Here is a 288,358-nt window from a genome sequence, read left to right as displayed (position 1 = left end):
AGATGTAAACCATATTTCTGAAGGCTAGAAAAAGACTCTAGGAAGAAGACTCAGCAAGATTCTTGATGATGGTTACTAGTTCACAGAGAGCCCAGGAATCAGAGAATCCACATATCTGATAAAGAGAAATCTGGGCATGCTGGATTTCAATGCAATCTTTATCCCAAAACCATGTCAGAGGGAAGTGGGATGTTACAGTTATAGATGGGTCATCTTAGGGATGTCTGTAAACAACAATGGATAAAGGAGATATTTCCCCCATGGAAAGGACCAAGACCAATTAATTTTATTGATCAAGAAATTCACTCCACTGTCTAGAAGGATGTGCTGTGTGCTATAGATTAGAGATTGTTTTCTCTTCTCCCTTAATCCAAATGGAAGACTTTTTCAAAATTGTGATCCCATTTTCCTCTGCTATTTCATATTGGTTATATAGGGATAACTAAATTTATCTTTTAGCTATAAATTGCAAAATCTTAATAATTCATATCCATACCTGATCAAGAGACCCTGAATGAGTAAAGCAACTAGATGTGACACTGTTTTCTCTACCACTGGAAGTGGGTGAGTATGTTTTTGGTTGGGTTTAGAATCACTGCATTATTAGGCAGGTACATGTTGAAATTGTATGCTTATTAAGAAAAGTATAGGTGGATGAAATAAAGGGTGAAATATACTGAACACATATTGCTTATCTGCCCATCATTCCTTCCTTTGGGGACCCAATTTTCTCCTCCTCACAGTCCTGGTGAAGTTGTCAATTATGGTGGCCCAATCTTCCATCCTAGAGATAGGTTCATGTCCATAGCTGGCCAAAGTTGTCCCTAGGATTTCAGAGCTAGAGCTAGATAGACCAAAAAGAAGGAAGTAAAGTCAAGAAATAGAAAAATCATCATTTGAACCTCTAGACATCCAGGTCTGAAGGCAGACAAATCCTTTGATTTATCAGTTATGTACACTAATTAATTTCCTATTGGCTTAACCAGGTTTGAGTTGAGTTTTTGATACTTGCAACAGAAAAAAGTAGAGACTAATACATGTACACACAAACAGAGACACAAATACCATGTTTTTCAAATTCAGACATTATGCAAGTCTTCCACAATTTTATTAGGGGTCAGCAAACTTTTTGTCTAAAGGAGAAAATAATTATTTTAGGCTTTATGAGCCACCTATGGCCTTTGTCTCGTTTTGTTTGTTTTTCTTTGCTTAGAAAACACTTTAAAAATGTAAAAACCATTCTTAGTTTGTACATTATATAAAATAGGCCATAGGCCAAATTTGGCCCACAGGCTCATAGTTTGCTGACCCCTGGTCTAGATCATATCAACCTCTGAAACTACGGAGTCAGTTGGCCAGTCCCTAGCTCACACCCTATAGTATGAAGCAAAATACCCTAAATGTCATTTTGGTGCAAGTGTCTTAACATGACTCAGTAATGAGTTAAGATTCAGAGTAGAAATAGAAATGGGTCAGTCTTATCTGGTGTGCCCATCATCTGAAACATGGTAGACAATGAAATAAATGGTAACCAGTATTATTTCTTGGTAAATAAAAATAATTTTTCAAAATTATGCAGCTGTCCAAAGACTTGGTCCAAATTGTTCCAGTTTATCCTTGGTGACATGCCTACATCTTTTTTTTTTGTTTGTTTTTTCTGTTCTTTTTTTTTTTTTCTTTTGTTGGATGCCAGAGATTGAACCCAGGAGCACTTAACCATTGAGCCACATCCCCAGCCCTTTTATTTTACCTTTTATTTTGAGACAGGGTCTTGCTAAGCTGCTTAGGGCCTCACTAAGTTGCTGATGCTGGCCTAGAACTTGTGATCCTCCTGCCTCAGCCTCCCAAGCCGCTGGGATTACAGGCATGCGCCACTGCACCCAGCACGCTCCTCTTTCTTAATCTCCTTCAGGAAGACTTTCTCTGATCTCCCCTACCAATAAGCCCGAATTTGGTTTTTCTTCTTCTTACTGGCACAGACCCTGTGTGACCCTCCATTGTAACTGCATTCATGGCCTGTCTTTCCCCCTATCCAGGTATTGTAGTCTGCACCTAAGTCCCAGCACCCAGAACCATGTTTAGCACCTAACACTGAGAGCCCTCTTTTCCTCTAGGTGAATATCTGTTTGAGTGTGCAGGTGCTGCATATCCCCACCTGTGTCCAGGGTGCTTCAACTATGTGTCAGCATTATGCTGGTATACACATCCCCTTAGCACTGGTTCTTCTCTCTGATGAAAATTATTGGTGGATGTACACTGAGCCTTACCTGGTAATGTTAATTTTTATTCCCATTCCCTCCAAAAATGAGTCAAAGACAAGAGGAACAGGTGGGAACAAGTTTTCTTAGAAACCATATGAAGGAAGAATCCTCTGACCCCACCCCACATTCTTTACTGTCTGACTGTTATCAGATCAGAGACCTCCAACATCAGCAACATCTGGGAACTAGAGAGCTCCCACACACAGCTGGGGCCTCAGACTAGGCTAATTCATTTCTATGGGGTGGAGAGAAAATTATCCCCCTGGAAAAAATATGAGCAGGGCCTTGTGGACACAGGAAAGACTGACCAAGGCAAGGTGAATCACGGTTTTCTAAGCGGAATCTTTTGCCCATCTCACAGAAGCAGGCAGGAAGCACCACCATTGATCAGCTTTATATGGCACCCACTGGATACAACAGACGGACAAAGACAGACAGACAGAGCACACACCACTTCTAAGCTGAACACTGCTCACCATCTAAAAGCACCTTGGATAAGCACATATGAGACACTCTTGCATAGGAAAGATGTACTTTTTAAAGGAATGAAGAAGTATTTTGGCAAAACATCTATTTCCCTCCCAGGTCCTGGGTAAACAGGGACCCCTAATTCTGAAGCTTCTACATATTGAAAATTATCCCCTTCTCAATGGCAGTATATACAGTAGCAAACCTTCCAAGTCTGTTGTCACAGCCCTCTACGTATATCTTGAATCTACTTTATAGGTAGGGAAATTTAAGAGACAGAAGGTGGCCTGGAGCAAGGGGACACTGGGGCTGGCTCAAGGGGAGGAGAAACAGGAGGTGTCTCAGTTCAGCCAAAGGCAAGGCCTCTGTCTATTTTGACTGACTGGGATGAAAAAAGCTCATGTGGTCAAAACTCCCTCTTTCTTCCTTCTTGGGGAAACAGTGGTTCCATGGGAGAAGCCATTGAGAAGGAAAGGGAGGTTATCACTTCTGCTGCCCAGGAGTCCTTGTAGGATGACAAAACCAAGGCAGGCCTGAACCCCTCTTGGGGCCTCTTCAGGGATGACCTTTGAGGCTGGAGATTGGAGATTATGGGTTCACTGCTTCCATAACCCTCTTTTTATGAGCCTGGACCTCTTGGGTCCTTAATTATCTTGAAAAGGGAACGGTGGGGGAGTGGTTTAAGAGGGGATGAGACACAAGACAATCTTTCCACGGCCTCCCATTGCTAGGCTGGTGCTATCAAAGGTCTCCTTCACCCTGTCTCCTAGGGATATTTAAAGGCAGCTTTTATGAGACTCTATACTGTCTTTTTTTTTATTTCTCTTGTGTTTTTTCTTGTTTGTTTTAATTTATATAGATATAGATATATATATTCTTAAAAAAAGCAATAGTCCTTTGGTCCCTAAACTCTAAGGAATGATATGATTTTGAAAGAAGTAAATCTGGGCTTCCCTTGTAGAGAAGCCCTTGGCACCCCCAAGGCCCTCTGCTGGTTTCCCAGACAGTCAGTTCTCAACCAGTCCTGGTTGCCCTGACAGCCTGCGCTCTCTGCCACAGGTGCAGAACAACCCACTTGATAAGAACAATCCTTGAGTGGCCCGAGCCCCAGGCGCCAGCCTCAGGTCTGATCCACTTCCATCTGCAGCTGCTCCTTCCGGAAGGGCTGCTCCAGCATTTCTGTGCTTTTTCTTCCCTTTCTTCTCACTCTTCAGCTTCTGTTGTTGGGTATTAATTGCTAAGGAGAGAGGGGGAAGGTAAAAATCACCGTAGAGGGAAAGACAAGAGCAGCCTGCCTGCTTAATGACAATGTAGATGAGTAGCTAGACCTCTCTTCTTGGCAGCATCCTGGTACACCAACGCCAGATCCTGGGTCTTAGGCAGATGACTCCCGATGCCCCTGCAAAGGGTTCCTGGAGCAGTATAAGTGAGGCAAGGCCAGGTGGACCTTAAGGGATAGTGAGCACACCTCTAAAAGTTGCAGACAGCCTTCTAAGGACTCATGACCTGGCCAGAGACTAGAACTTGTCATCTCTCTGTCCATCACCCACCTGGCCTGCATATGCTGCCTCTTGAGTATATTTGCTTCTCTCCCCTCATCTCTGAGTTCCCTGTCATTACCTCAGCCCTTATATCTTGTCTCTTCTTTGTTCAAACTCCTCAATGGTTCTTTACCACCTTCAGTATAAAGTCAGAACTCAGGCTATCAGACTCTTTAAAAACTAGCCAAACTCTCATTCTCAGAGCCCTCTCTAGGGCCTTTTGTGTATCTCCCAGCCTATGGAGACAGGAATATTGTCTTATTTATCTCGGTCCTTAGAATGAAGGAAAAACTCTCCATCCAAGGATTCTTTCTAGTCCTGGCTCTTCTCTTTATCCCATTTGCCTGGCATCCATCTGAGACTCACCTTTCTGTGGCTAGTCAGTGAGAGCAGATCAATAAGGCCGGTTGGCATCCTTAGGCCTCTTCAGCTGGACCTTGAGCCTCTTCATGCCAATTTGAAAGCCGTTCATGGCCTGAATAGCAGTCTGGGCACTGGTTGGATTGTCAAAACTAACAAACCCTGGGCATGGGGGTGGGCAAAGAGGTTAGCTGCTAAACCTGCCTAGCAAGGCCTCCTTTCTTTTTAACCAACCCCCTCATTTCCCAAGTTCCTCAGGCCAGTTCCAAATACCTCTCCATTTTTACGTGTGTGCATGCAATATACATAAGAAGCACACCCATAAATGCAGATGGTCAGAGATTCCTAAGGTGTGATTCTTGGAAGGATGGGAGATAACTCTGGGAGAAGTGGGGCAGTGTGTTGGTTGGGTCTTTCCCTGCTTGGATTGGCTGTCTCCCTCTACTACTCCCATTCTAGTCCTCGGAATTGCAGTTGGAGTTGGAGGATATCTTTGGTCCCAGAACCAGATGATTCTGGCTCTTGTCAAACTCCAAAGCTCTGACCTGGTTGAATACATTCTAGACACCTAAGTTTCCCAGGTGAACATGAAAGAAGGTTTGTTCTTTGTCTAGGTTTAGCCTCCATCACTGGCCTGTGACCCTACTTTGTGCCACATATGCAGCCGCTGGAAATCACTGCCTTATTGTAGAGTCTTTAAGGGAATTCTGAGGCTAGGAGTGGGAGAAGCCAAGGTATGGGGCTCAGCTCACCAAAACATTTGCTCTGGTTGGTGGCTCGATCCACAAAGACTTTGGCAGAGACAACGGCCCCAAAGGGCAGGAATGTCTGTATGAGTTCTGCATCACCAAACTCCTGAGGCAGGTGATAGATGAAGAGATTACAGCCTTCCGGGCCTGCAGGAACAGCAGCAGGCTGGTTCAGGGAAGGGACCCTGAGTCCAACCCCACCCAGGCTCTGAACTCCAGCCCCCAGTCCCTCACCTTCTCTTTGCTGCTGGGGTAGGGCTGAAGACTGCTGGGGAAAAGCTGTGCTCACTGGGGCATAGGCCGTCGGATAGGCTGCTGGAGACAGAGGTGGGAGTGGGCAATGATCCCCAGGAGCCATCCCCCAAACAGGACCCCAGCCATTTCTGATCAGTTCAACCCAGTCCACCATAACCCTTGTCCCAAGAGAGGTTGTTGGGATTTGGGGTGAGTTGGAAAGGAGGGTTGACTCCTCAGAACAGACACTAAACCTCCCCACAAATCTCCCTATTTCTTTCTGGGGCCCTTCAACCCCCCCAGGCCGCGCAGCGCCAAGCAAAACCTGCATAGTGGTGCATCCCAGCGTAGGCCTGCTGCAGGGGGTCAGGCACACCAGGGCTCTGGGCTGGGGAGAGAGGGGCGCAAGGCCCACGGTGAAGGCCAGTGGGCAGGGTCAGGTGAGACACTCGGGGAGTGTGGGAGGTTGTGGGTTGCTGTGAGAGGCAGCAGGGATGATAGGAACCCCTTCCCCAAAGCAAGGCCCTGCCCCCCATTCCCTGCTCCTTACTCCACTGAAGGGAGATTTGGGCAGAGTCGGGTGGGGTGGCCCACCTGGATAAGGAGAGAGCCCATTATTGTAGAGCGTGTCGGAGCCTGGCTGCCCGTTGGTCTGGGGAGTCAGTGGGCCAAATCCATTGACCCCAATGGTCGCTGGAAGACCGGCGAGAGTGCCAGGACCACTGCCAGGCTGGGAGTTGGCTGTTGGCAGGGAAAAAGGTAAGTGAGTCAGGTTGTAGCCCATCCCACCCTCCCAGTGGCTGCTCAAGGGTGCTAGAGTCATACCTGTTGCAGGCAACAGCGGCGCAGCCACCAGGCTGAAAGCCGCCACATGCTGCATTTGGGCTGCCACTGCGGCTACCGGGCCTAGGCCCGGGCCCTGTGCAGCTGCCAGCAGGGCTGCCTGGTGCTGCAGGATCTTTGGGAAGTAACAAGAACATGTTGGAGGGTTTTGCAACCGGCAGCTGCCTTGGTTCCCAAACCCCTAACCTGGCCCAGCCACCTGCCCACCGGTGCTGCCTGAGCCAGGCACCTACCGCTGTGGTGTAGGCGCCACAGGCCCCAAGTGGCAGTGGTGTGGGATGGAAGGCACCCAGCTGACCAGCCATCTGCTGCATTCGCCGCAGCGCTCGCTCGCGGTCTGTATCTGCCAGCTTGACCACGAGGCTGGAAGAGGCGCCCTGGACAGAGTAGGGCAGGGTAGGCCGCAGTGACTGGTCCTGATACCAGCCCAGTCTCTGGGTCAAGGGCCTTCCCCATCAGGCCCTTGAACCAGGGTACCGAGCTCATGGGGGAGGAGAAGCCCGTCCCGCCCCGCTGGCCTCACCCGCGGCCCAGGCACCCGCCCTCACCGCCATAGTCCGGCTGCCGTGCAGACCCTGGATGGCCGCCTGAGCTTCCCCTTGACTCCCGAACTTGACAAAGGCACAGCCTGGGGCAGGATAGAGGGATGGGTGGCTCAGGCCACAGAGTTCAAAGGATCATGTGGCCCCGAGTGTGAAAAGGTCACCAGGTAATCCCAGTGGGCAATTCATGTCACCTTTACTGGTCCCGTCAGGGCTCCGCAGAACTGTGCACTCCTCAATATGACCGAAGGGCTGGAACAGGCGTCTGACGTCCTCTTCACCCTGCTGCTTGCCCAGCATCCCCACAAACAGCTTCCGGTCCTCTGGGGACAAAGCCATGAATGACCTGGGTACTCTAAATCTTCCTGGACACCCCAGAGTAGATTGAAGAGCTTGGAAAGAAAGTAGCTAACCAATCTAGCTCTTAGGGAAGAAGTGTTGGAAATGAGAAGGCCCTGGGGCTCCAAGATTGGGTCTCTTTAAGGAGCAAGATAGGCCAATCTAGAGGAAAGGAACTCAGCTCAGATTTCCATCAGGAAAACCTGGGTCCTGAAGAAACCCAGAAAGATTCATTTTTGCTCTTGTGGGGAGTGATATAGTCTTGATACCTTTGAGCCAGTAGATCCTTGTATGCATCGATTTATGTTTAGCATTTCTGTTAGTTTGGGAGACGCTGTTTCAGACCTTCCTAGAGATATTAGGGGAGGGGTACTCAGAGAAGGCCTTTGTATTCAGATTGGGTCCAGAGATGTACACCTTTGCCAGTCAGCCTGAAGGCTAGAATCAATGTCCCTTCCTGCTCAAATCAAGGAGAATTGTGAGCAGAAAACAGTTGTTTTATTATACTACCTCATCCTCAAGACACTGAGCAGTGGAATGATGAATCCTTACCACCAGCACTAAATCCAACCTGGTCTTGTCTCCCAAGGACCTATAGAGGAAGCTTGGGTTTCTGAGCCTCCAACATTTGCCCCTTTACAATTGATGAATTGTCTGAACCCTTTCCTTATTTCCCACTTCCACCAACCCATCCCCTCTCCTAGTTTCCAGAGCCTTCTCTGAAACCTGTTAACCCCTCCATGACTTCCCTTGTCCTCTTGCCTGAACTTTCCTCCAAGTGTTCATGCTATGGGAAAACAAATTCTGCCTATTGACCTATATGACCACCTAAAAATAAGTCTGATCCCTCTGTATACCCACACTGGCTATGGGAGTGGTAGAGTTTCAGGAAAGGGACTGTAAGCTAAGTCTGTATCCCCTAAAGAAAACTCAAGGGTTGGGGTTAGAAACCAGGTACTAACTGCACATATATCAAGTTAGGCCTCTGCAACACTATCCAGGATTCTAGGATAGAGGGTACAGCCCACTGACCCTGCTGGTTAAGTCTAGTTCCTCTTTACACTAAAGTAAACCTCTGAATTTGGGATGGAGCTTGCCTATGTATGGAGTGATATATGTTAGAAGAGAAGGTATGGGTGGGAATCTAGCTTTGGGCTTCATCTTCAGATCCTAGAGCTCAGAAAAATCCATCCAAAACTCCTTTACTCTTTGCCAAACTTGGCTAGGCAGATAGGGTCCTTGAATTCTGTGTGCAGAGAAAACAAGTCTGGTAGGGGTCACAGATTGAAGTCCAAGACAGTTAAGTGGAAGTATAGACCAATCAAAGTTAGCAATGGGAATATCAACAAGGCTATGTGTGTGTCCATATTTCACCTGGTCTGTTTGGGGTTCAGCCTTAGCTGCCCTGGGGATCCTGAAATGTTTGTCAATGCTGTGTCTGTGTGGTGGGCAGAGGCTGCAGTTCATATGTGGCAGGAGGAATATGTTTCAGCAGAATCCACCCTCTGTCCAGAGAGGTACTGCCTGGTGATCCTGTGTGGAAGGGAATGGATAACGCACCTATGGCTGAAATTCTGAAGGAGGTGCTGACCTTTGGTGGTGAGTGTACAATCCAGTGAGTGTTCTTTGCTTCTGGGGGTGTTAGCCACAAAATAGTGCCCTTGAAACAGATCTTTGATTTCTCAACCTTTTTTTTAAGTGGTGGAATACATTGTTCCAATAAAAATCTTAGGATGAGGCTCAAAATTTAGGGGGAAAGTAGAACTGCTCTGACTGAAACCAGAAAAGGGGGACTAAAATCCCTCCCCCTTAATCTTGTCCTATAACCCCATAGAGGGGGCTCAAAGGAAAGCCCTTTGAAACCATTAACATGGATGATAAAGAATAGAGTGCCAGATAGTGTGCAGGGGGATCTGAGATCATCCTGTTCAAAACCTGAGAGAACAGGAAAGGTCTTTCATGAATCTCTTGACCAATCTGATGTTCATTATTTTGCCTTGACATTGGGGAACAAGGTCTATTTAGACAAAGAGTCAAACCCCAGAAGTCTATGTCACTGTTCTTAGGTCTGACACTAAAATATGACAATGTAGCAGCAGAAGGCCTAGAAGAGACTAGAGAAGATGTTGGGGACTTCCAGAGTCACAAGGGGCTTCACAGAATCCCAGTTTATAGTGCAGCTGTATCATTGGATAGGGTCTATAAGATGTTGATAGCACCCAGATAAGATGTCACACCACATGGACCAGAATCCAGTTAGCCCTGTATAAGGAAAGAGATCACAGTTTCAGATGAAGCTCCCTACAAAGGAAAGAATTTGTATGGACAGTAATGATCTGAGCCTTCATTTGTACTTCCCCTTGTTGCTTTTTCTGCTGCTGATGGTCAGTTGAAGCTCATGTCATAGTCCATGAAATTCTCTGATCCTTTTTCTCCAATGAGACTATACTGAATTAAGAATTTCCATTTTCATGTCAGGGTACTGACCCTATGGTTCTGTACTACTGGGCTATATAGGACTTGACACTGAAATGATCACCCACGATGGGCTCAAATCTATGTTGCCTATTTCCTAGGTATCATGTTGGATATAGAATTGTCTTTTCTACTTAACAGGAAATTTGAAAATGTTTGACAGGAGGATGCATTGGGTCACAGTGACCATGAACCTCAGGTAATCCAAAAATATTGGGATAAGTTTCTCAAGAGACCCAATCAAAGAAAGTACAGGCTGTACCTGAGAGTAGCCTCCAAATCCACATCCCTGAAGATGTGGAACTGATTGATGCCTCCATACACGGATGATCAATCTCCTCTAGGTCAAATTCTACCAGTTTGGTAAAAAGAGGATGTTACAAATCTGGCATGATGGTTCATGCCTGTAATCTCAGCTACTCCAGAGGCGAGGCAGGAGGATTGCAAATTCAAGGCCAGTCTGGGCAACTTAGTGAGATACTGTCTCAAAATAAAAAGAGTTGAGGATGTGACTCAATATTTGCCTAGCATGTGCAAGGCCCTGGGTTCAATCCCCAGTGCCAGGGGAACAAGGGGGAGGATACTACAAGGGGCAGGTCAGGAAAGTCTGAATAAAAACATCCCATGGGTTGTGGGTAGGTCCCTAGAAAAATGGGAATATCAAACATGGAGGCTCAACCTCCCTTGAGTAGAAGGAATTAGAAGGCATCATCAGTCTGGAGATGAGACATAGAAGAGAGTAGGTTCAATCCCCAGTACCGTGGGATTGGAAAGCCATACAGTTGAATGGTATAACTGCATTTTCCTGTTTTCAGTTAGTGTGTACTCTTTGTTCTTCTCTAAAATAATTTTTAAACCCTAAACAAGTGGCTTAGGCTCCCATAGGCTCCTCCATGAAACTGCCTTGACACAGTGGTCATGTGAGTCAGGAATTCTAATACAAAAAATAACAGGTTCGAGAGCCCCTAAATCCAAACAGAGTTAGTCTAGTTCATTTAATATGTAAATAACTCCTAATAGGTAAAGAACTCATTTTCCTTAGAAAGGGAACCAGGATGATGTTCAAGAAAGGAGGCTGTGCCTCAGGTGTCCAAGTTTCTGGTTTCCAAACCCTTCACACCCACTCCCCTCCATATTGATTGGATGTCATGATTGTAGAGACAGAATAGGGAAAGGTTTCAGCCTTTGAGTATCAACTATTAAACCTATCCTGAAAATACTAGTTCACCTTTCTGTCCAAATACCATCTCAAAAAGTCCTGCTGGTGGCAGCAAAGCACCTCTCCTCTGGTGTTATTAGTGATGAGTGCAGAAGAAGCCTGCTTGGCTTCTTCTAATTAAAAAATTGAGTGAAGGAATATCCAGGACAGGCAGAGACTCCTGTCTAGATATGATAAATATCAAAAAGGACATTAATTTTAAAAACAAATCACCCAAAGCTGTTAGAATAAATAATTAATTCATCTAAGTTGCAAGATACATAATCAATGCTCAAAAATTTGTTGCATATGTATACACTTACAATTAACAATCTGAAATGAAAATTAAATAAACAATTACATTTATAATAGCATGAAGAAGAAGAATAAAATATTTATAAACACATGTACACTGAAACTACAAACTTGCTGGAATGAATTAAAAAAGACAAAAATAAATGGAAAGACATCCCATGTTCATGGATTGGAAGATTTAATATTGTAAGGTAGCAACCCCATTAAAAACAATTTACAGATTTAAATGTAATCTCCTCCAAAATCCCAATGACACTTTTTCAAAAATAGAAAAATTCATCCTGAAATTCATATGTAATCTCAGGGAACCTCAAATGCCAAAAATTATTGAAAAAGAAGAACAATTCCCTAATTTCAAAACTTACTACAAAGCTACAGTAATCAAAACTGTGGGGCTGTGGATGTGGCTCAAGTGGTAGCGTGTTCGTCTAGCATGCACGAGCCACTGGATTTGATTCTCAGCAACACATAAAAATAAAGATATTATGTCCACCTAAAACTAAAAAAATAAATATTAAAAAAAACCCCTGCTACTGGCATAAAGACAGCCAATATAGACCAACAGAATAGAAGATAGTCCATAAATACTCATTTTTTATGGCCAAATGATTTTTTTTTTTTTTTTTTTTGGTGTAGGAGAGTACCGGGGATTGAACTCAGGAGCACTCGACCACTGAGCCGCATCCCCAACCCTATTTGTATTTTTTTTTTTTTAGAGACAGGGTCTCACTGAGTTGCTTAGCCCTTTTCTTTTGCTGAGGCCAGCTTTGACCTCCTCAGCCTCCCAAGCTGCTGGGATTACAGGCGTGCGCCGCTGTGCCCAGCCAGCCAAATGATTTTTAACCATGGTGCCAAGACAATTCAATGAGGAAAGAACAGTTTTTCAACAAATAGGGATGGGAAAACTGGATATCCACATGCAAAAGAATGAAGTTAAAGCCTTACCTTACACCATATACAAAAATTAACTGAAAATGTATCAAATTCTAAATATAAGTGCTAAAAACATAGAACACTTAAAAACAGGGAAAACTTCATGATGTTGTACTTGGCAGTCACTTCCTGGATATGGCAACAACAACAACAAAACCACAGGCAACAAAAATAAATCTAAACAAATTGAGATACTTCAATATTAAAAGCTTCTATTCATAAAAGGACACCATTTGTCAAGTGAAAAGGCAACTTATGATATGGGAAAAACGTGCAAATTATATATCTGAATGTTTTAACATATAAAGAACTCCTAAAACTCAATAATTACAACAAAAAAATTTGATTAAAAATGGGCAAAGGACTTGAATTGACATTTCTTTAAAGAAGATGTATGAATGAGCAACAAGCATAAGAAAAGATGCTAAACATTATTAATCATTAGGGAAATGCAAATCAAAACTATAATGAGGTATCACTTCACACCCATTAGAATGATTGCTATTAAAAAACAGAAAAAAATAACAAATATTAGTAAAGATGTTGAGAAATTGGAACCTTTATGTACTATTGTTAGGAATGCAAAATGGAAAACAGTATGGCAGTTCCCCCTAAAATAAAAATATAATTACCATATAATTCAGCAATAACTTTTGGGTTCATGTTTCAAAGTATAGAAAGCAAAGTCTTTTTTGGTACTTTAAAAAGTATTTTAATTGACAAATAATAATTTTATAAACTTATGGGATACTATGTGATGCATATATATATGTATTATACATATATAAAAATGATTAAATCAAGCTAATTAACATACCCATCGCCTCAACTACTTGATTTTTTTTTTTTTTTTGGTACCAGGGATTGAACTCAGGGGCACTTGACCACTGAACCACATCCCCAGCCCTATTTTGTATATTATTTACCGACAGGGTCTCACTGAGTTGCTTAGCACCTCACTTTCGCTAAGGCTGGCTTTGAACTTGCGATCCTCCTGCCTTAGCCTCCCAAGCTGCTGGGATTACAGACATGTGCCACCATGCCCGGCTCAACTTTTTTATGGTGAGAATGATTAAATTCTAATTCTGAAATGTACAGTACATTATTATTAATTATGGTTGCAATGCTGTGCAATAGATCAACAAAAATTATTGTTCCTGTTTAACTGAACTTTTATCCTCTGACCAACATCTTCCCTTTTCTCCATTCTCCCCTCCCACCCACTTCTGTTGAACACCATTTTACTCTCTGCTTCTATGAGTTCCACTCCTAAGTGAGATCATGCAGTTTTTGTCTTCTGAGAAATTGTACAGTGGAACACACCAGTATTGAGATAATTGCATACTTCTGGTCATAGTAACATTACTCACAATAACCAAAAGGGGAAAGCAACCCAAATGTCTACCAATAGATGATTGGATAAACAAAATGTGATATATATACATACAATGTACTATTACTCAGCTTTAAAAAAAAAAAAGGGAGGGCTGGGGTTGTGGCTCAGTGGTAGAGCACTTGCCTAGCACATTTAAGGCACTGGGTTACGTCCTCAGCACCACATAAAAATAAATAAATAAAATAAAATAAAAATATCGTATCTATCTGCAACAACAATAAAAAAGGGAAATGTAGCACATTCTATTGTACATCATATTACAGGACTGAACCTTGAAGACATTACACTAAGTGAAATAAGACAGTCAAAAAAGATGAATACTGTACAATTTCATTTACATGAGGTATCTGGATAAGTTAAACTCATAGAAACAGAAAGCAGAATAGTGTTCACCCAGAGGCTAGAGGGAGGGGGAAATGGGGAGTTGATTAATGAGTACAGGGTTTCAGTTTTGCAGGATGAAAAAGTTCTGGAGATCGATAGCACAACAATGTGAATATACTTAATACACTTAAAAATGTACACTTAAAGTGGCTGACAATAAATTTCACATTATGTGTATTTTACTATTAAAAAATAAAGAAGTTGGGGCTGGGGATGTGGCTCAAGTGGTAGCGCGCTCGCCTGGCATGCGTGCGGCCCGGGTTCGATCCTCAGCACCACATACAAAACAAAGATGTTGTATCCGCCGATAACTAAAAAATAAATATTAAAATTCTCTCTCTCTCTCTCTCCTCTCTCACTCTCTCTTTAAAAAAAAAAAAAAAAAAAAAAATAAAGAAGTTGGCTGGGGATGTGGCTCAAGCAGTAACGGGCTCGCCTGGCATGCGCGGGGTGCTGGGTTCGATCCTCAGCACCACATAAAATAGATGTTGTGTCCATCGAAAACTGAAAAATAAATATTAAAAAATTCTCTCTCTCTAAAAAAAATATTTAAAAAATAAATAAAATAAAGAAGGAGCCAGGCGTGGTGGCACACACCAGTAATCCCAGCAACTCAAGTGGCTGAGGAAGGAGGATAGCAAGTTCAAAGCCACTTCAGCAACTAAACAAGACCCTAATCAACTTAGTGTAACCCTGCCTCAATAAAATAAAATAAAAAAGGCTAGAGATGTGGCTCAATGGTAGAACACCTCTGAGTTTGATCTCTAGCACCAAAAGAAAATAAATAAAAAATAAAGAAGGGCTTTAAAGAAGGTACAGCAAGGAGACCTGGAGCAATAAACAGAACAAAGATTCCACTGTCCTTTCATCCTGATCCAGAAAAGCCAGGAGGTGAAAAAGATGGACTAAGTATGGCTTGGTCCCTTTAAAATAAAAGAATCTTAGCTTCTACAGATGCATTTTCCTTTTGCAGGCTACACACATGTACCTGAAAGACAGTATCATTATGGGAGGCTTGCCAGAGTTTTCCACAGCCATGACTTAAAATAGTTACCTCAATCACCTTTAGATGATCTGCTCTAAAACGAACTGCAGAAAAGCACCTCTCTTTACCTTCAGAGGTAGAACATGTTTCAGGAAGTGAAGAGTTAACTTGGCCAAAGTCTCAAGCACTCCTGTGAAACCTAACTAGTCAGGTCTTCCTGGGAAAAATACTTTCTAGAATTAAATAAGTATAAAGACCAAAGATAGATATGACTGTCAACCAACTGTATAAGATGGTTTTTGCAAAGGTCCATGTCTGATTTAAGTCAGATAATATGTCCCAGGATTATAAAACTCTGAAAATTCTACTTCACAATTCAAATTTAGGGTTGGGGCTACAGCAAGGCCCTGAATTCAATCCTCAGAACCACACACACACACACACACACACACACACACAAAGGAAAAGAAAGAGAAAACCATTAAACTTAATCCAAACATTAGTTACACTAATGTGGTTTATTTGGTTGGTATTTTTTTGGGGGATGCTTGGGATTGAACCTATGGCCTCACACATACTAGGCAAGTGTTCTGCCACTAAGCTACATCCCAGCCCAGAGTTAGACACTAAATAAAGTGGAATCCCAGAAAGAATTTGGAAAAGATAATAATATATGCTTATTTTTTAAAAAAAAACTAAAAGCTGATACGTAAGCAACTCCATGCAAATTCAGGCAGAAATTACTTAATTATAGTATGTTGGTATGAGGGATAATGTGAAAACAGATAATTGACTTTTGAGCTAAATCAAATTTCAAGATTAAAAAAGAGATGCAAAATTCAGGTGGTATGGTGCACACCTATAATCCAAGCTATTTGGAAGACTGAGCAAGAGAATCACAAGTTCAAGCACCTTAGGCAACATAATGAGAACCATCTCAAAAAATAAAGAAGAATAAAAAGGAAATGCCTCAAAGTACATTTTAAAATCCTCTGTGAATGTTTTAAATCTGAAAGTTTTTTTAAAAACTAGCTGTGCCCAGTGGTACACACCTGTAATTCCAGTGACCTGGGAAACTAAGGCAGGAAGATCCCTAGTTGGAGACTATCCTGGACAATCTAGGGAGACTCTGTCTCAAAATAAAATAAATAGGGCCAGGAGCTGGGCATGGTGGCACATGCCTGTATTCCCAGCAGCTCAGGAAGCTGAGGCAGGAGAATTGTGGGTTCAACCAGCCTCAGCAACTTAGCAAGGTCTTAAGCAACTCAATAAGACCCTGTCTCTAAATAAAATATAAAAAAGTCTGGAGATGTGGTCCAGTGGTTGAGGGTCCCTAAGTTCAATCCCTGTTACCAATAAATAAATAGAGCTGAGGATGTAGTTCAATACCCAGTACTACAAGTAATAATAATGATAGTAATAATAATAAAAATAATTAAAAATAAAAAAACGAAAGTGGAAGGAGTGTACCAATTGATTACTTAACCTATTTCTATATCTTAGGCAACTTAGATATATTTGTTGGATAAAAAATACAGCCAAGTTGGGAAGTGGAATAAGCCAAGCAATCACCAATATGATTTATGAATTTACTGATTCTATATTATGAAATTTGAAAGAGAGGAAAATATACAGGCAATTGATTATTGTGGATTTTGCCTTATGACTAAAAAAATACTTTTCTTTTAATAGTATGTTTACAGTTTAACTTATTATTAGTGTTTCCAATGTAGAGTAATGTAAGTTAAGAAAAATCAACATTACCATGCTGAAAGCAAATAAAACAGACTTATTTAGTTACCATTGTCTGAGGAATTTGTTGATCCTTACTTCTGACCACAGATAATCTCAGGTTAACATTTGAAATACATGAATCTTGGATTTTTATGCAGGCAGACATTATTTATTTACTTATTTAATGTTGAAATGGGATCTTGCTATTGCCCAGACTGGTCTCCAACTCTTGGGCTCGAGTCATCTCCTGCCTCAATCTCTCAACTAGCTGGGACAATGGGAGTGCCATTGCACCCTGCCTAGACAAACATTTTAATGTTTACCTTTAAATGCATCCAAATGCAAAGGGGAAAGTTTTTTATACATGTTTGTTTCATGTAAAAATGGGCACCATTATTATGTTAGGAGAAAATTAGATTCATTTTCCTTTAATAGTATGTTGTTCAACATATAACTGCCACAGAATGTAAAATTTGGGCACAGAGTATGGAGTATCTGAACAGTATAAAACTTGGTTGCAGAATTTATAGGAACTGGCTGGGATAAATTAAAATAATATCGTCTATGAAGGCCTGGATGCACATCTGGCACTGAGAAAAGTGCCACCAATCCTACAGGGGGTCAGCCATGCAAGAATAAGAACCTCCCATCTTCCTCAGGCAGATCCTGTTGTATTGCAATTGTTGTGTGGTAGGCATTGAATTCCCAAGAGTTACCAATAATTTCTAAAAGTACTACAAATATGGCACATATGCTAGTTATTCTACCACAAACCTCATGTTTATTAATTGAAAGTACAAATACTGCTACTCTTTTGCATTGGCATTGAAATTCAAGAGTCAGGAGATAAAATAACTATTTTTGTTCAAAAGCTCATGTGTGCAAAGTGGAATATTCCTTTATGGCAGATGGCGAAAAGTAACGGTCTTTGGGCCAAAGAAACAAACTCAATAGATTTCATTAGGCTTTCACTATACTAGTCCATTGTGGAGATGGGGGTGGGTACGGGAATTGAACTCAGGGGCACTTGACCACTTAGCCATATCCCCAGCCTCTCCAGCCCTATTTTTGCATTTCATTTAGAGACAGAGTTTCACTGAATTGCTTACCACCTCGCTTTTGCTGAGGCTGGCTTTGAACTCATGATGCTCCTGTCTAAGCCTACCGAGCCACTGGGATTACAGGCATGCACCTGTAGTCCATTTGAAAAGCTGAAAAAGTTGCCAATATTTAATGTAATCAAAGTATAAATTTTTATTATGTCATGAGAATCTCACCCATTTGGGTTACCTACCTAGGCTCCTTCTGACCTCAGATAATCTCAGGTTAACATTTTGAAATACATGAATAGTTGAATTGTTGATCCCTGTTTTATGGAAAGAAAAAAATTATAATCCTTTCCAGAAGAACATAGTGGAATTTTGGAAGATTATGTTTGTTTTGATATCCCTTAAATTCAGGTTTTATTGATACCACTATCCTTATCAGATATAGAAGCCATTATTAATCATCTGTAAACTAATGGCTTTAATTAAAGGGATAATAAAAATATACAGGCTCACTGGCTTAAATATATCAACATGTATGTGATCATTACTTGTAAGTTTTTAGAATATTTAGAGAACAAAAGTAGGACTTGAATGGGATAGGCTGTCCCACAGTTGTATCATCTGTTACATTTCAAAAGCAAAAATTTAATACCATCTTGAATTGAATTTCTCAAGCATGAGAAAAATTGTGTTAAAATTCAGCAGAGTTGAACTCATGTCAGAAGAGATATATGATAGCACTAAAGAAAAGTAACACATTTTGATTAATAACAACATTATATAACAGATCAGTTAGTAATAAAATACTTTTAAATAATAAAAGCCCAACTATTTCTACAAGATTTAATTACATACTCCTCTCTCCCAAATATGTAGCAGAGAGCAGGGAGGAATTGAGAGATCTGACCATGTAAACTTGCAAGGAGTATTTATGGATACATTTAGAGTATATACTACTTGAAGATACATTGCTTGTCAAGAAATATGTGTGTAACCTGTGAATTCCAGAAACTCATGAGGCTGAGGCAAGAGAATCTCAAGTTTGAGAACTTCTAGGCAATTTAGTGAAATCCTGTGTCAAAATAAAATTTTAAAAAGGATTCGGTATATAGCTTAGTGGTAGATCACTCCTGGGTTCAATCCATATTAACCACCCCCCAAATCTGTGTAACACATAAATTCTAAAGTTATTAACTCAGCTGTGAGACTGCCCACTTTTCAGCTAGATTTGTTTTTCCTGCCCTCTTGAGCTGTTTTGAATCTGAATAGGTATATAGGTGGTATGCCACATGTATAGAATTTGTCAATAACGTGTACAAAAGGAGGAAGAAAATTATAACACTCCAACTGAGGCCATAAGGTCAATAAGAAGCATTATTAGCACAAGACTTCCTTTGTTCAGCTGCTGCAATGCTGTTGGATATGTGAGACTCCATACAGTAACTGTAGACCCAGTTCCTGAAGAAGACTCCCAAGTTGCGTCAAGTTGCCTGAGGCCTTTGAACATACTATCCCCTCTGCATGAGACACATGCTACTTCTCTCCTTTCTCTGACCACTTCCTGTTACCTTTCAGATCTCACTTTATATCACTAAATTTTGTTACCTCTTGAAAGCTCATCTTGACCTCCCAGAGGGGGTTAGGTACACCTTGTTTGTAATCCCATAATCCCCTTGCACTTTCCCTTGAGAAACATTGATCACACCCAATTGTGACCCCTTTTCCTCATAGCCTGGAGCTCCATGAGGCTAAGTGCCAGAACTGCCTTGCTCACCATTATATTCTTTTTATGGAGGAAGTTACTCAGAAGATGTTGGTTGGATGGTTAGATGAACTACAGATGAACCTGTCTGCTTCTCAGCTTATTAATTTACTTTTGGGTGACTTATCTGTGGGACTCTCTTGTGTTTATAGGTTAGAATATGGCCAACAGTGGCCTTGATGGCTAATAGAGCTTCCCAAGGAGCAGAAATTCTTAGAACATGTGATTCAGAAGATTTTTATACAGCCTAGTACATCTAAAAATATGACTGGCAAGAATGATATGGGAAAGGAGGGTGTGTGTGTGTGTGTGTGTGTGTGTGTGTGTGTGTGAAAGAGAGAGAGAGAGAGAATGAGGGAGGGAGGGAGGAAGAGAGAGAGAGGGAGGGAGAGAGACAGAGATAGAGAGAAAGAAGGTGGAGGAAAGTTGAAAATTTTTCTCCAAGACAAAGTATGGGGGTTTAGCATCTTGACCAAAGATCAAGAGTCAGAGACTAAAGCCTAGAGAATCTGAACAGATGAAGGGAATATTCCAGAATGGAACCATGAAGCTGCCAGAGCCCTTGTGAGTGTAGACATTGAACTGAAGTCTGAGAAGGTGTGCAGAATTAGTAGGGGTCAATAAATGTTCATATCAATTGGGTTCCTTTCTCTTCCTGATCTTGGCAGCTTCTTTTATCTAACAAAGCCATGGCTGATTTGGGTAAGACATGGAGAGAGTCTTACTCAAGGTAGAGATCAGCAGATGTCAATGAAGGATATACTACAGGCAGATATCTTGGGATGATACAAGACCTAAGGGTGAGAAAGACACCAAGAACCGACAAAAGAAGTCATTATTGCATTTCCATCTTGGCAACTATCCAGCTGGTAGTCTGGATCTCTACCATTCCTGTTCAAAAGGAGAGGTAGTCTCTCTACCAGGAAATAGTCTCTAAAAAACTTTTGGAGACTTTCTATGATCCTCAACATAAAATCAAGTTCTTTATTATGGCTTGCAAAGTCTGTCATCCCATCCTGATTGTTTATCAAGAGTAACCAAGCAAGTACAGTGAAGGGATAAATGGCCTCAACCCAGAGTGGACTGATTTTCTGGAATCAGAAGAATCTGGAAAGGCAGAATAACCCCAGACTGATTTTTCAAACAAATGTATAATTTCTACCTGGCAAAACAGGAGCAACTGCTCTCCAAGGATAAGGTGGCAAAAGCTTCCTTCCTCTGTCCCCGGTATCTGAATCTGCCCTTTCTGCATCTTCTGGGTTTGGGCTCCCATTTCCTCCTCGGTCTGAGTTGGGATAGCTGAGCTGTTTCTGGGGCTGAACAACTCTGGGCCCCTGACCCAGGGGGTATTTATTAATCAGCTATGAGTAGGACTGACTCCAGGAGTGGGCCCACAGTCCCTGACATGGGTGATACCCTGAGGTTCAGCAGACAGGAAAGTTACCTCCTCGGCCCTCACTGGCAGCCGGCTTCACTTGGATCGGACGATTCATCTGAAAGACATTGGACCAACATACCCATTCAGCATAACTGCCTGGTCCTGGGACCCCCATCCTCCCCTGGACTCCTCAAGATCTGAGCCCTAGTGCCTTTGAACTCTACACTCCCCCACTCCTACTAGGATTGTAGATTTTCTCCAAGATCCCTTCCTTAAACCCAGGAATTTAGAAAGTGCTGAGACCTGAAGGGATGAGGGGGAGGAAGCTCAGTGGTATGCACCAGGTAGAATGGGGCAACTAAAAAGATTCTTCTGCTTTGCTTTCTGGGCTGGGCTGTGTAAGTCCTGTCTCCATGGCTCCTAGACTCATCTAAAGACTTTGAGTAAGAGGAATTGGGTGAGAGGGTTTAATTGAAACTGTACATTTGTGTTTTACATATAAAACTGAGAAAATAATGTTAAATATTATTTAGATTAAACAAGATGGGGGTCATATTTAGTGCTATCTATGCCCAGCCCTGCCATCTCATGATTGTCTGACTTTAAGTAAGCTTCTCTTTTTCTGAAATTCCATTCATCAAATAAGGAAAACTCTCCCAAGCTTCTGCATCACTATAGTCTCTGAATTCACCTCTCCATCCCCTGCCTGGGTTTCTCTTCTCCTGAAGATGCTGGCGTTCACTAAGTCACCCTCCTCGGCTCTTGCCTGTCTCACTCTTCCTAATTTTCCTGGATAGTCTCATCCACACAGCCTCAGCTACTATCCATACAAGGATGACTCAGAGCTCCGCATCAACAGCCCACATTTTCTCCTGATCCTCAGACCCATTTTCCCAGCTGCTTAATATCCTGCTGGACATCCTGACTAGAAAGGCCCACTGGCATTTTCCACTCAACATACCCAAACCAGAGCTCATCTTTTCACCCAAACCTGATCCTCCATCCAAATCACCCAAGCTCTAAACCTGGAAAGCAGCTTGACTTCTCCATCCATTGCTTTCCCCCCTCCAACCAGTTTTACCTTTTAATTCAAGGGTTCCCTGATTATATAGGTGGTTAAGAATCACCTGGGAACCATATTAGACTCAGATTAGTTAGGGGACTGTATACTCTGAAAAAACTCCTAGGTGATTTTAATATATACCCCCCACATTCCCATCCCCCAACCACCCTAAGTGAATTCATGATTGAATCCCCATCTCACCTTCCTCTCATGGGTGTTGTGGGGATCACATGAGGTAATGGGGATGCAAAAGGTCTTGGTAAACTGCCAAGAGTTGGGTGCGTGGGATGTAAGGAATTATTGTTGGGGGGAAGACAGCTGAGTGCCGGGAGGAAGAACAGCGGCCTTCCAGTTCATGGAGGAAGGGGTACTGATGCCCATCTGGCCTGAGAAGGTGATGATCTGACCCCCTCCCCTCAGGAAATGCACTGCTTCTGCACCAATCAGGGGCCACTCCATCTCCTATCAATGTGCTTGTTGCCAAGACAACAGGCAGCTTCCTGTTACCATAGCCACAAGTGCTACCCAGTAACCATGGTAACGCCCTGGCAGTCACAGTTGAGCAATTTCCTTTGGATCAAATTTGGAGGTAGGAGGGTGGGGAGGACTTATTTGAAAAAAAAAAAAAAAGGAAAGGAAAGGAAAACAGGCCAAGCCTGAACCAGTGCAATCCCCCTCCCACCCAGGGCTCTGACACACCCACCCTCTGGTGGTGTAGCACCTGCAGTGTACCAGGCTGTGGGTGGGGGCCGAAACACCGACAGGACTCAGGTTGCAGTCTAGAGGGGATGACAGATCAATCCAAGCAGATCAGGGCGAGCTGGACAGGTCTGGACTGTCCTGGAACAGGGACCAGGAGGACAGGACCCGTCCCTGAGCATGGCCACCTGTGATTGTGGAGGAGAGACCAAGAGACAGAGCCATGGAAAGCAAGAGACACAGGGAGAAATGAAGAAATACAGAAAGACAGAAATTATGAAAGAAAGTAGGAGACAGACCTAGAAAAGGGCAAGGAAAGAGAATAACTGGTGGACATGGGAAGGAAATGAAGGAATGAGGGGGCAGGAAGAGGATGCAGGAGGGGCAGGGAGAAGCTTGGTAGGGAGGGTAGAAGCCTGGGGTGGAGGGCAGTGAGGGTGAGCAAGACCATCATTATTTTATTAGTTCTTAAATAGATCTTGAGAATTTCTCTCTGGAGCCTAGAGTGATGAGCACATGTGACAGCAGTGGTTTCCATGGCAGCTGCCTCCCAGGCTGAGTTTCCTGGGAGATGGTGCTCACTGGTGCTCTGGGGGATGCCCCTTTCCCTCCTCCCACCCACTTTACCACCCTTTGATGGAGAGTGGGCATTGAGTGGTTCATACACATTCCCTCATGGGCCAGGCAGGGTCCAGTCCTTGAGGCTGGAAGCCTCTCTTCCACACTTAGGCATGCTACCAGCATGTCCTAAACTCTGTGACAAGTCCCAGGTTGGACCCTTCAGGGGAAACAATGTTGACCTAGATGAGGACCCTCTCCTCATTGGCTCATAGAGAGGAAGATAATATCATCATTTCTGGAGAACCTATCATGTGTTAGGCCCTTTTTCAGGTACTTTACATACATTGTCTCCAAATCCTTTCAACTGTACAGTAAAATAATACCATTGTCCCCATGTTGCAGATGAGAAAACTGAGGCTGAGGGACATTAAATCACTTGTCTGAGATCACATGATTGAGTAAGTAGTAGAGCTGAGATTTTCTCCCAGTTTTGTATCTGACAGGGAAGTCCAGGATTTTTATATTGTGCTTCTCAACTCCATTCTTAAGTCAGGAACACAAATAATGAGGCATAGAGGGACTAGGGCCTTGACACACTACAAGGTGAAGAGCTGTGGGCTAGGCTGACTCCAGCTGGAGAGGCTGACACGACTCAGGAAGAGCTCCTTGAGGAAGAAGTTTTTGACATGAGTCTTACAGGCCTAGGGTCACTGGCCATGTGGAGATAATTGGAGAGGTAGGTTGACAGCTGAGCATTCTAGCTGCCTGGAATATGGGCTGCAAGTCTATAGGAGTAAGGTTTCTGACATTAGTACAGACAAAGCCAGGGTAGGGCAAATTGCTTTTGAGTCAGATGTGGATTTAAATCCTGGGTACATCGCTGGCAACTTCTTCAAGTTCTCTGAGCCTCAGTTTCCCCATTTGTAAAAAGGGTATCATGGTCCTGTCCTTCAGGATTGTGGTGAAAATGACAATGGCTAGATATTAGTAGGTACATCAGATATGATTAGTTTTGTTTGTTCATTTATGTGCCTATTAGGGGTGTGTGTGTGTGTGTGTGTGTGTGTGTATGTGTTAATGGAAATTGAAATCCACCCAGGGGCTGGGGCAGGGCAGGCTGTGAAAAGCATATCAAAGAACTTTGATTTTGTTGTATTTCAAAGGCAATAAATATCCAGGAAGGACTTTAAGTAGGGAAATGATTTTGTCAATTTTGTCTTATGGAGCATCCCATAAGTTGTCACTATACAGAGAAAGACTTGGAAAGGAAGCTCGAAATAGGAAGATCAACAATACAGGTAGAAGGTGAGGGGACTTGGACCAGAGTAGAAGTAAATGGCAAATTATATAGTTATATAGTTGTTTTGGATGTGGAACAAAGGGAAATAGAAAATACTGTCTGACTCAGGTTTATGGCTCAGGAATTGGGGAAGTTGGCTGTTTGGGAGTTTGGAGGTGCAGAGAAGTCCCAAGGAGGTAAGCCCAGGAGGATGAATACATAGTAGTACTCCCCAGGGCTTTAAACCCCAGTCCCCATAGAACAATGGTTGTGGAGGAAATCCAGGATTCTGTTTGTAGCTAGAAGAGAAAGAGAATTGCCCACATGAGCTTCCTGGGCAACCCTAACCTGCCTTTCTTTCTGCCATCATCAGGGGAGGGATCTGGGAGTTAGTGAGGTAATCGGGATTCCCCTTTGAGGAAAAGAGGGCATTAGTTCCTCAGCCAAGAACTTGCTGTGTGACTTCAGATGAGCTCTTTCCCTAGCTGGACACCTATTCCCTTGAGAGTTTCTCAGGTGAGGAGCCCATGGCTTCTTCAAGTCCCTGAAGGAGAAATCAAGGAAGAGAGGAGAGAACAACCTATTCTAGGCAATGGAAGGGGAAGGTCATGGGTAGCACAGATGTGCACAAGGTCCTGGTGCTTCTGATCCAGAAATCAGAAGGGAAAACAAGACCCTGCCTCAACTCACTGCTTGGCTTCTCTAAAATTTCTGCCTTTGTGCTCCACATTGCCCACTTCAGCTCTTTTGATTTTTCTGTACCACTATCAACTATTCCTTCTCCACTCAGCATTTGTACCCTCAGTGCTCCTTCTTCCCATAAAATAGAGTTTATCACAAATTCCCCAGAGAAGGGACCATTGCTGAGTCTGGGAGAAGTGCTATGAGATGCAAGAAAGAGTGGATCAAAAACAAACACAAATTTCATCACCTTTTGCACTCCTTTCTTCCTCACCCACTCCTCTAATTCAATCTGCTATCTGGTCCTATTGGTCCTACTATCTCTAAGGATGTCTTATATAGCTTTAAAGTCCACCCTGTCCTCCACATTCCTGCCCTATTCCCAGTTCTATATCAGCATACATCATCATTAGCCTATGCTCAAGTGACATTGTCTGAAAAGGTCATCCTGCTTCCAGTGTTACTCCTTCTTCAACCCAACCTTTGCACTGTAGCTAGAGAAATCTTTTAAAAATCAGTCCCTAACTCTTCCCTTCTTAAATTCACCTATTGTTCCCTATTGTAAGCCTCCTGATAAAGCCCAAGATCTTTGATTGACTGTCAAAACTCATTCCCAATATTCTCCACAATACTCTTCACAAAAGTCTCAATCCCCTTTGCTGAACATCTTCCTGCCCATTCTCATATTATTCTCAACACTTCTTTGTCTTTTAGGTCTTTAGACCCTCAAACATAATGAAACATGATCATGATTCAGCTCAGATAACCTCTCCTCTGCAAAGTTGCTCTTTCCTCTCCACTCCTGATGCCTCTTTTACATGTCTAACATAAACCCTAATGAGACATGTTGAGTTATTCCTGGGATCCTTGAGAGCAAAGCCTTCACTGAGTGATTGCATGCACTTACAGTGCCTTTGTATAAATTACTAAAAGCACTCTCCAACCAGGGGAATAAGTAAGAAAAATTGTTCCCCTTTTTCTGGGTGGATACAGCCTTGAAATAATAATATGTATGGTTTGGCCAATAGACTATGGCTGAATTTTAGTTTACATTTTTCTTCTCCACCCAAGTTATTTAGTGCAGAGCACAACCTGTAAAAGCAAATGTACTCCCCTACCAGTTATGTCTACCTCTTGCACAGTGTTTGAGGAATAGGTACCCCAAAGAAGGGATACCATAGGCAGAGAGACAGATGAATAAGGGGGCACTCTTGGAATCCCAGAAAGTAGGAATGAAGTTGGCCTCACTCTCTTTGGGTATATTTTGAAGCCTAAAGTGAGACTTTAGAAGTAGCTCCAGCTTTATGGGGCAGATGCTACCCGAGATGGGGCCAAGTGTGATACATCACTAAGGTTTGACAGAAGTCCTGAGTAGGGAACCAAGCTTTGATAGGTGTTGGAAGTTGGCAGTGGGAAAGTGGAGGGGAGCAAAAAGGAGGTCTCAGTTGAGCAGACCCCATGAAATCACCCTGAAGATCCAGGCTTTCTCTTTGGGGATTGACCCAGCTTTTCCTCTTTCCATGTTGATAATTATGCCTGACTCCAGCAAAAACTCAGATTGATGCCTTATCTTTGCTTCTCCAGCAGATGGCAGCTGTGCCCAGGACCCAGTGCCTCTAGGGAGCTGGGCCCTCATTTCTTTCTTAAGCTGGTGGGCCTGAATCCAGGTGACTGCTGTCCCTGACAGGCTAGGAGGAAAGACTGATAACAGTGGACCTTGCCAGGGTGGCCAACATAGCCATTGATTTTCATTTAGGAGAATAATTAAATATTAATTCACTTTGTTAAGTGGAGAGGGGAATGAATAAAGCCAATACTGGCAGAACCTAGAGGAAGCTGAGGCACACTAGAGGCCAGCAGATGGAAGGGTGTGAGAGGATGTCCCCAGTTGCCATCCTCTCAATAACCCTGTCTACCACTAGGTTGACTCTTGTAACAGTGCGGAAGTTACGTGAATGAGTTCTGGAATCAAACTAACTTCTCAAATCCCAGATCTTCCCATTAGTAGCTACAAGACCTTGGGCAAGTCACTTGATCTTTAAGATTCAGTTTTCTTTTTTTGTGTGTGAAATGGGGATGCCAATAATAATACCTTCTTCATAGAGGATTACATGACTTAGAACATGTAAACTACCATGAACACCCATATCAATAACTGTTAGTTATTAATATTTTGTTTTCTTCCCCAGCAGTTCTCCCAGTGTTTTCAGACTTCACAGCCCTTATCTCAGTTGCTCTCATCTTTATAGTGCTCTCCAGGCACCTCTGACCTAGTGGAGCACTGTGGCTTCTTGATAAATTTTGTTTATTTGTTTGTTTCTACCAGGGATAGAAACCAGGGGCACTTAACCACTGAGCAACATCCCCAGTCCTTTTTTTATATTTTATTTTGAAACAGGGTCTTGCTGAGTTGCTGAGGCTGGCTTTGAACTCTTGATTCTCCTGCCTCAGCCTCCTGAGCTGCTGGGATTACAGGCATGTGCCACTACGCCTATCTGTTGAGAAGATTTTTATCCAAAAGTTCATCTTACTATTTGTGTGTGTGTGTGTGTGTGTGTGTGTATGCACACGCCTCACATTGACTTTTAGGGTAAAATCCAAATCCCTTAGTCTGGCACTCAGAGTTTCCTCTTCAATTGTTGCCTTCTGCAGATCTCTCCAGCTTAGTCCATATTCCTGTGGAACCTCCCCCATGGTCCCACTCCATTTCACACCCACCTGTTCCTTCTGTCTCTGAACATATCATATATACATGGTCCACTTTGCTTTTTTCCAGTGATATTAGTTTGTCTTGCTGACTCTCAGTTCTAGCAGCAGAAGTCATTTGCTCCCATGGTTAGATACAATGATGACTTCTCCGATTTTAACTAATGCTGCTGTTACTATTAGAGCTATACTAACACCAGCTAACCTATATTGAGTGCTTATTTTCTGCCAAGAATTATGCTAAGCACTTAGCTCACACAACCATTATAACCCTATGAGTTACAGGTAAAGAAACTTAGGCATAGCAGTAGACATTTGCCCAAGGTCACAGGACAGGGCCTGGATCCACACTATATTTGTCTGACTCCACAGCCTACATACAGAGCATTGGTGATGGTGTTGGGTTGGTGTTACTTGGCACTAAGTCCCCAAGAGTCAGATTGCTTCAGTTACTAAGATTGGTTCTAGGAGAGTCAGCAAGACAAACTGATAAACAGCTTGATCAGTTCTTGGCAAAGCTTGTTCCATTGTTGGACAGCTTCAGTTCACAGAAGTGACTTCATTAAACTGAGTTGATGCTAGTATCTGTTTCTTATACTCCCTGATCTGATCCTGATGTCTGGGGCACCTGTAGAAAACCAAATCCCTCTTCAGAATTTCTCTTTGTAGATTGACCCAGCTTTTCCTCTTTCCATGTGGACAGTTATGCCTGACTGAAATATTTTTTTTTAATTTTTAGATCTTTATTTATTTATTTTTACATGGTACTGAGGATCAAACCCAGTGTCTCATATGTATGAGGCAAGTGCTTTACCACTGAGCCACAACCCCAGCCCATTATTGAAATCTTAATCTGCACTTGCTAAGCCTCAATTTTTTCTCACTATAGTCCAGTGTATGGGGTGTTAGTACTCACTCCTGACAATGAGGAAACTGAAGTTTAAGATTATAAGTAAATGAAAGAGTTGAGATCAAAATCTAGGTCTGTAAAGCTTGAAAACCAATATTCTTAATTATTGTGTTGTGATGCCCCCCTATTAAAGTCCCCATTAGATCCTATCTTCTCCATTTCATATCCCCAATTCCTTCAAACTATCACCCCGTGGACCATGTATATCATGGGGTGATAGTTTATGCCTTCACTTTATCCAGGTCTCTTTCTGGTAAGATAATAACCCTCTTAACTTTGAGACCTAGAATGGACATAAGTCCCAGGTTTGGCCTGCCCATGGCATTTGAATAGTACTCTTGTTCTAGCCATACCACTCATGGGACAAGAGAAAACGAGGCTTAGCAGGATGACTTGATCTTGGTAACCCATGCTGGCTCTAAATGGTTACTTCTTATTTCTACCATATGGGCAGTAGATTCCACTTTGCTATTTTAAAACAAATTTTACTTGTTCTTTTTAATTATACATGACAGTAGGATGTATTTTCGTATATCATATATACATGGTCCATTTTACTTTTGTCCAGTGATTATTCATTAGCCAAGAACAGACCAGATGTGATTGGTACCTATAAGCCTAGTTTTGCCTGTAGAATCAGATCTCCCCTAACTTTAGCCAAGAGTTTGAAGTGTGGAGCAAGGACAATCAGGGTGAGTCAAGGCATCCCTAAAAACCATTGAAGAAAGAGGACCAGAGGGAAGTACTATCAGGGATCCTAGAACTGGAGAAAATGAGGTAATAGCCTAGCAGATCTTCTCTCCCATGTAACTACATACATGTTCACTCCAATGACAAAGAACACTCAAAGCCATGATTTTGGCCAGTGTGAACAATTTCTAGTTTAGCCCACAATATTGATTCCTCTCATAAGAGGTGGGGTGGAATATTTGACCCAAGGATCTTGAGCCCATTTTCTAGCCAGAAGAATGGGTATTTAACACAGAACTTGCAGTTGTTCATGGCATAGGTAAGCCCTCTCTTAGAAAGAAGATTCTGCTTCTAGTCTTTTGTCCCAAATCAGTTCCACCTGCTGGTTTGGCATGCATATAGGGCACTGTCCCCAGCTGAGGTGATTTCCAACCCCCAAATCTTGGTGAACTTACCCCAGGCAGGGTCTTCTGCTCGTGCAGTGCACTCTGGGCCTTGAGAGCAGAGTCCCGGGCGCAGTAGGTGAGGAAGGCACAGCCTGAGGAGGAAGAGGCTGGCTCAGGTTGTTTCCTAAAACCCCCAAATACTCTTGTTGGAAACACCCCATTAATTCAACAAACTTAAGGCCATTCTCCTTTTAACAAGAACACTACTTCTGAGTAGACTTTTCTGCCTCCCACTTTCTTTGAAAGGAGGGTCCTTATATGCCTGGGGACTGATATCTCTGACTCCTTCTCATTTGCTCCTGCCCTCCTGCCCAGGGAACATATGTACCCACACGCTGTCACATGCTCATACAATCCCACAGCTCCCCTCCCCACTCCAGCTGTAAGTCTGTTGGGGTTAAACCTCCATAAGCAGCTTTGCCTTCATCTTTAACCCAGACTCCCCCTTCTTTTTTGATACAGGCTCACTGAGTCTCCTAGAATCAGCCTCAATTTCTTCCCAACTCAGTTTCAGATGAGAGGAGGCAAAAAAGGAAGAGCAGGGTTGAGGCTAAGCCTAGGACCTCCCTCTACTAAACTTGAAGCTGGGGAATGGGTTAATTTGAGGCTTGGAAGATGTTTCTAGTTTAAGGGCTTTATGTAAGTGGGAGCTTTCAGGGACCCTCTAATCCTATCCAAGAGCTTGATCTCTCAACTCTCCCAGGGCTTCAAGATAGGGCCTCTCAAAGGGTTACTGTACACCAAATCTGACTCCTCTAAAAGGGTCAAGAGATATGGGGCAGGGAAAGTCTGGAATGAGGCAGAGGAACAGGCCTACCCTTCTTTCTTTTTTTTTGTTTCAATAGTCTATTAAGAAGCACTGATGCAGACAGCTTTTCTTTTTAAACATTCATGAGCACTCATTCATTCAGAAAATACTGACAGTGGGGGTGGGGCTGGGGTTGTGGCTCAGCAGTAGAATGCTCACCTAGCATATGCGAGACTCTGGGTTCAATCCTCAGCACCACATAAAAATAAATAAATAAATAAATAAAATAAAGGTATTGTGTTCAACTACAACTAAAAAATAAATAATAAAAAAATTTTAAAAAGAAAATACTGAATACTTACTCATTATGGTAGAGTATTTTGATGGTTTAGGGGAGAGAGAGGCAACACGATAGATACATTCTCTTCTTTCACGTGGATTAGACAACAAATTATGAGGGACAACTGAGCCCAAAGGGTTAGAGAATGTCTCAAAGAAGACACTGAGTCCTCAAGAACAAGAACATTGAGTCCTTGAACCAAGTGCAAGTGATAAGAGGCTGGTGATTATTTCAGGCAGAGGGAAAGCATATATGAAGTATCAGCCAAGCATTTAGAGTGTTGGGGAAATGGACAGGAGGCTAGTATGGTTGGGGGCTGGTGAACAGGGATAGTGGCTAGTGAGATATGCAAGAATCAGGTCATATATAGCTTTACAGGCCTCAATCAGATTTTGAACTTTTTCTGAGAGCAATGGGGAACCACTAAAGGGTCTTAGTGATATGATAAGATCTCTGTGTGTGTGTGTGTGTTTAAAAAAAGCCTTTTGAGTATAGGAAGGAGAGGGGCTGAAGGAAGAGAAAGTGGATGTGGGAAGCCATTAGGAGCTTAATGTAGTTTCCCATTTAGTCCTCAGTAGACTAGAAAAGTCAATGGGAACATTTTCTTCTGTGGAGCTCTCTCCTTAAGATGGGTGAGTTATCTGCCATTCAAAGTATCTCCAGAAAACTCCTGGCCAGGCTCTTATCACATCAGTGGGGAAACTGAAACCCAGAGAATGTGTCAGTAGGAGGGCAGCATTTGGAGTTTCCTTTCTTCCTTTTTCCCCCTCTTCTCTGTCTCTCTCTCTCTCTCTCTCTTGGTATTGGGAACTAAACTAGGACCTCACACATGCCAGGCAAGCACTCTACCACTGAGCTACATCACCAAACCAGCATTTGGAATTTTCTAACTCTCATATTGGGGTTGTTTTCAAGACACTGTGGCTGCCTCCATCGGTACCCAGCCATCAACAGGAAAATGAGTCACTTTAGCTTTCAGACGTCACTGTCACTGTGGAGAAGGTATGGAAAATGTTGACTTGGAGACCCTCCATGATCACCTTGCAAGGCAACACTTGCCTTGGAAAGATGCAGGTTTGTTGGAAATAAATTGACAAACACCTGATTCCTCTTACATCACTACTCCATCTTCTGCCACAAAACCATATCATCTGATGTCAGAATCAGGTGTAGGGAGGGGAAAGCTGTCTGAAAGGTTCGGGGGCTCAGCTGCCACTTAAAGGAGCCTATGGACTACCTGGAATAGAAGGAAGAATAATGGAAGGGTAGCAATCCAGAGAAGTATAGCTTGAGGGACAGATGAATGTGTGTGTGTGTGGGGGGGAGACCAGAAAGAATTAAAGCTAAATGGGGCAAGAGAGAATGAGGAAACAGTTCAGAGCCTCTAATAATGTTTGAGAGAGAAGAATGAGAATTAAAGGTATTCTATACACTTCCTTTATTATAAAGATAGCCTACAAAGATTAGCTTTGTACTTACATGCTGAAATCAATGTCCAGAAAAATAAGAAAATAAGTTAATATAAGTAGAAAAACAGACAGACAGACAATTAAGCTATATCATAAGGAGTCTGGATGGTGTGACATTGTCCTTTTATGGACTCTTTAACATAACCCCAACCCAAAGGGTGGAAGCTGTACCCCCACCCAGATGACAGTCCTGGCCTTCTGTAGGCATTTTCCTGAAGCCCCTATATTAGTGTGCCAAGGAACCCCCAAGGTCTTTCAAGTGAAAAGAGGTGGCAATCTGATTCCAGCTCTCAATCCCTAGGAATTTACTTTTAGTTGTTAACCAAGGCCCATCACTCCTCTTAGGAATTTCACTAAGGACAGTTGGTGATCCTTCACCATCAAAACCTTGAAACCACAAACTGTTTCTCCTCAAATTCTCTCTCCTTTCCCTGTCAATGAATGGCACATGACTCTGGCTCTGTTACTCGGGCCCAGCCTGGACAGACTTTTCTGCATGTAAACAAGCCTCCTCCCTCTCTCTACAGGAAAAAAGGGGTGTGGCCATACAGGACCATGGTGCTTCTGTCTTTTTAGCAAGGACAAGGAGAAGATTTCCCCTTCTTCCTCTTCAGCCTCACCCACCTTAAGAGTGCTCTGATCTGGGACTAGCCTGTGAGAGAAGGAAAGCAGTAGGCCATCAAGAGGATTGGGAAGGAGAAAAGAAGAGTAAAGAAAGGGAGATTAGAGGAAGGTAGAAGTGTGGATTCAGCTAAGGGGAAACTTAAGATAAAGGGGACACAGGGTGGTGGCATTCCCAGCTGAGGTCAGGGTTGTGGACTCAAATCAGAAAAGATAGAGTGTTGGGATTCTGACAAAGAGTAGGAGAGATTGGGATTATTGTCAAACATTGAGAGGGGGTGGCATTTGGAACTGAGAGCCTCCTGGGAAATAAATTGGATTTTGTGAGTTAGACAAGCCTGGGTCCTGAAGAAGGGAAGAGTTTGGGTTCAAAGGGAAGAAAGGAAGAGTTTGACAATCTAAGAGTCAAATGAAGGCTCTGGGGGTTGGTTGGAGTTGGAGGCCAGAGGAGGGATGCAAGTCTAAGATATGTGAGTGGTTAGGCCTGAGTGATGTGGCACCCAGTGGAGGGGTAAGGAATGCTTGGGCTCAGGTTTCATAAGATCGTGTGTAATTCAAGAGCTAGAAGATGGAATAAGTTTCCAAATTCCAGGATTTGGGATGTCTGATGCGAGCATTGGTGAAGAGGCTCAACTGAAAGGCAGGGACTATTGGGATATGATAGGCAAAGGGTAGGAATTTGGTGGTAAATGTGAAGAACATGTTAGCGGACCAGAGTGATGATCAGTGGAGGATGCCCCAGGGAAAATTCTTGGTTGGGGTTTCTGTGATCTAGGGAGGGGACAGGGCTTAGGTGGGGCAGGTAATGGAGTGGTGTTGTACTGGCTCTAGGTAGGGTTAGGGTTGGGGCTGAGGTTGGGACTGGGGTTGGGCTGGACTGCACTCTAATTGGATTAGGTCTGGGCTGGTCAGGGCTGGACTGGGTTGGGCTGGGCTGGGCTGGGCTGGGCTGGGCTGAGCTGAGCTGACCCCGCGCACCTTTGTGGAGGCCGGTGAGCCGGTCCTTCAGCACCGTCAGCTCGTAGATGCGGCCGAACTCCTCGAACAGCGGCTTGAGGTCCTGCTCGTCCAAGCCCCGCGGGATCTGCCCCACGAAGAGCTTGATGGCGTCGTGGTCCTTCATGGGCACCGCGGGACCTGGGTTTAGCCCGCTCATGCCGACGCCGCTGTCCGCGGTGCTGAAACCAAGGCGCGGGCCCGGGCCGGCGGCCGGCGCAGACCCTCCGGGCGCCGCGGCCATATCCCCGCCCAGTCCGCCCTCCGGCCGGTCCCACCGGTCCCGCCTGTCCCGCCGTCCCCTCCCTGGACCGGTGGCGAGGGCCAGGGGGGAGGGGGCGGGGCCCGGGTGGTGAGGGAGGGGGGCTGCCCAGGGGGCGGGGTCCGGGTGGAGGGGCGTAGAAGGGGTGGAGCGGGTTGAAAGGGGGCGGGGCCGGGGCGGGGCGGGCCGGAGCCGAGGCGGCGGGACGCTGGGGTCTGGCTTGAGGTCCCAGCGCCGCGCTTTCTGGGCTCCGGCCCGAGCTCCGGGAGCCAAGCCCCGAGCCCCAGCCCCCGTGCTTGGTGACGTCAGGCAGCTGGCCTCTGAGTCTACGCAAATGATTTGCATAATGAGGAAGCAGTGGCCAATCAGAGTGGGAGTTGACCGGGCTCTGCCAGGGGCGGGAGGGGCGGCCGGGCTCACGCGCTGCTGCTCGCTATGGCAACAAGACCCTCTGATGCCCTGTATGTGTCGAGTAAGTGCGGGCGTGGCCGTGGATGGCGCGTGTGCGCCTAGGACCGCATGAGGGGGAAGTAGCTTCGTCATGCGTGGTGGTATCTGCGAGAGTCGGAGCTAATCCCCTCCTCACACACAGGCAAATGCAGGCACACACACCTCCAAAAGCTGGAGCCTTTTCTGCGGAGGTAGATGGGGATTCCTCTTCTCTTTGCCCACTACCTAAGCCAGTCCCACTGAGCCGATCCCGTCCCTCCCCATTACACATCTCTCTGATGTCTTCAACTATTTCCTTACTGCTGAGCTTCAAACGCACCCGTTTCCCCTGAATCCTAAAAAGAAAAGGTAGACTTTTTAAAGAAAGAAAGAAAAAGAAACCCCAAAACATTCTTTGAACAGTGATTTCCTTCTCGAAAGAGAGAGAAAACTTATATTACCCTTATTTTTTAAGCACCCGTTACTAACGCACCGGGTGCCTGGTTCATTCCAATTTTGTGAGCTCGGGAGTGTTATCCCCCTTTTCCGGAAAAGGATGCTGAGGTTTTAAGTGTCAAGGAGGTTAGTGCTAGACCCGCCCCTAACATTTGCTGGGCCTAAAGCAAAGAAGATATGGAAATAGACGTCTCGCGTGTTTAAATATTTAAAAGCTATAAATCAAATTACAATTTGTTACTATTGTATTTATGGATTTTATGTTTACCTTTTATTTTAACAAATACACTTTCATAAAAACAAAAATGATATGTAAAGCTGTGTTTATTTTATTACAACAGAAAGTTGGGAAAATACCAGAACCAATGGATCTTTATTACTCTTGCACATGATTAGGTATTTTCTTGATGGGCCAGTGATTTGGACAAAGTAGCAGTAGTTTATAAATTATATATTTATTCCACAAAAGTCTTGTCTCTTTCAGTAGAAGTGCTAATTGTATTGTTTTTTTAAAGTATTTATTTTTTAGTTGGACACAATCTTTAGTTTATTTTTATGTGGTGCTGAGGATCGAACCCAGTGCTTTGCGCGTGCCAGGCGAGCGTGCTACCACTTGAGCCACATCCCCAGCCCTAATTTTATTGTTTTAATAGAGATTTAGCACAACATGTGATCATTGCTTCAAGAAATGCCCAAGAGCATCAGTAACAATCGGAATCATCAAAAAATTTCATAAACCAACATTCAAATTCAGAAATCATAATTTTTAAAAAATATTTTTCTCCCTTAATAGAAAATTTCTCCTTATAATTAGTTGATTATAAAATGGGTAACCAGAACATTTTACTTTCATGTATTTTTAAAATTTCCCTGAGATTTTCTCTTTGACCTATGGGGTTTTTTTGTTTTGTTTTGTTTACAAATGTGTTGTATAGTTTCCAGATGTTTAGAGATTTTCCTGTTCTATTTCTGTTATTGATTTCTAGTTTGAGTCTACTGCTCTTTTCTTTTACACCATTCAGTTCTTTTACATTTGTTGAGGTCTCTTTTGTTGCCTACAGAATATGATCTATTTTGGAAAATGTTTTGTTGATTAGTTTATTGAAAAGAATGTGTGGGGCTGAGGATGTGGCTCAAGCAGTGGCGAGCTCGCCTGGCATGTGTGTGGCCCAGGTTCGATCCTCAGCACCACATACAATCAAAGATGTTGGGTCTGCCGAAAACTAAAACTAAATATTAAAAAATTCTCTCTCTCTCTCTCTCTCAAAAAAAAAAAAAAAAAGAATGTGGTGTGGACTCTGCTTTTGCTGGATTGAGTGTTTGGGGTATTTCTTGGTCTGGTTTGGGGGATTTTTTTTTTTTTTTTTGGTACTGGGGATTGAACCCAGGGTCCTTAACCAATGAGCCACATTCCCAGGCCTTTTTTATATCTTATTTAGAGATTTAGAGACACGGTCTCGCTTATTTGCTTTTGACCTCACTAAGTTGCTGAGGCTGGCTTTGAACTTGTGATCCTCCTGCCTCAACCTCCTGAGTCACTGGGATTACAGGTGTGCACCACTGTGCCCAGCTGTTTAGTTTTTGAGATGGGGTTTAGGTTTCCCAGGCTGATCTCATGCAACCCTCCTACCTCAAACTTTCCAAGGGTTGTGACTACAGGCACATGGTAAAGTGTCTCTATGTACCATCTACAGTCTGTTAATTAATGGTGTACAGTTCTATGTGTTGCTGGTTTATGTCTATTTGTTTTATCAATTATTGAGAGAAAGTTGTTTACATCTCCAACTATAATTGTAGATTTGTCTATTTCCCCATTTGGTTTTATTAAGTTTTGCATCATATATTTTGTGACTCCATTTTGGGGGTGTATAAATGTAAAATTGTGTCTTATTAGTTGATGGACCCTTTTACCATTATGTGCCATCATTTTCTGTTGGTAAACTTATTGCTCCAAGAGCTACTTTATCAGATACTAAAACATAGGCGCTTATGCTTTCTTTTAATTAATGTTTGAAAAGTATATCTTTTTCTGATCTTTTGCTTTGTACCAAACTATGTAACTGTGTGTGTGTGTGTGTGTGTGTGTGTATAAATAATTTTTTTCAGTGCTGAGGATTAAACCTATGGTCTCATGCATGATACTCTACCATTGAGCTATATGCTCAGTCTCACAGTTATAATTAAAGTAACTTATATCATATAGCTGGGTCTTTTATTCAACCCACTATAACAATCTTTGTTTTAGTTGATATATTTAGGCCACTTACACTTAATTATCAATATTTTAGGGCTGTGTCTGACATTTAATTTTTTGTTTTCTTTTTGTTCTCTTTTCTGATTCCTCTCTCCTGCCTTCCTGGAGTAACTTGTTCATTATTCGAAGTATATTGTATATACACGGCTTATTGTAGTCTACTTCCATTAATATTTTATCAGTTTGAGTAAAGTGTAGAAACCTTACATACATGTAAGTCCCTTTCATCTCCCCCATTTATGTTTTAAATATTTCCTCTACACACTTTTAGAACCACATCAGGCAATGTTATTGAAACACCATTTGTAAAACCTCAGGGAAGAATTAGTCTGTTATATTTCCTCATGTTTTTCCTCTTTTCGTTGTTCTTTCCTCCTTTCCAGTAGTCCAAAATTCCTTCATTCTTTCATATTCTTTGCATTTTAAGAATTTCTTTTAGTTATCCTTTTAGAGTTGTTCTGTTGGTGATAGATTCTCTAAGTTTTCCTTTGTCTGAGAATGTCTTGATTTCCCTTCATTCCTGAAGGATACTTTTGCTGAACATTGAATTTTAACAGTTCTTTTTTTATAGCTTTATTTTATTCATTTATTTTTAATGTGATGCTGAGGATTGAACCCAGGGCCTCATGCATGCTAGGCAAGTGCTCTACTGCTGAGCCACAACACCAGCCCCTTAAAATGTGCCACTTCCTTCTGACTTTCCTAGTATGATAAGAAATCTGCTGTCATTCAAATTGCTTTCCTCTTATAGTCAGATGACATCTCTTTCTCAATTCTATCTTTGTCTTTAGCTTTAAGAAGTTTGATTACTATGTGTCCTACTATGTGTCCTGTTGTGCATATTTTTGGTTCTATCCTGTTTGGTTTCACTATGCCTCTTTAATCTGTAGAGTTATGTCTTTTGCTAAATATTGACAGTTTCAGCCATTATTTTTTCAAGTACTTGTTTTTTTTTTTCTGAGAGTTAATATTTATTTTTAGTTATCGGCGGACACGACATCTTTGTTGGTATGTGGTGCTGAGGATCGAACCGGGGCCGCACGCATGCCAGACGAGCGCGCTACCGCTTGAGCCACATCCCCAGCCCTTTTTCAAGTACTTGTATGGGCCTATGCTTTTTCCCCTTTCTCTCTAAGACTATGCAAACAGTAATGTTAGATCTTTTGTGTTAATATTGCAGGTCCCTGAGACTATTAATTTCTTGGGGGAGGGGGTACCAGGTATTGAATCCAGGGGCACTTAACCACTGAGCCACATTCCCAGCCCTTTCTTACATTTTTATTTAGAGTCGGGGTCTCCCAGATTTGCTTAGGAACCTCATTAAGTTGCTGAGGCTGGCTTTGAACTCCTGATCCTCCTGCCTCAGCCTCCTGAGCTGCTGGGATTATAGGCTTGTGCCACCACGCCCATCCTTTGTTCATTTTTTAAGTCTATTTTCTCTCTGTTATTTGGATTGAATAAATTCTATTGTTCTATCTTCAAAATCACAGATTGTTTGTTTTCTTTGGCATCTAATGCTGAGCTCATCCATTGAGTTTTCCATTTTGTTGTATTTTTTCAGTTCTAAAATTTCCATTTGGGGCTGAGGTTTGTAGACTCAATGGTAGAGCACTTGCCTAGCATACGGGACACCCTGGGTTTCATGCCTAGCACCACGATAATAATTCCATTTTGTCTTAATTTATATTTTTAAATTTATTTTCTGAAACCATATTTTTTCATTTGATTCAAGTATTTGTAATTGCTGATTGATGCAGTTTATGACGGCTGCTTTTAAAACCTTGACAGATAATTCCAACATCTGTGTCATCCTAGTGTTGGTGACTATTGATTGTCTTTTCTCATCAATTTGAGATTTTTCCTTGGTTTTTGTTTAACGAGTGATTTGATTCCTGAACATTTGGGGTATAGTAGTATGAGGCTCTGGATCTTACTTAAATCTTTTGTTCAGTAAGCCTCTTGTAACCCTACAATAGTGGGAAAATAGACACCTTATCCTTAATATTGCCAGGTAGGGGTTAAGTTAGTTTCCTACTAGGTTTCTGTTGAAACCATCACGAATGGGAGGGAAGGTGTTTTCATTATTACTGATTATGAGTAGTAGAGCCCTTACCTTGCATGTTCAGGGCCCTGGGCTGATCCCTAGTACTGCAATTTTTAAAAATTTCTTTCATACATAACAATAGTGGAATGCATTACATTCATAATTATCCATTCACAGCACAATTTTTCATAACTCAGTACATAAAGTATGTTCATGCCAAATTATACCATTATACATGAACTCTTTTATGGATTTTTTTTTGCATTGCAATTCTTTTTTTAAATATGTATCTTTTAGCTTTAGGTGGACACAATATCTTTTGTTTTTATGGGATGCTGAGAATCGAACCCAGTGCCTCACGCATGCTAGGCAAGTGCGCTACCACTTGAGCCACATCCCCAGTCCTGCATTGCAATTCTTAACACACCTCTTTACCACAATTTATCATATCTCTGTTTGTATATAAGGTATGTTGACACCAAATTCACATCTTCATACATGTATTTTTATATAATGATGAGCTCTCTTTCAACCATCCTTGCTGTTCCCCTTCTCCCTCCCAATTTTTTTTTCTCTACTTTTTTCTTTTCTGAAACCATAGAAAAATAAGACCTCAGTGGAATCCACATCTCTATTCAGAGTTCTTTTCCCTACATAGTGAAATAGTCATAATAGTCGTGTATATTCTATAAGGTCTACCTTAGGAATTTTTGTATATAGTACATACTATGCTATTAATGATTCCATGAATATCTACAGCGCATCAGTTCCAAACTTTAAGTTATAAAACTCAAGAACATATGATTTCACTCCAGTATAATCTTGAATACAAGAGGTAAAAGTGAAAACCTCACTTTGTTCTAGTATTAAGTAAAACATTCAGCCTTTTACTGTTAAATATGAAATGAACTGTAGAGGTTTTTGGGTTTTTGTTGTTTTGTTTTTGTAGATACCTTATACTGGTTCCTTTCTGCTTCTACAATGCTGAGTTTTATCATGAATAATTTTTTTAGTTTATCAAATCGTTTTTCTGTGTCTTGTGAAATGAGAGTGCAGTTTTTTATCCTTAATATATTTCTTTGATTTTAATTATGTTTATATTTTATCTGTGTATGTCCACTTGCAACAGCACCATATATTAAATAGAATCTACTCAATTTCTTTGTTAAAGCTCAGTATATTTCTGGACTCTCTGTTCTGTTCCATTCATCTATCCCTCTGTACTTTCACCTAACACTAAACTATCTTGATTACTGTAACTTTATAGTAAAACTCAAAGTTGAATGTTGTCAGTCCTCCAATTTTGTTCTTCTTTGATACCATGTTGGATAGTCTGGGTCTTTTGCCTTTCTATAAAAACTTTTAGAATCCCCTTGTCAATACCCATAAAATAGCTTTCTGGGATTGCACTGAATCTATGACCATATTAGAAAATAATTGATAGCTTATCAAGGTTAACTCTTCCTATCCACAAACATGGAATGTCTCTCCATTTATTTAGATCTTATTTAATTTCTTCATCCTAGGTTGGGCTCTTCTTTCCTTCCTAAATATTTCTCTCTTCTCTTTTCTTGCTCACATGTTTTCTGAAGAGAAGTACAATGTAATTCTTGTCCTTGATCCTCTATAGGTAATGTCATATTTCCTTTGACTTTGTTTCAAGATTTTGTCTTTGATTATCTGCAGTTTCATATACATCTGAAGATAAATGAGACCAGTAAGAAAAATGTATTGGCTGTTTGTCAACTCTATTTCACATTGCAAATGTTTCCCTACTTGAGAATTGACTTTGATATTCTTGGCCCTTTGTTATTCCACTTACTTTAAAGTCAGCTTCAAGTTCCAAAATTAAACAATAAAATTGGATTTTAATTGGAATCACATTGAATCTACAGATTAATTTAAAATCCTGATAATATTGAGTCATCAAGAACATACTACATCTGGGTCTTCTTATATCTTTCCAAAAGTTTAATAACTTTCTCCATAAAGTTCTTATACATCTTTTATTAGGTTTATTCCTGGGATCATATAATTGTTTACTTTTTTTTTTAACCAGGGATTGAGCCCAGTGGTGCTTTTTAATATTTTATTTAGAACCAGGGTCTTGCTAAGTTGCTTAGGGCCTTGCTTTTTTTTTTTTTTTTTTTGACGCTGGCTTTGAACTCACAATCCTCCCAAACACCTGGCTTAGTTTTCTACTTCTGTTACAGGAGGCATGCTGTTGTTTATCTAGACTGCTATAACTCAAACATTTGAATATATATGTGGAAATATATAATATGAGGCAATGTTATTTTTTTTGCCTAAGCCTGCTTATTTCCTTGCAACTAATACATGTAGAGTATTAGGAAGTTATTATGGAGAGCTCTAGAGACATCTTTTTTTATTTCCCCTAGTAAGTGTTACTTATTCAGTGGTCTAACAGACATGGTTTGAGCAACAAAGGCAGGCTTTGGTGGCGTGTCAGTTTTAAGGACAATGACCTTTTTAGTCCCATTCTGGGAAGGATGCCATTACTGATGTAGCTGCTGTGAATGGAGAAAGAAGACTACAGATGAATTTATGGGTGTCCCCTGATATAATGAACTTTCACCCCCAAAGGGTGGGCATGTATCCTCCATAGATCATAGTAAGGAGACATATCATCTTGAAGGAGTGATTTGGACAATGCAGACATTTTGAAAAATTAAAAACGTAAAATAAGTCTGGAAGGTTTGAAGCAGATATGTCTGTCAGGATCCAGAGGAAGTTGATAAGCCTAAACAAAGACAGTGGCAATGTCTGGAAATGGAAAGAGTAAATGAATTTAAGAGTTATGGATATAGAGTGAGCACATCTTGGTGACAGTTGTGATAGAAAGAAATTAAAGACAATTCTTTGATTTCAGCTGTAATAGCTACTGGAATAGTGATGGAGGGTTGGGTAGGAAGCTATGAAAGAGAAATTCTGCCTAGGACATGAACTTAAAGTATGTGTTGGACATTAAGGTGAAATGAAGTCGATATTGGCTACCAGCAGTTCAGATGATTGATGGATGGATGGGGGATATACGTAGGTAGATAGGTAGACACAGATGACAGAGAGGGCTGAAGATTTGTCCAAGTATAAATGAGATTGCATAGAAGATAAAAGACAAATCCTTAAAGGCTTGAATAGTTGTGGGATGAGGGTTTGCTGAAGGAGACAGCAATAGAGTTTGGGAAAGAATGATGAAAGCTGAGAACACTTAGTGAAGAACGGTTTTACAGAAGTCTGGCAAGGAAGAATTTCAAAGGAGAGATCAAAATCTGAAAAGTCCAAGGAAAGGACATATAATGTGTTATTAAAGAGATCCCCCTTGCTTTAGTAAAATATAGGTTATTGCTGGCCTAGGTGAGAGAGGCCCTGATGAGAATTAAAGTCAACTGCAGGGTCCTGAGGCCTGAATGGGAAGTGGGGAAATGGAGACAAACCTTTTTTAAATTTTTTTTTCTAGTTGTAAATGGACACAATACCTTTGTTTATTTATTTTTATGTGGTGCTGACTGAGGCTTGAACCCAAAGCCTCATACTTGCAAGGCAAGCACTCTACTACGGAGCCACAACCCCAGCCCCCAGTAGACAAACTTGAAAAAAATATATTTTTAGTTGTAGAAGGACACAATACCTTTATTTTATTTATTTTTATGTGGTGCTGAGCATCAAACCCAGTGCCTCACACATGCAAGGCAAACATTCCTCAACTGAGATACAACCTCAGCCCCTGGAGATGAACTTTTGATTATTTCAGGCAACTTAAGTGAGAAAAACAGTTAAGGTTTTAATTTTATTCATTTAAAAGATGGGGGAGAAAATGGACTTGAGCCTTGATACAGCATAGTACCCTGGCTTTACGGGTACATCTGTATATGGTGTTGGCGTATGAAAACATCTGGTGTGAAGTGGGGCAGCAGCCCATGGATGCCAGCTCTAGAAGGTAATTAGCTAGTTGAGCCTGGAGCTGTATTCTCAGAGTACAAATCCTGTCTCAGGGTAGTTGTGTAACCATAAACTAGTCACTCAACCTTCCTACATCTATTCCCTTATCTGTCAGATGAGGATAATATTGATACCCACCTCATCAGTTGGAATGAGATAAGTTAACATCCACTGTTGTATTTTTCAGTACTGGGGATGACTTGTGCTCTACCATTGAGCTGCACACCCAGCCCCCAAACCACTATTTGAAGTGCTTGTAACAGTGCCTGACATACATGCAGACTCCTAAAAGTGACAAAGCACTTTCGTTCCCCTAGCTGGATCTCCACATACATTGCCATTTAGAATTCTGACTTACATGAGACTACATAAACATCAAGGTTTCTCTGAATTTCTACAAAGATCCTGTTTCATAATAGATTATTATCCAGACACCTGGCCACATGCTCTGTCTTATACACTCCAGAGGAGCAAGCAGTAGAACAGAGAACCCCTTCCCACCCACACCTGGCTGGCAGCAGCTCTGACTCCTCTCAAACACCCTTTTTTAAAAATATTTACTTTTAGTTGTCAGTGGACTTTTATTTTTATTTATTTATTTATATGTGGTGCTGAGAATCGAACCCAGTTCCTCACACATGCCAGGCAAGCGCGCCCATCACTGAACTATAACCCTAGACCTCACACATCCTTTTTTGAGTGACTTTCATAACCTCCCTTTCTCATTTGCTATAAAGTGATTCATAAAGAATTTACTAACAGTGAAGAAAAATCACACCTAAGTATCAGATACTCCAGAGAAAATGAGATTTAATTCTGGAAAGGAGTTATTTTGGGGGAAGGAAATAGGACTGAGAAGGGGGACATATGTAGGCTTCAACTTTTTACAAATACAATTCAGAAACAAATAAGATTACTGAGATATGCTAGAGTTCAGTGGTTATACTGTATATTATTTGATCCTCTACACTTTTCTGTTTGAACCTTTTAAAATAATTTAAAAATAAGACTATTTATGGGCTTAAGGAAGATATAACATGGATGTGATTAGAGCTCAGTGATTACTGTAAAGAAAAGGCAAGTTCATTTACATTTTTTATTTAAAAAAAATCAGATTGAAAAATTAGAAACACACCCTGGACTGCTTCAAAAAAGGATTTCTAGAAACAACTAAGACAATTATGAAGAGGTATGTTTATGTATGTCTTATATGTATGTACATATAAGTATACACATATACAAATATATAGCATGTGTATATACAGAGTGAATAGTAATGAAGAAATTCAACAAGTACACATTTCATTAAAATTTGTTAATATGTATTTATTTACATGTTGTACTTATGTTATACTATATAATAGTATAGGAAAGGATACTAATTTTCAACCTTTCAGAGTTTATTTATTGATAAAGGAAAAATACAGATTTATTTTAATAAACAAAGCACCCAATTCTTGCTTATTTTCTTTTTTTCCAAATATCTTTACTTCATTTATTTATATTTATGTGGTGCTGGGGATGGAACCCAGTGCCTCGCATGTGCTAGGCAAGTGCTCTACCGCTGAGCCAAAACCCCAGCCCATCTTGCTTATTTTCTTAGTGCCCTGTATTGATTAAGCTTATCAAAGCTATTAACAAAACTCTGGACATTAAAAATGCTAGGAGCATTGCCATAAGCATATGCCTCTACATTAATAAAACATAAATTCAGTCTAAATCCTTCATTTCACCCTTTCCCAGCATCATTTCAGCTTTCCTCCTATCCCTGCAGTCCTAGAAGTCTGGGGGCAATGACAGATCATAACTAATGCTAGGTGATACCCGTGCTCCCTAAATCCTGAGAGCCTATCCCTAAAGGAATCCACTGACTTACCCCTGAAGACATCAGTAACACCACTCTGGATCAGAGTCCTGGAAGGGAGAATATGTGGCACAAAGCCTCAACTCCTACCAAGGAGGGAGGGGTACAAATGGTCTCCATCTGCTCCCTTACTTTGTTCCTCGGGGCCCACTTTGCCTCCTTAATAGAGTCAGGAGAGCAGGGGCTGGGTGAGGACTGTTCCCAGGATGACTGCAGCCAGGGAACCAGCTGGGCACTTTCCTGCCCCCAGGTGGTGCACAGAGAACACTAGCAAGCCCAAGTATTCTAGGCCTGTGCAGATGGGACATTAAGTGCACAACCCAAGTGAGGAGAGGTGAGATGGAGAAACAGTGATTTGTGTGTTGAAGAGACTGGATGCTCTCTGTGGATCACTGATTCTGACCTTCGGAGAGTTCAAGATATAATGATGATCTCTTCAGGTTAATGGACCAGAGAGACAATGGTGGAGGTGGGGGTACAGCATGCTCCTCCCCCCACTGATAGTCTTGACCAATATTTTTTTTAATGGTAAACATAACAATAAAGAAAATGTTTACAATCAGACTAAGAAAGCCCAGAACCTTTGTGCTGTAACTTGAGTATTTTTATGATTTTTTTCATTGACTTAAAACTGACAACACAGTATCTGCTCATTTTATTGAACATTATTCCAAAAAATAGGAGCACTATAGTTATTATAATCAGGAGAGAAGCAGGGGGATTTGAAGAGTAGCAGCGTTTCTACAGGGTCCTTCCCTGGGGCCACCCCACAGTTTTCTGAATATTAGTGGTAAAGAGGCTCCTTAGGTGTGGAGCCTTAGCCTATGGCTCTCTAGACTAGAATCCTAGACTTGGTTAGGCTGAACTGTGAAAATTCCAAGAGAATTATGTTAATAGAAATTGGTCACCCTGTCCCTACAGAAAAAGCACAAGAGTCAGAGCTGGCTTACCTCCAACCAGATCCCCCCAAAGAACATGATTGAGGAACTAAAGGTTGGTGCTCAGATCCCTTCTCACTCCTGCCTTCCCTGAGCTTCTGTATCTACCACACTGGAAGCTTTTGGAGAGAAATGCCTGGAACTTCTCCATTGTCTTCCCAGCCTGGGAGGCAAAAGAACTGAATAGGTCCAAAGAAATCTCAAGGATTTCTGCCCACCACTGCCCCAGCTTTCAGATTATATTGTCACTGTATATGAAACCACCAGTGGGCAGTCTGATCCACAGTGAGAAATCTAGAGAAAAAACAGGTCACATGTGCAAAATCCTTCTTCCAGAGCCATGTGCCCATATTCTTGCCCCTTAGGGACAACTGTACTATCCATTTCCTGGGAAGATGCTATGGGCGAAATAAAAACAGGGTGGAAAGAAGGAGTTGGAATCTACATCATTTTGGAGTTAACAAGGGCCTTTGAGGAACAAATCCTTCAAATTCAATAACTTTTCAAAGTGTTTGGACCACAGTATGGGCTCAATAATATTAAATAGTGGTTAAATGAAATTGAAGTAGCAAGAAACCCAAGGCAGAGTAGCAGCTTCAGGAGAGGGAAGTGTGAGTCTGCCTGGGGAGAAGGGTATGGCTGCAGCCCTTGCTTCTGCCCACCACTCCTTCAGGCCCCATATATAAAAAACCTTGGAGGTGTGACACAGAAGTGAAGTGACCAGGCTGAGAATGGGGGTGGGAAAGGAGTGATGTAACTCATAGGCCAAGCAGAGCAGTAGAAAGACGACAGATCTCATTCCCAGCCCTCAACTTTAAGACCCTTCAAGGGGCAGGTCCTGATCCCAACCTGGCTGGGCCCTGCTGAGCTCTATTGCTCTTAAGAGGCTAGTCCTGGATGCTCCCTTACCCGAGGGCCATTCACTTTTTTTTTTCCCCTTTTCTTTTTACACAGATAATCCACATTGCATATAGAAAAATGCCACACCACTCTTTATTGAACACCAGTGCCAGCACTGGCCCCCTTCTCTCCAGGCACAGGGGCACGTGGGCAAGGGGCTCCTTCCCCCAGCCAGGATGCAGTGGAAGCCTGGCCCCACTACTGCTCTCCTAGGGCCAGCACCCTCCTTGGTGCCTGGGGCTGCTGGCTCAGGTCTACTCAAACTCCTGTTCACAGTAGCCTATGTTGAGGGGCTGGGCCTGGACACCTCGCCTGCAAGAGGACATGAAGAAATGACAAGGTGAGCCCCGTAGTCTTAGACCCCAATAACACCTCCACCACAGTCAAAAGCCTCTTTCCCCATTTCAGAAATCTCACATGGTCACCATGTACCAAAATTACTTGCAGATCTCACTTCTAGAGATTCTCTCTTGGGGTGAGACAAAGTGTTAGCAAGATCTGGTGATCTGGGAAACACCTTTTTCTAGCTTGCCTGTGTTTGTGCCTCATCCCCAGATATCTTAGTCCCTTTGGAAGACGTAGATGCTTGAGGGGTGTCCAGTGCTCTTGGTTAGTCATCCATTCTTGGTTCTATTCTAATACGCTTAAAGCAGTGATGGTGGAGACTGAGGTGCTGTCCAGCCCAGGTACTGGGCATGAACACCTGTTCTTAGGTCTTAGACTCACTAGTTTGAAGCCCTGACAATCTCTTTTAGGGGCAACATGCTTACAGTCGGCAAGGAACCTACTAACAATCATCTAGGACATCACAGACTGTTGAGCCTTAGACCCCAGGATGTTTGACTCGTAGCCCAAAAGTTGACTCTGAACTAAGCTATGTTCCCTATGTTCTAAAAACCTTGTCAATGACTAAACCAAGAAAATGACTCTCATAAGGCCCAAAGGCATGGATATCATGAGAGTTCATAAAAGCCAACCTCATTCAAATCTTGCTTTTGAGTGACTATGGGGCAAGGTACTTAACTTCTCTGTGCTATAGTTATCTTTATTTATTTATCTGTTTTATTTTTGCAGTGCTGGGGATGGAACCCAGGGCTTTGTGCATGCTACGTAAACACTTTGCCACTGAACCATACCCGCAGCCCCTTAGTCATCTATTTCTGAAATGGAGGTAAAATTTATCTACGTTGTGGGTTGTAGTAAAAATCCAGTGAGAAAAGGCGCAGTGTAAAGCACAGTGCTTGTCAAAAAGTAAGTGTTACTGTTACCATTCTGTTCTTCTCAGTAAGGGATCCCAAGCTCTGAGTTGGCCTCACCCACTTTGGGAAGGACCCACAGCCTGCTTACCTCAGCAATTCACAGCGAAAGTGTGACAAACGTTGAAAGGCAAACTTCACATCAGTCATTGAACTCTTGCTCCATAGCCTTTCAGAAACAGCCCCTGCTCTGGGCCTGAAGGAAAAAATGTATGTGGCAGATTGGCCCTGTGTTCCCTGGAAGGGTGCTGGACACCCACAGGCTACTGCCTTTTGTTCAGGCCCCAGAATAGCGCAAGACCAAAGAATGTGATAAACACCTTGTTCCAAGTGAGAGCCTGGCTGATTGGTTCCCAGGCAGTTCTGGGGCTCAGCTCCATTTTTGTTAAAATGTGGATAGTGATCTAGCCTTCCTCCTCTCCCAAAGAAATGGGAACAAGAGTAAGCCTTAAAGGCATCATTAGTTGGTACTGATAGCAGCAGCAGATGTCTTTCAAATGTAAACTCAGTACACCTACCATGCTTGGTGAGGCTACTATAGCAGAAAGAAATCTTATAGGTATCATGGACCCTTAGTATTGGAACCTGAGCAAATCACCTATGTTCTCCAGGCGTCCTTATCTCTATCTGGAAAGTGGTGATAATAATCACTACTCCACATACCTACTGGGTTGCTGGAGGGACATATGGAGCCACATGGGAAGTATTACATGCAAAACAGAATGTAATGCAATGCACCTACTCTTCTCAGGCCTAAAAGGAAGGTACTAGTGTGGAAGTGGCTGGATGGAATTGACTGTGAAAAGGAGGACCCCTGCCCTCAAGCCCAACCCTCCATATCTTCCAGAAAGCCCTTACCAGAGCCTGGGGACCAGGTTTGTACTGTCCACATACTCTCCCCACATACAGGCCTCTCCACCAATCACCAGAGCCTTCTGCTCAGGGGTACCTGAGGGGAAACCACAGTGGGCCAGTGAGAGGTGTAACTCTAGGCTTCCTTTTCCACCACTGTCCCAATGTGGCCCTCTCTGCAGACAGGTTATTTCATTTCTAGAAATGTCTAGCCCAGACCTTCCTGCCTCCCTCCTGAGTCCCAGCCCAGTCATCTTTGGTCAGCAAGGAGAGTGTCCTGCTTTCACCTTTAAAATCCAGGGGCTCCACTTTATAGAAGTCCTTCCAGTCAGGGCCATAAGTTATACGGTTTAGGTACCAGGGGGCAGAAAGTAGGGCCCGGAAGCCAGCCTTAGTGATCAGATCCAACTCCTTCATGTAGCCTACTGGTAACTCTTCTTGCCATACCTGTATAATGGTGTCTGGCCGAACCTGTTGCAAAAGGTCAAAAGGCATTAATGGTATAGAACTGAGAAGATTTCTGGGCCTCTTTCTTAGGCAAGCAACCTAGGCTAAAGGGTGTATGTGTGTACCCTCTGTTTCCCGGCAGCAAAGGATAGCTCTGTGACTCCTAACCACTGAGCTCATACCCCACTGCAGAGCTAAGGAGTCCAAGAACCCTAAGACAGCTCTCTGCTGTTCTCCTCCCCCACATGGAGATAGTAATATTGTCTGGGAGCCAAGGGAGGCAAGCAGTGGGGCTCAGGAGCCAGCATGTCCAAGAGTCTCCAGATATTTCTTGGGGTAAGACAAGGGTTGGGATTTTACTGAACAATAATGAAGGAGAAGGCACATTCATCCTTAGGGTCCAAGGATGAAGGCAGTCTGCCTCTCCCAGACCCTAGTCTCTGATTCAGGAAGGAAAATCCAACCCATCAAGTCAAGTCTCAGGAATCTCAAGTAACCAGTGATTCTAGTCTATAGTGATCCTGACATCTAAACCTGGGGCTCACACCTGTGCAGTCTTTCTAACGGGAGAAGGAGAGACGGTCAAAGTGCTTGGACCGTTTAAAACCTAGTCCAAACTGGAGGATCAGTCCCTGCAGAGGCAAGGGAGGAGTAGGGAGACCAGAGGTAGATGTCACTGGAGGCTCCTTTCCTTCTCTGCCCCTGGCTCACCTTTACTTTATTATCAAACACCTCCTGCCACACCACATAGCCCTTGCCATAAGCAGAGACGATGTCCAGCAGCCTGGGAATGAGAGAAGTGTCAAGAAAGTGTCTGCTCAGCTCAGACAGGCTCTAGGCTGTGTGTCCGTACTCTAGGACTTAAGCCTGGCCAGGGGGTCCATCCCTGACTGGAAGGTATCTTTCTTTCCCAAGGCTGGTACCCAACCACTCCAAACCTGAAAAGACAGAGCATGGTGACCCTTCAGGTGCCCATAGAGTTGTCAAGCAGGGCCCAGCCCTGATATGGAAAGTGGGGGCCCCATAAGTAGTAAGCCCCAAACACACTCCACCCTCCTTCCTTCCTCACGTCTGGATATAGAAAGACTCCAGCTGCTTGAAGTCATCACCAAAGCCCTTCTTCTTCATGAAGGCTTGGATATCTGGATTGGATCTCCTGAATCCCAAGAGAAAATAAAAAATTAATTCTTTTACCACCCCAAAAGCCTATAGCCTGGTGGTTAATGACCTGGCCTCTTACAACTATCTTTTTTCACTTAAAAGAGTCAAATCACTGAGGATCTCAAAAGTTGTAAATGAGCAAAGTGTGACCAAGCAAGCTATGTAAAGGATGAGTTTGAGTCTGAAAGAGTCTGAAATCCAAACCCCCAAAGAGAATTCACATTCATCCTTAGGGTCCAAGGCTCGGCTGGGAGCTCCAGCACACTGGATTCTGACTTCCCATCTGCTGCTGTTCCAGCAGAAGCCAAGAGTTGCTGTCTGTTACCTACTGCAAATCCTTGCCCCCTGACATCTGTTTGCTCACATTGTTCTCTTCCAAAAATATTTTCCACTCCTCATGTCCCAAAAGCCAAACTATTTCCCTGAATCCAACTTTAGTGCCTAATTCTGGATGAAGCCCTCACAGCCTCTTTTAAGCTCATTAGATCTGAGGTTTGGACTTTATGATTTAATATTAATTGTACACTGTCTATTAATCTTGAATTCTCTTTCTTGATTTTTCAATCAGACTATTTTAAGCCTATGTAAACAGGGATTATTTATCTCTATCTTGGATTCTTCCAAGATAATTCTGAGCTGGAATATTTTTTCACAAGTATCTCAAGAATCTGAAAATACAGAGGAAGAGAGGTTTGCACTGACAGCCTTGCCAAAGTCAGGTAGGGCCTCTATGGGCTGAGACAGACTGCTGTGTCCTAGAGGTTAGGCCCTAAGCAGCAGCAGCTGACCCAGGCAGCTATGCAGGGCTGACCTCTACTCTGAGTAAACAATTCATCAGGGAGGGTGGGAAGATCAAAGGGCTCATACCAGCAGGTGAAATCAACCTCATCTCCTCCAAGGTGAAGATAAAAATCTGGGAAGACAGAGCTGATCTCCAGGAAGAATGTGCTCATGAACTCATAGGTATTGTTGAGACTGGGGTTCACTGGTCCAAAGGTGCCAGAGGGCCGAGACTCAGAGTAGCAAGGAGTCAATAACCCTGGGATACCTAAGCCAACAGAGAACCCCACATGAGTGTCAGAACCAGCCAGGCACAGTGGAACACACTTGTAATCTCAGATACTTGGGATACTGAGGGAGGAGGATCACAAGTTTGAGGACAGCTTGGGCAACTTAGTGAGACCCTGTCTCAAAAGAAAAGAAAAAGCCAGGTGTGGTGGGGCATGCCTGTAATCCCAGGCTGAGACAAGACAATCGCGAGTTCAAAGCCTGCCTCAGCAACTGTGAGGTGCTGAGCAACTCAGTGAGACCCTATCTCTAAAATAAAATATAAAATAGGGCTGGGGATGTGGCTCAGTGTTCCAAATGCCCCTGAGTTCAATCCCCAGTACCAAAAAAAAAAAAAAAAAAAAAAAACAGAAACAGGAAAGAAAAAGACCCATGTACACTCTAGTTCTACATGTAAGGACATTAAATCTCACAGAGTGAGACACTTTTGTTCATAAATGTCACACACAGGCATTTACAGGAACTGTAACCACCTATTCAGTCACAATCAAAGGAATATGAACATGTTCACAATCAGAGACAGGCTGGGTTACAACCAGACAACTGTTAATGGATACACTCTTGCCTCGACACACTGCTTCCAATAGAATTCACCCTTGCTCCAAATGGACATTTCTTTTCAAATGGCCTTAAGCAATAAAGGGGACCGAGCCTAATGGAGCCAAATTGGTACAATCTTTCCTATCTCCTCCTCTTTGTGGGATCAATTATTATGCATAATTCTACATTTCCTAAGGGGCATTTCTCTTGGCCCAGAGGCTTCCCCTCTTGGGGTTGAGACCAGGTGGCAGCCTCTTTCAAAATCTTCCTTTAACTAGGTTTTAGTTTGGAGGACTCTCTCTAGGGTCTGGAGCTACACAGAAAAAGAGAGTGAGCAGGAGTAGTAGCTATTTGAATGACCTCTGGAGGCCACCCCAAGCTTCTTTCTATCAGATTCTAATGAGATTAGATTCCTCAGTATTTGCTCTGGGGCACAACAATTTTGCATGGGGATCTGAGATGAATCTGCCCATATTTTAATAATAAAAAGTGGACTCCTTTGTCCATCCAAAAGTAAGTTCTTCCCTATCTAAATTCCCAGGTAAGAAAAGTTTATAGAAAACATTCTTCCAAGGACCACAACTGGAACATGCCACATCCTAGAGCCAATGCCCTGAAGCCCCACTCTAAGAACCATCAGAAGATTCCCTCCAATCCCAAACATTATTCTTACCTGGTCCCCAGGACAAAGTGTGGCCAGGAGTGTCAAATTCTACCAGCACACGGATACCCCGAAGCCGAGCATATTCAATTACCTCCTTCACATCCTGTGTTGTATAGATGTGGGTGACAGGGTTGTAGGACCCCTGGAAGGCATAAGATACACTTCAGATCTTATTTCCTGAAGGCTATCAGAATAGAAGATACTCAAAATGCTTCCACCACTCCCCAGATACCAAAACTATCTTCAAGAATCTTTATCATAATCCCCCACCATTATCACATCTACTGTTTTATCTGAGGACCATAATGCCAGTGAGATAAACAAGGTAGAGATTATTTCCATTTAACAGAATAAATATAAATAAAAAACAAATGAGGACAGCAAATTTTCTTCTGAAGGTCATAGAGCAAATTAATGGCAAAATTTGGACCGGAATCCAAGTGTCCTGATTCCAAAGCTACTGTCCTTTCCCTCTGTCAGTGTGTCTGGTTAGGATAAGAGCTATTGTCCTTGCCAGCAGGAGCTCCAGCCAGGCTCAGCCAGGGACCTATTATAAGCTTAGGCTGAGTGAAACAAGACATACCTTTCTGGTGAGCTCTGGAAAAGTGGTGCTCTCATATGGGAAGGAAGAGTCATCTACAATATGCCAGTGGAACACGTTGAATTTATTGTATGCCATGACATCCTGTAGGTCAGAGCACACACCATTAATCTATCACAGCCTCTCCGATTTCAGCCTCAAACTGGGCAGGTTGGCAGGCTACTCCATACACCCCAACAAGCCTCAACCTGCCCCAGCTTGCAGTGAAAGATTTATACAGCCTATCAAACCACCCCATCAGAAAGGGCCTGGCATGGAGGGGTGACTCAGAACATTTCTTCTTTTCCAAGACACAGCCAAAGACAGCTGAAAGATGAATTCTGGCCACATAGAGATGAACACTGTAACTACTATGGTAGCCCGTTATCTTCCAAAAGTCCCCATATAGTCTTAGGACCTACACTTACTTCTTCCTACCACATGCATTGGGTTATGTGACTTATGTTTATCAAATCATGATACCTGCCTGGGAACTTGGTTGCCCCCAAACTCATAAATCTAAGGCTTCTGAACCATGTGTCAACTCCTTTGGTTCCACCAGAGGAGGAAAGGAAAAGGCAGACCCATTAACTGGGTGAGCAATTGTTATCTAAGAATCCACATTAAACTCAACAGACTTAGGAACTTCCTCAGCTGAGGCTTCAAACACATCTTTCCTATGACTTCATCCTACATAAAGAATGCTGAGGAGCCAATTCCCTAAAACCCTCACCGTACTCTTGGAAACAGCCTGAACATTGGTTCACAGTAACCTGTGGCATAGATTTAAACCACTCATGATATTTTTTGAGTCTTCGAGCAGGTCACGTCTACATTTTCCCCAGGGGCTTCAAGAGTTACATATATTTCTCCCCTACTCTTTAGGAATATGGGACCTGATCAATCCCTTGCCCCATGGCTCCAGAATTCTATGCATGAATAAAGCCTTAAGGCTTGTGTACCAGTGTGTCCAGTATGCTAAACAGTGGCAGGTAATGTCGAGATGTATCCAACAGCAAACCCCGGTGAGGGAAGCGAGGAAAGTCCTCAATCTTCGTCTTGTTGACAAAGAACTGTGCAGACCAAACATTGAACATGTCAAAATTCAAAGGGATTATCCCAAGATCTCTGAAAAGCCAACCTATGAATAACTATAAGGATATTGTAAGAATAACTATGTCCCTAAACAATGCCCTCCACCAATCTCTATATCAAAGACCATAAGCAGCCACCTTCCCAGAGGTCAAACATCTCACTTAGCCAAATATAACTGTCCCATATACCAAATACAAGTGTCCCATACAGATTAGATTTTCCTGACTGTTAACTTGTTTATTTTTTTCAAAGCAATGTGGTATCAAGGTCACTACTAAATTGCTGGGAGCCATTAGCCAAGTAGGTATGACAATTTCCTTGCCAGCGTACCCCATGTTGCTGACATGTTGCAGTGACATTGAATGTAAGTGACCTTGCTCAAGGACCAAGGCAGATTAGGGTGTTCCCGGTTTTAAGATAATCGTGTTTAGGGCGTTCCCGGTTTAGGTTCCAGGTTTAAGGTTTAAGATTATTCCTGCTGGGAATAGGGCGTATCCTGCTGCCTGAGTTCCCCTTGAGTTCTCACGGGAGTCAGACAGTATATTTTGGAGATAGAAGCCCAGTGGAGGGGATTTGGGCAGAGAATGTGGATTTGGGAAGAGAACGTGGATTTCCCCAGAACGTGATTGTAGATGGCAGGTGTGAGTTCGGGAATAAAGAGTTGCTGTTTGAATCTACAAGCTGTGTGGTGGCTCATGATTGTGTGCCCAGCCAGACTGCGGCACTAAATGATTCAGAATAATACATTATAGTCACTCTAAATAGACCAATCTATCAAAAAAGTTCTCCATTCACATCTCCAATATTTATCCAAATCTACTAGGACCCCATCTAAATAAAAAAAAAAATCTTCCCAGGACTCTCATTATTTTCCAGGACTTTTGAGAAAATCCCAGAGTGCAAAAAGAAGCCCCCTACCCCCCCCCTTTTTATTTCTTAAAAAATTTTTTTAGAAGTAGTTGGACACACTAGCTTTCTTTTATTTACTTATTTTTATGTGATCCTGAGGATCGAACCCAGGGCCTTGCATATACTAGACGAGTGCTCTACCACTGAGCCATAATCCCAGCCCAGGGAGCACTTTTAAAGGGCCCATACTTACCGCGCCATCAGACGATCTCCAAACCACCTGGCTAAAAGTCTCCAGGCCTGTGGAGAAGTGGAGAGAGGGTGAAAATTTGGGGAGTCTTGGAAAGTTGTATGTAACTAAGGCAGAATATGATGTGTAGGCATAGGGTGAAAATGGATGTAGTGCAGGCTTCATGATTCTCAACACTTATAAAAAGGAGATACCAAGAAGTCAGTTTACATTTTGCTTCTGTATTTTATTTTGGAAGGAAGTTTCAGTGCCTTTCCATGCAACACACTAACTTTCAAAACTCATATACCACCTCCATATTTTCTGAGCCTTAAAGTTACAATAAGATGTAAGATGGGGGCTGGGGTTGTGGCTCAGCTGTAGAGTGCTCGCCTAGCACAGGCGAGACCCTGGGTTCAATCCCCAACACCACATAAAAATAAATTAAATAAAGATTAAAAAAATAATAATAAAAAGATGTAAGATGGCCAAGCCAGACTGCAAGGGGTTAAAGCTTTCCATGGATAAAGCCCATTAGGAGCTAAGAGAATAAAAAAAGAGGGACCCTGGTCTACTGGTCTTCACTTCTTTCAGACTGAATTATGAGAAAGTAATCATTAGATTGAGCTTCTAAGGAGCCTGAGGCTGGATCTGGAAGACAAGGACTCACTACTCTTCCTCTGTAGTGACTGAGACCAGCTGAAGTGTGCTGGGTGGCAACTGCCCCCCCAAAGGACTGCCTTGACATAGTCTCTTAGAGACCATCAAGGTGCAAGCACAGTGATTCATGTTCTCAACAGCTAAGGCCTCACTTATAGAAACCCACCAGAAACTCCATGAAGGATCTCCAGAGTCCCAAAATTTTGAAATGAAAGAATCCATAAGACCTTAGTGGTCAATCAGGACCTAATGTGAAGCTCATTGGAACCTATGATATGGGCCCCTCCCCACTCTGATACCCAGCACACTTTAGAGTCTGACATGCCCCTTCCCCAAACTAACTAAGGAACACCTTTAAAAATGTAGGAGAGGGCAGAGAAGGGAGTATGCTGCATCTCCAAAGAAGGGAGGAAAGGCAGTGTAATAAAGCCCAACTAAAACAAAGAATTCAGTGAGAATTACCTCATATTCACTGGCAGAGGCTTTACCAAAAGTAGTAGAGGCACCTGGCTAAGTATTTGTCTAGGGACCAAACACCTTCTCAGTAAATCTAGAGAAAGGGTAGGGGCCTATCACCTATAGGCTGGTAAGCCTTCATTTTCTCCAGAAATAATATTGCTCTACATATTTTAATACTACCTTTTACCTGTATATATTTCTTTTGTTATTAGTCCCCCCACCACACACACACACACACACACCTTTTTTTTTTTTTAAGAGATGGGGTCTGGCTATGTGCAGGCTGGCCCAGAATTCCTAGGCTCAAGTGATCCTCCCACCTCAGCCACTTGAGTGCTGAGATTACAAGTCCATGCCACTGCACCTGGCTTAGTTTTCCTTTTTAAAGACCCTTTCCAGTCATATGCCTGGAGTGAGAGCTGGACAGGTAGTTTTGGTGATAGTACTGCTTACTCTCATAGCTAGCTGCCTGTCCCCTGCACTCTCCCCCTGTACTGTGCCACACGGGATGAAGCCTATCAGCTTCTGGACGTAGCAGCAAGGAATGGGGAAACTCCAACTGTCTCTATAAAGAAAGCCATATTGGGAGTATTCACTGGGCCCCAGTCCTGTTCTCCCATCCCATCAACTTCAATATTCCCACATCATTCTCTCACCCCCATCTCTTTCTCTTTCCTTAATCAGCCCCACCTTGTTACCTCGGAGAGCTCCCCAGACACTATGAGAGACGAGTAAAATCCGCTTATCATTTATGGTCAGGGTGTCTGAAATGACAAAAATAATTCATTTGGTGGTTTACTCAGACTATAGACAAGATGGTCTATATAAATCCTTGGTTAAAACAGAAACAAAAACAATAAGATCACTTTTTTTTTTTTTTTAATCTTTCAGAGAGGTGCAAAGCCCCTGGCAGGCTGCTGAAGGGTGGTCACCATAGTGGCTCTGCAGGCCCTGGCAGATGATGCATGAAGACAGTCAGGCTTGAGCAGAGTTCTCTGCAAGCAACACCCAGCTTGTGGGTCATTTTCCCCTAACCAAAACATGAGGTCCTGTTAGCCTCCAGCTGAAGGTATGATATCTCCTACCAGCAAAGGGGATAGGGCTGTTTGAAGGGGCAAGTCCAGCATCCAGCATTCCCAAAGCCTTTGTTTCCCTTTTTCTCTAGACTTCAACTACTTCGTCTAAGAATGTGAGAAAGAAGCAAAGACTCAAATATTCACTTTGGAAAGGTTCCCAATCTGCTGCTCAGGAAAGATAGGAGGCAGTCATAGGACTAATGACGTAGCTTTGTTTCAGCATACACAACCCAAAACTCTGGCACAGTCCTCAAAAAGTAATGTACCCAGTCCAAAGGTAAGTGTCCTATGGGACTCAGTGAAGAGCTAGTGCAACACTCTGCAGCCGACCTTTAAGTACTGGTTAGAGGTTCATATGAGAAAAACTCATCTTCTATGGCTTTTGGCACTTCAGGTCATGAGAAGCTTAGGTCAGGACATCTGGAATCATATCTCCAGACAAGTGCCTGCTCTTTAGGACATGGGGCAGTGTGGTACTTACAGTTCTCCAGTGACTCCAAAGTAGGAAAATCAGTACATCCCGCTGTGCTCACAGAGACAACCAACTTGTTCTTCTTTATTTTCTCCTGTTTTTCTGCAAAAAAAAAAACCAAAGTAAACAGTATGGCTGACTTGCCACTAGCAACAACAGGTAAAAACCAAGACCCTGCAGAAGGGTTCCTAGCTCTAATCCCTCAACTCACATACTGAGGTGACAGGAAAGGGAAGATGTGATATTCACCCATGGAGTTGTCCCTTTCTGGTCATGTTCAACTTTTGTTCTGGTTGTGCTTTTTTCCTCCCCAGTAACCCACCCCGACTCACACAGGAATGATTTAGGTGGTAGTTCTAACTTTGCCTAGACTGTGCCAAACACACAATTCCAAGGCCTCAAAAACTGCTTCTCATCAAGCTGCAGCTCAACATCTGGTCTTCCTTCACATTGGCACAGACAGACCTCCCACACACAGGGCACACAGAGAATGCAGCTGATGCCTCAAAGAAGGCCCATGATCACCAGCCCAACCTGTTTTCTTCCCCACCCTTCCCAAACAGATTCTCTATCCAAGGCAGACTTCTGCTCAACACGAAAGCCACCAAATATGAATTAACATATCATAGCTCTACAGACCCCAGTCTATGCAGAAAAAAATGCCATAGTCAAAATGTGCATCTCTTTCTACCCTCCTATCAGTTTTCTGTGATTTTTTTTCTGTGATTCTGATTTTATTGTGCCAAAATTAATGGGTCCCCTCCCTATTCTTTCCTGAAATCATATGTACACCACTGGTAGCACAATATCCATGACTTTCTCTGGAACTACAAAGTAAGGAATAGATGGTCTGGAAGAAAGCAGAGAGAGAGACTTCAGAACCAAACCAGAATCCCAATTTTACCCATCTCCAAGCAGAAGAAAACTGGGAGCCTCCGAGCATCTCAAGGAAGCCAGCTCAAAGCTCCTGAGCATTCCCATATGGATGCAATTCAGCTCTCACATCTGCCAAGAATCAAGCCAATAAGGAATCCAACAATGCCTGCCTAAACCCTGCAGGGAGATGGGAATTTGAGGCAACTCTGGGTATGGCCAACTTTTATCTACATCCTAATCCTAAAAATACATCCCCTCTTCATGCAAGGACAACCAGGTTCTCAGGCCTCAGAGACTGCTCTCAAGGCAGAATCAGTAGGTTCATTGTAAGTACCCCAAATCAGACAGAAAACCTCTCCAAATCCATTGCAACAAATTCTGAAAACTGAGGACTTAATCTGGAGGCAGGGGCAAAGAAAACTATAAACGAATCCTTCTCCTTAAACTATATATGCCCCTTGCCTCCTTGGCACCCCTTTAACTGAGCCCATCTGGGAGCCTCAATATCACTGTGTGGATATATCTCTGGCAGCCATCCAAAGAGGGCAAAAGTCCTGAGCTTTTCTGTTAATCCTCTGGGCCTTTGTCTGCCAAATAAGGAGAAATCCCAACTCATCCACATGCAACTACCATGGTCACTGTCCTGAGGACAAAACAGGAGAGGATGCACAAACAGCAGGATTATCCGAACTATTACTTGGAACATAGGAAAATACATTTTTTTTTTATATTATCTTTTAATTTTTCTAAAACACACCTGCACTCTATTCCTTAGGTCTATAGTCCTAGATCACAGATTTTTTGGATGATCTGAAGGATATGAAAGCACTTTTTTTCCAGAATGATACCACTATGGTAAAGAATCCTGTCCTAAATGCTCTCAGTGACTCATGTGGCTGTTAAAGAAGTATATTCAGAGGCTCAGCTGCTGCTTAGATAAACTATGAGAGAGAAGATTTGAGGGAGGCAGCAAAACAGGAGGGACACTGGGTCATCTAAAAGGATGTAAATAGAGTATCATCACTGTGGTTTTCCACCTCGTTGTTGCCACTGTACGAGCTCTGAAGAGAGCAGGAAATAGGCAGGGGCCAGCCAGCTGCCTCTCCACACACTCACACCCACACCCGTGCACTGAGAACTGAAGTGTGGGAAGTGAGGTATGGCAAACAGCCCGCTGAGCGGGCAATCACATGCACACATGCACCGTGGACCCACTGGGACAGCAGGGAATTCTAAAGCCTCGGATGCTGAGGAACAGAGTAGTGGGCTGGGAAATCAGGAAAGGCTGGTCTGGTTCTGGTTCTGCTACTACCAAGCCGAGTAAGATTCAAGTTTCAGGACTTCCATTTCCTGTCCTGTAAACAATGGCAGGGTGGAACAAGATTCCGTCTACTAAAACCTCGTGACTCCAGGTTCCATTTCATGATTACAGCCTCCTACCTCTGCAGCTCACTCATCTCCCAGCTTTTATCTAAACTCTTTCTCTTTAAGAGGGAAGGGGAAGGTAGAGTTTCCATTGAAAAGTTTGCATTTTTTTTTTTTAAATTAAAAAGGTAGGGGCTATGGTTGTGGCTTGTGGTAGAGCGCTTGCCTAGCAAGTGAAAGGCACTGGGTTCAGTCCTCGGCACCACATAAAAATAAATAAATAAATAAAGGTATAAAAAATGTTGTATCTGATTAAAAAAAAAAGGTAGTACTCACTAGTTGAAAAATTCAAACACTACACAAGCATTTACAATAAAAAATAAACAAAAGTATCTCTGTCATCCTTTGTTAGTCTTCTCAGTGTGGAGATAACATGCCGTTCATTCTATGCCTGTTCTCCATTTTTGGCATAATTCTGCCTTCCTCATCATAGACAGGTCATCTTTGGACATGGAATTCTGAGAACAAGGACTCTCTTATTATTAAAGTCCCTATAGAACTTTCTCCAGACTATAGTGTACAACTCTTCAAGTCCTTTCTGTCTTTAGTCCTCTCTCAGCCTCACATAACTTCCTGTTGGCCTAGATGTGGACATCCATCACCTCAGATGCAATCTAGCCAATACTCTTAACAACCTGTCTTAGTTTCACTTATATCTAGTGTGTAAAACCCTCAACCCTGGATCAATCTAACCTCTGCCTTCTGTGCCCCCAAATCCTGGCTACTACTAGCCCTATCAGAGGGAAGGAAAAAAACAGAATAGCAGGATTGGGTCACTGTAAAATCATGGTCTCCCATCTTGGCTGGGCCCTCAAGGCTGCCCTGAAAATCTTTTATCACTTTTTTTTTTCTATTTTCCACAATAGCTATTTCAAGCTTGTACCACTTTCCTCAAGTTGATCCCCAATTTCCTTAGTCCTAGCAGATAATTAAAAAATAACTCCCATCCAGATTACCTTCTCCCTTCCCCCAAATATCTGCAACACACACCTGTCTTAACCTTCTCCTCCCCATCTTGATGAAAGAGGTCTCCTTTTACCTGTGCTCTGGACCTCTCCTCAGGTTCCTCTTGTATAAATTATTTCTCTTTTTTCCAAAGTCTTTGAATTATTTCTTTCTACCAATTCTTTCCCATCAGCATTAAAATCTTTACAGTGTTCCTGGTCTCAACTGTAGTTCATCTCAAACATTCACCCCTTCTCTCAACTTCCAGTCACAAAGAAACTCTAGAAGAAATGTAGGCCTGGGCTGTTGGAAGCTGAACTTCAAGGACAGACAAATCTGAAATCAAATCTTGGTCCTAACAATTCTGGTTGTGGGACCCTGGGCAGGTTATTTACTCTCTGAGCTGTAGTTTCCTCATCTGTAAAATGGGACTCATGATAGTACCTACCTTACTGCGCCGCTGGGGAGATTAAATGAGTTAATATATGTAAAGTGCTTAGTTCAGTGTCAGGCACAAGGTAAGTGCTCATGGACGTGGTCATTCTTTGTTTTCTCTTTATAGCCACACTTCTTTACATCCTATGTACCCCTCAATCTGTTATAATCTGACTTCCCTTGCCACCACTCCCATGAAAATGGCTTCACTAAAATTCTGTGGAATCTTTCCAACTCATCCAGTCATTCATTCAACAGCTATTTATTGAATGTTTACTATGTGTCAAGCTTATTTCTAAGTGCTGGGGATATAGCAGTGATTAAAACAGACAAAATTCTCTGCTGTCAGAGAGCTAATATTTTAGACACCATTCACCACTTCTGGGATCTCTTGGCAGCATAAGATACTGACAAACTCACTTCACTAGAGGGACACTGTTCTCTCTTGATTTTCCTTCTTCCTCTTTGAATATGCTTCCTCATTCTCTTTTTCCTTCACCAACCCCTCTGTGCTGGTGTTCTCCAGGGTCTCTAGGCTTCCAGATTTCTTTTTCTCCTTACTTACACTTTCCTGGGAAATGCCATCCACTCCCACAGTACTCTGAAGTCCCAAATTTATCTTTTCAAGCTAATTCTTCTGGAGCCCTAGACTTGGTATGCTTCTGCTCAGCTTATCTCAAATGCACCCTGAATCTTAAAAACAAATACAAAAAAAAAACTCTTCTTTCTTTTCTCACTGGCTGATCCTCTCTCTTGCTTTGATAACAAAACAATCTATTTACCCAAACAAGAAACCTCCTCCTTCTACCACACTTTCCACCTGAGTAGATCACAAATTCATTCACTCAAAATAATATTTATAAACTGTCTTCCAATGTGTCAAACATTGCTGAGCAGTAAGATTTCAACAGTAAAAAAGACTCAAGTCATGTTTACAAAATACTTATTATCTGTTTTCTTTTTTCCTGGTGGTGCTAGGGATTGAACTCAGGGCCTCACACATGCTAGGCAAGCCAAGTACTCTACCACTGAGCTATAGCCCCAGACCAAATCCTTATTTTCTCAACACATCCCACTTCCCCTGCCCCTATTGGGCCAAAGATTTAACTTAGCATCTTGAAATTTCTCACCTGGATGACTATAAAACGTCTCCCAGGTGATCTATCTCTGCCTCCATCTATACCCCATTTCACTCTACTATCCACTAGAGTGTTTCAACATAAAGATCAGATTATAACAGCCTCTGCTTAAAACCCTTCAATGAGCAGGCACAGTAGCACATTCCTGGATCACAAGTTCCAGGACCCTGTCTCAATAAAATGAGGGCTGGGATTGTGTCTCAGTGGTAGAGCACTTGCCTAGCATGTGTGAGGCACTGGGTTCGATCCCCAATACCACATTTAAATAAACAAATAAATAAAACAAAATAAAGGCACTGTGTCCATCTACAACTAAAAATTAAAAAAAAAAAAATGAAAAGGACTGAGGATATATAGCTCAATGGTAGAACACTTGTCTAGCAAGCATGAAGCCTGGGGCGCAGTGACACATGCTTGTAATCCCAGTGACTCAGGAGGCTCAGGCAGGAGGAACATGAGTTCAAAGCCAGATTCAGCAACTTAGCAAGGCCCTAAGCAACTTGGTGAGACCTCCGTCTTTAAATAAAATATAAAAAACAGTTGAGGATATGGCCCAGCAGTAAAGTGCCTCTGGGTTCAATTCCCAATACCAAAAAAAAATAAAAACCCAAAAAACAACAAATGGCCTCTCAGAGGTGAAGTCCAAAAGCCACTAATAGTCATCAGAAGAGACTTGTCTTTCCCTGCTCCTGTGCAGAAACTCTCACTTAGAACTCAATGAGTTTTTTCAGATCCTTGAGGATGCCATGTTCTCTCCATACTTTTCTTGCCATATATTGCTTCCTCCTATTGAAAAAACTTTGCATTCCCTCCATACCTCTCCTCATTAAGAAATAACTCTGGCTTTCCTTCTATACAACTTTTCTGTCATTCCCCACCCTTTCCTTAGAGACCTTTTTATGTGATCACGAAGCAATGTACACATACATTTTTCATAATGCGTATCTTAATATATGCTGTTTATTTGTCTATCTCCTCACCTAGACTGTGAGTTCCTCAACAGCAGGGACCAATCTCAGTGTCTCTGTACTCCCAGTGCCTGACACACGGTAGTCATTCAATAAATGTTTGCTGAAAAAATGAATGATACTAGAATTTAAAAAAAAGTGCATTTTATGCGACACATGCATAATGATTATGCTACATAATAATCAGCATAAATGGGAAACATGGTTAACATAGAGATCACTTTTATATACCCAAACCTAGAACTTTTCTAAAGTCTTACTATTAGGGTAGAGGATGCTAAAAAGACACACAGACTTTTCAAAACAATATTCTAAAAACCTCCGAGTCCATAAGTCCAAAGATTTAGGTATCTCCACTTCTATGGAAGGGAGAACTCTTTGTTGCATTAGGGTATCTGTAAACTATATATCTTTATCTCAATGTACAATAGCCTCTCCCTCCACCAGCCCTGCTCCTTCTTGAATCAAAACATTTCCATTATATTAATGCACTTAATTCACAGAGGCCTAGCAGATTGGAGGAAACACATTGGATTTAGTTACAAATTGGCATTTGGCTTGGCTTCTGGATTGAAAACTAGGAAAGTCAACTCAGCCATTGACACCTTATCACTCTTAATGTCTTCCCTTCCCTGGTACTCTCCTAGGCTATGCCAAAGTTTATTCCCACACCCACTTTGCTGTCTCCCCACCTCTACACATACACAGCTTCATACACACCACAAGCAGGCTTCACCTCCCCACACTCAGCCAAATGAGAGGCCTGGAAATCATTCATGCCTGCTCATTTCTTCATTCCAACCAAGATATGTTGAGCACTTACTGTGCATCAGGAACTGTGCTAGGTGCTGGGGCAGTTAAAAAGAAAAACAAGCCCTGGTCCCTGCCCTTGAGGAGCTCATAGTTTCTAATGGGAGAGACAAATACAAACAACGATTACTAAACAGTGTGATAAGGGCTGTGGTACATACTGTTGCTTCTTCCGGAAGGGAAGAAGGCTTAACCTCTGAGTAAGATCTGAACCCTAAGTTGTGTTTGCTAAGCACCAAGAGGAGAAAATATATTCCAAGCATGGGAAGCACATCAGTGTGGCTAAGGGAGGAGGCAAAGGCATCCCTATGAAACTTCTTATCCAGTAAAGTGGGAAATGAGAAGGTGACTGTGCTGAGTCTGGGGCTTCTCCTCAGTGCTGCTGAATTCAGTTTAGACTGTGGTGCAGTTGCCCATGAGTCCTAAGATTCTTCACGTTCCAGAGACTACTCATAGTGTACTCTCTCCAGTCCACAGGTGAATGCTGAATGTTTCCCTTCCTCTCATTCCCATCTTGCTGCTTTTCTTTTCTTTTTTCTTTTTGTTTTTTAAGCAAAGTTGTAATTAAGACTTTTTTTTTCCATTCAAAGCTAGTCTCAGCAACTTAGCAAGGCCTTAAGCATCTCAGTGAGACCCTATATCTAAATAAAATACAAAAGAGGGCTGGGGATGTGGTTAAGTGCCCCTGGTTCAATCCTCAGTACAAAAAAAAAAAAAAAGGCATTTTGCCCCCAACTTTCTCTAAACCCCCCTTCCCCACATGGTACTGGGGATTGAACTCAGGGCCTCATTCGTACTAGGCAACTACTCTACCACTGAGCTACATCTTCAGCCCCCTTTCCCCACTACTTAAAAACTCTGATCTGTCCCTCCTTACCCTACTCTTATTAGAAAGAGAAAAATCTCCCTATAATTCTAGATTCCAAGAGGTAACTGCAGTCTATCATTTTGAACAGCCTTCCAATTTTTTGTAAATACACTGATATTAATTTTTAGAACAAAAATGGAATCTAACTTCATATTAGCTTATAACTTTTTTTCCATTTACCAAAATGATCTGTAGATCTTCCAATGTCAATATTTAGAGATTCACACCATTATTTATAAATACTAAATAAAATTCCATTGATGAAAACTCCTTAACTAACTTCTCTCCCATTTGTGGACATTTGGTAAGTTTTCTAAATTTTTAATATTAGAAGCAATGTTCTAATAAACAAATATTTGTGTGTATATATACAGTTGTGAAAGATTTCCATAGCACAAATTCTTAGGGATGCAAATACTAGGCCGAAGATGTGAAAAGTTCGGTCATGACACAGCCAAATTACTCTTCAAATTATTGCATTGATTTTTTACCCAAACCCACATATCTGAGCCCATTTCTCCACATCCTTCTAACATTAGATCATCTCAATTCTTTTTCATCTTTGCCAGCCTGGTTAAAAACAAAACAAAACAAAACAAGAACACAGATTTAATTAGCATTTCTTTAATAATGACTGAATTTATGCATTGTTTTGCAATTACTAACTATATTCTTTGTACTTTTCTTGGTTAATTTTCTTTTATTGATTTGTGGAGCTCTTCTAGATTTTAGCCTCATCTTTTAAGTTTGTAACTATTTGCCCCATTTTGACCTTTATTTTTTTAATCTTGTGGTTTCTTTGCTTTAATTCTTATGTAGTTAAATATGTTTGTCTTTTCCTTTATAGTTTTCTTTATTTGCTTGCTTAGAAAGGCCTCTTCTACTCCTGGGATTATAAGAATAAATTCTAGGATTCCTTCTAATGCTTTTATGGTATATTCTAAATCTTCAGATCTTTAATCTACTTGGAATTTACTTTGTGTTTGATATAAGAATTTAATTTTTTTCCAAACTGAAAAACACTCTGACACACTGGATGTTGAGAGCCACAGCCTGAGGGGCCCCAGCAAACTTCCAGCTGCCAGCAAACTTCCAGCTGCTGGCTGATGATTGGCTCACAGCAGCCCCAGCAACATCTAGCTGATTGGCTCCTCGGCCCCAGCAACATCTAGCTGATTGGCTCCTCTGCGGTGATGCTCATTGGATTGTTTCCCTGCCCTTTCAGACCACGGAGCTGCTCATTGGGGGACTTTTTTGGCTCCGCCCACGTGACCCAGCCAATCGGCCTCAAGAGCAGGAGGATTGTGGGAGGTGGAGAGAAGCTTGTGGGGGAGAGAGAGGCTTGGGGAAAGCCGGTGGTGGCAGTTGAGGCTCTGAGGGTTTTTCCTGAGAGACTATTTTGTTTGTCGTGTGTGGTTCTAAAAATAAAGTTAGTTTCTTTTGACAAGTGGCTCCTGATTGTGCCCAGCCAGACTGCGGCATTTGGTGGCTCGCACGGGGAGCGACTGAGGGTAAGTGAACTGCTCGCCCCTGAGGGCAGGGCGAGAGGATGGGTAGCCATTTTAAGATTCTTCTTTTGTTATTTTGTTTCACTTTTGTTTTAAGTTGCCTGTCCCTGGAGATGTGTAAGATGGAAGAAAAACCGCTCACATCTGAGGAACAGATAGGGAGAAAGGACGGATGGACATTTCAGGAGGCTATTATAATGATTTTGTGTTGTTCCAATTTTGTTTCACTCAGTTTCAGTTTTGTTAGGCGTTATCTTGTTGGGTTGTATTATAGTAGAAATACGGGTTCAGAAATTAGTAAAAAACAAACTGAAAGAGTGTTAAGTAAATTGTTAGAGGAAGGAGGCATCTCAGTAAAATCAAGAACAATCAGGGCATACGTTGATACAATACAAAAATGTAGCCCATGGCTTTTTAAGGAGGAGTTGTTAAATATATCACAATGGAACCATCATGGTGAAGATTTAAAAAGAATAGAAAAGAAAAGCCCAGGGACTCTGCCAGTTGGCACATTGCCATTGTGGACATTCGTATCTTGTTTGCTTAGTCCAAAGCCTTCAGTTCAGACAATGGTAGAGGAAGGAGAAGACATAATGATTCAAGTAAAAGAGAAGGTCCATTATTATGGATACATTTATCTTATTCTCCTAACACTATTCTTACTAGGTATCCTGAGGCTGTAGGACAATTAATACTCAAAGGAATAAAAGCAGCAAAGGGAGTGTTTGGAATTTCTCCCAATAAAATTATTACTCCATATACTATGAATCAAATTGATGAGTTAGCTAATGAGTTAAATACTTGGGCAATAATCATGTGCAAATCTAATGTTTCATTTGATAACCACTTACCATCTAATCCTTTATTGTCTTTTTGGTCATTGCATCCTGTAATTTTTCCAAAAATGACAAGAAAAACACCTATCATGAATGCTCCAAATATATTCACTGATGGGTCAAATAATGGTACAGCAGCAGTCGTTACCCCTGATCAAACTTTTACATTTTTAGTACCCAAACAATCAGCTCAAAAGGTAGAGCTTAATGCAGTTTTACAAGCTTTTGTGATGTTTAAAGATTCTGTATTTAATTTATTTTCCGATAGTCAGTATGTAGTTAATGCTATAGTATCTCTTGAAGATGCTGGTAGGATTTCCCCTTCTTCTACTGTTTTCTCTTTGCTTTCCACTATACAAAGTCTAATCTGGGACAGAAAAGATCCATTCTTTATAGGACATATCAGGGCACATACAGGATTGCCTGGAGCCCTTAGTTTGGGCAATGATTTAGCAGATAAAACTACACATGACATACATATTTTCTCTACACTAGAAGAAGCTATAAATTTTCATAAAAAGTTCCATGTCAATGCTAATACTTTACAAAAGCGTTTTAAAATAACTAAGGAACAAGCTAGACAAATAATAAAACAATGTCAAAATTGTGTGACCTTTTTACCACAAGTTAATCTTGGAGTCAATCCTAGAGGATTGATACCTAACCATATTTGGCAGATGGACGTCACACACTTGCCAGAATTTGGAAAATTAAAATATTTGCATGTTACAGTTGATACTTCTTCTGGATTTTTGATGGGCTCCCTTCATGCCGGAGAAAAAACTAAAGATGTTATAGCTCATTGCTTACAAAATTTTGCCACTGTGGGTGTTCCAAAACAGTTAAAAACAGATAATGCCCCTGGTTATACTTCTACCTCTTTTAAACAATTTTGCTCAACATTTGGCATTACTCATATAACAGGAATCCCATACAATCCACAGGGACAAGGCATAGTTGAAAGAGCTCATCAAACTATTAAAATGTACTTATTAAAGCAAAAAGAAGGAATTGGGAAGGGGTATATATTCCCCAAAGATAAACTTAAAATAACCCTTTTTACTCTAAACTTTTTAAATTTGGATTCATCAGGACTTAGTGCTGCGGAAAGGCATATGTGTCCAAAAAATGTACATAAGCCCAAGGTACTTTGGAAGGATATTCTAACAGGACAATGGAAAGGTCCTGACCCAGTAATTGTCTGGAGTCGGGGGTCTGTTTGTGTGTTTCCACAGGGAGAACAGCAGCCGATTTGGATTCCAGAGAGATTAACCAAGGTCCTGACCCAGTGATTGTCTGGAGTCGGGGGTCTGTTTATGTGTTTCCACAGGGAGAACAGCAGCCGATTTGGATTCCAGAAAGATTAACTAAAGCGATTTCTACAGACCAAAAAGAAGATGATTTGGCTCAAATCCATAACAACTGATATCCAAAACTCCAGTTTGGCTATTCTTACATCTGCAACAGAACCAGGATGCTTTTTTCAATATCTATTTTATTATTGCCCTTTGCCATATCATGAAGTTCTATTTTGTTTTTTGAGCTCATACAGACCTAGGTTAATGTTTTGCTGATCAGTTCTATTTTTTGACTATAGAGTTTTTAAACATTGCAATGGAGATTTCACCTGTAAAAAGTTATAAGGCCTTTACTATAATGTTATGTGTTGTATGTATTATATTATGTGTGCACACTTGTGTTTTGTGTTATATGTTTGAATGTACGTATGTCCATATATCATATATGATGAGCGCTCATGATAAAATGGATCCAAATATTTTTTTTTCACGTGATTTATATGGTTTAATTTAAATTGGGTAAACAACTGTTGAGGATTGTTTTAATATGTAAACAAAAAAGAAGGTTAACAGATCTGTTTGTTTACTTTCACCTTTCCTTTTCATTATATTTAATAATTCTCTTAAAGACAATGTAAATTGTTAAGAAAATTGTTTTCTTTTAGTGCCTTCGGTAATGTTACATAATTTTTTCTTTAGCCATTATTGCCAGAATTCCTATCTTCATCCCAGTGCCGGTGAAGACAATGTAAATTGTTAAGAAAATTGTTTTCTTTTAGTGCCTTCTGGAATGTTACATAATTTTTTCTTTAGCCATTATTGCCAGAATTCCTATCTTCATCCCAGTGCTGGTGAAGTCAAAGATAAAACCAATCTACAGCTTCTACAATAGCCATCACTGAACTGCTTGCAGAACTTGCCTGGACACATTGTGAGCTCACCTGTATGCATTGTGAACTATCTGTTGGTGCAGCGACTTATGGTAGTGTTGGGGTATTTTTGCTGATGATGTCACCGGTGGTACAATTTTTCAAAGGAGCCCTCAATTGGCTTAATGTCATGGCATTTTGCATCCTCCTCTACTAGTGATGGTCTAAAATTTGGGGGCCAACAGAGGTGAGGCAAAGAACCTCACCCCCCCACAGGTGCAAAGGCCTATCCACAAGTATGGCTGTATGCTGGACCGGTAGTCAGTGACGGGTATGATCCAATTGCAGTGGTACCAACCTAAGACAGGAGGCTGACGCCTAGAGGTCAGTTCATCCGATGACGGGTAAGGACCATATGTTGAATTGGACTGCCTAACAGGCACGGTCCCTAAGCCACATGCTTGTTGTTTAAACAGAGAGGGGGAGATGTTGAGAGCCACAGCCTGAGGGGCCCCAGCAAACTTCCAGCTGCCAGCAAACTTCCAGCTGCCGGCTGATGATTGGCTCACAGCAGCCCCAGCAACATCTAGCTGATTGGCTCCTCGGCCCCAGCAACATCTAGCTGATTGGCTCCTCTGCGGTGATGCTCATTGGACTGTTTCCCTGCCCTTTCAGACCACGGAGCTGCTCATTGGGGGACTTTTTTGGCTCCGCCCACGTGACCCAGCCAATCGGCCTCAAGAGCAGGAGGATTGTGGGAGGTGGAGAGAAGCTTGTGGGGGAGAGAGAGGCTTGGGGAAAGCCGGTGGTGGCAGTTGAGGCTCTGAGGGTTTTTCCTGAGAGACTATTTTCTTTGTCGTGTGGTTCTAAAAATAAAGTTAGTTTCTTTTGACAAGTGGCTCCTGATTGTGCCCAGCCAGACTGCGGCACTCTTACACACTGGTCTGTGGAACTTAGATTTTTGGCAGTTGTAAGCTTACAGTCAGGGAAATCTGTGTCCTACCTCTAACATCTTTTGTCACTCTGCTCAATATATAAGCCCATTTCTGGTCCCACACTCCCATTCCCATAAATGTTTCCTTTTTACTGACCACATCACCCACCCTTGAATAACTCTTGAAGTTTTGTTGTATGATTATTTAACTACCGACCATTCTCAGCACTTTTGCTTCCTCTCTAACTGAAGCCTGGCTCTCCCTAGAGACACCACACACCACTATCTCTACAATTTGTTCTGAGAGGCAAGGTCTTTTCATACCGAGATTGAGACTTGGTGCTATTTCTAGGTCATCCATCCCCCACCATCAAGTGAAAACACAGCTCCCTTCTGTGGCTCATGCCATCCAGTTATTGAATCTAGAGCCTTTCTTTATCGCAACATGGCAATTTCCTGGTCACTTTGTTATTTACTCGGACACTTTGGTTTCTGATGCCAAGCCTTCCTCTCCACCTAGATGACTTTAATACCTGGAGGAAGAACTAACCCACATTCTGGCTTAGTAGTTTTCCAACAATAGCCTTTTCTCCTCCTCAACCACCCTTCCATGGTCACCTTTATATCTTCTATCTTTTGGAAGTGTTCAAACTCATTTCCCAAGTTTTGGTTCCATGTACCTAGCTGTTTGCAAAGATATGCCTCCCTTGACAAATCCAAAAAGAAACTTTTTATCATACTCAGTTCATCTCTCAACCTCTTAATCAGTCTTTCTCTTTTTACTCCATCCCTTTCTCCATCTTTGTGAGGCAGCAACATGCAAATGAGAACACTCAAACTGATAAAGAATGCTCGGTGTTGGTGACATGCGCACCTGTAATCCCAGAAACTTGGGAAGCTAAGACAGGAGGATCGCAAGTTCAAAGACAGACTCAGCAATGGAGAGGCGCTAAGCAACTCAGTGAGACTCTGCCTCTAAATAAAATGCAAAATAGGACTAGGGATGTGGCTTAGTGGTTGAGTGCCCCTGAGTTCAATCTCCAGTACCAATTAAAACAAAACAAAACAAAACTGCTAAAGAAATATGAGAGTCATCCTTCAGCATCTTTCCCTCCAACGTACCTCACAACTTCCAAGCATAAAACCAGTAAAATCTCTCTTCAGTCTTTCTAGTATTCTCTGTCCCTATACCTATCATCCTGCTCCAGCCACTATTATTTCTTACCCAGATCACTGTAGTGGGCTTTCCTCTAGTCCTATTCCCACAAATCCCCAATGCAACCAGAGTTTAATCTCACTACTTTTCTTATTTAATGGCCTTTCATCTATTATGTATCTAGCTTCAAAACTCACTGATTTACCCTACAGCTATACTTTGACCTTCAGTTTCTTAAATATGTTGGAAAGATTCTCATCTGAAGGCCTTTCATACGGTCTTCTGTCTACAGGAAGCACTATGTCTGTCTACATGAACTCTTACTTTGTGAAAGCCATTCAAAACACACCTTCTAGGTGGATGCACAAGTACCAGTCAATCCTTCAGATAACTGCAACCTCATAATAGAGCATGAATCAGAAATATCCACCTAAGTAACTCTCAAGTTCCTGACCCTAGAAATTGTGGTATAATAAAGGTGCATTTTTTAGGGGGAAAAAAAAAAAAAAAAAACCACACACCTTCCTCCCATGCTTCCACGCTTGGGTCAAGTGTCCTCTTCCACGCCCTCAAAGAACCCTACACTTCAGTTATCACAGAACAAAACACACACACACACACACACACACACTTTATTGTATATCTGTATCTCCACTTTCAGGGACTATAAATTCTTCAAGGATGAGGGTAATTCTATTAATATTTTTTGGCTCCAACTTTTCAGACACTTAAATTTGAACAATGCCAAAAACCTAAAGAGTAGATTTTCATTTTCTTAAACTACAAATGATGATGTAAACCCCAAGAATCTCTTAAATTATCTAACATTCTTTAAAAAATTTTTTTGTAGTCCCACACAAATTATATATATATAATATATATATATATATATAAATAATTTGTGTAGGACTACAAAAAAATTTTATATATATATATACACACACACACACACACATATATATTCCCCTATATGGACCTACTGTTATTGACAAATTATGGTTGGTTAATAAATGCTATTTATATTAAGAAGGGATAAAATGAAGGAAGTCAGAAATGGTCCTGGAATCTGATAACAATGTGGCAGGAATAAACACACTCACCACCTGAGCATTAATAAGCAATTAGATGTCAGAGGTTATTATTTGGAGCAATTAGCACTAAGATGTGATCAGAGCTTAACCCTACCAGAGGCCAGTAGTTTTCCAAATTGCTAACTGGCTTGACAAAGATATTTATGACTTTACTTCAAGACTGCACAGTGACAAGAACAAAATCTTTGTGGACAAACAGTTCTGATTGGAATTTCTGCCCCAACACTACTAGCTGTATAACCTTGGGCATGTCACTTTGTGAGATGCCCTGTTCTGACAGATGGGGATATATAACACTGAATTCAAGGAGATGTTATGACAATTAAAGGGCATAATAAACATTGAGTGCCAGACATTCAATAAATGATAGTTCCCTTCCATTTTCTACTTCCTTTTTTTCCAATAAGTAAGTTTTTCCAGAGCAAACCTCCATTGTGTATCATTTGGCTGGAGTAGCCCAGGGCAGGGTACCTTGGGGTCTAACAGCATCAAAGGAGCAGCTTCTCGGAAGAGTTTTTCATGAATGTCTTACAGGAGACTGAAGACTCCACTGTCATGTGTTTGGTCACCCTCTATGACCAACAAGTGATATTCCAACATATAAAAGAATATGGTGGGGCTGGGGTTGTGGTTCAGTGGTAAAGCGCTTGCCTCGCACACAAGAGACACTGCGTTCAATCCTCAGTACCATATAAAAATAAATAAAGATATTGTGTCCATCTTCAACTAAAAAGTATTCAAAACAAAACAAAACAAAAAAGAAACAAAGAACATGGGCTTGAACTCTTCAATCCACCCCAATCTAGGACTGAAGCTCCAGTCAAAAGAAGAAAGCCACTACTGTGGCACTCTATTACCAGTTACCACCAGACTTAATAGTACAGTAGTTATACTTTTCACCTATAAGTATCCTTCTCACCCACAACCCCAAAAACTTTACAAAAGAAGGAGGTTGCTCTCTGACAGTTGAGCTGACAAGCAGCCCCACTTCCTGCATCTGAGCACACACTTCCACAGGAACTCAATTGACTGTTGAAATTTAAGCACTGCCTCAGCTTACGACAGAAGCACTGCACCTGGGAAGAGAATAAAGCAAATCTAATTCTCTATTTCTATAAATCTATTTCTATGGACTAAAGACCCATAAACCCTGAGGTACAGAAAACTCTTCACACATACACCTCTCACACCTCTACTTTTCTCTTTAGCTGCTTTTGTTGTCAGTGGCCCAACAAAAAAGGGAGAAAAGTCTTTATATATTTATTTATTTATTTTTTAGTTGTAGTTGGACACAATACCTTTATTTTGTTTATTTATTTTTATGTGGTGCTGAGGATCGAACCCAGGGTCTCAAACGTGCCAGGAGAGCGCTCTACTGCTGAGCCACAAACCCAGCCCTCCCCTCCCAGACAGTTCTTAATTCATTTGTTAGACCTCTTTTTTTTTTTTTCAGAGTAGACCTTTTCTTGAGGATGAAGGGGATTGATGTTTACGCCTTTAACAGGCTAAGAAATTGACAACATGTCCTAGCATGAGGCTGTACAGCTCAAGTGTCCACACCTGCTATTAAAAACTAACCCAACAAGACATCAACTGACAAAATTCCCCCCATGCCCTACTTCACTCTTCTATTTGGAAGTGAGGAAGAGGGGTGGAAGGAAATGGACAAAAGGGTATCACAGGGGTTCAGGCTGTTTTAATTTTTACTTATTTTTATTTTTTGTGATATAGAGAACAATACTAGAGTCTCACAAATGCTAGGCAAGTGCTCAGCCACCGAGCTATACCCTCAGCCCTGTTTTACTTTTAAAATCACCAGTTCTTCCCTCTATTATAAAGTCTTTCAAAGACTGCAAAAACATTCATAACTATTTTCTTATGCCTGGAATATAGGCAGATTTTAGGAGGAACTGGGGAATGATATTAGCCAAATTACATTGTTACAAGTGTGCCTCCATGAATATGTAACAATGAATCCTATCACTGTGTACAACTATAATGAACCAATAAAAAAAATATGGAAAAAAAGTAGTAGCAGCCCAAAAGCCTGGAAATTAGGCAATGTGCCTGAGGGCACATAAACAAATGATAAATAATCTTCTCTGGGTGCCTCCTAAATAAGCCATATTTCAGACCCTGGATCCTCCAGAATATCCAAGCCAGAAAGAGAGCTTAAGGAAATGACTCAGATTTTTTTTATATATACAAGGCTCAAACTACCTCCTCTGTTCACACACATACATGCCTTGAAAGTTGAGCTGCTTGGGCTCAACTTCCAATTATCCAGGATTATTGGAAAAGTGTTATGATTTAGGTAATAAAGGCAAAAACAGGGCTGCTTGTAAAGAGGTTAATTGAGGACTCCTATTAACTAAATCCAGGCCCTGGGATACAAAATTAAATACAATTATTTTGCTCCTCGCTAAAAACTGTGCTCCTGCTACTTACCACCTTTCCAAAGACAGACTATTCATGACTCCTCCCTATGTCTCCTTCCATTTTCCACATGACCTTTCATAAGAAAAATAATTCTACTACATACTTTTCTTCCTCTTTGCTTTTAAAATAATAAACTTACTGGCAACTCGGCATTATACAGGAAGAGGCCCTATCTTTGCCAGGGGATACTTACAATGTACTTAATTACTAGCCCAATTAGAGTGAAGCAAACTAACCACATTCTTTTTTCTCCCCAGCCTAGGTACCTGAACTTATCTGTTTCTCTCCTGCATCACGCAGAGGTGATCTCAATGCATCCATAATTCTGTAATGAGCTAAGAGCAACATGAGTTTAGGTTATGAGTTGGAGTCATATGATTCTCCTTTTCCTGGAATCACATGCTAATGCTCTAATTTGAAACTTGAAAGGCAATACTAAATAAAACCAGCAAGTCATTTTTTTTTTTTTTCCAGTGCTGGGGATTGAATCTGGGGCCTTGCGTATGCTATGTAAGCACTCTACCACTGAGCAACATCCCCAGCCCAAATCATCTTCTTTTTGATGATCTTAGAAATAAACAAAAATATCAATGCCTTCTTAACAACTTTTACACAAAGTAGCCCTTTAATGTTAATATAGCCAATTAAAAAATTACAAAATATCTGCTAGTTGCAGCCATAGTTATGGAATGACCAAAAGAGGTATTTTAGGAGGTTGATTAAATGCCACTTGATGATTAAGTGCCACTTAGTCACTTATTTAATATCTAAGGATGAGCAATGCAAATACTGAAAATTCCTTCAGAAGGATACAGATACTCATGATAATCTTCCATTTTAGAATAAAAGGACTGAGAGAAGGGATGGGATTATTCTGTTCAGGAACAATGATGTCCTAAGTATCTGGTAGATCTATCTATGTGAATACTTTCCCAATCCCATCCTTACCCATTTTCCAGGCCCCAGCCCCATCACATTCACCAGGTTAGAACTTTGTGCTCAGTCATAACCCTTTGCTCAAGAGTTCTTCTGGCCTGAAAAACCCTCCTCTCAATCCCAGCTAATTATACCTACCACCTCATTTTAAATGGCTCCTGGAAACTCACTTCCTTGAGAAAGTGTTCTATGATTTCTCTCACAATTTAAACATTTACTGGACATACTATGTGCCAGACATTTTAATGTACTTTGGCATAAGTTTTTGAATCTTGTCTCACCAATTTTGAGGGTCTTCTCTGGTGTCTTCTACCTAGCACTGGTCAGATTCATGGAGCCCCAGCCTCACTTGAATATGATCAGAATGATCATCTTAGATGTCTACTGGCACAATTTTCCACAATTTGATATCTTCATTGAACTGCAGTTCTACAGTAGACATTTTTGGGATGAATACCTAATATAGCCAAAGGAAGGATTACAGACAAGCCAGGCCCTAGAAGTCAGCTGAGTGAAGGAGTGAATGGACTAAACCTGGGAGTGCCTGAGAGAGCAAGCAGTAGGAGAAGGGCAAGAGGAAATGGAGTGTGTGATCAAAGTGTTGGGCAAAAACAAAAGGTGGGTGTCTGCAGAGATTTGAGGGGGCTGTCCCAAGGCAGCTCTTTCAGGGCGGGGTAACAAGATCGGGCAGGTGTGACTCACCTGATAAGTTAGGACGGGGCCAAGGACCCGAACCGAAGAGCACTTTACGGTAGCGTAGGAAGGCCTCATCGAGGACAGAGCAGCCCGGCTGCGCGGCGGACCTGGTGTGGTACCGAAATTGGAATTTGTAGGGGGAAAGGTTGTAGTACTGGTGGGAGGTTTGGATGTACTGGGGCCAGGGCCATAGGGCCGTTGCCCAGGTCGCGAACGCTGCCACCAGCAGCAGCGGAAACCAAAGCCTGGGGCCTGCCATGGCTCGCCGGTGACCTCTCCCTACAGCGGGCTGAGCCACGTGAGAGCCTGGTCAGGTGAGCGGCGCCCGCGTGACAATCGGCATGTCACGTGACCCAGACGTCTCATTCTCGGCGACCCGGGCTGGACAGTCTCGCGGCCTGGATGTGGAGCTCCAACTGCTTGCGACCCATGGTGCGCGACATCGGCCACGGCTCCCCGGGGCTGACGACTCACGGCCTGGGGAAGCAGAGAATGGCCGATCACCACCGAGGCCGCGACTCTATACTAGAATTACCAAGCGCGCTCCATTGCGGAAGCGCAGGACCTACGTAGGGGGCTGAAGGGAAAAGGCCCCGCTAGGGCGCGACCTGAACCGGGAGTGAGCGCTCCCCCGGCCTCAGGGGCGTTCCAGGCCAAGGTAACCGAAGATTAAAGCCACAAGTCCGTTCTGTAAAATGCTGTGTGGCTAGAAGAAGCTGGAATTCGGTGGTCTGGAGTGTTCTGCTAGAGAAGGGATCACAAGGTCACAACAATGTGATCTACTTATGACCTGAAAAAAATGTGTACTTTTAAAGCAAACTTGAGGCATCCATTGCCTGCCTCCACGTGGTGCTCTTCCCTTCATCGTTAATTATGAATCTCCTAGTTGACTGCCCTCAAATCCCCTCCCTCCAGACAAAATTCTACATACCCTGGTGGGTATTTACTGCAAGCAGCGGAGGTATTGCTGGGACCTAAAGCAGGAAGGAGAGTGCCCAGAAGTAATGACAGAGGCTTCTTCCTGTGGGGGCTGACAGAGAAAGTCCAAGAACCAGAACTTAATTCTGTGGACCGTTGAAAGTCATCCCAAAGATCTGTGTTTTAGAAATTATAGGCTGAAGAGTTGGATAGATAAAAAACCAATTAGGAGGCCCTTTTTATAGGAGGTAGAGACTAATGAGAGCCTGAACTACAGCAGTGGGGAAGGAAGAAAGCTGTAGGTCCAGGAAATAGGTATCCAGAAAAGAGGCTTGAGGAGTGGTCAGTCAGAATTCTACAGATTAAGTCAGACGTCCAATCTTCCTTGTTCATCACTATATTATTACAGCATAGTTGAGTGCTGCCAAGTCACACACAAGATTGTCTCTACAGTCTTTGGGTTCCAAAACTTGAAACCAATTCCATCCAGGCCCTGAAAATGAACAGTACCTTAGGAATTTGTGGGGCAATATTAAAAGTTCTAACATAGAGCAAGTTGAATCCTCACTGCAAAAGGAAATAAAAACCATGCTATGGTTTGCCATCACTTGGCTAGTAAGTACTTTTAAATTTTTTAAATAACTGACTTTGAGATATTGGGGATCAAACCCAGGGATATATCATCATTGAGCTGCATTTCCAGCCCTTTTTATTTTTATTTTTAGACAAGTCTTGCTAAGCTGCTCAGGTTGATGTTGAACTTGTGATCTTTCTGCCACAGCCTCCCAAGTCTCTAGGATTACAGACATGCACTGTGCTAACACTTGCATTCTTAATGCTGATTTCTTCACTGCATAAATCTAAATTTTCATCAGTACCAATAAATGGGTACTCCATCAGTCAATATCCAAAGTAACAACCTAGAGAATCCCAGAGTCATTGTCAGAAGAGCCAAGTTTATAATCAGATTTATAGGATCCAAAATTGAGGAGGGTTCACAGCAGGTTCAAAGGTAAAAGCAAGAGGTTTCAGGACTGAGTGTGTGCCAGAGCACCCTCTTCTGTGATATTCATCCCATGCCATGGGAGAGGAATCAGTCACAAGATTAAAGAGCTGGACTTGATGAAGAAATTATAAAATTACTAGTGAAAGTACTTACATATTTTTGAGACAATATTTCAAAATTTCAATCATTCTGTCTCACCAATATATCATACAATTAGAAAGTTAATGAATAACTATGTTTCTAAACAGTTATAACCTAAATAAATGTTCAGAGCCTAGCATAAAATAGTGAAAATGTAGCCATGTGCAGTGGCACACACTTGTAATCCCAGCAGTTTGGGAGGCTAAAGCAGGAGAATCTCTAGTTCAAAGCAACTCAGTGAGACCCTGTCTCTAAGTAAAATACAAAAATGATGTGGATGGATGTGGCTCAGTGGTTAAGTACCCCTGGGTTCAATCCCCAATACAAAAAAAAAAAAAAGGAAAGGAAATTTAAATGAGTAAGCAGTTCTTAGCAATATAAATTATTTAAATTACTATATATTCAGTATTTCCATCTATTTGTTTTTTGTGCATGTGGATTTAACCCAGGGACACTCAACACGAGCTATACCCCAACCCTTTTTAATTTTTATTTTGAGACATGGTCTCCCTAAATGCAGAGACTGACCTCCAACTTGTAATACTCTTGCCTCAGACTTTTGAGTCGCTACAACTACAGGTATGTGCCACTGTACACAGCCATCAATTTTTACAGTAGATTAATAATAAAAATAATGATACTAATAATATATAATGTTTGGTTGATTCTGTATTTTTCCTTTTATTAAAGGCAGCTGTTAAATTAATAAAAACATGATTTCATTTTTATAACTATAGCTTCTAATAAAGTCACTATAGATATCAGAAAAAGAATTTAGTGTCAGACAATGTTATTTGGCTCACAAATTAAGAGTCATCACTGCAGAAGCAGAGAGCAAAATGACTAATTTTGTCTGGCGAGGTCTTTTACAAAGAAGGTGACCTTTGGACTGGCTCTTAGAGTATGAGTTAGCCAGGCAGGGAAGGGGAGCATGAGCAAGGCACAGAGGTCTAAAAGAAGACGGTATATTAAATATAGGGTTTTTGGAATAGGAAAGGAATATGTCCCATAATTTCCTTACTTCCAAGCCCTCTACTGCCTTCTTGAAATACTTCTCCCACCTCCCACTCTACCACCTAATCAAACATCTAAACTTAAATTTTACCACCCTGAAAATCACTGACTTCTCAAACCTGGGTAAGATCCCCCTCTGGGATCCCATGACTCCCTGAGCTTATCTCTTTCAGAGCACTGATCCCATACTATTGAAAGTGTGTGTCCATTTGTCTGTTACACTTGAGGAAATGCTCTTTATGAACAGTTTCTGGGTTCCCTGTTATACTCCTAGCCCCTGGCACAGTATCTGGCACACAGTATAAGTTCAATAAGTAACTTGTTAAATGAATGACTGAGAGGCCTAACTATCTCTTCTTTTTTATCATCTACTTATTCTTTAGGTCTCAATCTAGACCAGCCCAACAAGGATGCTGTGAGTGGAGTATAAATGGCTGGACAGTGATCCCCTCAACTGGGGATGGGGCAGCTAGTGAAGAACTCTTTCCATATGTGCTGTGATGCAAGAAGTTTTTCAAAGCATTCCCTACTCTGGGGCTTTTACATAGCACCCTTATTTTAGCCTTTTTTATTTGTTTGTATCCCCTGTAGATCTCATATGAATGAGTATCCTTACTTCCTAAGCCAGGGCTCTGCACATAGTCTATAGCAAGTCATTGTTGAATGAATGAGGAAGGATTTGTGTTAATTTTTGAAGTCAGAATTTTGATACATAGAGGGAAAGAGCAGTCCATGGAGAAGGATGATAGTCTAGAAGGAAAACTTGTTTACTCTAGGATCTGCCTGGCAAGCAGCAGACCTTTGATGAATATGTTTTGGATGAATAAGATGAAAAAACTTAAGAGAAGATCGCTGAAGAATCTGGAAGGATTCCGGGAAACTACCCTATTTGGTTGGAACGAATAATGCGTGAAGAGAAATACTGACAAAAATAATCTTAGAAAGTAGGTTGAAGCTGAGTCAATAAGGGAAGTGGAAAACTATAAAATGAAGTACTATGTACCAGACATATGTTATATTTTTTTTTCACAATGGGGTGAAACTGAGTATAATCTACATTTTACAGATGAGAAAACTAGCTCTCAGAATTAAAATAATTTGACCATAGACCTCAAATTACCATAGATAGTTGACAGAACCAGTATTTGGACCCAGGTCTTTTGCTCCAAAATCTGTTTTCTTATATGTTTATAGTACTTCTTTAAAAGCTGGACTGCATATTGCATTGAAATTTTACTCTTGAGTCCATGGGAAAACAAAATTTTTTAAATTTACTTATTTATTAGTTATAGGTGGACACAACATCTTTATTTTATTTTTATATGGTGCTGAGGATCGAACCCAGTGTCTCACATGTGCTAGATAAGTGCTCTACCTCTGAGCCACAACCCCAGCCCTAAAACAAATTTCTTTAGTGAAGGAGCAACAAGGCCAGAACTAAGATAAATCTGCTAGCATATATACAATATATATTGAGTGGGGAAAGCCTAATTTGGTAATGATTATCTCTGAGCCAAGTGGCAAAGAAATTTCTAAACAACCTGAATATCCCCGTGTGCTATGGGATTCAGAATTCACTTGGGATTGATAGCTTCATTTCTGTCACAGTGGCCAACTATATCAACAAGACTTTAAACTTTATTAAATTAATTTTAAGTAGAGAGTGCCAAAATTGTCTTTGCTTCTTGGGGACTCTCTTTAAAACCATTTCATCTCACAGGGGAGCATCTTTGCCTCTACTGCACACTGTTCTCTCTAAGCTCCTCCCTTCCTAGTGCTAGATTTATAAAACTTTATGCAATTTCCCACTAGTGAACATGTACAATTTCTTTTGTGTAGTTAGTATTCTGTGTTGCATTTTCCTTTTTTAGCCCAATTCTTTATTTTCTCCTAGTCATATAATCATCTCAGTTATCTTATTCAGGTTTAGTCTATAATTCTCAGCAGGCTTTCCCAAATCTAGACACATACTCCTTGTAATAATTGACCTCTCCAGTCCTGCCACACATTTCCTGGGCCATATTTTTCTTTATGGTATACATTTTTTACACATGTGTCTTTTTGCATGCACATTTATTCTGAACTTTTGAACTTCAGGCATGGAACTACATAATAATTAAATAACCATCCAGATATGGAACTACATAATAATTAAATAACCATCCATACAACTTCATTTACACTTGTCATTCACATTCTCCAAACTTCATTGGACCAAGGAGATATAAAGGAAATGTGTTAGAAATACATTTCCAATATCTTGGAAAACACTTGAATGTACACCAAACTGAGATGCACTTCAACAAAGAACTCATTGATCACAGAAAAGGCCCCAAATTACTTTCATTTCACTTTGGTATGTCTGTTTTAAACACTTCTTTGATCTTCCATTCAGTCAATGTAACTTTCCCAAGTTTCCCTGCTTAATTTTAAGTTCAGGGGCTGGGATTGCGGCTCAGCGGTAGAGCGCTTCCCTAGCATTGGTGAGACCCGGGTTCGATCCTCAGCACCACATAAAAATAAAGGCATTGTGTTGTGTCCATCTACACCTAAAAAATAAATATTTAAAAAAATTTTAAGTTCAAAGATGTCCAGATATGCACAGGGCTTTTTTATACCTTTAGGAAACAGAGCACCAATGGGGACCTTCAATAGATTTGTGTTAAAGAAATGGTGGTGGAAAGGAGTATTTGGGGGGTGGCAGAATGCAGTACAGTTCAGACACAGAAAGATAGAAGTGAGCGGGGCTGGGGATGTGGCTCAAGCGGTAGGGCGCTCGCCTGGCATGTGGGCGGCCCGGGTTTGATCCTCAGCACCACATACAAACAAAGATGTTGTGTCTGCCGAAAACTAAAAAATAAATATTAAAAAAAAAATTCTCTCTCTCTCTCTCTTAAAAAAAAAAAAAGTGAGCAACTAATGGGTAGAGTGGGGATAGAAACAAGGAAAAGGAGAAAGAAAAAGACATGAGGGCTTATCAGCTTGGTTTCTTGACTAATGATAGAGTATTGAATGAACACAAAAGAGTAGATTTTGGAAAAGATGAGCGCTGTTTTTTTTTTTTTTTTTTTTTTTTTTTTTTTTTTTGTGTGTGTGTGTGTGTGTACCAGGAATTGAAACCAGGGGCTCTCTCAATCACTGAACCATCCCCAGCCCTTTTTATTTTTTATTTCTCACTAAATTGCTGAGGGCCTTTAAAAAATTGCCGAGGCTGGTTTTGAACTTGGGATCCTTTCTCAGCCTCTGGAGTCTCTGGGATTATAGGCATGTGCCGCTGCCATTATGCCCAGCAAGACATGCTGCTTTTGATGAATTTGAAAGGCAGAATGTGATGTCTAGCAGATCCAAGTCTGGGAGCTCACAAGAGAGGTTTGGGAGTCATCTGCCCAGGGATGATAGCTGAAATCATGAAAATATGTGAAATAGCCAAGGCAAAATAGAAGAAAGACTAAAATTTTGAGGCTAGTCTGGACAATCCAAAATGTTTTAAAAGGGCTAGGGATGTAGCTTAGTGGTAGAGTATTCCTGGGTTCACTTGTTCCCCCCCCCCACCCCGCCAAACAAAAACAAAAAACAACTTAAGGAATGTTTATATCTACAGCTCCGTATCAGACCAGTAGAATACAAATAATAATAATGGTTTATATGAAACTCCTGCCATTGGAGGATCTTAAACTTTTTACAAACAATAGACAACAGGAGTGGACCTATTTTTAGAAACACAAATTCTATTCTGTATGTAAAAAGTGGTCCTTTTAGCTTGACAAGCTGTAATACTGTCTCCTCCCCCATGTTGCCTATTAGGGGTCTAGGACCATTAGATAATATAAAATATCCATTGTAGGTCAAAGTAAAGAAAACCTCCACTTTTTCTTCTTTTTTTATTAGTTCTTTTTAGATCTATATGACAATAGAGGGTATTTTGACCATTTTATACATACATGGAGTATAACTTATTCTAACTAGGATCCCATTCTTGTGATTGCATGTGATGTAGAGTTTTGCTGGTTATGTATTCATATATAAACACAGGAAAGTTCTGTCTGGTTCATACTACTTCCTTTCCTATTCCCATTCCCCCTCCCTTCTTCCCTTCATTCCCATTTGTCTAATCCAATGAATTTCTATTACCCCACCTCTTAGTATGTTAGCATCCACATATCAGGACATTAGAACTTTGAAAAACCTCCACTTTTAAGAAAAATAAAAATAACAAAAAAATAAAATAAAAATAACTCAAAGCTTGGAAACCTTACTAGTGCCATCAGACCACACTTGGGTGATGTCCTCAGCATCTTGATGAGGATGCATTGAGTAGGCATCTAATTGGGCATGGTGCTGAGCAAGACTATTTAACACTAAGAAATTACAAAATTCCTATCAGGCTTTCCAAGAAAGAAAATGCTAAAGAGGAGGGAATATGTGGTGTGTTTATTTATCTGTATATCCATAGAATGTGTCTTGAAGCATATATACTGGTTGTTTTCAAGAGACATTGAGTGGCTAAGACATAGGATGGGAAGGGAGACTATGTCTTCTATATAATACGTACCAAATATATATTTAGTTTTGGGGCTTTATTTTTCCTGTTATTGAACTATGTCGTTTCCTTTCATCCTCACAATAATACCAAGAGGAATATCCTATACCATAGAAACTGCTTGAATAAGGCTCTTGCTCCCTGTAACCTTATATCTAGTTCAAACAAACTAATGCAAAAATGCCAGAAATCCCATATAGGGTTAGACCAACATACCAGGATGTCTGATGTTGGGGTTTTTAGACAAAAAAAAAAAGTCAAATTTATATAGTTTGGGCAGATTTGTGTATGGCTTAAGCAGAGCATTCTCTGCTTCCTAACTACTATGTCCTGAGCTGCTTTCCTCCTCCGCACCTTTCCATCATAATGTTATATCTCACTTCATGTCCAGAGCAACAGAGTCAACCATGTATGGATTGAGACCTCTGAAAACATGAGCCCCAAATGAACTCTCTTCCTCCTCTATACTTGTTCTTGTCTGTTCTTTTGGTCACAGAGGCAAGAAAGCTGACTAAAACAGTGTCCAGGGGAAGGGGCCCTAGAGCAGGCCAAAGGAGACCCTGGTATAGAGGATTCATTAGAGATTTGGGTCAAGACCCAGCTATAGTTTTCCTTGTCCTGGATTATCCTTGGCGAGTCTCTTTCTCAGGAACCTGGCAGAGTTAGTGTCATATGGGGCAGCTGATCAGAATTCATGGTTTGAAGGTTCTGCTCCTGACCTCATGCTATCCTGAATAAAGATCATGCTTCCATAAAATTCCATAGAGAACAAATTGAGCCCTAACAAAGATTTAGGAAAAAGCATTATACTACCAAACTCAGTATATACTGTTTACAATGTATGTTGAAAATAGGGGATTTGAGGCTGGGGTTGTGTCTCAGGGGTAGATAGCTCACCTAGAACGTGCAAGGTGCTGGGTTTTGTCCTCAGCACCACATAATAAATAAATAATAAAGATATTGTGTAAGAAAAGAGAATAGAGGATTTATTTAATTCCCGATTGTATGTCTGCTTGTACTAAATAAAAGAACTCCTCCCCCTTCAAAAGAAGTACAGAGGTATAGGGGATAATTTTGAGAAACGCAAATGTTTAGAGCTAGATGTGATCTTTCAAAATATCTAATTTATATCTCTCATTTAAGAGAGGCCAAATGAAGAGGTTGAAGTGCTATTTCTCAAGAGCAAGACTAGCATCTTATTCATAGGAATAATTCCATTCCTTAGGATAGTTCCAGGTAGATATTTGTGCTCAATAAATGTTTGTCAAATTAGTAAATTCATCCATGCTGCGCATAGCACAGTGCTTAGCATGCAGTAGACATGCCAATAAATTTTTTAATTGAAATTATTCTACTAAGCTCACATATATCCTGAAGGTGGTAGAGCTGGAATTTATCCATACTGTGTGGCCTCCCTAATAGGAACTCTTCCTACCCGCCCTGGAATTATGCCTCTGGAAATGCCAAAAAACATCTAGTCTTCTTGGTATTGAGGGCAGTTTGACTGTGGAGCCCACTGTTGTTAATCCACTGCCTTATTCTAGAGAGGAATGATAACTAGATTTGAATATGCATGGCCAACTTTCAGTAAACCCTAGAACTAGAAAGAAGCAATGATGCAAATAATCTAGGAACCACTGTGTTTTTTTGTCAGTGCTGTTTCCCCTTTGCATAGCAGCTGATGTATCTTTTTAAAGAAAGTTTACCACCAGGCATGTGAGGGGCGGGCACTGTAATCCCAGCTACTTGGGAGACTGAGGAAGGCCAAGGCCAGCCTACGCAACGTATTAAGACCCTGTCTCAAAAAGTAAAGATGGCTGGAGGTGTAACTCAGTGGTATAGGGCCTCTGGGTTCAATAACTAGTAGACAGAGGGAAAGAAAGTTAGTTTACTTTATTAAATTTCCTTGAAACTATATCAGCCATACAGTGGCAGGAGGCCAGAATAATGATAAAGGATTATTTAGCCAACAAGTAAACATCCAGGCAGTGTTGAAGTAATTATAACTCTAAAAATGCAAACAATGTCAAAGAAACTTAGTCTTCCCATTACTATGAGTGATGATATGTAATATGAGGATGTCCCATAAACGAAAAAGATTTTTTGTATTCTAGAAGGTTAAAGGTTAAATATTTTATATTCTTGTCAGACATCTTTTAGTTGCAAGAAAACGAACCCCAACTAGCTCAACAGTGGGGAATTATTATCTTCTTAATCATCTACAGATTTAAAAAAACTAACAATAGCCATGGTCAAGCATTTCAGAAAGTCTACCGGGAACCAAGGTTACTTCTTGGTGTCTCAGGACCCATCCTGTCTCATCCCTGACTTCACATCTACTTCACCCTTTTGTTCTTCCTAATCATTCCCTCAGTGTTCCAGTGTTCAGAGTGTTCCAAGACAGAGAACATGATTCCCGATTGGCCCCACTAGAAAGAGAGGTGATTTTTTTTGGGGGGGGGCGGGCAGGAGAGTACTGATAATTGAACCTGGGAGCCTTCTATCACTGAACTACATCATTTTTATTTTGAGACAAAGACTCACTAAGTTGCTGAGTCTGAACTTGAACTTGCAATCCTTCAGCCTCAGCTTCCCAAGTCACTGGGATTACAGATGTGTGCCATGGGACCTGGCTGGAACCTGTGTTTCAAGAATGGACACAAGCAAAAGCAGTAGGATGTCTGGTCAATGAGGTCACAAACTCAAAATCCCCTGCACAGAGGACAAGTCCCCTCAAAAAGAAATATGCAACCTGTGAAGAAGCATGCCATCCAATCAATAAGCAACTTCTCCCCTCTCCCTTCCTATAAATTCCCCTACTATCAACCAACCAGGGAGAGAGATCTGACCTTATAGCTCCTGGTCCTTGTTGGTCAGCTTTACAATAATGCTTTATCTTTTTGCACAAACAAGTGCCATAGCATTGACTTCTTGCTCCATAACATCACCATAGTCCATCCTCATGTTCATACCCTCCCCTAAATTTATTTCACACCACTAAGCTTTTTACAGTGTCAAAAGGCCGCATAAAAGTGAAAATAAAAGAAAACAATGTCATTTTAGCACTATTTCTGCATGTTTATGTACGTTTGTATGTATATATGGACACATTGTGTGTGATTATATCCATTGCCATTTTTATATTCATACATTCATAATTTTTCAAAATAAAAAATCAGAGCATGCTATAACCCTTATTTTGAAATTTTTAGTTGACAATATATTATAGGCACATTTTCATGTGAATATTATACAGCTAAAAATCTGTTTTTAAAAGCTGAATATTATTCGTAATGTGAATAATAACAAAATGTTAGCTAGAATTTATTGTGTACTTATTATCAGGCACTATCTAAGGTCAATTTATATATCAACTTGTTTAAGCCTCACAACTTTATGATTGTTGTAGGTGTTTTTCACATTCACATTTTAGAAACAAGAAAATTAGAACTAAGTGATTAAACAACTTGGCCAAGATTACATAGAGCCAGGCATATCGTGCATGCTTGAAATCCCAGCAGCTTGGGAGGCTGAGGCAGGAGGATCACAAGTTCAAAAACAGCCTCAGCAACTTGGCGAAACCATAAGCAACTTAGCAAGACTCTGTCTCTACATAAAAATAAATAAATTAATTAAAAGGGCTGGGGATGTGACTCAGTGGTTAAGTTCCCCTAGGTTCAATTCCTGATACCAAAAAAAAATTACATAGAAAGTGAGAATAATGTAGATGTTCCATAATTTATTTACCAATTCCCTATTAATGAACATTTAGGTTGCATCCATGTTTTCTCAGTTACACATAATACAAAAATGACCATTAAAGAGGATATTGGTTGCCAGAATCTATATTTATCCTTTCTCACTATTAATACTTTTCTTTTCTTTTGGAAATTCCTCTTTGAGTTTTGTGATTTGGATGGAACTGACCATAGTTATAGACATATCCTGAATTAAGCCTTGTAATCAGGGCTACTTTCCCCACCTCCTGGCTATAAACACTTGGAAATGTGGGGTAGAATTTTACATTCCCAATGATAATAAATAAAAATGCCCATTTGTTGCCATCTTTCAACATTAGATATTATCTTTTCATTGCTACTGTTGAAGTCTTAGAATTCATTTTTTTGCGGGGGTGGGTACTGGGGATTGAACTCAGAGACACTTGACCACTGAGCCATAACCCCAGCCCTGTTTTTTATATTTCATTTAGAGACAGAGTCTCACTGAGTTTAGCACCTTGCTTAGCACCTCACTTTTGCTGAGACTGGCTTTGAACTCCTGATCTTCCTGCCTCAGTCTCCAGAGCCAAGCCGCTGGCATTAAAGGTGTGTACCACCACACCAGGCTTAGAATTCATTTTTTAAAAGATGCATCCAAAAACAAAGTTAGATAAACTCTATCAAGACAGGATGTATGATTTCGACATCATTACAAAAAAAGAAAAGGACCAACCAAGTGCAGTGGTGCACATCTGTTATTCCAGGGATTCGGGAGGCTGAGGCAAGAAGATGCCAAATTCAAGGCCAGCCTCGGAAACTTAGCAAGGCCCTGTCTCAAGATAAAAAAATAAAAAGAGCTGTAGATACAGCTCAGTGGTAAAGCATTCCTGGGTTCAATCCCAAGTACCAAATAAAGAAAAAGACTTGAAATAAAGAAAATGACTGAAAATACAAAGAACAAGATGACAGAAACAAGACTGATATATCCAAACTATCACACAATATGTTAATAGGTTAAAAGTCCCGATTTAAAAAACAACTTTTGGATTGAGCAAAGAACAAAGTCTAAATGTTCTTTCAAGAGAGATTTAAAATGAGAGCAAAATGTTGACAGTAAAGGAATGATTGATGATATAACAGGAGAGCAAACAAAGGAGAGCAAGGAAGGCATTATTAACATGTGACAGAACCCAAGAGAGGTAGGATAGGTAAAGAGGAGGATATATAAATGATCTGTAATATCACTAGTTATGATTTTATAGATTCCTAGGGATGAAAATACTGAAACAAAAGACAAACATTTTTAAGTGTTTTTTTCCCCAGTACTGGGGATTGAAACAGGGACACTGTACCATTGAGCTACATCCCCAGCCCTTTTTATTTTATTTTGAGATAGGAAGGGGTCTTGCTAAGATGTCCAGGTTGGCCTTGACTTGCTATTCTCCTGCCTCAGCCTCCCAAGTAGCTTGGATTAGCCATGTACTACTGCACCTGGCTAAAATTCTTGATTCATATATTCAAATTATTCTTTTAACTTTTCACTTAAGTATAATATATTTGTGTGTATGTGTGTGTGTGTGTGTGTGTTGTGTGGCTAGTAATCAGTCCCCAAATAGAGAAAGAGAACAATTCCAACACCTCAAGAGCCCCTTGCTGGGGAGGTAACTCAATGGCAAAGAATTTTCCTAATATACATGAGGCCCTGAGTTCAATCCCCCATACTGGGGTGGGGGAGCCCTTACACATCCTTTTCTAGTCCCTAAGCACTTTCCTCCCAACAGTATTTCCGCCCTCTAATGACACAGATGGGTTTTGCTTGTTTTGAACTTCATATGAATAAAATCATTTATATGGACTCTTTTGTATCTGGCTTCTTTTATATAGCATTAGGTTTATAATATTCACCATCTTGCTCATGAGATTATTGATTTTACACACTGTTGTATAGTATTTCATTATATGAATATACTACAATTTTCCATTCTTCTATTAATGAGTATTTGAGTAGTTTCCATCTTGGAGCTACTAGGAAAAGTACTGTCATGAAGATACTAACACATGTCTTTTGGTGGACACATAGAATGCTTCTCTGTTGTATATTTATCTACAGTGAAAAGGGAATGTGCTTCTTCAGCTTCTGTAGATACTTTCAGGCAATTTTTTAAATTAGTTACACCAACTTACTGAAAAACCAGCCTCTACCTCAGAGCAAAGCCTGTCCAAGGAAGGGACATCACCTTTGTCCTTGGAAAGACCCACAGAGCACTCCTAGGCACATTCCCACCCTGCTAAGTGGTTTATCTACAAATAACAGGAGAGATCTGCTGCACCAGGTGTCCTTGACTGGGTCAGGCTAGGTGGGGATCCATAGCAACCCCCTAGCAGCCACCAATCAGCATGAGACAGGGAAATACCTGGGATGCCAGATGACCCTCCCAGTAGTTTATGTGGTTGATAACATGTTGGGAAACCATGTAGTTCAGCACGTACACCCCTCTTGGCTTAAACCAATCAGTTCAAATGAATCCCCCTCTTGTACTAACCAATCACCCCTACCCAACTTGTTCCCACCAGTGAATGTGCTAATCATGTTTTAGAGTTCTTATTTGATTTTCCCACAGTGTGTGATGATTTGCTAAGAGATGCTATGATATATGTGGGGGTCCCTGCCTTCTCCAAAGAATGTATAAAACTGCTGCAAACCCTGGGCTCGGGGCTTCTCAGCGACACTAGTTGCTATGTGTGCACGAGGAGGACCGAGCTAGCTCGCAATAAACACCTCTTTGCTGTTTACATCGATCTTGGTCTCTGGTGGTCTTTTGTTGAACATGCCAGCACATGTTCAACAGAAGTATATCAGGTTTCCAATTGTTTCACATACTTGTCAACGTCTTTGAGCCATTCTGGTGGATGTTTAGTGACAGTTCATTATACTTTTAATTTCCATTACCCTAATCAGGTTGAACACCTTTTATTATATTTGTTGGCCATTTTGGTCTCTTTTTTAATGAAATGTCAATTAAGTACTTTGTTCTTTTTTTTTTTTTTTTCTTTTGTACCGGGGATTAAACTCAGGGGCACTCAACCACTGAACCACATCCCCAGACCTTTTAAAATATTTTTTTACTTGTCAAAGGACCTTTATTTTATTTTATTTTTTATATGTGTTACTGAGGATCAAACCCGGTGTCTCACACATCCTAAGCAAGCACTAAAAATCTACCACTGAGGCACAACCCCAGCCACATCCCCAGCACTTTTTTATATTTTATTTAGAGACTGGATCTCACTGAGTTGCCTAAATCGCTGAGGCTGGCTTTGAACTCAACAATATCCTGCCTTATCTTCCCAAGCCTCTGGGATTACAGGTGTGCACCACCTCACTTGGCTTTATTCATTTTTAAATCAGATTGTCTGTTCTAAAGATTTGTAAAAATTCCTTACATATTTTGGCTTTAAGTACTTTGCTAGATACACATATTTAAGTTATCTTCTCCAGATCTGTGGATTACCTTCCTGCTCCTTCAGGAGTCTCATCTTGGCTTTGTTTGTTTGTTTAATCTTCATAATAATTCTATAAAAAGCTGATGCAGTGGCTGTTGCCTGTGGCTCCAGCTATGTGGGAAGATGAGGTGGGAGGATTGCTTGAATCCATGAATTGGAGACTAGCCTGATCTATATAGCAAGACTTCATTTCAAAATAATAATAATAATGAGGGGGTATGGCTCAGTTGGTAGAGTGCTTGCCTTGCATGCACAAAGCCCTGGGTTCAATCCCCAGCACCACACAAAAAAAATAATGATGATGATGATGATAATAATAATAATGGGGTTTGGCGTTTAGCTCAGTGGTAAAGCCCTTGCCCATCATGCACAAGGCCCCAGATTTGATCCCCAGCACCAGAGAAATACATGCACAAATAGTACTAATACTTATAATAATAATTATCTGAGGCAGGAATCACTGTTACCTCAGTTTTAGATATGAGTAAACTGAGGTTCAGTGAGGGTAAGGAAATTTCTTGAAGGAATCAAAAAATATGGGAACTAAGTAGGTATAGGAACCAAGATTGAAATGCAAACCTGTTCAAATCCTGTATCTAGCTAACCATACATGTGTATCAAACAGTTACGCTGTCCAAACCAGTTTGCTGCAGATGGAAGAGACTTGTAGTCATGCCAGTAGGCTAGAGTACTCCAACCACTGTGACTCCATACCATAGCATCATAGCATGGCATAAAAGACTCCCTGTGAACTATTCCCTGCCTATATCAGCAACCCTCAACTCTTACCTTTTATTCCATACCTAGAAAAATCACCCTGTTTCTAGTGTCTTGAGAATCTCATGTCATTCATAATTTTCTGCATTAGGACATGCTATTCTCTTTGCCTCAAATGCCCTCCACCTGGATACCTATAAATTCCTTTAAAATTCAGCTAAGATCTCTCTACAGAGAACCTTCCTTAATTTTCTTCTGATATTGTTAACCATTCTGTCTTATGCATCAATCTCTGTACTGCCGCAGTCTGGCTGGGCACAATCAGGAGCCACTTGTCAAAAGAAACTAACTTTATTTTTAGAACCACACACGACAAACAAAATAGTCTCTCAGGAAAAACCCTCAGAGCCTCAACTGCCACCACCGGCTTTCCACAAGCCTCTCTCTCCCACACAAGCTTCTTTCCACCTCCCACAATCCTCCTGCTCTTGAGGCCGATTGGCTGGGTCACGTGGGCGGAGCCAAAAAAGTCCCCCAATGAGCAGCTCCGTGGTCTGAAAGGGCAGGGAAACAGTCCAATGAGCATCACCGCAGAGGAGCCAATCAGCTAGATGTTGGTGGGGCTGCTGTGAGCCAATCATCAGCCGGCAGCTGGAAGTTTGCTGGCAGCTGGAAGTTTGCTGGGGCCCCTTTGGCTGTGGCTCTCAACACTGTACTTTGTATAAAAATATCCAGGCACAGTGGCTCAAGCCTGTAATCCTGGCAAATGGAAAAGCTGAGGAAAGAGGATCACAGGTTCAAGACCAGACTGGACAATGTAGTGAGGCCTTAAGCAACTTATCAAGAACCTGTCTCCAAATGAAAAATGAAAAGGGCTGGGGATGTAGCTCAGTGGTAAAGCATCCCTGGTTCCCCCAGTATCAATTAAATAAATAAATATTAAATACATAACTAAATAAAACATATTCTTTACTCACTCATTCAACCTTAAATACTATGCTTCTAGGCATTGAGCTAAATCCTGGGAGACAGAGAGTTAAGCATGAACATGTACTAAGTACTGCCAGTACTTCCCACCAGCTGAAATAAAGAACAGGTTTCAACAGGTCAGGGTGGTTGGGAAAGGCCACCATCCTCACTTCCACGTAGAACCAGCACAGCTGCAGTAGCTTGAGGAGTGGTAGCTTTTAGCGAATTGGCCAGCATCCAGGGCTATGGAGACCAGCATTGTCAGAGAGGGCCCTGGCAGCAATGGTAGTGGCGGTGGTGGAGAACCCTTACAGAAAATAGAGGGCATTGAAAAGAGGGAACCAGAGCAAGAAAGGGAGAAACGGGTAGATGTCACATAACAGATTGACAAACTAGGTGCAGTGGCACATGCCTATAAACCCAGCAACTCGGGAGGCTGAGGCAGGAGAATCATAAGTTCAAGGCCAATCTTACAAACTTAGCGAGACCATGTCTCCAAATAAAAATTAAAAAGGGCTAGTGATGTAGCTTAGTACTAGAGTGCCCCTGGGTTCAATCTCCAGGACCCAACCTGCACCCACCCCCCAAAAAAATATCACACACACATAAAAAATGAACTGATAGACTGGTTCATGTTACTATTGACACATACCTGGGCCTTCCCCTTAGAGGTGGGGCAAGACCCTGAACTCCAGGCTACTGGCTACTGTTATATTTATAGTCTTGAATTATAACACCAAGAAACTGAGTCCTGGAGAAATTTGAATTACACTTTATATGCACCAAGGGGAGTGTCTTCTTTATTTTTTGTGTCCTAGAACCTAACATGAAGCCTGATACATGGCAACTGACAATGTATTTGCAGATTTCTTTAATAAATGAGTTGGAGAAGGGAAGGGGGGGACCATCATAAAGTGTTACGATTTCTTCCTGGTCCAACCAGATGGAAAATATGGAACAGGAATGGGATATGAACCATGGGTCCCATCCCCTGTTAGTTCTGCCAGCACGTGTGAGGGTGTGTTGAGACAAATTCCGTGGCAGTTAGAAAATGAACTAGCTGCCAAGATGGACAGGAGGGAACAGTTAACCTTGACCTTCTACATTCCTAATGTCCCCACAGTGAAGGGGGACCGGAAATACCAAAAGGTGAGGAGACACCTAATCACAGATCAGAGGGAAGAAGACTTACTCAGGGGCTAGAGAGAGCATTCTCAAGGCAGAAGCAATTCTGGTTTTTTTATAGAAAGGGTAGTGAAAATATCCACAAATCAAACCCACATGGGAATACTCAAGGTAGAAAAGAGAAGGAGATCTTGGGGACCAGGGGTTATCTTTTCAGGTAGGCAATATTTCCCTCATCCTTGTAGCCCACCCTCCCAACAGACAAACAACTGAGTTCCTCCCAGAAGCGGCAGCTATATATCAATCAGACTCGGATCTACATTCGAATGTTCTGTGGCAGTCTCTGTGGCTTTAGCCTCCTGATGCTGATCTCCACATCCCCACTGAACTGGGTGCAGTTTCTGGTGACCAGGAGTGGAATGGAATTCTACGCAGGACTCTGGACCTTATGCAACCATGAGCTGTGCTGGGACAACACACCCAAGCCACCCTGTGAGTGCCATGAAATTAAATGCCACAGTGTCCACAGTTCAGAGCTGTGTGCCACATTGTAGCCTTTCATCTTTCTTCCTCCAAGATCTTTTGGCCTCCACCTCTCCAGTTCAGCATGGAGCTCAGCCAAGTTGTGACTAGAGTCATGCTTTCTGTTGGTATCCTCAGCGTACCAGCTCTCCTTAACCCAGGCTATTTCTTGTCCCAGATAATGAGTTAATACTCCCTGGAAAGAACTCTTTAGCCAATTATAAGGTGTTCCTGTGTAAACTTCAGAAATGTTTGGATACTGGTGACCCATATGGGTGACACGTGGGTGCTCCTTTAATCTAGGGCTCTCCTCTTTCTGGACTAAGGCTTTTTATTGAAACATATGAGCAGGATATTTTGTAATTTGTGTCCTAAGAGTTTTGAAACTTTGATGGATAAGTTGCTATAAAAACTACTATATAAATGCTGAAATCAGTTTAGGTCTTACAGGAGATAGAGACTTGACTTCAGCTTTGGGATATTTCGTATCGTGTGTGTGTGTGTGTGTGTATGTTTTATGTGAATTTTAAAGACGATAAATTAACCAAATGCAGATATTTTAGACTAGGAAGCTAAATGTTTTGATTGGTTGTGTAATGTTATATATGACAGTTACTGGTAGACTTCATTATTTTGAGAAGGTTAGACTCTTCTATGCTGTCAGTCTGTAGTCATTCCTGTGAAGCCATGAGGATATTGTTTATGTACTTTTTTAGGAGGTGAGGAGTGAAACCAGAGAAGATTTTAATATAGATATGAAGTTATAGTCTTTCCTCCATGGTGGGAGAGGAACTGGACTTTTTATCTTAGGCAAGAGTTGGAGAAAAGATACTCTTACACGATGCTCCTTCATGTTTTGAATATTAGAATCCAGTGGGGATGTGGCTCAGTGGCACAGTGCTTGATTGGCATGTGTGAGGCCCCAGGTTTGATTCCTAGCACCACACCAAAAAAGTAAATATCAGAATCATTTGAAATAGCATAAGCTAAAGAGTGAATTTATTTAAAAATTCAGAAGAATCTCATAGATTCTCAATGGCAGGAAATTTGCTGGGCCTGAAGGGATTCCAGGCTGGGATCTCAAAGAAAATCAAGTCAGCCAATTACTCAGTCTCTTTAAAGTTACTTTTTTTTACTCATCATCTTTATTTATGCTCAGTTTTTCCTGTTTATTAGTAAGTGCCCCCAAAGTGATATCCTAGTCTATCTTTACATTTTCTTAAAGCAAGCAAAAGAGGAAGTCTAAATTTCCATACATAATAATCACATGCATCAGGTTCCCTTTCTTGGTCCAGGTTAGCTACACTCAGGGGGCTATAAGCAAGAGTCCAGGGCTATAGAAGAGGCTTGCTGGGACCCCTGGGGAATTGTAGGCTAAATATTACAAAAGAAGCCTATTGCACTGAGCTTTATGTGCTCAATCTAGGCTGATGTTTGCGACTGGCTACATATAGTGCTGATTCTAAATGAAAATGTGCTGCTCTTGAATTATTTTAATTTGGTTAACTTGTTGGGGGTTTCAGAACAACTTGCCTCTGTGGATAGAGATATGGTTTCTCTCAATAAAATAACTATTATTAGTTATAAGTAGCATAATGTAGAGAATAAAAGAAAATTTATGAGTCATCTTAGACTGGAATTGACTTGATACATAATTTCTTCTTTTTGGGTTACAAGGAAGCTGAACTTGGATTCTTAGGCAAAAAAGCGCTTAGAGAACTTTCAGTGGTGGGGATGAGCTACAGTGAGATAAGAAAGGAAGCTAAATAGGGAGGTACCCTTTAAAGGATATTGAAGATACTATAGGATCTGTGGTATCTCAGAAAAGCTACATCTACTTACAGTTGTAAATTATCTATTTCTTAAATCTTCCGAAAAACTAATTTTTATATACATATATAAATTTAGTATTTTGTTTATTTATTTTTATGCAGTGCTGAGGATTGAACTCAGTGCCTCACACGTGCGAAGCAAGCGTTCTATCACTGAGCCACAACCCCAGCCCTTCAGTAAACTATTGATGGGGAATTCAAAGGGAAAGAACCATGTTAGAAATGTAGTAGTAAAAAGTAAGGTTTAGCATCCCCTCCCCCTACTTACCAACATCTAATCCGTAATGCTAGTGCAGAGACCTGGAGCCAAGAAAAGGGGGTAAAAGAAATGCTGTGACACTTGGATAAGGGCATCAGAGCAAAAGAACTCTAGCAGACCTCTTCCTGAACAAATGTCAGATAAGAATGTGGGGGGACCCTCAGAAAAAAAATAAGAGACTTTTTTTTTGGCTGTTTAAGACCTACAATCTGATAATTTGGGGCTTAAAACCATTACAATATAGGAGTTAAAGTAAATATGATTTCATTTTGTAGTCACAGGCTGACAAGGCCTGTGCATGCCAGATACATCAGGAAAGAAAAAGCAAATAGACTCAAACTCCAAATCCAACAATGGATAAATAATTAAGCACTGCAGTGAATATGACAAGCTATTTTGCAGCCATTACAAAATGATGCCTACAACCAGTATCTGGAAGGAATCCTATCTTACAATCTTCCACAAAAACCCCACACAATGGGGCTGGGGTTGTGAGTCAGTGGTAGAGCGCTGGCCTCACACGTGCAAGACCCTGGGTTCGATTCTCAGCACCACATAAAAATAAGTAAGTGAAATAAAGTTATTGTGTCCAACTACAACTAAAAAATAAATATTAGAAAAACCCAAAAAAACTCCGCAAGAAAAATAACAAAAAGAAATAAAATGCTAACAAGGACTGCTTTAAATTAATATAATTGTGGCTTATTTTTTCCTTCTTCTTTGAACTTTTATTGTCATTCCAATATTCACACTGAACACATATTACTTCTATTTTATTTATTGATTTATTTTTGCAGCACTTGGAATTGAACTCAGGGATGTTCTACCTCTGAGTTACATCCCTAGCCCTTTTTAGCTTTTATTTATTTATTTCTTCCTTTATAGTTTTTATTTTGAGAAAGCATCTCACCAAGAGATTCAGACTGGCCTTGAACTTGGGATCCTCTTGCCTCAGTCACTGGGATTATAGGCATATGCCACCATGCTTGGATGAACATGCATTGCTTTTAGAATTAGAATTAGAAGTTTTCATTAGTTTTGTGATGTTACACTTCATATGAACTAGTTTACATCTAAGTAAATGTGCCAAGAAATATTGGTTTATTATACTTAGTTTAATAATGAAGGCTTTGTTAACCTTCACAGTAAAGAAATTTCAAGGAACAATGAAGAACTATGAAAGAAGATCCTTATTAGTGCCCCAGATGATACATTGCAAGCTCCTCTTCAGTCTCCTTTGTCTTTACTCCCTTCTCTCAGACTCTGTCTGGTTTTCTTCTTTTAAAAAAATTTTTTTTTAGTTGTACATGGACACAATATCTTTATTTATTTTTTTGTGGTGCTGAGGATTGAACGCAGTGCCTCACACATACAAGGCAAGTGCTCTACCACTAAGCTACAGCCCCAGCCCCTGGCTTTCTTCTTTATTTTTTAAAATTTTTTTTTAGTTGTTGATGGACCTTTAATTTATTTATTTATTTACTTATATGCGGTGCTGAGAATCGTACCCAGTGCCTCACCACATGCTAGGCAAGTGCCCTACCACTGAGCCACAACCCCAGCCCTCTATTTGGCTTTCTTAAGGCTTTTCTCTCACTGGGCTAGGGGAGCCTTTCCTTTCCTTTTCTTCTTGCAGATTATCTCCAGTATTCCAGAATCTTCTACATCATCTCTATTCTCACCATACTTGTTACCCTCACCATACTTCTCAACTCTTGCCTTCCTGAAAAAGAAAACGTGACCAGGAACTTCGATCTGAAGGTATCCATGCTCAGCTTCATCGCAGGTACAGACCTAGACTGGCAGGTAATGCCATGGTAAAATAGTCAAGGTAACAAAGTTTCTCTGTGGGACTTTAATACTCATTTTCTTGTCCCTTTGCTCCTGATAACATGAAGTCGCCAGTTACTGCCCTATCTTATTGTATAGAATACACCTTAGCTGACTTATGACCAAGTAGAGGCCCCTTTCTTTCTCTCATCTTGGTCAAGTCCCAAGATTTTATTTTTTGATCCTTGCCTCTGGAGGGAGGCAGAAGAATAGATAGGGATGGCAGTCAAGGTAGATTACAAGATACTGATGGGCTGTGACCTCTTTTTTGTTTTTCTGGTTGCAGCCATCTTCTTGTTCCTCTGCCTCTACATGTTCCTGGCACAGATTCACTGGCATACTAGGAATGTCATGGAGTCATCTTTCCTATGGTCCTATCATATGAACTGGTGGTGTGACTTCTTATACATGTGTTCTGGTGAGTTAGTCACTGCTCTGTGCTAGAAGGAAATCAATTCTAGAAAGGGAGGTGGAATCTAAGAGAAATAGAAGCACCAGCTATTCCTATTTAGAATATTTATACAGGGAGAGGGATTGTGGGATGGTGCAGAGAGAATAGATTTTTAAGTGTGAAAACCTGAAATTAATAACCTCTTCTCTCACAAAACAAGACAGAAAGGTTGAATAAGATCACACAGAAAACATTTGAAGTATTATTTGCCCAAGATCACACAGAAAATAGTAGAACAATTATTTGAATCCAGGGGGTTCAAGGTTTGCTCTTACAAGTCTGAAAAATACTATAATGCAACGGGAGCACAGGAAGATAAAGTAACCCTGCTGGGAGGAGAGAAGGGTTCATTGAAAAGAGGACTATTGTGGGCTGGGGCTGGGGCTCAGCGGTAGAGCACTCACCTAGCACGTGTGAGGCCCTGGGTTTGATCCTTAGCACCACATAAAAAATAAAATAAAATAAATATATAAAAGGAGAGAGGCCTGGGTATTAAAAAATGAGTAAGAATTTTAAAAGGCAAAAGATCATCTGTCTATTGAATTTAACCTCAAATTTTTTTCTTCCCTTAGGGATCCTTTCTTTTCTCAATTATATAACTTTCAAATCTGTTCCCGTTGGTCTAAATGTCACTGTTACTCCAGTGGAGAGGTCAAGATTGGGGTTTGGTCCAACAACAACAATATGGCCTGCTGAAGATGAAATGTAAAGGTCTAACATGAAATCTCTAAGTGAGAGAAAGAAAACACTACGAAATGCAGGACTGTAATGATGTCTGAAAAACAGGGGAGAAGTTAAGTTGGGAATGATTGTGAAAATTCTAGGAAACCTCCCTAATATCATGTCCATATTATTGAAGGAGATAGCATTAAAGCTAATGAAATGTGTTTTGTGTGCACTGAATCCAAAATATGAATGATATTCATAAATAAAGTAATGAAAATTCACTTAAGAAAAATTTGAAAAGGAGAAATCAATGTTTAAGGTCACAAATGAAAGAAACTAGAGATAGATGCACTCCATGGACCAGAGATCTTTTTGGGCATCAGTGATATCATGAACCAGAATGGCTCATTTATTTATTTATTTTAATTTTTATTTGTTAATTTGTTTTACAATAGAATGCATTTGACATATTATGCACAAATGAAGCACAACTTCTCATTCCTCTGGCTGTCCATGGTTCAGAGTTATTCCAGTAGTGTAATCATATATATATATATATATATATATATATATATATATATATATATGGTAATAATTTCTCTCATTCTGACATCCTTCCCATCCCCACAGCTCCATCCCTCCCCTCACTCCCCTCTACACAAATCAAAATTCCTTCATTCTTTCCTGTCCCCCCACCCAACTATGGATCAGCATCTGCTTATCAGAGAAAACATTCAGCTTTTGTTTTTTGGGAACTGGCTTATTTTACTTAGCACGATATTCTCTAGTTCCATACATTTACCTGCAACTGCCATAATTTTATTATTTTTTAAGGCTGAGTAATATTTCATTATAAACCTTTACAGTCTATTATGTAAAACTACTGATTCTCCCTTGGCAGAATTATTGATGCCTCTTTACTTCAGAGATTCTTTAGTCTGTTCCTGAGCCTTTGGTGGTAAGAAGAGACATGTAGACATGCAGACCTTTTCTCATCACCAATCACATGCAAACTCTACCCTGTAGATTGACTAGTCAAATATCCACAAAGTTCACAATCCTTATTTATAATTTAATTTGAATAATTTAATTACATGGCTAAATTTACAGGATGCTGAACATTGATGACTTCCGAGGGAACAGAAGTTTTAAATGGGTAAGGACAAGGATGCAGGGACTGAGTGAGAGTAAAAGCTAGACATTAAGAAAGGAACAACAGGGCCCTCTCACTAACTTTTCTGCTTTGTTAGCATAGAGTTATAAACTGAGATGACTTTTCATCGCTCCTTTAGAAACTAAATGCATTTTCTATTTTCCTTCTCTCTTTTCTTTGCTTGTAGAGATTTCCTAAAAAAGCCCAAGTGGATTTCCACTTAGGTTGCTCAATAAATTGCCCTTGAATACACTCCCTTTGCTCCAAATACATTTCATAATGGACGAAGGGGGAGAGAGACAGAATCCAGTCAAAACAGGTGAACATTTCCATGCACCAGGAAAAAAAAAAAAAGCACTAAACTATGGGTTTTGCCAAGCCCTTGACCTAATTGGCTCTAAGTCCAAAAATAAGCAGAGATGAACAGGGGGTGAAAGGGACCAAAAGTGCTCTTAAGACAAATTAGAGCCAGGTTCACAGTTCTAATTAAAAAAAGGAGGAACTCTAGTAAAGATGTTGAGCAGGCTGCTGCTAAGCACTGATTTGGATTATAATTTATTTGGAACAGTGGACCTAAAGAGCCAGAAGGACACAAGTACAACTTTGCTAAACCAAGCGGCTCAATGGTTTATTAATTGGTTCTGTGATATTCCTTGACAGCATAACAGAAGAGGAAATCTAAAACACCACAGTATAAAATCTGACTCTAGATTGTAGCCTTTGATCAATGTAAGTAGAATGTGCATAAAAGAAGAAAGAAAAACAAAAAATGTTTGTGTGTACAAACAGGAATTCCAAACGTAAAAAAAAAAAGTTTAGAAAAAACCTTAACAGCCAACAATTCAGAATATTAATTTATGATTAAAGTAATTTGGGAAGACTGTAAGCTAAATAAAGACTTTAAGTATTCTTAGAATGCACCAACAGGTATATGATAATCAAAGATTATTTAATAAAAAAGACTACATGACGCCAGATGCAGTGGTGCACACCTATAATACCAGCAGCTAGGGAGGCTGAAGCAGGAGGATCATGAGTTCAAAGCCAGCCTCAGCAAAGGCAAGGCGCTAAGCAACTCAGTGAGACCCCGTCTCTAAATAAAATACAAAATAGGGCTAGGGATGTGGCTCAGTGGTTGAGTATCCCTGAGTTTAATCTCTGGTACCCCCCCCCAAAAAAAAAGAGTACATGAAAAATAGGTAGAAATAAGACAAGAATAAGTTTAAGTGGAAGGGACCAATTAGAAATCATGGAAATAAAGAAATAGGCATGTAATAAAAGGTTTAGAAGATAAGATACAATCTAGATAACATACTCAAAAAGAGAGAGAAAATAGTTTATTTTCAGATATTACTAGAACACTAACAAAAATTAACCAAATAGTGTATATGGAATAAAGTTTCAAGAAATGTTAAAGGATGTCAATCAGGGCTGGGGTTGTGACTTGGTAGAACACTCGCCTAGCACGTGAGAGGCCCTGGGTTCAATCCTCAGCACCACATAAAAACAAATAAACAAAATAAAGGTATTGTGTCCAACTACAACTAAAAAATAAATATTTTTAAAAAGGCTGACAATCATTATTGTATCCTGACCATAACAATATTAAATTATAATTAAGAATAATTTTTTAAAAAAAGAACCCTATATTTTTGAAATTGGACAAATGGTCGTAAAAAAGGATTTAGAACTAAACAACAATGAAAGAATTACTACCATCAAAACACATAGATGAAAAAAAGAAAACCCATAGGTGGGCTGAGGGTGTACCTCTGTGGGAGAAAACACTTGCAAAAGAAAAAAAGAGACCCTGGGTTTAAGCCCTAGCATGGGAAAAAAAAAAAAGGAAACTCAAGTGGCCAATAATATGAGAAAGATGTTCAACTTTACTAATAATCAGGGAAATACAAAATAGAACAGTATTAATAAAATGTTATAATACACACTGTGGTAAAATATTAATATAATTTATCATAATTGCTATTGTATAAAAAGTCTGACATCATTGACTATAAAAAAATTTTTATATATTGCTGGTAGGTGTGTAAACTGGTTTAAAAGCACTTTGACAAATAACTTGCTAATAATTAGTAAACTGGAATATATATATACACACACACACACATATATCCTATGCCTTAATAATTACAACTGTAGATATTATATTAATTACAACTGTAGGTATTATATTAATTAACTATAGATATTATATTAATAATTATATCTCTAGATATTTCTATCATACACCAAAAGAGGCATATATAAGTATAGCATATGTATAGCATATGTTACAGTGAAAAAATAGAAACAAACATCTATCAACAAAAGAGTAGGTTTCAGTTCCTACTGTTTTCCTTCTTGCTCATTCTGTTTCCACCACTAGGCATCCTTGCAATTCCTTGATCCCTTCAAATAATATTATCTTGGAGCCTCTTCATTCACTTCTGTCTCTTCCTATAATCTTCTTACCCCAGAAATCTACTAATCTTGCTTCCTCACTTTTCTCAGACTTTGCTCAAATGTCATATTTTCATAAAAGTCTTCCCTGACCACCCTATCTAAAAGTTTGCTCCATTTCTTCATTCTCTATGCTCTTGACTTGCTTTATATATTTGATATACATTAACTTACTTTTCTATCTTCTACACTTCTTTATGGTATATTGATCTTTGTAGTCTATTGATTACTACCTCCATCTCAATATTAAAATTATACATCCAGGTCCTTCACCATGTGACTCTGCAAAGCCTCGTGCTAGAGTTGGTGTATATACTTGTCTGCTGGGTATAGTATGGCAAGCTTTGGCAAATGGAATGTAAGAAGAAGTGACCATAAGGATCCTGAGTTGAGGCCTTAACAAGAGAGGGCTTACTCACCTCTCTTGTGCTTCTGACATCCACCATGGGAAGAATATGTCTCAGGCAGGCAGTTTGTCCCAGAATAGTGAAGACATGGGAAGCAGACTTGACCCAAAGCCTGGAGTCCAGCCTCTCTCGAGTAAACATAGGCAAGGCCTGCCAAGATCAAACTTCATCCAATCTGCAGAAATGTGAGAAAAAATAAGTGCCTACTATTGTAAATCACCAAGAACATCAGGGGTGTTTATTGTATAGCACTGTTGCAGCAATAGCTGACTGATACAATTCTCTAAAATGCAAACTTCTGGGCAATAGCTATTTGTCAGTTTTGTTCCCTGCTGTGTTCTCAATGACTAGAACAATGCTTAGTATGCACATATGCTTAATAAATATTTGTTTAATTAATTAAGTAATGCATTTGTAGCCAAGAGAGAAAACTACTAGTGATTCCAAAGAGCAAGGCTAGGGTTCAAATGCACAAATAAATAGTTAGAATTGGCTCTGTGATAGCCAGGTGCAATCTTGCACACCTTTATTTTCACCTACTGGGGAAGCTGAGGCAAAAGGATAGCAAGTTTGAGGCCAGCCTAGGCAATTTAGTGAGATCCTATCTCAAAATAAAAAAGAAAAAAGAACTGGGAAAGGGGCTTGGGATTTAGCTCAGTTGGTACAGTGCCAGCATCGCATGCACAAAGGCATGGGTTCAATCCCCAGCACCACACACACACACACACACACACACCAAAAAAAAAAAAAGAACTGGGAAGTAGATCAGTGGTAGAGTGCCTAGAGTATTGCCTCTCCCTGTACCACAATAAAAAGAAAAGATCATCTCTGTTCTAAATGTAGATAGTTTGAAGCTGACACCAAGTTATAACAACTTCCCCTTCCAATCAAATGAACAAACAGTTCTTTTTTTTTTTTTTTTTAATAAGCAGCTTCTTAAGCTGGGAATAAATCCATTTGAAACCAAAGACTAGTTAACGAAAGTTTCTGAAGTTACTAGTAGAATTTTCATACAATAAGATTTGCTCATATATTAGCATCATCTCTGTAGTGGACACTGTTACCAGAAATGGAAGTGGCACCAGCCCAGTGTCCCATAGAATAAATAGAATGAGCTATTGTCATTCATTGAGCTGGCTGGGGGCAAAAATAGAAGTCAAAGAGAACTTAAGAGTCCTGAATACTCAGATCAAGAGAGCAAATGTCGTGCTGGGGTTGTGGCTTAGCACCTAGCATATGCGAGGCCTGGGTTTGATCCTCAGCACCATAAATAAACAAATAAAGTTTTTTTATTATTTTAATTTTATAAAGAGAGAGCAAATGTTAAAGTATATGGGCCAAGTGTTCACAATAAATGAATTTGAGTAAGAGTATACAAATGTTTTTCACACTCTTTTTTTCTCTTTCCACATTTTTTTTGGGGGGGTAGATACCAGGGATTGAACTCAGGGGCACTCAACCACTGAGCCACATCCCCAGCCCTATTTTGTATTTTATTTAGAGACAGGGTCTCACTGAATTGCTTAGTGCCTTGCCTTTGCTGTCTCAACCACTCTAGCTGCTGGGATTACAAGTGTGCGTCTCTGCACCTGGATCTTTCCATATTTTTTTGTTGGTACATTATAGTTTACAAAATGGTGGGTTTTATGGTTACATATTTGTACATGCACTCAATATAACAATGTAATTTGGCCAATGTCATTCCTCAGCACTTTTGCTTTCTGTACTCTTCTTGCAACTTTCTCAAACTCTGAAATTATTTTCTAATTTTTAAAAGAAAGAGTAGTTTCATTGCCCTAAAAATCCTCTGTGCTGGGCCTATTGATCGTTCCTTCTCCCTCACCCCTGGTAACCACTGATTTTTTGCTTTCTCCATCATTTTCTCCCTTCTAGAATGTCTAATTGATGGAATCATGAACTATATAGATACTTCAGATTGGCTGCTTCATATAATAATAGGAACTTCAGTCTCTTTCATGCCTTTTTATTGGTTGAAAGTTTATTTCTTTTAGTACTGAACAACATTATATTTTTAAATATATGAGTTTATTCAACCACTCACATACTGAAGGACATTTTTATTGCTTCCAGTTTGGGCAATTATGAATAAAGCTGCTACACACATCCACATGAAGATAAGTTTTTACTCATTTGGGCAAGTAGCAAAGAGCATAATTGCTGGATTGTATGATATGAATATGTTTGGTTTTATATTCTTAAAAAACAGCCAAACTTTCTACCAAAGGGGATTTATCACTTGTTTTCTATTTTTAATTTTTTTTTAGTAACTACTATACTATTTAATACAGTGGCTATGCTATTTGACATTTCCACTAGTAGTGTACAAGTATTCCAATTTCTCTATATCATTGGCAACATTTGTTATTTTCTGTTTGTTTAAGAGTCAATATTAATTTTAGGATGGTTTTCTATTTCTGCAAAAATGCTACTGGGATTTTGATAGGATCTATGGATCATTTTAGGTAGTACTTACATCAATAGTAAGTCTTCAATCTACGATAATAGATTCTGTTTCTATGTCTTTAACTTCTTTAAGTACTCTTTTATAATTTTTATTATATAAATCACTTATGTCCTTTATTTGTTTATTTTTATAGGTGGTGCCTGGGATTGAACCCAGCCCCTCATGCATGGTAGGGAAGTGCTCTACCACTGAGCCACAACCTCAGCCCCTCATTTACCTCCTTGGTTAATTCTTAAGTGTAAGGTCCTTGCTTAGCATCTGGACAGCCATCTTAAGTGACAGCCACTATTTTAAGAAAAATTTTGCTTTCCCACCAAGGGTGTTTCTGAGAAAGGCTCACAATTCCCTCATGCCAACCCAACCCTTCACTGCCCACATTCTCTCCCACCCAAGAGCGCATCACCACTCCCTCATCCCAACCCTACCCTTAACTGCTTGGCATTAGGACCTGCCTGGCTCTAATCCTTGAGCCTGCCCCATAAAAGTCCTGAACCCCAAGCCTGCTTTGCCTCTCTCCATCTATGGAGAGATGGCCTTTATTTGTCAGCTCTGATAAATAAACTCTCGTGTGTCTCGGCCTGGTCTCCATCTTTCCTTTCTTGCTCGCCTGTCTCCCAGTTCCTCACTTTCCATTAATTAAGTACTTTTTCCTTTTTTAAAAAAATTTTGAGACAGGGTTTCCATTTATGTTTTTATTGAGGCTAACCTCAAACTTACCTCAGCCTCCAGAGCAGCCTGAATTGCTGGTATATGCCATCATACCTGTCGCTATCTTTTTTTTTTTTTTTTTGAGAAAAAGGAAAAAGAAGGTTTAGTGCTTTGCTAGCAAAGAGAAACACAGGGGACTCCTGTCCCAAAGGCTCACATTAGGACCCGCCGGGCTCTGATTCCTGAGCCTCCCCCATAAAGTCCCAGAACTCAAGCCTGCTTTGCCTCTCTCTCCTATAGAGGGATGGCCTTTATTTGTCAGCTCTGACCAATAAACTCTCTGCCTAGTCTCCATCTTTAATTTCTCGCTTGCCCATCTCGTTCCTCACTTTCCCTTCATTCCCCAAAGCAAAAGGAGCTTCAGCAGCTGCTGGGATGGTCCCTCAGTCCCTCCCTTTACTCACAGGAACAGCTCCTCTGGTTTGACCTGAGGAAACTCTTAACTCTCCTGCAGTTAGTCGGCTCTCAACAAGTTTGCCAGCATCATGAATCCTCAGCATCGAAGTCAGGTTCCTTGGAGAGCCAGGCCTGCCCAAGAAAGCTGGAGTAAGGGCTGCTCTCAGGTTCCATCTGGGTCTCCAAATTTGTTTCCAAAAGTTGGGTCCTTGTCCCTGATGCCAATCCAAGGTGACTCAAAGGCTGCATTCCATGTGTTCTCTTTACCATTGAGCTATATCCTCAGCCCTTTTTTTATTTATTTTGAGACAGGGTCTCACTAAGTTGCTGAGGCTGATCTCAAAATTGTGATTCTCGGGGGCTGGGGATGTGGCTCAAGCGGTAGCGCGCTCGCCTGACATGCGTGCAGCCCGGGTTGGATCCTCAGCACCACATACAAACAAAGATGTTGTGTCTGCCAAGAACTAAAAAATAAATGTTAAAATTCTCTCTCTCTCAAAAAAAACCAAAAAAAAAAAAAAACAAAAAACGGGTAAAAAAAATTGTGATCCTCTTCCTCTGAAGCAGCTGAGATTATTTATGGGCATGGGTCACTATGCCTAGCTCTGCTTCTTATTATTTAATATAAGTATACATAGGTGTAGATACTTTTGGATATATTGTATTTTCATTTGTCTCTAAGTATTCTCTTACTTCACTTCTTTTTAAAAAATTTTTTTTTGTAGTTGTAGATGGACAGCATTCCTTTAGTTTATTTTTTTATTTTTATGTGGTGCTGAGGATCGAGCCCAGTGCCTCACATGTACTCTGCAAGTGCTCCATCACTGAGCCACAGCCACAGCACTCTAACTTCTCTTCTGATTTCCCCTTTGGTCCATTGGTGCTGAGGATGGAACCCAGCCTCTCCCACGTGCTAGGGGAGTGCTCTACTGCTGAGCCACAACCCCAGCCCTGCATGATTGATTCTATTTCAAAAATTAATTACAACTTAATTTGTGCACAAAAATATGATGTAGCTTAAAAAAAAGTGCTGTGTGCATTTGAGAAGGTGAATATGCTGTTAATGTTGAATAGTGTCCTGTATGTATCTTTTAAATTTAGTTGACTTATTGGGTTAATTCTTCTATTTCCATAATTATCTTCTATCTGGTTGTTCTATTCATTATTGAGAATGGGGTACTGAAACTCCCAGCTATTATTGTAAAAGGATCTATCTCTCCCCCAATTCCATCCATTTTTGTTTCATGTATTTTCATAGTCTGTTATTAAGTATGTAAATGTTTATAACTGTTAAATCTCCTTGCTTTATTTAACATTTTATTAATATATAATGTCATTCTTTGTCTCAAAAACTTTTAAAATTAAAGTTATTTTACCTTATAATGGCCATCCATATTCTTTTTTTTTAGTTATAGATGGACAGCATGTCTTTATTTTATTTGTTTATTTTTGTATAGTGCTGAGGATTGAACCCAGTATCTCACATGTGTAAGGCAAGCACTCTGCCACTGAACTATAGCCCCAGCCCACACCCATATTCTTTTGATTATTATTTGCATGGAATGTTTTTCATCCTTTCACTCTTTATCTTTTATATCTTTGGATCTAAAGTGTGTCTCTGTGGACAGCATATAGGTGGGTCATATGTTTTTATCCACTCTGCCAATATTTGTCGCTTTTTTTTGGGGGGGGGGGATTGAGCTCAGTGGTGCTTAGCCACTGAGCCACATCCCCAGGTCTTTTTTATATTTTATTTAGTGACAGGGTCTCATTGAGTTGCTTAGGGCCTCATTAAGTTGTTAAGGCTGGCTTTGAACTTGTGATATCCCTGCCTCAGCCTCTGAACCACTGAGATTACAGGTGTGTGCCCACTGTAATTAATATTTGTCTTGATTTGGGGAATTTGATACATTTATATTGCAAATAATTATTGATAAGGAAGGACTTACTTCTGTCATTTTGCTATTTGTTTTCTTTTCATGTACAAGAATTTCACTTTTTTGTCCCTTATTTTCTGTTATCTTTTTAAAAATCTTTTCTGTTTAAATTATTTTTTGTAGTGAAATATTTAAATTCCTTTCTCATTTCATTTTGAAATTCTACAGATATTTTATTTGTTGTTACTATGAGTATTACATTTGACATCTTAAAATTTTAAAAATCTAACTTGACTTTATACCAGCTTAACTTCAATAATATAAAAATATTTCTTTACAACTCTGTCCCTGCCCCTTTGAGTGGTATCACAAAAGTACATTTTATATATATTTTATGCTTCAAAACATAAGTTAATTATTTTAAATGTATTTCTTTCTTAAATTATGTAAAATCAAAATATAAAGTTACAAATCAAAATTACAGTAGTACTTACTGTTAGACTAATATTTTTAAATATGCTTTGAGAGACTTCTTTAGAAAAAGCACAGATACAAAACATTCTTCCAATGATATTAGATTGTATAATTGCCTATAAATTTACCTTTATGGAAATGTTTATTTCTTCATATTTGTACAACCATTCAGTTTACCCTGCCCAACTCTCCTGAGCAGGTCAGATAAAAGATAACAATATCCTTCAGCTTTTGTTTATCTGGTAATGTCTTAATTTCTCCTCACTTTTAAAGGGAAATTCTGCAGGATATAACACTTTTAAAAAAAATATATTTATTTTTTAGGTGTAGATGGACACAACACAACACCTTTATTTTTATGTGGTGCTGAGGATGGAACCCAGGTCCCGCCCATGCTAGGGGAGGCTCTACCGCTGAGCCACAATCCCAGCCCAGGATATAGGACTTTTGGTTGACAGGTTTTTTGGTTTTCTTTTTGTGCTTTAAATATATGGGTTCACTGCCTTCTGTCTCCAAAATTTCTAAGTAGAGGTCTGCTACTCATCTTATTGACAATCCCTTGTAAATGATGAGTCACTTTTCTCTCTTGCTGCGTTCAAGATTCTCTCATTATTTTTGGCTTTCAAAAGTTTGTTTATAATATGTCTAAGGGACTGGGGATATAGCTCAGTGGTAGAGTGCATGCTTAGCATGTGTGAGGCATGGGACCAATCCCTACCCCCCAAAAAGGTGTCTCATTGGGGGTCTCTTTGCATTCATCTTTCTTGTAATTCATTGAACTTCTCAGAAAAGAATGCCTGGCAGGAACTCTACCCTAGGTAAAGGCATGTAGACAAGCCTGAACCTTCAGTAATCTGGTAAGGAGACAAGCAGTGAATAAACACAATGATATTCCTCTTATCTGGACCTTTGGTCCTGTGCTGGTATCTGCCATTAGTAAATACAATGAGAAGCTGGATGGCAAAGGAACCCAGTTCATATCAGTTGGCCTTCTTGAACAAAATGGAAAGTGGATCTAGAGGAACACATCATTGTACCTTCAGTACCTCACAGACACTTGACACAAAGTATTAAATGATTGAATGAGATTGAATAAGCTGAAACCAGATCTCATGAGGCTTTTATCAATTGTTTTATCTCATAACAATCTTAAGCATAGGAGAGACATACTTAGGCTTACTTTTTTTTTTAATTTTTTATTGTGGGTTGTTCAAAACATTACAAATTTCTTGACACATCATATTCCACACTTTGATTCAAGTGGGTTATTAACTCCCACCTTCACCCCATACACAGATTGCAGAATCACATCAGTTACACATCCATTGATTTACAAATTGCCATACTAGTGTCTGTTGTGCTCCGCTGCCTTTCCCATCCTCCACCCTCCCCCCTCCCCATAGGCTTTCTTTTTAGAGACATGGATTTTGGTAATTTTGTGGAAAATGAACAGAAGAAGAGCATGCCTGATAGCAAAGAGACAAGGTAAAAAGCTGTTGTAGAAATCCAGACAGAGATGATAAAGCGATGCTCTCAATAAATAAACAGAAATGCAAGAGGGGTTTGAAAACTTCAAAAAGGATGGGCTTGGTGGTAGTGCACATTTGTAATCCCAGCAACTCAGGAGGCTAATGCTGGAGGATGACATGTTTGAGGCCAGTCTCTGCCACTCAGTGAGACCCTGCCTCCAAATAAAAAAGGACTGGAAATATAGTTCAGTGGTAAAGCACCCTGGGTTCAATTCCTAGTACAAAAAAAAAAAAAAAAAAAAGAAAAAAAACCTTAAAGAGGTGAAACTGACAGGATATGATTGAGTGCTGGTACAAAGGAAAAAGAACACTGGCCAGGCATGTTAGCACATGCTTATATTCCCCAGAGACTTGGGAAATTTAAGCAGGCAAGTTCAAGGCCAGCTTCAGTAACTTAATGAGATTCTAAAAAAAAAAAAAATGCTGGGAATGTAGCTCAGGGTAAAAGGTAAAAGTCCCCAGGGTTGAATTCCCCCATTACCACAAAGAGAGGAGAGATGTTGCTGAAAGCTCAGTCCTTGTCCCGGATGCCAATTCATTAACAAGGACACAGTTTTGAGAAAAAGGAAAAAGAAGGTTTATTGCTTTGCTAGCAAAAGAGAAACACAGGGACTCCTGTCCCAAAGACTGTGATTCTGCCCCTCTGCAGGAACAGAGGGCTTTTAGAGAAGTGATTCAAAGAAAATGAGATTAGGGAGGAGAGATAAGGAAGGAGAAGGGCAGGGAGGGGAAGTTTAGGGAAAAGAAGATTGGGAAAAAGGGGGAAAAAACATGTAAGTTTCAAAGCCACAAGGGATATAGTCAAAGGGTTGTTATGCTCGAATTTGGGACCCCCAAAAGACCACCAGAGACCAAGATCGATGTAAACAGCAAAGAGGTGTTTATTGCGAGCTAGCTCAGTCCTCTGCGTGCACACAGCAACTGGTGACGCTGAGAGGACCCGAGCCCAGGGTTTGCAGCAGTTTTATACATTCTTTGGCGAAGGCAGGGACCCCCACATATATCACAGCATCTCTTAGCAAATCATCACACACTGTGGGAAAATCAAATAAGACCTCTAAAACATGATTAGCACATTCACTGGCGGGAACAAGTTGGGTAGGGGTGATTGGTTAATACAAGAGGGGGATTCATTTGAACTGATTGGTTTAAGCCAAGAGGGGTGTACGTGCTGAACTACATGGTTTCCCAACATGGTATCAAACACATAAACTACTGGGAGGGTCATCTGGCATCCCAGGTATTTCCCTGTCTCATGCTGATTGGTGGCTGCTAGGGGGTTATATGGGTCTCCACCTAGCCTGACTGAGTCAGGGACACCTGGCGCAACAGATCTCTCCTGTTATTTGTAGATAAACCACTTAGCAGGGTGGGAATGTGCCTAGGAGTGCTCTGTGGGTCTTTCCAAGGACAAAGGTCATGTCCTTTCCTTGGACAGGCTTTGCTCTGAGATAGAGGCTGGTTTTTCAGGGTCAAGTGAACCCCTGTTAGAGAGAGAGAGAGAGAGAGAGAGAGATGGTAAGGACACAGGAAATGAATGCAGGATAGAGAGAAGGTGACAATATTTCTAGGGCATGATGTGTCAGTAAAACATTTGATTGAGCATTCAGTTTGCTATGTACCTCTGAAGCTCAGCAGAGACCTGGATGGGAGAAAGAAATTTGGCCAGATCTAACAAATGACACTGTACCCATTTTATACATTCTGATCCCTGTTGGTTCTGGGTGGGGTGGGGGAGGGGCAGGAAAGGATGTTGAGGCCGAGCAGATTAGGTTCTAAGGCAGTTAAGATGAGCCGTGAACCAGCAGCTAGGATGGAAAGGAAGGAAGAAAATGGCATGATGTTCCACAGTCCTTACAAAGTCAGCATACTGAACAACATAACATACCGGGTGAGGAAGCCTTTTGGGGACTAGGTAGTGGTGGAGTCCTTTTGGAGTAAGCAGCTCTTGTGTGACACTGAGTAAATGTCAAAGTGAGAGAAGCAAAAGTTACTCCTCTTTTTTTTAACCAGAGGATGGGTTAAAAAAAAGAATTAAAAAACAGAATGTTAAGCTGGGCATGGTGGTATATGCCTGTAATCCCAGCTACTGGGGACACTGCGAAATGAGAATTGCAAGTTGAGTATGGGTCTTGGCAATTAGTCAAACCCGGTGTCAAAACAAAAATTAGAATGAGCTGGAGAAACAGTGCAGCAGTAGAGTACCCCTGGGTTCAATCCCTAGTCTCAGAAAGAAAGAGAGAGGGAAAGGGATAAGGAGAAGGAGAGAGGAAGGAAATAGATCTTGAAGTGTGGTGCAAGTCCTGCAACCCAGGACTTGTCTTTCTGAATGTGAAGGGGGAGACGTCTAAGATGAGATCCATTCATAATGTCATCCTCCCCTTCCCCACAGCCAATCCTCCCCTGCCGCATACACTGCTTCTATGGTCTGCCACCCTACCAGCAGCAGTTCCTGGAGAAGACCCGAAGCTACATTCACATGCTCTGTGCCAGCCTCTTGAGCTTCATTTTTGTCCTGCTGCTCTGCTTGTCCACTCTGCACTGGGTGCAGTTCATAGTGTTAGCAGATAGGGAGAAGCTCTTTGCGGGGCTCTGGACAGCATGTCACCATAATCTTTGCTGGAGCCACATGCCAAAGGCACCTTGTGAGTGCTTTTAAAATTCTTAAAGCCCCCATAGCTCACTGCTCTCTCTCTCTCTCTCTCTCTCTCTCTCTCTCTTTATCCCACAACCCTGCCTATTACCCATTCTTTTTTTTTTTTTTTAGTTGTAGCAGGACACAATACCTTTATATTTATTTATTTACTTAATGTGGTGCCAAGGATCGAACCCAGTGCCTCACACGTGCTAGGCAAGCACTCTACCACTGAGTTACAACCCCAGCCCCAACCCTGCCCATTCTTGATTGGCAAGCCCCCATCCCAAACAGGGATGGGGGTCAACTTGCCCAGGTATGTTTTGAAGAGACTCCTTTGATACTTAAAAAATTCAGTCCCTGAATTATAGGAATCCAGTGCTTAATTACCTTGAGTTTTTTTTCTTATCTTTTCATTTACAAACTTCCCTTGGGGCAGGGAAAGATCTTAGTCATTTATATATTAGTATGGAAGGGTGGGTGGGGGTGTGGTGCCAAGTACTGGAGAGACTGAGGCAAAAGGATCACAAGTTTAAGGCCAGCCTGGGTGACTTAGGGAGAACCTGTCTCAAAATAAAATAAAACAAATGGTCTGGGGATGTAGCTCATTGGTAGTGTCCCTGGTTCAATCCATAGTACCGCAAGAAGAAAGGGCGGAGGGAGGACATTACCTCACATTATGCCCTATTACTTTCCAAGGTTATAGTTATAATTTCAACTTTTTCTTTCAATATGGAATAAAATATTTCTTTCCATGTTCAAGGAACTTCATCTGTCAGTAAAGAGGTGAGAACAGGGTCCTTATTGGTGTCTCAGGAGCTGCCCAGTTGGTGGCTACTTGCTCTAAGTCCATCACATGTAAGACAAGTATTGATTCCCTCCTCCTCAGTCCCTCACTCCAATCCCTAGATTTTTTTCTAGGCTTCTTTAAGGGAAGATCAGCTCTGCTTCAGCCAAGTCTCTTTTTTTCCTCTTACCTTGGCAGACTACCTCCAATTCTCCAGAGCCTTCTTCCTCATCTCTGTCTTCATCACCCTCATTATTATTATCTGCCTCATGATCTCTTCAACCAAAAGACCGGAACAAAAAACCTACATAGATCTGGGCGTTTCCATCTTTTGTTTTATCTCAGGTACAAAGTGACAAATTTGAGAAAGTTTGCCATGAAGTCCAGTGTTGAGAGCCACAGCCAAAGGGGCCCCAGCAAACTTCCAGCTGCCGGCTGATGATTGGCTCACAGCGGCCCCAGCAACATCTAGCTGATTGGCTCCTCGGCCCCAGCAACATCTAGCTGATTGGCTCCTCTGCGGTGATGCTCATTGGGCTGTTTCCCTGCCCTTTCAGACCACGGAGCTGCTCATTGGGGGACTTTTTTGGCTCCGCCCACGTGACCCAGCCAATCGGCCTCAAGAGCAGGAGGATTGTGGGAGGTGGAGAGAAGCTTGTGTGGGAGAGAGAGGCTTGTGGAAAGCCGGTGGTGGCAGTTGAGGCTCTGAGGGTTTTTCCTGAGAGGCTATTTTGTTTGGCGTGTGTGGTTCTAAAAATAAAGTTAGTTTCTTTTGACAAGTGGCTCCTGATTGTGCCCAGCCAGACTGCGGCAGTCCAGGTATACACTCCCCTTTCTGTGTCATTTCTCCTTCATTCACCAATAGTCCTCAGCCTCGTATGAATACTGCCAACACAGGACCCCTTTCCTATGATATTTTTCCAAAAGGGAGGAAAGCTTTTTGATAAATTTTCACTTTTTTCACTGCTACTGTCTTTTAAGGACAGGTCCCTGAAAAGAGTATATCTAATCCAATGGAAACATCTCTAAGAGTTGCTTTCTGATGGACTAGTGGGGAGATATTGTAGACTGGAGCTCTCCTGGTAACCAGAATCTCACCCTGTAGATAGACAGCTACCCACTGTTTTACATATAGGCTCCTTCTTAACATCCTGATTCCAGTCAAAGTGGAAGCCCTTCATTCTCCCATCTTGGCTAATTGCCAAGAGGGTATTTCCTCCACAGCAGAGTGGAGATGGCTGAGGTTTACAATAGTGCAAAGAGAGGGAGGAGTATAGGGTGGGAGGGATGGTAGGAAGTTATGATGGGCAATGATGCTTTCATTCTAATCCCAGGCACCTGCTTACTCCTCTGCCTCATTTTGTTCCTGATGCAAGTGGAATTGTACAGTAGGAATGTCTTGGAGCCCCATTTCCTATTTGTCTACCAATTCAATTGGTGGGGCATTGTCTTCTACATAGTAGCTGGTGAGTTAATATTCCCGTTAAATAGTGAAGGCAATTCTACATGCTTGGTTTTCTCTTATTCTTTTTTTTGGGGGGAGGGTATTTGTTTAGTGTATTAGAGGCTCACTTTCTGTATATGTGTCTATACAATACTGGGGTTTGAACCGAGTCTTGCACATGCTATGCAAGAGCTCGTCCATTGAGATATACCCCCAGACCAGAACCTCACAATTTGGAAGGGCTCAGTCAAGAATCATTTCCATGTCAGTGAGCAATCTTTAGTTACAAGTGTTTCTATTTTTTTATAATGTTATCTGACTCTGCACAGACAAGAGCAAGATTCAGAAGTAGAGGAGGAAGCAAAGACATAACTGATCTATTCACAGTTCTGTCCTTTCAGAAGTTGTTTCTTCAACTCTCCTCTCCTTTTTCCATACTAAATACCCTCTCCATCTTTGTGAGAAAAGCTTATGTAAACTCCTCGATCAATCTCCAAAAGAAAGTCTCAGTATTATCTTCCTTTGTAATCTTACCAATATAAGACAGAGCAAAAACCTCAGAGTTCCGCCTGTACTACACTTCTTTATTCCTTCTAAGATCATGTTTACTTTTTTTCATTAATTAACTACAACAGTGTTCTCTAAACCATTTTGTCATGTACCTATTAGTAAAACACTTTTAAGCAAGCATGCTAAAATTATTTATTTATAAAATGTTCACATTAATTATATCACTATGTATATTCATCACATCATAAAACACACAAATTCAAAAATAGAATGTAACATATGACTTGTGGGGATGTTGTTCAGTAGAAGAGTGTTTGCCTAGCATGCACAAAGGCCTGGGGGTTGATCAGCATCACAAAACAAAAGCAAAACAAAACCTACTGTATTATTCTTGTATCCTGATGGATTGACTTTCATATCCTCCTGGATATCATTGTTCTATAGAAAAGCAGGGATCAGTGTATCAGACTCCTAAGATGATGAGAAGGATAGTCAGAAAAATATTGATAATCAAGTTCCATTATAATTAACCCAATTGTACTGCTCAGAGGTGTTTGTTGTCTTTGGGATTTTATCTATTACTACTCTACAATGCTAATATTGACCTCTTTGTTTTCTCTAGGGTTCTTCTCTGGACTCAATCACATAATTTTTCGGATTGCTCTTTCAAAACAAAATCTTCTTGTGACCCCTATTACAAAGACAAGAATAAGACATATGGCCACATTGAGATTGAATTTAACTAAGACAAATGTAAATGCTTTCCCACAGATGCATCAAATATCAGAAATGCCTTCACAGACAGTTGTACAGCCAAGGACCCAATCAGACATAGGGATTCAAATAGATCTAGAGACAGGAAATGAATCAATAATAAGGAATGGGTTAATGACTCGAGCTAGATTAGCTACAGAGACAGAACCAGCTGGTATAATAGAGCCTGGACCTGAGGCAGAGACAATGATAGGCATGTGATTAGTGGTGAGTCAAGCAATAGGCCTGAGAGTAATGAAAAGAAAATGACCAAAGGCAGGGATAGTGAGATCAGAGATTCAGCTGAGAAAAAAATGATGGTGACAAGACAGAAGGATTGATCTTAGATATAAGGTAATAGAAGACAAGCCGATTTAAAATATAAAAGGCCTCACAGAGACATTTCTCTTCAGGGGTGATGATATTTTGGATCTGTATGGGAGTAGAGGAGTACTAGAGATAATTCTGACATGAAAAGATAATATCTCTGGTGTATCCTCCTCAGATTCTGCTTCACTCACTAAATAAGTCAATATTTTGGATGAAAGAAAGTCATTTGTATGGTTTAGGTCAAAGGTACTATGACTTGAGAATAACAAAGTGCTACAAAGCTTATTAAAGGAAGCTTCCATGTTAGTGTGGTGTACCATGATTTGGGAAATGCTGGCCATCAATGGGATGCTCAGGCCACCAGATTTCCATGACTACACCAGGGGACATGTCAGCAAAATGGAAAGAACATTCCATTTTTGGTCCCCACTCCCCTAATCTGTTAGGCTGATTTTTGGCAAATATTTTTCCTTGACCAACTAGACTATGCTATTCATTCTGCAACTAACTTTTCATGGCCATAAGTGATGAATAATAAAGAAGTTTTTCCTGTTGGCCCATACAACTCCAAATAATTTTAGTAGTAATTTAGTTTCAGTCAGTTCTCTCTTCAAGGCTCCTATTGGCAAGTTGCTTTTCTTGTGGTGTATACCTGTAATCCCAGTGACCTGGAAAGCTGAGGTAGGAGGATCACAAGTTTGAGACCAGCCTTAGCAAATTAGGAGGCCCTAAGCAACTTAATGAGACCCTGTCTCAAAATAAAAAAATAAAAAGGGCCAGGAATGTAGCTCAGTAATAAAAGCATCCATCCCTGGTTTCTCTCTCCAGTTAAAAAAACAAAAACAAAACTGTAGGTGATATCCACTTATTTTTAGTTATTTGCAAGAATTGGAAAGGAAAGGAAAAGACAAAGGCAAAAAGACCCAGATTCTCTGAGCCAGTGTATCATCTAAACTCAGGGAGTCGCCATGAGACCTTCAATGGTTTCACAGAAGGAATTGTGACCTTTGAAACTGAAGCTAATGGGTTTTTTTGAGGAGGGGCATGGAAATATTAGTAGTTCATCCCATTATTTCACTCTGGAACATTAGGTAAGAAACAAGGGAATAAAAGAGGATAGACGGGCAGGAAATATTGAAAGACATTTCTGTGAATTAAAAGACACCATAGGGGCTGGGGCTGTAGCTCAGCGGCAGAGCACTTGCCTAGCATGTGTGAGGCACTGGGTTCGATCCTCAGCACCACATAAAAATAAACAAAGGCATTCTATCCATCTACAACTACAAAAAAAAAAAAAGAAAGAAAGAAACCATGGGCTGGGATTGTAGCTAAGTGGTAGAGCTCTTGCCTAGCATACATGAGGCACTGGGTTCAATCCTCAGCAACACATAAAAATAAATGAAGGTGGGGCTGGGAATATAGTCCAGTTGGTAGAGTGCTTGCCTTGCATGCACAAGTCCCTGGGTTCAATCCACAACAATGCCAAAAAAAGGAAAAGGAAAATAAGTAAAGGTGTTGTGTCCATTTACAACTAAACATTTTTTTTTTAGGGGCTGGGATAGCACCACATAAAAATAAAGGCATTGTGTTGTGTCCATCTACACCTAGAAAAATATTTAAATTTTTTTTTAAAAAAGACACCAATTTTAGGGCTGGGGATGTGGCTCAAGCGGTAGCGCGCTCACCTGGCATGCATGCGGCCCGGGTTCGATCCTGAGCACCACATACAAAGATGTTGTGTCCGCCGAAAACTGAAAAATAAATATTAAAAATTCTCTCTCTCTCTCTCTCTCTCTCTCTCTCTCTCTCTCTCCCTCTCTAAAAAAAGACACCAATTTTAAAGTATACATTTTCTAAAAGTATAGTTAAAATTATAGCTATACCTAAATTAGATTAGTTTAAATCAATCAGGTAATGATGTAGCCAAATGCTACTTAAGTAGATGCTTTGATAGTTGAAAGAGGAAAAGGAAGAAGAAACTGCAAAGGGAAAGGTCCAAGTGGGGTGAGAATTCTTCAAGCTTTCAAGCAGGCTGATTCCCCAGGAAGGTGGAGATACTGAAAATGTAAAAAGAGACGAGGGAGATTGATAAAGACGGACCCCACCTCCCTTATAACTTCCCTAAAACCATGGAGACATCAAATATTTGACTGTTTTGGAAACCTGTAATCTTCATTTTATCTTGTTCAAACCCATTTCCCCTGCATCATCCATACATCAAAATGTTTAAAAGATTTATTGAGCAGTAAAAAGTAGTTCACAAGGTTAGGGACTGGAAATGTGGTTCAGTGATAGAGTGCTTTCTTAGCATATATGAGGCTCTGGCTTCAGTCCCTTGTACCACAAAAAATACACTCACACACACACAAAACACACACACATAAAATCACAATAGTTCATGTTGGGTGTGATGCACCCCTGTGATCCCAGCTACTTAGGAGACTGAGAAAGAAAGATCACAAATTTGAGGCCAGCCTCAGAAGTTTAGTGAGGCTCTATCTCAAAAATTAAAAGGGCTCAGGATGTAGCTCAGTGGCAAAGTACCTCTGAGTCCAATCCTCAGTGCCAGTAGTGTGGGGGAAAGACAATATGAGTTACAAGCAAAATAACTTTAAATTTTTTTTTAGTTGTTGATATATCTTTATTTTATTTATATGCAGTGCTGGGAATTGAACCCAGTGCCTCACACTTGCCAAGCAAGTGCACTACCACTGAGCCACAGCCACAGCCCCGCAAAATAACTTTTTCGAGGTTTGAGGATTTTAAATAAGGCATGCGATATACAGAACACCGAGCTTTCTCTCAGAGGCAGAAATAAAGATGCTTATAGTCAGTAAATATGAAAGACATCATTCTTTTCTATGCTTTTATTAGTGCATTATAGTTATACATGATAGTTGGGTTCATTTTAACATAATCATATATGCATGAAATTTAATAGGCTCCATTTCAGTCCTCCATGCCTCTATTTATTTTTAATTAGTGCTTTATAGATATACATAGTATAATTTTGCCAAGTTTATTTCTTCCCTCCCCATCAGTCTCCTTCTTTCCTCCATTCTTATTTCAAATTCCCCACCCCACCCCCCCACTTTCTTTACTCTACCTTCTGCATATGACAGAAAACATTTGACCATTTGACCCTTGATTTTCTGGATCAGGTCTATTTTACTTAGCATGATGTTCTCCATTTCCATCCATTTACTGGCAAATGCCATAATTTCATTTTTTTTTTTTTTTTGGTACTGGAGATTGAACCCAGGGGCACTCAACCACTGAGCCACATCCACAGCCCCTTTTTATATTTTGTTTAGAGATAGAATCTTGATGAGTTGCTTAGGGCCATGCTGCTAAGGCTGGCTTTGCCCTGGAGATCCTCCTGCCTCAGCCTGTGGAGCCGCTGGGATTACAGGCTTGTGCGGTGGAGTCTGGCTCATTTTTCTTTTTGGTTGAGTGAAAGTCCATTGTGTGAATATACTATGTTTTCTTAATCTGTATGAATGGATTGAAGGGCACCCAGACTAGTTCTGTATCTTGGCTCTTGAGAGTTACAGCACTATAAATATTGATGTGGCTGGGTCACTATTGTACACTGATTTAAAAAATTAAGAACCATGATACATGCTATACATGGTGGTGCCCTGCTGTAATCTGTGGCTACAGAGGCTGAGCAGTAGGGCCGCAAGACTGCATGCTTGAGGCTAGCCTTAGCAACTTAGCAGGACCCTCAGCAACTTAGTGAGGCCCTCTCTCAAAAATAAAAAGGATTGAGAATGAAGCTCAGTGGTAAAGGGCTCCTGGGTTCAATCCTCAGTCCAAAAAAAAAAAAAAAACCCATGACACATGCAACAACATAAATGAATCTCACAGACATTATATTGGGCAAAGGAAGATAGGTACAGATACTACTGCATCACATGAAGTTAGAGAAAAAAGCAAAATGAATCAATGGTGATAGAAGGAAGAACAGTAAAAACCTTTGGGAGGTATGGTAATGATGTTATATGGGCTTATACATATGTAAAATTAATCAAACTATAAATGAGCTCACCAAGATCATAGGATATAAAATCGCTACCCAAAAAATCAGTTGTATTATTATTATTTTTTTTTTGCAGTGCTGGGTTAACTAAGGGCCCTCAACTGTATTTCTAAAATGAACATTCCAAAAATGAAATTAAGACAATTTTATTTACAATAGCAATAAAATGCTCTGATGTAAATTTAACAAAACAAGTATGTACTTGAATAGTTCAGTGGTAGAGCACTCCTGAGTTCAATCCCCAATAAGGGGTCAGAGGAACACACCTGTAAACACAGCTACTCAGGAGGGTGAGGCAGGGGTATTGCAAATTTGGGGCCAGTCTGAGAAACTTTGTGATACATATCTCAAAATAAAAAATAAAAAGAAGAGACTAGGGATATAGCTCAGTGCTTCCCTAGCATGTTTTAGGCCCTGAATTTGATCAGCAGTGCCACAAATATATAAATATTTTAAAAATTTGAAGGATTTACAGTTCCTAATTTCAACACTTATCACAAAGCTACAGTAATTAAAACAGGTTTGTGGGGTGAGGACACAAGCATGTATGAGGCCCTGAGTTTGATGCCCAATACCCCCCCAATACAAAAAAGCTGAAGTTTAGGGCTGGGGTTGTGGCTCAGTGGTAGAGTGCTCGCCTAGCATGCACAAGGCTCAATCCTCAGCACCACATAAAAATAAATAAATAAAGATATTGTGTCCAACTACAACTAAAAATATATTTTTTTAAATATATAAATTGAAATGTTTAAAATGTATTCAACCTTCTTGATACAGTAATTTTAATTTCTAGGATTTTAATTCTACAAATATGCTCATGCATATTTGATATGCAGTCATTTGCAGATTGTTATTCTGTAAATAGCTTAAATGTCTATCATAGGAGACTGAAAAATAATTGTTTATTCAGTCAATGGAATACCATTAAGCTGTTAAAAACAATAAAGATTTTAAATCTTTTTTTTTTTTAAATATTTATTTTATTTTTTTAGTTATCGGCAGACACAACATCTTTGTTTGTATGTGGTGCTGAGGATCGAACCCGGGCCGCACGCATGCCAGGCGAGCGCGCTACCGCTTGAGCCACATCCCCAGCCCCAAGATTTTAAATCTTGATAAAGGATAGTGTTCAAAATAAAAAATTTGAAGGTGTGGGCTGGGGTTGTGGCTTAGTGGTAGAGCACTTGTCTGTCCTGTGTGAGGTATTGGATTTGATCCTCAGCATCACATAAAAATAAATACAGGTATTGTGTCCATTTTCAACTAAAATATATATATATATATATATATATATATATATATATATATATATATATATATATATATATATATATATAATTGAAGGTGAGCTGTCCTTGATGGTGTACTCATATAATCCCAGCAATTTAGGAGGTTGTGGAAGGAGGATTGAAGTTCAAGGTCACCTTCAGCAATTTAGCAAGACCTTGTCTCAAAATAATAAATAAAAAGGGCTGTATATGTAGCTCAGCAGTAGAGAACCCTTGGGTTCATTCCCAGTACCTAGTGCATATATTAGGTTAAATACAACTAGGTGAGACTAGGCCACATCGATATTCACAGCAGCTCAATTCACAATAGCTAAGCTATGGAATCAACGTAGGTGTCCTTCAGTAGATGAATGGATAAAGAAAATATGGTATATATACACAAAGGAATATTACTTACCCATAAAGAAAAATGAAATTATGGCATTTGCTGGTAAATGGATGGAACGAGACTATCATGCTAAGTGAAATAAGCCAACCCCCACCAAAACGAACAACCAAATGTTCTCTCTGTTATGTGGATGCTCTCCCACAATGGGGCGGGTGTAGGTTCACCAGATTGGAGAATGGGGGGAAGGGAGAGAGGATGGGAATGGGAAAGACCGTAGAATGAATTGAAAACAATTTTCCTATGTTCATATATGAATACATGACTAGTATAACTCCACATCATGTACAACCACAAGAATGAGAAGTTGTAATCTATGTATGTATGATATGTCAAAATACATTCTACTATCATGTATAACTAAAAAGAATGAATAAAAAAATACCACTAGGTGAAAAAAGAATGATATACATTGTAGACTTACATAAAACATTTATAAATATACATATACATACACACACAAAGTAATTATACATATATATTCATGTACATATATAAATTTTAAAGGTAAAAATCGAATATATAATTTTAAAGACGAAAATGAATTATATGCATATAAACAATTATATGTGTATGCATGTAAACATACATGTATATTATAAAAATCTTAATTAAAAGCCAGGCCTATGATTCCAATGACTCAGGAAGCTGAAACAGGAGGATCACAAATTTGAGGCCAGCCTCAGTAACTTAGTGAGGCTCTAAGCTACTTAGTGAGACCCTGTCTCAAAATAAAAAATAATAGAAAGGACTGGGATGTGGCTTAACTGTTTCATGACCCTGGGTTTAATCCCCAATAACTGCCCCCCGACAATTTTTCAATTAAAAGAAAGAGGAAAATGGTAAAAAGAAATCAAGCTTATTCTCTTACCTCCAGACTCTTCCCTCCATTTTATATTGTATGCCACTAGGTTAAATTCCTAAAATGCCAGCCTTCATAAGTTAAAATGCAAAATTCTGACTCAGTAGATTATGGGTGGGTTCTGAGTTTCTGTGCTTATAATAGTTTCGAGGTGATGCATCTTTCACAAGTCCATGGATTTCAGTTTGTGTAGGAAGAAACCGGAATGTGCAACCTTTGACCTCACATGACATTTATGTTGTTTTATACAGTGTGACTGTTTTGCCTACTTATCTGCATCTTAAATTCCGAGAGATCTTCCGGCACCTCTTGAATGACTAGGTATTCTTTCCTTCTTGTGACTTTTTCCTATTGCTTCCTTCAGTTTAAAGTTTCCTAGTTTCACTTTGTACTGTGGTAGGCTCATCTTTTAGTCTTTACTTGTACTTAATAAGTCTTCAGTGAAGATCCGTTACCTATTGTTGCATGTATATCTTAATCAACGATGGGGTTAGAAAGCCTTTCTCAATATGTGTCCCTCAATAAGAGTTTAGAGATATTGGATGAAGGTGTAGCTCAGTCATAGAGCATGTTTAAACCCCCAGGTTCAATGCCCTTCACTGCAAAGATAAATAAATAAAACCATGTGAATGAAGTCTTGGTGATAAAGTCAGGGACCCAGAGATTCTGGGTCATATGTTTATTGATCATTAAATAAAATTTTGCCATGATTTTAGGATTTATGGCTAGTCATGTTATGTTCTTTTAACAACGAAGTTTTGGTTGGGCTGAACCTCATAATACATATGTTATATTTAAGGCTTCATTTTTTTAGAGCAGTTTAGGTTCACAGAAAAATTAAGAAAAAGGTATGGAGAGTTTCTATATTCCTGCCCAACCCTTCCCATCCACTCCCATATTTTTTATGCATGGATAGGATATTTTGGCTGTATATAATGATGCCTACCTATATTACTAAAATAATATGGAATTGTATTATCTCATAAAACAAAGTGGAGTGGTTAGGTGTAGGGTGTCGATAGCCTGGCTTTGTCTCTGTTATATGCTGTTCTTTCAGCTCTGTTCTCTTCAGTTTGTTGAATTCATTCTCAAGTGTCTTCCCCTTTGGTCACATTATGGCTGCCCGTAGCACTGATAGTAGTAACATGTATCCTCATTCACTCACAGGTGAGGAGAGAGAGGAAGCCTCTCACCTACTGTGAAATTTCAGTCTTTCCTTCAGTTTGATTGGAAAATTTAGGTTCTCCTTGAATCAAGGACAGTCATCATGAGAATGCTAAGTGCTGCTCATCCCAAATTGGGAATAGGATTACCATATTTGCAAACTTAGTCAAAGCAACTATGTTTAGGGATTAGGTGAGCTTCAAAGAATCATAAATTCATGAGAGAGAGGGGGACAGTCAAACCAAAAAAGTTTCTTCAGGAAGGAAAATAGAGAAATGAATTTTGAAATTATATCACTGTTTTTTTTCATATTTTTTAATTGTAGATGGACACAATACCTTAATTTTATTTATTTATTTTTATGTGGTGCTGAGGGTTGAACCCGTCACCTCACATGTACTACACTGAGCCACAACTCCAGCCCCTGAAATTATATCACTATGTGAATTATAATAGTACGATAACTTTTTATCATACCTTTGTTTCTTGTTCTCTACATAGCTAGCCTCAGAATGATATAAACACTAATATATTTGATTGTGAAACCTTAATAAATGCCAAGAGTATGAGCCCAGCTGATTCTGGACACAGAGTCCTAATTTATGGAAAAAATTCTAAATATACTTTTAATGATACTTAATATAAATGTTTGAACTTTTTTAAAAAATATTTATTTTTTAGGTGTAGATGGACACAACACAATGCCTTTATTTTTATGTGGTGCTGAGGATCGAACTTGGGTCCAGCCCGGGCTAGGCGAGAGCTCTACCGCTGAGCCACAATCCCAGCCCCAAGTATGAACTTTTAAAAATATTTATTTTTTAGGTGTAGTTGGACATTATTCAATTTATTTATTTTTATCTGGTGCTGAGGATCAAACCCAAGGCCTCGCACGTGCTAGGCGAGCGCTCTACCACTGAGCTACAGCCCCAGCCCCAACAAGTATGATTTAATAACTAAATTAATGACCTAATTACCATTACTAATTATCTAATCTTAATGATCTAGTGATACTTAACAGTCAAGCTTAGTGGTCTCAACCATTGAACTCAACAGATCTGTTTCTTTCTGTATTTCCATTAATACAGCCCTACATATCTGAAAACTGACATACTGACGGCTATGTCCAATTGATTCTTTTTTTCTATTTTTTAGTTATAGGTGGAAATATCTTTATTTTATTTTTATGTGGTGCTGAGGATTGAACCTGGTGCATCACGCATGATAGGCAAGCACTCTACCTCTGAGCCACAACTCCAGCCCCCTAATTGATTCTTAAGACATGAAGAAATCCTCCTGTTTCTCTGCCTAAACCACAGTAGAGTTTTCTAAATTTTAAAACAATCTAATAAATCCCATCCTCACCCTCCTCTGGCTAGATATTATGCTATCAATGACTTGTTTATTTTTTTAATTGGTTCTTTTTAATTACACATGAAAGAAATCCATTTTGACATAATTATAGAAGCATGAAATATATCTTGTTCTAATTCAATCCCTAGTACCTTTCCTTCCCCACCCCCACCTCCTACTCAATCCCTTCCCTCTAATGATCTTTCTGCCATTTACCCATAATTATTTTTAAAATTAATTTCTTATGGATGTACATATGGTGGGATTCACTGTGTTATATTCATATATGTACAAAGGAAAGTTGTGTCAGACTCATTCCACTGTCTTTCTTTTCCCTTTTCCTTCCATTCCCTCTCCCTTCTCTTCCATTCCCCTTTATCTACTCCACTGAACTTATTGTGAGTTAGGTTCCACATATCAGAGAAAACATTTATCAAGGTCTTATTTATTTATTTTAGTTTCGGTGGACACAACATCTTTGTATGTGGTGCTGAGGATCGAACCCTGGCCGCACGCATGCCGGGCGAGCGTGCTACCGCTTGAGCCACATCCCCAGCCAAGGTCTTATTTATATAGTAGACTTTATATTAGAGGTATGCAAGTAGAAAGATATTATTAATAATACTGGTACATCTGGCTGGGGCTGGGGATGTGGCTCAAGTGGTAGCGCGCTCGCATGGTATGCATGCGGCCCGGGTTCAATCCTCAGCACCACATACAAACAAAGATGTTGTGTCCGCCGATAACTAAAAATAAAATATTAAAATTAAAAAAAAAATACTGGTACATCTGCTTAAAGACTGATCCAGAGAAGACTTCATAGGTACTATAGCTTGGATTTTTTAAAAATATTTTTTTAGTTGTCAGTGGACCTTTATTTTATTTATGTGGTGCAGTGCCTCACACATGCTAGGCTTTTGTTTATCGTGGAAGGTTTTAATTTCATCCTCCATCCTGAAGCTTAATTTCGCTGGATACACAATTCTTGGTTGGAACCCATTTTCTTTCAGTGTTTGAAATATGTTATTCCAGGATCTTCTAGCTTTCAGAGTCTGTGTTGAAAGATCAGCTGTTATCCTGATTGGCTTACCCCTAAATGTAATCTGCTTCCTTTCTCTTGTAGCTTTTAAAATTCTCTCCTTATTCTGTATGTTGGGCATCTTCATTATAATGTGTCTAGGTGTGGATCTCTTATGATTTTGCACATTTGGCGTCCTGTAGGCTTCTAGGATTTGGGATTCTGTCTCATTCTTCAAGTCTGGGAAGTTTTCTTGTATTATTTCATTGAATAGACTGCTCATTCCTTTGGTTTGGAGCTCTGTACCTTCCTGTATCCCAATGACTCTTAAGTTTGGTCTCTTAATGTTATCCCATATTTCTTGGATGTTCTGCTCATGGTTTCTTAACAGTCTTGCTGAGCTGTCTATGTTCTTTTCCAGTTGAAATACTTTGTCTTCATTGTCTGATGTTCTATCTTCTAAGTGTTCTACTCTGCGGGTAGTATTCTCCATTGAGTTTTTAAGTTGGTTTATTGCTTCCTGCATTTCTAGGATTTCTGATTGCTTGTTTTTTATAACCTCTATCTCCCTGTATAGTTGATCCTTTGCTTCCTGGATTTGTTTGCGTAATTCGTAGTCGAAGTGATTTTTCATTGTCTGATTTTGCTGTTTAATGTCTTCCTTGATACTCCAGATCATCTGAAGCATGTATATCCTGAATTCTTTATCTGACATTCCATCTGCTGCAGCTGTTACCTCTTCTAAAGTTGCGTTGACCTGCATTGCTTGTGGTCCTTTCTTTCCTTGTCTTTTCATACTGCTTGCGTATCTTTCCTGCAGGTGCGGGCGGCGGCTCTGCTCTCTCCTTATTCCAATTGGGGTGTCGTGGCTACCACGCCGGCAGGTCACTGGGCCTGTTCTGGGAGCTGGCGGCGGCTCTGTTCTGCCCCTACTCCAATTGGGGTGACGAGTGTACCACGCCGGCAGGCCACGGGGCCTGATCTGCCGGTCGGTTGCAGGTTTGCCTACCCTGCAGGCGCGGGCGGCAGCTCTACTCTGCCCCTACTCCAAATGGGGTGACGTGTCTGTCGTACCGGCAGGCCACTGGGCCTGTCCCGCTGGTCGGTCGCAGATCTGCCCACCTTTCGGGCACGGGTGGAGGCTCTGCTCTGCCCCTACTCCAATTGGGGTGTCGTGACTACCCCGCCTGCAGGACGCTGGGCCTGTTCCTGGCACGGGCGGCGACTCTGCTCTGCCACTACTCCAATTAGGGTGGTGTTTGTACCACGCCGGCAGGCTCCTGGGCCTGATCCGCCGGTCTGTTGTAGGTCTGCCTACCTTGGAGGCGCGCGCGGCGGATCTGCCTGCCCCTCCTACCACGCCTGCGGACCCCTGGGCCTGATCTGCAGGTTGATCACTGGTCTGCTCACCCTGCGGGCACGGGTGGCGGTTCCGCTCCGCCCCCACTCCAATTGGGGTCATGTGACCACCACACCGGCAGGGCCTGATCCGGGCGTGGGAGAAGGATCTGCTCTGCCCCTACTCCAGTTGGGGTGATGTGTGTACCACACTGGCAGGCCACTGGGCCTGACCCGCCAGGCTGTCACAGGTCTGTTTACCTTGCAAGCGCGAACGGCGGCTCTGCCCTGCCCCTCCTACCACGCCCATGTACCACTGGGTCACGGGTCTGCCCACCTTGTGGGTGCGGGTGGCGGCTCCGCTCCGCCCCCTCTCCAATTGGGGTCACTAGGTCACCACGCTGGCGAGCCACTGGGCCTACTCCGGGCGCTGGCGGCGGCCCGGCTCCTCCCCTCTGGCTCGAGGACAAATTGAGGAGACTTGGGTGACTGTGCCTCACCCGCCCTACCAGGAGACCAACTGCTTATGTCACCTCTGGTATTGATGAAGTTCTCTCCTCCGCCGCTTTCTGCTGACATCAGATCTCTGCCATGTTGGTATCCTATGCGAATGGCAGCATTTCGTTCCCCTTGCCGGGCAACCAAAGCAACGGGTGAGTCCTGACCGGCCCTCAGCAGGACCCGGACCGAGACGCAGTTTCCGCGGGCTCCTAGCCCCGGTCCAGGGAAGTTCCGGGAGCCGGAACTCGGCCGCTCCGTGCTCGGCGTAAGCTCCTATAAGTGTAAGCTCCAAGAAGCAGTCCCCGCGGGCTCAGTTCCGGGAGCCGGAATTCGGCTGCTTAGTGCTTGGTGTATGCTCTGATAGGAGCAGGGTCCAAGAAGCAGCCTCCGCAGGCTCCGCAGCCCTGGGCCAGGGAGGTTCTGGGACGGTTCCGGGAGCCGGAACTCGGCCGCCCCGCGCTCGGTGTTCGCTCCGATAAGATCAGATTCTAAGAAGCACCCAGGCGCTGAACCCTAGCAATCTGTCTGCAAGCCACAGGCGAATTGCAGCCTGAAATTACCTGTTCTATGGCTGAATGAGCTGCGGTCAGTCGAAAACAGGGAAGGTGACGTCAGTTTACCAACATGGTGGCTGCTGGCCTCCTCTGTGGTCTGACCAGTGTGGAGAACGGAGATGGACCGCTTCCTTCCCCCGTCTCGAACCCAGAATTCAGCCCTGAGTACGGTGCTTGCGCGGCTGGCAGAAACTGCAGCGCTGTAACCCTGCGTCTCTATCCCAGCGCGCGCTGCAGACTCTAGCCGCGGGGCAATTTGCTGAATAAGCAGTGTTACCCTCCGTGCGACAAACCTCTCGCGTTTGAGTCCCCGTAGCCGATCCTTGTGCGATGGAAATCCTTCCTCCAGGTTCTGGAGCACACCACTATTGCTGGAAATTCCTAACAAGATATCCTTTAGCCGTCCTGACTTGTCATACTCCCACACAGTGAAGCAGCACACGGGGGCAATGCACTCCCCTCGCCGCCATCTTCCTTCTCCGACCTTTTTTTTTACTTTTTAAATATATTTTTTAGTTGTAGATGAACACAAAACCTTTATTTTATTTATTTATTTTTATGCAATTCTGAGGATCTAACCCAGTACCTCACATGTGCTATGCAATTAGGCTACCACTGAGCCCAATCCCAGCTTCACCAATATTTTTTTTTTACTAATTTTATATTCTTTCTTCAAACTTTTATCTCAATTTTATTTTGACATATGACATAGGATATGTCAGACTTGATAGAAACAATGAACAGGAAACAAATTAAATCTACCTAAATTATTGAATGCCTTCTAAGTATTAAAAAATGTAATATATGTATTTTACAGTTATAAACACAATGGGTATCTGCTCTGACCTTACATAATTTAGCAATTCAGAGAAGACAGATAGTACACAAATGTTGATTTGATGAATGCTTTTCTATGATAGTGTATCATAGATAGAATCTTTACAATTTTTCTAATGCCTTTAAACAACCATTTAAAAAGAGAATATTTTGAATAGAGTAAAGGAAAATTCAGTTAAATGATAACAACAATAACAACAGAAATTTATAATATCAGAATTATGTGGGTCAGAATCTGGGTATGGCCCATGTTTATAGCAGCACAGTTCACAATAACCTAACTACGGGGACTGGGGTTGTGGCTCAGCAATAGAGCGCTCACCTCGCACTTGTGAGACCCTGGGTTTGATCCTCAGCACCACATAAAAATAAAAAAAATTAAAAAATAAGAGAGCTCATGTATAATGGCATAACTTGACATGAACATATTTTATATACAGAGTTACAAAAAATTGTGCTGTGATGGATAAGTATGAATGCATTCTGCCGCAGTCTGGCTGGGCACAATCAGGAGCCACTTGTCAAAAGAAACTAACTTTATTTTTAGAACCACACACGCCAAACAAAACAGCCTCTCAGGAAAAACCCTCAGAGCCTCAACTGCCACCACCGGCTTTCCACAAGCCTCTCTCTCTCCCACAAGCTTCTCTCCACCTCCCACAATCCTCCTGCTCTTGAGGCCGATTGGCTGGGTCACGTGGGCGGAGCCAAAAAAGTCCCCCAATGAGCAGCTCCGTGGTCTGAAAGGGCAGGGAAACAGCCCAATGAGCATCACCGCAGAGGAGCCAATCAGCTAGATGTTGCTGGGGCCGCTGTGAGCCAATCATCAGCCGGCAGCTGGAAGTTTGCTGGCAGCTGGAAGTTTGCTGGCAGCTGGAAGTTTGCTGGGGCCCCTTCGGCTGTGGCTCTCAACATCTCCCCCTCTCTGTTTAAACAACAAGCATGTGGCTTAGGGACCGTGCCTGCCTTAGGTTGTCCAATAGTACATATGGTCCTTAGGTTGGTACCATTGCAATTGGATCTTACCCGTCACTGACTACCGGTCCAGTATACAGCCACACCTGTGGAGAGGTCTTTGTACCAGCGGGGGGGTGAGGTTCTTTGCCTCACCTCTGTTGGCCCCCAAATTTTAGCTGGACGATCATGACAAGCAGAAGGGAGGAAGATACACCAAGCCAATTGACGGCTCCTTTTGGAAAAATTGTACCACCAATGACATCATCAGCAAAAATACCCCAACACTACCACAAGTCGCTGCACCAACAGATAGTTCACAATGCATACAGGTGAGCTCACAATGTGTCCAGGCAAGTTCTGCAAGCAGTTCAGTGATGGCTATTGTAGAAGCTGTAGATTGGTTTTATCTTTGACTTCACCAGCACTGGGATGAAGATAGGAATTCTGGCAATAATGGCTAAAGAAAAAATTATGTAACATTACAGAAGGCACTAAAAGAAAACAATTTTCTTAACAATTTACATTGTCTTCACCGGCACTGGGATGAAGATAGGAATTCTGGCAATAATGGCTAAAGAAAAAATTATGTAACATTACCGAAGGCACTAAAAGAAAACAATTTTCTTAACAATTTACATTATCTTTAAGAGAATTATTAAATATAATGAAAAGGAAAGGTGAAAGTAAACAAACAGATCTGTTAACCTTCTTTTTTGTTTACATATTAAAACAATCCTCAACAGTTGTTTACCCAATTTAAATTAAACCATATAAATCACGTGAAAAAACAAAATATTTGGATCCATTTTATCATGAGCGCTCATCATATATGATATATGGACATACATACATTCAAAGATATAACACAAAACACAAGTGTGCACACATAATATAATACATACAACACATAACATTATAGTAAAGGCCTTATAACTTTTTACAGGTGAAATCTCCATTGCAATGTTTAAAAACTCTATAGTCAAAAAATAGAACGGATCAGCAAAACATTAACCTAGGTCTGTATGAGCTCAAAAAACAAAATAGAACTTCATGATATGGCAAAGGGCAATAATAAAATAGATATTGAAAAAAGCATCCTGGTTCTGTTGCAGATGTAAGAATAGCCAAACTGGAGTTTTGGATATCAGTTGTTATGGATTTGAGCCAAATCATCTTCTTTTTGGTCTGTAGAAATCGCTTTAGTTAATCTTTCTGGAATCCAAATCGGCTGCTGTTCTCCCTGTGGAAACACATAAACAGACCCCCGACTCCAGACAATCACTGGGTCAGGACCTTGGTTAATCTCTCTGGAATCCAAATCGGCTGCTGTTCTCCCTGTGGAAACACACAAACAGACCCCCGACTCCAGACAATTACTGGGTCAGGACCTTTCCATTGTCCTGTTAGAATATCCTTCCAAAGTACCTTGGGCTTATGCACATTTTTTGGACACATATGCCTTTCCGCAGCACTAAGTCCTGATGAATCCAAATTTAAAAAGTTTAGAGTAAAAAGGGTTATTTTAAGTTTATCTTTGGGGAATATATACCCCTTCCCAATTCCTTCTTTTTGCTTTAATAAGTACATTTTAATAGTTTGATGAGCTCTTTCAACTATGCCTTGTCCCTGTGGATTGTATGGGATTCCTGTTATATGAGTAATGCCAAATGTTGAGCAAAATTGTTTAAAAGAGGTAGAAGTATAACCAGGGGCATTATCTGTTTTTAACTGTTTTGGAACACCCACAGTGGCAAAATTTTGTAAGCAATGAGCTATAACATCTTTAGTTTTTTCTCCGGCATGAAGGGAGCCCATCAAAAATCCAGAAGAAGTATCAACTGTAACATGCAAATATTTTAATTTTCCAAATTCTGGCAAGTGTGTGACGTCCATCTGCCAAATATGGTTAGGTATCAATCCTCTAGGATTGACTCCAAGATTAACTTGTGGTAAAAAGGTCACACAATTTTGACATTGTTTTATTATTTGTCTAGCTTGTTCCTTAGTTATTTTAAAATGCTTTTGTAAAGTATTAGCATTGACATGGAACTTTTTATGAAAATGTATAGCTTCTTCTAGTGTAGAGAAAATATGTATGTCATGTGTAGTTTTATCTGCTAAATCATTGCCCAAACTAAGGGCTCCAGGCAATCCTGTATGTGCCCTGATTTGTCTATAAAGAATGGATCTTTTCTGTCCCAGACTAGACTTTATATAGTGGAAAACAAAGAGAAAACAGTAGAGGAAGGGGAAATCCTACTAGCATCTTCAAGGGATACTATAGCATTAATTATATACTGACTATCGGAAAATAAATTAAATACAGAATCTTTAAACATCACAAAAGCTTGTAATAATGCATTAAGCTCTACCTTTTGAGCTGATTGTTTGGGTACTAAAAATTTAAAAGTTTGATCAGGGGTAACGACTGCTGCTGTACCATTATTTGACCCATCAGTGAATATATTTGGAGCATTCATGAGAGGTGTTTTTCTTGTCATTTTTGGAAAAACTACAGGATGCGAAGACCAAAAAGACAATAAAGGATTAGATGGTAAGTGGTTATCAAATGAAACATTAGATTTGCACATGATTATTGCCCAAGTATTTAACTCATTAGCTAACTCATCAATTTGATTCATAGTATATGGAGTAATGATTTTATTGGGAGAAATTCCAAACACTCCCTTTGCTGCTTTTATTCCTTTGAGTATTAATTGTCCTACAGCCTCAGGATACCTAGTAAGAATAGTGTTAGGAGAATAAGATAAATGTATCCATAATAATGGACCTTCTTGCCAAAATACTTCTGTAGGAATATTTTTTATTGGTAGTACAATAAATAATAAAGGCAAACCTATATCAATTCTATCCAAATGCATATTTTCCATATATATTTCAATGATTTTTAATGTCTTTCTTGCTTCAGGCGTTAATATGCGGGGTGAATTTGGATCTGATGGACCTTTTAGGATATCAAATAAAAGTCTCAACTCTCCTGTTGGTATACCTAGATAAGGCCTTATCCAATTTATGTCTCCTAATAACTTTTAAAGTCATTAAGTGATTTGAGTTGATCTACTCGTATTTGAATTTTTGGTGGATGGACCATGGTTGAGAATAATAGAGCTCCTAAATAATTAATTGGAAAATTTAATTGTACTTTATCTATTGCTATGTCTAGATGATAATTTTTTAAATAAAATTTGTAAGTGTGGCATAACATTCTAGCAATGTGTTTTTATCTTTGTGTGCCAATAATACATCGTCCATATAGTGAAATATTTGTAGTTCATGATTTTGATTTCTAAGTGGCTGGATTGCTTTGTTAACATAAATTTGACACATAGTTGGGCTGTTAGGCATCCCTTGAGGGAGTACTTTCCATTCATATCTCTGATCGGGACCTTCATGATTCAGCACAGGGATAGTAAATGCAAAACATGGACTATCGTCAGGATGAATTGGAATTGGAAAAAAAAAACAATCTTTAATATCTATAACTAAAACACACCAGGTTTTTGGCAAAGCAGACAATTGGGGAATCCCCGATTGAGCAGGTCCCATAATAACCATCTCATTATTAATGGCTCTTAAATCTTGCAATAATCTCCATTTACCAGACTTCTTTTTTTTTTTAACTTTTACTGTATTTAGTGGATTTTATTTATTTATTTATTTTTTAATATTTATTTTTTAGTTTTCGGCAGACACAACATCTTTGTTTGTATGTGGTGCTGAGGATTGAACCCGGGCCGCACGTATGCCCGGCGATTGTGCTACCGCTTGAGCCACATCCCCAGCCCCATACCAGATTTCTTTTTGATGACATAAATGGGAGTATTATGGGGAGATACAGAAGGTTGTATATGTCCCTCCACTAATTGTTGTTTGACCAGGTCATGGGCTGCTTGTACCTTTTTTTTAGTCAGGGGCCACTGAGGAACCCATACTGGTCTTTCTGATTTCCAAGTAATTTTTATTGTCTCAGTGACCCCTCCTGAAAACCCAATCCATGTCTATCTATTTGTTGATCTAGTTGTATTGGTGCCACTATACTTTGTCCTTTTTCTTCCAATCCTTTACCTTTCCTAAAAACCTGTCTAGTCATAATAGTGGGCACATTTGAATTGATGTTATTTGTTAATGTTAGACCTAATTGATCTAGAACATCTCGTCCCCATAAATTTATAGGAAGATGATCCAATACATATGGCTGTATAGTTCCTTCACATCCTTCAGGATCCTTCCAATCTAATACCATCGCACTTCTATGGGGATTGATTGCCACTCCTAGGCCTCAAAGCGTTTGAATGGCTTGTTGTAACGGCCAATGTTTTGGCCATTCTTGAGGAGAGATAATGCAAGGTCTGCACCATTAAATTCATGTCCTTGAATATTTAGTTTTAGCATTGGGTGAGAATCTAAATTTAAAGAAACCATAGCCCAATCTACACCTGTGGAGCCTAATCTCCTTGAAACCTCTTTCTTTAGTATGACTGGAAAATTTATCATGTAGGCTGGGTTTTATTAATAACTGTCCTATTCTATCTCCTGGTGAAATTACTGATATACCCCTTGGAGAACTGGCTGTAATTTTTATTTCACCTTTAAAATCGGGATCAATTACCCCAGGTCTTATCATAAGTCCTTTTAGAGTAGAAGAACTGTGTCCTAATAATAAGCCTACTGTTCCTTGGGGAAGAGGTCATTTTACCCCTGTGGGAATGATTTGAACTGCCATCTCTGGAGTTAGTACTGCTCTGGCGGAGGCACAGATGTCCAACCCTGCACTCCCTCTGGTTTGTCTGATAAGGGATCTAATGGATAATGTGTCCTGGGCACTACACTGATGGTGTTGCTGGGTTCCTCCAATGCCCTGTATATTTGTGGTCGTGGGCCCCGGAGCATTGGGCCCCCCTGTCCATTTTTTGGCAATGGAGTCCAATGTTTTCCTCCACGATATCGTGGGTAAACACCTGGTCCTTGTCCATTTTTTGACAACAGAGTACCCTCTACAGTAGTCTGAGAATGGCATTTATAAGCCCAGTGTCTCCCTCGACGAGATCATGGGGAAATATCCGGTATTCTACCTCTTTGATCATATCCAGTTTTGTTAAACCCTCCTCCTATGGGGCAACTCCTTCTAAAATGTCTTGTTTGTCCACAATTGTAGCATGTTTTTGGCCTGGCACCTAAAGCCTGTTGTACTGCAGCTGTTCATTAATGTCTCTACATAATTTAATATATGTATTTAAATCTCTATGTTTCCATGGTCTAATGGCCTCCCTACACCATCTATTGGCTTGTTCGTAGGCTAGCTGTTTCAGTAATGGCATTGCTTGTTCTACATCCCCAAAGACTCTGGTAGCTGTTTGTATAAGCCTATCTACAAATTCAGCGTAAGGTTCATTAGCTCCTTGTATTACCTTAGATAATTGACCTTGTAAATCTCCATGTCCTTGTAAAGTCTTCCATGCCCTAACCGCATCTGCAGCAATTTGTGAGTATATGGCAGGATCATATGCAATTTGTTGCTGCTGACCCTCATAAGGTCCTTTTCCAACAACATATCTAGATTTCTCTGAGGATCACCGGCTGCTGCATTTCGCCTAGCTGTCTCCGTGCAAAATTCCTGATTGGCAACCTTCCTTAACAGATATTGTCCTCCATTTAGCACAGCTTTGCACATACTAGCCCAATCTGCTGGCATCATATTCAAGTTGATAATGGATTCGACCATACTTACAGTGAAGGGTGCTTGAGGACCATCGGTTGTTACAGCCTCTTTCAGCTGCTACACTGTTTTGAATTCTAAAGCACGGTGAATTCGCTGCCCTCCTGCCACCTCAAATACAGGGCATGCTAATCTTTGAGGTCCTGTCTCAGGATCCCATCTATCAACTACAGGGGTTGAGGGCCACTCAGCGTATGTTGTCTCCACAGGCGGAGCTTTGGTTGGACACCCATGGCCCCGGTGATAGAAAGGGATTAGTAGCAACCTCCCGTTGTAATTTCTCCCCTGATAGCCCTTCCTCCTCTAAACTTTTTTCCTTTGTCTGACTAACTGGAGAGACTTCCTCTTTTACTTGATGTAAGATGTCTTCTCCTAGACTAAGCAACGTCCATAATGGTAATGTGCCAACTGGCAGAGTTCCTGGGCTTTCCTTTTGTATCTTTTTTAAATCTTCACCATGATGGTTCCATTTTGATATATTTAACAACCCCTCTTTAATGAACCATGGGCTATACCTTTGTATCATCTTAATGTATGCCCTAACTGTTCTTGATTTTACTGAGATGCCTCCTTCCGCTAGCACTTTACTTAATGCCCTTTTGGTTTGGTTCTTATTAATTTTTAATTCCATATTTCCGTGACGAAGATACCCCTCACTAAGATAATGCAAAACAAAACCGAGACAAAATGAAACAAAAATGGAACAAAAATTCATTATATCAGCCTTTCTTTCCTCCTGAAATATCCATCCATCCTTTCTCCCTATCTGTTTCTCAGATGCAAATAGTTTTTCCTCAGATGTGAGCGGTTTTTCTTCGGTTCCACCCATCTCCAGGGACAGGCAACTTAAAACAAAAGCAAAACAAAATGAAAGAAGAATCTTTAAATGGTTACCCATCCTCTCGCACTGCCCTCAGGGGGGAGCAGTTTACCTTAACACTTACCCTCAGGCGTTGCCCATGCGGGCCACCCATATGCCGCAGTCTGGCTGGGCACAAATCACGAGCCACTTGAAGATTCAAGCAGGAATATATATCAATGATAGAGTACCCCTGGGATCAATCCCAAGATATAAAAAAAAAAAAATTGAAGACCATCTTTGAAGACCATCAGGCCTAAAAATTGAAGACCATCAGGCCTAAAACGAAGCACTGTGCATTTTCTGCATCCAAGAATGATTATAACCCATCCTTTATATAACTCAGTTAATTGTTACAAGCCACTGAAGAAAATAATTGAATTGTATTATTATTCCTGCTTTTTATTCAGATGAGAAAGCAGAGTCATAAGATGGTAGACAACTTGCTTAGTGTCACATTTAGTATGGGTTTCCAGCTCTGGAGCCTATGGTGTTACTACCCACTATGGTGCCTCTAAAAGTTAGCTGAATGAGGAATTGTGGGTAGGGCTCAGTGGTTGATTACCTGATTGGTGTCTACCAAGCTCTGGATTTGATCTCAGCAGTTAAATGGGGAGGGGGGAGGGAGAGAGAGAGGAGGAAAAGAGGGAGAGAAAAAGAAAAAGATGTTTCCAAGGAGGAGGAAGAGGAGGAGGAGGAGAAGAAGAGTTAGTTGAGTCAGAATGTCATAATATTTACTTTTGCACAATATTGCTGTCTGACGTTCTTTACCTGCAACCTCCCACATATATACTCATTTATAAGACAACGAAGACTCATATCTCAAAAAAAATTCATATTTCATAGATGTAGTGTTACCGTTTATAAAAATGTGTACATACACCTAGGACTTTGCTTTTTGTAAATGAATGTTATCATTCACTATGATATAACCCTTTGAGAGTATTCCATTTCAACGACATTTAGATACAACATATTGATTTTATTATTTTACTGCCCTTTCAAATTTTTAAAAATGGGAACTCTGTTCAGTGCTTTAATATTTGAGCATGTTTAACCAGCATCCAACATGCTTAATTAACATTTTTCATGAAAGCAAAATGTGAAGCAGCTCATAAGGGATTCTGGACAAGAAGTTATGTATCTCAAAGTTTTCATTTTTTTTTTACAAGCCTTCCATTATTTCTTTACTGATGACGACTGTGAAGTAGTACAGCTAGAAAGAAAATTGAAAAACCAGTTCTTGCACATTGCAAAATAACTGCAAGGAGTGGCAGTTGGTTCCTGGAGTTGGAAGAGATGATTGTGCCTTTTATTATTACTTTTGTTTTTTCAGTGCAGGGGATTGGAACTCAGGGCCTCATACATACTAGGCAAGTGCTCTATGAATGAGCTACATCCCCACCCTCCTACTAGGCCTCTTAAACCATGGTATTGTCTTACACAAATTAAAAAAAAATGGGGGGAGGAGGTAGAAGGGGGGGAGGAAAGAGAAGGGGAGGGAAACAAAGAAAGGAAGGAGGAAAGGTTTGAAAAAGAGAAAGAAAAGAAAAGCACAAAAAAGAAAAACTTTTATTTCTGAAAGCTTTGGGGTTATGTGGTCAGGTGCTGCTGTTTCTGGGTTCTCTTAGTTGATACCAATCTTAAGGTACTGCTGCAGCCCTTTACTTGTCATAACCAAAGTACATTTTATCATTTGTGTCCAATCTACTTAGATTCCAACATCAAACCTACTTTTCCATAGAGTATTAAAAGCTGAGTACCACTGCAGATGTGGGAGATGAGATGGACATTTATTGCCTTAGAAAAACACTAGATAAGGAGTGTACTGGAGGATATACATATCAGATGACCTTCTCCTCCATAGAATTTTCATGGAGAACCAGAAGAATGAATTGGTGAGAAGACTATTATTGATTTGATATTGGCAAGATTTAACATATTTCACTGTAAGAAGATAATAGAGATTAGTCTACAGCTTTAGGTTTACATTAATTCATTGCAGCCTTATCAAAAGCTTAGAAGTTTGTTGGGAGGGAGAGATGCATGGATGATTCACATTCTAGGCATAAAGCAGCAGGTGTGGAATGACCTGAAAAAAACAGAAGTTTTGCCAGGTATGGTGGCCCACACCTGTAATCCCAGTGACTTGGGAGGCTGAGGCAGGAGGATTACAAATTTGAGCAATCCTCTGGCCTCTGCAACTTAGTGAGGCCCTGAGAAAAGGTAAGACCGTGTCCTCAAATGAAAAATAAAAAGGTCTGGGAATGTAGCTCAGTGGTATAGTGCCCTGGGTTCAATCCTCAGTTCCATAAAATAAGGTAATTATAAAAATTGTAAGTAGTGGAAGAGACATCACAAGCCAAGAAAAATGACACAGATGGTAAGTAAAGGAATTAAAAGGAAATAAAAGTCACTAGACTCGAATATTCAAAGCATACTATGCTAGACTCTCCCCCCCAGTGCTGGGGATTAAACATGGGGTACCTCTACCACTGAGCTATATCCCTGGATCTTTTTTTAAATTTTGAAGCAGGGTCTCACTCAATTGCCATTGCTGGTCTCAAACCTGCTATCCTCATGACTCAGCTTCCCAAGTTGCTGGGATTACAGGAGTACACCACTGCTCCCCATTAGACTTTTTTTTTTTCCTGCATGCTTTTATACCTGCTATTCCCTCTGCCTAACAGCTTCTTTTTTTTTTTAAAGAGAGAGTGAGAGACAGTGAGAGAGAGGGAGAGAGAGAGAGAATTTTTTTTAATATTTATTTTTTTTAGTATTTGGCAGACACAACATCTTTGTTTGTATGTGGTGCTGAGGATCGAACCCGGGCCGCAAGCATGCCAGACACTCGCGCTACCGCTTGAGCCACATCCCCAGCCCCTAACAGCTTCTTTCCATTAGTTCTTTTAACCCCCTCTCCTCCCCTCAACTAATCCATGTTTTTAAATTTTTTTTTTCGTTTTAGTTATACATGGCAATAGAATATATTTTGACATATTATAGATACATGGAGTATAATTTCCCATTCTTGTGGCTGTACATGATGTGGAGTTACACTGGTCATGGTATTCATAGATGAACATAGGAAAGTTATGTCCAATTCATTCTACTGTCTTACTGTCTTTCCCATTCCCATCTCCCTTCCCCTCCCCCACCAGTGAACCTCCCCCCCCCACCATTGAGAGTCAGCATTCGCATATTAGAGAGAACATTTGGCCATTTTTTTGTGGGGGGGATTGGCTTATTCACTTAGCATGATAATCTCCAGTTTCATCTATTAACCAGCTTTGCTGTAATTTCGTTCTTCTTTATGGCTGAGTAATATTCCATTGTACCACATTTTCTTTATCCATTTATCTATTGAAGGGCACCTAGGTTGGTTTAATAGCTTAGCTATTGTGAACTGAGCTGCTATGAACATTGATGTGGCCGCATCACTACAGAATGCTGATTTTAAGTCCTTTGGGTATATGCCGAGGAGTGGGATAACTGGGTCAAATGGTGGTTCCATTCCAAGTTTTCTGAGGATCTCCACACTGTTCATCCATATTTTTAAAAACTATTGTTTTTTGGTACTGGTGATTGAACCCAGGGGTGCTTTACCACTGAACTACATTCCAAGCCCTTTTTATTCTTTATTTTGAGACGAAGTCTTATTAAGTTGTTTAGGGCCTCATTAAATTGCTGAGGTTGACATAGAATTTGCAATCCTCCTGCCTCAGGCTCCCTGGTCACATGCATCACTGCCCCCAGCATAATTAACCTTTTCTTTTACTTTATGTCTCTTTTCCTAATATAAATTATGATTTCTTAGATGGCAGAATCCTTTTTATCTCTCCAGAATGCCTAAAAAGGTGTGTTGCCCAAAGTTGACACTAATAAATAACTACTGATTGGTTGACAAAAAAATGTCATATATATTTTAGATTTTCATTTTTAAATGCTAAATTTATATTTATAAAAATAAGGCTGGACTTCATGAATCTATTTACTTAGATTTATTCTATTACTCATTATATGCTAATCTGGAGAGCAGAAAGATTGATAGCAATCACTCCCTTATAACAGATACAAAGACACATTTTGGAACAGAAATAAGATCTTATGACAATTACTGAGAATTACACAGAAAAAACCTGTGGACTTGAACTCTGAAAACTTGGACTGCGTATTCTGGAAATTACTTTTCTTTTCTTTTTCTTTTTTTGGTACCAAGCACTGAGCCCAGAGGTACTTAACCACTGAGCGACATCCCCAGCTCTTTTTGGTATTTTATTGAGAGACAGGGTCTCACTTTTTTATAAGTTGCTTAGGACCTCACAAAATTGCAGAAGCTGGCTTGGAACTCATAATTCTCCTGCCTCAGCCTCCTGAGCAGTTGAGGTTACAGGTACTTGTCATCTTTGAGCCTTTTTACTGATCTATAAAATGAAGTTAAGAATTCCAACTTTGTGTCTGTATTTTCTACCAGATAAAAAAAAAAACACCCAAAACAACAATAACAATAATAACCACCTCCAATTTAGTAAGATCATAAGGAATAAATTTAAAATGTATATGCATATGTACCTAGTCTGGCATATAGAACAGACTCAATAAAAATTTTATCATTTTTTGTGTACTCATCCATTCACTGAAGTACATCATAAAGCAACACAATAAACTAGAGATACTGTAAACCACAGAAAAATGTTTGTGAACTTAGAAAAAGACTTTTATAGCCAGGTATAGTAGGGCATGCCTATATTCCCAGCTACTACTAAGGAGGTTGAGGCAGGAAGACTGTGAGTTCAAGCCCAGCCTGGGTAACTAAGAGAGCCTCATCTCAAAACAAAAAATAACCCCTCCCCCCAAACCTCTCTTTTTCCTCCAATGGTAAGATCATTAGGCCAACTATATGTTAATTTTTTAGGGGTGATCATTTGCTAGTTTTTAAATTTTTAAAAAAAATTTTTTAGTTGTTGATGGACCTTTGTTTTATTCACTTATTTATATGTGGTGCTGAGGATCTAACCCAGTGTCTCACACATGCTAGGCAAGTGCTCTATCACTGAACTATAACCCCTGCTAGTTTTTATTATAGCTTAAGAACACATTTAAGGCCAATTATGGGAAACACAGACACCATAGTTTTGGGTATGTAATTGCATGAGAGAATGTATTCTACTTCTAGTTTCAGCATTATCTTACCATATACTATGGACAATTATTTGTATAAAATCTCAAGATTCAATACACACCCTGTATTCTAGAAGAAAGATTAGGTAGAAGACATCTTAAAGAAAAGGTCACAGGAATATTTGGTTGTACATTTGGTTTTTACTACCAGACTTCCAATGAAGTAGGTAAGTGGAAAACCTTTATTTTTTTTATTATTATTTTTTTTTTGTGCCAGGGATTGAACTCAGGGGCACTTAACCAATAAGCAATATCCCAGCCTTTTTTATATTTTATTTAGAGACAGACTCTTGCTAAGGGCCTTGCTAAACTGCTGAGGCTGGCTTTGAACTCATGATTCTTGCTTCAGCCTCCTGAGCTGCTGGGATTATAGGTTTGTGCAACTAGTCCCCCCCACCTCCCCCAACTCCCCGCTGCAGATAACCTGTTTTTTTAATGCCATATTATTATTTACTACTTAGAATAGGCAAGATAAAATCTGCCTTTCAACAATTGTGTAACACTTAATTGGTGTTTGTTACAAAGTCTGAAGTATATAGACAGATGTTTTCAAAGAAATGCAAAGTACTCAATTAGCTTATCATTATCTCTGTGCTCCTACTAAAATATACTTTTAAATCTAATTTAAATGGAAACTTGCTGGGAGCCATTAGCCAGAAACTCAATTTTCTTACCTCTTTTCTGGCAAAGCAAAGGAATATCTATATATTAAATACAAAAACAAGGAAAGAAAAAATAAAGCTGGAACAAAAGGCTGCATTGAAATGAATTTTGTAAACAGAATGACAAAAGGCAATTTCCCTCAGCTTGGTTTTGGAGATAATAACATACAAGAATTTTTTGGTGGGGTGCCCTACAGGGTGACTAAACCATCCCAGTTTGCCTGGTACTTCCTGATTTTAGTACTGAAAATTCCATGTCCCAGGAGATTCTGGTCTTTAGCCAAGTGGTATGGTTAATCACTTTAGTGCCCTGTCATTACAAGGGGCTTTTTCATAGCTTACAGTTCTATTTTCTGCTCCTACAAAAATTCCAGTGCTACTTCAGTTTCTTTTCTTTCTTTTTGGTTCGTTTCTTTCCCTTTGGTAATTAGTGTTGAACCCCTGGGCAGTTTACTACTGAGCTACACCTGCAGTCCTTTTTATTTTGAGACAGGGTCTTGCCAAGTTGCTGAGGCTGGCCTTGAACTTGTGATTCTCCTGTCAGCCTCTGAAGTAGCTGCAATTACAGGTACGTGCCACTGCACCCAGCTCAATTTCTTTTCACCACAGAAGCACCTTCATATTCTGTTAACATCTATTTATTTTAATTAATTTTATTGGCACATTATAATTCTACATAATAGTGGGATTCACTGTGACATAACATAAATTGATCAGTTTCACTCCACAGTACCTCCCTTCTTTCCTCCTGTTTCCCTTCTAATTTTATGAGACACCACTCTTCCTCCCCACTCTTTTTTTTCCTTTTTTCTCTTTGGCTTCTAGTAGCCATTTGGTGAGCATGAACATATTTATGGACTTTTGCTCCATGAAAACAAATACCATATTTTTTGCTTTCTTTTTTTTCTTTTTGAGACAGGGTCTTGCAGTATTACTCAGGTTGGTCTCTAACCCTTATGTTCAATAATCCTCGCTCCCTACAGGGACACATCTCCAAGCCAGGCTAACTAACAATTTTTGACCTTATTAGAATATTGGGACAATGGGAGTACAGAATTACTAACAATGTTGCTTTTGGCACCAGGGAAGTATTAATGTGCCTATTTTCAAGGACCTTGTCCTGTTGTTATTTACAGACTACTGTACTTCTACCCAGTAATCACCATACCTGAGAAACCAATAACAAGGTAATACCTTTAAGAGCAAGTCATTAAAAAAAGTGTATATGGGTCATCCCTTGGCCAATTTGGGGTCAGAGAGTAGTTGTTCTACTGGTTTTCCTTAAATGGCGTCACAACCTAATCTGAATCTAAAGTTTCCAAAATATAATGAAATAAGAATCTGATTATGAAGATTAATCTATGAATAGGAGATAACAAAATTCAGAAGCACTCTGATATTACATATGATATTGATCAAAAAAGATGTCATGAGATCATGGAAAAGATTGCTGAAGAAAAGCAGGCCAATTCTTTACCCTAGAAAATGGGGATGATACAGGTTGTGTACATAGCAGCATAATTAAAATAAAGCCAAGTAAAAGGTTATAAATCCAATTGACTATAGTTTTTCCCACAATCTATCACTTATGATATTTAAAAATTTTTTTGCAGTACTGGGGATTAAAGAGGGACACTTTACCCCTGAGCTATAACTCTAGTCCTCTTAATTTTATTTTATTTTATTTTTTTATATATATATTTTAGTTGTAGTTGGACACAATACCTTTATTTTATTTATTTTTACGTGGTGCTGAGGATTGAACCCAGTGCCTTGCACATGCTAGGCAAGCGCTCTAACACTGAGCCACAACCCCAGCCCCTTAATTTTATTTTAAATGTTTTAGTTGTAGATAAACACAATACCTTCATTTTACTTATTTATTTTTTTTATATGGTGCTGAGGATCAAACCCAGTGCTTCACACATGCTAGGTAAGTGCTCTACCACTGACACACAACCCTGTACCCTTATTTTTATTTTAAAGATAGGGTCCTGACAGATTGCCAAGGCTGGCCTTGAATTTAAAGTTCTTCTGCCTCAGCCTCCCAAGTCACTGAAATCAAAGGCAAGTGCCAATATAACAAGCTTAATGACAGTTTTTTAAAATTCTAATTTTGTGAGCACTTAACTATATGATAGGTAATATGTCAAGTGCTTAAATACATTATTTCATTTGACAAGCAATTCTGAGAATAGGAATTATAATTTCCAAAGAAAAGGTGAAAGAGATTCAGTAATACGCTCAAGATTACAGATAGAGATGGGAGGGGCAAAGGCAAATTCAGATCTTCTTCAAGGCCTAAGCTATTAACCTTCATCCTATGCTGCTTTTCAACACTACTAACATAGACTCTTATAAAACTGTATCTCCAGCTCTAAATTTTTATTTCAGTATTGTACATTAGTATATGGAATTGCCTACTCAATAACTCTATTTTGATGTCTAATAAGCATCTCAAAGTTAACATGTTTCAATATATAGTACCACCATTCACCCACTTGCTCAAACTCTAAATTTAGTAGGCATCCTTGATTCCTCTATAAAACCCAAAGTCAAGCCATCAGTGAATTTAATTTGTTGGCTTTGCTTTCAAATTATAATTGAATCTGACTACTTTTTAACATCTCCACTGTTACAACCCTAGTTTAAACCATTATTATTATTCACGGAGATTACTGGATTACTGATTTAGCCTCATAATTGGTTTCTGCTTTCATGGTTCATCCTCTCCAAAGCAACCAGAATTATTATTTGTTTATTTATTTTTGCAATACGTAGGGGATCAAACCCAGGGGTGCTCTACCACTGAGTTATATCTCCAGCTCTTTTTAGTTTTTGAGATGAGATTCTCCTTTAGTTGCCTAAATAGATCTTAAACTTGTGATCCTCCTGCCTCAGCCTGCTGAGTAGCTGAGATCATAGGCCACCCTACCCTTCTCAGGGTTTAAAAACACAGATCAGGGTGGGATGTAGCTAGGTGGTAGAATGATTGATTGCCTGGTGTGCTCTGGGTTCCATCCTCAGCACCAAATAAAAAGCACAAAAACACAGATCATATCGTTTCATTCTTCTGCTTAAAAGCCTTTAATATTTCTCATATTAAATAATGTGATACATATAAATATAGCTTGTAAGAATCTACTGGGGCTGGGGATGTGGCTCAAGTGGTAGTGCGCTCGCCTGGCATGTGAGCGGCCCGGATTCGATCCTCAGCACCACATACAAACAAAGGTGTTGTGTCCGCCAATAACTAAAAAATAAATATTAAAAAATTCTCTCTCTTAAAAAAAAAAAAAAGAATCTACTGGCCTCTGTCTTGATCTGCCTTTTCTGACTTTATCTGTTATACTGTCTTCTTTGCCCAGAATGTTTCAATTACATTGGTTCTGGTGTTTTCAAATTTCTCTGTGACTTGAAGTCATCTGCTTTGAGAAGACTCAAACTGAAGAAGGTATAAAAAAGTAGCTTAGAGTGGGAGAACAATTTGGAATCCTTGGGTAGCATTCAGCTTTGCTTTGTGATTGAAATTCAGGAATAGAATGCACATGGCTATTCATATTTCTCTAATAGTGGTCAATTGTTCAACTGCTCCAGTATCAAAGGTAGGCAATCCTTCAAGGTATGGGTAATATAAAAAAGAAAAATGGGGTAAATTTGAGGCTCTGCCAATTTTTACTTTTTTTTTTCCACCTAGGAATAGCACACCAGAGATGGGGAGAAGGGTGCTTGTGTCCAAGGCTTGCCTGGATTGCAGCAACAACCTAGAACTGCTAAAAGAAACACTAAATAAAAAAGGACCAAGACAGCCTAGAACTGAGGTTCAAAGCTTTAATTGATATATCCTGGTATTAAGACATCTTATTATTTAATGGACAAATTAGTACAGACATATTTATATTAATCTTTTACTTTTCAAAATCAATTTCTAAAGTGAATCTATATGTTAAACAGTACAATTTACCAGTAAGTTAGAGATTTATATTTTAAGATTTTCAGTGTGGCCAATCTTTCAAATTATCTGGAGAGCCTTCTGCCTCTTTTTCATTCAGAACACTGCTCTGATTCTTTTGATTTGTTTACAAAGATTTATGTTCACTTCTAATTTGCCCAACATTTTGCCATTTACCGCCTTGCAGTTTAAGTTTCACACTATCAACTACCTCACACCTTCTTTTGCTTTTGTTTAGTTGTTCTCTTAAGCTAGATCATCTTAACTTACCTTCTCTGTTGAACTCCTGGCCTGCATACGTCAACATGGACCTTACACAACACACTTCCAGGTACGAGTCAAGCACTATCTCTGCAACTACATTTTATCTTGTAGATAGATATTTCTTATTGCCTCCATTGTGGTATAGTACAATGCATTTTATACATTGTGCTGTATATAACACAAATTATGCATCATAAAGCCTTTTTGATTGCTGTTTCAGGGCACCCAGAAACTAAAACAGGGCAAGTGCGTGGTCTTAGTTAAGTACTATCATTTCGTGGTGGTGGTGCTGGGGACCGAACCCGGGGCCTTGTGCCTGCTAGGCAAGAGTTCTACCAATGTCACGCCTCCAGCCTTTCTTTCTCTTTCTGAGCTTCATATCCCTCAGGTATAAAATGGGTACAAACGCTCAGTGAAAACGAGAGTCAATCTACGTAAGTCCCTCCGACAGTGCACAATTAAGGAAAGTCATGGCTGTTTACATTGTTTAGGGTCCTCCAGAGATGCTGGTCCAGCTGAGTTCAGTAAATGCCTCTTTAAAATGACGTCACCGTGGAGACTTGAAAACCAATGCATGTCTGTACAAGTGGACAGCACCACTACCTACCAAAAGTGAGGTTCACCTGCCACACAGTTTAGAGGTTCCGCATACAAAAGACTTCCACTTAGCTTGGGCAACAGCACTTTTAATTCAACAGCTCAGGGCTTCCTTGGGCGGGTGGTAAGTGCCTTTACTCCGAGGTAGGAAGGCTGGATCCCTATTGCCGGAGGCAAAAGCCACCACCTGGGCGGTCCGAGGGCCTCTGCTTCTCGCAATCATCCAGAGGCCGGAGCCTTTTCGTTTCAAAAGGTCTACCCGTCTCCGCCAGGAGCGCAGAACTGGCGCAGACGGAACCACGAAGACGATTCCCGCGCCGCAGCGATCCCAGGCCCTCTGAGGCCGGGCCCTGGGGTCTCCCCGCACACCACGCAGGGGCAGCGGGGCGGGGCGCAGTGACGCACAGAGCAGTGACGCGACGACGCAGCGCGACGCGGTGACGCGCGCCCCTTTGTTGGCTCAGTAGCGGTAGCAGCGGCCGTGGAGGTGGCGCTGGGGACTGTTTTCTCTCGGAGGCCGGAGCGGAGCCGTGTCTGACTGAGGCGGGCAGCAAGCGGCCCCCTCGCTCCCTCCCTCCCTCCTCCGCGCCCTCCCCGCCGCCACCAGCCGCCAACCGCCAACAGCCGCGCCCGGGGAGGAGCCGCGGCCCGCGGGGCCAGAGCCAGGCCTGCGTCCGGACATCAGCCGGAGCCGGAGCGAGAGCCGGGGCCTCGGCGTCCCCGCCCTCTCCCCGCCTCGGCCAGCGTCCGCCGGGCCTCCGCGCGCCGCGCCATGGACTCAGACGAGGGCTACAACTACGAGTTCGACGAGGACGAGGAGTGCAGCGAGGAGGACAGCGGTGCCGAGGAGGAGGAAGACGAGGACGATGACGAGCCGGACGATGATAACCTGGATCTGGGCGAGGTGGAGCTGGTGGAGCCCGGGCTGGGCGTCGGCGGGGAGCGGGACGGACTGCTGTGCGGGGAAACGGGCGGCGGCGGCGGCAGTGCTCTGGGGCCCGGTGGTGGCGGTGGCGGTGGCGGTGGCGGACCAGGACACGAGCAGGAGGAGGATTACCGCTACGAGGTGCTCACGGCCGAGCAGATTCTACAACACATGGTGGAATGTATCCGGGAGGTCAACGAGGTCATCCAGGTGAGGGGGGCCGCCGCGCTGCCTTGATCGGGCTGAACCGGGGAGCGGATTCTGGCGGCCTGCGCGGCCCCGAGGGGCAGGCCTGGGCCTGGTGCGCAGCGCAGCCCAGCCCGATGCCTCCTGGCCCTGTCTTCTTCACTGCCTCTACTGGGGACAGAGGGTGTCGAAAACAGATATTCGCCAGATAGCCGGGTGTAGGGAGTTGCACTGGGGGCGGTGCTTCCCTGGACCTGCTGAGGCCGAGAGGCCTGTGGCCGCGAAAGCCTTCTCTTGCGGATAATTCCTGCTAGTTCCTGGGCCCAGTGTCCTTCCTGTGGCCGGAGGATTGCCTACGGGGGCCGGGTGGGTAGGTAGGGAAGAGTCTGGAAGAATTGGGTCCCTACCAAGGTTATCCCAGCCTTCTGTCTCTTGAGCACTTCTGGGAGGGATTAGGGTAGGCCTGTGAGGATCTTGGCGTACGGTTGCCCCAAGTGGGCACCAGTTAATAAAGAAATGGATCTCCTTGGCAGTCTTAAGTGCCTACTTAAAGGTGGGGGAAGGGAACTATTTCTCCGAAGAGGTGCTGATGGGACTTCTTTTTGATGGTGAGACTTCTGCTTACATCTTTTATTAAAAATTTTTTAAAATGTTTTTGCTGTTCGTTTGGGATTTAACTGCTACTTTTCCCAGGCCTAGTTTAGTATGTAACTTGCTGAAGCTGTTGGAATAGTTATTGCAGATTGCCTACCCATCCTTGCAGCTACAACACAAACAAAACGCAGTGTTGTCTAATTGGACAAGACTCTATTGTGATTAAGAAAGCAGACGCTTTCTGCTTTTGAACTTATTTCTCTGACAATTTCTATTATGCTCACTAAGGTATGTTTGGGTTAAGTAATAATCACATCTCATTTAACCTAGTGCTTCAGATTTTGCATTTTTGAGCTTTAGGATATACTTTTCCACTTGGGAAGAAAGTTGAGGGGTAAGGGATGACTGAAAAATAAAAAATGAAGACTTGATTCAGTGCAGCTTTTAGAAAATATTAGTTACATGGAGGGAAACTATACATAAAAAAGCAAGTTATTGCTTTCTTGCAGGTTACTATTACTTTTTTCTTTAACTTAAAGTGGTTGGTTAAGTAAAGGTTCACTGACAGATCATCAGTATGTTGTCTACTTGTTGACTTTCCTTCCATTAACAGATTTTTTTTATAGTGTGTAATCATAAGTTTTGAAAATGAAACTGTCTATTTAGACAATATTTGAAGATCATGTTTTAAATAACACAAAAATCTCATACCTAGTGCTGTTACTAAAATGTGGAAATCTCAAACTTTAGTATAGATAATGAGGTCTAAGAAGGATATGGAAGGATTGTGGAGGTAAGATAAGTTTACCTGCTATTTTTCTGATCCTAAAAATACAACAGTTAGGACTGGGGTTATGGCTCAGTGGTAGAGCGCTCACCTCGCACGTGTGAGACCCTGGGTTCCATCCTCAGCACCACATACAAAAATAAACAAGTGAATAAAGGTGTTATGTCCAACTACAACTAAAAAAATAAATATTAAAAAAAATGCGACAGTTAAGTTCTTCAGTCACTAAATGAAGACATTTTCTTTTTTGGTACTGGTGATTGAACTCAGGTTGCTTTATCACTGAGCTAAATCCCCAGCCCGTTTTATTTTTGAGACAGGGTCTTGCTAAGTTGCCCAGTTGGCCTTGAACTTCTGCCTCAACCTCCTGAGTCACTGGGGTAACAGGAGTGTGCCACTTCCATTTTTCTTTGCTTTTTTAAAGGGAACTTTTATTAAAGAATTTGAGGTAAAATTCTCTTTATAGATCTGCAACTATATGAAATCTGATGTTTTTAAGCTTATTACCTAGCTTCCTGGCATTTTAATTAGCATTTTCAAGAACCCGGTGCCATATAATATTTAATATTTTGACTTATTTCTTAATGTCTTTTTTTCCTGTAGTTAAATCTCATTCAACTTTCTCAAGTCTTAGGTGTGTCTTGGTACTGAGGCCAAAAGCAAGTTCTTTATGTCATTTCTGGAACAGAAATGTAGCTGAATCTGACATTATTCTTTCTTGGTTTAGATGAGAGAATAAATGTTGATGAAATTAATCAGACCTACAAAAAACTAGGGATTTTTTTAGGTGTCCTACTTATATTCTGTTTTCATTGCTTGAAAAACTTTCTAGTCTACTTCATTGTAAGGATGTTTTTAAGTAGAAATCCTGAATGTGTAGCATCCCTTGTTGAAAGTTCATATTTAGAAATACCAGTGCAATCAAAGGGGTAATACAGTGTATTCTAGACTATCTTCATATGGTATATTTACTTGTTCTAAACTGAGTTTGGTTATGTTGCAGGTTGTGTTGATGTTAATAGAGTTAAATTAAAAAAAAAATACAAATAGTGCACATTTTAAGAAAAAACTGATTAGTCAAGAAAAAATTAAAAGACTGAAGTTATCTTTCCAGAACTCTGAATAACTATACACATTTTTTAAAACAATGGAATCACAAAGTACATATGTTTATTTTCAGTGGGAAAAAAACAGGTTGCAAAATCAGAAGGAATCTCAGAGCAACTTTCTCCTGTCAATAAGTAACTATTTTTGAAGAGCTTAGTGATTACAGATTGCTAATTTATATAATCAGTCTGCTATTGGTCTTTTTATTTTCAGTTTATGGCTTTCATAAGCCCCATTGAGAATATCCTCAATAGGTCTCTCTTTGAATGTTTTATTACTTTTTTGGGGATATGTGAAATTGCAGAGTCAAATAATTTATTCATTTTAAAGATTTTGATACATATTACCACACATTGCTTTCAAAATGGTCATTTAAAAAAAACTATCAAGGTTGAACTTTTAGCATATTTATTGGGCTTAGTATTTCTTTTGTAACTTGTCCTTTTTTTGGCCCGTTTTATCCCTTTTGGAATATTTATTTTTTTATTGGCTTATAAGACTTATTTGTATTCAAAGAGCTTTTAAATATCAGTTGGATAGGATTTCAGTTTTTTTTTTTTTTTTTTTAATCAGTTTGGGTTTAATATGTCAACATGTAGGCCTCAGCATTCTAAGCACAGGCTCTACCACTGAACTATACCAATTACAGGTTTTATAAAGTTAAAAAAATTAAATTCTACTTGGTGCACACTAGGGAGCTTACTGTTAACTCTAAAAATAAATTCCCTGCTCCCATATGCTACTTTTCAGTATGAAATCATATGTTATTAGTGAATTTTAAAATACATTTGTAGGAGAAAAAGTTTGAAATGTGAAAAGATCACCAAGTTAATTTACTATTTCCATGGGAATTTGTTTACTTTTTCTGAGGTTTTTTTTTTAACTATTTCTGGGCCAACAACAGATAAATACTATTCTTTGCCCATATCTGCAGATTAGTTCTGTCTCTTTGTTTTTGTTTTTGCCCTGTTACAGATTAAACTCAGCCTCAAGCATAGTAACATGCATTCTATCAGCACTCAGTTTTGGTCTTTTTTATTTTGCAGTAGGAGGGATTAAACCCAAGAGCCACTACTACTTGAGCCACGTCCCCATCCCTCCCTCCTTCCTTCCCTGGCTCTTGATCCTTCCCTTCCCTTTCCCCTTCCCCTTCCCCTTCCCCTCCTTCCTTCCTTCCTTCCTTCTCCCCCAGGCAGGCTTTCATTAATTTGCCCTGGCTGGCCTCCTTTTTCTTCCTCCTTTTTCAGTTTCCCTGGTACCAGAGATCATAGACATGTACTGCTGTGCTTTGCTAGTTCAGGTCTTTTAAAGTCAGCACTGTTTTTCTTTTTTAATTTATTTATTCTTTTTGTAGTTGTTTTACTTTTATGTGGTGCTAAGGATCGAATGCAGTGCCTCACATATGCTAGGCAAGTCCTCTGCCACTGAGCTACAGCCCCAGCCCAGCACTGTTTTTCTTTTAGAAGACTCTTTGTTTTCTGGCTTTATGTAACTCCCTGATTGTTTTGTTTAATATGATCTTGTTTTACTTAAATCTTTTGTGGCAACCTATCTTTTAAAAAAATTTTTTTTTTAGTTGTAGTTCGACACAATACCTTTATTTTATCTATTTTTATGTGGTGCTGAGTATTGAACTAAGCTCATTGCACTGCTAAGTGAGCGCTCTACCACTTAGCCACAACCCCAGCCCGGCAACCTACCTATCTTACCTTTTGGGCTTTTTAAAAGAAATTCAGAGATTTTCTTTAGTGTTACCTATACCAATGACAGAGAAGTACTTAAAGTTTTCAGGATTATTTAATTACTATTGGTAATATTAAAAAGTGGTTTTCTGGGGCTGGAGGTATACTACCATGCAGGAAGCCCTGAGTTCTATCCTTAGAACACCACCCCCCCCCCCCCCCCCCCCGAAAAAAAAAAAAGAGCTAGCCATTACACATGTCTGCATTTGCGGAATGTTTAAACTTGCCATTTTATATTTCTACAACAATGTTCAGAAAAATTAGTTGTGCCTCAACCAGGCTGTATGTTAAGTAGATGTGGTTTTTGCCTAAGGATAGCATATAGGATGGGAAACATAGAGGTCCTTGGGCTCTATTTCCAGAGATTCTTATAATTAAATAAGAATAGTTAGGTCTGAGGTGGAGCCTCAGCATCTATGTATTTTAGCTACTTCAGTAGTGATAATTTCTTTATCATCATGATTTTGACCCAGGGAGAGTGAGTAAAGTGAGAAGAGTACCAGCCCTTAGGAGTACCATATTAGGTGGTATGCTGATAAAGAGGGACCTGAAACTATGGGATATGAGTGGTCAAAGTAGAACTATAAAGAAAAGTGAGTATGAGTTTTTCTTTTGTAAGGTTATGCTAAATAGCCTATTTTAGATTTTTATTTGCTGGTACCGAGATTGAACCTAGGTCCTTGCACATGCCATATCCCCAGCCTATTTTAAAACCTATCAGCTGGGTGCAGTGGTGCATGCCTGTAATCCCAGCAGTTTGGGAAGCTGAGGCAGGAAGATCAAAAGTTTAAAATCAGCCTCAGCAATTTAGGGAGACAACCCAAGCAATTTAGCAAGATGGTGTCTCAAAATACAACAAAAAAAGAGTTGGGGATGCGCCTCAGTGGTTGAGCCCCTCTGGGTTCAATCCCTAATACCAAAAACAAACAAAAAAACCCCAAGAAGTATCTAGCCTATATATATATATATATATATATATATATATATATACACACATATATATATATATATGTATATATATATGTATATGTATATATACATGTATGTATTTAGTGTAGACGCACACAATACCTTTATTTTTATGTGGTGCTGAGGATTGAACCCAGTGCCTCACATGTGCAAGGCAAGTGCTGTACTGCTGAACCATAGCCCCAGCCCCTATCTAGCTTATTTTAAAGAACAGAAATATCTAACCCTGTCTGAGGAAGTTTTGTTGTCTGTTTAATTATATTTCATCAATTTAAAGTGAGGTTACAAGCATAAACAGAGGGAGGCAGTGTATTCTGGAGTATTGGCTGGAAGCCTTGGGTTTTCCTCTAACTGGTAAGTTAACATCTCAGAACCTTTAGTGTTTGTTTTAATCTAAGAGGTGAAAACAAGAAAGTTGAACTTCTAAATTAGTCTTTTACTTTACTTTAACATTGTTTTAAAAACCTGTTAATTATAGAGATGTTCATTGCACATAAGACATTGAATTCCAGTATGCATATTAAATTAAAATTAACTGGGAAAGGATATAAGGTCTCAAATACTTTAAATGTACCTACTCAGTAAAGGAATTGGGAGGGTGTGTTTTGAAGCTATTGAACTTTTTTTTTTAATATTTATTTTTTATGTGGTGCTGAGGATCCAACCCAGGGCCTCACACATGCTTTACCTCTGAGCCACAACCCCAGCCTGAAGCTATTGAACTTTTATCTTTTCCCAGCTGATCTCCTTGAGCTGTGAGTCTAATTTTAAGACTCATTTAATTGGTTATGGCAGCATTCCTGTGAATCAAACTCTGAGGCTTAGTTATCTGGTTTAATAAACCTTCCAGGTGTTGGTGATGCAAGCTAAAGTTTGAAAACCACTGGTGTAGTTGAATTTTAATGCCAGTTTTTCTCCACATATATCTACTGCTAAAATAAGTTAACGACAGAAGTTTTTTTTTAAGAAATTAATAAAAGAAAAATTTCCAGATATTGAACGTAGGATTGGAAGGAGTTTGTCATTATTGCTGTTATTCTTCAGATAAAGTGGCTTTCTTCTTTTTCTTTTTTTCTAAAATTTTTGGGGGGCTGGGATTGTAGCTCAGTGGTATAGAGTGCTTGCCTCTCATGTGTGAGGCCCTGGGTTCGATCCTCAGCACCACATAAAAATAAATAAAGATATTGTGTCCATCTACAGCTTAAAAAAATAAATAAGTTCTTAAATTTTTGTTTGTAATTGTAGATGGACAGCATGCCTTTATTTTATTTGCTTATTTTTTGTATGTGGTGCTGAGGATTGAACCCAGTGCTTCTCACTTACTAGGCTCTGCCATTGAGCCACAACCCGGCCCCCTTTTTCTTTCTTCCTTCCTTCCTTCCTTTTTTTTTTTTTTTTTAAGACAAGCTCTCACTGTGTAACTCAGGTTGGCCTTAAACTTCTAGGCTCAAACACTTCTCCTGCCTCAGCTTCCTGAGTAGTTGTGATTATGGGTGTGTGCCAGGGTCCTGGGCATAAGGTGGCCTTTACTCAATTTCAAGCATTCAAAGAAAGCAGACTATTGATATCTAACATTCTAGATCGGAGCACTTGACTTTCCTTCCACTCCTTTTTCCCTATTTTTTTTTTTTTAATATAAGAGTTGAATTTCCTTATTAATATGCTGGAAGTGTGGTATAAGGTCTCAAATACTTTGAATGAACCTACTCAGTAAAGGTACTCAATATCGAAGCCGACTTATTCTCAAGGAGACTTAAAACACTCAAAGCTATTTGGTCAGCAAGTAGTTTAATGAAGTGCTAAGTGTAGATAGCAGTAGGTGTTCATGGAAGAGAGATGCATGCTTTCTGGAAGATGGCCAAGATTTGGATGAATAGAAAAGAGGGATAGGATACTTAAGATATTGCATGAGATGAGAATGAGAAAGCTGTCTGGAAAATGATGAGATCGGCTAAAGTAGAACTGAGTATATAAATGGTGGAGAATTATATAGAACGTGGGAGATTTGGTACTACAAAGAAAGGCAAAAGTTATTACACTGTACTGGGTATATGTATTGGTTATCTTTCGCACTATTTATCTATCCCCAAACTTAGTGTCTTAAAAACAGCATTCGTTTATTGTCTCTCAATTTTCTGTAAGTCTTGATTCTAGGCACAGCTAACCCAGGTGCCTGTGGCTTCAGGGACTCTTTCAAGGCTGTTACCAAGGTGTCAGATGGGTTGGAATTCTCAAGACTTGACTGGGGAGGATCCCCTTCCAAACTCATTCTTATGACTGTTGGCAGGCCTCAAATTTTCACTTGCTGGTTGTTGGCACCCCCATAACATGGTTCAAAACATAGTAGCTTGTTTCTTCTAGAGTGGGAATTTGAGAGAAGGCCCCTCCAAGGTAGAAACCACAGCTTTTTTTTTTTTATAATTTAAAATTTTTTAAAACTTTTTGTTTTGTAACTGGACACAATATCTATTTATTTATTTTTATGTGGTGCTGAGGATCGGACCCAGGGCCTCGCATGTGCTAGGCGAGTGTTCTACTGCTGAGCCACAATCCCAGCCCCGACACAGCTTTAAAAAAAAAAAATTCTTTATCTGTAGGTGGACACAATGCCTTTTATTTTTACTTATTTCTTTATGTGGTGCCGAGGATTGAACCCAGTGCCTCACCCGTGCTAGGCAAGCACTGAGCCACAACCCCAGCCCCACAGCTTTTTTTCTAACTCAATATCAGAAGTAACATTCTATTATTTTGCTCTCTTCTGTTTGTTTTAAGTGAATAGCTAACTCTAGTCCACATTCAAGAAGAGGGATTATACAAAGTTGTGACGATCAAGAGGTGCACCTCTTTGGGGGCCATCTTAGACTACCCACTACTTAATACATTCATCCATCCACCTGTTAGTCAAGAGATGAAGGACAGGGCTGGGGTTGTGGTTCAGTGGCAGAGTGCTCGCCTAGCACGTGTGAGGCACTGGGTTCTATTTCTCAGCACCACATATAAATAAATACAATAAAAAGGTCCATTGACAACTAAAAAAAACTTAAAAAAAAAAGTGATGAAGGATTGTGTAATGCTGATATCTATCCTGTCAATTTGTGTATCACTGTGAAAGCATAGTAGTTTGGATATTTTTTGTGGAAGTGGAGATTTAACCCACTGTACTTTACCACTGAGCTACATCCCTGCACTTTTTATTTTGAGATATTGTCGTAAGTTGCCAAGGCTGGTCTCAAACTTGTGATCTTCTGGCTCAGGCTCCCAAGTTGCTGGAATTACAGGCATGTCTGACCCTCCCTGATCAGAATTTTTAAATTTTTGACTGATCATAAACATTATGCCTATAAAATGATGTGTATTTCTAATTACTTTTCAGTGGTTAAGATCAAAATAATAGTGTGTGCTTAGAATTGGCAGGAATGTGAGATTCTACAATCCACCGATTTTTTTTCTTTTTCTTTTTAACCCTAGTTACACCTAGCAAACAAACAAACCTAGTTACACACCACAAACTTAGTTACACCACAAACAAACAAACAAAACACCCTAGTTAACCTAGTTACACCACAGACAAACAAACAAACACCCTAATTACATAGTGAAATCTCCATAGAGTATGTTCATTATGCTTCTTAGATAATTGTAAATTTATTTATTTTTAATATTTATTTTTTTGTTTTAGGTGGACACAATATCTTTATTTTATTTTTATGTGATGCTGAGGAGCCAACTCAGGGCTTCACATGTGCCAGGCAAGCACTGTACCGCTTGAGCCACAAACCTAGCTCGATAATTATAAATTTATATTCAGTTGCAAGAAATAATGCAGATATTCTCAATATTCTTTGATTTTTCTGTAGTATCTTAGAAATAATGTCTTAATAAAATATCTGCACTTTATCACAACCAGGATGTTGACATTGATGCAATCTTCTCATCTTAGTCAGAGTTTGTTACTTCTGGGTCTTCTAAAGTTCAGGAACCCAGACTCCACTCAAGACCAGTAGATAGGCCATTGTGGATTTGGGCCAGGCAAAGCCATTAAACAAAAATCTTCCCTGGATTATTTTAGTGCACAACAAGTGTTGAGATCCCCTGTTCTTATCTAATGTTTCTAAGAATTCCTTCTGTTATTCTCTTTGCTTAACTACAAATAAATGATGGTGATCTGTTTTGTGATGTAACTTATTCCGCTAAGTGACTCCTGATTTTTTTTTTTACAGTGGAAATAAAATATGTTTCCATGTTAGCTTTCACTCTGTTGTTCCTAGAGTGAAACCCCCCCCCCCAAAGTTTGTTTATTTATTTACTCTTTTTTATATAACTGTCATTTTGGAAGCCTGGGGGGGGGATACTCCCTTAAGTTAATCAACTTACCTTCCTTCCCTTGTCCTTCATTCTTCATTTCCTTTTTTGACAGTGAATCTCCCCCCGCCCCCCTTTTTTTTTATTTGGTAGTTCTGGGGATCAAACCTAGCATGCTATATGCTAGGCAAATGCTTTACCACTGAGCTACATCCCCCAATCCTTAATTCGTTTTGTTTTTCCTTCGGTTTGTATTTTTTTTTATTTGTTCTAATTAGTTATACATGACAGCAGAATGCATTTCAATTCATTGTACACAAATGGAGCACAACTTTTCATTTCTCTGGGTATACAGAAGTGGTCAGCACCATATGTGCAGGTCATACATGTACCTAGGGTAATGATGTCCATCTCATTCCACCATGTTTCCTGTCCCCATACCTCCTCTCCACCCCTCCCTCCCCTTTGCTCAATCCCTTAATTCATTTTCTTTTAGTTAGTTTTGTTTTAAAATGGAGTCTCACTATTGCCCATGCTTGTCTGCTTCTGGGCTCAAGCAGACCTTTTACTTCAGCCTCTCCATTGTTGGGACTACAGATACATTACTATGCCAGGCTGAACCTGTATATTTGATGATGCATTTTTCATAGTTCTCTATTTTGCAGTTAGACACTCCCTTTTTAAAAAGACACAGCATCATAGACTAAAATCCTTGACAATATATGTGCAGCCCAGCCTTTGACACTATAACTTTATAAATAGTTTAATAACTACTATTAAATGTTTAGATTGGCATTTTATGATTACTTGCTGGATGAAAGAATGGGTAGTCTTAACTTGCTGAATGAGATCTTTTTGGGTCTGTGGAGATAGTGGCATTCCTTCCATTTTCAGTTAAAAAGCCTGAGTTTGTTTTTGTTTTTAACTGCCAACTCACTTTATTATAGGGTCAGTACATTTCTATAATCATGTATGATTTAAATTTCTTAATGATTTTTGCCCTTTTCCTAATTTTCTACTCACCCCATGATAGGTGCTCACCTGGCTTTATTTTTAGATATTTTATTAGTACATATTTATTATATAGAACAGTGGACTTCATTGTGTCCATGTTATATTCATTATGTTCATATAATATATGCATATATGACTATGCTTCTTCACTTTGCTTCTTCCATCCCTTCTCTTTAGTCATATATTCATATTACATATTATATGAACACAATGAATATAACATACATATATTATGTGTATATATGTTATATGCATATTACATGCATAGTCATATATGCATACAACATATTTTGATCATATAACAAATTTTGATCATTTTCACCTTATCACCCTCCCTTCACTAATGTTTCCTTTCTACATTGATGTTGTCTTCTTTTTTTGCATCCTCAGAGTCTACATAGGAGAGAAAAAAAAGTTTTATTTGTTTTTCTGCATCTGGCTTATTTCACTTAATGTGGTGATCTCTAGTTGCATCCATTTTTCTGTATATCACATGATTTCATTCTTTATTGGTGAACAATACTCCATTGTGTGTATATATATTACATTTTCTGTATCATCTATTTGTTGATGGGTACCTAGACTGTTTTCATAATTTGGCTGTTGAGAAGTATGCCTCTATAAACACGAGTATGCAGATAACTATTTCAATAGTATATTCACTTTAATTCTTTGAGATCCATGCAGAGGAGTGATATATATCTGACTTTATTTTGAATAATGTCTCATTTGGTGTGTCTAGGTGTATAGTAGAAGTCCAATTAGTATTGGAGTTAAATTGATGGGTAGTCTCCATTAATGGTATCTCAGAAGGCATCTTAAAAAGTTCTTATTTTTGCCAGAGCTAGCATCTGCTCTGGCAAATCAACTTTTTAGAGCCCCACTTTTCTTTTTCTTCCCATTTTAAAATAAAATATTGTTTTAAGGTCAAAAGATTGTGAGGATCTTTTTTTAAATATTTTTTTTTAGTTGTCAGTGGACTTTTTTTTTTTCGATGGGCACAACATCTTTATTTTTATTTTACGTGGTGCTAAGGATCGAACCCAGCGCCCCGCGCATGCCAGGCGAGAGCATTATCGCTTGAGCCACATCCCCATCCCCTGGACTTTTATTTTATTTATTTATATACAGTGCTGAGACTGGAACCCAGTGCCTCACACATTCTAGGCAAGCACTCTGCCACTGATCCACAGCCCCAACAGGTTGTGAGGATTTTAAATGAGAAAAACCAAGTATTGTTCTGGAAGTTTTTCCATCTAATTTTTTTCCTCCATGTAAACATTGTTTTCCCTTTTTTTTTTTTTCCTGTGTTCCATTAAAAGAAGTGTCACAAGTGACCTGACACTTATTAATACATTTTGGCAAAAAGTATAGCAGATGATGAAGTATTATGTAACATTTCCATATTACTGAGACAATTATTTAGACAATGTTATGAATAGCTGTATCTCAGACACTTCTCAGGCTCATTTTCTTATTCCTTTGAAACTGTCATACTTTTAATTCAGATATTGCTGACTCCAATTGCTTGATAATATGTCCTCTTTTTTTTTTCTTTTTAAGAGAGAGAGAGAATTTTTGTTTTTTAATATTTATTTTTTAGTTCTTGGCAGACACAACATCTTTGTTGTATGTGGTGCTGAGGATCGAACCTGGGCTGCACGCATGCCAGGCGAGCGCACTACCGCTTGAGCCACATCCCCAGCCCAATATGTCCTCTTAATCACAGTGTTACAGTTTTCTAGAGATTAAGTGTAAACTACAGATAGTAGAAGTATTTTCTACATTCCGTTTTTAAAAAATAGTCTCCTCCTTTATTATTAATATTTTTAAAACCTTTTTATTGCATATAAGGAAAAAAATGAATTTCCAGAGTGACATGAATTCTGCAACAGCTCAGGTAAAAGAAATTCCCTTTGCTTCCTCCACCTCTTCTCTGTAAATCCTCCTTTTCCACTTCCTTGAAGTTTCTGAGAAAAGTTTGAGGAGAGAGAGGATGGGGTTGTTTTCCTCTAAAAGGAAGCATCTAGCTGGGTGTGGTATCACATGTCTATAATACCAGCAACTCTTGAGGCCAGCCTCAGCAATTTAGTGAGGCCCTCAGCAGTTTAGACTCTTTAGACTCTTGTTCAAAATAAAAAGGGCTGGGGATATGGTTAAGCACCCCTGGGTTCAATCCAAAGCAAAAACAGTATTGTACAACATGAAAGAAGAGACCTATATTGGCTCTTAAAATATCACAAGAATATTAAAATTTACTTAATATAGACTAAACAGGGATGGCAAGTACTTCCTTCTCCCAACAACTCTGCTCAATAAGAATTGAGAATATGCAAATTATTATAAAGTTTCTGGTCTTCAAATTGTTAATTTATTTATTTGTCTAAGTTTTTGAAATTTTTATTGTTTCCACTTGACACGGTGAAAGAAAAAAATATGTATGTAAATCCACATTGAGGGAAATACCTTTTAACACCTCTCCCACCTGGTGGGCTCAGCTATCTTTTTCTTCAGCCACAGCTTCCAGACCAGCTTAGCTGGAAGTTGCCTTGGGTGTAAATTGTTTAACTTTCACCCCAATCACTTGGTGCAGCAGAGGTTTCTGAGCCAGATCCCAGATAGTATTTTCTACATTTTAAACAAGTATTTATAATAAAAACCTCTAATGTGGTCACTAAGAATTTTTATCATTTTGGACAGAGGTTTCTCTTCTTCCAGAGGTAGGTGGTTCTTCCTTTAATTGACTTTCCTATTATGGGTTTGTGGAATTTGAGAGTCATTCTTGATTCTTTTCTGGCATTTTCTACATCCAGTTAGCTCTGATCCTACTGGGTCTTAAATTTGTTTCATATTGTTGCCATCCTTTTAATTTTTACTAATCCTAGTCTAGTGCCTCATAATTTTACCTCCTATTTCTAGGCTTCCTGTCCATCTGTTATCCTGCTTCTGATCACAGATATAATAGTTACACTCCTGCTAAAGAGACTTATTGAAAGTCTGTTCCAGTCTCCTTAATTTGGCATTCATGGTGGTGGCGCTGGTGGTGGCAGTGGCTATTGCCTCTACTGCTGCTTCTTTTATTTCAAATATGTGCATTCATGGCTCTTACATCTTATTGTCAGATTTCTTTTTCTCCCATTCTCATCTGCTGCTGTTGCTCATTCCCCCCACTTGCATTGGTTATAATTCCTTATTATAATATATATTATAACATATATTTGTGTTTTCCTACTTTTGTACATGCTAGTCATTCTTGTGGTACTCGTTCTGTCTTTAACTAATGTATTCCTTTTCAAAATCCCCTCATACATTACCTCATCTCTTTCCAGGTACTCCTCCTCTACTTTTCTAGTTCATCATCAACTGTGTTTGCATAGCACTTCATTTGGATATTTGGTGTAGCCCACAAGAACTTGTAACATAGCCTAGCCATCTTTATATCTATTAGCTAGATATGAGGGTTTTGAGTATGAGAGCTTAACTCCTTGGTCTTTATGTTGATAGCATACAGCACGTTAATAGTCTTTGATGTTAGATACTAGGTAAATATGGGAAGTATGTTCTTGCTTATTAAATGCTACTGCTTCAGTTTTCTTAATCTTTAAGCCAAAAAGGGTGCTAGGTGAAATTTTCTTCTGGTACTTGTAAATTATGATTTCTAGATAATCTCAAAGTCCTGGTATAAGAAGATGATAAGAAAATGTTTAAATTCCAAGAGGACAAGCTTTATCAGGCCCCTCAATATACCACAGCCCTTTTATTTACTTGTTTTTGGTGGTTCTAGAAATTGAACCCAGGGCCTCACACAATGCTAGTGGGCCTCACACCACTGAGCTACTATATTCCCAATCCTACAGCAACCCTTTTAGATTGACATTTTATTGTTTGCGTATGGTTTCTTTACACTTCATAGGAACTGACACAGTGATGTTAATAATTGAATCATATTAAAACATTAGTTTTCAAAGGATGATCCATGAAGAGCAAAACTGTTTGATTTATATGAAGTAACACAGTGATATTAACAGTTGAGTTGCTTTGAAACATTACTTTTCAAAGGATGATCCACAAAGAGCAGAACTATTTGATAATAGCTGGGCACTGTGGCACATGCCTCTAATCCCAGCTACTTGGGGAGGGTAAGGCAGGGGGATCTCAAATTATGGCCAGCCTGGGCAACTTAGGGAGTCCCTGTCTCAAAATAAAAAATAGAAAGGTTAGAGTACTTCTGGGATCAACCCTTGGTACCATCCCAAAACAAGTAAATAAACAAAAATCCAACTATTTGATTAAGACATTATTTGCTGTTTTAAATATCCCAACATTTTTAGTGATGGTGCAAAAGCAATGGATGGGTGGGTAAAGCCACTGGCACCTTAGCCCAAATTAAATCATTGATATCCTACCTTATAGTGAAAACAAAAACAAAAAAACAGTTCTGGCCTGGGTTGTAGCTCAGTGGTAGAACGCTTCCCTGGCACAAGTGAGGCACTGGGTTCCATCCTCAGCACCACATAAAAATGAAAAAATAAAGGTATTGTGTCTATCTACAACAAAAAAACTTTAAAAAAAATTTTAAAAAAAGTTTTACTTTCTGTTCTAAATGAGGCAGTAAAAGTTTTTAGTTTTGTTTTATCCTTAATGTGTACCTCTTCTTGATAGCCTGTGTGACAGAATGAGACACATGCATAAAGCACTTCTGCATACTTGAAGTATGTTGGTTTTCTCAAAGAAAAAAATGTACATTTTTGACTTGGAAATTTAACATTGATGAGACACTATTTTTACTTCAGAGAATGACAAAACCGGGGCTGGGGTTGTGGCTCAGTGGTAGAATGCTCACCTAGAATGTGCAAGACACTGGGTTGATCCTCAGCACCACATAAAAATAAATAAATAAAATAAAGGTATTGTCTCCAACTACATCTAAAAAAATTAAAATAAAAAAATGACAAAATCATGGTTATATAGATGTGTGGCAAATATATGGTATTTCTTCACACGAAGTATACCTTTTATTTCAAGGAAAATAGCTACAACTTTTGTTGCTAATGGGAAAATTAGAGGTTTGGAAAACTATCTGCTGTTGTGAAAACTAATTGCTTTCTAGTACTGAAGCTTTTCTGATGAGAATAGTATATAATAAAATATAGCAACATTTGAAAGATGTGTTTAATGTAATCAACCAGTGGGAATGGTATGAAATGCTTACTTTTTTCAAGGACCTAACAGAGACACTACTTAACATATCTCATCTAATTTATTTGTATTTTGACTTTGTACACTAAGATGAGAACTTGCTGAGGACAGGAACTTCATTTTGTTTATTTTTTTTGTACCAGAGCAAAGAACAGTACCTGGTGTATGCAGTGGGCACTTAGTAAACTTTTTGTTGTAAATATTTTTATTTTATCCCCCCCCCCCCCAGTGCTGGAGATTGAATGCAGAACCTCACATATGCTAGGCACGCTGTTTACTACTGAGCTATGTTCCTAGCCCTACTTAAAAAATACTTTTAATATTTTTTAAAAGGTTCTTTCCATACATTAAAAATTCCATTGTTTTCTGATTTCCGAGGTTTCTGTTAGGAGGAAGGTAAAGGGTCTTTCTTGTTGTTGTTGTTGTTTGTTTTCTGTTGCTGTGTTATTTTGAACCTGGGTGGGTTTAAGTTTAAAAAAAAAAAAGTCTTTGGAATATGGATTTAAAACCAGTTAATGTGCCAGGTGAGGTAGTGTATCTGTAATAAAAAGATCAGGGGATGTAACTCAGTGATAAAGTGCCCTGGGTTTAATACCCAGTACCAAAACAATATCAAATGAGCATCCCCCACCCGTAAAAAAGAAAAATACTAGTTAATATGTCCAGTGGAGGTTTTCTTTGCTTTGTGTGTGTGTGTGTGTGTGTGTGTGTGTGTGTGTGTGTTTTCAGATTCTTTTGACTATGAGAGTAATGTCTTTTTATCAGTTTTTGGAAATTCTTAGTTCTGTCTCATTGTTTATCTTTTTTCCTTCTGAGATTCAGTTATATATATATTACAAGAGTTTTAAAAATTAATATGTATGTATATGTGTCCAGTGGCCTTTTGAATTATTTTCCATCCTTTTTTCTGTTTCAGTTTGAATAATTTCTATTGATTTACCTTCTAGGTTTCTAAATCTCTCTTATGTCTAATCTGTTATTTTTATTTTATTTTAGTTTTCTTTTTTGGTACTGGGAATTAAATTCAGGGGTGTTCTACCATTGAGCTATGTTCCTCAAGCGCACAACCCCCCTGGTTTTTTTGAGACAGGGTCTTGCTGAATTTCTCAGGCTGGTCTTGAATTTGTGATACTTCTGTCTCAACTTTTGGAGTTGCTGGGATTACAGGCATGCACCTCAGTGCCTGGCCTGTTCTGCTGTTAAACATATCCTGATTAGTGTTTAATCTCATAAACTATTAATTTCTGGAATTTGTTTGACAAGTAAACTGTCAAACTTAGATTATCATTTTCTGGCAATCTGTTTTCGTATATCTTTAAATTTTTACTCCATTTTCTCTAGGATATGAATCATTAGTTTTTTCAGCAAACTATAGAATCTGAATAATTTTAGGGTTTCTTTTGCTATCCCTAGGATTTTGGTCATATGTTGCTGTCATTTGACCGACTTGATTGTGTGCCCTGTATTTTCTTAAAACACTTTAGAGATTCTAGGTGATGGATTCATTCTTCTGATTGGTCGAGTAGTGAACAAAAATTTAATCCAGTAAGGTTGAGTTTTTACCCTGCTCAGTCTCTGTCTGATCTGCTTATAGTCCTTTAGAATTTTTAATTTGGAACTTGCTGGGTTCTTAGCAGTCTCTTTTCTTTTTCATCTTTGGCTGAAAGTATTAGTCTGTGTTACTTAAGATTTTTAGCAAATACTGAGGGAAAAATGATCCATTCTTTGAGATACCAGTTAAGAAAGAATCTTTTGGTTAATCTGTGTATTAGTTTCCTGTTGTTTTTGCTCTAAAAAGTTACCACAGCGTATTCTGAAAGTCATTTGGGTATGGTGTGGTGATGTACACCTATTATCCCTTGGCTCTGAAGGCCGAAGCAAAGAGGATCACAGGTTCAAAGCCAGCCTCAGCAACTTATTGAAGTCCTGTCTCTAAGATAAAAAAAACGGGCTAGGGATATGGCTCAGTAGTTAAGAGCCTTGGGTTCAATCCTTGGTGTGCCACTCCAGCCCCCAGGGGGAAAAAACCACCAAAAGAGACAGTTCTGAATGTCACATATCTGAAATGGATCTCACTAGGCTAAAATCAAGGTGCCAGCATACTGTATTCCTTCTGGAAGTCCTTGGGGAGAATCCATTTCCTTGACTTTTCCATTCCTAAATGTCACCTAATTTCCTTGGGATGTGACTTCTTCCTCCATCTTCGGTGCCAGCACATAGCATTTTTAAATTTCTTACCTCCATTTTTGCCTCCATCTTCCACTTCAGTGTGAATAATTAAAGTAACTTGGATCACATAGAACAATCTCCTTATTTCACAGTCAGCTGATAACCAACCTTAATTCTGTCTGCAATATTAATTTTCTCTTGCCACATGTAACATAACATCATCATAGTTTCTGCGTACTAGGATGTGAACATTTTGGGGGGATGAACAATATTCTGCCTACTACAATGTCTACTAGCAGTGTGCTTTGGTGAATCTGCTTTCTCCCAATAGTAACTGTCAAGTGCCCGCAGAGTAAAGGCTACTGCAAATGTAAGATCACAAATTTCTTCAGTTCTTGTTATTCTCAGCAGTTCTGTGTTCCTTCTAAGACGTAACTTTTGAACATTGTCTGGCTTTTCTCATCCCACTGTTTGTCTTGAACTTGGCACTCTTGGATTTTACTGTCCCTGAAACCACCATTTAATCTTTTTAGCATTATGTTCTGCCAAATCTATACTCAACCTTGCCTCTATGCCTCTTCCAGTACACGTGCTTGACAGTAAGTATACAAAGACCAATGCAAAAGATTCCTTTTTCCCTAGAAAGGGAGACTGACCTGTAAATAAATACTTGGTTAAAAAAGGCAATAATTCAGAACTTACCTTGACTGACTTTATCCGTGTATAACCTGTTCTGTTTCTGAATGCAACCTGGCCTAGTCCTTTATTGAAATATATGGTATGTTGCCATTACCCAGAAATTCCACACCTTATCAGTTTGTCGTTTGAAATGTTATTTATTTAATTTGATGCTGGGGATTGAACCCAGTGCCTTGCATATGCTAAGTATGCACTTTGCCATGAGCTATACCCCTAGTCCTTTAGATGTTACTTTTACAAGATGTCAGCCCTGGTGTGGTTCATTTTGTTGACTATTGACCCTTCCTTTCAGCTGGATTTAAGAAACGCCTTGCCTTCCAAAGCGGTCAGTTAGTTTTTAGGAAAAAAGGAAAGCACAGACCTTTGTGAATAAGGAGTCTTGTTAGAAAATATGAGCAGTTATTAGAAAAATTTAAAAAATGATGATTGAAAATGGAGCTTTGCAGCTTTGTGAGTATTTTATAGTCACCACAGATTCCCCCCCCCGCCCCCCCTCCAGGGAATGCTGGAATATTTCCTTTTCTTGCACAGGTTAGTTTATGACAGGGTAAAAATGTTTATTTTGTGAATATATAGCCTGAAGGAATACTTGAAATCATTGTCATTCTTGATAAACGGGTGTGTGTGCAGTGGTGGTGGGGTAGTACAGAATAGGAAACAATAAAGAAGAACCTCCTTAGCAGAACCTGTTCTTGAGCCTTGAAGTCCCAGTAAATAAAGATGCATATTAGAATAAAAGACTGTTTAGTGCAATAGATCAGGCTTTTCATGATTTCACCTTATCTGCCGTTTTTTGAATATCATCCTTGCAAAGCAAAATAATGATACTTCTTGTAAAAATTTTTCTTTTGTCTCTATGAGGGTTTTTCTTTTGCTTTAAATATTTTTTCTTTCAAATACATTCATATTTCAATACCTACCTTTAAAGTTTCTTCCTTGAATCCTTTCCTGTGAGTAGGTCTCAGAATTTTGTACAGACTTAAAAAAAGCTCTTATTATTACTTATATTTCCACTATGGATAGACTCTAAATTCCTTGAGGGTAAGACCAATATACTGGTTTTGGTATTCTCATTGATAAGCACATTTCCCGGAACAGCTAATAAATGTTATTAAATAGACAAGAATGAATGAACTGACTTTCTTCCTTTCTGGTCTTATGCATGGTATCACTGAACTGTATCTTGAATCCTGAATTGATAAAAATAATACGAGTATTACCTCTATTTTTTCTTTTATGAATAATTCACACATTTCTCTTGCTGACTTCCCTGAATTAGCTCTTCTTTCATTCTCTAACATACTTTGTTTTTTTCTCTTCATCAGTTATTTCAAGGAATTTTAGTCATCATGACTGTTCAAATGACATTTTTACTGTTTTAAGGGTAAGGAAATTGAGACTTAGAGGAATTAAATTGCCCAAGTTTTCATAAATGGGATCAGAACTCAGCATTTTATGTCACTACATTAAAACAAATATATGGGATGGGCATGATGGTGCATGCCTGTAATTCCAATTATCCCAGCAGTTTGGGAGGCTGAGGCAGGAAGATCTGAGTTCAAAGCCAGCTTCACCAATGGTGAGGCGCTAAGCAACTCAGTGAGACCCTAAATAAAATACAAAATAGGGCTAGGGATGTGGCTCAGTGGTCTAGTGTCCCTGAGTTCAATCCCTGGTAAACACTCCTCCCCCCAAACAAAACAAAACAAAACAAAAACAAATGGATAAAAAGTCCATTTAGGTATTTCATTGTATGTATGTTTTACATCCCTAGAAAATGAATCCTAAAAGTTTTCCTCCTGTGTATTGTACTTGTGCTTCTTTGTGGTCCATGATGCCAGCTGAGGTTATCAATATAATGAAACCAAACTGACAGATGGGAGCAGATTATTCTGCCATTTTTCTAGATCTTTAGCACATCAAATCTGGGGCTGATCACTCTACACTTGTTTAAACTGTCTGTAAGTTTAGAACAGTTTTCCCAGCTCTTTGGTCTTCATGATTTCAAATTTGCCTATGTAACCATGCTTCATCATCAAATAAATCAGACGATGACTTTGGAGCGCTGCCTAATAAGCATCTGGCATTTTGCCTCTCTTTTTGGTATTGTTGATGCTCTTGAGAGTATCAACCAGGACATTCATTCGTAGTGTCATGGAAGCCTAAAAGATGGTGGAAAGGTGAAAACAAACGAATGTTACCATCTTGCGTGCTGGGTATTTTCTGTTTACCTCTTCAGATGTACACTACCTTTTTCCGTTCTGCTCTGAGCTGTAGTACACTGACCTGAATAATGTTTATTATTGGGCTCTGACTTGTGACTTCACTACTATGACATATGAATCCAAATAAATAATAAACAAAGAGTGGAATAGAGTCAGAGGTCTATTGCACACCTCATTTTAGATTTTACATCTTAAATGTTACCTTTCTAAAGAAAATTTTAAGCCAAAATTTCTATAATAACATTTTATTATTTTCTAGCCCAGTGTAAACATGTGAAAGCACAAAGTTTTATATATAATTCCAATGTTTGAAGCTATGGAATGTATATTTTGTAAGATTTATTCATGATTTATGCATGAAATCACAAACTTAAACCAGTGGTTCACAGAGCCCAGCATTCTCTTTCTGATGGAAGCACCCCAAAATTTTGAAAGAATAGCATTGTGAAATTATTATGCGTGCATTAGATAACAAATTATTATTATTTTTTTATGGTTCTGGGGGATCAAACCTAGTGCCTCACACATGCTAAACAAGGATCTTATCACTGAGCTATACTTCAGCCCACAAGTGCTTCTTTTAAAAGGGAGAAGAGCTGATTATGCTTATTTTGCTCAATAATAAGAATATAGTTCTTAAGTGAAGTTCTCAGATGAGTTTATTTACCAATACCATTTAACATCAAATTTAAGAAAATATGTTTACCTTTAAACTTACTGTTTATCACCTCAGTTCTTATGCAGGTGAAAATTTAAGGAGAGCTTCAGATAATTTGACATTTAATCACGAAATAGTCCTTAGAAAAGAAAGGTTGTGCTTGGTGGAGCCTGCCTATAATTTCAGCAAATTGACAGGCTAGTCAGGAGAAACATGAGTTTGAGGCCTGCCTTGGCAACTGAGTGAGACCCTGTCTAAAAATTAGAGGAGCTGGTGATGTAGCTAGTGTTAGAGTGCCCCTGAGTTCAATTCCCAATAGTGCATGAAGAAGAGAGAGCATACATAATTTCACTCACTGCTTTGTTATTATTTTTGCGCAGTACTGGGGATGGAATCCAGGGCATTGTCACACATGCTAGGCAAGTGCTCTACCACTAAGCTACATCCCTAGCCCTTTTTAAAATTCTGTTTTGAAACAGGGTCTTTCTAAGTTATTAATGCTGGCCTCCAATTTGCTGTACATGTGCCTCAGACTCCTGAGTAGCTGAGATTACAGGCTTGTGCCACCATGGATGGCCTGTTGGTTACTGCATTTTTAAATGTAGTGGTTCCACCTCACTGGCTCCTAAAAGTTTTTGTCTGCTTTTTAAATTATTTTATCACATATTTCATTAGTGTAGTTATAGCTGGGTCTTTGGGATATATGACAGTGTCTGAAGCTTTTTTTTTTAATGTTATATACTATCCAATTAAAGCCAAAGTTGTGAGAATGGAACTTAAAATCATAAAAATAGTCACTCTTAGAAATAAAAATATAACATTTAAGTAATAGTCGAAGAATTACAAATGACAGTAAACTTGCTTAATGTTACTGGGTTCATATCAGAATGAACACAATTTTTGATTTACATATTCAGAATAACAAGGTTGGAAGGGTTATCCAGGCCATTTGTTAAGTACCACTTCTTCCCTTTTGGTGATCCCTGAGCTTGCTTTTTAAAAAAATTTTTTTTTAGATGTTGATGAACTTTGTTTTTTTCATTTACTTATATACTGTGCTGAGAATGGAACCCAGTACCTCACACATGCTAGGCAAGCGCTCTGTCACTGGGCTACAACCCCAGCCTCCTGAGCTTATTCTTAAACCTCCATGATGCCTAAACCCTCCTCATGCTCTTCTAGACATCAGCACATTTTATATTTGAGCAGCTGCATGTACTAATATCAATCTACCTGTACTTTTTAACTTGAGCCTACTTGGTTCTAACCCTTATTATAGCCTTTCTGTAATTTTAAAGACTTATTTAACATATTGGAGACTACCAATACATTAACCTATAACCTGATAACACTTTTTTTTTGGTAGGCAGAATCCAGAATAAAGCTTTTACTTTTATACTAAGAGATTGTTTGTTAGGAAGATTTTCTGCATTGGTATTTTGGAATCAGACCTCTACATGTCTGCTCAAGCATAGTTACACAGGGTAAAATGCCACAGCAGCACATAGGCACTTTGTTCAGTTAAATGCCAGCCAAAAGAAAGGGAGATTTGTTTTTTTATACCCTTATTGCAGATATTGGTGGGTTTTGCAATTAAGAAAAGAACAAATTGCCCTGCCCTACTGGGGATTGAATTAAGGTTTCTCTATCACTGAGTTATATCCCTAGCCCCTTTAAAAAATATTTAATTTTGAGACCAGGCCTCTCCTAAGTTGTCCAGGCTGGCCTTGAACAATCCTTTTACCTCAGCCTCCTGAGTTGCTGGACTTGTGTGTATCACCTGCCAGACAAGTCATTCATCTTGATATTACTGTATTAATAGTTTTGAAGTTTTAAACTGTGTACTTCTCTTTCCATTTATAAGAATAAAAGCAGTTGTGAAACAATGTTAACTAGGGAGCTCTGAATAAAACGTCTTCTACTATCTTAAGGTTCTATTATTTTAAAGTTCTGGGTAGTTTAAATGAAGAATATTGAAACTGCAGTGCAAACTTACCTTTGTGAATCAGCCTTGTGTGTGTGTGTGTGTGTGTGTGTGTAATAAAAATAGAGAGGTAAGTTGAATGCTGAGGCCAATGTGACTGAACTCTCCTCCATAACCTCTGATTTAAAAAAACAACAAAACCTGAAAGTTCTCTTAGTGTGGTAAGATAAACCCTTGATCAACTTCTTTCGAGATTTAATTTTTTTATTACTGTACCAAGTGTATTAAATTGGGTGAAAATTTAGGAAATGTAAAAGAAAAAAAATCTACCTTTAAATATCTCTCCCTTAGAGGCAACCAGTATGATTTGTTATTATATTTTGGTGCTGGGTATTGAACCTAGGGCCTCATGCATGTTAAGCATGTGCTTTCCTGCTGAGCTACTCTTCTAACCAAATAGTATTATTAATGTCATAGTTCTTTTTTTTTTTTTAATGTGGTTCTAGGGCTTGAATCCAGTACCTTCTACCACTGAGCTATATATAGCCCTGGTCTTTTAAATTTTGATAAAAGATCCCCAGAGTTGCCTAGGTGGCCTTGAATATGTGGTTCTCCTGCATCAGCCTTCTGGGGACCTGGCTTTTACAGATGTGCACCCAGCCAAACTCTTTAAAAATATTATTTACTTATTTATTTATTTTTATGTGGTGCTGAGGATCGAACTCAGTGCCTCATGCATGCTAGGCTAGCACTCTACCACTGAGCACAAACCTCAGCCTCCTGATTTTTTATTCTTGTAAGATCCCCAATATTGTGTTACTATTATTTTCTGAATTTCTGAGGTGAATGAGACCCTAAAACAACCCTTCGGTTTAGTTTAGGAATAGTATGTAACTAATTTTTTTACCACGTAAAATTGAAAATACAGATATTGGATGACTAAGGCATGTATAAGTAAATTACAATAAAGTAATGCTTAATGATAGAAGTTTAAGGTCGGAAGGACTGACAAATCCTGGTAGAGTTGAAAGCTGGGTTTTGAAAAATGAATAGTTAGCTTACTAAGCAGACAAGGGAGGAGGAGGCATAGAATGTACAAAAGGCAGAAGCTGTTAGTGGTCTGGTGTGTTGAGTGAATAGTAAGGAATTGAATATTGTTTAGAGTACGGGAAATAGAATGGTCAGAGCAGGCACTCTATGATCAGTTTTTGAAAGGCTTTTAGGGTTGTGCTGTTGAAATAAACCCTAGATAAACTCAACGGCTATGTGAAACAACTTTATAATTTTAAATTAGTATTTAGAACACACTGCTGGCATTATAGGAAATAAATGAGAAAACAGGTAAGACTAGAAAACCAGTAGAGTGGGGCTTAGTGGTAGAGTGCTTGCCTAGCACATGCGATGCCCTGGGTTCAATCCTCAGCACCACATAACAATAAATGAATAAAATAAAGGTATTGTGTTCATTTACAACTAAAAAAAAAATTAACAAAAACAAAAGAAAACCAGGAGAGTGGTGAGAAGTCTGTTAGAATAATCAAGACAAGAAAAAGTGGTGAGATTAGCAAGGCTGAAATGGAGAGTTGAAGGAAATCATTCATAATATTAGGAGGTAAATCAGTGAGAAATGATGAATTAGTTTATCAGGAGACCATAATTTAGTTGGTTAAGCCATTGACATCATATAGACCTAAGTTTCTAGTTTTGTCAACTTGTATGACTTTGTTTCAACCTCTTTTTGAAACAGTTAACAAATTGTTGCCTTATCTGTAAAATGAGTATTATTGGTTTAGTTACAGCTTTAAGCAGCTTCCATGTAACTAATTTGCTGAATTAATAGTTGCTCTCTTCATTGTCTCATTAAAACAGACTTATTTGATATGTATGACAGACTCTCAGTTTGATGGCTTTCCCGATAAGTAAATGGGAAAGTTAATTACAGTGTTATATTAGTCATATGAAATTTCCAGAATAGCTAAATCCATGGAGACAGAAAGGAGATTGATTGGCAGAGGCTGGGTGTGGGAGGGAGAGCTAATAAATACTTAAAAAAAATTTTTTTTTCTAGACAGGGTCTTGCTAAGTTGCTCAGGCTGGCCTTATATGCAGTTTCTTTTCAGGATGATGAAATATTCTAAAATTAATAGTTGATACAATTATGTCACAACTGTGAATATCAAAACCTCTGAATCACTTTATTAAGTGTATCTCAATGTGGTTGTCATTATACCCACACAAGCACACATACAACACAGTGACTTTAAATTTCTTCAGTTGTCCAGTGTACTTTCTTTGTGGGAGTGTGCTGGGGATCAAACCTGGGGCTTTAGGCACACATTCTACCACTGAGCCACATCTCTAGCTCCAATGTCTTTTTAATAGCTTTTCTTCTTTTACTCAAGTATCGTGCATTTCATTTTTGGTTATCATGTTTCTTCTCCTGCTCATGTTTTTGATGGGTTTTAATAATAAGAATGTATAAATGGTTAGATTTCTTGGAAATAGAAGGGGGAACATTTTTCCTTTTTAAAATGTAATATAGATCTAGTTTATTTTAGGTTTTTGCAAAATAAAATATTTGATTAAATTAAAATTGATTTTTGCCTGGGAACAAACTTGAAGATGGGTGAAATAGGCATTTGGGAGTAATGTCTGAGTGAAAATTTCTCTATCAAAGTATAATACTTAAGCTGTTGGCATTTTGAGATAATAAGGTTAAAAAAAACCTTAAGCTTCTTGAAGTATGTTTAATCTTTTGAATCAATTTGAAGTTACAGAATACTACATAGCTTTTAAAGTTACTGTTGATAATTTTCTCTATAAATATGGTACTATAGCATGGTAATTGGCATCAGTGGCACTATTATGTACGGTTTTAAGCCTCTGTAGTTACCTCTTTGTGGTGCTAGCAATTATCTGTATATAAGGCAAGAAAATGTAAAATGCTGAAAATTTTAGTTATTGATTCCAAGTATATCTTATTACAGTGACAGTAATATTACAGTAGAAATTTTCTACATGTAATAATTGTCATTTTAATTTTGGTATAGAAACTCTTCTGAAGATAGCCTGTTGTATATGGAAGAGCAGTCTATTTTGAAGAAACACTGTGGCATGGTTACAGAAGTGCCTACTATATCTGTTTAAGTGTCAGTGTTATTGAAAGTACTGGTCAATTATTTTGCCTGTTACAGTGCTACTATTTTATGATACATTTAAGAAGGAAATATATGATTAATAATAGATTATTTGGGTAGTCTGTGGGAGGGTTGCAGACATCAATTTCAGGAATTTTATTATAGAATATATATAGATATATTCTCTTGTAGTTTCCCCCACCCTTTTATATATCTTGATTTTTAATTTTTATCAAGTCTGTCTCTCTGGCCTTTGCCGCTGTGGCCCATTGATCTGTCCATCTGTCTGTTACAGTGCATATTGAGTACTTCCAGAAGTATGAATTCAGTGATGCAAAGGACAGGCGGGCTGCAGCAGCAAAGGTAGGACAGAATCATTCCAAAGACAAGTCATTAAAAGGACCATTATAAGCACACAAACTTGTATCATACACGTGTTGGCAGCAAGTACCTTGTTACTTAAAGGCACAATGTTTATTCTGTAAATCTTAATGGGAAAGACCGTTCTGTCATGATAAATTTAACAAATTTGTAAAGTGCACAGTTTTATTTATTTTGGGATGCTGGAGATCCAGACCAGGGCCTTATGTGTGCATACTAAGTGAGAACTCTACCCCTGAGCTATATCGCTAGCCCTATTATTTTTTTGAAACAGAAACCTACTTGGCATTTAAGCAACAAAGTAAAATTGGCCTTTGCCACTATCATTGTTTAAAATACTGAATAATAAAAAGATACTCAAATGATGGATATTAATGATATTAACTTGATTCATGCACCTGGTTGATTTTCAGAAACTATGGTGACAAAGGATCCCATTTTGTAAACAGTGGGAAGAGGAACCAGGAAAGGTTCATATTTATATGTTCATATTTATGTTAATATATATTTGTATGTTAATATTTGGCAGTACTGGGGCTTGAACCCAGAGCTTCACCTGTGCTAAGCAAGCACTCTCCAACCCTTTATATTCTTTTTTTTTTAAATGACAATACCTTTATTTTATTTATTTATTTTTATGTGGTGCTGAGGATTGAACCCAGCGCCTTGCACATGCCAGGCAAGTGCTCTATTGCTGAGCCCCAGCCCCAGCCCCAGCCCCATTTTATATTCTTGATTTTGGAATATTTTGATGAAAATTATCTAAATTTTCAAGGTGGTTCTTTAGATAACTTTTTTATAAGGAATTTTTAAGGATTTCTATTTAAATATTTGTACCATTTACTTAAATATTTGTGTCCATTTACTTGCTACATGATAGCAATTAACAATATCAATTCCCTGCTGCTGCTGCTTTTTTTCTTTAAAAAAAAAAACCTAGTTAAAATGGAAGAGCAATAGCATTTTTATATTCAATTCTAAAACCTCAATTACAAAGATTTAATTAAGAACTTCAGCTAGGACTAAGGGTGTAGCACAGTGGTAGAGTGCTTGCCTGGCATGTGCAAAGTCTTAGGTTGGGTCCCCAGCATTGCAAACAAAAAACTTAAGCTGTACGGTACAAAAAATTCAAAGAAAATGGAAGGCTTATAAGGTTAATGTTAAGTTGCTCATATCATGCTTGTATTAATTGTAAAATGAGGTACTAGAGAGATAGCTGAGTGATGCAGATTTTGGTGTAATTTTCTTTTGCTCTGTTATACTTCTGAAAAGAGGCTGTGGTTTTTCTAGATAAGTTAATAATGTGCTACTCAAATGAGAAGGTGTAGAGTCAAGTCAAATTGTAAACCCTAAGATCTTAAATATCCACAGCCCAAATTCTGGCTCAGAAGACTGACGCTGGTGGTAGTTAATACTGCAATAAAGTCCAAATACTATGTTGAGGAAATCTAGTCTACTATTTCTTGAGTGTGGAAATGTATTTTGAAGTAAAGTTTCACGATATATTGCAGGAAGGGTATTTTGAATTAAGTATTAGAATAAGGTGTTTTAAAATGGCTTTTTTTTTCTGGTCTTGGAAACCATTTTGGTTGTTAACTTTTTGCTTTATATTTGGTTCTTAGCATCTTCTTCTGAATGTATTTTTGGTATTTCTGGTGCACTAAACAGATCATAAGCCTCTTTTTAAAAATATTTTTATGGCATGGTAATATTAAAATAAATATTCATCATCTATAATTTCTTGGAAATTGTCAGGCCTAGCAGCCCAAATCCAGATAAATTCAAATAGTTCTACATTTTAAACAACTAAGCTCTAATCCTGGCACAACCAGTGTTAACAAAAGTAACTTCTATATTGGTTGGTGATGCATACCTGTAATCTCAGCAGTTTGGGAGACTGAGACAGGAGGATCTCGAGTTCAATGCCAGCTTTGAAAACTAAGTGAGACTTTGTCTCAAAATAAATTTTTTTTAAAAGGGGGTTTGCGGCCAGGTGCAGTGATGCATGCCTGTAATTCCAGTGGCTTGAGACACAGAGGCACGAGGATTACAAGTTCAAAGCCAGCCTCAGCAAAAGCAAGGTGCTAAGCATCTCAATGAGACCCTGTGATTAAATGAAATACAAAATAGGGCAAGGAATGTGGCTCAGTGGTCAAGTGCCCCTGAGATCAATCTCCAGTTACTTACTCCCCCCCCAAAAAAGGTGGGGGGTTGGGGGTAATGTGGCTCAGTGGTAAAGCACCATTCCCCAAGTACTGGGGAAATAAAGTAACTTCTGTTTTTCACTTTTCTTCAAAAATAAACGTTGAGCTGGGCTTGGTGGTGCATGCCTATAATTCCAGCCACTTGGGAGGCTGAGGCAGGAGGATCACAAGTTTGAGACCATTCTCAGCAATTTAGTTGAGGTGCTTTACCAGTGAGCGACATCCTAAGCAACTTAGACTCTCAAAAATAAAAAGGACTGGGGATGTGACTCAGTATCTAAGTACCCTTGGGTTCAACCCCCAATACCAAAATGAAGGAAAGGAAAGGAAAAAGAAAAGGGTGCATGTTGGTGGTGACTTAAAACAAATTGGTTAACCTGTATTTATGGAAAGAAGAGGGTAAAGGTGACTAGATCTAAATTATCACTCAAGAGTGATTTGATTTTTTAAAAACCAGTTTTTAGTTGTGGACAGACACAATACCTTTCTTTTATTTTATGGGGTGCTGAGGATCAACTCCAGTGCCTACACTCTGCCACTGAGCCACAACCCCAGCCCTGATTTTTTAAAATAGTGTTTTCTTATGTCAATAAACTTTTAAATATAAAACTGAACTGTTTAATTTTAGAACAATGTATTTTTTGCACATTCTCTCTTCTTACTCCACTTCCACTTTTATTAAGTGGGTATTTTTTTTTTCTTTCATAGTATACTGTGGATTTGACAATATTATAGTATTTTCTAATGTGACCACATCAGATTATAATTTTCCCTGTTGTTGGACATTTAGTTCATTCTATATTATATCTCCTATTTCCTTTTCTTACAGTCTGTTTTCCAAAAACGTTGAGGGTTTATCTTTATACCAACAGTGTGTGAACTAGCATTTTTCTCTACACTCTTGGTGACAACTATTAAGAATATTCAGTAGGCTGGGGTTGTGTACCTCAGTGGTAGAGCACTTGCCTAGCACATGTGAGGCACTGGGTTTGATCCTCAGGCACCAGATAAAAATAAATAAAGGTATATGTTCATCTACAACTAAAAAAAATTAAAACAAAAAACAAAAAAATTCAAATTTTTATTCTGATAAAATATTATTTGGTAATTTTAATTTATGCAGTATCTTTTTATAACCTTTGTGTCTATTTTAATTTTTTTTCTTTTTTTGTATCGGGTATTGAACCCAGAGGTGCTTTACCAGTGAGTGACATACCCTAGCCCTTTTTACTTTTGTTTTTGAGAGAGGATCTCACTGAGTTGCTGAGGGCCTTGCTAAGTTGCTAGACTGGCCTCAAACTTGGCAGTCTTCCTGCCTCAGCCTCCGTAGTTGGCAGCAATAACAGGTATGGGTGGAGCTTTTTGTATCTTTCTTAATGTATCATTGTTATTGTAGCTATTTAATTTGTTCTTGAGGGGGGGAAAAAAGGAATACATGCATTTGACAACAAATGGAAAAGGTTATAGTTTCTAATAATTACATTATAGCCTTTCTATAGCTCCCTTTTCTTTAAAAAATATGTATATATTTTAGTGGTAGTTGGGCACAATACCTTTAATTTATTTTTATGTAGTGCTGAGGATCGAACCCAGGGACTAGCACGTCTAGGCTAGTGCTCTACCGCTGAGCCACAACCCTAGCCCAATATAGCTCCTTTTTCCATTGGCTTTTGACATTCTCTTTCCTCCTTTTGACATTTTCCTCTTTGAAAATCCCTCTCAGCCTGAGCAATTTAATGAGGCTGTAAGCAACTTAATGAGACCCTGTCTCTAAATAAAGAAAATAAATGTGCTGGGGATGTTATGGGGCTCAGTGGTTGAATGAATGCCTCTGGGTTCAACCCCCAGTACCCCCCTGCCCCCCCAAAAAAAGGAAGAAGAAAAAGAAAGAAAAATCCCTCTTTATACTAACTCTACTCTTATCAAAATCCTTGCCTTACGATCATAATCCAGTCATAAATTTGCTCATTGCTTGATTCTTTTAAATGGCACCATTGAAGGTTTATAAATATTATTCAGGAATATTCCAAATAATATATTATAATCAGATTATTATTGATTATTATTTTTCTTGTCTCTCTCTCTCTCTGTGGGCCTTGCACCTGGTTGGAAAGTGCCCAACCACTGAACTACACCTTTGACCTTTGTTTTTGTTTGTTTTGAGGGGCAGGGGTACCAGGGATTGAACTCAGGGGCATTCAACCACTGAGCCACATCCCCATCTCAATTTTGAGTTTTATTAGAGTCAGGATCTCACCAAATTACTTAGTACTTTTCTGTTGCTGAGGTTGGCTTTGAACTCGTGATCCTTCTGTCTCAGCTTCTCCAGCTGCCAGGATTACAGGTGTGTGCCACCACACCCGGCACCTTTGGCCTTCTTTGTTTTTAATAGATCTAGTATCAAATGCTTGGCATCAAGTATTTGATTTATTTACAGTCCTTGGAGCCCTCCATTCTGCTCTTTAAATCATTGTAGCCTTCGCTCAAAACCTCTTACATATAGCTTTTAATCAAGGACTTTGTGTCATTATTCTATGATTTGTAGATCATTTTCTTGATTTAATCTTACTTGACTTCACTACATTCTTAATTTAATCCCCCCAAATTTTTCTTAGGATGTTAATTCATTGTGGCCTTGATAATGTGCTTACTTTTCCTTCAGATTTGATTGTGAGATTGGTTAGATGGGAAACTCTTGTTGGAATCTTTATGAAAAACATTTCCTTCTGTATTCACTGTTGCTAATAAGACTGATAACAGTCTGGTTCTTCTTTGACTATTTAAAGTTTTAGTCTTTTTATCTTGGGTGTTTTGAAGATGTGTAAGGGTGGATCTTCTTTTACATTGTTCTGGGCCTTCAGTAGGCTCATTCCATGGAAAGACTTTTGTTCTTTTGAAGCTTTTTGGAGTTACTTTTGTTACTGCTTTAGTAGTTTCCTTCCCTCTTTTTTTTTCCTTCTGTAGTTTCTTTTAGTTGAAAATTAAAAACAAAGATAGTGGTTTAGCTAAAAATGATGTAAAATTATGCAAGAAAATTAGAGAGAGGCGGGCACATGTAGAAGTGTTCAATCCTTTAGGTGGTGGTTTCTACAATGAAATTAAGAACTATGAGACTGGCATATTATTTTAGGAATAAAACAAATACTAGAAGAAACAAGGTAGAAGAGTTTAAAATGGTTACCTTAGAAAATTAGAAATCAGTAGTGACTCAGGTATGATAAAGAATAATTAAACCTTGTACTACTGTAAATATGTTTAATAAAATAATTTATAGCAGTGGTTTAGTTCAATCCCCAGTTGTATACAAATAATGATATCTTATTCTTTAAAATCCTCTCAGCAAATATACATAGGTGTGCTTTTATTGTTTGCTGGGGTTTTTTTTTTTTTTTTTTTTTTTTTTGGTACCAGAGATTGGAGGGGGCAGGTCTTAACCACTGAGCTATATCCCCAGCCCTTTTTATACTTCTATTTAGAGACGGTCTTACGTGTGCCACCATGCCTGGCTGTAGATGTGTTTTTAGTGAGCATGTGTAGGTCATTTGTTCCTTTGCCATGATTCTTTTTTTTTTTTTTTTAATTTGTAGATGGACACAATACCTTTATTTCTTTATTTTTATATGTGGTGCTGGGGATTGAACTCAGTGCCTCACACATGCTAGGCAAGCACTCTACCACTGAGCCACAACCCAAGCCCCTTTTGCCATGATTCTTAATTATTGAGCTACGTATTTAAGAGTAACAGGCAAGCAAATGTACTGGTGATTTATGTGGTTTGTTATGACTTGGTTGTAAAACTTCAGGCATTCAGGAGTGTGATCAAAGTTGTGATCTTTCTGCCTCAGCCTCCCAAGTTACTGGGTTTACATGTGAGCACTACCATGCCTGGCTTATGATGCCCCCCCCCCCCCCACTTTTTTTTTAATTAAGGATTTTTCTTAGAAAACAGTTTGTGGGAGTTTTATGAAATAAATACTATTATTTTTTACTTTTTATTTTTTGGTACTGGTGATTGAATCCAGGGCCTCCCATATACTGAGCAAGGACTCTCCCACTGAGTTGAGCTGTATCTCCAGTCCTTTTTATTTTGATCAGGTCTTACTGAATTGCCTAGGCTGTCTTGGACTTTGAGTCTTTCTGCCTCAGCCTCCCACATAGCTGGGATTATGCACATGCCACCATGGAACCATGATTTTTAAATAATATCACTTATGTTTGTTCTTGTACAAAATTTAATGTACTATATTCATATCCATATAATATGAATAAGTAGAAATAATGAATTGCTAATCAGAATTTTACCATTATCCATAGCATTTTGAATTGCTATATGGGAAGGGAAGGATAATAGTAAAAAGATAAGATTTGAGAGTGCTGTTTCAGATACTTGTTAAAATTTGTTATTTAGAAGTCATTGGGGGCTGGGGCTGAAGGTACTTAGTAGAGTACATGCTTAGCAAGCTTGGGGCCCTGGGTTGTCCCCAGCATCACCAAAACAAGTAGTTGGGAATTTTGTATAGGGATTTCTTTTTTCCTTTTTTCTGTCCTTTGCAGTACGGCATATTGAACCCAGGCCCTTTCCCATGCTAGGCAAGCATTTTACCGCTACATCTTTTTATTTTATTTTTGAGATAGGGTCTTGTTGTGTTGCCTAGGCTGGCCTTGAAGTTTTAGTCCCCCTGCCTCCATAATCCCGAGTAGCTGAAATTACTGGGTGGGCCACCTTACCTGGTTTCTTTTAAAAATTTTTTTCTTAAGATCATTTACCTTCAGAGAAAGGTTAGCCACATACCATAGTTAAGAGTACTCAGTTCACATTACAGAACTAAATTTTGGACACCCAGTTCTAGATAGTTTGGAATGGAGGTATGTTGAAGTTACCCAAATGTTTTGCTTAGGTGTTTTCGTGGAACAATTTAAGTGTGCCACAGTAGGTAGGCATTAGAATGCTAATACTTTGGGTTTTACCCTTGGAACACAGAGGTGAGGTTGTAAATAATATCTCTCACAATTTTGAACCACAACAAAAAATAATAAAGTAGCATGGATTGGTCTGTATTTGTGGTTTAGATTAGCTTTATTTGGCCAAGGCAGTTTTGAATTGCAGTTAGTTGGTTTTTGGTCTTACCTTTAGTTCTTTAATCTTTTTGTCTACAGAACATCCTACTCCCACCTATCCCAAGGAATACCAGTTTTCTAACTGCAACCAGAAAATGTTGCCTGAATTGGGGCCTCATGTAATGGTATAAGTTTGAAATCAGGGTTATATATGTTGGTGGTTGTTGAGAGCCACAGCCAAAGGGGCCCCAGCAAACTTCCAGCTGCTGGCTGATGATTGGCTCACAGCGGCCCCAGCAACATCTAGCTGATTGGCTCCTCGGCCCCAGCAACATCTAGCTGATTGGCTCCTCTGCGGTGATGCTCATTGGACTGTTTCCCTGCCCTTTCAGACCACGGAGCTGCTCATTGGGGGACTTTTTTGGCTCCGCCCACGTGACCCAGCCAATTGGCCTCAAGAGCAGGAGGATTGTGGGAGGTGGAGAGAAGCTTGTGGGGGAGAGAGAGGCTTGGGGAAAGCCGGTGGTGGCAGTTGAGGCTCTGAGGGTTTTTCCTGAGAGACTATTTTGTTTGTCGTGTGTGGTTCTAAAAATAAAGTTAGTTTCTTTTGACAAGTGGCTCCTGATTGTGCCCAGCCAGACTGCGGCATTTGGTGGCTCGCACGGGGAGCGACTGAGGGTAAGTGAACTGCTCGCCCCTGAGGGCAGGGCGAGAGGATGGGTAGCCATTTTAAGATTCTTCTTTTGTTATTTTGTTTCACTTTTGTTTTAAGTTGCCTGTCCCTGGAGATGTGTAAGATGGAAGAAAAACCGCTCACATCTGAGGAACAGATAGGGAGAAAGGACGGATGGACATTTCAGGAGGCTATTATAATGATTTTGTGTTGTTCCAATTTTGTTTCACTCAGTTTCAGTTTTGTTAGGCGTTATCTTGTTGGGTTGTATTATAGTAGAAATACGGGATCAGAAATTAGTAAAAAACAAACTGAAAGAGTGTTAAGTAAATTGTTAGAGGAAGGAGGCATCTCAGTAAAATCAAGAACAATCAGGGCATACGTTGATACAATACAAAAATGTAGCCCATGGCTTTTTAAGGAGGAGTTGTTAAATATATCACAATGGAACCATCATGGTGAAGATTTAAAAAGAATAGAAAAGAAAAGCCCAGGGACTCTGCCAGTTGGCACATTGCCATTGTGGACATTCGTATCTTGTTTGCTTAGTCCAAAGCCTTCAGTTCAGACAATGGTAGAGGAAGGAGAAGACATAATGATTCAAGTAAAAGAGAAGGTCTCTCAAGTTAGTCAGACAGAGGAAAAGATTCAAGTAAAAGAGAAGGCCTCTCAAGCTAGTCAGACAGAGAAAGAAAGTGTAAAACAGAAAAAGCCATCAGGGGGAAAGTTACAACAGGAGACTGCTACTAACACCTTTCTATCACCAGAGGGTGTAAGTGTCCAACCAACAGCACCACCTCTACAGGAGACTGCTACTAACACCTTTCTATCACCAGAGGGCGTAAGTGTCCAACCAACAGCGCCACCTCCATATGCTGGGAGGCCCCCAACCCCCGCAGTTGATAGTTGGGATCCTGAGACAAGGTCTCAAATATTAACATGCCCTGTATTTGAGGCAGGAGGGCAGCGATTTTACCAAGTTTTAAATTTCAAAACAGTGAAGCAGCTAAAAGAGGCTGTAACAACCTATGGTCCTCAAGCACCCTTCACTGTAAGCTTGGTCGAATCCATTAACAACTTGAACATGACGCCAGCAGATTGGGCTAATATGTGTAAAGCTGTGCTAAATGGAGGACAATACCTGTTATGGAAGGTTGCCAATGAGGAATTTTGCAAGGAGACGGCTAGGCGAAATGCAGCAGCTGGTTATCCTCAGAGAAATCTAGATATGTTGTTAGGAAAGGGACCTTATGAGGATCAGCAGCAACAAATTGCATATGATCCTGGCGTATACGCACAAATTGCTGCAGATGCAATTAAGGCATGGAAGACTTTACAAGGACATGGAGGTTTACAAGGTCAATTATCTAAGGTAATACAAGGAGCTAATGAACCTTATGCTGAATTTGTAGATAGGCTTATTCAAACAGCTACCAAAGTTTTTGGGAATACAGAACAAGCAATGCCATTACTAAAACACCTGGCTTATGAGCAAGCGAATCGTTGGTGCAGAGATATCATTAGACCATGGAAACATGAAGATTTAAACACATATATTAAATTATGTAGAGACATTAATGAACAAGAGCAAGTCGTGGCAGCTGCAGTAAAACAGGCTTTAGATGCCAGAGACATTAATGAACAAGGGCAAATTGTGGCAGCTGCAGTAAAACAGGCTTTAGATGCCAGGCCAAGAACATGCTACAATTGTGAACAAACAGGACATTTTAAAAGGAATTGCCCCATTGGAGGAGGGTTTAACAAAACTAGGTATCAAAGGAGTAGAATACCAGGTATTTGCCCACGGTGCCGTAGAGGGAGACATTGGGCTAATGAATGCCGTTCTCAAACCACCATAGAGGGTACTCCATTATCAAAAAACGAACAAGGACCAGGTGTTTATCCACGATATCGTGGAGAAAGGCATCGGGCTCCATTGCCAAAAAACGGACAGGGGGGCCCAATGCTCCGGGGCCCAAAACCACAAATATACGGAGCACTGGAGGAACCCAGCAACCCCATCAGGGTAGTGCCCAGGACACATTGTCCATCAGATCCCTCATCAGACAAACCAGAGGGAGCGCAGGGTTGGACATCTGCGCCTCCGCCAGAGCAGTACTAACTCCAGAGATGGGAGTTCAAATCATTCCCACAGGGGTGAAAGGACCTCTTCCCAAAGGAACAGTAGGCTTATTATTGGGACGCAGCTCTTCTACTCTAAAAGGACTTATGATAAGTCCTGGGGTAATTGATCCCGATTATGAAGGTGAAATAAAAATTATAGCCAGTTCTCCAAAGGGTATATCAGTAATTTCACCAGGAGATAGAATAGCACAGTTACTAATAATACCCAGCCTACATGATAAATTTTCCAGTCGTACTGTAGAAAGAGGTTCCAAGGGATTAGGCTCCACAGGTGTAGATTGGGCTATGCTTTCTTTAAATTTAGATTCTCGCCCCGTGCTAAAACTAAATATTCAAGGACATGAATTTAATGGGCTACTGGATACAGGTGCAGACCTTAGCATCATCTCTCGTCAAGAATGGCCAAAACATTGGCCATTACAACAAGCCACTCAAACGCTTCGAGGCCTAGGAGTGGCGACTAATCCCCATAGAAGTGCAATGGTATTAGATTGGAAGGATCCTGAAGGATGTGAAGGAACTATACAGCCATATGTATTGGATCATCTTCCCGTAAATTTATGGGGACGAGATGTCCTAGATCAATTAGGTTTGACATTAACAAATAACATCAACCAAAATGCACCCACTATTATGACTAGACAAGGTTTTAGGAAAGGAAAAAGATTAGAAAAACAAGAACAAGGTATAGCAGCACCAATACAAATAGATCAAGGAACAGACAGACATGGGTTGGATTTTCAGAAAGGGCCACTGAGACAATAAAAATTACTTGGAAATCAGAAAGACCAATATGGGTTCCTCAGTGGCCCCTGACTAAAGAAAAGATACAAGCAGCCCATGACCTGGTCAAACAACAATTAGCAGAAGGACATATACAACCTTCTGTATCTCCCCACCTGTAAATAATATCTCTCACAATTTTGAACCACAACAAAAAATAATAAAGTAGCATGGATTGGTCTGTATTTGTGGTTTAGATTAGCTTTATTTGGCCAAGGCAGTTGCAGTTTTCTAACTGCAACTAGAAAATGTTGCCTGAATTGGGGCCTCATGTAATGGTATAAGTTTGAAATCAGGGTTATATATGTTGGTGGTGACTTGATTTTTGATGCTAAAGCATTTTGCTATTTAAAATGTTGTTTGTTTTTCTAATGAAAAAAATGGAAGTTTTACCTTAGAAATTGCTTCTGTTGTTTATATAAATCACCCGTTACCCCTCCCCTTGATGTGCAGTTAAATTTTTATTGAAAAAAATCATTATGCATTGTTACCATCTATCCTGCCACTTAGACATTTTATTAGACCTAGAGGTGACATTTTTATGACCTTTCAAATTTGGAGTGACATGGAAGGAAATAATTTCCATTGTAAAATGTATGTATAAAGACAGGTAATCTGTAAAACCATGAAGGCTAATTGGCTAGGTGCATTCATTTACAAGTTTTGGTGCACCTGGATTACTTTTGTAGTTCAAATGCATACTTTATCAAAATTTCAAATTTTCATGAATGTGCTACAGGATTACAGTTAATCAAACTTTGTCAGTGTTAATTTTTTTTTTTTTTAAAGTATTCTCTAAGAGTAGTGCTAAAATAATCTGATAGGCATCTTCAAGGAGGAGATTTCCCAAGAGTATACTTTGAACCTTTCCCCCTTTTACCTTCCTTCTTCTGTGGGTTACTTAGAGGGACATATTCATAAGTGGTATTTGGGTGATTATCATTGTTTAGTTGTAAATGTTTTTTAAACATATGCTACCTTCAAGCCATCTGGAGATTGTGAGAATTGTACTACTTGGTAGGCTAGAACATAGTAGGTAGTAGGGCTTACTACTGAACAGTCTTCTTCAGTTTTCTGGGATATCAAGAGACTGTTGTGGTAAAGGTAGCAGCCAAATTTTTGTTTCAGTGTGTATATTTGTGTGTTTCTGAGGCATTTGTGTCTGTGGCAACTTCCTGATTTCCAGCATTTTAATCCTTGAAATATAATTATCTGCTGTCTGCTCTTCAATTTAGTGGCTCCATATGTGGCTTACTGGAAGAGAGCTTCTTGTGATTTCAGTTTTGTAGTGTTCTGGTAGTCACTCCTGGAAGACTACATGTTTATAGACCTTTAGCCCTTCCAATAATTATGCTTCTAATTTGTTTTATTAACTTCCCTTTGCTCACAATATCTAGTTTCTGTTTCCATCACCAAATTTTTTTTTTTTAATTTTTTATTGTTGGTTGTTCAAAACATTACATAGTTCTTGATATATCATCTTTCACACTTTGCTTCAAGTGGGTTATGAACTCCCATTTTTAGCCCATATACAGATTGCAGAATCACATCAATTACACATCCATTGATTTACATATTGCCATACTAGTGACTGTCGTGTTCTGCTACCTTTCCTATCCTCTACTATCCCCCCTCCCCTCCCCTCCCCTCCCCTCCCCTCCCCTCTTCTCTTCTCTACCCCCTCTACTGTCCTTCATTTCTCCCCCTTGTATTATTTTTCCCTTTCCCCTCATTTCCTCTTTTTTTTTTATTGTTGGCTGTTCAAAACATTACATAGTTCTTGATATATCGTATTTCACAATTTGATTCCATCACCAAATTTTGATTGATCCAAGTCACGAGCATCCTTTGGTGATGAAATACTGCTCTTCCCTTTTGTAGGTGTACTGTTTGAACTTCAGATATATATTCAGCATTTATTCTATGGTATGTCATTGACTAAGCATTGATACTCTCAATAATATTTTGCAGCCTTTTAATGACTTAATAATTTTAAAAAAATATTTATTTTTTACTTGTAGTTGGACACAATACCATTATTTGATTTACTTATTTTTATGTGATGCGGAGGATCGAACCCAGGGCCTTGCACATGCTAGGCGAGCACTCTATGGCTGAGCCACAACCTCAGTCCCAAGACTTAATAATTTCTTAGAAGGAAATTGAGTGTTTAATCATGATATTTCACTCCATAACCATTACAGATTTTATGCCAAATTGTTTTGCAAATAAGTGGGTTTATGACTATAGAAGTGCTCTCCCTCCCCATCTTTTATTTATTTTTTGTACATTTGTGCTGCATTAGTTAAAAACCTTTTGTTACTGAACTGTTTTTGGTCCAAGATTGGGATGCATGAAACACCCGAGACTTAATATTTTGGGTGAAGTGTGCAGTATCTGAGAAGAATTTGGAAACAATTTGTTACAGTTACAGTATAACCAACTCCCAGAATGTTACTTCCTGTAGCCTACCATTTAGTGCTTCTCAAATTTTAAAGTGAATACAGATCACCTCAACATATTAGTCTGGTTGAAATGAAGTCAAGAAGTGTGGGTTGGGACCTAGGATTCTGCATTTCTAACATACTTTCAGGTAATTGCAATTGTATGAGCCACATTCTTCAGAAGCAAGGCCTGTACCATATAGTTATTTATTATATAGGTGATATTTTAAATTCCTATTTATAAGTTAAAAGCCTTCATCCCTCATCCAATCCTCAGGAATGACGATTGCCAATGGTAGCTTTAATATATATCCTTCTAAACTCTTTCACTGACATTTATTTAATTTTCAGAAAAATAGATTTTATACACTGGTGTGTGATTTGCTTTTTCCATTCAATGATATCATGAGGATGTCCTCCTACATCTGTGCATATGGATCTGGTTTTTTTAATGACTATAATTTCAAAAAACAGTCTCTCGGAAAAATTTGGAGATGGAAAAATGCTTTTCCGAATTAGTTGATGTGAAAATTCTTATGTATTTCTGTTAGGTATGTTTCCAGAATTTCTAGTTCCTAGTTCATATGCATTTAAAATTTTGATCATTTTTGCCAAACTACCCTCACAAAAGATTACTAAAGTTGTCCTTTCACTAATATATTACAACACATTATGACCCTTTCCCATACCTTTGTCACTGTATATATATCATTTGTGTCAGGGGTTTAAAACGTTCATTGTATTAAAGAGGTAGAATACTTTATATTTTTTCAGTTGAACTCTCAAAGTTAATCTGAAATAGAATTAAATATGCTAAAGACTTCACTCAGTTGAATTCTGTGAATTTGAATTACTTGTCTTTCATGGTTCACGTATTTTGCTTTTTTTTTTTTTTTTTTTACTGTGTAGACTGTGGGATTCTAATATTAAGAAATCGTACAAAACAATAGCCTTTAATTTTTCAACCTTCAGCAGCTCTCAAGATTGTAGATTAAATGAGGTGGGGCTGGGCACAGTGGCTAATTCCTGTAATTCCAGCTGTGTAGGAGGCTGTTTAGGGAGACCCCGTCTCAAAAGAAAAAAAAACCAACAAAAAACGAAATATTCAACTGGGGGTGTTGTTCTGTGGTAAACCGCCCCTGGGTTCATTCCTCACTACCAATAAATAACAAATTAGGTAGAAACAATACAGACTCATGAACCTATTCTTATATAGGCAAATCTTCAAACTGAGTGAAGTCTTTAGCATATTTAATTCTATTTCAGACCAACTTTGAGATAAAGAAGAACTAGGTTTTGGAGGCTGTTTGTTAATTGGGGTAAACTTTTTTTTTTCTTTTTTGGTTGCATGACAGACTACTATTTTTGTTATAAGACCTATTAATCTAATATTTATTAAGCTTTCTCCTAAAAAACAAGGTGGTCTATTGAAGAGAAAATAAAAATAAAAGTGGTTGCGTCCCACCTTACTAAATTTAGGAATGTCATTCAACAACTTGGTGTTGATTTTGCGTGGAGACTGTCACATTTTTTTTTTCTTGTCTCTCTCTTTTCTTCTTTTGAGGGGGCTGTTCTGGGGATCAAACCAGGACCTTGTGCAGACTAGGCAAGCACTCTTATCATATGTCACATTCTTGATTGAGGGCCTCTCTGTACACATATGTGCATCTAGAATTGGAGTTCTCTAGTTTGACTGCTTATTGGAATTGCCTGGAAGCATTTTAAAAACTGGTAAATCCAGGTATGCTCCCCTCCCCATTCTGATGTATTTGGCTTGAAGTGTGGCTTTTGTACATCAAGGGGTGTGTGTGTGTGTATGTGTGTGTGTATGTGTGTGTGTTAAGCTCCCCAGATAATTTGGATATGTTTCTAAAATTGGGAACCACTTGATCAAAGAATAGAGAATGATGGTACATTTAATGTTAAAACTTTAGCCAGGATAGTTGGCATATTTAGACTCATGAATAAATGCTTTAAAAATGCAAAAATACAACTACTGAGGTGCTTTCAAAACAAACACAGCTGTTATAAACCATAGATGGTAATTTTCTTTTATTACTAAATACGACACTCCTGTGTTCATTTGGGAGTTCTACAAATTACTTTTTTCAGAGCTTCTTATACTGGGAAATTCTTTTTTTTTTAATATTATTTTTTAGTTATAGTTGGACCAGAATATCTTCATTTTATTTTTTATGTGGTACTTAGGATCGAACCCAGGGCCTCACACTTGCTAAGCGAATGCTCTACCGCTGAGCTACAATCCCAGCCCTATTGGGAAATTCTTTAAAGCAGTAATTTCCAATTATGACTATATAAGTATTACCTGTGGAAATTTTAAAAACTTGGGGTGAAAAATATGCATATTCATATCCTACCCCAACAGTTAGATAAGAATTGCTAGGGGCAAGGCCCAGATATTGGTATTTTTAAAGTTCTCCAGGAAATTCTAATATGTAGTCAAAATGGGGAGGAATACACTGTTTTAGGTACTAGATGTGAGATTTTTTTTAGGTTACATTACAATCCTTAAAGATAAGTGTACTGCTGTTATTATTTGTATTAATTTTCTAATTATAATAATTTTTGCTCAATTTTTTGTTTGTTTGTTTAGTACTGGGGATTTAATCCATGGCCTTGTGCATGCTAGGTGGATGCTCTTCCATTTAGCTACATCCCAGCCCTTTTTAAAATTTTTATTTTGAGGCAGGGGTCTCCCTTAATTGCCCAGGTTGAGCTCAGATTTGCAGTTCTCTTGGCTCAGTTTCCCAAGTAGCTGGAATTACAGGTGTGTGCCACCCTGCCCAGCTTTAGAGTTCATTTTCTTTTTCTGGGGGTCAGCGTGTTGTTGGTGGTGGTGTACTGGGGATTGAACCCAAGGGCTATCTTCTACCACTGAACTACATTCCAGCACTTTTTATTTTTTACTTTGAGACAGTCCTTGCGTTGAATTTGGGATCCTCCTTCCTTAGTCTTACAAATTGCTAGAATTATAGGAGACTCTGAGATTACAAGAAGGTTAGAAATGGTTTGGTTTTGTTTGTTTCTATCTTTTAAAAAATAAAAAGCACCAGTAAGACCTTTTATTTCAGCCAAGCGGTGAAATTGATCTTTGACTAAAATAGTTAACTTTCAGTTTTGGTATCATACGTGTGGATTTTTCTCCTTTGAGCACTCAGTAGGAATGGTGCTATAAGCATAAACATTTTAAAAATTTCCTTTAATAAATATTCAACAACTCCTAACCTATGTGATTTGGGGCCAAGTCACTTACCTCTCTAACTTCATCTGTAAAATGAATAATGCCTACCATATATAAAGTAATGATCTGAGGTTTAAACTTAACTGTAATGTAATATAGTGAGTTTTTTTATTTTTTATTTTTTGTTTTGGTTTGTTTGGTTTTGGTGCTGAAGATTTAACCCATGTACGCTCTACTACTGAGTTACATCTCCAGCCCTTTTCGTTTTTCATTTTGAGATAGGATATCACTAAGTTACTGAGCCTCTTGAATTGTTGAGATTGTAGGCATGAGGTACTGCACCCAGTAAAGTGTTTAGCAATTGTGTCTAAATAATTTTGAATTTGTCCATCTGTTCATTTCTTTTTTTTTTTGGCCGGGGGTAAGGGGGAGTGCTGGGGATTGAACCCAGGGTCTTGTGTATGCTAGGCAAGCACTTTCCCAACTGATCTATATCCCCAGCCCCTGTTCATTTCCTTTGACACATTTTTCCTTTTAAAAGAACTATGCTATGGGTTCTGTGCAGGTTGGATTACTTTTATGATTTAGTATTTAAAATTTTTTTAAAAAATATTCACTTTTCAGTGTAGTTGGACAAAATACCTTTTTTTTTTTGGTTGTAACTGGACATAATATATTTATTTTTATGTGGTGCTGAGGATCGAACCCAGGGCCTCCCACGTGCTAGGTGAGCACTCTACCTCTGAGCCACAACCCCAGCCCCTAATTTTTGAAATTTTACATTATATACAATGAAATGTACTCTTTAGGGTATGCAATTCTGAGTTGACAAATTCCTGGAACTGTGTAAGCTACCCAGCACAGTGTTTATAAACAATCCCCACATCCCAGTCTCTCTCTCTCTCTCTCTCTCATTTATTCAGTCAAACCCTTCCTCACTCTTCATTCTTGGCAACGATAGATCTGTATTTCATCCCTATAATTTTGCCTTTTCCATTGTATCAAATAATCATACAAACCCATTTCTTATTGTACTGCTGAGGATCCAACCTAGGACCCTCAAGCATGGACTCTACCACTGAGTTACATCCCCAGCCCCATTGTAACTTGCATTTTTGTTTTCTTGAGTTTAAGAGATTAAAAATATAGTTTCTAGATACAAGTTTTTTGGTGTTGATGGACCTTTATTTTATTCATTTATTTATATGCGACGCTGAGAATTGAACCCAGTGCCTCACACATGTGAGGCAAGCACTCTACCATTGAGCCACAATCCCAGCCCCTAGATATAAGCACTTTGTCACATGTGTGATTTGCAAATGTTTTCTTCCACTTTGTGTTGTATTTTTTTAAAAAAAATTTTTTTAAAGAGAGAGAATTTTTAATATTTATTTTTTAGTTTTCGGTGGTCACAACATTTTTATTTTTATGTGGTGCTGAGGATTGAACCAGCGCCCTACGCATGTCAGATGAGCACATTACTGCTTGAGCCACATACCCAGCCCAGGTTGTTATTTTATTTATTTATTTTTATGTGGTGCTGAGGATTGAACTATTTTCATTCTGCTAATATTTTACTTATTTATTTATTTATTTATTGACACTGGGGATTTAACCCAGGGGTACTCAACCAATGAGCCATATCCCCAGCCCTATTTTATATTTTATTTACAGCCGAGGTCTTACTGAATTGCTTAACATCATGCCCTGCTGAGGCTGGCTTTGAATTGTGATCCTCCTGACTCAGCCTCCCGGCTATTGGGATTATAGGTGTGCACCACCTGGCTTCATCCTTTTACTTTTGATGAATTCCAGTTTATCAGTGTTCTTTTAAGGATTGTGCTTTGGATATTGTGTCTAGTAACTATTTGTCAACTCAAGGTTGCCGCAGTCTGGCTGGGCACAATCAGGAGCCACTTGTCAAAAGAAACTAACTTTATTTTTAGAACCACACACGCCAAACAAAACAGCCTCTCAGGAAAAACCCTCAGAGCCTCAACTGCCACCACCGGCTTTCCCCAAGCCCCTCTCTCCCACACAAGCTTCTCCCCACCTCCCACAATCCTCCTGCTCTTGAGGCCGATTGGCTGGGTCACGTGGGCGGAGTCAAAAAAGTCCCCCAATGAGCAGCTCCGTGGTCTGAAAGGGCAGGGAAACAGCCCAATGAGCATCACCGCAGAGGAGCCAATCAGCTAGACGTTGCTGGGGCCGAGGAGCCAATCATCAGCCAGCAGCTGGAAGTTTGCTGGGGCCCCTTTGTCTGTGGCTCTCAACATCTCCCCCTCTCTGTTTAAACAACAAGCATGTGGCTTAGGGACCGTGCCTGTTAGGCAGTCCAATTCAACATATGGTCCTTACCCGTCATCGGATGAACTGACCTCTAGGCGTCAGCCTCCTGTCTTAGGTTGGTACCACTGCAATTGGATCATACCCGTCACTGACTACCGGTCCAGCATACAGCCATACTTGTGGATAGGCCTTTGCACCTGTGGGGGGGTGAGGTTCTTTGCCTCACCTCTGTTGGCCCCGAAATTTTAGACCATCACTAGTAGAGGAGGATGCAAAATGCCATGACATTAAGCCAATTGAGGGCTCCTTTGAAAAATTGTACCACCGGTGACACCATCAGCAAAAATACTCCAGCACTACCACAATTCGCTGTACCAACAGATAGTTCACAATGCATACAGGTGAGCTCACAATGTGTCCAGGCAACTTCTGCAAGCAGTTCAGTGATGGCTATTGTAGAAGCTGTAGATTGGTTTTATCTTTGACTTCACCAGCACTGGGATGAAGATAGGAATTCTGACAATAATGGCTAAAGAAAAAATTATGTAACATTCCAGAAGGCACTAAAAGAAAACAATTTTCTTAACAATTTACATTGTCTTCACTGGCACTGGGATGAAGATAGGAATTCTGGCAATAATGGCTAAAGAAAAAATTATGTAACATTACAGAAGGCACTAAGAGAAAACAATTTTCTTAACAATTTACATTGTCTTCACCGGCACTAAAAGAAAACAATTTTCTTAACAATTTACATTATCTTTAAGAGAATTATTAAATATAATGAAAAGGAAAGGTGAAAGTAAACAAACAGATCTGTTAACCTTCTTTTTTGTTTACATATTAAAACAATCCTCAACAGTTGTTTACCCAATTTAAATTAAACCATATAAATCACGTGAAAAAAAAATATTTGGATCCATTTTATCATGAGCGCTCATCATATATGATATATGGACATACATACATTCAAACATATAACACAAAACACAAGTGTGCACACATAATATAATACATACAACACATAACATTATAGTAAAGGCCTTATAACTTTTTACAGGTGAAATCTCCATTGCAATGTTTAAAAACTCTATAGTCAAAAAATAGAACGGATCAGCAAAACATTAACCTAGGTCTGTATGAGCTCAAAAAACAAAATAGAACTTCATGATATGGCAAAGGGCAATAATAAAATAGATATTGAAAAAAGCATCCTGGTTCTGTTGCAGATGTAAGAATAGCCAAACTGGAGTTTTGGATATCAGTTGTTATGGATTTGAGCCAAATCATCTTCTTTTTGGTCTGTAGAAATCGCTTTAGTTAATCTTTCTGGAATCCAAATCGGCTGCTGTTCTCCCTGTGGAAACACATAAACAGAGCCCCGACTCCAGACAATCACTGGGTCAGGACCTTGGTTAATCTCTCTGGAATCCAAATCGGCTGCTGTTCTCCCTGTGGAAACACATAAACAGACCCCCGACTCCAGACAATCACTGGGTCAGGACCTTGGTTAATCTCTCTGGAATCCAAATCGGCTGCTGTTCTCCCTGTGGAAACACACAAACAGACCCCCGACTCCAGACAATTACTGGGTCAGGACCTTTCCATTGTCCTGTTAGAATATCCTTCCAAAGTACCTTGGGCTTATGCACATTTTTTGGACACATATGCCTTTCCGCAGCACTAAGTCCTGATGAATCCAAATTTAAAAAGTTTAGAGTAAAAAGGGTTATTTTAAGTTTATCTTTGGGGAATATATACCCCTTCCCAATTCCTTCTTTTTGCTTTAATAAGTACATTTTAATAGTTTGATGAGCTCTTTCAACTATGCCTTGTCCCTGTGGATTGTATGAGATTGCTGTTATATGAGTAATGCCAAATGTTGAGCAAAATTGTTTAAAAGAGGTAGAAGTATAACCAGGGGCATTATCTGTTTTTAACTGTTTTGGAACACCCACAGTGGCAAAATTTTGTAAGCAATGAGCTATAACATCTTTAGTTTTTTCTCCGGCATGAAGGGAGCCCATCAAAAATCCAGAAGAAGTATCAACTGTAACATGCAAATATTTTAATTTTCCAAATTCTGGCAAGTGTGTGACGTCCATCTGCCAAATATGGTTAGGTATCAATCCTCTAGGATTGACTCCAAGATTAACTTGTGGTAAAAAGGTCACACAATTTTGACATTGTTTTATTATTTGTCTAGCTTGTTCCTTAGTTATTTTAAAACGCTTTTGTAAAGTATTAGCATTGACATGGAACTTTTTATGAAAATGTATAGCTTCTTCTAGTGTAGAGAAAATATGTATGTCATGTGTAGTTTCATCTGCTAAATCATTGCCCAAACTAAGGGCTTCAGGCAATCCTGTATGTGCCCTGATATGTCCTATAAAGAATGGATCTTTTCTGTCCCAGATTAGACTTTGTATAGTGGAAAGCAAAGAGAAAACAGTAGAAGAAGGGGAAATCCTACCAGCATCTTCAAGAGATACTATAGCATTAACTACATACTGACTATCGGAAAATAAATTAAATACAGAATCTTTAAACATCACAAAAGCTTGTAAAACTGCATTAAGCTCTACCTTTTGAGCTGATTGTTTGGGTACTAAAAATGTAAAAGTTTGATCAGGGGTAACGACTGCTGCTGTACCATTATTTGACCCATCAGTGAATATATTTGGAGCATTCATGATAGGTGTTTTTCTTGTCATTTTTGGAAAAATTACAGGATGCAATGACCAAAAAGACAATAAAGGATTAGATGGTAAGTGTTTATCAAATGAAACATTAGATTTGCACATGATTATTGCCCAAGTATTTAACTCATTAGCTAACTCATCGATTTGATTCATAGTATATGGAGTAATAATTTTATTGGGAGAAATTCCAAACACTCCCTTTGCTGCTTTTATTCCTTTGAGTATTAATTGTCCTACAGCCTCAGGATACCTAGTAAGAATAGTGTTAGGAGAATAAGATAAATGTATCCATAATAATGGACCTTCTTGCCAAAATACTCCTGTAGGAATATTTTTTGTTGGTAGTACAATAAATAATAAAGGCAAACTTATATCAATTCTATCCAAATGCATATTTTCCATATATGTTTCAATGATTTTTAATGCCTTTCTTGCTTCAGGCGTTAACATTCGGGGTGAATTTGGATCTGATGGACCTTTTAGGATATCAAATAAAGGTCCCAACTCTCCTGTTGGTATACCTAAATAAGGCCTTATCCAATTTATGTCTCCTAATAACTTTTGAAAGTCATTAAGTGATTTGAGTTGATCTACTCGTATTTGAATTTTTGGTGGACGGACCATGGTTGAGGATAATAGAACTCCTAAATAATTAATTGGAAAATTTAATTGTACTTTATCTATTGCTATCTCTAGATTATAATTTTTTAATAAGTTTGTAAGTGTGGCATAACATTCTAGCAATGTGTTTTTATCTTTGTGTGCTAATAATACATCATCCATATAGTGAAATATTTGTAGTTCAGGATTTTGATTTCTAAGTGGCTGGATTACTTTGTTAACATAAATTTGACACATAGTTGGGCTGTTAGCCATCCCTTGAGGGAGTACTTTCCATTCATATCTCTGATCAGGACCTTCATGATTCAGTGCAGGGATAGTAAATGCAAAACGTGGGCTATCCTCAGGATGAATTGGAATTGAAAAAAAAACAATCTTTAATATCTATAACTAAAACATACCAGGTTTTTGGCAAAGCAGACAACTGAGGAATCCCTGATTGAGCAGGTCCCATAATAACCATCTCATTATTAATGGCTCTTAAATCTTGCAATAATCTCCATTTACCAGATTTCTTTTTGATGACAAAAATGGGAGTATTATGGGGAGATACAGAAGGTTGTATATGTCCTTCTGCTAATTGTTGTTTGACCAGGTCATGGGCTGCTTGTACCTTTTCTTTAGTCAGGGGCCACTGAGGAACCCATACTGGTCTTTCTGATTTCCAAGTAATTTTTATTGTCTCAGTGGCCCTTTCTGAAAATCCAACCCATGTCTGTCTGTTCCTTGATCTATTTGTATTGGTGCTGCTATACCTTGTTCTTGTTTTTCTAATCTTTTTCCTTTCCTAAAACCTTGTCTAGTCATAATAGTGGGTGCATTTTGGTTGATGTTATTTGTTAATGTCAAACCTAATTGATCTAGGACATCTCGTCCCCATAAATTTACGGGAAGATGATCCAATACATGTGGCTGTATAGTTCCTTCACATCCTTCAAGATCCTTCCAATCTAATACCATTGCACTTCTATGGGGATTAGTTGCCACTCCTAGGCCTCGAAGCGTTTGAGTGGCTTGTTGTAATGGCCAATGTTTTGGCCATTCTTGACGAGAGATGATGCTAAGGTCTGCACCTGTATCCAGTAGCCCATTAAATTCATGTCCTTGAATATTTAGTTTTAGCTTGGGGTGAGAATCTAAATTTAAAGAAAGCATAGCCCAATCTACACCTGTGGAGCCTAATCCCTTGGAACCTCTTTCTACAGTACGACTGGAAAATTTATCATGTAGGCTGGGTATTATTAGTAAGTGTGCTATTCTATCTCCTGGTGAAATTACTGATATACCCTTTGGAGAACTGGCTATAATTTTTATTTCACCTTCATAATCGGGATCAATTACCCCAGGACTTATCATAAGTCCTTTTAGAGTAGAAGAGCTGTGTCCCAATAATAAGCCTACTGTTCCTTTGGGAAGCGGTCCTTTCACCCCTGTGGGAATGATTTGAACTCCCATCTCTGGAGTTAGTACTGCTCTGGCGGAGGCGCAGATGTCCAACCCTGCGCTCCCTCTGGTTTGTCTGATGAGGGATCTGATGGACAATGTGTCCTGGGCACTACCCTGATGGGGTTGCTGGGTTCCTCCAGTGCTCCGTATATTTGTGGTTTTGGGCCCCGGAGCATTGGGCCCCCCTGTCCATTTTTTGGCAATGGAGCCCGATGCCTTTCTCCAAGATATCGTGGATAAACACCTGGTCCTTGTTCGTTTTTTGATAATGGAGTACCCTCTATGGTGGTTTGAGAACGGCATTCATTAGCCCAATGTCTCCCTCTACGGCATCGTGGGCAAATACCTGGTATTCTACTCCTTTGATACCTAGTTTTGTTAAACCCTCCTCCAATGGGGCAATTCCTTTTAAAATGTCCTGTTTGTTCACAATTGTAGCATGTTCTTGGCCTGGCATCTAAAGCCTGTTTTACTGCAGCTGCCACAATTTGCCCTTGTTCATTAATGTCTCTGGCATCTAAAGCCTGTTTTACTGCAGCTGCCACAACTTGCTCTTGTTCATTAATGTCTCTACATAATTTAATATATGTGTTTAAATCTTCATGTTTCCATGGTCTAATGATATCTCTGCACCAACGATTCGCTTGCTCATAAGCCAGGTGTTTTAGTAATGGCATTGCTTGTTCTGTATTCCCAAAAACTCTGGTAGCTGTTTGAATAAGCCTATCTACAAATTCAGCATAAGGTTCATTAGCTCCTTGCAGGCTATACTCCATAATGACTAGAATCAAAAGGCAGATTGATTTGTTTTGTTTTCAAATAAATGAACATTGCAGTAATTTTTCTTTATTTGCTGTTTAGCTTGTTCTCCATGGTTTCCGTTACCCATTGTCAATCAATAGTATGAAAATATTAAATGTTCCAGAAATGAACAATTAATAAGTTTTTGGTACTGGGATTGAATGCAGAGGTGCTTAACCACTGGGCAACAAGACAGAGTCTCACTCAGTTGCTGAGGCTGGCTTTGAACTTGTGATCCTCCTGCCTAGTTGCTGGGATTACAGGTATGCACCACTGTGCATGGCCTAACAATTAAATTGTGCACTGTTCTTGGCACTAAGATAAAATCTGAAATCTCAAGAAGTGAACCATCCCTTTGTCTAGTGTATTTACCTTGGCTACACTCTGCTTGGTTAATCACTTAATAGCCTTCTCAGTTATCAGATCAGGTGTTGAGGTATCACAGTATCAGGTGTTCATTGGGGGTCTTGTGCCCTGTGAATAACATGTAAACATACAATTTTTATGTGACTAAATGACCCACTTAAGGGTAGAGTTTTGAATTTTGAGAAATGTATACCCTCAATCAGCTGCATGAGATTAATTTTTTTGTAACCTTTGGTGCTTAGTTCAGAAAGGGAGTCAGGGCTGGGTTGTGGCTCAGAGGTAGAGTGTTCACCTAGCCTGTATGAGGCGCTAGGTTTGATCCTCAGCATCACATAAAAATAAAATAAAGGTATTGTGTCCACCTATAACTAAAAAATAAGTATTTTAAAAAAACTTAAAAATGAGAGTCAGTACTTTTACCTTAGAGTGTTTTGAGAATTAAATGAGGTACATAAAGTATCTTGTACAGGGCCTAGTATACAATAAACACAATGTAAGCATGATCCCCCATCAACTTTCCTTATGTGCAGTGCACATAAATGACTAGCCATTGATACAGGGACTATCTAAAAATTGTTTAGTGCAATAGATCAGGTACTGAGCAAGGAAGAGCCCAAGGAGGCTCTTCCCCAAACCTATTAAATAAAATTATTAGGATAGAACCTAGGTATTTATAAGACTTTGCATAGTGAGTTTTGATAAATTAATAATGGAACTCAAGACACAGAAGAGGCACACTGGCAACAAGTCATTCTCTATCTCTTTTTTTTTTTGCTTTTGCAAGTTGAGACTCTTGACAATTCCTAAAACATTTTTGCCCAAGCCCACTATGTAGTGGAGGAGAATGTAGTGTGCTGGATGTCATATTAAAGCGAAATGATTCTAGTGAATACCATTAAACTTAATTCTCTCAGTTGATTTCATACAAATAAACATGTATTTATGATTAGTTCATAGGTTTCTTTTACATTTTAACAGTTTTTAGATTGATGATGTTTTTCTGGAGTTTTGAGTTAAAGAAGGATTGTTAAGTTGTCTTGGTCTAAGAAGTAAGAAGCACATAGGTAAATTAGGAAAATGTGCCTGGGTGGGTGGAACAGTATCTGTGTCCTTTGCTTTTTTGTGAGGTAGAGTAGACATGAATGTATGTGACTTTTCTTTACAAACGGCAATGTTGGCAACAGTTTATATCCCTTTCATGACATTTTTATAGAAGATTATTTTAAATCGATACTTAACTAATACATTGATCTAACTACAGAGAAATTAAAATTTTAGTCCATAGAGATCACTTTTTTTGTGAGGGGTGGGTAGTACTAGGGATGAAGCTTGGGACTCTGGTTTATTCTAGGAGAATAAACTACTACTGCTTTGCAAGTTGTTATTATATATGAAAAATAAAAAGCCAATTCAGGTTTGAGTTCCACTTCTAACATTGTAACTTGTGCTAGTATCTTTGAATGAGTCAGGTTTTTGCTAAACTCTTAGACCTGGTTGTGCTGTAAGTCAAAATTCAGTACCCAGATAGTAAGCACATTAGTTTTGTGGGAAATTGAGGTGTTTTTTTTTTTTTTTTTTTTTTTTTACCAGCACTGAATGATAGGGCAATAAACTTTGGTTCTATTTCATGTTGGCTTATTGTTCTAGAAATAAAATAGCTACTAAAGGTGAAAGTGCAGCCTAAGTGCATGCTGTATATTATTACATGATACAGATAATTTTTCATTTAGATTAACTGTGAATGAATGGTTTCGACTCATTTGAACTCTTTGATACAGAAAGTCTCAGATATTTTTATTGATTATATTTAGTGTGCTCATTGGTAGTCTGTTAAATCTCAGTTGCAAAAAAAAAAAATTAATTAGAGCCTGATTTAGTGTAGTAACTTACTTTGTAATTTCCTATTCTTTTGGCTTATTTTGACTCCTATAGAAACCTGAAAGTGTGGCGGAATATTTTTAAATAGTCTTACCTTGCAATTAAAATTTTGTATATTCTTAAAGGGAATACAAATATATTCAAGGAAAGGAAACTTGGGTGGAGTATTATGGAAACTTAACATTTATTGAACTTCTAGGTTAAATTTAACAATGCATTTAATTTAAAATGACTCTCTTTCCCTCCTCTTTAGAATCCAGCTACTATCACAAGAATACTCCTTAGCCACTTCAATTGGGATAAAGAGAAGTTAATGGAAAGGTAAGGAACTATATTTTCAGCTTTGTATTTAGAACAGAGAAAGCCTATTGAACTGAACTTGTAAGAAGTAGGGAGTTAATATGTGAATAAACCAATGTGCAAATAATATAACTACTTTAATTTCTTATATTTTTTATCTGTACACTTTGCAGTAAACTTAGTATTAGGGAATTCAGACTTAATTGTCTTATTTTGGAGGGAAAGTGAGTGCTCTACTTAAGTACCAAGAATTAAAAGTAGATTGAGGGAAAAACGGCACTTGATACATTCTTGGAGCACACAAATAAGATCTTCCTTTAATTGCTTAAAAACATGTCTTGTTCATAAACCTAAAAGTCCATATTAGGCGTTAAAATGACATTTTATTCAGTGAAAACAAAATTGGAAAGTTGTCTAGTGTTTCCTGGGCACCAAACCAGCTATTTGTGTGGTTCTCTGATTTCAGGTAGGATTCTATCTTATTTATTGGGTATTTTTCTATTTTCTTTGAAAATCTTTCTAGTTCTAAAAGAGAAAAAATTATTTGGATTGGAAACTGTCAATGCCATCATTTATCTTTTTCTGTGTCTTAGATTGAAAATTTGGGACATTTGATAAGGAGGTAGAACTTGTATTTATTCTCTCAACCTTATAGTTAGCGATCTTAGTTATAATAAATATGACTCCTTTTTTGGGAACTGAGAATTCAATATTGGGGGAAATAAGTGTAAAATATTGCCAGTTTGGTTGTAAAACTCACAGAGCTTTGTAAAACAGATGTTAGATAATACCAAGAATGTAACCTGTTTCATGCACCTTGTGTCCTATCTAAGTTCATTAGTAACATTAATAACTATCAATTTTTGAGTACCCTCTGTGGGGCATTATTAGAGTTTATCCTCCAGATAGTTTTATTATCGCTACTTAATTGATATGAAGACTAAGGTTTAGAACTTAAGTGATCTCCGTTTATAACACAGGGATTTAATTAGCAGCAGTATAAAAGTGTTCCTTTTTTCTATTTTCCGAAAGATTTATTGGATTCCAAAGCATATATTATAAACAGCTTGACCAGGATTCATGAAGGACTAGTGAGATTTAAAAAAAAAATCTGTGCTAGGAATTGAACCTAGGGCCTTACCCATGCTAGGCAAGTGCTCTACCACTGAACTATATACCCCCAGATGTTTTTTTATTGGAGCACTATAGTGACGGTCCATGCACACAATGTAGCAATATAATTAGGCCAATATCACTCTTCAGTGCTGCTTCCCTATTTCCCCATCCCTTACTTCTTGGCCCCTTTCCTTATTAATCTCCCTTTGGTTTTCATAAGATTCTTAACCCACTCCCACCCCTTTTTCCTTTTTCCTCTCTAGCTTTTACATATGGGAGAAAAGATACAACCCTTGACTTCCTGAATTTGACTTTTTTTTGCTCAACATAATGGTCTCTTAATTTCATCAACTTTTCTGCAGATGACATAATTTCATATGGCTGAATAAACTCCATTGTGTATATGTACACAACCCCTTTTCCTTATCCATTCACACATAGGCAGTTTCATAATTTGACTGTTGTGAATTTTACGTGTGCATGTATCACTATAGTGTAATGATATTAATTTTATATAAGTATAAATATTGAGTAATGATACAGCTGGGCCATATGGTAGTTCCATGTCTATTCTTCTGAGAAACCTCCATACTGATTTCCATAGTGGTTGTACTAATTTACAATCCCACCAACAGTATAAAGGTGTTCCTTTTTCTTCACATCCTATCCAGCATTTATTATTGTTTGTAATCTTGATGATTGCCATTCTAACTGGGGTGAGATAAAATTTCACTGTAGTTTTGATTTTCATTTCTGTAACTGCTAATGATTTTGAACATTTTTCATACATTTGTGGCTGTTTGTATTTCAAATTTTTGAGAAGTGTCTGTTTTAATATTAATTTGCCGAATTTCTAATTAATTTATTTACTTTTTTGTGGTGCTGGGGATTGAATCTAGGGCCTTGTGCATGCAAGGCAAGCACTCTATCATCTGAGCTATATCCCCAGCCCCAAATTTGTCCATTTATTGATTGGGTTATTTGATTTTTGTGGTGATACTTTTTTTTAATTTGTTAATGGATCTTTATTTATTTATTTATATGTGGTGCTGAGAATCAAACCCATTGCCCCACACATGCTAGGCAAGCGCTCTACCACTGAGCCACAACCTTAGTCCCAGTGTTAAGGTTTTTGAGTTCTTTATGTATTTTGGATACTAATCCTCTGTCAGAAGAGAAGCTAGCAAAGATTTTCTCCCATTCTGTAAGTTGTGTTTTCTTATTCCTAATTGTTTCCTTTGCTGTGCAGAACAGTTTGAGGGGTATTGACATTGGTTCTTCTTTAAGGTTTTGTAGAATTCAGCTGAGAATCCATCTGGTCCTGGACTTTTCTTTGTTGGAAGGCTTTTTGTTACCGTTGCTATCTCATTACAAGTCTGCTTAGGTTTTCTATGTGATCTTGATTCAGATATACCATTTGTGTGGTATATCAATTTCCATCCTTTCACTTTCAGCCTGTGGCTATCTTTGCCTATTAAGTGCATCTCTTGCAAATAGCATAAAGTTGGGTTTTGTTTTAATCCATCCTGCTAGCTTGTGTCTTTTTTTTTATTATTTAAAAAATTATTTTTTAGTTGTAGTTGGACACAATACCTTTATTTTACTTATTTATTTTTATGTGGTGCTGAGGATTGAACCTAGGTAGGCCTTGTGCATGCTAGGCGAGCACTCTACTGCTGAGCCACAACCCCAGCTCCTAGCCTGTGTCTTTAATTGGAGTGTTGAAACCATTTACATTTAATGTTATTACAGAGAGATGTTTATTAATTCATGCTGTTGATCATGTTTAATTTGATCCCGTTTCTCATTAGTTAAGTTCTATGGAGCTGGTTTAGTAGTCATCAGTTCCTTTAGTTTCTACTTGTCTTGGAAGGTTTTTATTTCACCTTTGATTTGGAAGGATACCTTTTTCTGGATCAGCAGTCTTGGTTGTTGACAGTTACTTTCTTTCAGAACTTGGAACACATCATTCCAAGCCCTCCTGGCTTTTGGAATTTGTGCTGAGGAATCAGAAGTGATTCTGATTGGCTTGCCTCTAAATATTTTCCAACTTTTTTCTCTTGAAACTTCTAAAATTCTATCCTTGCTCTGTATGTTAGGCATTTTAATTATGATGTGTTGTGGAGAGGTTCTTTTTTGATTTTATCTATTTGGGGTTCTGAATTCTTCCTGTTCCTGGGTGTCTCATTCTGATGCTTTGAAACTTTTTCTGTAATTATTTCCCTGAAGAGGTTATCTGTCCCACTAGCCTACTTCTCATACCTCTCCTCAATTCTAGTGATTCTTAAATTTGGTCTCTTAATGTTGTTCCAAAGTTCTTGTATAATCATGGTTACTTATTTTCTTGTGTGTGTATTTATTTATGGTGCTGAGAATTGAACCCAGCACCTCACACATGCCATGCAAGTGCTCTACCATCAAGCTACAACCCTAGCCCCTTATTTTCTTTCATGTTGTCTGAATATTCAAGGATGGCTACATGGTCTTCCAGCTCTGAGATTCTGTCTTCAGCATGGTGTACTCTATTAGAGAGGTTTTCAACTGAATATTTTATTTGATTTTATTGTGTCTTTCATTTCCAAGCTTTGTTTGGTTTCTTTTTCAGTATTCATCTCATTATCGAATTTCTCATTTATATCCTGTACTGTCTTCCTTAATTCATTCCATTCTTTTCTATGTTCCTTGGAATTCATTGTCATTTTTATAATGATTCTTTTGAATTCTTCATGTGATATTTTATCTACTTCAAAAATTTTGGGGTCAGTTGCTGGTGAATTATGGACCTTAAAAGGTGTTGAATATGGCTGGGGTTGTAGTTCAGTGACAGAGCGCTTGCCTAGGATATGTGAGGTGCTGGGTTTGATCCTTAGCACCATATAAAAATAAACAAATAAGTAAAATAAAGGTATTGTGTCTATCTAGAACTAAAAAATATATTTTTTATTAAAGAGATGTTACATAGCCTTGTTTTTTTTTCCTATTTCTTGTATTTTTCTGTGTTGAGTTTTATGCATCTACTTTTATGTGTGGGCCTTTTTAGGGCACAGTGTTTAGTTGTCAAAATGTCCTAGAGTGATCTAGATTGAGAACCAACCTCCCTTGTACCTGTGGTATTCAAAATCTTTGTGTTAATTTTCTCTTTTTGCTGTAGCCATTTCTACATGGGGCCTGGTCCTTAGCTTGGGATTTTGTCTCTTATATTCTTTGTGTTAAAGTGCAGCTGAAGTTTGAGTGTCATTAATTTGTGTGTGGAGCAAAGTGCAACTAAAGCATTTTGGTTGAGTTAAAGTTCAGCAGCAGACTCTCTACCCGTGAACTTGTAGCGTTTCCTGTAAGTTCCCAGGACCTCATGGAAAGGGCAAAATAAATAATAGCAACAACTGATGCAAACAATATATAGCATTAAAGTAAATGATCTGATTCCTACTATGATATCTACAATGATTTTAAGCCACAAACCCCAGAAATGGTAGAGTCAGCAATTACCAACAGCAAAACAAACAATCAATCAAAAAACCACAACAACAAAAAACCCACACATAAAGTAGTTCTGGCATTAAAGCAAACAGAAGTCAGTTATGCCAGCCACCACAGTAATAACTTCACCAACATTAATGATGGGGGCAGGAGTTACATAAACCAATTATTCCTAAAAGGTCTTAGAAATATAGTTAATATAAGGAAATATGATAGAAAGACAGAAGAGTTTATAGTTTGAAAAAGTGAACAGAGAGAATGGAGAAAAGATGTAGCAGGTGATGGTTACAAGGAAGGAGTAGAAAATAAAGGGAGAAAGAAAACAAAGTTTGGGTGTTAGCAGGAAAAGAAAAGAGAGAAAGGGAAACCAGAGAAACAAATGAAAGCAATACAAAGCAAAAAGTAAAATATATACACCAAGACCAAATAACTCTCAAAAGACAAGATAAGGAAAAATAACTACAGTTAATAAATACTAAGAATGAGAAAAAAAGGAACAAATACATACATGTGTCCATGAACCCATCAACACAGCAAGAACACACACGATTTTTAATGAGCAAGTGTCTGAGGGGTTGTTAACCCCTTCCTGTTTTTGTATTGCCCTTTGAGCTGCTGGTTAGAGTGGCCCAAGACTAAAGCTTGTTGAAATAAGTCTCAGCTCCCTTTTTTTACTAGTGTGAGATAGGATGAAATGGGAAGTACTACTGTCAGTTGGAATTTTGTCTACCTAGACCAGATTGATGCATCAGGTGTGACTGCTTCAGAATTTTATCTGAAGTTAGTAGTGTTTCTTAATTTTGGTATCATTTACTTTTAGGCTTATTTATGATATCTTTATTAGGAAAAGAGTGTGGTTTTAGTGATGGTGGGATCCATGTTGGATACTGTGCTGATGTTGCAGAAAGATTTAGAGGGAGGCACACTTCCCACAACAGCTTGAAAAATCCAATCATCATGCTTATGAACTGAAAAGGAGTTTTCATTGTTATATTTGAAACTCCTTTGGTAGACTAGGTTGGCTCAGAATTTGTCTTATATTAATATATTTATCTTAAACACATTCTGAATTTTATCCTGTAACAGAGCTGTAAGCATTTTTCAATTAAATATTGTGATTAAACATGGTAAGTATGAATTAGAAGATAAGAGGCTTTTGGAAAACTTATGCAAGTTGTGAACTGTTTTTGGTTTTACCTTGTAATTTTTGTGTTTTTGTGTTTCTGAAGAAAATGACTTGGGTACCTCAGGATTTATAATTGAATCTTTTAAGTACTGTATTGAAATGCTAGAAGCACGTAGTTCAGTGGCAAAGCACTTGCTAGAAGTGTATAATTCAGTGGCAAAACACTTACTTGCCTAGCATATGTAAGGGTCTGGGTTTGATTCCAGTTATGCAATATCTTTTTGTCTCATTCACTAATTTTCATATTGTAACATTGCCACACTTTTTTTTTTTTTAAGTTTTTGATACTTTAAAAAAAAATTCAGTCTTCCTGGATTATTTGGCCTCAGGTGTATCTTTTGTAATCAACATATTGGTGATTAAAAATACAACCCCCAAAACTAGGGCTGGGGGGATATAGCTCAGTGGTAGTGTGTTTGCTCAGTGCCCTAGATTCACTCCCCAGTACGATGCCCCCATGCCCCTGAATGAACAAACAAACAAAAAACAACAAAAACACTCTATAAGTATACCTTTTCATAGCTGAGATTAATAACGCATCAGTATTTTATGCTAAAGTTATATATGTTACTGCCATTTTAAGATTTACTATATCTTCTACTTGGGTATTTTGTTTGCTTCATCAAATTTTACTTTTCTCTATTCAAAGTATTATTTTATTTCAGTTTTTCTAGTAGTTATCCTTTTAATTTGTACATACTATTTAAAACTAAGTTTATAACAATATTTCTAGTATTCATATCCATCCCCTGCACAAGACAAAACTATAGTATCTCTTCCTCCTCTGCCTTCTTCCCCTTTCAGTATGGTAAACTGATGGTAATTTAAATTTTCATTTATGGTAAAGCTTTTTTAATTATTTATGTATCCTCCTGGGGAGGTGTGCAGTTTGTTTCTTGTTTTTTCCCCTTTAGAATGTATCTCAAAGTAAGTCCAGTTTCATATGTGGTAAAATAAGAGTGTTATAAGAGAAATTCCTAAATGTTCTGAAATAGACTGTAATATTTTTAGATGTGAGTTTTGAAGATACAACTACTGGGCCTTTTTAAACCAGAGATCTCATGTTGTTATTTTGAAAGATTCTTAATTGTTATTTTATTCAGTGTGCCTTTCTTCCATTCTCTTGATGCTTTTTGAAATTGTTAGTCACTTGCAGCCTCTTTTTTTTCAAAATACTACTTCTGTACTTGTCATATTTATATTCTGTATGGTTAAAGTTCCTCAGATTTTTTTTAAATTAATTCACTTTCCTTCTTGGGTTCTCTTTAACCATCTTGAATTATTTCAGCAATAATCCAAGATATTCTATTAACTTTATTCTTGGTTTGTGGGAGCAGTTTATTTTCTTTGTATATTAATTTGTCCACCTTGTTATATTAACTAAAATAATTAGAACTAAATAATGAACATACAAATGAGAGAAGCACCTGAACGGATACCGTGAAATTTATAGTCTTAAGTGTCTTTGTTAAAAAATAGAATGAAGAAGAAGTAGAACCAATCCTTTGAATCAAGGGGTGAGAAAAATAAGTCCTAAGTAGATTAGATAAAAGCAAACATTAATGAAATAGAGAACAAAAAATACATTAAACAGAAAAATCTCTGCAGTAGATTTTAAAAGGGGAACATTAAGAGAATGACAAGAAAAGCCATAGACTAGGAGAAAATATTTGCATCTATTAGAATGGCAGAAACCCAAAACACTGCCAATACCATATGCAGATGAGAATGTAGACTAACAGGAACTTTCATTCCTTGCTGGTGGGAATGCAGAATAGCACAGCCACTTTGGAAGACTGTTGCAGTTTATTGTAAGAAAATGTACTGGTACCATACGATCTAGCAGTTGTGCTACTTGATGTGTACCCAAATGAGCTGAAAAGTTCAGTCCACACAAAAACCTGTATGTGGACATTCAAAGAAGCTTTATTCATAATTGCCAAAATATGGAAGCAACCAAGATGTCCTTTAGTAGGTGAATGGATGAGTAAAGTGTGGTACATTCAGAAATGGAATATTAAGGGATGAGGTTGTGGCTCAGTGGTAGAGCGCTTGCTGAGTATGTGTGAGGCACTGGGTTCGATTCACAGCACTGCATATAAATAAATGAAAGATCATCAACAACTGAAAAAAATTTTAAAAGTGGAATATTAATCAGTGCTAAAAGGAAATGAGCGTCAGGCAATTAAAAATAGTGGAGAAATCAGAAATGCATGTTATACTAAGTGAAAGAAGTCAATCTGAAATGACTATGTACTGTATGATTCCAACTATGTGACATTTTGAAAAATCAAAACTGGAGACACTGTTACTCAGCATTAAAATTGATGGAGTTGAAGAATATCATGCTAAGTGAAGTAAGCCAATCCCAAAAAGCCAAAGATTGAATGTTCTCTCTGATAAGTAGATGCTGATCCATAATGGGCCGGGGGGAATGGGAAAAATGGAGGAACTTTGATGGGGCAAAGGGGCGGGAGGGGTGGTAAGGGAACACGGTGGCAGGAAATGGTAGAATGAGATGGGCATTATTACCCTAGGTACATGTATGATTGCACATGTGGTGTGATGCTACCTCGTGTACAACCAGAGAAATGAAAAGTTGTACTGCAGTTGTGTATAATGAATCAAAATGCATTCTGCTGTCATACATACCTAATTAAAATAAATAAATTAATTAAAAAACAACTGGAGAGAGGAGAAGGAATAGTGGTTTCTAGGAGTTAAGGGAGAGGGAGAGATGAGCAATTGGAGTGCAGGTGTTTTTTACGGCAATTAAAAATAGTTATTTTTATGATATTGTAATAGAGAATACATGTCCTTATACATTTCTCCAAACTCATGGAACATGGAACACCAAATATGAATCCTAATGTAAACTGGATTTTAAGTGATAATATTATGTCAATGAAGGATCATCTAATGTACTATTTTAAGGTTGTCTGGTAATAGCGGAGGAGGTTGTCTTTTGTTTTTGGGAGAGGGCACATTGGAAATGAGACATAATTAAAAATAGGAAAAATATTTCAGAATTATAAATGAATATGGTGTACTTGAAAGCTTGGAAATAACCAAGATTGCCCCCCAAGAAGTACACTAGTAGAATAAACTGATAACCATAGAAAAATATAGTGAATATAGTAAAAGATCCCTCTGCTTCCCCACAAAGCACTAGATGATTTTATAAGAAAGTTCTTAAAGTAGCTTAAAGTAATAGTTGCCACTGACAATTAACCTTAGGACACAGAAAAGATAGGATTATCATTTATTTATGTTAGTATAACTCTGGTTCCAAAATTTGACAAAAACAGTGTGAGAAAACAATATTATGAATGTAGCTATTGAATTTATAAATAAAATAACTCCTACTTTGAATGAATTAATGGTCTGGTAAAATTTCTCCTAGGACTGTAAAAATAGATCATTGTTGGGGAGGGTTATCTTTAGCATTTACTATATTAACAGATTAATGAAGGGAAACCAAAAGGCAATAATAATAAAAGCTAGTTATAAAATTAATAAAATTGTACATTTTCAATTCATGATTTAGTAAAAACAAAATTGTTACTAAACTGAAAGGTTAGTTTTTCAGCTTGATAAAGGGTATCAATTAGCATTGAAGCATTAGAATGCTAATATAGATCACTTGAGCCCAGGAGTTCAAGGCCCCCTGGGCAACATGGCAAGATCCAGTCTCAAAAGACAACAGCAGTAGCAGTGGCAACAAAACAAAACCAAAAAGAATAATGGCTGACCCTACTATTTGTATGTATTGGAAATTCTGATCAATAAAACACAAACAATAAATAAGCGGCATAAAATGAGAAAGGAAGAAAAATTGTGTGTAAATAATATAATTATGAAATGAAATCCAAGAGAATCAACTTAAGCAAAACAGAACAAAAAACAGTGTCCAGGCCTATCCTCTTTATACTGTCCTCCCTTAGTCTCCTCAGAAAATGAAGAAACATGGACTGTGTTTAACTTTGGTGACAGTGTTACAGGGCTGGGGCCTTCCAGGAAACTAAGGCAGTGGAGAGTCCCTCCTTCAAACACTGAGTCATGCAATCAAGTCAAATATTTTAGAAATGTTGCTTAGTATTCGTAATTGGCATGAGTTTATTAGAAGGGATGGAAAAGGGAATACTCTGAAGGGAGAAAATGGGTTTTCTCAGAAGTGTGCCTTCCTTCCCTCCAGTTTTATGGGAGCCCCAGGAAAATCCAGAGTCACCTCTTGACTTTTAACTGACGGCAGAGGACAGCATACTCATTGCCTTGACTATTCTGGGTTCCTTTGGCTCATACTAACTGGTTCTAATTGGAACTTGTTCTTACAAATTTGGTGGGGAAGGTGTATTGGGGTTTGAACTCAAGGGGCACTTGACCCCTGAGCCACATCCCCAGTCTTTTTATGTATTTTATTTAGAGACAGGGTCTCAATGAGTTGCTTAGCGCCTCGCTTTTAAAGCTCAGGCTGGCTTTGCACTTGCTATCCTCCTGTCCCTGCCTCCCAAGCCACTGTGATTGCAGGTTTATGCCACCACACCCAGCTTGTTCTTAAGGGTTTTATGATTAGGGGGAATTATCCTTATTTCCCTGAATTCTGTGTTCTGGTCTTTGTGAAGGTCACAAAAGTCTCCCCCTTTAGGGTAACTTGTGTTCCTCTTATTGACATTTCTGCTGCAAATAGTTTGTTGAGAAATGTGACATATTCTAACCATTTAAGCCAGGCAGGACTTCAAGTAAATTGCTTCTTGGAAAAGAAAGCATGTGGAAGTCAGCCCAGTGGGCCCATTTTATAGAATTATTCCTTTAACCTCATGTTCCTACCACTCACATTTCCCTGTCCTCTACCAACACTGTGCTACTCATCTTGAGAATAGAAATGGAGATTACTTGTAGGATAATCCTATAACTATTTAGGATCCCAGCAATCAGGAAAAAGGTAGAAACAACATGGCCATTACATGGCATAGTGTCTTTATAATACTGGATAATAATGGATTTATTTAGTATCATCAGTCTGTAGTTCAAATGAATTTGTCCAGACCCTAAGAATACATGTGGTTTATTCTTTTGAAAAATAAATTCTTGGTGAAGAGGAGGAACTGGTGGAGAAAGTACAATTTTAACTTTATGGTCTTTCTTTTATCTGTTATAGCATGCTTCCAAACCTTTACTCCTTCCTTCCTTCCTTCCTTCCTTCCTTCCTTCCTTCCTTCCTTCCTTCCTTCCTTCCTTCCTTCCTTCCTTCCTCCCTCCCTCCCTCCCTCCCTCCCTCCCTCCCTCCCTTCCCTGTTTTTTTTTTCTTTTCAAACTTTACATTGTAGTTGCCCTTCTGTTTTATCAATTAAATAAAAAATTTTCCCTAAACTGGTTTTCTTCTTGTGTTTCTCCAGATGAAACAAAACAAAGCAAAGCAGCGAATCAGAACTGCAGCCAAAAAATACACCTGTTAAACCTACTGCCCTGTTTGTTCTGGGATATTGCTTCCATTGTTTCATTTGTTGTATCTTAAGCCTTCTCTGTTGATGTTTTATCAGAGTTGTTAGGTGTAATCAGATTTTAAGAGGGTAAGTGATATTAATGATAGAATTGGTTGGACATGGTAGTGTGTATCTGTAGACTCTGTAGAGACTGAGGTAGGAAGATTTTATGAGCCAGGAATTCATGAGCCAACCTGGATAACATACTGAGGACCCCACCACCACCACCACACACACACCATCCCTTCACTCCTCCTCACAAAATTAAGAATCAGATGTGAAGGCTGCATCCCAGATAATGCTAAAATCACAATGTTAAACTGTCTTTTAATGGTGGCACTGCTGTGTTGAGAGCCACAGCCAAAGGGGCCCCAGCAAACTTCCAGCTGCCAGCAAACTTCCAGCTGCTGGCTGATGATTGGCTCACAGCGGCCCCAGCAACATCTAGCTGACTGGCTCCTCGGCCCCAGCAACATCTAGCTGATTGGCTCCTCTGCGGTGATGCTCATTGGACTGTTTCCCTGCCCTTTCAGACCACGGAGCTGCTCATTGGGGGACTTTTTTGGCTCCGCCCACGTGACCCAGCCAATCGGCCTCAAGAGCAGGAGGATTGTGGGAGGTGGAGAGAAGCTTGTGTGGGAGAGAGAGGCTTGGGGAAAGCCGGTGGTGGCAGTTGAGGCTCTGAGGGTTTTTCCTGAGAGACTATTTTGTTTGTCGTGTGTGGTTCTAAAAATAAAGTTAGTTTCTTTTGACAAGTGGCTCCTGATTGTGCCCAGCCAGACTGCGGCACTGCTGTTATTGCCATAGGGCACAGGCATCTCATATTGGTATTGAGCATGTGACACCAGGACTAGAACCTCTGATCTTGGAGCCTCTGAAAGCTGGTTATCTCCTTATTCTTTCAGAATAAGTTCCTCATTGAGCCTTCTTCAAATATAAAGTTTTGATAATCTCTTGGTCTCCCTACTCCTGCTATGCTTGAGTCTTCTCAATGGGTAGATGGGGAAAGTGAGTTGTTCTCCTCCCACCTTTTTCTTTTTTTTTTTTTTGATAGCAAGGCTCTTAAAAACCCAGGTTCTGTCTACCTTTCTGGCATCTTCTTTTCTGTATCATTTCTGTTCCCAATTACACTTAAGCAGTAGTTCCGCAGTCTGGCTGGGCACAATTCAGGAGCCACTTGTCAAAAGAAACGAACTTTATTTTTAGAACACACACACCAAACCACACAGCTCCTCAGGAAAAACCTTCAGAGCCCAAGTGCCACCACCGCTTCCCACAAGCCTCTCAACCTCCCCGACTCCTGCTGCTCTTGAGGCTGATTGGCTGGGTGGCGTGGGCAGAGCCAAAAAAAGTCCCCCAATGAGCAGCTCCGTGGTCTGAAAGGGCGGGGAAACAGCCCAATGAGCATCACCAGAGGAGCCAATCAGTTGGCAGCTAGAAGTTTGCTGGGGCCCGCTGTGAGCCAATCATCAGCTGGCAGCTTGAAGTTTGCTGGCAGCTGGAAGTTTGCTGGGGCCCCTTCGGCTGTGGCTCTCAACACAGTAGTACCAAGCTTCTAAAGTAGGTCACATAGTTAAATTTTGTGCTGCCTCAACTTTGCATATGCTTTTTTCTTTTATTTTTTACATGAGAGGTCTCTGTGTGGCTGGGTCTAGACTGTTTCCTGTACAGCTCTAGGCAGCATCTTTGAAATTGTACTGTCATTGACCCAGACTTTCTAAATGTCTTTAAAAACCCAGCCCTAAGTATTATTTCTAAGAACTTTTCTTATTTCTCAATGCATTTAATCATTACCTCTATTGTACCTTAGTGTGTATTTAATATTTTACCACTCCTATCAAGGTTCTTTGTACAAAACCTCTTTTTAAATATATTGTATTCCTACATAAAACGTAATTCCTAAAATATAGTGTCTAAATTTTTAATTGAAATAACCATTTTCATTTCTGCAATAGAATTTTTTTGAAATTGTGACATGAATATAAATCAAATTTTATTTTGATGGGATTTAGAAACAATGCAGCCAAAATGGAACTCCTGTAGAATTCGAAACAAAAAATTGTCTCTCCTATCTCATATTTTTTTTAAATCTACTTTTGTAAATTTGTAAATTTAAATAATTTTCGATGAGTATATAAGGTGAGTTAGCTGGTATATTTATAGTAAGAGGTAATAACTTTTAATAGACAGAATCAAAGAATTCAGAAGAATGATTTCAGTCTTTCCTGGACTGTGAAAATGGCTTTCACTTTTCATTATGAAGCATTACTATTTTCCATTTAATGAATAGCACTGTGATTATGATAATGTTGGGGAAAACATACTGGTGAAGAAGCTGCAAGCATCACTCAGGAGTAGAACTCTAAACTTTTCTTTAAACCTGTGGCCCCAGAGAAAAACAAAATTTCAAAATCTGAGCCCTTATCCACTGTTTCTCATAACATTTATAGGTTATTTGGTGCCATCCATCCCATCCTATCATTGGGGCTTTTTTTCCTCTTAAAAAAATTCCTTATCTGCTTGACTGCCTTGTGCAGGGTCTCTAACAAAGCATGCCTACAGAAACAGATAAGAAATGCCTGTTTTCACAGGCATCTGTTACATTCGAAGAGGGAGTAGCCAAATTCCTAGGGCTTTTTACAATCCAAAAGGTAGGGACCCATGGTTAATTAAGCTTCCTGGAAGAAGGCTGAGGAGGGATGGGGAACTGACCCTTTCCCCAGATGTTGGTTTCTTACCATAACATTTTTATAATTTCATTTCACAACCAGGTCTGGTTTTGCCATTACAATAACAGGGAAGTTTTCTTATTTATCTTAGTAATATAATGTTTCATAAATAAGTTTTGAGATGTGAAAGTGAATTTGGTTTTTTAAAATCCTTGCTTTTATGGTGTTTATTCTTTTATAATACAGTGAGATTTTTTTCCTGTTTAAATAATTTGGGTATTATTGGGAAGTGTAGTATATGGAAAGAGGCAGAAGTACCATCACATAATAGTGTATTAGTTGAGAGCATGGAATCCTTGTTCCATCATTGACTAGTTACCTTGTTTTTCTCCCTAAGTTACCTTGTTTGAAGTCAATTTTCTTATTTTGTTGTCCCCAGTCTCCCTGCTATCTTATTAGTTCATAATTTTTGGTTTGGGTACTGGGGATTTAGCTTAGGGTGCTCTACCACTGAACTACATCCATACTTTTTTGATAAAGGGTTTCGCTAATTGCTAAGGTTCGAATTTGTGAAATCCTGCCTGACCCTGTCAGTTTGCTGGGATTAAGGCATGCACCACCACACTGGGCTTAATACTTAATAATTTCAAGAATTTTTAAAATAGCAGCTCTGTTTAGACCTTGAGTAGAGGTTTGGTGATGAGAAAGGTATACACAGCAATGTTTCTAGTTTCAGCCTCCATGGTACTTAAGAGTTTTATGGGAGTGTATAAAAGGTCATTTCTGGCTCACCACCTTTGTTGTACCCTTGAAAAAGGAAAAATATTTATTGTTGTGGTTGTATTTTGTTGGACTAGAAAAGATTGGAGGATATTAGTATTTGGATATTTGAGGATGAGAAAACAGAATCAAGTGGATTCTGTATGTTGAACATTAATGGGATTTAGTGGCTACAGTACATGAAAAATAGAAGGGGAATGGTTGGGAATATTTAATAGGCTGCTGGGTTCTAACCAAATTAACTTGATGTTTTCTCTATTTATTGGGAAGTCCTTGAAGGTTGTGGTAAAAGGAAAATATTGTCCTGATTTAGGCTAGAAATAGCTTAATTGATAGCAGAGGAGTAGAAGAGATGTAAAAAATGGAGTTTTAACTGAGAAAAAAATATGACACTGAAGGAAATTTAGTAATTTGGACCCATTGAAATCTAGATACCAATTTGACTATGTGTCATTTGGGTGGCCTAGTAAACCTCAAGCCTTGAACTTGGGTGATGATGGTCCCAGCTGTTATGTCCCCAAGCACTTGAAAGAAGGCAAATATAAATCTTTTCTGAGAGAGAAAATTTTCTAAGTTCTTAAACTACTTCCTCAATGTTTTTTTTTTCTAATTAAAACATACCAATCTGGGACTTTGGAGATATTGGAATTGTCAGATCTAGACTAAAATGAGTATGCTTTCACCAGGAAACCGGAAAGTAATAGCTATTATTTAGATGTGTATGTATGTGTGGGGGGCAATTTCTATAAACAAAAAAAAAGGTTAAAAATTGAATTAGTAAATTAGTTTTAACAGCATATTGGCAAAGCTTAAAGAGAGTTTAGCATATTAGAAGATAAAAAAAAATCTAGATTTAAACATATCTACTAAAATGTGGAAAATATAGAGAAGTTAAGAAATAAATGGAGGGGGCCGGGATTTGTGGTTCAGTGGTAGAGCACTTGCCTAGCATGTGTGAGGCACTAGGTTTGATCCCCGGCCCTATGTTAAAAAAATAAAGGTATTCTGTCCATCTACAACTTAAAAAAAAAGAAAAAAGAAATGGATATGAGAAGTTCTCATCGAGTCTTAGTTGACAGAATGGGGCAGAGGTAATATGTGAAGACGTAATGGTTGAGACTTTTCCAGATTAATAAGATAAGTGTCTCTACTAGGTGCAGTGGTGCATACCTCAGGAGATTGAAGGAGGAGGATCGAAAGTTTGAGGCCAGCCACAGCAACTTATTGAGACTCTGTCTCAAAATAAAAAAAAAAAAGGGTTGGGGATATAGAAAAGTGGTAATACCAGTACAAGGGGGGGAAATTAATTTTTTTTTTTAATCTGGGGATATGGCTCTTGGGTTCAGTACCCTCCCCCCAAAAAATGTCTGATTGAACAAGTCAACATTTCCTGTGCAAAATGCCTATTTCACTGATTCTAAGTTGTGCAGTTTTTCATATTTTAACATGTCTGAAATCTGCATTTTTGATTGATGGAATTTTACAACCCCCCAACATCAAAATTTCAGTATGAAATCATTTTAGATTTAATGAAATGTGGTAAGAAGAAATTTATATAGTAAACTGCAAAGTCAACAAAAATGAAATTTTGATAGCAACAAAACATACTGTTATTTTCAAAGACTGAAAGTGTTAATATATATTATTATAGAATAGCTGACTTCTCAAAATTGAAAGTGATTAAAATGATGCCACAGTGGGTTAAAGGAAAATAAATAGCAGCCTACATTATTGTTTATTAAAAATGTATTTATAGTAGAGTACCGTGTTTCACGTAATATGCAATTGACCCTTGAACAGCTATTACATTTGAAATTACATGCAGGTTTTTATTTTGGAGATTGGTGACAATTTGAGAAAATACTGTTGAATTGAACCACACGAATTAGCATTACCACAATAAGAAAAAGATAATGTATAAAAATAGGTACATAATAGTCTATCATTTACTACCATGAAATAGACACAAATGTATTAATAAAAAGTTAGATTTTTATAAAAAAAAAATACACAAACACTGTTTTAGTCCGGTTTTTTTTTCAGTGCTGTGACCACAAGACTTGACAAGAACAATTAGAGGAGTAAAAGTGTATTTGGGGGCTCACAGTTTCAGAGGTCTTATTCCAAAGACAACCAGCCCTAGGTGAGGCTGAACATCATGGTAAAAGGGTGTGGTGGAGGAAAGTGGCTCAGGAAGGAGAGAAAGAGACAGACAGAAAGATAATACTGACATACTTACTGAGTGACTACACTATGCATACATAGGAAAGATTTAATAAGGGTTGTAGTAATAAGGGTTGTATTCATCTTAAAAGTCCCAATAATGTGCTAGATGTCCAAAGATAGAAAAAGAACAAGAAAATAAATACAGAGAAAATACAAGAAAAGACAAAGGCATGTCCGTAATTACCCACCTCTTCCAGCTATACCTTACTTGCCTTCAGTTACCACTCAGTTAATTCCTATCAGGGCATTCATTCACTGATTAGGTTAAGGCTTTCATAACCCTATCATTTCACCTTCTAAACCTTCCTTTTTGTTTTGTTTTACCACAGAGGCACATACCCAATTCTTTTTGTTTTTTATTTTGAGACAGGTTTTTGCTAAATTGCTGATGTTGACCTCAATCATGCTATCCTTCTGCCTCAGGCATGTGTTACCCATCACAGCACCTTAAGCTTTCTTGCATTGTTTCACTTAGGAGCTTTTGGGGGATACTTCACATCCATACAATAACAAACATAGAAGATACATGGTACCATTTGTAGCCATTAGAAGTACAAACAATCTAAAGGTGCAACATTAAATGGTAATTGTGTAAAATTAACTATAGTACATCCTCTAGTAGTGTAATAATTTCATAGTTATCTCCCGTTGCTATTATGGTGAGCTCAGTGATCTGCTTAAAGGCCTTGTGATGCTAATCTTTGTATGAGCAGTTGTCTCTCTGTGTAAAATGCAAATGGCAGTACAATGTGATCTCATGATTCTTGTGTTTTTCACCACATGTCCTGTACATAGCATACAAAATATGTTATTTGTTTATCACCGAGGTTTCCAGTCAACAGTAGGGCATTAATAAAATTTGGGGGGAATTAGAAGTACTATGCAGGCATGGGAATGGGGATATGGCTCTGAGTGCTTGTCCAGCAGGTGCAAGACCCCAAGTTCAGTTCCCCAGCACTGAAAAAATATCAAGTTACATGCAGACTGGGGTAGTAGGGGACTAGCATTCTTAAATCCTCAACTTTAAGGGTCAATTTTAAATGGTTGTGTCTTTCTTAAGCCCTGTCTGTGTTCAATAGTTTCAATTACACATAATTGTTACTAAAGCTACTATTTGTCTGTTGTTGTGGGGCTTGTTTTGAATGTAGCCTAATTATATTTTGAGTGAACATTATGACCTTAAATGCATACATAGGAAAATAATAAGGGTTGTAGTAATAAGGGTTGTATTCATCTTAACAATCCCAATAATGTGCTAGATGTCCAAAGATAGAAAAAGAACAAGAAAATAAATACAGAGAAAATACAGGAAAAGAAATTTAAAACATCAGAATTTAATAAAACAAAACATAATGGAAAAGTTCAAGAAGCCAGAAGGTGTGGTGGTTGTTTTGTTATGACAAAGTTTGATCTACTGGTGAGATTGATCAAGAAAGAGAGAGAGAAGAAAGGCCCAAATAACCAGTATCTAGAATGGAAAAGAATGTCACTATGAATCCTCTACATTCAAAAAAAAATATGTATTATAGACAATTTAAAATTGTAGATTAAATGAGTAAATTCTTAGAAATATACTGTTTCTTAAAACTGATGTAAGAAATAGAAAACCTGTATGGTGCTGTAATGATAAAGAGATGAAACCCATAATTCAGAATTTTTCAGTGAAGAAAAGTCCAGATGGATTTAAAATTTCAACAATTTTTTAAAAAAAAATTTATTGGATCTTTTTAGTTACACATGACAGTAGAATCCATATTTGATAAAATTGAACATGTAGAGAACATATCTTATTCTAATTAGGGGGCCAGACTTGTGAATGTACATGTATGGTGGGGTTTGCTGGGATATATTCACATAGGAAAGTGAAAGTCTTTCTACTATTTTTCCTATTCCTAGGAAATGAAGAAGCCCTTCCCTTCATTCCCTTTTGCCTGATCCTCTGGACCACTCCACCCCCACTGCTTATTGTGGTTAGTTTCCACATATCAGAGAAAACATTCACCCTTTGGGTTTTTGGGGGGATTGGCTATTTCATTTAGAATGATAGTCTCTAGATTCATCCTTTTACCAGCAAATGTCACAAAGTTGTTTGTTTATCTATTCATCTCTTGATGGGCATCTAGGTTGGCTTTATTGCTTAGCTCTAGGTAAATTGTGTAGCTGTAAACATTGATGTGACTGTGTCACTGTAATATGCTTATTTTAAATCCTTTGGATGTGAGGATTGGATATATACTGAGGATATATACTGACATCAAATGGTGGTTCCATTCCTAGTTTTTGGAGGAATCTCCATACTGCTTTCCAGAGTGGTTGCACCAATTTTCAGTCCTACCACCAATATATGAGTCTTCCCTTTCCTTCAAATCCTTGCTAACATTTGTTACTTGTATTCTTGATAATTCCCTTCCCAATCGGAGTGAGATGGAATAGTATAGTTTTAGTTTTTATTTCTCTAATTGCTAGTGAGGTGAACATTTATTTATTTATTTTTTGACCATTTCTTCTTTTGAGAAGTGTCTGTTCCTTTCCCCATTTATTGATTAGGTATTCTACCAATATTGAATGAGACAGTAACTCCAATCTTTATATTCATTTAAAGAATAGAGAAATGAGGTGTTATCCTAGGAGTTATGTTCATCTGTTTCCCTTTGGTTGATTGACCTTCCTTCCATTGTAGCTCAGAACTAAAAAAGATATAAAAGATGGTAGAAATACTCTCAAAAATTATGTAGTAAGGTTTTTGTATTGCATCTTAAAGTAATAAAAATTAATAGCTTGTTAGGTACTATTTTGATTTTATTATATACTGGTTTTATTGGGTTGTTTTTTAAATAAAGTGACTTTTAAATATGTAATGGGAGCATTAAACACTAATAGGAGGATTGAGCTCTGATGGCCTAATAGAAAAGCCTCCATCATCTGTAAAGTAGGATAACATTATTGCTTTTTTGTTTTTGTTGGGTAAATAAGTACTGTCGCGACCCCTCGCCGGCAAGGGAAAACACGACACAGGATTCTTCTTTCAGCAGTTTATTCAGGCCTTGATTCATGTATCATCTTCTAGTGACCCCCCGCCGAGCGCCCAAGCACAGCCTAATAAAGCCCCCCGCATAGCAATCCCAAGCTGCCACGTGGATCTCTCTCATAGGGTGGTAAGGGATTGCGTGCCAACTCTCCAAAAAAGGAGTTGTTTATCACAGGCCACAGTGGAAGCCGGCGCCATCTTCTAATGGCGGCCACGGTCTATAAGAATGGCTTACCACAGTTCCCCCTTCTATTTTATAAAACAATGCAGGCGAAAGTAGAGGTCCTATCCCACTGTGCAGAAGTGGCTGCAGTGTATGGTTCAGTCCTAAGGAGGGCCCTTCCCTAGACCTGGTCCCATATCAGCCAACGCCTTTTTTCGTAGGGCGGAGCGTGGACGTCAAACCCGCATTCAATAGGACATGCTTTCCTTGAGGTCCCTTGAGGGATCACTCAAGTGCAGTGCCTTGCCTCGCATCCTGCATCGTGACGACGGTGAGAAGTAGGATAACACAAGTAGCCTGGTAGTAATGACAAAATTTAAGTTGGCAACACAATCCCTAAACCCCAGAGGAAGGTAAAGAGTCTGTAGCCGAGAAGAAAGACCAGTCCTGAAACCCATCTGCGTGCAATGGTAACAAGACCTGCAGAGTGCAAGGGCTATTCAGCACTGGGAGAGAATAAGGAAGAGGACATGCCAATCCCAGTGCAATGTGAAACTAACTTGGGGTGCAATGGCCATGCCCAGAAATCACTGTTTAAGATGTGCAAGCCAGATTTGTGGAGAAATGCCATTTTCTAAGGCCGCAAGAGCCTGTACGATCATAGCCTTTTCTTGTGCATGGCGAGTTTTAAGGCGACAGAGAAGCCACAAACAAAGTACAACACCGAAGCAACACATAGCAACAAAAATGCCCACTCCCACCCATTCCTTAAAAAAGGAAAAGGCAGAGGATAGCCAACTGGTGAATTGACCCAAAGTCACTGGTTCGACACGGGTGCTATTCAGAACAGCAATCTGAGTTAGTTGAGACTGGATCAAGTTTTCTGCTTCCATGGACCAGGTTCCGGATAGATACTCTCCGATGATGCGGGAGGCATTTCTGGAATCATTAAATCTGACAGAGGTTATACATAAATGTGCACGTTGATCAATACAACCCAAATGTGCTAGGTCAGACAATTCCTCAACTTGAGCTTGAAGCAGATCTATCCTTTGATTAGCAGCCAGAATCCCAGATAAAATGTGTTGATTAACTCTACTTTGAGATTCAAGTATGGTGGATGTTTGTTGAATAACCTGATTAATAGTGGCAGCAGTTTGAACCTGGCTGGCCATGGCTACTCCAGCTGTAACTGTTATAGCAGCAGACACTGCCACAGCTGTCACTATAGCTGCCGTAATTCCAAAATCTCTACGGGCTCTAATCAGTTCAACAATAGGAAAAGATTCTGGATCTGCAGTAACCGGGATCGGGACAAAGGTTGGAATTTTCATAACCACTGCCGTAGTCCAGGAGCCATTCCAACACTCAGACAAATAACAGGTAATATTAGAACAATTAAGCATCCCCTGTGATGTATCATTAGCCAAAAGGAACAGAAACGGAGATTGGAGACAGACTGCTGCAGAGGGTAACGTTGCATTACTTAATTGTGAATTACGTGAAAAATTTCCGAGTCTCCTACCTCGTTCCGAATCTTGGGTACTGCCAGAAACATTAAACAGCCAACTTTGGACTCCTAATATTTCCCTGGGGAAACACAAGCGCGGACTAGACTAGCCCAATCTGAGGGAGTCATGCAAAATCTAGTAAGTCCCTCCACCTGAGTGAGAGTGAAAGCGGCATCTATGCCATAAGTGCGGACAGATTCTGCCAAGGTTTTAATTATCTTAAAGTCTAAAGGCTCATGATATCTTCCCCTGTTATTGTCCTGAAATACAGGGTATGCAAGTCCCATATCTGTATTAACTGTCCTCCAAACTTGTGCATGAAAAGATCTCCCGGAACCTTGGCTCCCCACCACATACGGAGGTGGGGCAATCGGCACCATATCTTCTTCTAGATATTCTACCTCCTCCTCCTCAGAGTTTTGTTGACCGATGTTAACTCCCTTCCCCTTCTTACAGTAGGCCTGCATGCCCTGTGTCTCCTTTTTCTTCTTTTTCATTTTTATCTTATGTAGTTGTTATAACAATATATCAAGGTCCTCAGAACTCTCTGAGTCGCTTGTGTTCTCAGGCGTTTTTAATTCGGTCAAGTCTGGGTAGAGCCTTCTCCTATTTTTATCTTCAGGCTCTTTTGCCTTCTCACTACTGTTACTTTTAATACTCTCTGCCACTTCACTACATGATCCTTCAGATTTTTCCTCATGCAGTTGCTCAAGAATAGCTTGACCCTCACTCACAGCTTCCTGGCATTTACCATCTGTTATACATCCTCTAACTAACTTCCAAAGTGGTATAACGCCACCCTCTAAGGTGCCTTGCTCACGAGCGAAATCTAGATCTTTCCCTAATTTGTCCCAGCTAGGAATCGTAAGACTCCCTGAAAAAGCAAACCAAGGAGCCGCTATATCAGCTTCTCTTAAAAACATCTGCAAAGTACTCTGCTTTATCTTAAGTCCTTTTGAATGTAACAACCCATCTAGGGCCAACAAAATTGGGCTTGAAGAAGCAACACCCATAATGTTTTTAGAACTATAAAGAAAGTGAAAGTACAAAAGTCCCCGCTCTCTTCCTTTTACAGGGGAGCGTTCCGTTCTATGAATTCCCCGCTCTCTTCCTTTTACAGGGGAGCGTCCCTTTTTATGAATTTCCCGCTCTCTTCCTTTTACAGGGGAGCGTCCCGCTATTAGCTTGCGGATTCCCACTTTACCTGGGAACTTACCGGTGCACCACCCTGACTGCTGAAAGTTCTGGATCCTGGGTTCGAGGAATATAATTCCCCGTACGGGCCACCAATTGTCGCGACCCCTCGCCGGCAAGGGAAAACACGACACAGGATTCTTCTTTCAGCAGTTTTTTCAGGCCTTGATTCATGTATCATCTTCTAGTGACCCCCCGCCGAGCGCCCAAGCACAGCCTAATAAAGGCTCCTGCATAGCAATCCCAAGCTGCCACATGGATCTCTCTCATAGGGTGGTAAGGGATTGCGTGCCAACTCTCCAAAAAAGGAGTTGTTTATCACAGGCCACAGTGGAAGCCGGCGCCATCTTCTAATGGCGGCCACGGTCTATAAGAATGGCTTACCACAAAGTACTATAAGAATGATGTTGAAATGTAAATTTTTAGGGGCTGGAGTTGTGGCTCAGTGGTAGTGTGCTGGCCTAGAACGTGCAAGGCCCTGGGTTTGATCCTCAGCACCACATAAATGTAAAATAATGATATTGTGTTCATCTAAAACTGTTAACATAAATATTAAAAAAAAAAAGAAATGTGAATTTTTAGCCTTAGTGGCTTGTAAGAAAAATTCAAATGACATTTATGCCACAGTGACCCACAATTCAAAAAGAAACATTAGCCAGCAGTGTTCCCTACCAGCTCTAATTCTCCTCTCTGAAATCACACATAACGGCTATAACCATTTCTACATTTAATTTAGTTCATATTGTGTGATATGTTTCTGTGAAGTAGTCAAATAAAATGAAAAATTAATTTCTGTGTATTCTGAAAAGTTGTCTGATTACATGCCAATTGGCTTAACTGTATTTATTTCTGTTTTCTTTATGTGGTGCTTTGGTATTTTAACCACATGGTACTCATTAGGTACACTCCTAGCCCCTTTTGTTAATTTTTATTTTGAGACAAGATCTCACTGAATTGTGGATAATGGCCTTAAATTTGGAATCCTCTCTCAGTCTACCAAGTCACTGGGATTACAGGTTTGCACCACCATGACTATTGCTTAACTACATTTCTGTAAACATAATTTATGGAAAGTACCTTAGAGAGAGAAGAGAATTTACAGTACTAAAAAAATCATCACACTTTAACAGTTCTTTTCATGTATTAAAAAAATAAAATCAATTAAAAAAAGAAATAATAATCTTGTTTATTAATGGTCTTAATCTAGAGAAATTTAGCTCATTGGATTGCGGGATAACTTGTTCATGTCCTTCTTCCAGGGAAAGGCTGAACTAAAGGAGAAACCAGATTGCCATTCTGTCCTGTGTCCATCCATGTCTGGTTGTGTTTCTCCAGGCCTGTATTGGGGATTGAACCCTGACGTACTTTATCATTGAACCAATCCCCAGCCCAGCCCTTTTATTTTTGAATCAGGGTCTCCCTAAGTTGCCAGGGCCTATCTCAAAGTTGAGGTCCTCTTGCCTCAGTCTCTGGAGTCTCTGGCATTCCAGGCATGTGTCACCAAGCCTGGTTGCATTCTGTTTCCTTTAAAATGAATGGATAGGGGCTGGAGTTTTGGCTCAGTGGTAGAGCACTTGCCTGGCATGTGTGAGGCCCTGGTCCGATCCTCAGTACAGCATATGAATAAAAAAATAAAAGATTCATTTACAACTAAATGAATCCTCCTCTCTCAGACTGTTAAGTGCCAATTTGAGCATTTGAACACATTTGAACATTAGAAATATGTCTAAACTTGATTGCTGGGGGGAGCGATAAGTTTAGGAAACAAAAAGCAGCTTTAGGGTTGGCAATGTAGCTTCCCTGATAGAGTGCTTGTTTAGCATGCATGAGACCCCATGTTCCATGCAAAAAAGGAATGGATAGGATTGCAGAAAAGTAGAGAAATAATGGCCTACTGTGTCTTAGTATAAGCCCTGCAGCTTTTTACTATTGACTGTTTATCAAAGTTTGTGAAGCAGAGAGAAGCTTGTGTTAACTCATTAAACAAGGTACCTGAACTGCAGTGCTTCACCATTGAGTCAGTTCCTTTTCATTTTGGCTTCATTTTCACAATAAAAGATGTACATGAAAACCAAATATTGCCCAGGCAAACATCATGTGGTGACTTAAGAATCCAGCCACATTCTTGGGCATTGTAAGCCTAATAAACTCATAATTAGAAGAGAAAAGCTTCTTCTTCCACTTAAGAAAATTAAAGTGAACATGGGCTCTGAGGTGAAAGGTCAAAGGTTGTTGAGAGCCACAGCTGAAGGGGCCCCAGCAAACTTCCAGCTGATTGACTCACCGTGGCCCCAGCAAACTTCCAGCTGCCAGCTGATAGGCTTCTCTGCGGTGATGCTCATTGGGCTGTTTCCCTGCATTGGAGGACTCTTTTGGCTCTGCCCACACGACCCAGCCAATCCCCCTCAAGAGCAGGAGGAGTGGGGGGTTTGAGAGGCTCCTAGGAAGCCGGTGGTGGCAGTTGGGCTCTGAGGGAATTCCTGAAGAGCTCCTGTGGTGCTGGTGTGTGTGTTCTAAAAATAAAGTTCGTTTCTGCTTGATAAGTGGCTTGTGAATTGTGTCCAGCCAGACTGCTGCAAAAGGTGATCTGATAAAATAACTGAACAAGGTGAAAAGGAATCTGATAGAACTAAGGGTAGTAGGGAAGGAAGAAGAGATAAGCTCAAACTCTAATTCAGAAAATAGTTATAGGTGGACACAATATCTTTATTTTTATGTGGTGCTGAGGATCAAACCCAGTGCCTCACCCATGGTAGGCGAACCCCAACCCCAACCCCATGCAGAATCTTAAACTAAAATGTCTTGAAGTAATATCATGAATGGCATTCCAAAAGAGACTGTTAAGTACTAAGGATAAACCTTAGTAGGACTGCTGAATTTTGAGTTTTGTAAAGAAATACATAAGAAAAAAATGGAATTATAAAATGAGAAAAATTATTTTGCCTACCTTAATAACTGGTAACAGGAAAAAATAATGATGGGAAAGAATTTTGGCCAGTTTGAGCATTTGAACACATTTGAACATTAGAAATGTGTCTAAACTTGATTGCTGGGGAGTGATAAGTTTAGGAAACAAAAAGCAGTTTTAGGGTTGGCGATGTAGCTTCCTGATAGAGTGCTTGTTTAGCATGCGTGAGACCCCATGTTCCATGCAAACAGGTATATATACACACACACACACACACACAACACACAAACAAAGCAATTTCTATTTCTTTTCCTTCTTCCCCTTCTCCTTGCCCCCACCTCCTCTCTTTCTTTTTGGCGCCTGGAATTGAACCCAGGGTCTTACATATGCTAAGTGTGTGTTTTACTACTGAGCTACAATCCTAATCTCAGCTTTTCTTTTCTTATTTTTTTTATTTATATATAACAGCGGAATGCATTCCAATTCTTATTACATGTATAGAGCACAGTTTTTCATATCTCTGGTTGTATACAAAGTATATTCACACCAATTCGTGTCTTTATACCTATACTTTGGATAATAAAGTCCATCACATTCCATTCCATCATTTCTAACCCCATGCCCCCTCCCTTCCCCTTCCACCTCTCTGCCCTATCTAGAGTTTGTCTATTCCTCCCATGCTCCCTCTCTCTACCCCACTATGAATCAGCCTCCTTATATCAAGAGAAAACATTCAGCATTTTTTGAGATTGGCTAACTTCACTTAGCATTATCTTCTGTAACTCCATCCATTTCCTTGCAGATGCCATGATTTTATTCTCTTTTATTGCTGAGTAATATTCCATTGTGTATATATGCCACTTTTTAAAAATTCGTACATCTATTGAAGCACATCTAGGCTAGTTTAGCTATTGTGAATTGTGCTGCTCTAAACATTGATGTGGCTGTGTCCCTGTAGTATGCTGTTTTCAAGTCCTATATGCCCCAACAATGGAGTGTTTATGTTCATCAAACAAATTCTTCTCAAATTTAAGAGTCAAATAGACCACAACACAATAATTTTGGTTGACTTTAACACACCTCTTTCATCACTAGAGAGATCTTCCAAGCAAAAGCTCAACAAAAAATTATAGAACTCAATATTACAATCAATAACTTAGACTTAGCCGACATACATTTCATCCTTCAATGAGAGAATACACTTTCTTAGCAGCACATGGATCCTTCTCTAAAATAGACCATATATTATGCCACAAAGCAACTCTTAGCAAATATAAAAAAAGTATAGAGGTACTACCCTGCATTCTATCAGATCATAATGGAATGAAATTAGAAATTAACCATAAAATAAGAAATGAAAGCTACTCCAACACCTGGAGACTAAATAATATGCTACTGAATGTACAATGGATTGCAGCAGACATCATGGAGGAGATTATTTTCTTTTTATACAAAACCTATGTAATATGAAAATAATTAAAGAAAATTATATGAAATTATAAAAAACTGGGAAAAGCTGTAGGAATTCTAGTTAAAACTATAGGATAAAGAAGAGGATTGTATAACATATGGACAATCCATGTATTATAATTTATAATAGGTTTAAGAGTATTAAGTCTTAAAGTATTAAGTAAAACAATTAGATTTCAGTATCTTCCTACTCACCATTTGTGATTAGGGCTCTTATCGGACCATAAAATAAATACAAATCAAAACAAAAAATTTTTAAATGTTACATTTTTTTGTAAGTGATACTTTAATAAAAGAAAAACATTTTTGGCCTACTTGGCCCAAGGATGTGAGTGTATTTTTAGCTTCTTGCACTGTTGATCTAAACAGTATTTGAAAGTGTTAGACCAGGACACAAGAAAAGACCACTGACTCCAATTAAAATCAAATTAAAGCAAGCTTATTATTTCGACCCGCCGGGCTGCCTTGCCCATCAAAATCGTGGGAGCCAAGGACAGCGGCGAGGCTTCTTTGCGGCCCAGTTTTATAGCCCAAAAAGTTACACAAAGCGGGGTTACAGATAAGAGGAGCATAACACAAGTTTACATTTTTGCTGGCCCCGGCATCAGAATTTATGGAGACTCAGAGAGGGTCGTTATCCGGCCAGGGAAGGCCAGAATTTATGAGGCGTCACTAAGGTTTAGGAAAGGGTTGTATCTGGTCAGGGAAAACCGGACATGGGGGAGTTCGGGGCGCAGGCAGGCATTTCAAGTAGGTTCAGAATTTGCAGTAATTTATAGTAAAGCCAAAATTATCTTTTCATGGTTTTGTGGCGACATGCCCAATTTTAAGAAAAGATCAGGTTGGGTCTATCAAAAGTTCTTTGGTGGCTTCTAGAATGAATCAAAAAAGCTATAAACTTCAATTATACACTACCTTGAGATAGTAAATAAAATGAATAACAATGAAAATTCTATCAAAGAGTAATAAAAGGAATCCTATCGAATTTTAAGAGTCTGTCAGAAACTACAAGAATAGGCAAATGAATGAAATAGAGTGAAGAGTCCAAGAGTAAATTTAACTGAATATGGAAATTTATTATTGCACAGAGAGTATTTATGGTCAGTGAGGAGATTTAGATTCCTCATTTACTCTTGAAGAAAATGAGGGGCTGAGTATGGGGCTTAGTGATAGTGTGCTTGCCTAGCGCGTGTGAGGCACTGGGTTTGATCCTCAGCACCACATAAAAGATAAACAAGTAAACGTATTGTGTCCATTTATAACAAAAAATATTGTTTTAAAAAAAGAAAGAAAACGAGCACATATAATAAGATGCTTCTATAGCTAGGGCTGTAGCTCAGTGGTAGAGCTCATTCTGCTTACTATGCATGAGGCTCTGGGTTTAATCCTCAGCACCACTCCCCTTCTCCCATTGCCTCTGGATACTAGGGCTATAGCAATAATAAAATAGTTCCCATGGGGTATACAATCTAGGAAAATAAATAAATAGCAATTATAGAGTTATACAGTGGTAAGTGCTGCAAAGCCAGTACAAAGTTCTTAGCAATGGATGTAATACAAAGGAACCTTAACCAGATTGGGGGTTAATGAGCTGTCAGAGAAGACTTGAGAAAGCAAGGTTTAGCTGAAACCAAAAGGTAGAAAAACATGTTCCATATTGATGAACCAATGAACCACCCTTCGGTAAATAGTTAGTTATTTGGGTTAAAATGGGTGGAATCTCACTTTAACTCCTTATTACACAGAAATAAATTCCAAGTGAATCAGCAGTTATAATAGAAACATTTAAAGGAAAATCGAAATCACTGGTGAATTTTGCAAATAATCTTGGGGTATTATAGAGGTCTTTTAAGGCTGATGTGAAATTCAGGGATTGCTTTGATATATTTACATACATAAAAATTGAAAATGGGCTGGGGATGTGGCTCAAGCGGTAGCACGCTCGATCCTCAGCACCACATAAAAATAAAATAAAGATGTTGTGTCCATCGAAAACTAAAAAATAAATATTAAAAAATTCTCTCTCTCAAAAAAAAATTGAAAGTAGTAATAAACATCCATTGAATATGATTGAAAGACAGGTTAGAAACTGTGGAAAGAAAGCAATCCTTGAGATTTAGGGTTACTTCTCCTGTTTACATTCTGAACTTAAAATAAAAGGAAGTAATATATGTTGATCTTCAGGGGCTGAGGTTGTAGCTCAGTGGCAGAGCATCTGCCTTGCCTCTGGGAGTCCCTGGGTTCGATCCTTTGCACCACATAAAATAAGTAAATAAGTTGTTCAACTAAAAAAGTTGAAGAAAAAAAAAGAAGAATTATTAAAAAAAAAAAAAGGCGTTCATCTTCACTAAGAAAGAAGTAATACAAGTTTAGGTATTTTCTCCCTTATCAAATGAGCCAAGAATTTAAGATTGTCTATATGTGGAACATCTAAATGTCCCTCAGAATAAGGTTGATTAATTTAGTACATACCTAAAGTTGAATATTATACAAAAATGAAATATAATGTGAATATATGTTTATTGACTAAGATGTCTACTACATGTTTAGTGAAGAAAGCAGGTTACAAATCTCAGAGTATGGGGTTATTTTTATGAACTTATACACACGTCTGTGTGACTGTATTCATAAAATGCTATCTGTAATGTTAACCAAAGTATGAGGGGCCTTTGGTTCTATGTAGTCAAATTTTGGACAGAAGTTTGTTCTTTCTTGTGAGCATGATTTTTTTTTTTAAATATAAGACAGGGAGTTTAATTGGTTTATAAATTTATATTTAGTGTTAGTCTCTTCTGCTTTCTGAAATTAGGCATCTTGTGTTCTCAGAGACAAAAGTTAGTTTTCTTCTGTAGCTACATTCCGATTATCTGAAATTATGAAGGGACAACCTTATATAAATTTGCAACAACTTTATGAGTTTCCTTTTTATATAAGGTATTGGCATTTTGATTGAAAATTTGTTTTACTAGACTTAGGAGAGTAATATAACTCCTTTCCATACATTAAATGCTTTGACACAATGCCTGTTTCTTCTTTCTTTCTTTTGTGGTAGGGGAATTAACCCAGGGTTGCTTTACCACTGAATTACATCCCCATTCTATTGTATCTTCTATTTTGAGACAGGTTCTCACTAAGTTGCCAAGGTAGGCCTCGAAACTCCCCATCCTCCTGCCTCAGCCTTCTGAGGCGCATATATATATATATGGGTATGCATCCACAAGAGCACATTGTAATTATCAAAACCTTGGGTAAAACTAAAAAGTGATTGTCTAGATTCTGCATTAATAGTTTGGCTGATTTTATTGATTCACAGTTTGAAAGATTTTTGTCTGTTGTTTAATCTCTTTAGAATATTAATATATTTAGGAACCAGGAACTGTGTCTCATCTAGGTTCATGGAAGATTTTGTGTTAGCTATTTACCACTGTTTTCTGTCAAGAAATTTATAACTTAGTTAAAACTATATAGTACTGGGCATAATACACTCTTGATATCTTAAATATGGAACTTCTTCTGTATATTTAGGTACATATTTTATGAAAAGCTAGTATGTAATCGTTTGTGTAAAAATGTCAAGATAGGGCTGGAGTTGTAGCTCAGTGGTGGAGCCCTTGCCTCGCAAGTGTGAGGCACTGGGTTCTATCCTAGCACCCCATAAAAACAAAGGTATTGAGTCCATATACAACCAAAAAATTTTAAAATGTCAAGAATATACCCTTTTGTTTCCTCCTTCCTTCCCTTTCTCAGTAAATTAAAAAAGTAGTTCAAAAGAATATAGAGAGCAAGCCTGTTGTACAGAATGAGACACATGATAATTACATTTTAAAAATGATTTATGGGGTGAGATATGCTTTGTAAGTTGTTTATTAAAGCTAATGTATTTAAAGTGACTTAACCTCAATTATTTATGAAATTAATTCATTTTTGTAACATAGAGCTAAGTTTTAAAAAAATGTCATTAGTCTTCACACGTAATGCTAGAAATAGCACAGCTTTCATCCTTAAAGTTTAATTGTAATACTGTTAACATTCCAATAGCTTTTATTGGAATTTTAATTCCCAGGACTTCAGAAACAAATTTTTTTAAAAATCCAAGGGGCTGGGCGGGGGCAGTATCCAAAGGGGGCAGTAAAACCTCAGATTTGCTCACACACACACACACACACACACACACAAAGTGTGTGTGTGTGTGTGTGTGTGGTATGCTGGGGATTGAACTCATGGCCTTGTTCATGCGAGGCAAATACTCTACCAACTGAGCTATATCCCCAGTCCACAGGCACCCGTCTTTGATGTAATTGTAGTTATATTACTTTTATATCCTCTGAGCAAAAAAAGTGATGATTTTGGTTTATTTCATTTTATTGCTTTTCCCAGTAGACAATCAAGGTTTTGGAGAGCTCTGACTTTGCTATTACTGGGCTTTCATCCTTTCTGTTTAAATAATGCAGGTACTTTGATGGAAACCTGGAGAAGCTCTTTGCTGAGTGTCATGTAATTAATCCAAGTAAAAAGTCTCGAACGCGCCAGATGAATACAAGGTCATCAGCACAGGATATGCCTTGTCAGATCTGCTACTTGAACTACCCTAACTCGGTGAGTATCTGGTAGTTTAAGGCTAGCATTCTATATTTCATTATTTAAACAAAGGGAAATCTGGGGGATTTGGAGAAGTAACATATAACCAGTAACCTCAGTATATTAAGGATAATGATAGGAAAAGCGATAATAAGAGCTTGGTTCCATTTACCCTCAACACCTTTGTTTTTAAAAGCACCAACTTGTCTAAGTTGATGCTACATACTTAAATCTTTCTAGAGTTAACTTTATCACCATGGGGAGAATTGTGTGCTATACAATGAGTTAACTTATTTTTTATCCAAATTAAAATAGATTTAAAAATCTTTAGTTGCTTTTGAAATATCCAGAACCCATATAAAATGTCTATAATACTGTTGCTGGGGAACTTTCAGAATTTTTCCTAAGAAAAGATTTTCACTTAAATCCATTCAGGTGGAGAATTAAAAGTATGGCAATGGGGACTGAATAAGAACAGAGAACAAAACTAAACAATAGATGTTTTTCCTAAGAATGTGTCTTAAAATTTTATTGCATTAACATGGTTTCCTTGGTGATATGTGTATTCGGAATTGTAGTACATTCTGCTGTCATATATAACAAATTAAAATTTAAAAATGCAAAAAAATAAACTGTTAAAGAATGCTCATCATTCTTTTATCACATCATCATGAATACTGATGATGTGATAAAAGAAAAAAATGGGTTACTTGGTGTGTTCAGTAAGAAATTTTAGTCTTAAATAATCTTCCTTACGAAGGCATTATTTTATTAGTAACAATTGGAAAGTTTTATTTATAACATAAATAAGTGTTTAGTTACCTGGAATTCAGCTTTTAAGACGTTTCAATATGTCTTAAGGTATTACTTAATGCTATTATAATTGTAACTATCTTGTTGATATTTGTGCTGTTTCTAATAATTATTTTATACCAGGTATTTTGCACTGCCATTTTAACATTGAAGGATTATCAATGTTAATCTTAGAATTGTATATTTATCTCTAAGGAAATCTACTGGAATGGCGCTAATTTGGTCAAATATATAACTGTCTACAAAAGAAATAGAATGATGAGTGAAGTTATAATAATGTCGAAAGTAAAGGGCTGAAGTTAGTTTCTGAATTCTCAACTTCTGATCATAGTTCTAATGCTTCAAATATTTGGCTTTGGGGTGGATAGCAAGTAGATTCTTAATGCTTTGGTTCTCAGTTCTTTTTTTAGTTCTTATCTGTCAGATCAGTTGACTTAGATGTTCTTTGAAATCTCTTCTTGCCTGAGAATTGTTATCATTTCCCTCTACTTAAATTACAATCCTAACTTGAGTCAAGTGTTGATATTAAAATAATTGTTAAATTCATATTTGAACAGTGTTATTATCTTTAAATGTTATCTGTTCCAGTTGGTATTTATATAGTGCCTACAGTTTGTAAGTTTCTGTGAGGTAGGACTAAGATCTGAATAATGTGTCCCAGGTTAGTTTTCCTTAGTCCTTGGACATTTTTCCTTCTGATTTATTATAGCTAGTTTGTCCTTCATTTAAATCTTAATTCTAATTTGACTACCGGCACTAGTTGCTTACAAATATCCACTGCAATTTTCTCAGTGTCCTTGATATTATCCAACAAACAAGAACTGAAAATCATAACTGGAGATTCTTATACACTTCTGCTTTGTACCTATAACTGATGGAAAACTTTACTATTCATTCATCATGCCAGGTGCTATTCTAAAATTTTGAAATATACTGGGGAATAAATATATAATCCCTGTTTTCAAATAATTTATAGGTTACCTGGGTAGATAAGTACTATTACATTCAGAAAGAATGGTAAGTGCTTTAGCAGGACAAACACATGATATGATACTATTGGGAACATGGTAGATGGAAACCAAATTTAGGGTTTGTTTAGGATATTGTTTTTGGTGCTAGGACTTGAACCCCAGGGATTTGCACGTGCTTATTCAGTTTTTGATGAGGTAGTACTTTCCACAGAAATTGACACATAAACTAACCTAAAAAGGCAAGGTAGTTAAGTGAAGCAGGAAAATTAGCAGTGCAGAAACAAAGGAATAGAATTTTTTTTCAATAATGAAGAAATGCTAAAAGCTTCAGACAAAAGAAAAGTGGATTTGAAGTTTATTAGGAGTTTACGGTGACCCCGGAAAGTTATTTTAAGTAGTGTGGGTAGGATGGGAAAACACGGCAGCTGAAGAGTCATTAACTTTAAGGTGCAGAAGATAGTAAAAGCAATAAAGATAGATAGTTTTTCTTTTCTTTTTTTAAAGAGAAAGAGAATTTTTTAATATTTATTTTCTAGTTTTTGGCGGACACAACATCTTTGTTTGTATGTGGTACTGAGGATCGAACCCGGGCTGCACGCATGCCAGGCGAGCGCGCTACCGCTTGAGCCACATCCCCAGCCCAAGTTTTTCTTTTTAAAAAAAAAATTTGAGTAAGTGGCAGGAGAAGATAGCAAAAGCAGCAAATTCTTTGGGTTGACAATTAAGTTAAAGAGTTACGGAAACTATGCAGTTATGGAAAATATGACCATGACAAAACTAGGACTTTTTTTCTCCTAATGTTTAGGCTAATACAGAAGGATATTTATAACCTCTTCAGTTTTGAAAGTAAATATCACCTGAAATACTTCATGAAGCTTTACCACTTTATTACTTGTATGAGTATTATATAACTCACATGTTTCACTTCTTCTGCTCTCTGATTTTCTTTTATTTACATGTATCTTCAATACCTTCCTTTATCCTTATAGAAAGCAGTTTTAGCATTATGCAGTGCCACGTGAGAACAGGTTTTTAAAAATAAATGCTTTTTGTATCTTTGTACTTTGGGATTAATGTCCTAGGTGGTTTCCACTTGGAATTTCCCAAGTCTTTGGAGCACTGTGTAAATCCTCTTCATTTCCCCTTGTAGCAAATTCAGAAGTCTCCTAACCTCAGCAACAGTTGCTTTATAATAATGTTTTGAATCAAAGTAGGTTAAGATGTGATTGTACTAACCCAGCATTCCCGGGCTGAAGTATGTCACTTTAATAAAGTAAATAATGTTTTATTTTCTAAGAATAAAATAGGTCAAATAGCTAAAATCAGATTTGAAGAGTGTGAGGGGCAGTTCACCCCTTTCATTCCTAACCTTCAATCCTCCCCTGTATAATCTTGGCACTCTTGGGAATACTGCTTGAAAACATCTAATCCAGGTCCAACTTTATCTTCCTTTTAACTCATTGTATTATAATCATGATAGAGCTGATGCTGAGATTATTTGCTCCATTTGTATAAACAAAATGACTTCAGTTTTAGAGATTATATGAACAATTTCTGATAGAAGAAAAATGAGTTACTGTTCTTACTGCTGTTTGTTTAACATTAGTTGTTATATATAAAGTGGTGGAGATAAGTGAAACCTTTTAATGTGTAATGTTGTTTTAGAGGCTTTAAAAAAAACATAAATTTCTGCTATAGCTTTTTCATAGATTGAGTCAGTAATCTAGTCCCAATTTAAGGGGAATCCCAGGGAGCTAAGAGGAGGTAAGCATGAGGTAGTAAGGGAGCAAACATAAACATGTTTAAGGAGAAGGAAAAGGGAAATAACAACAGAAGATACATAGATGGAGGATAACCCAGGTATTTCTTGCACATTATATTTAGGTTAGGTGTTTCTTTATCTTGAAACATGCATGTGTGTGATTTTTGTAATTTATCTTGTTTAATCTTGTGGTGTATCTAATTAGAAAAGTCACTGAAAAGAAACCTTTAAAGAATATAAGGCTTTCTTTACTGTCTTCTCTCATAGTAGGACCTAAACTAGAACTCACCAAGGTTTGGGATTTCTCCAGCGATCACTGGTTAATTGTGACTATTAATCTCTTAGTTTTAAGAATTTTTATTTGAAAAAAAATAAAGCACACGGCCATGTGTATGTTTCTGCGTAAAATATTTTGAAGTTGTTGAAATATTTTATATATTTATCCCTTACAGAATGCCCCTTTTTATAGCCATGAAAAATAAAAGATTTCTCCCTTGGTGATCTAATAACAATTTTCTACCAAATCTCCTTCACTAATGAAGAGTAATGAGATTATACTCTTTTAACTTGACATGTATTTTACATGCCATTCTGTCTGTAAAACCAGTCTCTTAGGAGTCTGGTGTATTTCCTTCCATGACTACTTCTATGAGTTTAAAAAATGTAATTGATATACTATATATAGAAGGTTCTTTTCTTCGTTGCCCAACCCCCCTTACTGCTGGTCCTAGAATTGAGTCTGGGGCACTCTACCACTGAGTTGTATCTCCAGCCCTTCTTATTTTTATTTTTTTACCTTCGTTTTATTTACTTATTTTTATGTGGTGCTGAGGATCAAACCCAGTGCCTCACATGTACTAGGCAACTGCTTTACCACTGAGCTACACTGAGCTTTTTTTATTTTGAGTCAAAGAGTCTTGCCAAGTTGCTGCAGCTGGCCTTGAGCTTATGGTCCTCCTGCCTCTCTGCCTCCTGGGTAGCTGGAATTGTAGGCATGCACCACTGCGCCCAACTACATATGTAGAATTTTCTATCCTGTTTGCATCTAATATCATGAACTATATCAAGTATTATATTTCAAATAATATTTAAATAAATAATGTTGGAATAAAAAATACTTTCTGTAAGAGAGAGAGAGAGAAAGAGAGAAAGAAATAGGCTCAGAATAAATTTGACAAGAAATGTGAAACATCTGATGAAGAAATTTTTTAGTACCAAGAGACAAAAAGTTGACTTGAGTGTTTGACTTGAGTGTTTGTTTGAAAAATATTGAAAAAGAATAGGTTGGTAGGGGAAAGCAGGAAGAGGACTAATCCTACCAGATGCAAAGAATTGACAAAGCAGTGGAACAAAATAAAGTCAAATATGCATGAAAATATAGTGTATTATGGAGAAGGTATGGCAATAGTAGATTATTCAGTAAATGGTTTTAGAACAACTTGGTAGCTATCTGGGAGAGAAACTTAAATTCCTTCCTAGCCTCTTTTGTCGGAGTTAATTTAGGAACCATAAATTTAAACATTGATGCATTTCATTTATATATAAGTAAAGTGCTTCTGCATGGCAACACAATATGAAGAAGCAGAACTGAAACTGAGAGAAAATGTTTTCCATATTTATTAGTGTCCAGTTTCCTATGTAAGTACAAAGTCCCCCTAAATTGATCAGGAAAACTTCCAGTGTAAAATAAGCAAAATATGTGAAGAGAGTACCCAGAAAAAGAAATACCAGCCTTAAGTCTTTTCTTTTTCAAATGTTAAATTGAAAATCAAAATTAATGAAATTAGTTCATTTTTTATATGTTAGTTTGGTAAAGATCAAGAAATTGGATGATATACTATGTTGGTATAAGTGTGAGAAACTGCATAGTATAAATTACTACAGCCTTGTTTCAGGAAAGCCTTGGAATATCTTATCAAATTGTGAATGTATACCTGTTATAGTGTCACTTTTACACATTTGTCTGTAGTCACATGATCACAAAGATGTATATACAGTATACATTAATTAACTGTTCATTAATCATGGACCGTTTGAATAAATTGGGGCACTTTCTTCAGACTTTAAAAAGAGGTAAAGCATCTGGGCATGGTAGCCCACGCCCGTAATTCAGTGGCTCAGGATACAGGTGCAGACCTTAGCATCATCTACTGGATACAGGTGCAGACCTTAGCATCATCTCTCGTCAAGAATGGCCAAAACATTGGCCATTACAACAAGCCACTCAAACGCTTCGAGGCCTAGGAGTGGCAACTAATCCCCATAGAAGTGCAATGGTATTAGATTGGAAGGATCCTGAAGGATGTGAAGGAACTATACAGCCATATGTATTGGATCATCTTCCCGTAAATTTATGGGGACGAGATGTCCTAGATCAATTAGGTTTGACATTAACAAATAACATCAACCAAAATGCACCCACTATTATGACTAGACAAGGTTTTAGGAAAGGAAAAAGATTAGAAAAACAAGAACAAGGTATAGCAGCACCAATACAAATAGATCAAGGGAGAGACAGACATGGGTTGGATTTTCAGAAAGGGCCACTGAGACAATAAAAATTACTTGGAAATCAGAAAGACCAGTATGGGTTCCTCAGTGGCCCCTGACTAAAGAAAAGATACAAGCAGCCCATGACCTGGTCAAACAACAATTAGCAGAAGGACATATACAACCTTCTGTATCTCCCCATAATACTCCCATTTTTGTCATCAAAAAGAAATCTGGTAAATGGAGATTATTGCAAGATTTAAGAGCCATTAATAATGAGATGGTTATTATGGGACCTGCTCAATCAGGGATTCCTCAGTTGTCTGCTTTGCCAAAAACCTGGTATGTTTTAGTTATAGATATTAAAGATTGTTTTTTTTCAATTCCAATTCATCCTGAGGATAGTCCACGTTTTGCATTTACTATCCCTGCACTGAATCATGAAGGTCCTGATCAGAGATATGAATGGAAAGTACTCCCTCAAGGGATGGCTAACAGCCCAACTATGTGTCAAATTTATGTTAACAAAGTAATCCAGCCACTTAGAAATCAAAATCCTGAACTACAAATATTTCACTATATGGATGATGTATTATTAGCACACAAAGATAAAAACACATTGCTAGAATGTTATGCCACACTTACAAACTTATTAAAAAATTATAATCTAGAGATAGCAATAGATAAAGTACAATTAAATTTTCCAATTAATTATTTAGGAGTTCTATTATCCTCAACCATGGTCCGTCCACCAAAAATTCAAATACGAGTAGATCAACTCAAATCACTTAATGACTTTCAAAAGTTATTAGGAGACATAAATTGGATAAGGCCTTATTTAGGTATACCAACAGGAGAGTTGGGACCTTTATTTGATATCCTAAAAGGTCCATCAGATCCAAATTCACCCCGAATGTTAACGCCTGAAGCAAGAAAGGCATTAAAAATCATTGAAACATATATGGAAAATATGCATTTGGATAGAATTGATATAAGTTTGCCTTTATTATTTATTGTACTACCAACAAAAAATATTCCTACAGGAGTATTTTGGCAAGAAGGTCCATTATTATGGATACATTTATCTTATTCTCCTAACACTATTCTTACTAGGTATCCTGAGGCTGTAGGACAATTAATACTCAAAGGAATAAAAGCAGCAAAGGGAGTGTTTGGAATTTCTCCCAATAAAATTATTACTCCATATACTATGAATCAAATTGATGAGTTAGCTAATGAGTTAAATACTTGGGCAATAATCATGTGCAAATCTAATGTTTCATTTGATAACCACTTACCATCTAATCCTTTATTGTCTTTTTGGTCATTGCATCCTGTAATTTTTCCAAAAATGACAAGAAAAACACCTATCATGAATGCTCCAAATATATTCACTGATGGGTCAAATAATGGTACAGCAGCAGTAGTTACCCCTGATCAAACTTTTACATTTTTAGTACCCAAACAATCAGCTCAAAAGGTAGAGCTTAATGCAGTTTTACAAGCTTTTGTGATGTTTAAAGATTCTGTATTTAATTTATTTTCTGATAGTCAGTATGTAGTTAATGCTATAGTATCTCTTGAAGATGCTGGTAGGATTTCCCCTTCTTCTACTGTTTTCTCTTTGCTTTCCACTATACAAAGTCTAATCTGGGACAGAAAAGATCCATTCTTTATAGGACATATCAGGGCACATACAGGATTGCCTGGAGCCCTTAGTTTGGGCAATGATTTAGCAGATAAAACTACACATGACATACATATTTTCTCTACACTAGAAGAAGCTATAAATTTTCATAAAAAGTTCCATGTCAATGCTAATACTTTACAAAAGCACTTTAAAATAACTAAGGAACAAGCTAGACAAATAATAAAACAATGTCAAAATTGTGTGACCTTTTTACCACAAGTTAATCTTGGAGTCAATCCTAAAGGATTGATACCTAACCATATTTGGCAGATGGACGTCACACACTTGCCAGAATTTGGAAAATTAAAATATTTGCATGTTACAGTTGATACTTCTTCTGGATTTTTGATGGGCTCCCTTCATGCCGGAGAAAAAACTAAAGATGTTATAGCTCATTGCTTACAAAATTTTGCCACTGTGGGTGTTCCAAAACAGTTAAAAACAGATAATGCCCCTGGTTATACTTCTACCTCTTTTAAACAATTTTGCTCAACATTTGGCATTACTCATATAACAGGAATCCCATACAATCCACAGGGACAAGGCATAGTTGAAAGAGCTCATCAAACTATTAAAATGTACTTATTAAAGCAAAAAGAAGGAATTGGGAAGGGGTATATATTCCCCAAAGATAAACTTAAAATAACCCTTTTTACTCTAAACTTTTTAAATTTGGATTCATCAGGACTTAGTGCTGCGGAAAGGCATATGTGTCCAAAAAATGTACATAAGCCCAAGGTACTTTGGAAGGATATTCTAACAGGACAATGGAAAGGTCCTGACCCAGTAATTGTCTGGAGTCGAGGGTCTGTTTGTGTGTTTCCACAGGGAGAACAGCAGCCGATTTGGATTCCAGAGAGATTAACCAAGGTCCTGACCCAGTGATTGTCTGGAGTCGGGGGTCTGTTTATGTGTTTCCACAGGGAGAACAGCAGCCGATTTGGATTCCAGAAAGATTAACTAAAGCGATTTCTACAGACCAAAAAGAAGATGATTTGGCTCAAATCCATAACAACTGATATCCAAAACTCCAGTTTGGCTATTCTTACATCTGCAACAGAACCAGGATGCTTTTTTCAATATCTATTTTATTATTGCCCTTTGCCATATCATGAAGTTCTATTTTGTTTTTTGAGCTCATACAGACCTAGGTTAATGTTTTGCTGATCAGTTCTATTTTTTGACTATAGAGTTTTTAAACATTGCAATGGAGATTTCACCTGTAAAAAGTTATAAGGCCTTTACTGTAATGTTATGTGTTGTATGTATTATATTATGTGTGCACACTTGTGTTTTGTGTTATATGTTTGAATGTACGTATGTCCATATATCATATATGATGAGCGCTCATGATAAAATGGATCCAAATATTTTTTTTTCACGTGATTTATATGGTTTAATTTAAATTGGGTAAACAACTGTTGAGGAGTGTTTTAATATGTAAACAAAAAAGAAGGTTAACAGATCTGTTTGTTTACTTTCACCTTTCCTTTTCATTATATTTAATAATTCTCTTAAAGACAATGTAAATTGTTAAGAAAATTGTTTTCTTTTAGTGCCTTCTGTAATGTTACATAATTTTTTCTTTAGCCATTATTGCCAGAATTCCTCTCTTCATCCCAGTGCCGGTGAAGACAATGTAAATTGTTAAGAAAATTGTTTTCTTTTAGTGCCTTCTGTAGTGTTACATAATTTTTTCTTTAGCCATTATTGCCAGAATTCCTATCTTCATCCCAGTGCCGGTGAAGACAATGTAAATTGTTAAGAAAATTGTTTTCTTTTAGTGCCTTCTGGAATGTTACATAATTTTTTCTTTAGCCATTATTGCCAGAATTCCTATCTTCATCCCAGTGCTGGTGAAGTCAAAGATAAAACCAATCTACAGCTTCTACAATAGCCATCACTGAACTGCTTGCAGAACTTGCCTGGACACATTGTGAGCTCACCTGTATGCATTGTGAACTATCTGTTGGTGCAGCGACTTATGGTAGTGTTGGGGTATTTTTGCTGATGATGTCACCGGTGGTACAATTTTTCAAAGGAGCCCTCAATTGGCTTAATGTCATGGCATTTTGCATCCTCCTCTACTAGTGATGGTCTAAAATTTGGGGGCCAACAGAGGTGAGGCAAAGAACCTCACCCCCCCACAGGTGCAAAGGCCTATCCACAAGTATGGCTGTATGCTGGACCGGTAGTCAGTGACGGGTATGATCCAATTGCAGTGGTACCAACCTAAGACAGGAGGCTGACGCCTAGAGGTCAGTTCATCCGATGACGGGTAAGGACCATATGTTGAATTGGACTGCCTAACAGGCACGGTCCCTAAGCCACATGCTTGTTGTTTAAACAGAGAGGGGGAGATGTTGAGAGCCACAGCCTGAGGGGCCCCAGCAAACTTCCAGCTGCCAGCAAACTTCCAGCTCTTGAGGCCGATTGGCTGGGTCACGTGGGCGGAGCCAAAAAAGTCCCCCAATGAGCAGCTCCGTGGTCTGAAAGGGCAGGGAAACAGTCCAATGAGCATCACCGCAGAGGAGCCAATCAGCTAGATGTTGCTGGGGCTGCTGTGAGCCAATCATCAGCCGGCAGCTGGAAGTTTGCTGGCAGCTGGAAGTTTGCTGGGGCCCCTCAGGCTCTCAACAGGCTGAGGCAGAAAGATCACGAGTTCAAAGCCAGCCTCAGCAACAGTGAGGTGCTAAGCAACTCACTGAGACCATGTCTCTAAATAAAATACAAAAAGGGATGAGGTTGTGGTTCAGTTGTTGAGTGCCCTGAGCTCAATCCCCAGTACCTCCTCCCACACACAAAAAAAGAGGTAAACCAATGTGAAACCACATAAGAAATCTGTTAAATTAATAAAAAATGAACGTCATAGAAGAGATTATTACCTTCTTCCACTGTGTGTATTTGAACATTAGAAATCTCTGGAAGAATATGTAAGAAATGGAACTAATTGATTCTAGGTATAGGATACAGGACAGAGATGGGGATGAAGGAGAATCATTTTTCATCACAAACTTACACTATAAAACAATATTACTACTACTACTATTATTATTAACAATAATATTATTATTATTAACAATATGTTGTTGTTATTATTATTAATATTCATATTTTTGTCTTGCTATGTTGCACAGGCTGAATTGTACTATCCAAGGGTGCCATACTTCTTCTCATACTTATTGCCAAGATCTAATAGGGCAGTAGAACCCTTAACACTTGCGTTTACATGATTCCTCCTGCCTTAGTTCACATGTAGCTGGGGCTACAGGTGTAATCCACCATGCCTCACTCATTAAGAAATTTTTTGGCCATGAACCTATATTATTAATTAAAACAAATTTAGTAGTAAATATTTTTTAAAAATATAATTCTTTATATTTAAAATAGTTTAATAACCCACTACAGATCACAATATACTTCATTGAACTGTCTAAAGTTATTAACATTTCAAATCATGTCAATAATTTTAGAACAAAATGTTATTCGTAGTAATTTGGAATAGATCTTTTGATTTACCATGAGATTTTTTATTTTCTACATCCCATGCAGTTCCATGGAGTTCTGTCCATTGACACTTTATAAAATAACACGTTTATTGAGCTGTATAATTCAGTACTATCCAGTTCACCCATTTAAAGTGGTTTTTATTGTATTGAGAGTTGTGCAACCATTGCGGTTAATTTTAGATAATTTTTAACCCCAACGAAATTCTATACCCTTTTATATTCATTCCCTGATTCAGGTAACTGCTCACCTGCTTCCTTTAAGGATTTGTTTATTCTGGATCTTTTACATAAATGAAATCAAACAATATATGGTCTTTCATTTAGCATATGTTTTCAAGGTTCATCCCTGTCTTAGCATGTATCAGTACTTCATTCCTTGTTGTGGCAAAATAATATTCCATTATATGGATTGTCTACATTTTGTTTATCATCCATCACTTGATGGATTTCTGGGTTATTTATACTTTTTGGCTATTTTGAACGATGTTGCCATGAATTCTTGTGTACAAGTTAATGTATGGATGTGTGTTTTCGTTTCTTTGGGCTTTATATACCCAGGAATAGAATTGCTGGGTCATATGATAACTCTTTGTGTAATATTTTGAGGTACTGCATGATTATTCCCTAAAATTGCTGCTCCATTTTACATTCCTACTGACAGGGCATGAAGGTTCCAGTTTTTCCATATACTTACCTAAAACTCTTGTTATTATCTTTCTTTTTTTATTATGGCTGTCCTAGTGAGTGTAAGGTGGTGTCTCATGATTTGGCTTATATTTCCATAATGTTTATTAATATATGGTATAATCTTACATTTAATACAAACATTGTTGCCTACTTTTCTTAAAATTTTGTAAATATATACCATACATGTGTTTCTTAGGTGTTTTATGTTCTGTGTATTTGCATATCTAGATTTCATCACCTAGAATTTCATTTTAGGAGACTGTCTATTCTTGTTATATTGGAGATTTTAGTCACTGGGAGAAATGTGACCTAAAAGAGCACTGAGTCACTAGGTGTAGAAAATTTTCTGAAAATGTCTTTGTTTAATAGTTCATGTTTTATTTTTGTTGCAGTATTTCACTGGCCTTGAATGTGGACATAAGTTTTGTATGCAGTGCTGGAGTGAATATTTAACTACCAAAATAATGGAGGAAGGCATGGGACAGGTAAAGATCCCAAAATGATTTTTAGTTTTTATTGAATTTCCTGTAGTGTTTAGTTTAGACCCTTGTATAAATATCAACTAGTGAAACTTTTTGGATTATGAATTGCATGAGCAAAATTTTTCTATATTAAAACAACTTAAAATAGGTTCTTTTTCATTTTACAATGGGACATTTTAGTTAAAGACCCAAATTAGGCAAAGTTTTTCCAGCAGGCATCAACGTTGGTAATATATCAAACTGAACTTTTAAACAGTTTTGTCATATTTTACTTTAACCTTTTAATATTTTGTTGCAGAACCACTTGGGTCAGCAATTCCGTTACTTCATAGTGATGAACACATACACACACTTATTTCATTTAAATAGAAAGGGAAGGATTGAAATCCTGTAAACATTGAAGTGTCCCCAGACTTAGCAAAGTGCCTGGCAGTGGTAAGCATTCAATAAATATTTGTTGAATGAAGACATAGTTTAAATTTCAATCTTTTTCAGACTATTTCGTGTCCTGCTCATGGTTGTGATATCTTAGTGGATGACAACACAGTTATGTAAGTATTTTGGGTAGATTTTGCATGTTGAATATTGGTTAGTTGGTTAAACCAGATTCACTTCCAGCACCTCAAAGAAGGTGAACTTTAAAGGTCCAAAGAGAAATTCTATTCTGTATATTCCTTTGTATTATTAAAACACTTTTTCAGCTTGGTTAAACATCCAATCACTTTTGGTAAATATTGGAATTAAAGATTAGGATATGTCAATTTGTCAGTTGGGGTCCTCTGTGAAAGAGATGCTAAGATAGAAGTAAAAATGAAAGAGTTAGGGGCTGGGGATGTAGCTCAGTGGTAGAGCTCTTGCCTAACATGTGTGAGGCCCTGCGTTTGTCCCCAGCACCACACACATTATCCCTACACACCCCCACCTCACCCCCCCCCCCCCGCGCCCAAAAAAAAAAGAAAGAAAAAGCCTCATTGGAATAACATCTGTGCTATAATAGGGGGTAAAAGAGGAACAGATAGCTCTCCAGGCACATATGATGTCTGAGGAAGAAAGATATTTGCAATAGGAAGAGATTCTGAATACAGTGTGGCTGTGAGAGTCTGTGGCAACCCAGCGGGGGGTGGGGGTGGGGAGTGGGTGGGGGTGAGGATGACAGACAGGACACCACTATGATGACTCTAGTACTTAGAATTTCCCATAGAGTAATTCCTCAGTAAGAAGTAAGGGCTCAGGTACCTTTGTGTTCATTCATTGGCCCGGACTACCCAGGATGGAACACTGCTACTGATCACAAAGGTTCTGCAGCTGAAGGCTGTCAGCTAATACCTTCCCTAGTGAAACATTCTCTTTTCAAGGGAGAAAGAAACTTGGAGAAAGAGCCATAATGAGTTTCGGAGCCTCCCAGCTTGCTTAATTCCTGAGTCAGTGCTGTTTTTATAACCTCAAGTTAACCTGCTTGACTTATTCCACAATGAGGGATTGAGCACTTTAATGATCTACAAATGAATAGTATAATTAATCCTGGATAATTATCTATACAGAAAGGTATATTGTAATAAAAGTAAAAGCAGCCATTTGCTTTAATAAATGAATTTCTTAACCTAATAAAGACATATATTGACTAGACCAGCACAGTTTATAAAGCTCACTGATTGTACTTTGGTTTATTTGAAACATTTACTGGTGTTACCATCTCTGTGTTAATCCTTGTTCTTTTAGTAATCTTATTTTCATTACCGTTTTAGGTTAGCAAAAATAAATCATGTAGTATCTTGAAGTACAATCATTCTTCCTGTTGACTTTGTCTTGTCTCCCCTTATGCTGTCTGATCTTTGTATCCTTTCATCAGTTCATCATTTTTCATTGTACATTTCACCAGTATAAGTCAGTGTATCCTTTTATCCATACCCCAAACATTTAGGGGAGCATACTTGCTGGCACATAATGTATAGGGAACAAGAGCAAAAAACTGTAGTGTAAAAGAGTTTTAAGCAAAAGATATAAAAGTATACATGTACAGATATCTATACAGATACAGATAGAAACGTTTAAAAAATTATTCTCTCTGAAGAGTTTAGGAGAGACTTACTTGATTTAGTTACATAAAAGGGGTAAATATTAGGATTGAGGGAGCAGAGGTAGTATTGATGATTAAAGAATGTCAGTATTTTAAAAATAGACTAGGAACTTCTCTATTTAGAGTTTTTCTGTGAGTAGGGCACAGAGTGAGAAGTTATTAAAAATGAGGATACGAGGCATTTGATAGTTTGTAATGAGGTTTTTTTTTTGTTGTTGTTGTTGTTGTTCCAGAGATAGTTGTAAAGGCTGATAAGATTTGCATTTTAGAAATACAGTTTTGGGTGTGGTGGTATACACCTGAAATCCCAGCCACTAGGAAGCTTTCGCAGGAGGATGGCAAGTTCAAGGCCAGTCTGGGCAACTTAGATCCTGCCTCAAAATAAAAAGGACTGGGCACGTGTCACTCACTGGAAGCACCCTTGGGCTTAATCTCCATTATCATGAAAACGTCTTTTGTGTAGTGGAGGATGCTTTAAAGTGGATAAGCATTTGGGCAATGAGACTTGGTTAGAGGGTAATTATAGAATAGGTTAAATGTGATAGAGTGAGAGATGGGATTTTAGAGAGGAGCCAATAGAAAGAACAGAATTTAACGACAGATTGGTTATGGGGTATGAAAAAACTCTAGTATGAATTTTCACTTTTTAAATTTGATTCATTAGATAGAACCTAGTACCCTTCAGGTTTGGAATTCAGTAAACAAATAAGTAAACAGTTGAAATAATGAGGGGGCCATTACTCTTGGGAAAAATGTAGAATGAAAAAAGATAGACTGAAGTCTTAGAGTGTTAAATTTTAAGTGATAAGGAGGGAGAGGGAGGGGATCAGTGAAAGACACTCAGGTTATTCATTTAGACAATAATAGAGGAACCAATGGAGTAGAGACTGTCAGCAAAAGAAGTCAGTAATGATGTTACTTTCTATAGAGGTATGATCAAGAACACCATTGAAAAGAGATCATTGGATTTCCCTCTTAGCAAAGCAACTTTATGAGAAGGTTGACAGTAGAAAGCAGATTGCAGTGATTTCAGGCATGAATGAAAAGTATGGCTGTTTTTGGAGAGGAAACTTATACCCAGTGGATTGCATTTTCACTTATATCATCTAGATAATTAGAAGACTTTTGTAAACCAAAGAAATTGATTAGAGCCCATAAATGTATTATCACCATTTGTGTTTAATAACTTGTACAGTTTACTTAGGTATTCTTAGGACATTCTCCTGATAGATTTATGTGCTCTTTGGACTTTCATCCAATAGTTTTTAGCACTTGGGTATGTCATTCCACTGCTTTTTTTCTTCTCATTGTTTTTGATAAGACAGCCATTCATCATATTGTTTTTTTGGTGTGTCCCTGTCCACCCCCCCCCCCACCCCCGCAATTTGGTGCTTTTAAGATTTTCTGTGTCTTTTGGCTTACAGAAGTTTGTGATTTGTTTAGATGTGGTTCTCTTTGTATTTATCCTGTGGGGGTGCTTATTAAGTTTTTAGGTGAGGAAATTAATGTTTTCCTAAATTTGGGGGCTTTTGCCCATTGTTTCTTAAAATATTTATCCTTTCCTGTCCTCTTTATGGTAATCCTTTCACACATATTGCCATTGACTTTGTCTCACATGTTGTGTAGGCTGTGTTCATTATCATGTCTTTTTTCCCGTTTTTCATGTTGGATAGTTTTTGGTGATATATCTTTTGAGTTCATATATTTTTAAGTGTTTTTTAGTGTTTATGTATTTTACCATCTTAAATCTGCTACTGTACACTTCTAGTCAATTTTTCACTTTAGTTTATGCTTCCATTCATTCCTTCTTTCTTTTCCCTTCTCTCCCTCTCTCATTCCCCTTTCCTCTGTTACTTCCATCCAATCCAGGGCCTCCAGCATGCTAGGCAAATGCTTTACCACTGAGCTGCGTCGCCAGCACTTTGCTATTTTATTTTGAGATAGGGTCTTGCTAGGTTGCCCCGGCTGGCCTCGGGCTTACGTTCTTTCCTTCAACTGCTCAAATAGTTGGGATTACACGCATGTACTACCATCCCCAGCTTATGCTTTTCTTTTCTTTTTTCTTTTTCAGGGCTGGGGATCGAAGTTATTATGCTTTTCACCTGTAGAATTTCCAGTTGGTACTTTTCTATAATTTTTATTTATTGAGATTCTCTATTTGTTTTATTTTATTTGACTTTATTTTTTGAGACAAGGTACTCATTATGTTGTCCAGGCTGGCCTTGACCTCACGATTCTCCTGCCTCAGCTTCCTGAGTAGGTGTGGGTACAGAAGAATACCATCATTCCTGAACTGAGATTCTCTATTGTTGATTTCATTATCAACATAATTTCTTTTAGTTCTTTGAATATATTTATAATAGTGGCATAGAAGTCTTTGCTAACTCTGACACCTGGGTCTCCTTACAGACTTGTCTTGACTGCTTTTCTCCCCATGTATGGGTCACTTACTTTCTTTCTTTCTTTCTTTCTTTCTTTCTTTCTTTCTTTCTTTCTTTCTTTCTTTCTTTCTTTCTTGTCTAGTATATAATTTTTAGATGAAAATGGACATTTCGGCAAGAGAGTTATAAGCTCTATGTTATTTTCTAGGTTTGTTGATCTATCTTCCTTTACCGCACTCTGTGGTATCATTATCTCCTTGCACAGTGCATAGCTGATAGCTCTGATCAGTTTTAAAATTCTTATTTTTTAACTAGGCTTTTTTAAGGGTCACTCCTGTGTCTGTATAACAGAAATTGTACTGAAAACACTTCCAGCCTTTGGAGTAAGGCATTTAAAATTGCAGCCAGTTCTCAAATTTCCCTTGACTTTGACTATTTGATGGATTCTTGTTTCTTTTCTTACAGTTACATAGTTTCTATAGGTATTCCTTGGAAATACCAGATTTACATTTCTAAATTAGCCTCTCAGGGATCTCCGTCTATATATTCCACAGGCCTTATCTCGTCCATCACTTGCACCACCAAACTCACTCTTTCTTGCTTCTCAGTAACAAAGAAAGAGATCATAGATGTTAAAGATTTACAGTCTTGTTGCTATCCCTGATTTATTTTTATCCTACACCTCCCAGAACCACCCTTACGCCAAATTCTTTCAGTTCCACATCCCCACATCCATTCCTTCTACCATTAACCTGATCCGGGCCATACTCTTTTTTTTTTTTTTTTTTTTAGCTGGAAATTTGGTACTAGTTCCCGAGTGCTTCATACCTAATTTCATCACCTTTGAGTTCTTCACAAATGGCTCTCACTGACCTACATTGCACACCTGTACATCTCCATCTTTTACTTCATCTTTTCTTATATTTTCTGTTCCTGCCATGTAGAATCTAGTTTCTTGAAGATACTGTTTATTTGCATTTAGTTTTGTTCGAATTTTATTTTGTTCTCTTCTGTCTCCTGGCTTTCTCACATACAATACTCTTTCCAAATTACTCTTCATTTCTTTTAACCTACTGATCCTCTTAGTCATACTTTGGCCTCAGTTTAGATTTTAGTTGGTTTGGGCAGATAGTTTATGAGCTTCTAAAATATGCCCCTGCCCCATCTCATTCACAATTCACATTTTTTCCCCCTCTGTAATTTCACTTGTATTTCTTTCTTAAGTTATGTATGAGTTGTATGACCCAAAGTACACAATTTATGTTGATTGAATCCTCTGCATATTTTCATTCAGGATATTTGGTTCTAACCTTAGAAATAATACACTCAAAGTAGTGATTCACTCATTATTTAGTGCTTTTTGAGACTTACCCCCCCCCCCCATTGGTGCTGGGTATTGAATCTCAGGAATCTTGCACTCTAAGATGATGTTCGGGCCACTGGATTATACACTCTGAATGATTTTGCTTTTGTTATTTTGTTTTTATTTTTGTATTCGGTACTAGGGAATGAACCCAGGGGCACTTAATCACTGAACTAGCCTTTTTATTGTTTGAGACAGAGTTTTGCTAAGTTGCTAAGGGCCTCTCTTAAGTCACTGAGGCTGGCCTTAAACTTGTGATCTTCCTGCCTCATCCTCCCAGACCTCTGGGATTTTAGGTGTGTACCACCACACCCAGCTGAAATTTCTTTTTTTGTGTGCTCCTTAGGTACTGGCATTTAATAGTCATGTATCTTTGAATACATGTAACAGTAACACAATCACTTATTCTCCTTTGCCTTCATAAACATATGACATCATTGAAAGCCTCAGTGATTAATTTGTGCTGTAATATCATACCATCAAGGGTATTGGACTAAGTGGGGCTTCTCTACACAATGGCTTCATAAAAGTAACATCATACTTTGAGAACTTTTTGTCACAAGATTTGTCCTTATACTTTCATGAGATTAGTAAAAATTCTCTGAAGTATATATCACTTGTGACTAAGTAAATGTTTCTGTTTATCTTAGTAGTTAGTTGGTTGTTTTTTGTTGTTTTTCTTTTTTTTTCATTTACTTATTTAGGACCTAAGTTTCTATATAGCTCCTCTACTAAAGGTAAATTTGTTATCTATAAAGTCTTTCAAGATCTTCAAGTAGTGTATTGGTTTTTCATGTACGGGTTTTAGAAACAGATGAAGGCAGAAACTCACTTCTAGAAGAATTATGCCCATTGCTTTTTTCCACTCTGTGGTGCTAGGGATGGAATCCAGGGCCTAAAACACACTTGGCAAACACTGTACAACTCAACTACATCGCCATCCCTGCCCATTACTTTTTAAAATGCTTTCTCTGGGGCTGGTGGTATAGCTTAGCGATAATTGCTCCTGTTTTGCATAAGCAAAAAAAGGCTTTAAACTGATAGTTTTTTACAAATGTTTCTTAAGATCATAGCATAGAAAATACATAATTCTATCGGTTAGTTTCTCACTCTGAAAAAGGCAATCAATACTGGTCTTTTTAAAAATTAAATAATATAAACTTAGATGTTATTTATCAGTGTATTTCCTATTCTATTAATTTTTTAATGTATTTTTTTAGTTGACAATAGACATTTATTTATTTATGTGTGGTACTGAGAATCAAACCCAGGGCCTCACAGGTGCTAGGCAAGTGCCCTACCACAGAGACACAGCCCAGTCCCTGCTCTGTCAATTTTAAGCAGTACATTTTAACTTCTAACTATGTGAGGTGAGGAAATTGGTGCCATCATTCTATTGATCAGAAAATTATAAACAAATACATTTATAAAAACATAACTATATAAATATTAATTGAGAACCAAATAGTTTTGGGGGCCTAAAGAGAAATAAATGGAATCCTTTAAGTCTGTGCTGTTTCAAGCCTCAAGTCAGATGATTATGTTTTACATTCTGTCAGTATCTTAAAAATCACAAACAAGTTTTGAAGCTACCAGGATCCTTAGTAATTAAGTGCAGTCATATAGTTCTTGCCATTAGGAAAGAAACTACATTTCAATATGTGTGTTAATTGCATTTCACAGGGAAAACATTGTTCTTATTTAATTATTAGCCCAATTTGCTCCATATTGATTTTCATTTCATTTTTTGTTTTGTTTTTTTGTTAAGTCCTATCACCCAGATCAGGGTATACAACTTTCGCAGTACTCAGTATGTTTATCCTTATGCCCTTTCCTAGTCAGTATTCATCTTACCTTGGCTACTTATCCTGACTTTTGTTACCATCAGTTAGTTTTGCCTGTTCTTGAACATCATCGAAATGGAATTGTGTTGCATGTGTTCTTTTGTGAATATTTTTGATGGTTGTGCATGTTGTTAGCTACATGTGTTTTGTTTTGTTATTATTATTACTATATAATATTTCAATTTTCTAATAATAGATGCTTGGAGTTTTTTGACTGATCTGTTTGGTTTTAGCTATTGTGAAAAAACTACAAAGAACATTCCTATGTCTTCTAGCAGATATCCATTGATTTTTTTAGGGTATGTGTTCAGGAGTGAGATTTTTAACTTGAATATATACTGCCACTGTTTTCCAAAGTGGTTCTCACCCTCCTAGCTATAGATGAGTCATCTGTCTCAAAAAATTTTAGCCTTTCTGATGGGTATGTAGGCATATTTACCTGTAGTGGCTTTGAGGATATTTTGCGGGGTGAGGGCGGTACTGGGGATTGAACTTATAGGTGCTCTACCACTGAGCTATATCCCCAATGCTCTCTAAGCTGTGGAGGCTGCCTAGAACTTCTGATCCTCCTGCCTTAGCCTCCTGAATAGCTGGCGTGTATTGCTATTCCTGGCCTAAGTTGTGTTCATTTATTTATGGAGAATCCTTTGATAACATTTGTGTTCCCACAAATAATTTCCAGGTCTTATAGAAATGTAAAATAAAATAATAGGTCAGGTTTTGGTGCTTAGTAAAGTTAAATATAGATGGAATAAATTACTGATAAGCATTAGTAATTTTAAACTTTTACGTTGTTGAACTGTAATTAAAAATGTGCAGAGTGAAGGGAGGCAGGGAAGAGTTGGGGAGGGTGTATGAAGTAGATTCTGTGGTGACTGATTCTATGTTCTTTGGCTTTTATTCTACTTATTTCATTTGGCCATGAAGATGTTTTGAGCAGAGGATTGTGTTGACTGCTGATGTTTGAGACAAAAGAAAAGACTATAAATGGGAACAGTGAGATTAGATGGAAGACTGTTACATAGTCTAGGCAAGAGATGGTGGTAGTTTGAATCAGAATGGTAGCAGAAGACATGACAATAAATGGTTTGGATTTTGGATATATTTTCAAGTTAGAGTCAAGTTTAAATATGGGGTAGAAACAAAAGAGATGGGATAGGAATGACGATAAGATAATTTTCACCTTTGTGATTAAATAAAATTTAGATAATATTAAATGTCATTGATTTTTATAATAAAAATTAACAAAGATTTTTTTATAAAGATGGTAATCACATTGTCATAATTCATAACCCAAAGGCCCAATAGTGGGGGAAAATGTAATGTAGTGTAACCATTAAATGTGATTTTGTGAGGCTGGGGCTGTAGCTCAATGGTGGAGTGCTTGCCTAGCTTGTGGGAGCCACTGGGTTTGATCCTTAGCACCACATAAAAATAAGTAAATAAAATAATTGTTTTTGTTTGTTTGTTTTTAAGTGATTTTTTTCCCCCAGGGGTTCTGGAGGCTGAGGTAGGAGGATCTCAAGTTACAGGCATCCTCAGCAACTTGGTTAGGCCCTTAGCAACTCAGCAAGACTCTGTCTCAACATAAAATGAATAAATGAATGAATGAATGAGTGAGTGAGTGAATGAGTGCATGAATAAAAAGGGCTGGGGATTGTGGGTAATTGGTTAAGTGCTCCTGGGATCAATCCCTGGAAGCAAAAAAGTAAAATAAATCATAGCTCTCTTTTTAACCTCATTTGTTAAAGTGAATTATTGCCAAACTCAAATGTGGTAAAATGCATCTGACGTTGCTCATCGGTGTAATAAGTTTTCACTAGAGATTATTTTGTTTACCTGATAGCTGCATTCCATTAGGAGTATTGGCACTATAATTCAACATAAGTAAAACAGATCATTGTCTTCACCGTCAACATAAACTAATAACTGACTGACCTTTACTCTAACAGATCCTAGTTGTGGCCATGCCAGATTTAGACAGCTACTTCTTAAGCTAGGGTCAGCTGTAAAAAATCATTAGAAGTCAGGTGCAGTGGCACACATCTACACTTTCAATTGCTTAGAGAGATCTTAAGCAATTTAGTGAGCCCCTGTCTCAAAAAATAAAAAGGACTGGGATTTAGCTCAGTGGTAATGTTCCCCTGGCTTCAATCCCCAGCACCAAAAGAGAAAATCATTGGAATTTTTTAGGTCAGAGAAATAGTGAGTGATAGATGTACATTATGTTTGTTTGCGAACCTGAGCATCTAACTTCAGGTTTCATGTTTCCTTTATTTATTTTTATTGATGTGAAATTCATGTGACATTGTCACCATTTTAATTATTTTAAGTTATATAATTAAGGGACTTTTAGTGCTTTAGTAATGTGGTAGAACCATCACCACTACCTAATTCCGGAATATTTTCATGGAAAAATATTCGTTCAACCATTCTCTCCTCTCCTAGCCACCACTTACCAGTTTTCTGTCTCTCTACATTTGTCTATTCTGGACATTTCATATAAATGGAATCATAATATGTGGTCTTTGGTGACTTGCTTCTTTCAGCTAGTGTTTTCAAGGTTCATCCATGTTGAAATATGAATTAGTTTTTCATTTATTTTTATTGGTGAATAATGTTCTATTATGTGGATATTTTCACTTTTTTTGAGAATATTTTTGTTGTATGAAAATATGAACGTTGTTCGCAACTTTTTGATAAAGGCCTGATATATACCTAGGAGATCAGTTGCTGGGTCATATGGTAATGCTGTGTTTAACTGTGTGAGGAACTATCAAATATATTAATTATTTTTAGATCTCATCTTCAACCTCTGTGAATATAATTTGCCCATTTAAGAAATGAACACGTTCTTTAGGCCAGGCACCATGCTGAATACAGAAGATCCTTTCGTGGGGCTTATTTTGGGGGTATAAGTAAGCAGGAAGGTATCAAGCAAGTGATTATATAGATAACTGTCTAAAATTAAAATGAGTTCTATAAAGGAAAGGTTTTAGATGCCAGGCAAACTAAGAGGGGTTCCACATCTAGACTGGTGTGTGAATTATCAGGAAAGGCTTCCTTGAGTGAATAATAATATATTTCAACTGATTGAAGTAATATAATAATATAGCAATTAGTATTTATTTGGTGCTTACTATTTGCCAGGCACTCACAACTTTTCATTTCTGCTGTTTTGCAGATTTAGTAAGCTGAGGAACATAAAGAGTTCAAAGGACTAATCCTCAAATTCATAGCTAGGGTGTTATGAAGTCGTTACTTAAACATGGTCTGTCCCACCTCAGAACCCCATCATGGCATTCTCCGCTTTCATTTCCAAGGGAGGCAGACTTAAGCGATACCTCTGAGGAAGAGTTGTACTTGTTAATTTTCAGGAAATATAAGAATATAGATGACAGGAGTTTAAAAAAAATGGCATAGTACAGGGTATGATCTTATGGAAGGGCAGAGTAAAAAGGTATGAAGCTTAAGAATTAGGTGAAACCAGACTTGTCCTTTCATTTAAAAAACTTCAGTGGGGTAGACCCCATGCATGTTCAATATAGTTCTTCTTGGCCTCATCAGTAGTTATCTTCCCCATTCCCTGTGCCCATCCCACTTCAACATCATTTTCTTGTAACACATTCAGAAGGGTCTTTACTATAAAACTAAACTAAAGTTTCAGGGTTTCTCACTTTTATGGGCTTCTGTTGTGAGTCATAGAAATAGTTGTGAATTATAAAGTGTTCAGGGTAGACAAAGGAAGCCAGTTTGCAGTCAGTAAATATTTCCAATAAATGGCAAAGAATTCCCAAATGAAAAAGACGCTAAAAATTATATAAAGTTTAGGTATCACAAAATGCAAATTCATTCCTTAACATTCCTCTCAACATCTGCCTTATTTCACACACCAGTTTGGGTGGGGATCTAAAGGAAAGTTACCAAGAATTGCTGTGTTAAGGCATGATAATATCAGAGTCAGAAGTCTCTGAAGTGAGCTTAACTTGGCAATAGTTGGTAGGTAAGTCTTTAGGTTTATAATACACACTTGGTGTAAAGACACAGAATATTTAGACTATAAGAAACATGAAAAAACTGTCTAAACTGTAGAAAGTTGGAAATTATTTTGATGAGTTAGATTTGTTGATAGCGTAAGTGTAGTTCAGTGTCTTCCATGTAGGATAGTTTTGATTACCATAGCATAAACAGTTTTTTAAATTATATGTTATAAATATGGAAAATACTGTTGGCTAAAAACTTCCTAATTGTTTTTATTCTTGGTTTCAGGCGCCTGATAACAGATTCAAAAGTTAAATTAAAGTATCAGCATTTAATAACAAATAGCTTTGTAGAGGTAAGTGAAATCAGAATTCTATTTATTAAAATAGATATTACTTTTATAAACTTACAGTGTGGGGATGTAGCTCAGAGTATATACCTTTCATTGGTGAGGTGCTTGGTTTGGTACACAGCACCCAAGAAAACAAGCAAACATACAACCCGTTGAAAATAAGAAGCATTTATACCATATTTACAAACTATAGCCAAGCATCTTTATTCTCAAAGGGTATGACAATCCAATAAGTAGATCTCTCTTCATAGATCTTGAGCTTTGAAATTAAAATTTTTACAATATTCTTCTTTATCCCTTATAGAGAATTGCAGTAGATGATTAATTATGTCATGTTTAATCTTCTTTGGGATTCTAACACTATTTCTGTATTTGTTTTAGGTCCCATTAACTAAATTTAATAATAATGAACACTATTTTCTTTTGTCATATTTCTTTCTTAGAGCAGAGGTTGGTGAATTATGGCCTGCCTGTGTTTGTAAATAAAGATTTATTAGTACAAGTCTATAGCCATTTGTTTTCTGACTGCTTTTCTGCTACCATTGCACGATTGAATATTTGCTACAGAAAGCATTAATGGACTTCTAGAAAATAGTTATTATTTCTGTTACGGGGTAAATTGGAAAATGGCACCTTTTAGAAATAGCATATTTCTTGAAATGTTCAGTTTTTTGGTTTTGTTGATAGGATAAGAAATTGAATCTAATGACCTACTGCCAGTGAGCTACACCCTCAGAACTTTTTATATATTATTTTGAGACAGGATCTTGCTAAGTTCCCAAGACTATCTTTGAATTTGTAATTCTTCTGTCTGAAGTCTCCTGAGTAGCTAGGATTACAGGCATATGCCCCACCTTGCCCAGCTTCAGTGTAGTTTGGAATCGAGTGCATAATATTGCTTTGAGCCATGTTTTTTTTCCCTAACAAAAATACTTTTAATGTTATATTTCCAGGCTGAGGTATGGCTTAGTGGCAGAACACTTCTCTAGACTGTGAGGCCCTGGGTTTGATCCCCAGCACTACCAAATAAGTAAATAAATAAAAGAAGTAGGTATATTTCCTTTTGAAGAACCAAAAAGCAGACTTGCCCTGTTGTTTAGTAACTAACTTTAGGAGGAATCACATATATATGCATTAACTTATCTTAAACTTTATTGTAGCCTCTAAACACCTTCCCCAAGTAGAAACACATATAGTTTTCTTGCATTTCATGAAAATTTCCCTGAAGTACAATCATAAGTAAACTATTTTTTATAATCACATAATGAATACTTTAAAAATTTCTCAGTGGGATTTTGCAAATAAAATAAGAAGGTAGTTTGTGTATTTCATAAAACTAGGTCTTTAAGGGATTAATAATCTTGAGCAAACAGTGTATCTGTAAGATTGCCATGGAAGACCATAGCAGGTTTTTGTATGCTTCTATCATCATCTGTTCTTTACTCCTCGTAATAAGTGTGTGAGGAGATTTTGCATGATTATTTAATTTGCTGTCATTTTAAGTTTTCTTACTTGCATTTTAGTGCAATCGACTGTTAAAGTGGTGTCCTGCCCCAGATTGCCACCATGTTGTTAAAGTTCAATATCCTGATGCTAAACCTGTTCGCTGCAAATGTGGGCGTCAATTTTGGTAAGCAAATGATTTTCTAAATGGAAGGTAGAGCATGTAGCTTTTTAAAAAATTCTTGGTTACAAAATAGTAGGAAAAAATTTACTATAGTCAGGGAAATGAGTGATGTTGGTTAAAAATAGCGTGTGTGTGTATGTGTGTGTGTGTATGTATGTATTTATTTATTTATAAGTAAGAATTACATGGAGGGTTATAGTTGTGTGGCTCAGTGGTAGAGTGCTTGCCTAACGTGTGAGGCACTGGATTCCATTGTCAACATGACATAAAAATAAATGAATAAAATAAAGGTATTGTGTCCATCTACATCTAATATATATATATATATATATATATATATATATATGAAGAATTAAATGGAAAACTCACATCTTGAATAATGTTTTCTCTGTCTTTGATGTTCTAACCCTGTGACTGTTTTTCATGGGATAAAAATGCAGTTATACTCTCATTTTCCTTTATGCCTCACTGTAACTTATATGGGAGCAAACTTAGAGATCTGAACAAGGAACTTTAGTTCTTTTCATTTTTTTTTTTTTTAAATCAAATTAGGTTGAGTTCTATAAGGCTCTTACTATACTTTCAGAGATTATCCCAGTTTAGCAAACACATTACACAAGTCTTTTTAAACTTTTTCTTCACCCAGACAAGTATTAATACTATTCATATAATGAAAAATTTCAGGTGAATTTGGTGGTTTTAACTGCTAAGAGTTTTCCAATGCCCAGCTTTATTTATAACCAGAGCCTTTGGAGTTCTGTAGCATATGTTTCAGCCTCTGGATTGTAGAGGAATCCCATGTATATGCATTAACTTATCTTAAACTTTATTGTAGCATCTAAACACCTTTCCCAAGTAGAAGCACATATGGTTTTCTTGCATTTCATGAAAATTGCCCACTTAGCAGAAATTTCTGATACCCATATTAAAGAGTGTTTTAGTATCTTTTGGAATTCCTTAACAGGCTTATCTATATTGCTTTATAGCAAGGATGGCCTTGCCTCTAGTTTGCAACAGGATGTTTCTCATTTTCTTCTGAGATCGCATCAGAATGGCCTTTATTGGCCGTATTTCAGACAACATTCTATTCACTACCACTTAGGTGTTTCTGAGATGGGTGAAGCTTTTTTTACACATTTTCCTCACCAAAATCACCCCTAATAATGTTTTTCTTTCTAGCATGTACCTCCAAACACTACCCCTTACCCACTTCCAAATAAGCTTCTACATTTAGGGTTTTGATAAAATGGCAACCCCACTTCACAGTACTAATTTTATGTCTTAATCTGTTCAGGCTGCTGTGACAAAATGCCATAAACCGGGTGAGCTTATAAACAACAGAAATTTAGTTCTCATAGTTATGCAGGCTGGGAAAATCCCAGGTCAAGATGCCAGCAGATTTGTTGTGCAGTGAGGGCCCACTGTCTGTTCATAGATGGTACCTTTCTTGATGTGTCCTTGTATCTCTTTGAGACCTTTTATAAGGGCACCAGATCTGTTCATAACAGCAGCCCTCATGACGTAGTCAGCAGAACATTTGAACCATAGCAAGAAGGAAGGCTAGATGATCTTCCATTCCTATGAAGCTCTTTAGTAGGAGTGAAAAGGCAATCAAACCAAGAGCCTCTGGAGTTGGGAAATAGGCATTTTGTTGGTATTCCTTACCTTTATGTTTTTTCCTCAATACAGATATAGAATTAGATTTATGCATTAATGATAAATATTCTCAAAGCTGCCGGTATACCCAACATAGATAAATTCCTTTGTTTGACAAAAAGAATTTTTGGTATTCCTAAATTATAGGATTAGCTCATTAATCAACCGTATCATGGTTAGTTTTTCATAAACATTTGTGTTTGTTCTTTTTTTTTTTTAATTTTTTTTTAAATATTTATTTAGTTAGTTAGTTATTGGCAGACACAACATCTTTGTTTGTATGTGGTGCTGAGGATCGAACCCGGGCCGCACGCATGACAGGCGAGCGCGCTACCACTTGAGCCACATCCCCAGCCCTTGTGTTTGTTCTTAATTTATTATAACCTCTTTGCCCTTATTTCATAAATGCTGCATGTACCATTAGCCTAAAAAGCAGAAATGAATTATCAATGAACTTAATAATTACCTGAGGAGGCTGGGGTTGTGACTCAGCAGTAGAGCGCTTGCCTAGCACATGCGAGGCCCTGGGTTCAATCCTCAGCACCACATAAAAAAATAAATAAAGTTAAGGTATTGTGTCCAACTATAAAATAAATATTTAGAAAAAATAATTGCCTGGGCACCTTAGTGAGACCTGTCTCAAAATTTAAAAAATGAAAAAAGCGGGGCAGGGCAGGGTGGCTGAATGAGGCTCTTGGCTTTTTGTTTTGAAGTACATTGCTCATGATTCTAGTTCCAAAATTTAATCGTGTGTGTGTGTGTGTGTGTGTGTGTGTGTGTTGTCTGTCTGTCTGTGTCTGTGTTTACACTTAGAGAATATTTAGTCATATTTTATACCTAGGCCAGGTACCATTTCTTTTTCTGTGATATTGATAATATCTAAAGTTACACAAAGATGTGCTTGTTCGTTTCCTAAATATAATTGACCTATACAAGACTCTTCATTCGGGGTGCTAAGAAAAATTGAATACATTCTGATATGGCATTAGTTGAAACTTCTCAGTACAGTCTGCAGTACCCTAGCAACAACTGTTAAGAAATTGTCATCAATGCATTGTCTGCTTGTTCTTCATTTCACACATGTTTGCGTAATCACTACATGATAGTCCTGATACATACTGAATTCCCAAGTAATTTACTATAAAATCATGGTCCCTGCCCTTTTGTTTGCCAGTAACTAGAAATTGAAACTAAAAAGCATCAGATGGGTGGGTGGTTTGTAAGGGTAAGGGTTAGTAGGACTTCATTCTTTTAATTCTTTGTGTCACCTAACAGCTTTAACTGTGGAGAAAATTGGCATGATCCTGTTAAATGTAAGGTGAGTTAGACGTTTTCATTTTTAAATAATGGGATGATTTGTTTTTATGCCTTGATGGAAATAAAAGCCAGTGACTTTGTTATTTGTTGATAAATAGAAAAATTTTTTGTGAACTTTTTATTTCAAGTGATTATTGCAAGTATTCAGGGAATATTCCTTGGGAAAAATCTAGGTAGTTCATTATTATTACCGTAGTTGTGGTTAAGGCACCTTTCAGTAGGATTTGTTATTAGGGGAATAGCACTCCTTGTAGCTCAACTTTTTTTTTAAGCTCTATACTTCCCACTCAGTTGGTGCTAGAGAAAAATCCTCCTTTGGTTGATTTTATACAGTTTGAAAAATCCTCCTTTGGTTGATTTGTACAGTAGATATTACAGTTATAAGATTTCCCTGGTTCAGGAGAAAGTAAGTCTAGTGATAATCTTGTTCTTTGACTTTTACATTTAAACTTGGCTTTAATTAAGTGCCGAAGGAATTTTCTCTGCTTTTTTTAAACCTTTTTAAAAACTCTAACAGTTATTGTTTTCAAACAGTGGTTAAAGAAGTGGATTAAAAAGTGTGATGATGACAGTGAAACCTCCAATTGGATTGCAGCCAACACAAAGGTTGGTGCTTTTTCTTTAGTAACTGTTCGTAATGAAAGTGATAAGGATACATGTATCAGCATTGGCAAAAGCTATAAATTTACCTAGTTAACAGCCTTGTGACACTTTTTCATCTCCATCAAGCACTCCCCGAAAGAATCATTATCTATTAATAATTTCCCTTTATTTTAAAGTATTGAGTATTATACTGAGTGTGCAGAGTTACTCAGCTTTAGTTTTCTTTTATTGTAAAAAGCATTTGTTTCCTTTGAAGAAAAAGCTGTGAATTTTTCTTGTCTGGAATTTATTCTTGACTGGCCTTTAATATATAGGTGTATTGTAGAAGTGCACTCTACCTAGCTTGAGTCTTATTAGACTAATTTACATTTCTTCCTTAAATCCTCAGTTTTACTTTTTAGAACTTATTAATTAGGGGCAGGATTTGAGCAGAGTAATTGAGGATCCATTAAGTTTTTATTATATAATTGAACTAGGTTAATAAAACAGTCTCTCCAAGTCTACTTCGGGTTAAATTTATGAATTATGACTTAGCAAAAGATTTGCCTCTGAATAGCCAGGTGTACACCCGTAATCTTAGCTACTTTGTAGGATCGAGACAAGAGGATCACCAAGTTTGAGGTTAGCCTGGGTAACATTGCAAAACCCTGTATCAATTAAAAACAAAACAAAACAAAAACAGTGGGGGAAAGGGGATATATAGTTCAGCCTTTTTTTTTTTAAAAGTACATTGCTTATGGTTCTAGTTTCAAAATTCATCTCTGTATTACCCTAAACCACTTTGTTAACACCAGACCCAATATCTTAAAAATGAAATTAATTTTTAGCACTCCTCTTATAAATAATAAATTCACATTTGTATCCAAACTGTGTACACAGCTAGTTTCTTTCTTTTTTCTTTTCTTTTTTTTTTTTTTAGTTGTAGATGGACAGATATCTTTATTTATTTTCATGTGGTGCTGAGGATCGAACCCAGTGTCTCACACGTGCAAGGCAGGCGCTCTACCATTGAGCTACAGTCCCAGTCCCCAGCTAGTTTCTTTTCTTCTTTTTTTTTTTTAAAAGAGCAACTACACTAGAAGCAGCTTTTTTTTTTTAATTTTATTTTATTTATTTTTTTTAAGAGAGAGTGAGAGAGATAGAGGTAGAGAGAGAGAGAATTTTTCAATATTTATTTTTTAGTATTTGGCGGACACAACATCTTTGTTTGTATGTGGTGCTGAGGATCGAACCCGGGCCGCACGCATGCCAGGCGAGCGCGCTACCGCTTGAGCCACATCCCAGCCCCCTCCAGCTAGTTTCTTAATAGAAAAATTGTACCAAGATTCATTCTTGGGCTGGGGTTGTGGCTTAGTGGTAGAGTGAGTGCTTGCTTCCCTAGCATATGTGAGGCACTGAGTTAGATTCTCAGCACCACATATAAATAAATGAATAAAATAAAGGTCCATCAACAACTAAAAATATTTGTAAATTTTTTTAAAAAATTTTATATCTTATTTAAATCAGTCTTGCTGTATAGTAAGCGACTTGGGTAATGAAAATGATAGATGATTGATTCATTGTCTGTTTCACTTATAAAGATGGTGCTTTAAAGAACCTGAGTTATTTGGGATGTGACTGTGGCTCAGTGGTAGCACACTTGTTTGGCTTGTGTGAGGCACTGGGTTCAGTTCTCGGCACCGCATATAAATAAATAAAGGTCTATCAACAACTAAAAATGAAAAATAAAATTTTCTACTTAAAAAATAAAAACTTGAGTTATTTGACCAGTACTAGTTATAGCTTTGTACTGTGCTTGATCTGTGATCAACACATACTTTTAAGGATACACCTTGCTTATACTTATATGTATGGTGCAAGTATATGTTTCTCTTTCCTAGAAAGCGTTAGCAGTTAAAACAGTGAGATTTGTCACATAAAACAGTTTCCTGAATCTTTACGATATATATGGCAGCAATCAGTATTTTTATGTTCTTTCCAACCATCATGGTAAGCATACTACACATCAATGAAGGAAATCTTGTTAAATGTACTGTGATGTCAGGAAGGTAGTAACTTCTATTGCTATTTTAAAAGAATTTCCTAGTTAAGCATTTCTTTTTGAAAATTGAAGGGTTACCCATCAGAAATGTTCGTTAATGTTCCAGATTCTTTAATGTGTCCTATGTTAATGTTTAGAAGAAGAGGGCAGCTATATTTTCACTAAGTTGTTTGTTTAAATATTATTCATCTTCTTTCTATGTTTAGAGAGATACTGTTGGCCTCCAAGAACTTTAAAATAGGTAGTATAGGCTTGGATATGTTTGGTTTGGCTATAAGGCAGATTACCAAAGGAGAATGTCAGTTTGTAATAAATAATAAATTTAATTAGTCAGTAGTTCTGCAGTAAAACTGAGATTTTTTTTTCTCTCAAAAGGTTTAAGAAATTTTAAGGTTTAAGTATTGTTGTTATTAGCTTCTTGGGCATACTTGTGGACTTTCTTGGTATCTTAATATTTTGAAGGCTTAATACTATTTGTTTAAGAAATGTAGAATGAAACCTATTTTATGCCTAAAATTTGCTTCTTTGGCAATATGTAAAATTTCTTAAGTGAATGATTTAAAAATTTTGACCTAAAATATATATAATAAAAAATTGCCATATTGGCCTGCTTAAAATTAGTATAGTTTGTCAGCAGTGTGCAGTCTGTTTGAAAAAGGTCAAATTGTACAAATAGATCAGCCCTCCCTTATGGGGGCTAAAGTCATCGGACATAAATATGCAAATACAGAAAAAAATACAAATTTTCCACTTTCTTGGTTTAATAAAATGTAAGATTGATTTTTTTACCCCCAAGATTTTTCAGAAACAAAAAAGGCCTGATAGATCTGAAACTTCAGTTTACCAGAGACTAAGAAAATGAAACAAAGTTGGAGAAGACAATCTCATATTTTTCTCTGTAGCATAGTTAATGGGTCACACTGTAAAGAATTTAAAATACAGGTATTTGGCCAAAGAAAGTTGGGAAATATATTATGACTTTATATTAATAATCATGTCCTAATTTCCTGCCTGCCTGTCAGGCAAGGACAGATTACTTGGGTATGGATCCTGACTTTATCATTTCCTACCTGTGTGACCAGGAACTCTAGGTTCTTTATTGTTTTTTTCTTCCATAGTTTATTCATCTCACAAATGAAAATAAAAATAATACTACCATAAGGATTATGAGTTGATGCATACAAAGCACTGAGAACAGTGCATGGGATATAGGATAAAGGAAGAAAATACTCTATAATTATTTCTAGATGATACTAGAGAATATATTTACAGGAAAAAATATTTTACTTTTCATAAAACGGTTACTAGGTTTCTGAAAGTACTTAAAGTATTATTGTCGCTCAACCCCTCCTTTAAAAATTTGTAGACTGGGTGTGATGGCACATGCCTATAAATCACAGCAACTTAGGAGGTTGAGGAAGGATCACAAGTTTGAGGCTAGCATGGGCAACTTAGTGAGACCCTGTCTCAAAATGAAAAGGACTGGAGGTGTAACTCACTAGTAGTCTGCCCCTGATTCAATCGCTAGCACTTGGTTTGTGTGTAGGCGGTGTCCATAAATTGTTGTGTATTTTAAAACTCAGTAGTATTGATTGGTTCTACTCATGTTTAATAGTACTTATTAATGTTTGACACTGTTCTAAGTGCTTTACATGTATTAACTACAATAAGTAAACCAAGGCTTCTCCTCAGTGTTAGTAATACAATCTAGTGTAGCATTGACACCAACTTTATAGTTTCTCTTCATAGGAATGTCCCAAATGCCATGTCACAATTGAGAAGGATGGCGGTTGTAATCACATGGTCTGTCGTAACCAGAACTGTAAAGCAGAGTTTTGCTGGGTGTGTCTTGGCCCTTGGGAACCACATGGATCTGCCTGGTAGGTTGGGGGAAATGGAAGAATATATTCACATAAGTATGTGATATGTGCCACGTATTTTGAGTAATATTTCTATCTCAACAAGTTGACTGTCCTGGGAACTAAATAAACAAAAGTTGATATGTGAGCTGTATCACAAGAGAAGGATATACAAAATATCCACAGAGCATGTTTCACAGAGGTGGTAACAACTGAGATGAACTTTTTAAAAGAGCTGAGAGCTCATTAGTTGAAAAAATAGTAGGAAATACATTTAGGGCAAAAGGAGCAGCATGAACAAGGGAGAATGATGTGAAAAGGATGTGACTTTTTCATCACCTCAAATGTCTCTCTAGGCAATAATTGTAAGTAAGAGCTTTTGAGAAAACCCAACCCAGACATCATTAGACCAATATTTTATATAAAACTTGTAAAAATTGTAGCATTGCCCAGCAAAAGTCCATGTTTTTATTTTCTTAAGACCTATGTTTCTCTTTGGTAACAAGCACCTAAGACTGGGAAGCAGTCTTTTTGTAAGTGTCTTTGCCTTTCAGTTTGATATGTTCCCCCACAAGACTGAAGGATAATAACCCTAGTTACATATATAACTGTTCCTTGGCATCCTCTGGGAATTGGGTTCCAGGACCCCTTGTGTGGATATCCATATTTGGGGATGCTCACGTGCTTTATAAAAAATATTACAGTATTTGTGTAAACCTGCACACGTCATCCTGTATATTTTAAATCATCTGTAGATGATAATATAGTGCCTAATGCAATGAAAATGGTACAAATAGTTGTTTTATTGTTTAGGGAACAATGACAAGTAAAAAAAATTGTACATATTTAGTAAAGACGCATTTTTCCCAAAAATATATATTTTTTAAATATATAATTGGACGAATCCACAAATGCATAATTCTTTTATGTAGTGTGCTAACTTTGTGACATGGCACCATTGTTCTTCATTTAGTAAGTGAAACATACTTTTACTCAATTCATAGTTTTTATTTGGGAATGTCAAAGTTAGACTGTGGATGCCTTGAGTTTTGAGAAAAATGGGAGCTAGCACTTTTTTGACAATAGTGAAAATGCTTCTGAGTGTTTTAATGTGCAAAGGGCCCACTATTTGTACTAATTTGTGTTACTTGCCTGAGTTTGTGACCCTGTGGGGAATAGGAACAGAGTTCAGAAAGACACTGGAGCCTAGTAATATGGGTGTTATCACAGAATTTTAAGTGGGAGTGACAGAGTTCAAACTGTTTTTTTAGATGAGAAGGTTCTGTATTAAGAGCTTTACAAAGGCTGGGGATATAGCTCAATTGGTAAAGTACCTGCCTCGCATGCACAAGGCCCTGGGTTCAATCGCTAGCAAACCCCCCCCCCACACACACACACACCAAAAAAAAAAAAAAAAAACCTTTACATACATTATCTCATAATTCTTGCACTTTGTAGAGAGTAGATGGGAGGAAAGTGGATGCAGGTTCAAGAAAAAGTAAAGAAGATGTGAACGTAAGACAATGACATTTGTCATTAAGACAACTTCTGCCAGTTTTTTTGACTGATTAAGTTCCAGTAAAGAAATTTTGTCATTGTAATTTAAGTCAACAACATACTGTGTGAAAAGTGTATGATTAGAGATGAAGTATTCTGGGGCTGGGGTTGTGACTGAGTGGTAGAGTACTCACCTTGAGTGAATAAGGCACTGGGCTTGATCCTCAGCACCACATAAAAATAAATAAAATTTAAAAAAAGAAATTGTGTTGTTTAAAAGAGCGAGCGAGCGAGCGAGCTGCAGTATTCTAAAGACTTTGTATCATTTGGGGAGGGTAAAGAAATTGTGCATTTGCTCGAGCCAAGAAAGGGTATTCCAGGTATAGCCAGGCAGGTTATCTAAATTTTGAGAAGGCATACTGGAGGATTAGATTGTTCTTAGAAAGTAAATTTATCTTGTGCTCTTGTTAAAAAAAAAAAAAAGATTAGGGAAGAGGGTAAAGAAGAAGAGTTATTAAAGATGTATATGTTTGTGTAATATCATCTCTAATCACACTCAGATTTAAAATATGTTGTACTGAAACCTGAAAAGGGTATAAAACAGATGTTAGATATAGAAGAATGAATAATGACCTGGACAGGTGTCAGAAAATACTGCTGTGCCTTTCCTTTATGCATGCTGACATTGCAAGTGAATCATGATATTTTATTTCCTATTTACATCTTTAAGTGCCTCAGAATTGTCAATATATCATTCCAAAGTTATTTGAGTTAGAAATATAGATGAATGCTAATTATTTGCTTTTTTAGCCTTAAAATCTGTACCATGGTGGCAGGGTGAAGCCCAGAATGGGATGAGGCTAATAAATATTTTTTAAGTTACTTTTTTAAATATACAGTATATAGACAAGATATTAATAGTTGACCAGTATAGGTAAGGGAAGTTATCTTTAGGTTAGGTTGAATAGAGTGTTCATTCTCGGAGGGCAAGGATTATGATCAAGATGGGAAAATCAATATTAAATCTCCTGACTTCAGTGAATTGTTGTCTGTGTTACTTCAGAAACTTGAAGATGAGCTCAGTTGATTATTTCTGAGTAATTGTGGAAAATACAGATATATCAAAGACTGGGAGCAGATAAAATGTTATCCCAGATTTCTTCTAATATTTGTGATTTGATTCCAAAAATTACACCTGAACTACATAACTTATTTTTTTTTTAAATATTTATTTATTTATTTTAGTTTTCGGCGGACACAACATCTTTGTTTGTATGTGGTGCTAAGGATCGAACCCGGGCCGCACGCATGCCAGGCGAGCGCGCTACTGCTTGAGCCACATCCCTAGCCCTACATAACTTATTTTTTCTCTCATATTAAATTCCAGTATAAAATGATTTAAATAGGAGGATGGAGTATATAGGATGTTTTCTAGGCTTCAGCAAGGTATTTAATTATGGATTGAGAAGTTTTGGCCAAATCAGTGAATATAGGCAGGAATATTTGAGATAAATTGGCTGCTTTAAGTACACAAGATGGATTTGTGTCTTACATAGGTGGGGAATGCTTTAAAAGCTTGCTGAAAGGCATTGTCTTTCTTATCTCCCCCTCCTCCCAGATATATTAAGTGCATACTGCTTTTCTGGTCAATTTTATTGGTAATTTTCTTGAATAGATGAATCATATACATTTTGGACTAACTTAAGAGAGAGATTGAAAATACATTGAATGTTATATCCTGAAGGAGCTGGGAGCATAACTCAGTGGTTGTAGCATGTGCAAGGCCCTGAGTTCAATCCCATGCACATCCCTCTACACACCTCCCCTGCAAATCTAGATAAGCTGGAACAACAGCTCCAATTTAACATGATTTAAATTCAAAACTCTTCCTTTAGGAGGAAGGGTTGGGTTTTTTTTTTTTTTTTTTTTTTTTTTAACAAATAAGCAAAAAACTCCCTTCGGAGTAAAAAAGATTCTAAATACAGGACATTCGCTTGTGGGTAATATACTCATTGGATAAGACCATGAGTATTCATTGACAGGCAAGTATAAGTTTTAATTACCAGCTCTGAAATTCTTCTTTGTGTGTATTGCTTATTCTCTAAATGTAATTCTTAAGCCAGATACGATGACACAGACCTATGATCCCATTAACTTGGGAGGCTGAGGCAGGAAGATCACAAGTTTGAGGTCAGTCTCAGCAATTAAGGGAGTCTCCAAGCAACTTAGTGAGACCTTGTCTCAAAGTGAAAAATAAAAAGGGCTGGGGATGTAGCTCAGTGGTAAAGTGCCTATGGTTTCAATCCCTAGTATTCCCTCCCCACCCGCACCCAATACAATCCTTTTTCTGTTCAATAAAGACAGAAATACATATTTTATAAGGTGTATGAGGGGATTAAATGTGATAGTGCATTTACACTCCTTAGCCAAATGCATGATATTTAGTAAGTACTCATAAATAACTGCCTACTCCCTGAATGTAGGGTCCCCAGTAAGAGATGTAGTAACCAAGACAAAGGACGTGCCACTCTTTCTTATCTCCACTCTGAGCTGACTTCTATGGGAATGCTCCTTTCTTTCTTACACTTAATGTATCTTTCAGTTTTAAGTGGCACTTAATTAACTATATAATAGCATGTAAAGCACATAGCACAGCGTCTGTTACAGAGTAGGTGCCAATTATTGGCAGATAAGGTGAATAACTCTAGAAAATCAGAAGTATTAGGCTTGAATAACAGGTGGCCTAGGAGATAAGAATGGAGTTAGAAACTACTTATAGTAAATGGAACTTCTAGATAACAGTGTTTTCTAATAATTATAAATAAGCTGAGGGGCTGGGATTGTGGCTCAGCAGTAGAGTGCTAGCCTAGCATGTGGGAGGCCCTGGGTTCGATCCTCAGCACCACATAAAAATCAATCAATAAATAAAATAAAGATATTGTGTCCAGTTACAACCAAAAAGTAAATAAAATAAATGAATGAATAAGCTGATTTGGAACGCAGTGCCTCAGAAGATAGAGAGAGTTCCCTATTACTGAATAGAGAATGGATTGAATATTATAGAGAGAATTCAAGCAGTAGGAGTGTATGACATTAAACAACCCTTCTAGTACCTTGGAGTAGCCCAATAATTTTATTATAATAATATAGAACCCTCGGTATTATAACTTCTTAGTTCATCCGTTGTAAGTGAGAATGTTGGTTCTAGATAATCTCTAAATCTGGGTTAAAATTCTGTGGTTCAGGGCTGAGATTGTAGCTCAGTGGTAGAGCCCTTGCCTAGCATGGGTGAGGCACTGGGTTTGATCCTCAGCACCACACAAAAACAAATAAAGGTTAAATTCTGTAAAAAAGAAGTAAAGAAAATTCTGTGATTGATTTCCTTTTCATTGACTTATGGCTTTATAGAATCCTCTTAATTTACTTTAAGGTACAACTGTAACCGCTATAATGAGGATGATGCAAAGGCAGCAAGAGATGCACAGGAGGTAAGTACATTTATAATAGGATAATATTTGAATAGGAATGCACATTGTATATTCATTGGGGAATGATGCAGCAGAAGTTTTCAATAATGAGGGATTTGTGGAAGCCAGCTGTGGTGGTGCGTGCCTTTAATTCCAGCAACGTAGTGAGGCTCTAAGCAACTTAGCAAGACTCTATCTCAAAATTTTAAAAAAATTAAAAGGGTTGGGGATGTAGCTTAGTGAAAAGGGAACCCCTGGGTTCAAGTCCTAATCTCCCTCCGCCAAATTGTGGATAGACACTCCAGTAAATATAGGATATCTGTTTATATTTAGAAAGGAAATCCTGTCCAAAAATGCTATCAAGGACATTATTTCTTGGCTTTCTTTTAATTAGTCAAGTTGCATAATTTCAGGTATTACTAGTGTCAAACAGAAAGGAGAGTAGAGAACAATTGTTAAATGGCCCTTCTGCTATTTGTAGGCAATTATGTCACTTATTTTTTTGTTTTTATTATCTTATTGTTCTTAGAGTTTCACAATATTTAGGTCCTTTAAAGGGCAAGAATATTTTTAAATTTCAATATTGATTTAAATTTATTCAGTAGAATTTTATTTAAATATTACCTTAAATATATTCAGTAGAAAATTACTTAAAAAGCATTATCCTAATTGTAAACTCTTATGCTCTTAGCAGCTATGCAAACTAAACAAACTAAGAAAACTACAAAATCAGTGAGACTCAAGATTTGTTTGGCAAATATGTTGTTTGCTGAAATGACTGTTGATGGGCTGCTGTATGGCAGTGTTTTTAAAATTTAGTGTTACTGTACTACTACCCCTGCCCAATCCGCATACTGGGAATCAAACCCATATCCTTGGTTTTCATCCCCAGCACTGCAAAGAAAAAAGAAATCTGCTTCTTGATAGTTTAACATCTTATTTCATGCTATAGAACAGTACCATCCAATAGAACTTTTTTTGTAATAATGAAAATGTTCTTTATTACCACTGTCCAATTTGGAAGCTACCTACCCAGATGTGACTTCTGAGTGCTGAGAGACTAATTATTTTATTTTAAACATTCATTGCATACTAACTAGCAGAGAGACTATAGTCTTCCTTCCTGTGCAATAGATATCAAAACTTAGTCCTCCTGTCTGAAATTGTACCCATTGATCAATAATTCCCCTTTCCTCCCCTGCTCAGCTAACCATTTATCATTTATCTTTATGCTCTCTGTGAGTTAAACTAAGTAAGATCATACAGCATTGTCTTTCTGTGCCAAGCTTTAGCATAACGTTCTCCAAGTGGATCCTCTTTGTCACACACACAAAAAAAGGATTTCTTTTTTTTTTTTTAAGATTGAGTAATATTCCATTGTATGTGTGTATACCACATATTCTCTGTCCATTCATTCATTAATAGACATTTTAATTGGTTCCATATCTTGGCTCTTTAGAACAATGCTGAAAAAACATGGAAGTATAAATATCCCTTCAACATGATTTTAGTTCTTTTGGCTATATACCCATTATGTGGGAGTACTAGATTGTTTGATACCAACTTTTGTGCATAGTAATTATGTAACCTTTATTTTTCTTAATGGGTCAGCGATCTAGAGCAGCTCTTCAGAGGTACCTGTTCTACTGTAATCGCTATATGAACCACATGCAGAGTCTACGCTTTGAGCACAAACTATATGCTCAAGTGAAGCAGAAAATGGAGGAGATGCAACAGCACAACATGTCCTGGATTGAGGTGCAGTTCCTGAAGAAAGCAGTTGATGTCCTCTGCCAGTGTCGTGCCACACTCATGTACACTTATGTCTTCGCTTTCTACCTCAAAAAGAATAACCAGTCCATTATCTTTGAGGTAGGGATGGCTCCTGGATGTGGAAAAAGACCACCTTGTGTTGTAGGACTGATTCCTTGTTTTTTGTTTTTTGTTTTTTTTGGTGCTGGGGATTGAACCCAGGGCCTTGTACATGTGAGGCAAGCACTCTACCAACTGAGCCATATTTCCAGCCCTTTCATATATAAAAGTCTATACATTTTATATATGGTCTCTTTCATATATAAAATGTATAGAGTTTTGGGCTGGAGTTGTATCTCAGTGGTAGAGTTCTTGCCTAGCACATGTGAGGCTCTGGGTTTGAGCACCAGCACCACATAAAAATCTATATTTCGAGAGAGAGTGTGTTTTTTAAAGACTTCCATCCTTTCAGACAATGTTGATAAACATAGTACTTATTGAAAAATATAAGAAAATTTTATTTTTTGTACTAAACTACATTAAAATTGATGTGTAGTATACAGACTCTGAAATCAGCCCTAGATTTGAAACTTGTCTTTATCACTTTTTGGCTCTGTTGCTTTGGAGCAAATTACTTAACTTCTTATTTCTCTTTTTAAAATGGGGATATTACCTTTCTTGTATATTATTATGAGATTTAAATGTGAAGGATCCAGGTAATTTGCTTGTACACCTGTCACTTCATAAATTCTCAGTGAAACTTTTATTCAGACTAGACTAATCTGTGGGATTAGAATTTAATATGGTGGTTACCTTTTATGAAGAGTAATGACTAAAAGGGGGCTTTCTGCAGTAAAGGTTTTTCAGGTAAAGATGCTCATTTAAAACTGATGCTTGAGGGGCTGGGGTTGTGGCTCAGAGGTAGAGAGCTCGCGCCTTACGTGCAAGACCCTGGGTTTGATCCTCAGTACCACATAAAAATAAATAACTGAAAAAAAGGTATTGTGTCCAACTACAACTAAAAAATAAATATTTTTAAAAAATTAAATTGATGCATGAAATATTGATGCCCATAAATGTATAGACAATAATACTGATCAGCAGATGGGAATTTAGATAAGAAACATGTATTGAACTAGCTATAGTTCTAAAGGATAATAAAATTTTAATTTTCCATACATTGTTTTTTTGAAATAGGTATATCAGCTATATCTGATAAGGTATAGCTGCAGCAAAATGTGAGCAAAATGGGGTTCTGTTTTTTTATTCCAGTTTCCTTTTGAGTTTTTAGTAAAGAATAGCTCTCAGATTTAGAAGATTCCAGAAGACTTTCAGTTCTTTCTAATTGTTATCAATATTCTTGCAGAGGCACTAAGATAAATCTTTAGCTTTTTTTTTTTTTTTTAACATTTTAATAATTGTTCTGGAAAAGAGAAAATACATTATTATAGGTGAAAGTATCAGTGTTGAGAGTGATCTATAGTCAGCAAAGCAGCCAAACTGGTTTATCTTTTTGCTTTAGTTTGAAACCAACATTTATTATGTATTATTTTTCTTGCAGAATAACCAAGCAGATCTAGAGAATGCCACAGAGGTGCTTTCGGGCTACCTCGAACGAGATATTTCCCAAGATTCTCTGCAGGATATAAAGCAAAAAGTACAAGATAAGTACAGGTAAGATTTTTAATAGCTGTTGTGTAAAAGTTTCTGCTAGTGTTGGTCTAGAGTACTTAATGGTGACATTTGACATGGTGAAATTGTGTTTAATATAACCAGTACCAAGAGGCTGTCATATTTCCCACAGATTTCTTGTGTCTGTTGGGCAACAAGTTTCAGATAGTAATATTGGTGAAGCATAGAGGAGAAATTCAACCATTTACCATATGGCTGATTATACTTCAGTTTAGCTTTTAACTATTCAGTTTCTACCCCATAAGGAAAAAAGAGCTTAAAAAGGAAAAGTGTTCATTATGATGAAAGGGTGAGAATAGAATGGTGTTATCCTGGGAATCCTGGATCATGGCTCTTGACAAGTGAGCTATAAAACTTTCTTTTTAGAATTTTTAGATTTTTTCTTTCTCTCTTAAGGAGAGATATACTCTGTCATGGGAATAAAAAATACTTCAAAGATATGCCGTCTCTTAAGCTACAGATGTAAAATTTTTGATTTCTCAACACAAAGCTCTTTTCCCCAATAGTTTTTGGTAAATGACAATATCTTTTTTTTTAAACAGTAATAGGAAACTGAGAGTTTGGAATATAATACAATTTAATCCTTACTAATATTTTTACTTTTCTTAGCCAACAGTAGCTACCTCATTGTATTTAGAACTTTCATAATTAATAGATTTTATTGTTGTGAATAAATAACCCATGAAATTACTCCTTTCTGAAACAGTTACTTAACTGCAGGACTGTGGGATTAAGTTTATCAGAACTTGAAACAGTTTATGACTGTAAAATTAGAGTCTGGAAATTGGAACTTTAAAAAAAAATACTCAATAGCATTAAAAGCTGTTTGATGTGTCTATACGTCTAGACCTTGAAAATATGCCAGGTGATTGGTTAAACTGTAGGGGTGCTTAAAAATAAGTATATGCCTCTTTTTTATTATTGGAGGCTGACGACAAGTTTTTTTGTTTTTGTTTTTGTTTTCTCTTTGACTACAGATACTGTGAGAGTCGACGAAGGGTTTTGTTACAGCATGTGCATGAAGGCTATGAAAAAGATCTGTGGGAGTACATTGAGGACTGAGAATGGCCCTGCATAAAATGAACTCTGAAAACTTTACCATCTAGAGTGCTCATGCAATTAAAACAAAACAAAAACACAAACAAGGAGGCACTAAGCCTATTCTGACACCACTGGTCTGTAGTACCAGAATTCTGTTTTGTTAACGGAAAGTTTAAGTAAATTATATTGTAATAAAAAAGGTAGATAAACCATTGTACAACAGTATTCTAGGCCGCCAACAAAAGTGTGACAGACACACTAAAAGCCCTCCAACTTTAACTTGTAACGTAGCTTCATTCTCAAAGCTGACTCCTTTTTTCTTTTTCTTTTTCCTAAGTGTAGTACAGTTAAAATTTCAAATAGCTCCTTGACACTGCTTTTCATGTCCAAACCAGCCATTTTGTTGTACTTTGGTAAAGTACCTCTTCCCCTTCCTCCCCTACACATACAAATATACCCACACACACAGACTGATTCTCTTTCTCTCATACCCCAAGGTCATGAGTGAATGATGATTAGCTCCTTGTAAAGAAAATTCTTGGGATGGGGAAGGGGGTAGGCAGCAAGAGGATTAAACAAACAAAAAACAACAAAAAAAAACTTTGTATATGACTTTTAAAACAAGAGGACAACACAGTATTTTTCAAAATTGTATATAGCGCATATGCATGGATAAAGCAAGCGTGGCACGTGTTTGCATAATGTTTAATTACAAAAAAATATTTATTCTTTAAAAATCTTCAAGATTATGTCTATTTGCTGTGCATTTTCTTTTAGTTTGCTTTATCTTTCCAGGGTTTGGGTTGGGATAAAAGGTGTGTTTATTTAGCACCTCTGGAACACCTAACTAGAGCTCTTCAATTTCCCTTTCTTGAGGTTACTTTGCCCTTTCTGGTTTTGTTATGTCTTTTACTGGCCATAGGCCTCAGAATTCCCAGCTCTTGATCAGGAACAAGGCAGTCAAGTTCTGAGTAAGTTCTCTGTGGCCTGTTAAAGACTGCAACAGGAAGTTTTATTGCCTCAGTTCATGAATGATCCTGTTCCCAACTTATTCCCCCCTCCATGGCTTCATGCCTCTCCCCAGGCCTTCCTTGTGTGCCCCATGTCATGCACACAGCTATAGGCTTCTTAGGCTCCCCCTCACATCAAGAGGAAGCATTTCAGAATTATTTTTTTCCTGTTTTTGTTTTCCTTTAATTGCTGCTTTGAGCCTTTCAAAATTTTAGTTTTGGCTCGTCTTACCCCTTCTCTCCGTTAGGGTGTCAAATAGAATGTTTTTGCTTTAAATATAAATAAATAGCCATTCACATAGTCTCAAATTGTGAATTTAAAATGGCAGATATTGAAATTGCTTGTGTGTGTTGCTGTGGGTTCAGTTTGAAGGCAAACACCCCTAGAACATGATATTTCCCATCCAGTGTATTTATCTAGAAATCACCGAGTTTGCTTCTTTTCTATTGTCAGCAGATAAAGAGAATTAATAATGCATTTTAGCTGTGATGTCCATTTTTATGAAATTTCTACTAAGAGCTATGTTAAAAGTAAAGGATGGTGGTGGTTTTATTAACTATATACCTGTTTAGGCCATTCTGGCTGTGATATTTTTCAACAGGTCAGCATCCCTAAATCTGTCAGTTTTATACAAGCGTGCAGAGTGAACTAGGCAACTAGATTAAGAGGTCTAAATATTAAGACCAGTTTTGGCTAAGGACCTCTTTGTCTTCCTTTAAATGTCTTGTGCCTAGGGAGTGTTTACCATTTGTGAGGCAGCTTTGTCTGCTCTTGCATTGTACATCTTATTACTCCATTGGGAAGTAGGTTCACTTTCCTCTGGCCTTTTGCCTAAGTTAGGCTTTGCTGAATCAACCCTACTTTTCCTTTTAGAAAAGGTTGTTACATGAGATGTACTTGCAACTGTTCTTTTCCCATCAAAAATCAGTGAATGTTTGCTGAGTGTATTATGCTGCTTCTTAAACCACTTGTTGCTTTAGGATCAACTTTATCTGTACTCTTTTTCTTCCCCTTCCTTGCCACCTCAGGTGCAAATCTGAACTCACTGTCTGCTTCTTCCCTCTTCTCTTCCTTCACCAATCATCCATTTGACTTTATTTTACTTTAAATTACTGCACCAATTTTACAAGACATTTATCAAAACTAAAGAGATTTCTCCCCCATTCTGGTAACTTTGAAAAGCAAACAGAGTTGCTATGTAGACACATGATGTGACTCCCTCAAAATGCTTTGTGTATGTGTGGTGTTTAAAGAAAAATCTTTGCAGTATCTAGGTTTGAGTGTCTTACACTCTCTTCACATGCTCCCTTTGCAACAAGTATACAAAAACAGTGTGTGCACTTAATAATATCAGCCCCCACCCATGGAGGAACAGTGCTTTCTAGAGATGCTTTTTAGTTCCAGTGTTGGCATACTACCTGAGGTTATTGCAGTTGTGGGTGCATTTCCTAATTCGTATGGATCAAGGTGAACTGTCTTTTCTACTTCCAAGCTTTTAACAGCTATCTCTGTATTTGACAGACTTCCCAGAGTTAATTGCTTTCATTGTTAACTTCAGTGCCCCTAGCTGGGATAGGCAAGCCATATTGTATAACAGCTTCCCTATTTCACCTAAGTCTATCAGAGGGCTCTATTCACAGTAAGCACCAGGGTCTCCCTGTTTTCTTGAGGTCAGTTATATTGTCTTTTGTAAAGTGCATGCTTCATTTGAACAATTCATTGAATAGCAGATGGACTTAAATGATTTAAAATAAAATTTTGATCCAAAGCTCAGGATACAAACAATAGTGGTAAAATGGAGTAGCATATAATATCATCAGACTAAATTTTGTGTAATTTTTCTGCGACCCAGATTGTGTGTGTTTTATGTGTGTTTAAATAAATACATTAAATGCACATGTGTATACATACACACATATACAACAGATCCAAGAGTGACTGACTTAATTTGAAATGGTTGCATCTGCAGTGTAATATGTGGTTCAGCCTTGATTAGGAATTGAAATTTAGTACAAGAGAGGAAAGGACTTAATGTGACAAATTCTTTTAGCTGTATATCCCGGTATAGAGCACTTGGGGGATGGGATGGGGTGGGTTGGTGAGACAATCAGATCGGTAAATTGATTAAATGCTCCTAACCCTGTAATTTTGTGCATAGAGCACCCTGTGCTGTGGAAATAACTGTTCTTAGATTTTCATTGTAACTGGACTGTTCAGGTTGCCCAGAGGGAAAGAACATTCCTAATTCTAATAAAATAAACTTTTATTTTGTTATTCCATTAGTTACTTATGTTTATTTTAGAGTTTAAAAAATGACCTATAGGTGGCTACCAGCCACTTGTATGTATTATGTACCTTATTCACTGTTCCTACTTAATATATCAGGATTTGGTTCAATTTCTTTGCATTTAGGACTTGGTTAAATGAAGCTTCTAGAGTATTTTTTGAAAGCTTTCCAGTTTCTGTGTCTTGAACATTGAAGTTAGATTGCTGTTTGTGTTGTAACAGTGGTACACATTAGATGCTCAGTAGATCTTTGAATATCAGGTTTTTTATTTTTTAATTTTATTTTGGTACTGGGGATTTAACCCGGGGTGTTTTACTGCTGAGCTATATCCCCAGCCTCCCCCCACCCCACCCCACCCCCCTTTTTTTTTTTTTAATTTTGAGACAGTGTCTCACTAAGTTGCTTAGGGCTTTGATAAGTTTCTGAGCCTTGCCTCAAACTTGCTTCCTCCTGCCTAGCCTCTTGAGTCACTGGGATTACAGGCATGTATGTGCCACTGTGCGTAGGCTGAATATCAATTTTTTTAAAAAGATAGGTACATTAAAAGTCATTCTCAGCCTCAAAACTCCTTTATGTTACTTCCATTTTGCTCTCTCTTAGAAGCTGATATTTCTGATAGGGATGAAGCGGGAGACTTGTCTTGCAGAAGGTCTCAAAGTTGGAGAGTTATTGCTATTCTAAGTCCAGATTTTGGGGCAATTTAATTTGGTCTGTTGGATCTATAATTAGAGTTCACAATATCCTTCAGTCTGGGACCAAATAGCATTGGACTTTACAGTAGTCTGTATAATTTTCTTATTCTAATCTCAGAATGGCCTAGTATTCAGGATCAGGAAATGTAGTTTTTTTACTATAGTGTTGTATTTTTAAACGACATCAACACTACATGAATGCCTACCACGACTACTGAGAGAATATTGTTGTATACTATCTCTGAACTTAATTTGTCGTTGGCAGAATTTACAGCTAATATCCTATATTTTGCCTCATTGTTAATAAACTAGCCATGAATAGAAGAGAAGCACTTTTCATCAAGCAGATTAGGGTAGTTAGTCCTCATGTAAAGGTGATCCTATGTGATGGTTGAAAACAAATGACTTAGCATGATTAGATTTGATAAGTAATGCCCAATTAATTTATAGCTGTTTATCTGGTTATTTTCAGTATAAGTAATTTTGGGTAGTCTACTGGACCTTGATACAAGATTTATTTTATTACTGATAACTGAAAATGCACCAAACACAGATATACATTCGACTTCAGCCTTCATCCTTGGAATTGGATGACCTTTGGAGCTTTAAGAAGATTATAAACAGTAAACATGGGAAAGTCTTAGATCCTTCAGAATCAGGAAAATGTGGACCCCTCATTTTCATATTTCTTTGGGGATAAAGTTGGTGCATATTTGATTTGTTTTAAGGGATTTGCAACTCAGAAATGTTTTAATTGGAAATCAGTCAAATGTCCAACATAGAAATAAACAGGAAGACAACTTTAGAATTGTGTGTGTGTGGAATTAAATCCCATTTTTGGAGCAGCTAAAAATTCTCTCAGCAGAATGGAAAAGTTACTAATGTGAGATTCTTGTGAAAAGCAGTTTTCAGACAATAATATGATTCATGGGACCATGGATATGCTAATCCAAGGTCTCAAGTAGTTCAGAAGATTCAAACTGAGATATCTATCGACAAGAATAAGGTCTGAGAAATGATAAATTATATTTTGCTGTGTTTTATGAAAATATTGTGACGGTCAAATAAAAGTGGAGGTGCTACAGGAGCATTGGTGCACACTTGCCATCCCAACTCTTTGGGAGACTAAGGCCTAAAGATAGCAAGTTTGCTGACCAACTTAGTGTGACTGGCTCAAAATAGAAAGGGCTGGGGTTGTAGCTCAATGATAAGAATGATTGGCTAGCACACATGAGGCCCTTGAGTTCCATCCTCAGTCCAGGGGTAGGGGTGGACAAAACCTACTTATAAATAATAAGCACATCGGTGCCAATTCAGAAAAAAAGAGCTATAGACTCCCAAATGCAGAATCATACCTAGGAACTGGAACAGCCATTTTGATGCTTACACCGGCATTGTCTGCCATTTGTATCCACATCATTCTATCCAGTAGTTTCTGATTTTCCTGTTCCTTACCCCATAGCTTGAGGCTGGGACAGACACAGGTAGACAGAACCAATTAGATTCGTTGTGCAGGATCATCAACAAACCTGGCTTACCCCAGTGAATAGGAAGGCTGATCTTCGTGATCATGGTTAATTTTATATGCATCATAGAAGTTGTCTTACAAAACTCAAATGCCAGGAAAGTTTTGTTTTTTAAGTAAATGTAAGTATTAGTATATAATAGGTCATTATGGCTACTAGTGTTTATTATGTGTATCATGTCTGTTTCTTTAAATTCATAATCCCACTTTATAAATAAGAAAATAGAGAAAGTGCATAGTTCCCTGATGTCATCCTGTCAGCAAGTGGTAGAATGAAGTTTCAAACCTAGGTTCCTTCAGTCAACACCCAAAGTTCTAGGCACTGGAGATACAGCAGTGAACAAAGGATCTGCTGATTTTTCTGAAGCCCTTAACCATGATTATACACCAAAAAAAAAAAAAAAAAAAGGATTGCCCAGGACTACTTAGCCAATTAATAGAGCTGGAGCCACATTTGACCACTACACTATATTGCTTTTCAAACAGCCTTACCCAAAAGCACTGGCTAGAGGATTTTCAGCCATAGATTGCCTTGAAAACTCAATAATCAATTCTTAATTATAGCTCTTTTCTGTTAAAATCATGTGACTTTTGTTAGTAACCACAGATATACTGCTTACACATGCACCCCCAACCACATTTGGGAGACATTCTAGCAATTTAATGAGAGTTGAGAAGAAATACAAGGCTCCATATTTCCAAGCCCTTTCCAGAAGACCAGTCTTAACTTCAGTTAATATTGACTCTCTACGCCTACAGTAACCTGAGTAATATTTGATATAAATTTCTCTTTATTAACTGTATATGTGTAAAAGTTTGATGTTTACCCTTCAAACCGCCTACCTTTCACCACAGAGTATTCAAGTTTCAGGGTGAAAATCTGGGGTGTGGTTATAAAAAATACAAAACCTGTATACTAACCTCTTGTAGACAGTGTATTCCCTATAAAGGAAGCACTTAGGCTGAAAAATGTGTTCCTATAGATTTTGGATTTCCTTCTAATGATCTCAGTTTCCTTCTGTATGCATAATAACAAAACAGTGCCCTAGAAGCCACTTCAGTGCACATTAAATGGCTATTAGAATTTTGAATCTAGGCCTTGTGCAATGTGGATCAGGCTCTGTGGAATTGGTTAGCAATATTGAGATTCCTGACAGTTGAGCAAACACAGAGCAGGATTTTGTCCTAAATTTTTTTGGAAACCCTATCCAAAGTTGCTACTTGAATGTCCTAGTTTTCTCTTGCAGGGAAAATCTCTTGCTTTGTGTATTCCCATCTTTGCAGATCACCATTTTCTTGGAGAACAGCATCATAAAATGATAATCAGCATTTACGGAGCACCTTTTGTGAGCCTACTTGAGCAGTAGACATCCTTATGGAATGCTCTAAAATTGTTCTTGCACCTGCTCTCAAGTCATTTATAATTTAATAGCTGGTCTTCCTGGTATGAACAAAGTTGTTTGCTTGCTAATAAATTCCTACCCACATATCCTGACTTGTGGTCATTTTTACCTAATCTAGGGCAAATGCTAGAATTTTCTAATAAGGGATGAAACTGACCTGAGTGTCCACCTGCTTTGGTAAAGATGCTTGGTTTGAATAGGAAATATTTTGTATCCAAAAATCCTTATATTAATTTGGAATATTGTAAAAGTCTTGGCAGCAGATGCCAGAAAATATGCCTAATGGTTGGTGATAGTGTTTTGCATGATTTTAAAGAATTAGTTTTTATCCTTTCATTCTGACCAACTTGCAATAAAGTAGGCTAAAAAATGTATTTTTAAAGAACTCTGTGATGTGTTCTTGTAAAATATTTAGTACAAGTCAGTGCCTTACAGTGATAAAATGTTTGCACACCAACTAATGTAAATATGATTGTTGGTTCTGTAAAATTGATTTACAGATTCCAAATGCTGTTTTGGGGGGAAACTGGATTGTGTGCCCTCTAAGATAAATTTCATTATCAAGCACCTAACCCTGAACAGATAGACACCCCCAAATCACTGAATTGAGCAGATCAGATAGGTCAGCAAAGAGTTGGAAACAGATGTCCCCAGAATAGGAATTCTTGCCTTGTTTTAAATTGACATATAGAAATTTATTTATAGTAAATTGCATACACATCTTAAGTGTTCAGTTTGGTATTTTGGCCATGGTGCACATCTGTGTAATAACCACCCAGAAAAAGCTATAGAATATTAAAATTAAGTTCTCATCAAGTACCTTTAAAATCTTCTTTGAGCCCCATCCCACTCCAGTGATCACTTGATGGTTTTTAATCACTGATGATTTGTTTTGCCTGTTTTGAATTTTATATAAATGGATCATACAACACATACTCTTGCATCTGGTTTCTTTCATTTATAACATGTTAAAGACTCATCCATATTGTGTGTATGAGTAGATTGTTCTTTATTGCTGAATAGCATTTCATTGTATAAATATACCCCAATTTGTATATCTTTTTGAGTAGGCTGTTTCTGGTTTGGGGCAATTTGAGCGTTTTGTGTTTTTGTTTTTTTACTTTTTTGTAAATACATGTTTTCATTTCCCTTAGATAA

The 288,358-nt window shown here is 38.7% G+C and overlaps 4 protein-coding genes, 1 non-coding gene and 1 pseudogene across 8 annotated transcripts in view; 2 read left to right on the top strand and 4 right to left on the bottom strand.

The window, feature by feature from the left end:
* Positions 1–34,399, bottom strand: part of Celf6 (CUGBP Elav-like family member 6) — a 41,259-nt gene extending 6,860 nt beyond the window's left edge. Inside the window, exons 1-13 of one of the 4 annotated variants that reach the window (XM_046427944.2) lie at positions 34,138–34,399; positions 29,991–30,073; positions 21,013–21,061; positions 7,193–7,321; positions 7,005–7,084; positions 6,690–6,833; positions 6,439–6,571; positions 6,208–6,354; positions 5,939–6,001; positions 5,614–5,694; positions 5,383–5,526; positions 4,637–4,792; positions 1–3,966 (exon numbers count right to left, since the gene is read on the bottom strand). The exon at positions 1–3,966 is cut by the window's left edge and continues 6,859 nt beyond it. In XM_046427944.2, the coding sequence (XP_046283900.1) occupies positions 4,665–4,792; positions 5,383–5,526; positions 5,614–5,694; positions 5,939–6,001; positions 6,208–6,354; positions 6,439–6,571; positions 6,690–6,833; positions 7,005–7,084; positions 7,193–7,321; positions 21,013–21,061; positions 29,991–30,073; positions 34,138–34,399 (1,443 nt within the window). In that variant the 3' untranslated portion in view covers positions 1–3,966; positions 4,637–4,664. Of the gene's footprint in view, positions 3,967–4,636; positions 4,793–5,382; positions 5,695–5,938; positions 6,002–6,207; positions 6,355–6,438; positions 6,572–6,689; positions 6,834–7,004; positions 7,085–7,192; positions 7,322–21,012; positions 21,062–29,990; positions 30,074–34,137 lie in introns of all 4 variants that reach the window. The other 3 variants (XM_058573757.1, XM_046427945.2, XM_058573758.1) reach the window with 3 other exon arrangements.
* Positions 34,400–47,331: 12,932 nt separating this feature from the next.
* Positions 47,332–78,204, bottom strand: Hexa (hexosaminidase subunit alpha). Its single transcript, XM_046428031.2, has 14 exons — positions 77,906–78,204; positions 58,680–58,772; positions 57,821–57,886; positions 56,028–56,074; positions 54,793–54,903; positions 53,834–53,935; positions 53,260–53,392; positions 51,846–52,026; positions 50,887–50,973; positions 50,529–50,601; positions 49,658–49,841; positions 49,377–49,467; positions 48,610–48,714; positions 47,332–47,574 (listed from the first exon to the last, which is right to left on the bottom strand). Exons 1-14 carry the CDS (start codon positions 78,156–78,158, stop codon positions 47,517–47,519), a joined length of 1,584 nt encoding a protein of 527 aa, XP_046283987.1. The 5' UTR covers positions 78,159–78,204; the 3' UTR covers positions 47,332–47,516.
* Positions 78,205–95,495: 17,291 nt separating this feature from the next.
* Tmem202 (transmembrane protein 202) lies at positions 95,496–101,155 on the top strand. The gene is made up of 5 exons (XM_046427925.1): positions 95,496–95,576; positions 95,798–96,044; positions 99,802–99,951; positions 100,282–100,413; positions 101,019–101,155. Exons 1-5 carry the CDS (start codon positions 95,496–95,498, stop codon positions 101,153–101,155), a joined length of 747 nt encoding a protein of 248 aa, XP_046283881.1.
* Positions 101,156–151,071: 49,916 nt separating this feature from the next.
* Positions 151,072–283,567, top strand: Arih1 (ariadne RBR E3 ubiquitin protein ligase 1). Its single transcript, XM_046428100.2, has 14 exons — positions 151,072–151,744; positions 205,493–205,560; positions 237,202–237,346; positions 249,643–249,735; positions 250,228–250,283; positions 261,667–261,733; positions 263,254–263,360; positions 266,289–266,331; positions 266,865–266,936; positions 270,724–270,854; positions 275,761–275,818; positions 277,409–277,669; positions 279,111–279,223; positions 280,219–283,567. The coding sequence occupies exons 1-14, from the start codon at positions 151,382–151,384 to the stop codon at positions 280,301–280,303; spliced, it is 1,662 nt and encodes a 553-aa protein (XP_046284056.1). The 5' UTR covers positions 151,072–151,381; the 3' UTR covers positions 280,304–283,567.
* LOC124081681 (small ribosomal subunit protein uS8-like) lies at positions 172,073–172,506 on the bottom strand (annotated as a pseudogene).
* On the bottom strand, positions 211,011–211,112 carry LOC124081774 (small nucleolar RNA U13). The gene has a single exon (XR_006848115.1). It is a non-coding gene; the product is annotated as a small nucleolar RNA U13 (small nucleolar RNA).
* Positions 283,568–288,358: the final 4,791 nt, after the last annotated feature.

Source organism: Marmota monax, unplaced genomic scaffold (assembly GCF_021218885.2).
Source record: "Marmota monax isolate L192 unplaced genomic scaffold, Marmota_monax_Labrador192_F-V1.1 WCK01_AAM20220418_F8-fsc00111, whole genome shotgun sequence".
Taxonomy (NCBI): Eukaryota; Metazoa; Chordata; class Mammalia; order Rodentia; family Sciuridae; genus Marmota; species Marmota monax.
The sequence above is the reverse complement of the archived record's forward strand: the minus strand, read 5'-3'. Positions and strand labels throughout refer to the sequence as shown.

Coding starts and splice junctions, on each gene's coding strand:
- Hexa (XM_046428031.2), bottom strand. CDS start 78,158: ATGGCAGGCCCCAGGCTTTGGTTTCCGCTGCTGCTGGTGGCAGCGTTC. Junction 50,974..51,845: donor GAGGTTGATTTCACCTGCTG/GTATGAGCCCTT, acceptor CTTGGGATTCAG/GAGATCCAATCCAGATATCC. Junction 47,575..48,609: donor TTTCGCTGTGAATTGCTGAG/GTAAGCAGGCTG, acceptor GTCCTCTTGCAG/GCGAGGTGTCCAGGCCCAGC.
- Arih1 (XM_046428100.2), top strand. CDS start 151,382: ATGGACTCAGACGAGGGCTACAACTACGAGTTCGACGAGGACGAGGAG. Junction 237,347..249,642: donor ACTTGAACTACCCTAACTCG/GTGAGTATCTGG, acceptor TTTTTGTTGCAG/TATTTCACTGGCCTTGAATG. Junction 263,361..266,288: donor AAATGTGGGCGTCAATTTTG/GTAAGCAAATGA, acceptor GTCACCTAACAG/CTTTAACTGTGGAGAAAATT.
- Tmem202 (XM_046427925.1), top strand. CDS start 95,496: ATGGACAGGAGGGAACAGTTAACCTTGACCTTCTACATTCCTAATGTC. Junction 95,577..95,797: donor GGGACCGGAAATACCAAAAG/GTGAGGAGACAC, acceptor TCATCCTTGTAG/CCCACCCTCCCAACAGACAA. Junction 100,414..101,018: donor CTTCTTATACATGTGTTCTG/GTGAGTTAGTCA, acceptor TTCTTCCCTTAG/GGATCCTTTCTTTTCTCAAT.